This window comes from Boleophthalmus pectinirostris, unplaced genomic scaffold, assembly GCF_026225935.1.
Source record: "Boleophthalmus pectinirostris isolate CB_2022bp ecotype Guang Dong unplaced genomic scaffold, ASM2622593v1 HiC_scaffold_4, whole genome shotgun sequence".
Lineage (NCBI taxonomy): Eukaryota > Metazoa > Chordata > Actinopteri > Gobiiformes > Gobiidae > Boleophthalmus > Boleophthalmus pectinirostris.
In genome coordinates this window covers 33120510-33332619 of record NW_026571353.1, presented here as the reverse complement: position 1 = coordinate 33332619, position 212110 = coordinate 33120510, and the positions used below count along the sequence as shown (strand labels likewise).

Below are 212110 nucleotides of genomic sequence, written 5' to 3'. Positions count from 1 at the left end.
CCCGGGCCCTATTTGAATACTCCCTACAGTCAGCAGTGTTGTGTTGTCAAAACAGTAAAGGGTAACGGCATTCTTGTCGTGTTAACATTTTAATACCCCCTCTTTAAATGCTCTCTTCAGAAGGTGCACGTCTACTAGGGGTGTAACTATATCCAAGTCTCACAATACAATACAAACCTCACGGGACGATATTTATTGCAATATCATGGGAAAGCTCATGATCTGGAGGGGAGGCTTATGATTAAAAACGTAACAATGGCCAAATCTCTCAGTACGATATTTAGTCAAGTAATTTTATCTATACAGCACATTTAAAACACATTTAAAACACATTTAAAACGGCATGAAACACAAACACAAATATAAAATAAATAAAATATTACATAAACGAGTTACTTGATGCACAAAGATTATAGTTTAAAGTAGAGCTCATGGGCTGTTAAATGCCATCTTGAAAAAATTTGTTTTTAGGAGGGTTTTAAAGTGAGGTAGGGAGGAGCAAGATCTCAGATGAAAAGGGAGGGAATTCCAAAGCTTGGGGGCAACAACAGAGAAAGTCCAGTGAGAGTCATTTGGTCTTCTGATATTTTATGTTATTGGGTTCTTTTTTCAGACCTAGAGTTTAGTTTCGTATCTGACAGTTTTGACTGCTCACTAGCGGTCTTCCTCAGAGTGGTCACGTGATGTTGCTGTGACGTGTCTGGTCAGCTGATTTAAACAAAACTGTCTTCTTACCGGTGGAGGCAGGATGACGGCGCCATCTGCAGTCCGACTTCCTCGACTCGGCCTCCCCTGGTTTTGAGGCGGGATGGTGGGACGGACAGGAGGTTGAGAGGGTTTTGACCTGAGAGACCGGGAGGCTGTGTGGGGGGTTAAAAGATCAGTGATGTACTGTGGCGCGAGTGATTTAAAAACAAATAATAACATTTTAAAATCAATTCTGTATTTAACAGGTCACCAGTGGAGTTGGGCTAGGATGGGTGGAATATGGTCTCTCTTTTTGGAACCGGTGAGCAGCATTTTGGACTAACTGTGACCTATTTAGGGAGGATTGTGGGAGGCCTGAGTATGGTGCATTACAGTAGTCCAGTCTATCTGTTACAAAAGCGTGTATGATTGTTTCAAAGTTATTGTGTGTTGGGATTGTTTTTTATTTGGCAATTTGTCTGAGCTGAAAAAAGCCATTTTTAACAACATTTGAGATCTGTTTCTCAAAGTTTAAGAGAGTCCATAAAAACACCAAGGTTCTTTGCTAAACTGTGCAAATTTGTGGCAAGAGGCACAAGGTCAGATGTGAGGATGTCAGTGTAAGGTCCAAATAGAATATAGAAATGTATTGTGATATTTTTTGGAGGCTTATAAAACTTACCTTAAAATGCCTTGACAAGACTTAACCCAAAGAACTAAGACTTAAAAGTGCTTAGAACTGTTATTTCTTCATGTAGTCTGCACTGAAATGGAGCAAAGGATCATGGTTTATGCGGTTCCCTTTGTTTGTTTTTTTTAGCTATTGCCGCACCATAACTCTTCATTTAAGCAAAAAGACTTGTAATTCGATATATTGTGATGGTAGACGATATTATTGTGAGAACTTTGACGATACGATATCACGATATTTCGATTATTGTTACATCCCTAACATCTACGCATTAAAAAAATATGTAGTTGCTGCTAGACAATAAGGCTGTTCATGATATTGAACTATTGCACGGTTAAGTGACAACCATTTATTCAAGGTTGACAGTTTGATGTTAATGTGAGTGAGTGATGGGGCGATGACACAGATTGACAACCTCACTTCTGTAGCCAGAACTAGACTGACAGAAGTTGCCTGCCACTATAGAAAGAGAGAAGAATGACTACAGTATTAGTATTCGTTAGGCATTATTAAAGGGACAGTCCAGAATTTTGGACATAGGGCCTCATTTCCTAGTGAGCCAGAGTGTTGGAGACGTGTGGAGACACTTTTTAAAAATATTCCATCCAGTCCTTGTATTTGCAGAGGTCGCTGGTGCTAGACTAGTTCATGTCAATGGCCATAGTTATCCTGCCACTAAAAACAGTCTTACCCACTCCACAAAACACCCAAAGCAAATCTATTATTACACCAGACTGTCCATGTAAATGTCTGTTTCGATTAAATTTAAAAGTAAAACCAACCTTGCATTTGAAGGATTTATCTCTGAGCAGAAGCAGTGAGTTGTACTTCCTGATAAAGTTTGGCAGCGGCGGACTGATATATGAGAAAATAGTCCCTCAACATGCGACGATTCATGCGTTGCAAGGTTAGTTTTATTTCAAACATTATTCTATCGACACAGACATTTACATCGACAGTCTGGAGTTGTAATCGATTTGTTTCGGGTGTTTTGTGGAGTGGGTAAGACTGTTTTTAGTGGCAGAATAACTATGGCCATTGACATGCACTAGTCTAGCACCAGCGACCTCTGCAAATACAAGGACTGGAGGAATATTTTAAAAAGTGTCTCCACAACACTCTGACTCACTAGGAAATGATGCCCTATGTCCAAAATTACGGACTGTCCCTTTAACGATTTTAGCTCAGTTGGTAAGAGCGTTTGTCCACCGATCCGAAGGTTGGTGATTCGAATCCCACTCTCAACAAAAACATGATTGGTTGAGTGGTCAGACCCACTGACCCACAGGTTGGCAGTGTGATTCCAGCTCCCACAGATGAATGCCGTCGTTGTGTCCTTGAACAAGACACTTAACCCACCTTGCCCCTAGTGTCTGCGTACACTGGTGAGCGAGTGTATGCAAATGAGTCTGGTGTTGTAAAGCGCTTTGTGTGCCTTGAAGGTGAAAAAGCGCTATATAAAAATGTGACCATTTACTATTAAAGGCACATTCACACACAGCACATTCAAACTGGGACTAAAATGGGAAGTTTTAGTGCTGATCAATACGTGCAAAAACTTGTCAAGATGTTATGTAATTTCTAATTCAGCTTCTCAACCTGCACCAACACTGCTGCATGTGTTATTTTAGTGACAAGAAAGCCACCTTTGTATTAGGGTGTTGCACAAAACGCCACATTCAAACTGGGATTAAACCAAGAATGAAACCTGGACTAGACCAGCTCTAAACCAGGACTAGAACAAGACCAAAATGAGTCAGAATTACACTGGGTTCAAATCAGGGCCACATATGTACAGTACAAGTGAATGCACTCTAAACTATCTCACTTTGTACACCCCTCAGACCTAAACCAGGACTATAACAAAACCAAACCAAGTCTATACAAATCATGAACTAAACAGATTTTAAAGCAGGAAAACTGGTCTTTGCGGAGGCATTGAATGAACACATATTTAGCTCAGGGGTGGGCAATTATTTTCTCCATGGGGCCATATGAGAAACAAAAATATTGTGGAGGGGCAAAATGCTTAACTCAATTCTGCATAATATTAACTGTATTTATTTATTTTAAAAACACATATATATATCAAGTAAGTAAATATCATTGTTTTGATAAGCTGGTAAGACTGGTAAGAGTTTATGTTATGACTAAGCAATGAAAAAGTGAGCTTGCCTTACTAAAAATGTTGTTAAAAACACCTCTAAAATAAAAGCAATGCAGCTTTAGTCCATGCATGAGCTAAAATTATAAAATATGTTTATTTTGTAATTCCAAATCATCCTAAAAGGGGTCGATCAGATTCAACCAAAGGACCGTATGTTGCCCTGGAGCTGAACAATGCCCAGGTCTGATTTAGATGACAGATATTTCATACAAAGATCATCCACTTATAAATTGTCGTCATCAGGTTTTGTCCTTTTGTTACACTTTATTTTTCTAGTTCTTACAGAGTCACTTTCCTCGTTGGAGACCTGGGTTGGCGTCTCTCCTCGGCGCGGGTGAGTTATGAGCACAATTCATGATCTAACGTTTTAGAAATGCAGTCGGTCTTGTACACTGGTCCATGTCACTGTTGCCGATCATCTGGATTAGCCTGTTCTCTTTAAATAACTGAACCTTTAAACCGGGCTTTTTGTTTGTTTCCGAGTTTGACATAAACATCGGACCACTGGACAAAAGCAGGTAGCGCAATGGAAAATTTCTATCACTTTTGTTTAGTTAAATATTTTATAAGCATAAGTTGAAATGTAGGTGTGAACTAAATGTGAAACGACTGGAAAATTATTGTTAGAAATTGAGAAATACAATTGTTTTGACACATTTTTATTATAAACTGTATACTCAATATTCACATTTTTAATATTTTTAAAACACTGACATTTTATTAACCTGCTCACCTCTACCAGATACGTTTTTATTTTAACTTTTTCCCAGTTTGAATGTCGCCAACTGAGTCTACTTGCTGATGTGAACCTAATTTAAAATCTAAAACTTAAGTAAAGTGTAAATTTTTACATTCATTGATTCACTGCTTAAAAAAAAGTGCCTTGAACACAAAAAAATCTAATTCATTATGTAATTAATAAAAACCTGCACCTTACCTTGTTGTAGATTTGTTAATTGTGACACTTTATATTACGATTATTTAACTGTAATTTATTTTGTGGTCCGTCAAAGGCTTTTCTCCGTGGCCACTTTATTCACAGTATGGCATTAAACCTTTTGAGATTAAACCAGACCAAGTTACAGGTCAGATCTGTGCAAAGGCAATCCCCCTCTCTGGGCCTGTTTATACGAAAACGCTTGAGGGTAAATCCACAAAATATTTTATCGGAATTGCTTTTTGTTTACATCAGACATGTCAAACTCAGGCCCAGGGGCCAAATTTGGCCCACGATATAATTATATTTGGCCCATGAGATCAGCTCAAATATGTATTAGAGCTGCTCGCTGGCTACAGATAGACTATAGAGACATTATTTATTTAAAATGTTGTTATTATTTTATATTTTGCTTGTTCTGGATTCAATGTTTAAGCAAAACTATTATTAAACATTTATTTTAATAAGAAAAGGTTTAACATTACATATCTCAAAAGAAGAGAAAAAATGCAGATATTGTTGAAATCTTTCAATAAATATTTAGTTTGTCCCACGACTTTTTGGCCCTCTGTGAATTTGAGTTTAACACCCCTAGTTTAGAAGGTAACAACATTTTTAGGGCTTAAAAACGCAAAAATCTGAAACCAAACTCTAGAGTAGAAAAGTTGGATATGCTCTGCCGTAGTGTTTCCATCTACACTGCCCAAGACGCAAAACTCTGGTCAAATCTGCTCACGTCACGTACGCGTTTACATCACAAACATACAGCACAGAAACCTGGCATGTATACCCAATCGAATTCCACACACTTTTGCGTCACTGTATGCACGCAGATTTCCTCCTGAAACGCTTGTCTAAATGCTGAATAAAAATGGAAGACGCGCGCCACTTTTGTGTCTTCTGTTCAGACCATCATCATATAAATTTAGCCTCTGTTTTTCGAGATATTCTTCGCTGTTAAACCACCTGTAATTGTATAAATGTAAGGTACAGCTGTTTAATGTCACACTGTGGAACATAGAAACAAGCAGGAGACTGACCCCCAACCACAAAGTCACACAGTGCAGCTTTAACTTACAACATAACCAGAACCAAAATGGTGAGAATAGTTGCTTTCAAAGTTTCCCGTGCACACCACAGCTGATCCCCGGTGTAGAGGACTGGTTGGTGACATAGCTCCGGATATTTGATCGGGCAGCGCCTGCACTCATAACCCCTCTGAAGAGGAATGCACCCGGGGAAACCTTTGACTCGGCCCCTGCTCCGGTCGAGACACTTCCAAGAAACGACACTATAAAAAAACCACATGAATTACGGGTTGTTGGTTCAGTGCCCCTTCAGATGAGTGGCTAAGTGAAAGCAGCATGCAGGCTGTTATAAAAGAACAAATTAGATTCAAGTTTGTGAAATTGAATTGGAGCGACCTGAGCTGTTTTCGATCCAGTGCTCTATTTATAGCATTTCACAGACAAAACATTCTCCAGAGTGCTGCACAGTTCAGATATATTTTGTGTGTATATTATCAGAGAAATGCAACATAAAGGCAACTTTCGGTCACTGTGCAATGCATGCTGGGAAGGATTTTCAGAAAAAGTAAGCATCAAACCGCCATGTTTGTTTTCCCAGTGGGATGCGTCTATTGATAAAGCCGATCTTTTCTAGTCTTTTGAACCATATCGCTTTTGTTTCTGGTTCTGATATTGTCATATTTTAGTTTCGGGATGCAGACATCGTAAATTGTGTGGTTGTTGGATGTCCTAAAACTGGAAATGGCTGCTCGAGAAATTTGTTTGTGAACTCTATAAATGCAAAAGGGAATCAGATCTGTGTGACTGCAAACCTCCATTCAAACTGTTTCCTTTCCAATGGAATTGAAAAATAGTGAAAGGCGAAGGAGATGGGCAGGATTGATCCACGGAAAGGACCAAAAAGGAAACCTTTGACTGCCTAAATCATCCCGAGTTTGCAGCGAACATTTTGTATGTGGAGCATCAACAAAGCAAATCCCGTTTGTTAAGCGAGAGGTGCAGACGACAAACAGACTGAGCTCACATTTTCTTGTTCTTGTGGTTTTACAGCAACATCACGTCTTGGTCTCTTTTCATTGTTTCTTGGCGAGCAGTTGGTGCCTTTCGTTTTGGCATTGACTTTTTAAATTCGTAACCAAGGTGGAGTGAGGGATCAGGATTTTGCTTTGTTGTTGCTTCACATACAAAATGTTCGCTGCAAGCTCGGGATGATTTAGGCAGTCAAAGGTTTCCTTTTTGGTCCTTCCTGTGGATTAATCCTGCCCATCGCCTTCACCTTTCACTATTTTTCAATTCCGTTGGGAAGAGAAACAGTTTGAACGGAGGTTTGCAGTCACACACATCTGATTCCCTTTTGCATTTATAGAGTTCACAAACAAATTTCTCAAGCCGTTTTCCACTGTTAGGATCCAACAAACACACAATTTACGATGTCCAAATCCCAAAACTAAAATATGACAATATCAGAACCAGAAACAAAAGTGATATGGTTCAAAAGACTTGAAAAGATCGACTTTGTTAATAGACGTATCCCACTGGGAAAACAAAAATGGCGGTTTGATTCTCACTTTTTCGGAAAATCCTTCCCAGTATGAAGTGTGCAATGACCGGAAGTCTGAGATTCTTGATGCATCTATTAACTTCACTATCCCTGTTAAAGCAGTGAAAGTGCTTATCGCAGGTTTTCATGATTCTCTAATTCTGACTTAATTTGGTGACATAATTCCTGTTGTAAACATAAATTATTTAGTTTTATATCAAATCAAGAAACAATTTGCGAAGAAAAATGTAAAAATATGTTGAAAATTAGTAGAGAAGTAGAGCGCGTTCCAGTATTTTGGAGTGCTCCAGTAATAATGTGATGGAATTCTCGAGTGTAATGTCAGAATTTTCAACCAGAAAGTAAAATTTGAAACCTAAAAAATGTATGTAAACATGGTTTAATATTTTTTTTTAGCAAAATCTTAAATATACTGATGATGTTAAGGTAACATTGCACAGCCAATTGGATTCTTGTGATGTTTGTAAGTTTACAACCTCACGAGAAACCGTCTTGGCTTGTGCTCAATGTATAGTTAATGAGACGAGCCAATCACATCGCAGCACTGAGGTTTGTACAGAAGCCAAAGTACAGTCAGTACGATTATTTAGTTTGTGAAAAACACGCAGAAACAGGGAAGGTGTTTGTGCTTTTCTCTCGACTGGACATAACTAGAGCTGGATTTTTCATCTTGTTCCGCTGTTTTATCATATCCACCAATCAGATTCAAATAGTCGTCATGACTCTCCGTATTTTTCCATCACGAGAACTTTTCCAGAGAAACGTGTAGAACTTAATTCAGAGTGACACATCATCAGTCAGGTGTGAGGCAGGTTAGGGCAAAGTGTGTTTTAGATAAATTAGTAATCCAACCTGTCATAGGCACAAAAATGTCAAACGCAATGAATTACAGCTGCCAAATTCATTGTAATTAAATTGAAATTGAAATTTGCCAGTTGCTGCCATTAAACTGATAAGACTTTTTTTAAATCCCACATTTCTTTATTACTACCACTAGTACTAGTAGTAGTAGTACTCTCCGAACATGTTCTGAAATGCACTTGATTAGTTTAGCTGTTCAGATTTCAGTCTCAGAGGTGAAGGCTCGTGAGGAGTTTAAATGTGAACTTTGAACAGAGCCTTGTTATTAAAACATAAACCTCAGATCTAATCTCAAGTGCAGCGCTTGCCAGAAAAATCACAATGTGGTATTTCTCCAAAGTCATTCAGCCCTGCAAAGTAAATAAATGCTGACTGTTTCAAAGTTGAATACAAATTTCATTCTCTTTTTCTGTCAGATGCCCTTCCTCTCATTGAATAAAAGTATACACATTTCCACAGTTACTCTAGCCTCTAAATAATCTCATACTCCTCACTATTTAAAAACTTCAAACTCTAAAACAAATAGTTCAAAGAGGATCATTTTGGTCTTACAATATTTCCAAAGTAAGGTAATTTTTTATATTTTTTTTAAACTTAATTTTTATTTTCTTTTTCAGCAATAATACAATGATTTAAAATCAATGCAAACATTTCAATTTTTTTTTAAACAATATAAGTTTGTTACAAAAATGAAGCAACAGGGTAATAATGACATAATTAAACATCCACTCTTTATGTATCAGAGACAGTTATAAAAGAAGCCCCTTGTCATCTCTACTGTTTTAGCAGAGGCAAAACAGGTTTCCAGCGCTTAATAAATATGGGTTTTTGAATCCTTAAAGAATAGGTTATCTGCTCCATTTGGTATATATCCCATACTTTCTGAATCCATATGTTATAAGAGGGAGGATCTGGTTTGAGCCATCTGGTGGTTATACATTTTAAAGCCGCAGTAATTAAAATATTTAAAAGGTATTTTTTATCTTGTGTGCCAATACTTGCAGGTAACGCTCCTAGTAATACTAGGGTAGATGGGTATGTTGATTAAAAATAACGTTAAGGGCATCAAAAACTTCCCTCCAAAACAAATCCAGTTTAGGACAATGCCAATATATACGTGTATGGTTAGCACCGACCATGCCACAGTTTCTCCAGCATGAGCCGGAATGTATTGAACCTATTTTAGCAGTTATTTCTGGAGTTCTGAAAAATCTGGTAACAACTTTCCACTTGAATTCTCTCCAGATGGTTGAGTTTTTAACAAGATGTGATTCTGTACATATCTGTTCCCAGGTATCTACCGGTATATCTATTGTCATCTGCGCTTCCCATCTCTCTCGTACATTATTATCTCGTATTATTATTACACATAGTTAATAAAATATGATATAGGTTACTGATAATTTTCTTATCTTCATTATTTAACTGTTTTACAAGGAACTGCTGTAATAGAGCAGGGCACAGTAGTTTTTCCCCAATCTTTATGAGATATCAAAAATGATCTTAATTGTAAATATCTAAAGAAATCAGTGTTGGGAATGCCAAATTCTGACTTCAGCTGCTGAAATCTTTTAATGTTGTTGTCCAGTAAGGTTCATTTTGGCAAACCAGTGTGTTGTTTACACCTTGACACGTTTTTCTAATTTCTTCAGATGGTTCACATGATGATCAATCCCGATTCTGATACCACAACAATAATAAAAAATAATAATTAAAAAAAACACTCTTTCTTTAAACAATAGAACATGACTACTTTTGATTTTGGATTCTTTTGACAACCCTAATAGACTGTTGTTATTTAATGCCTTTAGATTATAGAACGAAAACGCTAAAACCTGGAAGCGATCTAACATTTTTACTGCAAGAAAATTACATAATGATTAATATACAGTTTGATATGTATCAGCCTTGTCTTGATTGAAATCAGTACATAATTTGTCTCCTTTTCTCACACAGACTCTCTTCTCTTGGCAGGTTCCAGCTCGTCTCCTCAGGTTTATGCAAAGTGAAAGTCGCTGTTATCCAATACACGTCCAAATTCACTCGGTATTTAGTCAAAATAGATGTTTCTGGATATCCACATTATAATGGGGGCTTTGTTTTCTCAGACCAACTGTTCTCGCCCCACAACAGTGAAGATAACACAGTCCAAGTGTTTGTGAGTCATCTTTGAACGGGGAATTTCTGAATGATTCACTGGCTCTAAATCATCTTACTGGTTGGTCCAAGATAAACAGATAGGGTCTTTGTTGTATCCGGTCTCTTTAAAGGGGGTTTCTATATGACCCATAAACTGTCTGGGATCCCCTGGGACTTTGGCTGTATCCAGGGCTTCCTCTATTTGAAGTGGACTATTTTAAAACCGTCCTGTCTACTGTTACCTAAAGGAGATTAAACTCTTCAGTCAAGGCTGTAAGGTCAGAGCCTATAGAGTCCACGCTGATACAAGAGACTTTTTATAATGTAATTTAACAGTTGTGAAGTTTCAGTGGTCAATTTATAGGTCCAGTGTTACCATAGACTGTATAAAGAAGTGGATTAAGGGAGTATGACGTCACGAGAACGCTTGCGGGTAAAAACGACAAAATATTTTATCGTTTAGATGGTGACGGCGTTTGTGGGGCTTAAAAACGCAAAAATTTGAAACCAAGCTCCAGAGTGGAAAAGCTGAATACGCTCTGCCGTAGCGTTTCCATCTACACTGCCCAAGACGCAAAACTCTGGTCAGATCTGCTCACGTCGCGTACACGTTTATGTCACATACATACAGTACACAGAAGCAAATAAGTCGGATCATTTCCATGCGTCAGACCTTCAAACTGCTCTGACAGCTCTAATAAACTTACAGGAGGCTCCCAGCAAATGTACAGAATCTGCAGAGATACTATTAGTGAACAGAGAAGGATCTGCAATCACCTCTGTCAAATTCTGGATGCACCAGTTCGTCGCAGGTGAGTCAGACGGTTATGGACGAGACCTGGAGAACCAGTCGATGGCGGGACAACTTTGTGGAAGGAGTAGCAGATGAAAATGCCTGACGTAAAAACTTCTGTATGTCCAAAGACGCCCTTGTAGCTTCAAGTACAAGCATACCCAATTGAATTTCACACACTTTTGCGTCACCGTATGCACGCAGATTTCCTCCCGAAAACGCTTGCCTAAACGTGGAATAAAAAGTGAAGACGTGACGCCACTTTTGCGTCTTTTGCTCAGACCGTCATCATATAAACATAGCCAAAATAGTGAAATAAAAACACCAGGATCATCTAGAGCAGTGTTTTCTAAACTTTTTTTCTGGGGACCCATATTATAAAAGTCACAAACCTTTGCGACCCAAGTCAATAAACATTCTTAAATCAAAAAATAAAGTTGTTTTTGACCATTACTGAACATTAATGAGGTTATTTTATTGTTGTCATTGAATCAGCAATAAAAGGATCCATAAAAAAGGATCCATTTCTTTTAATTTTCTTGAAGCAGCAATATTGGAACAAAATAGTCAATAAAGTAATTACAAAAAGATTAGAAATGAGACAAAACATGTCAACATTTCTAATGAGATAGATGGGCCTGTCTGTGTTTTTGTAGCTCGCTCCAGTCCAGGTGCAGGAGGAGAGTGCAGCAGCAGATCAGGCGAAGCATTCAGTCTGTTTCTGCACTTTGTCTTCATTTTTGTGAGCACAGGAAATCCCAGTTCACACATGTATGTAGTAGTGAAAGGAATAAGCACAGAAACACTGACCTTACTGAGGACACGATATTCTGACGAAATGCTTATCCAGAATGATGATAAAATATTCGCTGACTCACTTGCTCTCTCATGTGTCAGAACTGTATGTTGCAGACATGTAGATCGTAACAAGGCCACCCAAAAGAATCTCTTCAGTCTTTGGGAAACAATGATCGAGAGGAGGTTAATATGAACATTTTAAGACCAAAATAACGAGGCTCACAGCAGCAGTTACAGAGAGAGAGGGGGAGAGTTTTTAAATGTAAAGTGAACTGGAGTCACTGGAGCTGGAAGTGCCTCAATATTCATTTCCTATGTGGAACCCGGCGACTAACGGGTTAGATATGTCCATTTATATACACAGTCTTTGTATATTGCACGAAATTGACTCTTGTGAGCTTGATGTCATGTTATAATGTTGTTTCTTCAGCAAAAACAGACCTGGAGTTGTGTTTTGTTTCATTCACACATGTTTAAGTAACTTTTTAGTATTACTCTGTTGGCAAAGTGGAGAAAGTGGAAGTGTAAGAAAGTGGAATGTCCAGCTAATGGTCCAGACCAGCAGCCTCAATTCCATCAGTCTGCCCCAGGACAGCTATGGCTCTTCTCCATCTTGTGATGTCATGAAGCGGTAGTTTTCAGCACCTACTTTTTACCTTTAGTTCAGTAGAGATTGACAATTCCAGGGCTGAACTCATCCAAATGATTCCAGTGTAGGTCCATGGAATTTAAAAACACAGTGGAGCACTTCCTGTATTAGCAAATGACAACACAAGGTGGAACAGAGTGTTTTCAGTTTGAGAGAAGAACATAGTTTAACCAGCGCTTTAGAAAGACGAACGAGCAGTGAAAGCTCTGGGATCTGGGACTAAGCAGCAGTGCAAACTCCAGCTTCTTTTTTTGTCAGTCCAATCACAGCCGTTTATTTATAGCCCGCGCCGTTCACATGAGGAAGACTTTTCCTCTTCAATATTCTTGTAACATTCGGAACAAAATATGTAACTTCAACTGTGCAGCAGATTGGAAACTATTGTATGTTTATGAAATGTGCTACACAGTGGATTTGAGTTTTAATAAAAGAACGCAGCATTAAGGATTTTTTCATTTAGGTTAGGTTCATATGTTTTTTTGTTTTGTTTTGTGTTTTTGTGAGCACAGGCTGTATAAAGAAGTGAACAAAGGCTACATTTATATGATGAACAGGCGTCGCATCTTCACTTTTTATTCCGCGTTTAGACGAGCGTTTTCTGGAGGAAATCTGCGTGCATACGGTGACTTAAAAGTGCGTGGAATTCGATTGTGTATGCATGCCAGGCGGCTCGGTGGTGATATATGTGACATAAACGTGTACGAGAGCAGATTTGACCAGAGTTTTGCGTCTTGGGCAGTGTAGACGGAAACACTATGACGGCGCATATTCAGCCTTTTCCACTCTGGAGCGTGGTTTCAGATTTTGGCATTTTTAAGCCCCAAAAACACTGTCACCGTCTAAACAAAAGGCACTTCCGATAAAATATTTTGTCAGTTATTACCCGCAAGCATTCTCGTGTAAACAGGCCCAAGTGAATGTGACATCACCCATAGTGTTCGGATCCAGTCAAATGAAACTCAGCGAGGCTTGCACTTATAGCGTCGAATTTGGAGCCGAGTTCTATATCTGGATTTCCAACCACGAGTATTATGGCTGTCAAAGAGCCAAACAGGATTGAGTCTGTTGACGGTAACTTCTCTTCCCACCCACACCACCGGATTAGGATGGGGCGGACACTAGCGGGAGTGACCTCAAGGACTGAAGGCATCTGATTTGTTTGTTATTAAAGTTCATATCTTGATTTAGGGACAAAATAAAGAAATAAAAACACCCAGATCATGTAGAGTGGGTTAATGCGAACATTTTAAGGACGGATTGACGAGCCTGACAGCAGCAGATACAAAGAGAGGGGCGACAGTTTTTCAATAGAAAGTGAATTTGATGGAGCCAGAAGCACATCCATGCACACTTCATATTTGCAACACAACGGCTAACTATGATTTTGACACAAGACTAGCAGCGTTCAGTACTTTGCTCTTTGATTCTGCAGAGATTATTGTAAATCACCGTCTTGTGTTTCTCTGATTGGTTAATCCACCTGTCAATCACGCCTGTCAGAAATCTAGATCCGGCCCAGACCAGATCTTTTTTAAGTGTAAGTTAAAGACTGCAGACTCGGCTGGTCAGGCTGATGAAATGCTTTGTATTTCTACCTCTGACTAAGTGTGGATAATGTAACAGTGAGGAGCTGGACACTTGTGAAGACTTGTCATTCAGTATTAATTAACACAGGAAACTGGGGAGGTGTTGAAGACTGGAAATGTATATTAAAGTCCATGTGACAGGTTGTGGGGAAGCTGGACCGACGTGGTCAGAGTGGGAGGCAGACTTCAAAAAAAAAAAAAGAGTGTTGAAATCAAAAGCACCAGACTGAAATTTATTCTAGAACAGACTTCCGGTAGTAAAGAAGTAAAATACAAATGAACAGAAAATAAGTAAGTTAAATCAAATCTAAACCAAAAACAACCTGCACCCAACTTTACACAAGTCTCGCTCCCAACTGACAAAACCTGCGACATTCCGTTATTCCGACAACCCTTTATTCCGAAATGCCGCCATTCCAACACTTTTTATGTCGTCATTCTGAAAACCTACTCAAGCCTAACCTAGTTTAGAGCATCACCTTTTTTTGCCTTGTATACACAGCATGGGCCCTGCCTCAAAACCAGGACTAAAACCAGACTAAATCAGACCTAAAACAGAAATAAGATCAGTACGAAAACCAGGATTAAACCAGGTCTAAACCAGGTCTGTACTAGGTCTAAACCAGGACAAAACCAGGAATAAAACCAGCACTAAACAAGAACTAAAACCAGGGATAAACCAGGACTAAAACCAGGAATATGATCAGTACTAAAACCAGGTCTAAACCAGGTCTAAACCAGGTCTATACCAGGTCTAAACCAGGACTAAACCAGGACTAAACCAGAACTAAAACAGGACTAAAACAGGAATACACCAGAACTAAAACAGGACTAAAACAGGCTTTAACTAGGGCTAAACCAGGTCTAACCCAGTACTAAACCAGGACTAAACCAGCACTAAACCAGGAATAAAATTAGGACTAAAACCAGGTCAAACCAGGTCTAAAACAGGTCTAAATCAGGACTAAACCAGGTCTAAACCAGGACTAAAACCAGCACTAAACCTGGACTAAACCAGGACTAAAGCAGAACTAAAACCAGCACTAAACCAGGAACAAACCAGGACTAAACCAGGACTAAAATCAGGACTAAAAGCAGGTCTATACCAAGTATAAAACAGGACTAAAACCGAATTTCACCAGGACTAAACAAGGTCTAAACCAGGACTAAACCAGGACTAAAATCAGGACCTAAACCAGGTCTAAACTAGGCCTAAAACAAGAGTTAACCAAGACTAAAGCATGCCGCGTGCACTGTTGAAAAAGTGTTGAAAAAAAAGCTAAAGTGCCGCCACTCTGAACAAGGAAAAAGAACATGTCAGAATTCAGGGACATTTGATAAAAAATGGAAATGTTGCCACTCTGAGAATTAGACGTCAGTGTCGGAGTGGCAGTGTGTTATCGAAACAATTTACGCACCAGGAAGCAAAATAAATGCGTGGTAATTTACTTGTATTAGTCTAATCAAAACTATTGTGCAGTGTGTGGTTGTGGTTGTGGTGTTGTTCTTAAGAAACAGTTATGGAATTATCTCGAAGTACAGCATGTCATAAAACCTGTTCAAGTCCAACAAGGAAGTAAAATAAACTATACACTTACTTCATGAGGTCAGATTTTTTGTAGACTCATAAATTTTTATCATTCTAACTACAGGGTTTTACTACTCAATACCGGAACTAATATTTGAGCAGGTATCGATATTAAAAAAGCCACATTTACAGGACAGAAATGAACCTTTCCTGAAGCTCTAGAATGATCTTGAGCTGTTTCAGAACAAGTATAAGAGACATAGTCTAGTTTACACCCATGGACCAGTATGGAACCTACTTGGACCACAGAGGGATCACAGAGATATACAGTAAAACCACATATAAAAGAAAGTACTACGGTTTAATGTTGAAAATCACATTCTATTGTCTAAAGAAAGACTGTGATTTTAATATAACTGAGTGTGTTTACATGCACATCAGTATCCCGGTTATGATCAGGTTTTTTGAGTATCCCGGTTTCGGCATGGTGTATGTATACACACTATCCCGGTTTTAGTATCCCGGTTATGAGAAACCGGGATACTGTAGCTAGTATATTCCGATAGTCACGGGATACTGTGGCATGTACACGCAGTATCCCGGTTACTGCAACATAAAGTTAAGTGCGCATGTGTCCAAAAGACAAACACTTTTCAGTCTTTTCACCACAACAGTAGTGACATAAATAAAGTGAACAACATAAATAAAGTGACCAACATAAATAAATAGACCAACATAAATAAAGTGACCAACATAAATAAAGTGACCAACATAAAAAATAGACCAACATAAATAAAGTGACCAACATAAATAAATAGACCAACATAAATAAAGTGACCAACATAAATAAAGTGACCAACATAAATAAAATGACCATACATGAGTGAAATGACTGTAGAATAAAGAGCTGCACACGTACAATCTGCACTCGTATGTGTGTGATTGCTGAAAAGTTAAACATGAACCATCTCCAACGTGATATACACACAGAATAGACTCACCATCAGCAGCACATCCTCTTTCACTGAAAAATATATACATATATTCCACTGAGTCGTGTCCTTTACTCTGACAGAAGCTGAACCGCATCAGCGCACAAGGAGTGAGCTGTTTTTTTCAGTGCTTTATAGTTTATGCAAATAAGCCATGTGGTCTTAAGTTTTGTTTCTGTAAAATGTAAACAAATGTGACAAAGCTGAATCACATTATCACACAGGCTGATGTGGATCTATAGTGGTTATGGTTTATATGTTGCAAAGTTGATTGATTGATTGCATTTATATAGCACCTTTCAAGATACCCAAAGCGCTTTACAATTTGTTATTCAGTCACTCCACACTCAGTGGTGGTAAGCTACTACTGTAGCCACAGCTGCCCTGGGGCACACTGACGGAAGCGAGGCTGCCAATTTGCGCCATCAGCCCCTCCGACCACCACCATCACTCACGCACACACCACTTTCATACTAGGCAATGTGGGTGAAGTGTCTTGCCTAAGGACACAACAACAGTGTTTTGCCACTGGCGCCCCACTGTGGCACCTGGAATTCCTTGCGGTCTCCCATTCAAGTACTACCCAGGCCCAGCCTGCTTAGCTTCTGAGATCTGACAGGATCAGGTTTTACAAGCCGGTATAGCCACAAAAGTTGAGTTTATTTATGCAGAAGATTTTAATTAAGGATCTGCTGCAGTGTTGAACTTGTTTGGAAACCTTTGGTTTGATCTGCACAGTGGATCATAGCTCCTCACTGCTGGTTAGGAACCTCCCAAGCTTCTTATGCCAAAGTAGCTCATGGTTGTTTGTATTTTTCCTAGTTTAATAAATTAAGTTAAGTTAATTTTTGTGCTTGCGCATTTGTAAGATTATGTCAAGAAACCGGGATACTACATTTGATCATGTACACGGGATATGAGTGTCTGGGACATGGCTAATAACCGGGATACTGATGTGCATGTATACACACTCATTGTGATATGTGAATGGGGTCAAACCATGAAATTCATCATCTTCATTTTTTTAAAGATACCTGTTCCTCTGAGGTTACACTGACGCTCTCTCTGCTCAAATAACTCAATGACATCACATTGCAGTGTCATTGAAATAAAGACTTTTGAGCTTCAAAGAACTGCAGTGCGGATCTTTACCTTCTTTTGCACCTATTTGTGACATCACAAGGTGGAACAGAGCATTCTGAGCTTTGGAGATGTTGACAGACTAATAATAAAGTGTTACTCAAGCATGTGTGAATGAAACAAAAGACAACTCCAGGTCTGTTTTTGAGCGGCATTACAACACGACTTAAAGGATCCATTTGGTGTATTGTAAGATAAATGAGCTTTGCTGAAATAAGCCTCTTCAAAATGAAAGCTGTGAGGTTTTTGGTGCTGTTTGGTGGACACTGGCTGTGAGTGCAGGAGGACGGAGGAGGAGTGAGTCAGAGGGTTGCCCATAGTCTCAGGCCTGAGCTGCTGAGAATTATGTGAACTATTCAATATTACATAAGAACTGCCTCTCACTGCATCTGACAATTACCTGGTCCCACAGTACAATATTATTACAGGAACATGTATAGATATGTATATATATATATATATATATATATATATATATATATATATATATATATATATATATATATAGACCTCGCCTGGGTGACTGATGGACTTATAATAAGGCTGCCAGATTAATAGTAATTTAACCGCAATTTCAATGGACGTACAGTAATTAGTATATCGGTGAGGCTGCAATGTACCATAATTTCCTCCAGCAACAATAAATCTCCTGTCTTATTCTGCATAGAAACTGCTCACCCTGTAGTTAAGGTCTGTTCAAACATGTTCTGACAGTGATTCTTGTATTATTTTCTCAGTTCATTGGCCTATTTCTATATTTTTGTGAATTATTCCGGACGTGTTTAAAATGTGAAGTGGCAAATCTAATCACAATCTCAAAGCTTCTCAGAAAAAAAATCCAATAACGTCTCTTTTCCAAACGCAGCCAGAACTTATAACAATGATTAATGATAAGTAAATGTACATGCATTACAGATGTACAACAGCTCACTTTTATGTAAGATAAGCCTATGTTTCTGTCAGTCATCATATCACCTTTGCACTGTTTCATGTTTTCTTGTATATAACTGTGATGTACTGTTTATGTGTGTTCGCTTGTCAAGTACTGCAGATGGAAAGTAGTTAAATCTGGTGCAAATCATCTGTTCTTTTGTTAGATGAATAACTCTGTGCATAATCACTGACAAATAAAGAAAAAACTAAACTAAGTTCCTCTTCACAGTGTAAGGAAGTCCACAAGTGACAAAAGCTTTACGTGTCAATATGAAATTATTTGAACATTTGCGTTTCTTGCACTGCTCCTTCAGATATGATTTAGATTTAGTTTTTGTTATTTTTCTTGTCTACTTCTTGAAAACACTAGATTTAGCCCATAAAAGACTTACAGATTACAAGTGTAGCCAGCGATAACCAAGCCCCGGGGTTTCAAAATGTCCATCAATTCAAGTCAATGGGTTGAGCTCAATGGTGCATGATTCCAGATTCGCCTTTAGCCCGGTGAGGTACTTCCGGTGGCTCTGGGCCGATTGAGCATGCGCAGTAGTCTTCTTTTCTGCACGCGAGCGCACACATGGAGCGCGGGCTCGTGTATCACGTGATCGCTTTGACCAATCAGAGCGAGAGGAGCTAGAGCGGAGTCGGAGCTAATGATTATAAAGCGTTTTTAAAGACAACTGAAGGATTATGAGCTGAGAAAAAGTTTACGATTTAAAAATAGGTACAAATCTGCAGAAAATCCAATGTTTTTTAAAGTTGTAGGTGCCCTGTCAGCTGAACATGAGCAGTTTGTGATTGCATTGCGCTCTATGAGAAAAATCCTTTCTCAGCCCAGGGGATCACTACGCCAACTGGAGGCAGCTACAAGCAGCAACACCCTCCGGTTATTTTTAATAGATCCATGGTGATAACTTCAGAATTTATCACTGGCTACACTTCCCCGTGGTGTCATGTGACCTACTGTTTTGTGTTTTGTTTCCTTCACACAAACTCTACATATTTAGGCTGACTTTTGGCGATATGGACAGACTAATAATAAAGTGTTACTCAAACATGTGCGAATGAAACAGAACACAACTCCAGGTCTGTTTTGATGAGCTAACAACAGTATAACATGACTTAAATCTCACAAGAATAATTTTGTTTAATAAAGGTTCTGTAATGAAACCAAAACTTGCACAACATGTAAAATACTCCAGCTGAAGTTGTCCTGACCAAGCCTCGCTCAAAATCTGGAGACGGGTCCCTATAGTGTTGAAGGATGAGTCAAATATAGAGGAAATTTGCAACTGTAAATGTGAACTGTAACCATAGCAACGTTGAAATCTGTATAAAACTGTGCTATGGCCTTTTCTCCAACACGTAAAGCCCAGTTCTACATTGTGTGTTATTCTGGTCTGTTTTGGCAGAGGCCCCTGAGCTCAGCCTACTTTTGTGGCTCTATATTTAGGGCCGTGTAATGTCCTGTGTGAAGCCTGTCCCACTTTAATCTGCTGCTGCGTCTCTCATCAGGTGAACTCCATCAGAAAACCACAGAAACATAAGAACATAAGAACTAGAGCTTAGAGTCACAGGATCTCTCACGATTCCAAATGATACACAGCTCCCGATATGGCAATAATCGGTATATTGCACACGATACTCTATGAGATATTACTGTTTTTTAAGAACCAAATACATTTTAGCAACAATATTTTTTGTTAAACTGTCACACCTTGATGATTTAGCCAACGTTTGCCAATGTACAAACAATTTGGCAAATACACTGGTGTATGTGTGTGGCGGATAAGTTATAGGTATGTTTTGTGTAAGTTATGAGCACGCTAAAGCACGCTGGCATATGTCAACATATGGCAAAACATTTTTAGCATGCTGAAAAGTTCTCGATGTTTGTCAGCATGTGTTTATACATCCTGCATACATGGGCCATAAGTTGTAAGTAAGTAAGTAAGTTTTTGGCCCCTATGTGACCTGTATCTGATCTTTTAATGACAATCTGAACGACACAGATCCGATTTTTTCAAATGCGACCCAGGCCACTTCGATATGTGCTCCTAAAACTGATACATATCCGATCTTTTGACATGCGACTTCAGTCTGAACGGCCAAGGCGCATTCATCCAACCTACACGTTATCCACAAGCGACAAATGTACACAAACGTTCTTCTCGCCGTATGAAAATTGTTAATGAAAACCTCGTCCTTCTCAAGCTCCTCCTTACAACAAATAAGTTATACATGTTCTGGCTCTGGTACGACAGCAACTTTAAACTCTCCAGGTGCTCAATGCTGTGTCCATGTTTAGGCGACTTCCGTAAACACAGAGCACACTCGCTACGGTTGACGTCGTCGTGTTTCCAGTGCGCATGCGGGACACTTTCGGGCCGTTTACTGTTCACACTGGAGATCACATACAAGTCACATTTAATTGGAAATGTGAATGACCTCGCAAAACCATCGGATTTCACACAAAAAAAAAATCCAAATTGAGCATTAAGCCCTGCAGTCTGAACATAACTTAAGTTATACAATCGTTGACACATGTTCACACACGTTAATTGTAAGTTACTCATAAATCCAAATACGCTGAGATCGTGTCTAGCGTTCCCATAACTTATGAGTAATGTCCTTTTAACCTGTGTGTAACTTATACCAAACCAAACATATACCAAACATATTGACGTATGCAGATGTATTTGACGCATGTTCCAACGACCACAGAATTTACTGAACATGTTTCTAACTTATAGCTGCTGTATAATGGCGTAGGGAAACTGCAGCGTTTAGGGAAACTGGTAAATAAAAATGGGGAAGCGTTCTTCGGAGTTGTCTTTGGCATGACACTGATTAATGTTACTACTGCGATGTCTGGATTGTTGAGCAGCAGCCTTTTTCTAGGCGATGACACAAGTGCCGCACACTCTGCATAAGTTATGTCATTGGGCATAAGTTGTGGACGCTGGCAACACTCTAAGCATTAGTTGGTATAAGTTATATGTAAGTGATAAAACGTTCTATATAACTTATTAATATGTTATGTATATGTACAACTCATTACAAATACACTATGTATACACCCAAAATTGAAAAATAAACATCGTTAGTTCAGCATATGCCAGCATTTTAGGGAAATTCTGCTACGTCGGTAAACACTGGCTAAATCGTTAAGGTGTAACAGGGCCATTAACCACTACTTCTGCAAAGTGAATATGAAATACATCTAGTTTGATAGAATAATTTTAGAAGTAAAACCAATGTTGCATTTGAAGGATTTATGTCTGAGCAGCAGCAGTGAGTTGTACTTCCTGATAGAAAGCTTGGCAGCGGCGGACTGATATATGAGAAAATAGTCCCTCAACATGCGACGATTCATGCGATGCAAGATTAGTTTTATTTCAAACATTATTCTATCAACACAGACATTTACATCAACAGTCTGGTGTAATAATAGATTTGCTTCGGATGTTTTGTGGCAGGATAACTATGGCCATTGACATGCACTAGTCTAGCACCAGCGGCCTCTGCAAATACAAGGACCGGATGGATATTTTAAAAAGTGTCTCCACACGTCTCCAACACTCTGGATCACAAGGAAATAAAGTCCTATGTCCAAAATTACAAACTGTCCCTTACAAATAAAGTCTCAAACGGATGGCACAACACTTATCAATCTCCATGGAGAATGTTCTGAAGTATAATAAGTGGTAAATTGAGTTGCACAGTTCGTAGGAGTTCGTTTCAGTTTCCTCTCTTGCCCTTGGTTTGTCATTACACAAGTCTGTATTGTGCTGTGTCTCGTCCTCACTGAGTCTGTGTTCTTTCTCTCAGCACTGGGCTAAAAGAAGCATAAACAACTTTAATATCGGATTCACATGACAAGATTTCCAATTGCGAAACAGCCGTTATATCAGTGTTAAATAATAATACATTCATAACAGCCTTTTTTTTTTATAACAGATATTAAGATCCTGTGATACTTTAACTTTACCCAAAATGCCTGATTTGTAGAATAATGTATTGTTTCATTGTCCTCATTTGAAATATCTGAGGGGTTATCCTGGTTAAACCCTAATTTAGTTTTATTTAATTGTGTTAAACGGCTTGTATTATGATATTTTCTGATCTATGTTTTGTTTTATTCATACATTTAACACACAAATCCTGCATATCTGAGTTCTTCTTCTGTCGAAATAATATTGGTTGACATAATACACAATTACCTTGAAACTATAATTAATATTCTGAATTTAGGTCATTTAGTGTTCCTTTTTTACAGTGAAATACCAGAAATAACATGTGAGATAACGTTTAGTCTTCCTGGTGTGCGTGTGATTGACAGACTTTATGTTCCTCCATTAAAGTGTAATTGAAATCCTCTCATGTCACACACGACTCTGTTTAAGTTCATTTGAGTCGATCTGCTGCACGGACGAGTTTATGAAAGCCACACTCACAGATTAAATAACATTTCTACTTCACTGAACTAAACCGGGACTAGACCAGGATTAGACCAGGACTAGACCAGGACTAGCCCATGTTTTATGAGTGAAATGAAGCGACCGACAGAGAACTCAAATAACTTTTCCACTCGTTAGTGTCATGTCCTCTCTGCTCTGGGGACATGCACGTGCTGCTGTCCAGGACTAAACCAGGACTAGACCAGGTCTAGACCAGGACTAGACCAGAATTAATCTAGGGCTAGACCAGGACTAAACTAGGTTTAAACCAGGACTAGACCAGGACAAAATCTGTATTAGACCAGGACTATACCACACTGAACCAGGACTGAAGCAGGAATAAACTAGGACTAAACCTGGACTGGACTAGACCAGCACACAATCAGGACTAGACCTGGACTAAATCAGGACTTAGCTAGGTCTAAACCAACTAAACCACGACTAGACCAGGACTAGACCAGGACTAGCCCATGTTTTATGAGTGAAATAAAGCGACGTACTCATAAATAACTCTTAAATAACTTTTCCACTTGTTAGTGTTATGTCCTTTCTGCTCTGGGGACATGCATGTGCTACTGTCCAGGACTAAACTAGGACTAAACCAGGACTAGAACAGGACCAGACCAGGACTCGTCCATGTTATATGAGTGAAATATAGCGACTGACAGAGAACTTAAATAACTTTTTCACTCGTTAGTGTCATGTCCTCTGCTCTGGGGACATGCATTACTGCTGTCCAGGACTAGACCAGGATTGGACGAGGAATAGGCCAGAACTGAACCACGGATAAACTAGAACTAGACCAGAATTAAACTAGGACTACGAAAAGGACTAAACCAGAACTAGACATGGATTAAATCAGGACTAAATTAGGTGTAAACTAAGAATAACATTTCCACTTGTTGGTGTCATGTCCTCTCTGCTCTGGGGACAATATGCTGCTGTCCAGGATTAAACTGGGAATAAACCAAGACTAAACTAGGACCAAAACCAGGACTAGACCAGGACTAGACCATGTTTTATGAGTGAAATGAAGCAACCAACAGAGAACTTACATAACTTTTCCACTCGTTAGTGTCATGTCCTCTGTCCTGGGGACATACATGTGCTGCTGTCCAGAACTAGAGCAGGACTAGGCCAGGACTAAACCAGGACTAAACCAGGACTACACCAGGACTAGACTGGGGCTAGTTTAGTTTAGTTTAGAAAACTTTATTTATCTCAGAGGGGCAATTCTGTTTGCAGTCATAGACTACAGCATAAAAAACACACACATACATTTCACACAGGTGCTCGTACAATTATGGGACTAAACTGGAACCAAACCAGAACTAGACCAGGACTAAAACAGAACTAGACCAGAACTAGACCGTGGCTAAACCAGGACTAGACCAGAATTAAACCAGGGCTAGACCAGGACTAAATTAGGTTTAAACCCATGACTAGACCAGGACAAGATCTGGATTAGACCAAGACTAGACCAGACTGAACCAGGATAACACTAGGGCTAAACCAGGACTAGACCAGAATTAAACTAGGGCTGAACCAGGACTAAACTTGGTCTAAACCAGGACTAGACCGGGACAAGATCTGGACTAGACCAGAATTAAACTAGGACTAGACCTGTACTAAACCAGAACTAAACTAAGTCTAAACTAGGACAAGACCAGGACTAGACCAGGACTAGACCAGACTGTACCAGGACTAGACCAGACTGTACCAGGACTGAACCAGGACTAGATCAGGACTACACCAGGACTAGAGCAGCAGTAGCCCATGTTTTATGAGTGAAATGAAGCGACCGACAGAGAACTTAAATAACTTTTCCACTCGTTAGTGTCATGTCTTCTGCTCTGGGGACATGCATGTGCTGCTGTCCAGGACTAAACCAGGACTAGACCAGGACTAAACCAGGATTAGCCCATGTTTTATGAGTGAAATAAAGCGACGTACTCAGATCTTAAATAACTTTTCCACTTGTGCGTGTGTCACGTCCTCTGCTCTGGGGACATGCATGTGCTGCTGTAAGTCTATCTGCACTTTTCTATGACGCTCATTTTGAGCTCTGGTCTCGTGGGACACACAGGGCGGTTCTGGCTTTAAGGAGGGACGGGGGCAGACCTGGTTCTTCTTCAAGGACCATACAGTCGCTTCAGAGGTCCTGCTTGTATAACCTTACAAATAAAGTTAATTTAAACATCACAAAATTGACTCTTGTGAGCTTTAAGTCCTGTTATGATTTTGTTACCTTGAAACAATTTTGATTTTGACCAGAATTTTACGTCTTGGGCAGTGTATGTCATGTCCTGTTTGTTCCCTTTTATTTTGTTATTACTTACCCTGTTTTCTGTTGCTGTTTACTTCCTCCCTCTTGTGTTCCCGCCTTTGATTACTGCCCCGCCCTAATGTGCTGCACCTGTGTCCCATTAGCTCCCTTTTTAGTCTGTGTCTTGTCTTCCCCCATTTGTCAGATTGTCTTTCTGTTCTGTGGATGTTTCTGTGTTTTGCAAGTCTTTTGGATTCATTAAAACCCGTTTAATACTGCTTCGACTCTGGGTCTTTTGGAGCCAATCTTCGCACTACCTGACAGTGTAGACAGAAACGCTACGATGGAGCGTATTCAACTTTTCCACTCTCGAGGATGGTTTCAAATTTTTGCGTATTTAAGCCCCAATAATGCCGTCACTGTCTAAACAAAAGGCACTTCCGATAAAATATTTTGTCATTTTTACCTGTTTTACATGTTCTCATGTAAACAGCCCTTGAAATGATTCTAGTGAAGGTGACATCACAAAGTGGAACGGTGTTTTCCGAAGAGAAGAGCGTTCTCTAATTATGCCGTGTTTGTGCGTTAAACATGAACGAAACAAAGAAACAAAACACAACTCCAGGTCTGTTTGTGATAAGGAAACAACATTATATAACAAATTAGAAAATAGTGTAATATGGCTGCTTTAAAACAAAACAAAAACGATAAAAATTGTGAAAATATTTGGCCATTTTCTCGTCCTGATAAGTGAGTTCTGATGTGTTTTTTATGTGTGGGGTAGTGTGAGCATAGCTTTAGAACAATTTGTGTTTCATGGGTTTTATGATCTGTATTTTTATCTGGACAAGAAGAAAGCGTCAGTCAGTTGAAGTATTCATGTTAGAGTTATACATAGATATAATTTATTTACAGTTGTTCAGAGAATGCTATCCCACAAACCCAATGGTGGTTTCCAGCTCTATGTTGCGTGTACATACTGTTGTTGTGTACTTTGGCAAGACATTTCACTCAATTTGCCAATGCTTAAACATGCGTACACATTGTGGGGACTGAAATCATGTATATACAGGCATTTGGGGACCTTATTCTGTGTGAGGGCCAAAAATCTGATAATAAAACAATATTAGAAGAACAACATAGTTTAAGGGGTCCATATTACACAATAATAATATATTAATATTGTTTACTCATCACAAACAGACCTGGAGATGTGTTTTGTTTCATTCACACATGTTTAAAACACAATTCCTGCATATTTAGGCTGAGTTCTTCTTCTCTCAACCTGGTAATGCTTTGTTCCACCTTGTGATGTCATGTGGTAATACAGGAAGTGCTCCACTGTGTTTTTAAACTCCACACACCTTCACTAGAATCAATGCAATTATTTAGGCCCTGGAATTGCCCGTCTCTGCTGAACTAAATGTAAAATAAGTTGTTAACTTTTAAGCATTTTGAGTTTTGGAGATGTAGACCGACTAATAATAAAGGATTACTCATGTGTGAATGAGACAAAACACAACTCCTGGTCTGTTTTTGATGAGGTAACAACATTTTAACATGTCTTAAACCTCACAAGAGTCAATTTTGTGTAATCTAGGAGTTTAAAGTTAAGATATGGGTTTAGATAAAGGTTAGTTGTCGGGTTGGTTAAGGTAACAGTCTCCAGGAAACTCATACAAGTAAATTTAATATCCCGGCACGAAACCCGACTTGTGTGAGAGAGCGCTGGTGTTTGGAGAGGCCCTTGGCAGAGATCGTCCGCCACATTTTCATCAGTCGACCCCAGGGCAGCTACGGCTACACAAGTATCTTATCACCACCAGTGTGATAAAAGACTGAATTAAGTATTTTAAGTACTCTGAGTATCTTGAAGCTGCACTTTCACCGTAGACCTGTCCCCTGTTTACTCTCTGATGAACAGTGATCAGCTGTGCACCTGCTCAATGTAAAATGATAAGGTGGTGACGGCCAAAGTGGTGCTGCCGTTACATAAGATCCCTGCAGCCAAAATAGACCAGAGGTATTAGCCTGGGAGCATCAGTCCAGGGCTGATACAGGGACAGAGGGGGTAGAACCAGCAGGGGCTAGAGCAAGAAAGTCAAATCTTACTGAGACAAAGTTCTGATTACTGCGCCTTCTTTACTTTTATAAGTTAGAAAAGATTAACGTTAATTTTACAAAAAGAACATGTAAAATACTCCACAGAAATATATAAAAAATATACATATTATTGTAATTGTATAAAAAATTATGTGAATGTTTGTGTCCCTTGCTTATCTTTAGTTACACTGCAAAAAAAATTTTTTAAGTATGCTTCAGTATAAGTATTTCAAGTATACTATGGACCATTTACTTTTAGTGTACTAGAAAGTATACTAATTTAATACTTTTTTGTACTAAATTGGAACATTTTAAGATTACAAAAGTATATATATATATACAATTTTAAGTTCATTTTAAGTTTGCAAAAGTACACTTTAAAGTATACAACAAGTAGACTCATCTATATACTATCAATGTACTTGGTATATCCTGCTCGTATACTATATGTATACCGTATTTTCCGCACTATAGGGTGCTCTAGATTATAAGACGCAGTGATATTAAATGGTCTATTTTCAAACTTTTTTCACATATAAACCGCACTGGACTTTAAACGAAACACAACAGTTGGATGGGTCAGTTGGACTTTGTTTGTGGCGTTCACGGTGACTCTGGGCTTTGTTCAGTTGTGGCGTGTAGGGAGGGTGCTGTCTGGGACCGCTGGATTGTCGGCGTGTTCGCAGTGACTCAGTTGTTCAGTTGTGTCTAGACGTGGCACATTGCACTCGCTTTTTCGGTTCGTTCCTCTGTATTATTCCTCGTCGGCGTGGAGTGATGAGTGTGTCTGTGGGTGTTTTTCGCTGTGCGGTCGCTGTCTGCTCCGTGTGTGTTTGTGTGTGTTCTGCGGGTGGCACGGCTTTGTAGTTTACTGAAATCGTGCTGGGACACCCGAATGGATTCATGTATAGGTCGCTCTGGATTGTGGGGTGCACAGTCATTTTTTGATGGGGTTGGAGGCTTAAGAGCGCGCTGTAAAGTGCAGGAAATACGGTATATCACAAGTACACTTATCTATCTTATCTATATACTGCCATGTACTATGCATATACTTCGAGTCCCTATGTTTAGTTTATTATAGTGTACTTTAAGGATACTTTTATGATCTTTGGTTATTTTTCAAGTTTACTTGTTGTTGTACTTTAAGTTTGCTTGGCATATTACTCGTAGCTTACTATTTATATACATGAAATATACTCCTTAAAGTGTTCTTAAAGTTTACTGATACTGTATGTGCACAAGAGTGTGATGCATTTATAAAATCACAAGACAGAATGTTGAAAACAAGTTTGATATATTTTCAAACATTTCAAAAACAGATACCTGTGAAAAAGTCCTTCCTTGCTGGAGAAAATGAAAGGAAAAAGTGAACATATGCTTGTAAACATTTAAATATAATAATGTCTTCAACTGAAAACGGAAAAGTCCTTCCTTTTTTTTTTACCTCATATCTGGAGGAGACACAGTTTGGTCACGTTTATCGAATTTAAAATCTAAATCTTACATTCAGTTTCTTTAAATGTGCTATATAAATAAACTTCATTTGAATGGCACCAGATCTCTCCCCATCTGTCTCTTTCTGCCCATTTCCCTGCTGACTGACATTTCCTGATTCCTGATTGGATAAGAGTCAAGTGTAGAAACGTGTTCCATGCAGGATTCCTCTTGGGTGACCGCAGGGAGCCACCACAGGGACTTCACTTTCAGCGCAGAGTCAGCTGTGCAAACACCAGGTAAATATAGAGAGGGGAGCGAGAGGCACAGACGTGATTAGGGCACACAGACTAACTGAATTTACTGCAGAACAAGAGACACATACACCGCAATAGTACACATACTAGTACACATAACATAACTAGATCAACATGTTACTTTTTACTGTTCTGAAATGGATATATTCATGCAAAAACGCCATATTCACATGTTTAATTAAGTTTAACTTTTGTTTCTGAAGCTCTGAGTACTCCCTCTATCACTCCAGCTTCAGAGCGTTATCACATTACAATCCATGTGCATCCTGCTAATAAAACTACTGCACATCGTATTAGGTTTGTGAAGTTGTAGTGTAAGGTTTCATATCATGCTTTTGTATATTTATGGAGAATTATGCTGTGGGAGCATGATTGACGTAGGTTTGTGAGCTGAAGCTTGTACAGGCTTATACAGGTAACCGATATCTCTAGATTACTCAAAATTGTTTACACAAAACCTCTTCAGGCATATGTTATTAGGTTTTGTTTTTTTTTTACCAAGAGCCTGTTTATACAAGAATGCTTGCGGGTAAAAACAACAAAATATTTTATCAGAAGTGCCTTTCATTTAGACCGTGACAGTGTTTTTGGGGCTTAAAACGCAAAAATCTGAAACCAACCTCCAGAGTGGAATAGTGATTAGTGAAAATTGAATACGCTCCGCCATAGTGGTTCCGTCTACACTGCCCAAGATACAAAACTCTGGTCAGATCTGCTCACGTCACGTATGCATTTACATCATGGACATCACCACCTAGAGTCACCACCGAGCCACCTGGCATGTATACCCAATCAAATTCCACACACTTTTGCGTCACCGTATGCACGCAGATTTCCTCCCGAAAACGCTCGTCTAAACGCGGAATAAAAAGTGAAAACGCGATGCCACTTTTGCATCTTCTGTTCGGTCCGTCATCATATAAACGTAGTCCAAGAGTTTCTTTTCATACCTGACAGCTTCTACTGCTCTGGTGACTGGTCTTCCAGGTTTTGGCGCTGTCTTCTTCCCGGTGGCGGCAGGACAACAGCACCATCTGCAGTCCGACTTTCTCAGGACAGTATCCCAGGTGGGTGAGAGAGAAAAAGTCCCCTCGTCCCGGTTTATCATCCTGTAGGCACATTTCTCTATTTCAGTAGTTTTAATGATGTTTGCTCCGTCCCAGTCCATAATGCGCTTCTCTCTTTTACAGTGGTCAGAGATGGCCAATTTGAGTTGTTCCTGTTCTGCTTTGTGTTTTGTTGCTCATGTGCACGCCTTTGCTAGCCAGGCTGGCGCCACCTAGTGCCTCCACACAATTTAATTTCCCTCCAGCGACAAGGTCAGGATTCAGAATACACTAGACGGTTTGCAAGAACCCCGGAAGTTGGCCAATCAGTGAAGAGTTGTGAAGCCATGACGTCAAACTCAATTGCCTCTGGGTCCCTTTTGTGTTACAGCACAACAGTAAACAAAGCGGTCAAGATGGATGTAGACGAAGACAGACATTCTGTGTTGGCAACGATTCCCGAGATCGAGGATTTAAAGCCGGAACAAAGAGAATGTTTGGTGAATTTTATCAAGAGGAAAGACGTTATTGCCCTTCTTCCTACGGGATTTGGTGCATTACATACGTCACGACCAAATAGTGATTGGTTAAATAAAAAAATGTATCCGCCTACTGTGGAGCGAACAAATCCTAATGCTGTGAGGTCATACGGTTTTCACGAAATGAAACCGGCTGATAAATCAGGCTAATAATTTCCTTCATTAACAATTAAATTTCAGTTTTATCCTACATAAAAACTGTTAACCCTGTAGTGTAGATCTGCACAAACATGTTCTTAAATGTGATTCTTGAACAGAATTTTGGATTTTTTAACTGAATCCTATTTTTAAAAACAGAAATCTTGACTCTATTCACTATACTTGTCTGAAAAAATTGCAGTTAAATATTTTTTCCAAATCGTCAGCCCATATAGATTATGTACATTGGTTACATAATGAGCCCTTTGCTTTGGCCGGCGCTTTGACACATGTGACTATAGGTCTATAAGGAATGTAATATGATCCTGCAATCCACTTCACACATGATTAAGACTTTTATTTCCATTAACAGTTGGGCTCAACAATGACACAGGACTCTGCATATTCAAGGTCAGTGAGTGTGTGTGACTCTGCGCTGACCCTACGGGGAATTCTATTGTCTATGAATATCTATATGAGTAAGAGGGATACCACTTCTGTTTAATGCAGATTATACTCAGGGTTAGAAGGTTCACAGGGCTCCCTCTTTAACAGAAAATGATAAAAACACACCAAAAGAACTGAAACTAAAGGTGCACTATGCATTTTTTGATGGACGCTTCACCTCCTGCTTGTCTCCATGGAGATGTTATTGCATTGCCTGGAATGTTCATGGTATAAATACTATTACACATTTCTATCTCCATGGAATCACCTGTAGACATCAATCAAGGATGCATGCTTTTCAAGGTTTTTTCAGTTTTTTGTTTTTTTTAACAATACGTAACTGAATAAATGCAAGTTTGATTGGCATACTGTGGAAAACTAGGGATGTGCCGATATCAGTAGCCTCATTCATCAGCCGGTTTCACTTTGTGGAAACCGTCTGACCTCACAGCATTAAGATTCATTCGCTCGAGGGTAATCGGGTACTTTTTTTGGTTGTGATGTATGTAATGCACCAAATTCCATAGGAAGAAGGGCAATAATAATAATAATAATAATTCCTCTTGATAAAATTCACCAAACATTCTCTTTGTTTCGGCTTTAAATCCTCGATCTTGAAAATTGTTGCCAACACAGAATGTCTGTCTTCATCTACATCCATCTTGACAACTTTGATTACTGTTGTGTTGTACCACAAAAGGGACACAGACAGGCGCTTGAGTTTGACGTCATGGCTTCACAGTGTTCTTGCAAACCGTCTTGTGTATTCGATTCCTGACCTAGTTACTGGAGAGAAATGAAATTGAGCGGAGGCACTGGGTGGTGCCAGCCTGGCTACGATATCGGTGCCAGTACTGAAAAATTCCTGTTTCCAAATATCTGTTCAAACAATATCCTGGTTGGGCATATAATCCATATAATAAGACTATTTACAGGTCTTAGTCGGCTCAGAAGGTCTCATAATGTTAAAATTTTTATTTACCCAAAGCTGTTCTGTTATTTTATTTTTGATTAAAGGGACATTTCAGAATTTTGGACATAGGGCCTCGTTTCCTAGTGAGCCAGAGTGTTGGAGACGTGTAGAGACACTTTTTTAAATATTCCATCCAGTTCTTGTATTTGCAGAGGACGCTGGTGCTAGGTTAGTGCATGTCAATGGCCATAGTTATCCTGCCACTAAAAACAGTCTTACCCACTCCACAAAACACCTGAAGAAAATCTATTATTACACCAGACTGTCCATGTAAATGTCTGTGTAGATAGAATAATGTTTGAAATAAAACTAACCTTGCATTGCATGAATTGTCGCATGTTGAGGGACTATTTTCTCATATATCAGTTCGCCACTGCCAAACTTTCTATTAAGAAGGACAACTCGCTGCTGCTGCTCAGATATAAATCCTTCAAATGCAAGGTTGGTTTTACTTCTGAAATTATTCTATCGACACAGACATTCACATCAATGATCTGGTGTAATAATAGATTTGCTTCGGGTGTTTTGTGGAGTGGGTAAGACATGCACTAGTCTAGCACCAGCGACCTCAAGGACTGGACGGAATATTTTTAAAAAGTGTCTCCACATGTCTCCAACACTCTGGCTCACTAGGAAATGAGGCCTTATGTCCAAAATTTCGAAGTGTCCCTTTAAAGGAAATAAATGCTCTTTTCTCTTCACTGGTATCGGTGGATATCAGCAAAAACTTTAATCTGTAGTATCAGAATCAGAAAAGGAATTGAAAAAGCTGGATCAGTGCATCCCTGTGGAACACGTCCATGGAGACAATTCACAGGAGGACTTTCCACTAGAAAAGTTACATAGTGCACCTTTAAGCAAATAAACCTGAAAAACGACTCAAATGAAGTCATTTTTAGTCCCATTTTCACTGAAAGAGACAGCACTCTCCATCTCTTTCAGTCTTATGTGCAAAGTTAGTGCCAGTGTTCAACCATCTGCCACAAAGCAACACTGAGTCATCCTCGGTGCCCACACAGCCTGAAATACATGAGTTTTCTAAAACAACCTATTTTTCCATATTATCAACGCTCTTATTCAACTGCAGAGGTGGGCAGAGGAGTCAGGAACATGTCCCAGGTAAAAGTAACTGTCAAATAATGTTACTCCAGTAGAAATATAAAGTAGTGACACAAATTATGCCAGCGTTTGTTCCTTTGGCTGTAATCTTTCACAGTTTGTCTGTCTATGTGAATGTTCCAAAGTATGAACCAAAGATGTTCATTTTGTCTTCTTATGTACTTTAACTTCTGGGTTTTTTTCAGAGTTTTGACAGTAGAGTAAAGCATTGTTTCTGAAAGACTGAGTCGCAACCCTCAGGTGGGTCGCAAGAGATTTTTTTTGGGTCGCCTTGTCACGATCTGCATGTAGGTCTGCAATATACAGTTCTGACACGTGTTGACACATATTAAGACATGTTTTGTATAATTTCTATTCTTTTTGTAATTAGTTTATTGACTATTTTGTTCCAATATTGCTTGTTCAATTGAATGTTGAAAAGAAAATGAAATGGGCTGCATTTAATGTCCAAATAGGCGACTCATGGATCTTTTTATTGCTGCTTCAGTTACGGTTTTTCATTGTTTAAAACTTGAGTAGTACTAATTGCTCAGTCAACAATAAAATATCCTCATTAATATTCAATAATGGTCAAATCCACCTTTATTTTATGATTTATGAATAATGTCTGTCTGTTGTTTCGGCTGCTGGCTGCAAACGATCTTCAGAACTGTCCCCGGTGTTGGCGGTGACGTGTCGTATGTCAGCTGTTGTTACGCCTCGTCACCCTTTGTTCTCTGGAGGCAGGTGTCCCAGGTGTGCGAAAGGAGGAATGCGCCGTCATCACGGTTTATGCTGTCCGTGACTGGTTTTCTGATTTCAGTGACCTCCCTGATCCAGTGTTTGAACTCACTAGTTCTAAAGATCTCAGACTCCACATTTTCAAAAATTAATTTTGCAAAAATAAGGCAGAACACCAAATTTTGGATATGTTTAAAAACAGACATCTAGTCTTTCTAAAACTGTCCATTTTATGCTGTCGTTCTTTTGGTATAACATGGTAAAGATGGCACCAATTTATTTATTTTTTGTTTCCATTTTGAACACTTAACATCTTCTAGAGTGTTCATCAGAGGGTCAATTTTAAAATACAAAGTACAGTGTGTGGGAAGGTGTATGTTCAATATCAAACCTCTGTCTTTGAAACTGCACTTTCCACAGTCCTTCATTTGAAGAGTAGAATTTTCAAGCAAATTCAAGCCCCCAGAAATCTGTGATAAATCAAAAGCATTTGTGTAAAAGTTCTGATTCTACAAGTACATTTGCCAAATTTAACCCTTCAAAATTTGAAGGACCTTTAAATAGTTTTTTAGATACAACAATCTGAAAGTGTCACCTTGGGAAACTCAGGAAAACTCAGGTCCTCACTCAAAACAGGTCAGGGGAGAGTTGACAAATATTTTTAGGAGTTAGGGGCTAAATTTTGGGACTTTTTTTATTGGAAGGTGTATGAACCACCTAGGATTTTTTCAGTCAAATCTGAAATGGTCTAGCAGAGGCATTTTGGAGATTTGGTGAGGAATGACCCAATACACATTACTGTATTGTTTTTTGGGGTTTTTTTGGTTTTTTTTTGTAAAAGAACCCAAGAAGTAAAAGTTCTGTAGTATGGTTTTAACTTTCTGTATCTATAGAGTCATGCAGGTGATGTTCCTTCATAAAGTTAGAGGGTTTTCCTTTAAAATCACAAATTAGATTTCATTTTAATTTGATTTAATACCACTGCCGTTACAATACATCTGTTTTCTTTTAATTCTAGATCACCATTATTAAAATAGTGAACAATTAAGCTTTTTCACTGTGGCCATGATGATTCTGATGAACTGTTGTGTCCATATCAATAATGAGCAGGAGTTTTCCTCACGTCCAGTCCTGTTCCTTACTCTTAAATAAGGAGCTGTGTGGTGGATCTTGGGTCGTCTAGTCAGAGCAGACAGGGCAGATACAGTGTCCCTCTGGATAACGTGCAGGGCAGGTGTCCTCTAACACTGGACATGTGCCTCCGCTTGGCCTCGCTCTCCTCCTCTTTTTCCATCTGCACAAACAAGCGTGAGCATAACTCTGCCATAATGAAGCGTTTGGGAATCCACGCCGCTGTCAGTGACGCCGCGCGCTGATCTTCATATTATTTGGTTGGATTAAAGGCCGTGTACAAAGATTTCCTCGGAGGGAGTGTTGTACAGAGTGTGTAATTTTGGGACAGTTTCTGAGCCAGTTTAAAGGTACACCGTGTAACATTCTGGAGAGAGCAGGTCACATGCATGATGAGTGATTTCACAAAGAAAGAAAGTTAAAACCACACTGGAGACGGGTATGTTTTATTTTTACTGAGGAATATTTTAGCCAAATGAACAACATTTCTATTTCCAGGCCAAATAAGAGTCAGGTTTGTGGAGGTGCAAGCCCGCTCAGAGTAAGGACACATTTTTTTCTGTGAAATAAAGACACAAAAAAGAAAAATACATGCTAATGTTTTATTATTTTGGCAAATTATGGTAAAATGACAAACTGTGGCTTTAAAGGACCCATATTACGTTATTTTCTGATCTATGTTATAATGTTGTTTCCTCATGACAAACAGACCTGGAACTGTGTTTAGAGTGACAGAAAACACTCTGTTCCACCTTGTGATGTCATGTGAAAATACAAGAAGTGCTCCACTCTGTTTTTAAACTCCATACATCTCAGTCCTGGTCTCAGTCCTGGTCTGGTACTGGTATGGTCCCGGTCTGGTCCCAGTCTGTTCCAGTCTCATTCCCGGTCCTGGTCTCAGTCTGGTCCCGGTCTCAGTCCTTATCACCCGACAGTCTATGCTGGTGCATCCGTCCTGACGTCCTGGTGATTCAGTCCTGGTTCAGTCCTCACCTGGTTTAGACCTGTTTTAGTCCTGGATAAGTCCTGGTTCAGTTCTTATTTTTGGTTTTATTTTTAAAGTATGTCTGTCTTTTTTATATAGCGCTTTTCACAGACATATATCACAAAGATGCTTTACAGAGCATCATAGATTCATAATTCTTCTCCATTCTATTCTTTCTCCACAACCGGTGATGGTAAACTACTATTGTAGCCACAGCTGCCCTGGGGCAGACAGACTGAAGCGTGGCTGCCAATTGGCGCCATCGGTCCCTCCGAATTCCACCATCACTCGTACACACAGCGCTTTCATACTAGGCAATGTGAGTGAAGTGTCTTGCCTAAGGACACAACAACAGTCTTTTTTGCAACCCCCCTGTGGCACCTGATTTTGACAGTGGTGGAAAGTACAAGCCAGGCCCGGCCTCTGAGCTTCTGAGATCTGACAGGATTAGGCTTTTACAAGCTGGTATGGTCACAAAAAAACAAATGAACAACTGATACACGGGTCCGGGTTCTCTAGGGACAGTCTCCTCTCTCTTATATCACAGTCTGTCTGTATGTCTGAACCGGTGCTGAACAGTGAAGAACGTGAGACTCTGAGCTCCAGATTCTTCCCCCGTAAACTGGTCAAACGCTCCATCACGTATGAAGTATGAAGTATGAAGTGTATTTGAAACGCTAAACCTTGGCACAAAACTTGGGTTACGGATCGCATGGCAGACGCTGATCTGACAAGAGAAATATTTGTTTAGACCGAGAAGAACGTGACCCAAGTGAACTGACTTTGATTTAGGCTCACTGTGTAGAGGAGGGATTTTAGGGTTTTTCTTAATATAAATAAAAACAATACATATGCGTGTCCTTAGATATTCTGAGGTAATAGTACTATAGATACTTTGCAGCTATTAGTTTTTAATCTACGATGGTTGGAAAATGCAAAACACTTTTACACTTTTCACAACACAAGACAGAATTACATTTAAAATACACATTTACACCATGAAAACAAATTCACAATTCCTAAAACACAATTTCAAATCTGCAAACACATTTACCAAACATGAAACACTTGTACAAGCGCGAGACAAATTTACACGTGGCAAAAACACAAATACAAACCTCTGAAACACACAGACCTTTTTCACAATGGCCGGAAGTTGTGGAAAAAAAACAAAAATCAAGAAAAAAAATCAACAATTATCAAGGTAAGAAAGACAAAAATCTAAAGGCGAACAACAACTAGTATTAGTCAACTTCTCCTGAGCAAAACTAAGATTATGGCTGCTTTTTATGACATTCCCTTTCCATCAAGAACTTTCCTGTTAATTTGTTTCGAGGGTTTGAATTTGTGTTTAAATTTGTCTTGGCACTTGTACAAATGTTTCGTGTTTTGTAAATTTGCTTGCTCATTTGCAAATGTCTTTTACGAAACTTGGAATTTGTTTTCAAGATGTAAAAGTGTATTTTAAATGTAATTCTGTTTTCAAACTTGTGAAATGTAAAAGTGTTTTGCACTTGACGGCCACAGTATTGATCTGAGCTTTATTACCTGGTCCCCGAAGGGTTGACCAGGTTTTGTATTCACCCTGTGTGTCTGTGTGTCTGTCCACCTGCGATAATTCCGCCATTTATGGACTGATTGTCACCAAATTTGGTATGTGGGTCAAGCCCCCGTGATGGATGCCACAAAAAAAAGTTTGGTGATGATCTGAGGTCATTTGAGGTCACACGGGTCAATTGAACGGTCATTATAAAGGATAGGCAATTTCAGCAATTTCTGAACCATCTGCGAGCGAAAATATTCACCCAATCATCACACAAGTTGGCACACACATAACCGGGGTATGGGCTGGGCTCCTCATAAGCTGCTTCTGTGGTGATGAACTTCCCCCACCAATGCCTCATGAGGGACCAGGCTGCTGTCTCTGATTGTGCTTGTTTTAACACAATCTGAGTTGAAGGAGTTGGTTTATTTTGCACTACGACAGGTGGGCTGATCTGTGCTGTTAAACATATTATCACAATCACCAGCGAGTCGGCACTAATCAACAGTTTTCTCTTTTGCCGCTGTTTGCTTATGTGTGTCTCCATGGTAACTGCTGAACATTCCAGCATAGCGATACAGGTAGAGCACCCCCCTAGTGTGATAATGGTAATGTTCAAGCTTCATACTTTGGGTTGCCAGATCCTATAATTAAAACAAACTCGAGGAAACCCACACAGATACAGGGAGAACATGAAAACTCCACATGGAAATGCAGCCGGACATGTCAAAGCAGAAATAATCGACTTGAGATTCATTTTCCCAACATAAAGAAAACAGACATGTGCACTATATATAGATCGTTTAACAGTAGAGCCTTTCTTAAACTTTCTTGGCTCTTGCCGTCACTCGTGTTGCAGTCATGTTAAAGGGCACTGTACATGTGTCTGCGTGACACTGAGAACATGCAGAGTATCTATAGACTCTTACATAAGTCCGGGCAATTCAGTGTGAGCCAGAGCAGCGATAGCATCAGGTCACACAAGGACTGCACTGACAGATCTGGAGCCATGGAGACTGTGGAAGAGCGGACACAAGCAGCCACATTCAGACAAATATATATGTACTGTAACGTTTCCGGTGAACAGACGGCGACCTGCTTGTTTCCATGGAGATGTTATTGCTTTGCTTAACATAGTATGGCCACAGTATGTAACTTTTTTAGCCCAAAAAATAGACTAAATAAAAGCATGTTTTGAATTTGAATGCATTTGTCCTTCCTGTGCGTGGGCTTGCATCTCCACAAACCTGATTCTTATTTGGCCTGGAAGAGGGCCGCCTCTCTTTCCATGGAAATGTTTTTCTTTTGGGTATCATCTTCTAGCCAAGTCACCTAGTGCCTCTGCTCAGTTTCATTTCTCTCCAGCGACTAGGTCAGGGATCGGAATACACCAGACCAGGGGTGTCAAACTCATTTTGGTCTGGGGGCCGTATCCAACCGACTTTGATCCCAAAGGGGCCGGATCAGAAAACTCATATATACCCCAAAAATAGCAATAAGTTCAAATATTTGTGCAGAGAAACACAAATCTATTACAGAAATCTTTTTTAATTGATGAACTCTTTCTGTTACTAAATATTATAATATTATGAACAACCTGAAACTTTAAGAAAAATGCAATTTCAGCACAATGTTTTAACATGAACTTGTATGCAAATAGGAATAAGTCAGTTTTTCTTGGAAAATCCTGCACTCGGCTCCACTTTTCTCATTTTTGACATTTTTCTGATGAGGGTGTCACGATCAACAGTCAAAACGATCGGCCTTTAAGAGCGTTTGAAAAGAGTCTTCATTTGTGCTGCTCTGGTGGGAGGGGCCACGTACAGAGACGCTGGAGACGCTGCTCTGCTCAGCGACGCAGAAAATGACCAATATTTTAATAGAAAATACAATCAAAATATTTTAGTAGAAAATCAGCTGAGGGCCAGATTTAAGGTCTTGGAGGGCCTGATCCGATCCCCAGGCCGTATGTTTGACACCTGTGCACTAGACGGTTTTACAAGAACCTCGAAAGTTGTAGACTGCACACCTGCTAATCAGTGAAGAGCTGTGAAGCCATGACATCAAACTCAAGCATCTGTCTGGGTCCCTTTTGTGGAACAGCACAACAGTAAACAAAGCGGTCGAGATGGATGTAGACGAAGACAGACATTCTGTGTTGGCAACGATTCCCGAGATCGAGGATTTAAAGCCGGAACAAAGAGAATGTTTGGTGAATTTTATCAAGGGGAAAGACGTTATTGTCCTTCTTCCTACAGGATTTGGCTCATTACATACGTCACGACCAAACATGCAGCGATTAGTTAAATGAAAAAAAGTACCCACCTACCGTCAAGCATAAATGGCATAAAACATATCTATCACCATGGAGAATGTCCCTAAGTATGGTTTCAACTTTCTGTTCACGTGCATTCATGTAGGTGATGTCCCACCTCCAGAAGGTTACGTACTGTACCTTTAACAAATCTGTATTGAAATCTGAACTTGAAAAACATGGATTCTTACTGCGATCTCTATTGTCTCTCTACTGATGTAACTTTGGTGTAATCTGAAGTCCAGGTTGTGTTTCCTGCTCGTCTCCATGGATACAAATATGTTAAATGCCACACGGAGTTAAACTTTCACAGTATATAATCCTGTAAAGACTCTATAACAGCCTTTACTGTGCTTTAAAAGAGAGATTTAAACACTTTTATGCAATTTTCTGACCTTCTGATCTTTCCTCATCAAAAACACGATAAGAGTTGTGTTTTGTTTCATTCACACATGTTTAACACACAAACCCTGAACATTTAGGCTTTAGAGTTCTTTTCTCGTACTGAAATCAAGCTGTTCCACCTTGTGATGTCATGCGGTAATACAGGAAGTGCTCCACTGTGTTTTTAAGATTCATACACCTTCACTAGAATCATGTGGATCATTTCAGCTCTGGAATTGCCAATCTCTACTGAACTAAAGCTCAAAAGGTGATACTAACATGCAAACTACCACTTCATGACATCACAAGGTGGAGCAGAGCGTTTTGAGATTTGGAGAAAAACATGCCAAGAGTTGTGTTTTGTTTCATTCGCACATGTTTAACACACAAATCCTGAATGTTTAGGCTTTAGATTTCTTCTCTCGTACTGAAAACAAGCTGTTCCACCTTTTGATGTCATGCGGTAATACAGGAAGTGCTCCATTGTGCTTTTAAACTTCATACACCTTCGCTAGAATAATTTGGATAATTTCATCCCTGGAATTGCCGATCTCTTCTGAACTAAAGCTCAAAGGTCGTCATGACATCACAAGGTGGAGCAGAGTGTTTTGAGCTTTGGAGATGTAGACAGACTAATAATAAAAAAGTGTTACTCAGACTGAATGAATGAAACAAAACACAACTCCAGATCTGTTTTTGAGGAGGTGACAGCATTATAACATCTCTTAAAGCCCACAAGAGTCAATTTTGTGTAATATTTGGACGTTTAAAACATAAAAAACAAAAGTCCAGTTGTCATTTGACTGCCCTGACTCTGGACGAGTGAGCTACTGTTTACAGGTTATTTTTGCACTATCATGATCTAGATTCTGGTTGTTGACCCAGAGCCTCAGATGAGAGTCCGCAGCTGGAGGAGTCATCAGAGGATCACGTTCTCTGTGGTCTCCTGACAGACGCTCCTCTCTCGTGTCTCGTGTTTGTGTCCACTTCAGTGACAGGGACAAACACAAATGCTATCCCTAAATTCAACCTCTACCGCGAACCTTTTAACACCACTTCAGTTCTGTCATGAGGAAGATAGTCATTTTAGTCTCTACTCAACTAAAGAATCCGTGTATCTTTCGTTCATTTGTTTTTCAAAATAAAACCAAAAATAAGAAAACGAAAAAACAACAATTTTCCTCATTATTTGTCTCCAAACCAAAATGAAAAAAACGGATAATGATTCGTTTTTTCTGTTTTTGATTTTGTGTTTAAATGAATAATGGAAAAAACGGATAACAGCCGTTTCCCATTTCCCTAATTTAAACTGCAATGCCAGACTGAACCAGGACTAAACCAGGACTGAACCAGGACTAAACCAGGACTAAACCGGTCTAAACCAGGACTGAACTAGGACTAAACCAGGACTAAAACGGTCTAAACCAGGACTAAACGGGTCTCAGTCCTGGCCTCAGTCATAGTCTCGGTCCTGGCCTGGTTTCGGTCTCAGTCCTGATCACCCAATAGTCTATGTCGGCACACCTCCGGGCCCATCCAGACACACAGTCCTGGTTTAGTCCTGGTATAGACCTGGTTCAGGCCTGTTTTAGTCTTGGTTTAGTCCTGGTTCAATCCTGGTTTAGTCCTGGTTTAGTTCTGTTTTAATCCTCTTTCAGTCCTGGTTTTCAGTCCTGTTTCAGTTCTTTTTAGACCTGTTTTAGTCCTGTTTCAGTCCTGGTTCAGTCCTGTTTCAGTCCTGGTTTAGACTTTGTGAAAACCAGCTAATGAATCAGGCTAGTGAGCAGGCTCTTCTCTCCACAGATCTGACCTCTAGCTTAGTCTCTATCTTTGTGTCACCTTTTGTCTCCATGGCTCCACTTAGTTTATTAATAAGTAGAAGTTGAGCAACAGCATCAATAGAAACATCTTTAGAGCCTGTTTACATGAGAACACTTGCAGGTAAAAACGACAAAATATTTTATCGGAAGTGCCTTTCGTTTAGATGGTGACAGCGTTTTTTGGGCTTAAAAACGCAAAAATCTGAAACCACCCTCCAGAGTGGAAAAGTTTAATATGCTATGCCTTAGTGTTTCTGTCTACACTGCCCAAGACGCAAAACTTTGGTCAGATCTGCTCACGTCGCGTACACGTTTATGTCACATACATACAGTACTGTACACAGAAACCTGGCATGTATACTCAATCAAATTCCACACACTTTTGCGTCACCGTTTGTACGCAGACTTTCTCCTGAAAACGCTCATCTAAACGCGGAATAAAAAGTGAAGATGCAACGCCACTTCAGACCGTCATCATATAAACATAGCCTGAGTGAAATGTGTGTATTTTAGGCTACGTTCAGACTGCAGGGCTTAACACTCAACTCAGATTTTTTTGTGAAATCCGATGTTTTTTAAGAGGTCGTTCACATTTCCAATTAAATGCGACTTGTATGTGATCTCCAGTGTGAACATTAAACGGCCCAAAAGTGTCTCGCATGTGCACTGGAGGACACAACGACGTCAACCGCAGCGAGCTGCTCTGTGTTTAAGGAAATGTCCAAACATGGACGCAGCATTGAGCACCTAGAGATTTTAAAGTTCCTCTCGTACCGGAGCCAGAACATGAACAACTTACTTGTTTTAAGGAGGAGATTGAGAAGGAGAAGGACGAGGTTTTTGGCCGTGGTGTTTTGTGGGGCAGCGGCAGCGACGTCTGTTGAAAGGAACGTGTGGATGCGGAGATGTAGCCAAGAGTGGTGAGTGGTGATGTGCTTCACTTCAGTGACATGGAATTCATTAACAATTTTCATATGGCAAGAATAACATTTGTGTACATTTGTGAGCGCCTACTTGTGCCAAGTTCACCTTGTGATAACGTGTAGGTCAGATGAATGCGCTTTGATCGTTCAGACTGAAGTCACATGTCAAAAGATCAGATATGTATCAGTTTCAGGAGCACATATCCAAGTGTCCTGGGTTGCATTTGAAAAAATCGGATCTGTGTCATTAAAAGATCAGATACAGGTCACATAGGGGCCAAAAAATCGGATTTGGGTCACTTCAGGCTGCAGTCTGAACGTAGTCTTAGTCTATACTTGGGTGAAATATTCCGCAGCAGGGCTTTAACACAGTGCCTACACACAGAAACATGTGTGAGTGTAGGGGACACGTGCGGACACGGGCCGATCACGTTGCGTTTGAGCCCCATCTTGAGTTACCTGGGTCGGTCTTTGGAGCGTCGCGTCTGTGTGTGAATGTGTTTATGCCTGTTTGCATTAGTTTACAGAGTTCACCTCCAATAAACCAGCGCCTTCTGAGAAATTCTGTTTAGCAAGAGAGCAGCTCTGACCCACATAAACACCGAGACCTGTGACGCAAGAGCGGGGCATGTCAGCAGAGCCAGTACTGTCACTTTAAAGGTGCCCTATGGAACCTTTCTGCCACCTGCTTGTCACCATGGAGATGTTATTGCTCAGCCTGGAATGTAATAAACTATGGGTTCAAACATGTTAACATACAAACAGACAGGTGACAACAACAAGGTATGTTACAGGTTAGATCTGCGGAGAGAAGACGACCAACTACAGTAAGAATTTTTGAATCATTAGAAAACTGTGAGATAGTTTAAAGCCTAATACTGTGTAGGTCTGGGTATCATTAAGAGGTTGCCGATACGATACAAATCTCGATACAGTGCACTTTCGATTCAGTACGATATATTTCAAATTGATTCAATACAATTCAGTAAAAAATAAAGGCTAAATAATCCGTGTATCATTCGTTCATTCGCTTTTCAAAGTAAAACCAAAAAAAAACCAAAAAAAAAAACTGCTATTTTCTTCATTATTTGTCTCCAAAACCAAAATGAAAAAAACAGATAATGATTTGTTTTTCAGTTTTTGATTTTGTGTTTAAATGAATAATGAAAAAAAAAAGGATAAAAGCCGTTTCCTGTTTACGTGACTTAAACTGTGATGCCGGGCTGAAGCAGGACAAAACCAGGACTAAACCGTTTTCAGTCCTGGTCTGGTCCCGGTTTCAATCACGGTCTGGTCAAGGCCTCAGTCCTGGTCTAAGTCCTGGTCTGGTCTCGGTCTGGTGTTTTTTAACTTTTGGTTATGTATTGAAAAACGAATGAACAAATGATACACAGATTTTAAATCATGGCTGTGATACTAAAAGTCTTTGTTAAACCACTTCTTGTTCAAAGTTCATATGAAACACAAACATTTTAATCATCAAAACAGTGAAAATGTGAAATGTCTCACATAAATAAGTTTCCTTCCTCTGGATTCAAGCAACAAATCTGTAGCTCTGTAACAAAATAATTTAGTAAAATATACCAGAAAATACTCTTGACGATATATATTGATACAGCAGTCCACGATATCGATACTATATCATCACATTAAACGATACGATATATTGTGTGAAGAATCCCTCAGTCGTCCAGGTAGAATCTGTGGCGAGGAGAAAAATCTGTTTGTCGACTGGACAAAAGTTAGTTTGGGTGAATACGTTTCGCAGCTCGCAGCTCTTTTGTCCAGTCGACAAACTGATTTTTCTCCTCGCCAATACGATATATCGATATTTCGATATTTTTGCACAGCCCTAATACTGTGGAATATTCCAGGTAAAGCAATATTACCTCCAAGGAGACAAGCAGACTGTGTATGTCTTACAAGTTACATAGTGCAGCATTAAAATAGTAAAACTCAAAGTTAAATGTGATGACCTCAGTTATCGCTTGAGTAAAAATACAGTTCATATTTGATTTGGAAATACAAGATCAGTTTATGTAAAGAAGCTGGCCAAAGTATTCAAAGTAGGAGGCAGATGCAACAACAAAAAAAAAGTCCTTAACCAGATGACATTTATTTCAAAACAGACTTCTGCAGTTCACCAACAAAAGTACAAATAGACAAAAAAATAAGTAACTCAAAGCAAAACCACCAAACACCTGCACAGAAGTTCTCTCCACAACTGATGACACCTGCTTTGCTTTTATACCCCGCCCAGGTGAGTATCCAGGTAACTTCCAAAGCAAAGCAAGTCCCCTTTAAAAATAATAATGTTTAGCATAAACTAACGTGAATTTAAAACGAGGCCCACTTTGTCACAGTTTATTTTTCTGTTTTCTTTTGACTTGTGCATTTACATTTATATAATTATGCCTTATTCCACACCTGTCTCTTACCATTTTTTTGCTACTTCTTAAGAATTTTTTATTACAATTTATAATTTTTTACTCTTTATTATTATATTATTTTGTGATGTGTGAGCTGCTGTGTCCAAATATTTTCCCTTGTGGATCAATAATGTTTATCTAAGTTTAATGCCATGCTGTGGAACATTCCAGATTCCAATGCAACACCTCCACGGAGACAAGCAGAAGGCAGACAGCTGAATGAAAAGTAAACATCTTTAAAAAAAAACAAAAAAAAACGTTTGTGTCTCGTGTTGCTTTTGTCACATTTGTTTTTAAACTGACAATAGAGGCTGTAAATCTGTTAATTCCTAATCTCTGTTCTCAATAATCGACTCAGAATCTCATTTATTTTAATATCTCCTCCTCTTCTCCTCCTCTTCTGTCTCTCACTCTCTCTGTTCGTAATTATAGGCAGGCTGTTGCTGTTGGATTGTTGTTACAGGAATAACTTTGGCCTTGGCAGATAACAAAGATATCTGAGAGAGTGTGATATGCTCTGGGAAACGTTCTGCACCGAACAGCTCTCTGCTCTTCACTCTTACAACTTCATTTCACTGGAATAAATACATTACTTTAACTTACTTTTAAAGGAAATAGTACGTCTGAGTGTAGCTGATTTATCACACCTTTTTTCTTGTACTTGAGTAATATTATTTTGTATTGTATTTTTGTATTTAAGTAACTATACAAAGTTTTACTGTAAATAAATGCATGAAAAAAGTTACCTTTATTATTATTTTTATGTTAAACCAGGGCATCATCAATTTGAAATGAATATATTCTTTTAACATATATTTATTTACATTTATTTATTTATTTTCTTTATAAGGGAAGCTCCTTGAGATGTGACAAAAATAGCATCTACAGAAAAGAAAGAATAAAACAAAACAAAAGACAAACAACACAAAGACAACAAACACACTATACAAAACAGGATCCTAAGATAAACATCTCTCTGATTTTATCATCCTCACACCTATATTTGTAAATTATTGAAGACATTTTTTATTGTTTTTATTGTTTTTATGTATTTTTTTAGTACTGCTTTATGTATTGATTTTATTATTTTTGTTTATTGATTTTATTATTATTATTATTTATTTTCTACAATGATTCTATTAGTTTCCTCATGTTTTGTACATAATTCTACACATTTTTATTTATTTATCAATTTATTTATCTATGTATTTATTTATTTATTCATCTATGTATTTATTTATTTATTTATTTTTTGTATGTATTTATTTATTTATTTTAAGTAAACTGTTTGATATTGCTATGTAAAGCACTTTGGAAACTGTCTTGTTTATGATATGTGCTATACAGATAAAGTTGGACTGGATTGAAAAAAGCAACTCTATGTACAACAGAAAGTAAATAAAACAAAAATGTATTTTTATGGAAAACAGGAGCAGGATGTTTGTTTTTATCTGAAGACTGACGCCTTAAACAGGTGGATTGTTGTGATTGATCAGATTGAGGAGGGCAAGTTGTTCCATTCATTTGGGACTTTGAAGTTAAATGCTCTTTTTTTATAGTAGGAACATTAAAAAATTGTTGTTCAGTGTGACGTAAATTATATCCTGATCTAAATGGAATTAGAAACTCTTTGATCATAAACGATAAACTTTTGTCCCTTTGTTAACAATATTATTAGTTTGCACGACCATAAACGAGGGAAAATAAAAAAATAAATAAAATAAAATAAAAACGAGGAAGAAAGAACTTTCTGGTAGAGATTTTGGTTTGTAAAATATTCGGCGCAATGACTTTAAACAGTCCAACACTGTAGAAACCTTTTAAAAAGAGTATAGAGTAGACTGTTGTGTTTTGGAAAATATGGAGCTTTGGAGTTGATGAATTGTGCATTGAGTTTTGTTTGTTTAATTTATATTTTGTTTATTTATATGTACAGTGAGTGGAATTGTGAATGCAAACTTGTTGTGCATGCGTTTGGTGCCTTTTGTTTCAGCTCGGACTCTTCCTGTCATGACCCATGTAGTCTTGGTTTATGTTTTGTTTTTGTTTGCTGCAAATGATCCATTAAAAAAAAAAAAAATGAAAGAAAGAAACTCTTTTAAGTAACCTGGGAACTTTGAGTAATAACATTTAAACACAAATTGTAAAGTGTAGCTGTCTTCTGGATGACATTTTAACACAAACCTACACATACTATTATAAATAACATCTAACAATTGAAGATTTAATTAGAAGTTGAGGTGTTCTGATAAATTATGTTTGCGTAGTCGAGTATTGGTAGACACTTTCTTTATAACTAAATTTAAATGTGAGTTAAAATTATATTGAGAATCTAAAACAAGACCAAGATATTTAAATACATTGAAAATAGGGACGTAAAGTGGATTTAAATTAGGTAAATATTTCATTATTTCAGCCTTGCCTGTTATTTTCCCATTTAACACCGCCCTCTGCTGGCCGTGTTCACAATCACACCCTAAAATATCGCGTTCACTTTTGTTTATAGTTACGGTAAAAATGGCGGCCCTAGCAACGACGCAAGGTACGCAACATCACGGCGCGGTACGTGTAAGATTTTATTTCACCTACAAACCTGTTTCTATTCATGATTTGGCTATTAAAGTTGATGTTTTAGTCATTTAGTGCGTGTATCGGCGGGAAAAAAAGAACAGAATGTTGAATTTCGAGCCAATTACGAAAAAAAAGTTGAATTATTATACGAGAGCTAGCCTAGCATTGTAAAGTGTATTGTGGTAAACTCGAAAAGAAGTAGCACTTTAATCTTCATTTTTTACGCAAAGTTCTCAAATAATTACGTAAAAGATGCAAAGGATGACAAATTATACACTGTAAAATCTAATAAGTAGAGCTCTGATTGCCTTGAAATTGTGAATCTAATCATTCTTGTAATAAGTGTAAAGTAAATTCCTCTTTCATCTAACCAGGCACACAAGTTAAGAGTACTTTAGTTTTCATTCATTAAACTCATGTTGTGAAACTGTGCCAACTAATCAGTCAATTCCTCAAATCTGAAATATGTAATAACCAGAGGTGAGGACTTGCAAGTTATGAGTTGGACTCGAGTCAGACTTGAGTCACTATTTTTAGGACTTAAGACTTGACTTGATAAAATGGACTAAGACTTGATACTCTACTTGGACTTGAAGGTTTGTGACTTGGGACTTGACTCAGACATGAGGCCTGTGACTCGAGAAGACTTGATGCTTCTCCTAAAAAAAATATTCTTTTTTGTTTACAGTTGATAAATGCAGTACTGTGATATGGTATCCTAAAATGTACTACATTAATACACAGTATTATACAGTAATCTATAGTACAATACAGTAAAACAGAGGGAACTACAAAGAACTACACGACAAAATAAGAGTTATTAAGCACTTTTAAATCTGAATTCATTCTGTTCTGATTGTAATGATTCACACAAAGATCTTGTCAAGACATTTAAAAAGGAAAAATTTGCATTTCTGCAATTCTTAAATACTCATATATAAATATACCATAACTTTTAAGTACAATTTATTTTTCATTTATTTCACGTTTATTGTGTTTATTTATTTAATGAGACAGGGACAGTGCACAATTTTTACATTAACCTTAACAGGAGAGCTGCATTCTACATCAGGTTGTAGCACCAGTGCTAATTTCCACCTGTCATCCCTGGGCAGGTTCATTGATTGATTGTATTTAATTGACTTTGGCTATCAACTGTTCTTCTTGGAGACCTATGTAGCTTGTTTTGGGTTGATGGGGGGAAACCAGGGTTCCTGGAGGAAACCCATCTAGACACGGGGAGAAACATGCAAAGTTTAAAATTCATATAAATTGCAAAAATCTAAACTATATTTGGTACTTCTTTGGTTTAAAGACTTGACATGACTTGAAGCTCAAAGCAGATGACTTGGACTTGACTTGGACTTATGGGCCAGTGACTTGAGACTCGACTTGGACTTGCCTGTATTTGACTTGGGACTTGACTCGGACTTGAGGTCAAAGACTTGAGACTTACTTGAGACTCGCAAAACAATGACTTGGTCCCACCTCTGGTAGTAACCTTTATTTTAAGAGTTGAGTTCATCTTACTTGGTAGGTCTAAAAATGGACTATTCTAAGTCTAAACTAGGGCTAAACCAGGACTAAAAAGGACTACACGTGCTGTATATAATAGTTCTAAACAAGGTCTAAACCAAAGGGTGACAGAAATGTGGACTAAATTGACAGTTAGAGAACCACTGACTAGAGTATTCAAAACTATCTATTCTATCTATTTATCATATCCTTTTTTTTCTGAACAGGCTGGTGAAAACATAAAACCACACACGTCCGTTTCAGCCCCGACTCAACATTATGTGGACGACAAAAAGGCTAAACAGAAAACTGCAGAGTTTCTGAGGGAGGCCGAGAGCAACAGAAGGCTGTGAGTGTGGGTGAAAGAGCAGTTTGACTTGGGCTAAAAGTAGCTACTGATTATTATTATTATTATTATTATTATTATTATTATTATTATTATAAAAAAAAAAAAAAAAGCTGCTGAAATCATAGTTTAATCCGGAGGAGTTTGGTTGAAGCATTTGATTGATAAGTACCGTGAAAATGTATAACTCATACAGGCAACAAACCCAGTATTGCCTGTAAAATGTGTTATTGTCATCATCACTGTTTTGTTACTGTTCATTTTTATCATTCATTTTGTGCTTTGTTTATGAAGAAAATATTAAATTGTATATTATTTAAAGGAAACACATAGACTCCACTTACTTGACCTGTTTTAGATCAATATTGTGGTTTAAAATGAAAGTTAAAGGCTCCACAGCATACAGGTCTAACTTAAATTTCTTCAATTACAGGTGGTTTTGTAGCTCAAGTTTCATGTTTTTTCTTTATGTCCACAGAATCGAGAAGCTGCAGAAAGAGCGACCTCTCGTTGCTCAGTGCAGAAAAAGTGGATGGACAGATGTTTGTGCAGAAGTGGAAGAATACGAGAAAGTCCTGGATGGAGAGAGAAAAACAGAAAGTTGGTATCTGACAGACACGCCAGAGGGAGACTACTGAAGGTTTTCAAAAATATCTGTGAATGAAAAAAAAAATCTAAACTCAAAATATTATTTTGCTAAAACTACATAGTTTAATACATTCTACTATTCGACATTGCATATTGTAGAATTATTAAATGTAACACATTATATATAATATGTTTTTTGTTTATGTTTAATGAATATAAAAAGCCTGTTTGTTTGTAACATCTTTTTCTGTTTCATCTAGAGGCAAATTTTAAAAAGAAGTTGTTAAAGATCCAAAATGGTGTCCGAAAATTCCAGTTGCAGCTGACAGACGTGAAACCAACTCCTGAGTGTGAGTATAAAAGGGACTAATTCAGACATGTCAAACTCAGGCCCGGGAGCCAAAATTGGCCCACGATATAATTATATTTGGACCATGAGATCATATAAAATATGTATTAGAGCTGCCTACCGGCTGCAGACATTATTTATTAAAAATTTTGTGATTATTTTATGTTTTGCTTGTTCTGTATTCAATGTTTAAGCAAAACTATTATTAAACATTTATTTTAATAAGAAAAGGTTTAACATTACATATCTCGAAAGAAGAGAAAACATGCGGAGGTTGTTGAAAATGTTCAGTAAATATTTATTTTGACCCATGACTTAGTCCCAGTTTTTAATTTTGACCCTCTGTGAATTAGAGTTTGACACCCCTGCACTAGTTTAATGCAATGACTAGAAGAAAAATCATACTTGTAACAATAACAAGTAGACAGTAACAAGTAGCGGACACTTTTCTAAAAAAGTTGACATAATACATCTTTAATTTGCCTCTGGGACTGGTCTAAATGTGCACTGTGATCTGAACCTTGATGTTGATTTTGTTTTTAGTGATAGAAAAATTGAAAGAAATCATGTCTGAAGTGGAAAGTTCAATCAGCAGTCTAAAGGAAGAACAGCGAAACAAGTAAGTAAGACTCGAGTAAAGAAACAAAACCTACATCAGTATTTTTTATAAATCCTTTTTTTTTAATAGATTTGAAGAACTTCTAAAAGAGGAGAGGGCTTACAGACAAGAGATCACTGCTTATGAGAAGAAAATTGAAAACTGGAGTGTTAGTGTTAGAACAGAGAGCAGACCCCAGACGTCAACCATTTCAAAGGTACAGTCTGTCTGTCAATGCCTGTTACAAGCTCACACAAATCTGATTAATATTCGATCTCTAGAATACTTAAATGTCATGCAAACTGTACAATTTAATGTGAGTAATCAGAGGGGCTGTGATCAGAACAAAATGAGAGGATGTAACTCTTTATATTTCATTTGAATAATCTTTTGGCTCCAGATTTTGAGTGTGCATGTAACCACAGCCAGTGTTTTTGCAACAAATGTAAATCTAAACTGCTTTTTTTGTGTAGCAGTGTGTCTATGTGCTCAATTTCTGCCATTTAAAATATCAATATTCAGCCTGGTACAATGCATCTCTCCTGTTAAGGTTAATTTATATTGTGCGCTGTCACTGTCTTGTTAAATAAATTAAAAATAAAATATCAATATCAGTTTTTAGTATTTTATTCTGGTCAGGTTTGGGATATCTGAAGTTAATTTTATATTTTGTAATACTTTTTTTTTTAAACATCAAAAGATTTCTTACTTTAATGTCTCAAATCTGTCCATTAGACCAGACTTCAGGACCGAGACCTCCCCTCTGAAGTGAGAGCTCTGGAGTTGTACCTGAACAGAACCGGAGGCTCCAGTGGAGGCTGGGATCAGTTTGACCACCAGGCTTTTCTAAAGGTAATAATAACAGTACATTTAAAGATGCACTATGTAACATTTCTTATGGACAAAAGAGTGGGTTACTCGGTTTCAACACAAAGATGTCGAACTGAAAACGTAAGATGAAAGGTGGATGGGAGAAGGTTAAAGACAGAAAACCTAAGTCACTTGGAAATGAAATGATTTAGGTGTTTTTGTTAGTAAACAATCAGAAGTGTGTTTTCTTCAGTTATTTCATTATTGATTTATTGAAATTATTGATTATTAATTATACCCATGGTAGGCCTATTTGTGGGGGAAAGTCCACGGCTGTTTTTTGGTCCCAGTCCGTTCCTGATCTGCAGTATTCTTGTCTTCATAATGTTGTTATTGCTTTGTTGTTTTTCCTTTTCGTGCTGTCAGTCCTCCCTGCGTACAGGGCACACAGGCTTCCTCCTTTATGTGAGCTGATTAGAAAAGCAAGACGAAATGCGAAGCAGAAACTAATCTAAATTTATGTTACAGTGTTGGCATAGAGGAGCCTACAGCACAGAGCAGCAGCATGTGGTTGAAGTTTGCCAAATAAAAGTGCACAAATGCATCTGTGTTTGTCACAGTGTGCGTTTGGTAAATGTGCAGAGGCTGGTAAATATCATTGCAAAACCAGTAAGAGAATGCAACTCCAGTTAGGAACTTGAAAAAACACGTTTAAAATCCTACCCACTTTCTTCACTTTTTTCAGTTTTCTTTAAAGTGCTAGTGAAAGTTCTTTTAAAGAAGGGGTTCTCAAGATGTGGATAAGGGTCCAAAAAAGGGGCGTAGAGTGTTGAAGTGCAGTACAGTTTGCTTGGCTTTGTAGTAGGTTGATCAATTTAACTTGGTCATTTAAAAAAAAAGTGCAGTAGCTCACATGATGAAAAAGTGTGGGCACCCTGGTCCACAGTATTCCTCAAACCTATTTCTTTCCATGGATACAATCGGGTGACCACCAGGCCATGCTCTGTGGAGAGGCAACTCTGCTCACTTTAAAAATATATGTTTTAACAAGGTATATGTGAGCAAAAAAAACCTCCCAAAACTCCTGTAACTGAATAAATACATGATATATACAAATGTGATGACAAATTGTGAAAAACAATAACGGCTCCACAAGCAGGTGACCGAACTCCTCCAAAAAACTTACACATTAAGTTAATATTACAGGGGTGTGAAGTAGAGTTTGTATGGTCTTTCTGATGTTGTACAAATGTCACTAGTTTTGTTTATCAATACCCAAACATGTACAGTGGACTAATTTTCCCGACTAAAACGAGCTCAAAATCTGGAGATGGGTCCCTCGATCAGGTGTCCCCAGCGACTTTGGAGGAAAGGTCAAATGCAGAGGACAGTTTTCTTCCCGGAACAGTAAAATATACTTTACCTCACAGGTGTGGACAAAGTTTCGTGGTCAGCCGGCGTACAGGAAAGAGGCGAAGCTGTACCTGCCCAGTAAAACAGAGGAGGAGATAGAAGAACATGAGGAATGGTACAAAGAACTGATCCACCTGCAGGACAAGAAGAAAGAGGCAAGTGAAAGAGTTTTGTCTGGAATGTTCCATGGCAGGACATTAACTGTATCCATCTAGCGTTTATTCTTCTTCTAGCGTTTATTCTACAGATGTTTTTATTGCTCAAAAACACAATAATTTCTTCTGTGAATAGGGGCAACTCTCCACAGATCTGAACTGTAATGTAGTGTAGTTTAGACCTGGTTTAGTCCTGGTGTAGTCCTGGTTTACATCTGGTTTACACCTGGTTTATTCCTGGTTTAGTTCTGGTTTAGACCTGGTTTAGACCTGGTTTACATCTGGTTTACACCTGGTTTATTCCTGGTGTAGTCCTGGTTTAGTCCTGGTTTATTCCTGGTTTAGACCTGGTTTAGACCTGGTTTAGTCCTGGTTTAGTCCTGGTTTAGTCCTGGTGTAGTCCTGGTTTACATCTGGTTTACCCCTGGTTTAGTCCTGGTTTATTCCTGGTTTATACCTGGTTTAGACCTGGTTTAGTCCTGGTTTATTCCTGGTTTAGACCTAGTTTAGTCCTGGTTTAGACCTGGTTTAGTCCTGGTTTATTCCTGGTTTAGACCTAGTTTATTCCTGGTTTATTCCTGGTATAGTTCTGGTTTAGACCTAGTTTAGTCCTGGTTTAGACCTGATTTAGTCCTGGTTTAGACCTAGTTATAGTCCTGGAACGGGACACCTCTACCTCTGTCAAAATGCAGAGACAATTTGCATTTAACAAAATAAAGCTGTTCTCAGTTTTTTTATTAGTCTAATCATAACTATTGTGCATTTTACACAAGTTTAGGCTTTTGTTTACAGTTATGGAATTATCTATACGTATGTCATATCTTCTGCCTGTTCAATCTTGAAGTAAAACGATCGACTTAAATCAAAGTTAGAAAAGCACATATTAAAAGAGATTGCAGTGCATTGTTGTTGTGTATGTATTTATTGACTGTGAAAATGCTTTCCAATTTTGTACGCAACATCTTCAGGCGATCCAAAGATGGAAGACGAGTCGGCAAATGGAGCGTGAGAGCAGGATGCAGAGCCAAGAGGAGACAGACAAGGTCAAACGAAAAGAGAAAACAGCCATCATCCAAGCCCAGAGGCAGAAGTGAGAACGAAACTATTAAAGATCTTATTTTAGACCAAATTGACTCTAGCCTGTGACTGTAATGTTATTTGAGAAAGACTTCTTTAACTGTCTGATTGTGTTAAAAGAGCTGACAGATTAAAGGGACAGTCCGGAATTTTGGACATAGGGCCTCATTTCCTAGTGAGCCAGAGTGTTGGAGACGTGTGGAGACACTTTTTAAAAATATTCCATCCAGTCCTTGTATTTGTAGAGGTCGCTGGTGCTAGGCTAGTGCATGTCAATGGCCATAGTTATCCTGCCACTAAAAACAGTCTTACCCACTCCACAAAACACCCGAAGCAAATCTATTATTACACCAGACTGTCGATGTGAATGTTTGTGTCAATAGAATAATTTTAGAAGTAAAACCAACCTTGCATTTGAAGGATTTATGTCTGAGCAGTAGCAGAGAGTTTTACTTCCTGATAGAAAGTTTGGCAGCGGCGGACTGATATATGAGAAAATAGTCCCTCAACATGCGACAATTCGATGAGATGTAAGGTTATTTTTATTTCAAACATTATTCTATCAACACAAACATTTACATTGACAGTCTAGTGTAATAATAGTTTTGCTTTGGGTGTTTTGTGGAGTGGGTAAGACTGTTTTTAGTGGCAGGATAACTATGGCCATTGACATGCACTAGCCTTGCACCAGCGACCTCTGCAAATACAAGGACTGGACGGAATATTTTTAAAAAGTGTCTCCACACGTCTCCAACACTCTGGCTCACTAGGAAATGAGGCACTATGTCCAAAATTAAAACTGTCCCTTTAAGGCTAACTTGAGTATCGATTACAGATTATGTCAAAATGTCGTTTTTATCTTGTGTCTCATATCGTCTTGTGGGAATTGTGTATTATTAGACTGAGACTTAGACTAACTTTACTGATCCACGAGGGAAATGATCTGGACAGAGCAGCTCACACATCACAATACACATCATAACAAAGAACAAAAATATAAATCGTAATATGGCATTAAAGTGAATTAAGACATCATTATTATTATTCGTAACACTCACTGTATTAGCTCTGGGTTAATTACATTCAAATCTTTTATCAGAGCTGAAGAAGAAAAGAGGGAAAAGTTGCTGCAGCTGGAGAAGTGGAAGAAAGAACAACAGATGAGAGAGGAGGAGGAGGAGCAGCAGAGACTGGCCGAGGAAATCAGACGGCAGAAGCGAGCCAAGGTGAAAGGTTGTCATAAAAAAATGTGTTTATTTAGAGTAAATTCTGTTTCTAAAATGTACTGTATGTATATTCCCCCCGCCCTCAGGAAGAACGTCGTCGTCAATTAGAAGTGAAACTGATTGTAGAGGAGCAGCTCAGACTGAAGAGAGAGGAAGAGGAGGAGGAGCAGAGGAGGAAGAGAGAGGAAGAAATGAGAGAGACGGAGGAGAGGAGGAGAGAGGCTACGAGGGGGATCAAGAAGTTCAACGAAAGGGTACGAGGGTTATACACTGAGAAATAAGCTATATAATCATAGGTTATGGTCCGCGTATTGTTCGTTCTTTTGAATTTCACTTAAGAACGAAAAACAATGAAATGGAAAAACAGTTTGTTATTTTGGATGTTTCATCTTCCTGCTACAGATAATATTATGAGGACTTTTTGCCAAAATGAGAAAATACACTGTTTTAAATTCTCAATTGTTATCATTATCTACGTCTACGTCCCGGGAGCCATATCTTTTAAATCTGTCCCGTTAACTTGAGTAATAGTAATAATAATAATAATTTCCAGTGTTTTAAAAGTAATTTCTATAGATAGTAAACACTGTTGGACTTGAAAGACAGATATTTTGTTGTAATGATTTTCAATTATGGGATATTTCAATAACATGGGAGATGTTTTCTACTTATCCCATGTTATTTTTTTCTCTTATGAGGTGGATTACCAAAAAACTCCATCCATCTGCTCCTGGTCCGGCCCTTCTGTCAAATTTTAGAATCCTTTGTGGCCCACGAGTCGAAAAAGTTTGCCCACCCCTCGTCTAACCTATAAATACGATTATGACACTTTCAAATTAGAGAACGTGCACAGAGCCTAGAAATGTTTGTACCGTAGTCATTTTGCGAAGACTCTTATGCGCAGCTTTAATGTTTTTCTGCAGGACCTACTTAAAGTGGAGGCAAAGTTTCATGAAAGACAAATGCAGAAACAACAGGAGGAGGACAGACAGAGAAGAATCATTTCAAAGCTTCGGGAAAAGGTAAAAATTGTCTTTTATTATGACTTCACACAAGTTTAATACTGATTGATTGAAGTCTCTGTCATGTTTTAAAAAGTAAAGTAATTGTTTTAAATGTCAAACAGGTGGAGGGTCACGTGAGCAGAGACCCGTCCAGACTGACCCGTCCCACTAAAGGATGGGAGGAACGGATGAAAAACATTGGTCCATCAGGGTCAGGGCCTGTTCTACACATGTACCACAGGTAATGACGTCCACAAAGGCCTCGTAACTACTTTTCTTTTTTCATGTAGTGGAATAAAATTGGTTTGTATAAATGTGGCTTCACGTGGCTGAGCAACGCGCAACAAGAAAGTCTCAGGTTGCAGGCCTTTCAGTGTGGAATTTGCATGTTCTGCCTGTGTGTGGGTGGGTTTCCCCAGGCCACTCTTGTTTCTCCCATCACTGTATTTTTCTGCACTATAGGGCGCACTTAAAAGCCTTTAATTTCATTTAAAAAAATGACTGCTTGCCTTAGAATGCAGAGCGCCTTATATATGATTTTATTGGGGTGTCTTAGTACGACTTTAGTAAACTACAAAGCCGCACCACCTGCAGCATTACGGCTCCCATAGTCAGGAGCATCGCGGAGTAATACATACTGTGATTCCTTTTAATATCAAAATGCACCTGTCACGAGACACGCTTACAACACCAACTTTAAACTCAAGGCTGTTATAAAGTGAAAGTGCGAGCTGCGTGGGAGCAGTGTATGAGAGAAGGAGAACACACATTCACCAAGACAGGGAGACAGCGCCGAGCGACTCCCAACGGATCGTGGACACCTGTATCAGTATCAACTGTGGTCTGAGCTTTCACCAAGACCGGAATCATCACTGAACTGCCAGGTGTTTCGTTTAATGCGCTTTATAGTCCAGTGCAGTTTATATGTGAATAAAGTTTGAAAATAGACCATTCAATGACAGTGCACCTTATAATCCAGAGCGCTGTATAGTGCGGAAAATACGGTAGGTGTAATACTCCAGCTAAGGTAGTCCTGACCAAGACTAGTTCAAGTTCTGGAGATTCTGGAGATTCCTGAGTACTGGAGGATAAGTCAAAAGCAGAGTATGAATTTCTCTCACAGAGATTAATTAAGTTTACCATATCTTCAAATGTATTTGGAGTTTAGTGTTTCATTACAAATCATACCAGTTATATTAGTTTATCAGTACATCTTATTCTTTACATGTGAAATCCATCCTTCGTATATTCTCATTTGTTGCAGAGCTGTGCCCACTTGGAGACAAGGACTATGAAATCTACTGGATGTCACCGAAACTATTTCTTTATAATTATTCAGTCAATCTGTAGTTATATTGAATGTTATTTATATTATTGTGTAAATAAATACATAAAGAAATATGTTTTTTGTCTGTCTAATTATTAGAGATGTAACAATAACCAAAATATTGTGATATTGTATCTTATTATTATTATTATTATTATTATTAACAACAACAACAATAATAATAATATATTTATTATTTAATAATTGTAATTCATAATTAATATAATTATGTATTTATTTATGGGGGGGTTTGCTATGTTTCAGTCTGGTGCCTTTTTGTTTGTATTTGGGGTTCTGAAGTATTAAAAAATAAATAAATAAGTAAATAAATAAATAAATAAAAAGTTTTGAGCTTTTACTTTTTGAACCTTTATTTTTTAAAAAACGGCAACCACACCGGAAACACTTCCAGGGTGCGGATGCAAAGATGGCGGAAGAAGAGAAGCAGTGTGAAGAATTTGAACAAATAGACTTTTTAAGAGACAGACATGTGCGATTCTTCCAGAGAACGCTACAGATTTTACCCGAGAGATACTCCTCATTAGAAACCACCAGGTACGTTTGCGCCACGCGTTTCGATCTGCGCCATTTTATCTTAAATGATGCTACAATCTCACTAGCATCAGAGCTATTTGTAGCCTCCCATCTGAGTGAATGGAGGCTGCGCACAGGATAAAACAAATAAAAAAAATGTTATATTTACCTAAAAACTGGCTGTAGTAAACCATGATACAGCCTGGATAGTATATATGAGGTTTAATGTCAGTGTGTTCGTTTAAATGTGCAAAAGCAGATGTTTTCAGTGAAAGTGAATAATAATAATTCTCCTTAACGTGAACAAATTTTTAATCATAAACTTCATAAACTAAATCCTCGGTTTGGAGTTGTTGGTAATAATAAAACTGAGAAACGAGTGCATAATTAAGTAAAATTGTTATGCACCCATTCTTAACATATGAGCCAGTATAGTCACATTTTCTTTGTGTTTTTGTCATTTTTAAGCAGCTTTTCTCTATTTTACCTAAACAAATTACAATTTATGCCTCTCTTTACTCTTGGCAGGGATCAAATTGGTCAAAAATGGGGACACCTGGGTAGGGGTGTGCATTGCCATGAATCTGGCGATACAATATGCATCACAATATGCCTGTCTCGATTCAGTATATCTCGATATATCCTAAAACAAAGGACGATATATTGTGACTTATCAATAATTATGCATAATATTTTGATCAAGTAGCATTCACAAGAACAAAATTTACTCAAATACAGTTTATTTAATTTTTAAATCATGAGAACAATAAATTGAACTTATGAATTTTTCATGAAAAACCTGACTTTCAAAAATCGATTCAGACACATTTTGATCGATATAAGAATCGTGCACTGAAGTATTGCGATATATCACTGAATCGATATTTTCTTACACCCCTACCCCTGGGACATTTTTGTATAAAACTGGATCAAATCAGCGGTTTTGGATAAATCTGCTGGGACAGGGGACACAGGGCTCAAAACTGGGACTGTCCGTGGTGAAATAGGGACATCTGGTGACTAGGGCAGTAACAATAACTGAAATATCGTGATATCGTATCGTCAAAAGTCTCACAATAATAGTGTGGGCTGTCACAATATATCGAATTACAAAATCCTTTGCTTAAATGCATTGTTTCATAGTACTAATATCTAATAAACATTGGGAACTACATATCCCATGATTCATTTCAGTGCAGATAACATGAAGAAATATGTTTTTACTTGAATTCTTGGGATTATGATGAAAATAGTTCACAGTCAGGGTATTTTAAAAGCAAAAAAGCCTCTCCAAAATATTGCAATAAATGGCGTACCGTGAGATACGATAAAGATTTTAAAAAAATAGTTACTTCTATATGTTAGTTATAACACTATAAGCATATATAACTTGTTTTATAAATTTTTGCTCAGCTTTTAAGGGTGAAAATTAGACTATTGTTGTATTGTCATAAATCTCCAGAAGTAGCTTTGTCTTATTTTAATCACCTTTTAATCATCACTAATGAGAATAAGTGACATATTTATTTATTTATTTATTGTATTTAATAAAATGTATCATTCAAATAAGAATCACAGTTTTTTTCAGTAAAATAAAATGCCCACTAATGGGTCTAATATTATTTCTATTTCTTATGTGAACGCAGGTTGACTATAGTGTTCTTCGCTCTGTCCGGGCTGGATGTTCTGGACGCTCTGGACGTGATCGATAAAAAATCAATGATTGAATGGATTTACTCACACCAGGTTTTGCCTACAGAAGATCGTAAGTATTTATTGATTATTTATCACTGATTACTGTACATCTGATGGCTAAAAACTGTATATACACTACCAGTCAAAAGTTTGGACACACCCTCTCATTCAGTGTTTTTTTTTCTTTGTTTACTACTTTCTAAATTTTAATTGTAATTCCATATATCTAGCTTCATTTGCTAGATGTATTCTGTTTCTGTATGAATATAAAATGTACCTTGTAGTAAAAATAAATTGAAAAACATTGATTTAGAAGGTGTGTCCAAACTTTTGACCGGATAATGTATCTAACAGGAATGTAACAATATCCAAATCTCACGGTACGATATTTTCACGATGTACATCTCACGGTACGATATTTATTAAGCGACAAATTTGCCACAAGATTGTGCAAACATGAGAATAAAAAATTGTTGACAAAAAGAGTCATGTGTTGGTGAGTACTAGACCAGCACTTTAGACCAGGACTGTAGACTAAACCATGACTATAGACCAAACCAGGACTATAGACTAAACCAGGACTGTAACCAGGACTGTAAACCAGGACTGTAGACCAGGACTGTAGACCAGGACTGTAGACCAGGACTGTAGACCAGGACTCTAGACCTGTAAACTGGGACTGTAGACCGGGACTGTAGACCGGGACTGTAGACCGGGACTGTAGACCGGGACTGTAGACCGGGACTGTAGACCGGGACTGTAGACCGGGACTGTAGGCCAGGACTGTAGACCAGGACTGTAGACCAGGACTATAGCCTACACCAGGACTAAAGACCAGGACTATAGAACTCTTTTTAGTTCCAAAAAGCAGAACTAGAATGGAAAGAAAAATATTTAAACAAATGAATTTATAATTGTGAGGCAAAAATTGGAAGCTGAATCGTGAACTTTATATATTAGGAATAAAGTTGAACTCTCGTCTTGGCTCGTCTTTGTGGAAATCGTGCCTCATCTCATCCGTAGTGAGTGTCATCTCATCCCCTAATTATAGCCTCAATTTCCTCCGCTCCAAAAGCACACTTATTCATACTCCAGTGTCCTACTTTGAATGAAAGAGGAGTGAACTTCCGAATAGTCTCCGTACATAAACATAAACATAAACAAACCAGCTCGAGCCTCTGACTGAAACTTGTATTTAACGCCACTCATCCCAAACTCTGAATTAAAAAAAAAAAAGTATATTTTAAAGTTGCGTCAGGTCACCTTTTTGTTCTTATCAAAATGATTCAGTTTAAATATTTAATGATGTTTTTGTCTGAAAGTCTCCAGCGAAGCACTCTGCCCCATCTGCTCCTGTGCCCGGCTGTAAATAATTAAAACACCACATTCACTCTCAGATAGTGGATCCCATATTTTGATAATGAAAAGTGATTATTATGTGTGTTTATATAGTTTTTTAGATAAATAATAATCTGTTGTAGCGGTAAGAGCAGTTAAAATTCTAGTCTATACATTGAAGACTATGTTATATATTAGTTTGGTAATATTTTAAAAGAAACAAATGTCTGTTTTAACCTTTCTTTATCTAATTGAAGTTGGATAAATCTCATGACTCATTCTATCTGTGCCCTGATCGTTTTGGCCATTACTTTACCCAGTGCAAAAACGTTCATATTTTCACCACTAGAGGGCAGCAGAACACCAAGAATTAAACTTAGTCCACAAGAGTTGAGGAGGTATTGCAGCATCAGTCTAAATTACATAGAAGATATTGTAAGATATCATCAAAATCGTTGCGTTTGGAGATTTGCAAAAGGCATTGCACTTTCCACAGGCTTGAATTTGCTCGAAAATTCCCTAGAAATATGTCCAGATAATAAAAGTCCAGATTCTACAAGTACATTTGACAAATTTTAACCCTTGAAAATTAAATTTGACAGACCAGCCTTAAATTGTTTTTTAGATGCAGTAATCTAAAAGTGGTTCCTCGGAAAACTCTTCTCAAAGCAGGTCAGGGCAGAGTTGACAAAATGTTTTTTAATGACAAAACTATAAGGAGTTGGGAGCTAAACATTTTTGGACTTTATCTATTGGAAAGTGTGTGAACCTCCTAGAATTTTTTTGGAGATTTGGCGTGGAATGACCCAAAACTAGATTATCGAGTTGATGTTGTCTATACTAGAAAATGTATTTAAAACTTGCCCAAAAATTATAAGCAAATTAATTAAACACTGCAGGTCTAAAATTACCTTTCTGCACTTTTGTATTTAGCTTTACTGTCCATTCACTGTCTGTGTGATTCTTAAATGTCAACTAGCCTGCCTGACCGATATATCCATGTGTGCATATTATACCTTGTTATAAAGCTTAAACTCTCTGTATTATGTCCATTTAATCCAATTTACAGACAGATAAATGTCCTAGTAATTGGAGCCGCATCAATATTTATCTGTGGAGTAATTTATCTGTGTGTGACGTCGTACTGCCCCTGAACGCACCCCCAGAGTCAAGTCCCTCACATGTGTTTGTTTACAAGATCCATGCACAACACAGAGGCGCTGCTTTAAATGCTCTTATGTCTGATCCATGATACTGACTGATCAGACTTATTTGTGAAGACTTATGATCAGAGAGGAGCCTGTTTAAGTGCTGAGTGTTGAAAATGTGTCTGTTTTGAAGCTACTTCTTTTCTCTCTTAATGGTTAGTGTTTAGTTGCTATATGCCACACATAAACAGCCTGTTTTCTCTCACTTTGGCCTAATATAAAGTCACTTTTGTATTTTCTGCACTATTAGGCGCTCTGGATTATAAGACACACTGTCATTAAATGGTCTATTTTCAAACTTTTTTCACAAATAAACCACACCGAACTTGAAACAAAACACAACTTTTAGATGGGTCAGTGGGACTTTGTTTGTGGTGTTCACGGTGACTCTGGGCTTTGTTCAGTTGTGGCGTGTAGGGAGGGTGCTGTCTGGGACCGCTGCATTGTCGGCGTGTTCGCAGTGACTAGAAGTGGCACATTGCACTCGCTTTTTCTGTTCCTTCCTCTGTTCCGTTCCTCGTCGGCGTGGAGTGATGAGTGTGTCTGCGGGTGTTTTTCGCCGCCGTCGTGCTGGGACACCCAAGTGGATTCGTGTATAGGGCGCTCTGGATTGTGGGGTGCGCAGTCGTTTTTTGCTGGGGTTAGAGGCTAAAGAGCGTGCCCTGGAGTGTGGAAAATATGTTAAAATGGCTGTACAAACGTTACTGGACGCGCATTGATATGTTATGAGGTGTGAATGATCGGTATTTACACACATCATGAGTTACAGCGCACACAAATTTACCGCTAAACGCTGATAGTGATAGTTTACTTACTTTTGTTACAGGCTAGAATGTGATGGAAAAATCCCATTAGGTCGACCTACTGTCTTTAAATATGACTTTAAAGAGACAGAATAAGAATAAATGTCAACTAAATAAACCAAATTTAAAATCCAGTAGAGCCAGACCTAAGTTTTATAATCAATTGAAGATTTACAATAAATTTTTATATCACTAAATAGGGGTGTGTATTGCCTTGAGTCTGACGATACGATACATATCATGATTTGCATTTCACAATTCAGTATATCCCGATATATCCCGATACTGTATCAATGGATGATATATTGCGATTTATCAATAATTACTTCTAATAATAGAGTCAACTACACTTTCAAGAGAACACAATTGTATGAATTATAATGCCTTTTTTTTAATCATGAGAACAGGGAATGTAACTAATGAATTTTTGTGAAAATATTATTTAGAAAATCAATTCGGATGCATTTTGAATCGATTCGAGAATTGCGCAATGAAATATCACGATATATCACTGAATCGATTTCTTTCTTACACCCCTATCACTAAATATATCTGCTTTTATATCGGCAGCTCCAACTTCCATTTTATCGATATCATACTGGCCGCAAAAAATCCATATCGTTTGGAACCTAATGTCAACCCACACATTACAGGCACCTTTTAGTACATTGTCTGAAATTAAAGTGTGGATTAAAGGTGTTTTAGAGGTGTTTTAAATAAGGTTTTAAAACATGTGCTAATTATTTCTTTCTTTCTTTCAGAGTCTAACCTAAGTCAATGTGGTTTTCGAGGGTCTTCACACATTGGGTTACCGTACAGCACAAAGGTATGCTTCAATATTAACAAGGAAAAATATCTGATAAACCTAATTTACCAATGAGTGTGGTAGGCAAGTTATGTTTTTTTACAGTCTGCAAAATTTAAATATTGACAAATTGTGCACTGTGGTTGGTTTCATAGCGCAACTTTAATAATCTAATGTTTATTTTGGGCACATTTTGTGTTTTAGGGTCCAGGAGTGCCTCATCCATACGACAGTGGACACGTGGCCATGACGTACACAGGTCTCTGTTCACTCTTGATTTTAGGAGATGATCTGAGTCGAGTGAACAAACAAGCGATTTTAGCCGGACTCAGAGTTCTACAGCTGGAGGACGGCAGGTAAAGAAAAACATGAAATACTATTAGTTAGTTAAAAATACACAAATTCTGAATAACTAACTTGTATTGAGCAGTTTTGACTAGATTTGAAGTTTGAATGAATGATGAGTGTTTATTCGGACAGTAATGCATAGAACAAAACATATATGCATAGATATAATACAAAAATCAAAGACTTCTTTTCCATAACAATGAACAAAAATAAATGTCATGCAGATTTTAGATGTGTCCGAAAAGGAAGTAAGAGTAAGTAAATACTTATTTAACCCCATCCCTTTTTTCTACTGTCCCAGATTAACAAAGAGCAAATAGACTTCTCATTTCCTGTTCATTGTACGCTATAATTACACATTACACGCATGTCACTACAAAACAAACAACAACAACATACACATTATATACTATATACTATATTTTAACTGCACTTTTGAATACATTTCTATTTGGACAAAGTTTTAGTTCTATTTTCATGTTGTTCCATAATTTGACACTGCAAACAGAGATACAAAAGTCTTCTTTGTTGTTCGAGCACAAGGCGCTTTAAAGGGCCCATCTCATGCAAAATGAACTTTTCAGAGCTTTCTACCTTCTAAGAGTGATGTGTGGGCCTTGTATATGTCGCCGAAGTGGTTTTTAGATTGAGTCGGCGTTTTTTTAACAAATTGCAGCGTATTTCTGCCACCCTCCCACGTGACAATGAACTAAAGCTGCTACAAAGATGACGCGGCAGATACACCTATGACACGTTTGACGTAGCAGAAAATGCTTTGCACCCGCACCAGTGTACACGATATAAGTTTATCTACTAGTGTTTATTAATACTTTACCAATCAGTAATGTTCAGCTGATGTCGATGCGGTGCTTGAGCTTCGTGCACCTCAAAATCCTCGTCCGATTCCAGGTCCAACACATGCGGCTGAACGCGCTGTATCACCATGATGAATAAAAGTTTATTCCTACCGCTATCAGGGTGCACGCCTGTCTCAATAGTCGGTCTTTCATAGTTCCTGGTCTGTGACGCCTCCAAGAAATCAGTAAGATTTCATAACTATTGTGTAATGGATGTTCCAAAACCCAAATTGTGCTTGTATATGTGGAGAAAATACAACGTGAAAAGAGTTATTTTGCATGAGATGGGCCCTTTAAAGTTTAAAAAGCCTCTTAAGTTATAGTTGTCTTCACTTTCGCAAAAAGTAGCTGAATATTTACTTCATCACTTGCACAATTTGGTACATAACCAAATCGTTCAGTTTAAGTAATTTCACGTGAAAAAACAATGGATTAGTATGGTTGTTAAATTATTATTATTGCTCTTCTTTGAAGTTTCCACACAAGTTGACAGACATTTGGGAGTCCTGTGCACGAAGCCTCACATGGGCTCTCCTCTAATATAAATCAATAGGAAGAGAGTTCATTTCTAGGCCTTAAGACCCTGGGGCCTGGAACAATAGACCCGTTTGTCTCCCCGTCGACTCCCCTGCGAGGTCCTGATGTGAAAATGGTGATCTATAGTGTCCTCCCCTCCCTACCAGTGTAGTAAACAACTACACTGGTCTAAAAAGTTCTGTTTCTGATTAAAAATAAGTAAATGTAAAAGCGTACTGTACTGGAACAATAGTCAAAATAATAAAATCTCCATGGAGACAAATAAAACTAAAAATAATTCAACAAAAAAAAAAAAAATTCTTCATTATTTGTCTCCAAAACCAAAATGAAAAAATGGATAATGATTAGTTTTCTAAGTTTTAGTTTTTTGTGTTTAAATGAATAATGGAAAAAACAGATAACTGATATTTCCCGTTTACGTGACTTAAACTGTGATGCTGAAATGAGGCAGGACTGAACCAGGACTGAGTGTCGGGGCTGGCCCAGAGATGTGCCCGCGTAGACTGTCAGGACTGAGACTGGGACCGGACCAGGACTGATACCTGGACCTGGTTCCGTCCTGGTTCAGTCCTGGTTCATTGCTGGTTCATTTCTGGTTCAGTTCTGGTTTAGACCTGGTTTAGACTTGGTTCAGTTCTGGTTCCGTTCTGGTTCCATCCTGGTTCAATTTTGGTTTAGAACTGATTTAGACCTGGTTCAGTCCTGGTTCCGTCCTGGTTCCGTCCTTGTTCAGTCCTATTTCAGTCCTCATTCAATCCTCGTTCAGTCCTCATTAGGGTCTGTTTCCGTCCAGTTTCCCTCCTGGTTCCGTTCTGGTTCAGTCCTGGGTCCGTCCTGGTTCCGTCCTGGTTCCGTCCTGGTTCCGTCCTGGTTTAGTCCGGCATCACAGTTTTTCCATTTTTCCTGTAAACACAAAATCGAAAAACTTAAAAAACGATTCGTTATCCATTTTTTCATTTTGGTTTTGGAGATAAATAATGAAGAAAATAGTTGTTTTTTTGTTTTCTTATTTTTTGGTTTTATTTTGAAAAACGAATAAACGAATGATAAATGGATTTAGTGTTACAATGGTAACATGGTTTACAGTTCATAAACATGGACTTTACATAATATTTGCCCTTTAATGAATAAAACATGCCGTGTCCATTTCGAGTATTGTGGAAGAAATGACTAGAAATGATCTCACAAAGAGTGTTTTATAATCTATAGTCTTGTGTTAATGGAGCCATTGTGTTTTGTGTCTTTTCAGTTTTTACGCAGTGCCTGAGGGAAGCGAAAATGACATTCGCTTCATTTACTGTGCGGCCAGTATTTGCTACATGCTCGACGACTGGTCTGGGATGGACATTCAGAAAGCCATCGAGTACATTAGGAGCAGTTTGGTGAGTTACTGTGAAATGAACAATATAAAATAAACTTAAAGAACAAAAATGTGGCTGTTAGTAGGAGTAGGTAGAGGGTGCTCTTGGAAAAAGGATCAAAACTAAAGCGCAAACCAACTCCAGGCACTCCAAAAAAGTAAAAATTGCACGAGTTTGGTGAGTTACTGTGAAATGAACAATATAACGTAAACTTCCTTCAAGAAATATTGGCCCTGCTGATAAATACATATAAAATAACATAAAGTACTTGCTGACTTATTAAAAAAACGTAAAAAAAATAAAAATAAATATTGTCAACCATCCCAAGGTCTAACAAAAAAGAAAGCTCATTCAGTTTGGATTGCATATCAGAAAAACAAAACTGTATATATATTTTGTAATTTAGAAACTGGCCAATAAAAGGTCCAAAATATTAGAAATGTGCCAAGTGTTTATGTTTATCTGTCAAGCAGAAGTACTTCTATTCTGTGAGTTTTTAAATTGACACTAAACACCAAATCCACTTTTTGCTGTTTAACTGTGTATATGGTGTTTTCCTAACATAATGTACTACTTTTTGGCAACTTTGCAGTAGGGATGGGCATGATTAGTCGACTAATCGATAATTGATCATTAAGAATTTTGTCGATCACTTTCATTTTTAATCGACAAACCGAATGTAGGCTGCTCTGCGTTGCATAAGGAGACGAGGCTGTGTCTGACAGCACAAACACTGGAGCCTCACAGTCCCACAAAGAGCTGTTTTTTCAGCGCTTACAGTTTATGCAAATGAGCCATGCGGTCTTAAGTTTACTTTCTGTAAAATGTAAACAAATGTGTCAAAGTTGCATTAAACACATTATAATGTCAAACGGGCTGATGTGGTTCTATAGTGGTTATGGTTTATATGTTGTGAAGTTGAGTTTATTTATGCAGATTAGTAATAGTAATTATAATGATGATAATTGTAATATAAAAAATGTTAATGATTAATCAAAAATCGATCGTGAAATCTCCCGACGATCGATTAAGAAAATTTTATCAAATGCCCATCCCTACTTTGCAGCATTCTGGTCTAAATGCTTAACTCTATAAGTCTGTCCTGCCTTCAGTCTCTTCAGTTTTTCTGATCACAAACACCTGGCTGCAGGGACAGAGTTTGAAGTGTGGATACCTTTTAAACTGATGACACTGAAATGTGGTTGTGGGCAGAGTTTGGGTGTTAGGTCTGCTTTAAAGTTAACAAATACAAATTGTGTTTTTAGTGCAGGAAAAGACAAAACAAAACACGCTCATAGCATGAATGTGTACATATTTTAAAGGATGAACAGATTAAATTACCATGTTATTACGGTGTCTGTGCTACCATTTTTTTGTTTAAACATGCTTTTTTTTTTTCATTGTAATCCTAATTCTAAATTATTGGACATCAAAAGTAGCTGTGGAATTGAATATTTATAAAGATTAACTTCACATAAATCCTCTTCTTTCATCAACCAAAAAAGTCTTAAAAAGGAAGTGAAACTAGCCATTTGACGTCTTTTGGTTCTGGGAAAGACTGATCCTCTCGTGTCTTGTCTCTATTTTGGGATCGGTGTTTTAGTCTGTCGTGTTTGATTACATGACTTTGTATTGTTGTGTGCTGGGGTGTGGTTGATACTACCGGCTTACTCTCTCTCTGATAAAATTACATGTTAAACACTCAGGAGGAAACCAGCTGTCAAATGAGTCGCCTTAATGTAAACTTCGACAAAAAGCAGCCCTGACCTTGGTTTTCTTGGCCTAGATTTTGATACTGATACGGTGTATGGCCTGTAATTGCGTACATAAATATAATGCTTTGGTAATAGACACTGGGATGGGGAAAAAAACAGACAATTTTCTTAGAGATGAGATGAGATGATTTTCTGAAAGTGCAGAAATATCACTTTAAACCCGTATTTAAGGTTTTTCCATTTACATTTTAATTGGCTCAGTTTGTATTATAAATTATTTTTAAAAAGATATTGAGTATATATCTTCAAAACAACATTCACAATATTATTAATATTATAATCTGCCCATCTTTTTTCTACTGTTGAATACAATTTATTACACTACCCATCCCTGGTGTAAATGTTCCTATGTGTGTGACAGACAGACTTCCTGTGACATCAAATATTAGTTTTGTGATAGTCTTTGCACAGGTGATTACATTATATTATATCTCATGCTTGAATAGTTATTTATTTATTTAACGAGACAGGGACAGTGCACAATATACAATAACCTTAACAGAGATACTTTGCACCAGGTTGTAGCACCAGAGCTAATTTCTACCTGTTGTCCCTGGGCAGATTAATTGATTGATTGTATTTAATTGAGCTATTCAGCTGTTCTTCCTGGAGACCTATGGAGGATGTTTTGGGTTAAGTTGCTGAATGTAGAAAGAGGTATCTGCCTAAATGGCAAAGGAGAAATTTTTTCTCCTTTGCTATGGATTCTACCTGTGTTGATTCTTCTGCAGCTGGTCGCTCTCACAGGGACCCTCGCCCGTGCCCTCAGCCTGTGTGGTCAGCCTTACAGATTTACCACCGATAGCTCACCAAGATAGCAAAGACAGCGAGAGGAGACATGCTAACATTTTTAACAGGTAGCCACAATGCCTGGCTGCTCTGACATGCAGGATAGTGAGGCTTCGCGTATATTTTATAACGGCACGTAACCTTGTGCACAACAATTTAGTGCCCAACACATGGAGTGACAATCATCGCACTCTAACAACCTGATGACTGAGGGATTTTTCACATATCTGCCTAAACATCATGCTGTACTCTCTTCAATGCACAAATTTATCTCTTTGTTCCAAAATACCAAAATCTTTAAACTCTGTGATTTTAGAAAAAGGCCTTCCTTTATTTATAAGTAAAGTATTTCATTGTTCTGTTTTATATCTGTGTTTGTGTTCCATAACATATACAATGGTCGTGAGAATTAAATAAAAATGAAAATTAAATTAAATATGAAAAATGCTGTAAATGTTAACATCTGTCTCTACAGTCTTACGACAGCGGTTTTGGCCAAGGAGCAGGCCGCGAGTCTCACGGTAAGAATCTTTATTATTTTATCTTTAAATGTAGTCACCTTTTTTAGCTCTCATGTGCGCAGAGGTTTAGACATCAGATGGGCTTTGTTTTGGGGTCTTAAAAATGTATTACAGGACTAACTGGTTTAAAGGATTATCCATTAAAATCCCGTCTCTGTAGATACGCTGTGCTCATTTAATCCCCTGCTCAAATTAAACCCGTTTTCAGAGACACAAAGGGTGATTCTACACATCCACAGTAAAGTAGAAAGTGTGTGCTTTAGAGAAATAAGGTTAAAGTCAAAATATAACCAAGAACGCTGAATAATTTGTAATGAGGTCAAACGGCTGTAGGGTCAGTCCACATGAGTTAAACCCTTTGTCAAATTTTGATGAAACTTAGTATATGGGTAAATCATAGCCAGAAAAGCCAAACATTCACGTTTTAGTTTGATCAGACCAATGGTTTCCGAGATATCGCAGTTTAATTTTTAAACTTTTTTGCGTAGTCACTGAATTTCAGATTTTACTCAGCATCTACTGGTCTGATATCAAAAATAAAGGTATCTCTGGAAAGGGGAAATCATAAGGAATCCAAATCTGTAAACAGTTTCCAAAAAAATGTATAGCTATATACACTGAATGGATATTTGGCATGTCTTTAGATGGGGGTAAGTGAACTTCTAGGTAAATTTGTGTGAAAACAAAAAAAGAAAACCCAGATATAATTTTTTTCTGTTGCTGTCATTGAGGTCGGGGTGTCCCTTATTGTCAATTTCAAGGTCAAAACATAGATCAAATGTACTCAAATGCAAAAATTTAGATTCCTTATGCTTTCCCCTTTCCAGAGATACCTTCATTTTTGGATATTGGACCAGTAGTTGCTGAGTAAATGCAATTTGAACCACGCAAAAAAATGAAAAAATGTCATTGCAATATCGGTGAAACTGTTGGTCCGATCTTGCAAAAATGTGAGATTTTGGGCTTTCTTGGCTATGACTTACTAGCCAGACTCACCACCTAGTGCATCCGCTCAATTTAATTTGTCTCCAGCGACTAGGTCAGGGATCGAAATACACTAGACGGTTCAAAAAAACCCCGGAAGTGCAAGTTCGGGCACCGGCCAATCAGCGAAGACCCATACATTCTGTGCTGGCAACGATTTCGAGGATTTAAAGCCAGAATAAAGAGAATGTTTGGTGAATTTCATCAAGCAGAAAGATGTTATTGCCCTTCTTTCTACGGGATTTGGAAAAAGCCAAGTTAGCCCCGTTAGCTGCGCATTACGTACATCACGACCAAATAGCAGCGATTGGTTAAATAAAAAAAGTACCCGTCTACCGTCGAGCGAACGAATCCTAATGCTGCGAGGTCATACGGTTTCCATGAAGTGAAACCAGCTGATGAATCAGGCTAATGACTTACCCATACACCAGATTTCTTTGCATCTGGACAATGTGAGGGTTCAAATTGCATTTTTTTGGGGTGAATTGAGGTAGAATTACCCTATAGTAACATGTACAAAACTGTCTTTAAAGTGGCTCTACCTGTTTTATTTCATGTAATAAAATTAAAATTGTCTTTCCTCAGTACAGATATATTGTAAAATCATTGAAGCATTTTATTATTCACAACCCAGAAAGTACTGCTGGTGCGATATTAGCATGCTAGTTGGCTGCATAACCTCCACTCTGCTGAAGGAAATGTTGCTTTTTATTTCTCGTTTTTCATTTACTGTCCGTTGAAACGTGTAATTATCCTTATGCTGTTTTATGACGTCGGATTTCCCCTGCAACATCCACTTCCCGTTTCAGATTTTACCTTTTACAGACAGTGATCTTAAATTGGTTGATTACACAGCAACATCTGGACAGATTTACGCCCGCAGCCCACACACACTTGGCCCCGGCTCCTGTTTGTTTCCCCGCACGTGCCTGAACACAGATAAGGAGGTTTTAATGTGTTGAGAGGAGCAGAGATCGTAAAAGCTGTTGACAGAGAAGAGGGAGGGAGGTGATGGAAGGCTCTGCGGATAATCGTTACAGTAGCGTTGACATCTGGGGGAAGAATCAATCTACAAGATTATAATTTGGAAAGATGATAACATTTGAGGGCTTCTGTTCCAACTGATAAACTATTAGAGCTGTGGAGACAAGATCATACTCGATATTGATATGAAGGGAAAGCCTCGAGACTAACGATTTCTGTATTACAATGGGCTCTATTGTGTGAAGAATCCCTCAGTCGTCCAGGTAGAATCCATGGCGAGGAATCCAAAACAAAAGTTTGGTTGAAGACGTTTCGCAGCTCATCCAAGCTGCTTCTTCAGTTCTTCAGTTCTGGTTAGATTGCTGGTGACACTTCCTTATATCTGTCTACATGGAGGAGCTAACTAACTACTCAGAAACTAACACACCTACTTGTTTACAGTCTTCAACCAAATAAACTTTTGTCCAGTCGACAAACTGAATTTTCTCCTTGCAGTGGGCTCTATTCACACTTACGTCACAAACCAGGACGACGTTTGGAAGGAAATCCCCCTGAATTGTACAGTTTGTGAATCTAAGTTAGTTACTGTATATACATAAACCCCCCCCAAAAAAACAGTGAGTGCCACAACTATTTCAGGATTTTATCATACGTATTTCAATGTAGTACATCAGGCATGTCCAAACTACGGCCCATGGGCCAAATGCAGCCCTTGGACAAATTTTTCTCAGGTTTCCAGGTGACTTGGCCCAAATTACCTTACATCAATTAAACATTTACTTTTTTAGTTTTTTTGAAAATCTACTTTGATAAAACTAATATTGAATATTCATGTGTGGTTTAGCGTAAATAAAGACTGACGGCTCATTTTAACCTGCTAAACATGCACATATTTCAATTATTCACTGCACTGAGCACCAGTCTGTGGCCCTTGATCGGCCCTCTGCTTGGTCTGTGTTTAGATATGTGGCCCTTGATGAAAAAAGTTTGGACACCCTTGTAATACATAGTCAAGACCTTCCTAAAAGTGATTCTGAAGGATTTTTTTTTAACACATTCTGCAGCTTTATAAGTTTCTTGTGTTGTGCTGCTTATACAAATTATGTTCATGGTAGCAGGTAAGGAAATAATTAATACTTCTTCCCAAATCAACAGTTACAGTTGCTATAGGACATGGGAAAGAAGAAAAAATAAAAATATAAAATGTGATTTCATAGTAAACATCTGCGAGCAAATGAAGATTATATTGATATGACATACTGAAAGAATGTGTGCCGCTTTGAGAAGATCAATAAAATGACAAACAAGGCCCGACATTTGGTCTCACTACATTCACATTTAATTTTATTATGATATAGAAGCAGATTTTCTAACTTAATACAACACAGTGCGTGACATGGCCGACTAAAGTCCAGCAAGAACGTCCCTCCTCTCCCAGGCACAGCAGGTACCCGTGTGCCGCCCAAGAGAAGGGGGCACTGGGAGAGAGGAGTGGGACGTTGCCGCTGAGAGAATGGGACAGTGGGCTCGCCGACAGACTGTGATAAAACCCACTGAAGTAAATGTGATCAGCAGTAAAATGAAGACCGTATGTTCTCTTGGGAATAATCTTGAATTCATCTCTTCTAATTGCTTCTACCCAGTGCGCCCGGAGTTGTGCGTCAGTTGTTTTTTGTTTTGTTTTTTTGCGATATGTAACTTTTTCGTTGGGGATCCGTCACCTGCTTGTTTCTATGGAGATGTCATTGCTCTTCCTGGAATGTTCCACAGTATGACATTAAACAGTCTACCTTACATTTATTCAGTTACAGGTGGTTTTATAGCTCAAAAATAGCTAGAAAAACAAACATTCTGACTGTGAGCGGTGTCGCCTCTCCACAGATCTGACCTGTAACTTGGTCTCCATGAAGATAGAAAGGTTTAATGCCATGCTGTGGAATTGCACCTTTTAATGAAGTAAAATTCAGGTGCAATTCTTTTCCTTCCATATTTTTTCATATAGAGCTCCAAGTCTTTTTTTTTTTTTTTTAAACATTTGTAATTCTACTAAACCTTTGCGTCTGTCTGCAGGTGGGTGGACGTACTGCTCCATCGCCTCCCTGTGCCTGATGGGGCGTCTGGAGGAGGCTCTCAGTCATAAGGAGCTGGACCGGATCCGGCGCTGGTGCATCATGAGGCAGCAGACCGGTTTCCACGGGCGACCAAACAAACCCGTGGACACCTGCTACTCCTTCTGGGTCGGAGCCACGCTGGAGGTACTGCGTTTGTGACTGTACAGAGAGAAAAAAAAATTTATGACATGATTGTGATTATAAAAAAGTTATTCAGTTTGAAAACATTTGAGAGAAGACTGAAACATGAACTGATAAACTAATACAGGGTAGGGTTAGTTAAAGTGTCACCGTGTAGTCAGGTTTGTGGAGCTACTTTATTGCACAGTGCAATAAAAACTTATTTATCTTTTTTGCTGAAAACTTGCATGATTTTGTAGCCCTATTTTCATCTCCATCAAAGAATCACCTTGTTGGCATCCGTCTCTCCTCTGCCGCAGCTCTTGGACGTGTTCCAGTTCACTCACTTTGAGAAGAATCGCAGTTTCATCCTCTCCACTCAGGACCGGCTGGTGGGAGGATTCGCCAAATGGCCCGACAGTCATCCAGGTACTGCCTACGTGTCTAACCTTTTTACAAAACTCACTGAAAATCTGATTATCTGATTATTGAAATGACATGTGAACAGTTACATCTGATTTGTTTTTTCTGATTTCTGTCTGAATGTTCACACCGCTGCAGGAAAACTATGCAAAAAGGGCAAACTAATGTGGAAATGACAGAGCAAATATTGAAGACTGAAAGACTTATTTTAGAATTAATTGTTTTTCAAGTACAACATCACTAGGAGTTTTTGATGATCTTCTGCTGTTAACCCAATAAGTAAATAAGAATTTTGGTGTGTGTTATCTGATTATCCTAGTTATTTGACTCTTTCTGTCCATATAAGCGTTGTTTTGCTGGCAACTAAAGCTGATTATATCAGAGATAATTTGTTTATTTGGTATGGACTGTGCGTGTTAAGAGCCGAGTTTGATTCGTTTTTTTCAGTTTTCGATTTTGTGTTTAAATGAATAATGGAAAAAACGGATTACGGCCGTTTCCCATTTATATGACTTAAACTGCGATGCCGGACTGAACCAGGTCTAAACCAGGTCTAAACGTGGACCAAACCAGGTCTAAACCAGGACCAAACCAGGACTAAACCGGTCTCAGTCCGGGTCTCAGTCCGGGGCTCAGTCCCGGGCTCAGTCCTTGTCTCAGTCCCGGTCTGGTCCCGCTCTCAGTCCTAAACCAGAACCTGGTTTAGACGACGTCTAGTCCTGTTTTAGTCCTGGTTCAGTCTTGGTTCAGTTCATATGCGACACAAAAATTCGGCATAGCAGTTTAAGTCATTTTTTCCATTATTCATTTAAACACAAAATTGAAACCTGAAAAAACAAATTATTTAGATAATAATAGACAAATAATGAAGAAAATTGTTGTTTTCATCTTCTTATTTTTGGTTTTATTTTGAAAAACAAATGAACAAATGCATGAATACACGGACTCATTTGTTGTTCCATATTCACCTTCATAAACACAAAACGATACACCAGCATTCAGAGACACTAAAGGTGAGGCGGGTGTAGTGTCTTGCTTAAGGACACAACAAGTGTATGCAATGGCCTGCCGCAAAATCACAGTTAACATAAAAGCTTAATACTGTTAAAAGTAAAAATGGGCAGTGTTGCAAAGCCCATCTACAATTACCTGGGTATTATTATTACAGGAAAAAGCGAAAGACTGAACTAATTGAATAAATGTTACATGCACTAACCTGAGATTTCCTGTACAACTCTCGATGCTTTTAGTATCTCAGGTATCAACATTCAACTGACACGGCGTTTTTCTATACCTGGAGTTTGAACAGGATGAATATATATTAAGTGTTGGGCTGATCATAGTTTCCTGAAAATGTATTGTTTAAATCCATTTTCTATTTTCTTCTTGAATTTTCAGACAAACTTCTTTGTCTGCGTTTGCTTATGCGTGTGGAAACTGCTGAACACTCCGCCAACAGAAATGCCTTACAGAACCTGCGTGATCTCTAGTTTTGGTCGTCTTTATCTCTGCCAGTTTCTACCCTGCCCGTCCTCCGCAGGTGCAGAGGACTCAGGGTGCGGCTGCGGTTGCCAGGTTGGCTCGCAGATCAGTGGAAAGGCTGCGGTAACTTTAAACTCCAGTGTGTGCGTTTAGTGTCATGCGTATTTGATGAGATGATTGTTATGGGTAGCCCGAGGACACAAGCGGTAGCAATTCTCCCGTTACAGGAACAAGCCGGAAAGGTACAATATCGTCAAACAAACAAAAGATAGTGGATATTTCTGAACAATGCAGAGTTATTTTGGACAGAGAGAGTCGGTTTTGAATGCAGCACAAAGGGGCCATTCATGTTTAAGTGCAGTCTGTGTGGGACCAGAAGGCACTGGTTGTAACTCTAGAATTTGAATGAATTTGAATTGACATGAACCAGGAAAGGATTGTATTGTGGTTCATTTGTAGATGGACATACCGTATTTTCCGCAGGGCGCTCTGGATTATAAGGCGCACTGTCATTGAATGGTCCATTTTCGAACTTTTATCACATATAAACCGCACCGAACTATAAGGCGCATTAAACGAAACACAACAGTTGGATTCAGTCAAGTTTGAAAGTCAGTCAAAACTTTATTTAACGTGTTCACAATCACTCTCAACTTTGTTCAACTGTAACGCGTAAAAATATACTGTTTCTGAGACGCTAAATTGTTGGCGTATTCACAATAACTCATAATTGTTCGATTATAACTAAAAATAACACATTACACTCACTTTTTCAGTTCATTCCTCGTCCACAAATCCCTCAAATTCTTCATTTTCAGTGTCTGAGTTAAACAGTTGGGCGATTACGTCCAGCACTCCCGTATTATCCGAGTCAGTGTTGTTACTGTTCCCTGACAGTTCAGTGATGATTCTGGTCTTGGTGAAAGCTCGGACCACAGTTGATACTGATCCTTAGGCCCAGGCGTCCACGATATATTGCCGTGGCGTAAGTCGCTCGGCGCTGTCTTCCTGTCTTGGTGAATGTGTGTTCGCCTTCTCTCATCCACTGCTCCCACACAGCTCGCACTTTAACTTTGAACGACTTGTTGACACCAACATCTAGCAGCTGAAGTTCTTTAGTTAATCCACCCGGAATGATGGCAAGCACTGAATTAGTTTGCTTCCTCCACTTCCCAATAGCTAAGAACAGAGAGAGACTTGAGAATGTACGTCGAATACTGTTGGAAAGCCGGACAGAGGAGGAAGCCAAACTTAAGGAGGAATCTGAGAGAACTCAGAGAAACGCTCCAAACTGATCTGAAGAGACAGGAAGAAATCATAAGCAAAGAAAGTAATGACACCCTTAAGGGCCTCAAAGCAAAACTAAAAGAAAATCAGGAAAAAATGATAAAGAAAATTAAGACCTGCAACAAACAAAAACTGGAACAACTGCAGGCTCAGTTAGAAGAGGAGTTGGCTGCAGAAAAGGAAAGACTCCAGAAAACCAACAGTGAAACGCTAAACTCTTGCCAACAAGACATGGAAGAGGAGAGAAAAGCCAAATGCAATGAGATGCTGCAACAGTACAGCAGAAAGATGGCTGAACGATTAAAAACAGAACGTCAAGAGCTGGAGCACAAACAGGAGATGACGTTAAAGCAGCTTAGGGAGGATCATCAGAAAAACATAGGTGAGATGAGAGAGAAACATCTCAAGGAACTTACAAATGAAAAGGAGCAGCTGAAGGCGTCTCATGCTCTCCAACTGCAGAAAATGGACAGTAAACACCAGGCAGAAGTTCTCAAAAGAGAAACTGAAAACTCCGCCAAAGACTGTGAGCTTCAGAAGATGGTGAATGAGCTGGAGCAAACAAATTCTGAACTGAGGAGCCAAAATGTCCTTCTGAATGCTAGGGTGGATGATCTGGAAAGGAGGATGAAAGATTTAGAAGAAGATGGAAAGTTGAGGTCCCTGCCTGGTTTAATCCATGTGTGGGAAACGCTAACGGAGGAGCTGGTACGAGAGCGAGATGAGACACAACAGCTGCACGAGAAGATCCGAGCCTTAGAGAAGCAAATTATCACCTATCAAAAGGAAGAGAAAATTCTCAAAGAGGAGCTGAGGAAGAGCCGTGAGCTTGAGGAGAGTGCTTTTAAATCATACCAGAATTTCCCCAAAAATATAATGGAGGAACCTGGTTCGACTAGAGATATGTCTCCTCTCCTGGAGCCACACGCCAACTCCATCCAGAGTTCCAAAGTCATGGAGACAGGGGACCTCTTCAACAGCAGAGGGGGGCACTCATATCCTGGACCAGCAAGGCGTTCAGAATGATCCACATACCAGTCTCCATACACCCAGTCCCATGGCACCCCGAGCTCCAGGCCCAGTACTCGAGAGTATGGTGTTAGAACTCAGGATCACACCATCGGCTCCACCAGACGGCTCACGATCCACCATGGAAACACCAGTGGACTTTTGTCAAATCCTCCCCTCAAAAGACCCCTGCTTCAGTTCAGCTTGGATGACAAACCAAAAACTTGCGAGTTCACTACTATTAAACCACACAAACCAACATTTGCACAACCAAACTCCAAGCAAATGAGCCCAAATTATCACCTCAACACTTTTCAGTCCAAGAATGTTTTCATACCTGACAGTTTCCTCAGAAGTCTTCCACTCTGAGTATGACCGCTAGTGAGCAGTCGAAACTGAAAAAATAACCTAGAAGATCCATGTTCCCTGCGCTCCGTTATGGGCGAAGTTTAGATGCACACCAAAACCTGATTATTATCTCATTTATGGATGTTTAAGATTGACTAAGGCAAAGAGCAAAATCATGCATCATATTAATCTTAGAACTCCAAAAATCTGATAATAATCTTGTGTGTGCATGAAAGAAGTATGTCTATGATATATGCAGATGTAAAACAAGTGTGCAATAAAGGATCAAACCCAACTAAAGTGAGACGGTGTATATTTTTTCTTTCAAAAGTGTCATCTATCCAACTCAATAATATTTGTATTTAAGAAGAGTGTTCATTATGAAACCCTAAATGTTACCCATACTGTACATAGGCCTGTCACCATCAAAAATTTTGAAGTGTGATATATTGCCAATAAATGATAATACAGAACCTTTTTTATGCCACTGACAAAATCTCTTTAAAGCAGGAGAATCCCCAAAAAACATCTTCTAAGGGGCAATATTGTTAAGAAGAACAGATGAGTTGCAATAAAGAAGAATGAAACACTAATTCATTTGTATTTATGATCAGTCATAGAAGTTACTTGTTCGATCTTCAACTGCTCCAACTGTATAGTGTTAAAAAAAGAACTAAAAAGTCCTCACTAGCTCAGAGAAAATGTATATTTGATAAAGAGTCCCAAAATGTTCCAGCTTATATATATACTGAATGATAAATCAATACAGTAATTATCAGGGCAGGCCTAACTGTACTGCACGGGCTCAGGGCGGGGCGAGGCTAAGTCTTACAAAACAAAATTTTAGGTGCTTAAGTTTATGTTGTGAAAATAGAAAAGAGTTCCTACAAAATCCGACCTTTTTGAAAGTTGTCGATGCCCTGTCAGTCGAACACGGGCATTTTGAATTCCCAAAAAATGCATTGTGCTTCTATTGGAGAATTCTTTCTGGGCCCAAGCTCCAGGAGCTGCAGTACCAGTGAAGTGGTCACTAGTCGGTCTTGAGCCGGGAAAGAGGGGGAATGCCTTATAACTTCTCCAAAGCTCAAAATAATAACCAGACTGATCTGTATAAAAAAAAATACAGAGAGATAACAGTTCCCACATTTACATGAGCTTTAATTCCAAATAAAAATTATTTAATTCTGAATAAAAATGAATTCCTCTTTTAAAAGACCATATAAACATTTAATTTCTAATTAAAATGATTATTTGGAATTAAACTTGATTCCAAAGTAAGTGGGTGGTTTATTCCAATTTTAAAGCCAAATTCATTTATTTTAATCCAATTCTTTAATCCAATTTCTGTTTCTAGATTGCCATTGTTTGTCTCCTTACTTAGAGCATCTTCAAGTATCTTCAAAATGACTCACCTTTTTCAGAAAGAAGTGAAGCAGATTGGACCACCCCTGCACAACCAATCTGCTCTCACCCCAGAGGCTCATGTAGTGACTCACATGGCTGATGGATTCAGTTTGCAATAAATAAATATTTAAAAAATGTTTTAGAAATACAGATGAAGGCAGAGTGTAGTAGTGATGTAACGATATCCAAATTTCTCGGTATGATATTTTCACAATATACATCTCACAGTAGAATATTTATTATTCATTATCATCTTTGGTGAAGGCAAGAACATTATTGTGAATACCGTATTTTCCACACTATAGGGTGCTCAGGATTATCAGGCGCACTGTCACTGAATGGTCTATTTTTTTACCTTTGTCACAAATAAACCACACCGGACTTTAAACGAAACTTGGGACTTTGTTTGTGGCGTTCACGGTGACTCTGGGCTTTGTTCAGTTGTGGCGTGTAGGGAGGGTGCTGTCTGGGGCCGCTGGATTGTCGGCGTGTTCGCAGTGACTCAGTTGTTCAATCGTGTCTAGAAGCGGAACATTGCACTCGCTTTTTCGGTTCGTTCCTCCATTCCATTCCTCGTCGTCGTGGAGTGATGAGTGTGGCTGTGGGTGTTTTTCTCTGCGCGGTCGCTGTCTGCTCCGTGTGTGTTTGCGTGCACTGCAGGTAGTGCGGCTTTGTAGTTTAATGAAGTCGTGCTGGGACACCGGAGTGGATTTGTGTATAGGGCGCTCTGGACTGTGGGGAACGCAGTCGTTTTTTAATGGGGTTGGAACCTTAAGAGCACACCCTATAGTGTGGAAAATACAGTATGCTACTTTTGCTTTTTAAATGCCTTCACAAGACTTTGGTTCTGTCATCATCCAAAGAACTAACATTCAAAAAAATATTGTTACTATTAGCAGTTATTCCTTCACTTAAACAGAGCAAAGCATTATGGTCTATGTAGTTCTTTTCTCTTTTTTTGACTTGCTGCATCACAACAATGAATTTAAGCCAAGAGACTTGTAATTCGATATATTGTGAAGGTCCACGATATTATTTTGAGCACTTTTGACGATACGATATCACGGCATTTCGGTTATTGTTACATCCCTAGTGTGTAGTGGTGTTTTTTGGCACAGAGATTTGCTTTACAGTACACTTTCTGAAGAGTTGGATCTGTGTGTGACGACTGAATTCAACCCATATATAAAAACTAAACGTGATTATAAATATTCTGTACATGTCCTTGCCTCTGCTCTATGTTAACTGTTTATATTGATTCTATAGATCAACAACAGTCTGCCCTGCCTCGTGTCTCCTTGACTCAGAGTAGTTTCCGTGGCGCTCGGTCTATGGGCTAATGGTTTTCTGAGTGATATTAATGTGCACATACAATCAGCTGTCATTTCATTATAATTCAATCAGTCGGCCATTTTGGGGCTTCAGTGCTTTTACTCAGGCCCCAGGGGAGGGCAGTTTCCATAAGGCATGCCTCTGGTTTACATTATTTATATGTCCTTAAAGGGCCAGCGCAGTAAAACTAACACAATGCGGAAACAATAGAACCACTCATGGCTGTGGGAATAATTGTAATTACCATCCAGTGTTGAACGGGCGCAAAAGAGAAATCACAAAGATCACTATTATTTAACAAAATAATATATTTTTTAATCTGTGACATGAAACCTTCAATCTCTACGAACATGTTCTTAAATACAGGAGAATATTGTATTAGTTTAGACATTCATATTTCAGTCTTAACTCAACAGAATAAACATATTGGTTAACCATACTAGAAAAAATGCCCTTTTCCCCCAAACTGTGTAGCCGTACGTCTTATATATTGTCTGGTCATGATATTATACAGAAATTAGTAGGGATGTAACCATAACCGAAATATCGTGATATGGTATCGTCAAATTTGTCACAATAATATTGCGGACCATCACAATATATCGAATCACAAGTCTCTTTGCTCTTTGATCATTAAATTGTCTATTTTCGAACATTTTTCACATATAAACCGCACCAGACGAAACACAACAGTGTGATGGGTCAGTGGAACTTTGTTTGTCGTGTTCACGGTGACTCTGGGCTATGTTCAGTTGTGGCGTGTAGGGAGGGTGCTGTCTGGGACCAACGGATTGTCGGCGTGTTCACAGTGACTCAGTTGTTCAGTCGTGTCTAGAAGTGGCACATTGCACTCGCTTTTTCAGTTCGTTCCTCCGTTCCGTTCCTCGTCGGCGTGGAGTGATGAGTGTGGCTGTGGGTGTTTTTTGCCACGCGGTCGCTGTCTGCTCCGTGTGTGTTTGCGTGCACTGCGGGTGATGCGGCTTTGTAGTTTACTGAAGTTGTACTGGGACACCCGAGTGGATTCGTGTATAGGGCGCTCTGGAATGTGGGGCGTGCAGTCGTTTTTTGATGGGGTTAGATCCTTAAGAGCGCACCCTGTAGTGTGGAAAATACGGTAAGAGTTATGGTGCAGCATAAGCTAAAAAAAGACAAAGGGAACTACAAAGACCATGATCCTTTACTCCATTTCAGTGCAGACTACATGAAGAAATAACTGTTCTAAGCACTTTTAAGTCTTAGTTCTTTGGATTCAGTCTTGTCAGAGGAAAAAGTAGCGTACTAGTCCACAAAATATCGAAATAAATATCGTACCGTGAAATGTATGTCGTGAAAATATCATACCAAGAGATTTGGATATCGTTACCTCCCTAGAAGTTAGTTTTGTTCATGTTCAGATATTTTATGAAATCTCACTTACAAAACCCACAAATGTTTTTGTTAGGATTTAGCGCCGCAGTCTCCTCATATTAATATTGTTGAGGCTTAATTCTTAAGTGGTTAGTGCTTCAGAACAGTCTACAAAAGGCTGATATTTGAAGATGCCTCAAAGAAGATAAAATGAAATAATCCACTGAAGATGAAATGAAATAAATCGACTGTATAGCCTACTATTACTATTACTACTACTACTACTACTATACATGCCTTTAACATCAACATCAGGCTAAGTTAGACTTGAGAGGTGAATATGTAACTTTATTTTCTCAGTGACTTAATCTGACATATTGCCTAATAAAACAGTTTCACTTGTAATTTTAAGTACTTTAAAGTAATATATTTATGTCTGTATGTTGTTGCAGACCCTCTCCACGCGTACCTGGGCATCTGTGGCCTGGCCCTGATCGGAGAGCCGAGTCTGAGGAAGGTCCACCCGGCTCTGAACATCACTCAGAGGGCCTTCGAGCACCTGCAGCAGCTGCAGAGGACGTGGAGAGACCAGTGTAACGGACAGCACTGACAGCTCACACACAAGGGCCTGCAGACAGCTGAGGACACACGAGGACCTGCTTTAGACGCTTCGCTGGAGGTGTGCACTGCAAAAACATCTACGGGAGTTAAAATGACTTCAATTCAACGTATTAATCTTGATTTGATATTATTTATTTACTTAATTTGATGTAGATCATGCTACAGGGGATTTTAAGGAATTTTCTGTTTGAGTATTTAGCTCCAGATTAATTAAAATGCCAACTGGTGACTTTCATGTGCTGAAGATGTCATAATCGCACCAAGATCCAGTTTTCGCTGTGGCCTATTATGAATAATTATCAGCACACATTTTAGTCATTTCTCTGCCTTCCTTCTAGGCCTGTCACAGTAAAACAGAGTAAGACAAAATGCAGACACGAGTCCAAAAAGTTCTAACATAGCCTGAAAAAATAGAAAATGAGATTAAACAAAACATCTTTAGGAGCCTGTAATTAATACGAGCAATTCATGGTTCTGTTTAGGTGTTTGATTTTCAACAATAATGTGAGTGATTTGTGAATTTTATATGTGACTTGTGTTTAATAGCACTTATTAGCTCCCCTATTGTAGTTCCAACTAAGTCAGATATTTCTGGTTAGATTGTGTTAAAATAAAGCTCAGATTGAGTAAGAGAACTTCAGCCAGAGCAGAGTTGCAAAGTTTTAACTCAACAATAAGTTGACGTAGTAATTATGACGACAGGCCTACTTCTTTTGGGATTTTAAAATATTGCGTTGCCTTATGAAACCCAGCAATTGGGGAGAAAATTGCTCTTATTTAAAGCTAAATCTTGAAAACATAACTGCAGTTCTTATAATAATTTACTCTTCTTCTCAAAACAAGATTAACATTGAAAATACAAGTCATTTTACCCCATGTAGGTTGTGTTTTTTACAGTGTGTGTGAAGACCACCTCCTCACGGGCGGTATCAGGAAGTCTCCAGTTGCACTTTAGTGACTGAGGAGAACGCGTTAGGCTTCGGCTAAAAGCAACTCTGGGTTAAGCAATATGATAAGAAAATATGAACATGTTTCGCTGCCTTGTCGAGAAAATCGTCACTTTTCAAAATTATACCATGTGCCACAAACAAAATTAAGTTGTGGGATTTCGCCAGGCTTAATTTTGCAACATTTTTTCATTTGAAGCCGCTTTTAAAACAACAATTATACGCAACGCTGTCAACTGCACTGCAAAAAAGGAATGTCTTTGTAAAATTAAGAGGGAGTTTTATGCATTTTGCACTTGAGTGCCTTGAAGGAGGCAAAGTGCGATATAAAAATGTGACTTTTGACCATTTCTGTTTTAGCTTTCTACCATGTTTACGTTGTTTCCTCATCAAAAACATGCCTGAAGAGGTTTTATGTCATCCTGCATGTTTGAGCAATTTAGTGATCTCTCCCAACCCTCCTTACGATTAGGCATAAGACTCTGTCCAATGCTCCAACCACAAACCTTCATCCCCACAACAGTTCTCCACAGAGTCCTGCACAGGTCCATTTTTGGAGACTTGTACCCGCCCGCACCCGTCAGACTATGAATTGAAAAGTTACTACTTTAAGAATCACAATCACGAAATGAAATGAAACGGTTATGCTTTCTTCAGTACGAATATGAATTCACAGACGCGACTTGACTGTCGTCACTTCACAGGCTTTATTCACTGAGCAGAAGAAACACTGATCGAGATGCCGGACTTTTGCGACGCACACGCCACGGACCGAACCAGGACTGAACAAGGACTAAAACAGAACTAAAACAAGACGAAAATAGGACTAAACCAGAAGTGAGCCAGGACTCACTGTTGGGACAGGCTCAGAGGTGCGCCCATGTAGACTGTTGGGTGACCGCAAGGGAAAGGACCAGCGCAGAGCTCCGCGCCTCATGAGGTAAGAGCAACCGTCACCCAATCGCGTTTTGCAGACACCCTGCTCCAAAGGCTCGGGGTTCTCTCTCGCATAAATCCAAGATTAGTCCTGGTTTAGACCTGGATTAGACCTGGTGTAGTCTTGGTTTAGTCTTGACCCGTCTGTGCATAATTGCTACCCGCCCGCGAAATTCCTTAGCGTTAAAACCCACCCGTTTCAGCAACTATTTACCCGACCCAGTGCAGGACTCTGATTCTCCATAAATATACAAAAGCAACATAAAAAACTGTACACAACAACTTGACAAACCTGATTTGATTTGTAGTAGTCTCATTAGCTGAACACACTCTGATTGTTCTCTGAAGAGGGGAGTGACTTAGCACGGGGAGCAAAGAGAGGGGAGACTTATAAACTTATAAAACTTGTTGATGTTTCTTTTTTGCAGTGCTGATTTAGGATTAACATTGGACTCTCCCTTATATAACAGAACCCTACGGTGGGCTTTGCAGACATCAAACTCGATACACTGTTACTGTTTCTTTTACCAGAGGCTTTTTACTGTTCGTATTTCTGAAAAATACTCAACCATTGCTGAAAAATAAGCCTGTATTTTGCAAAATGTAAATAAACAATATCTATTTTGACTTGTTTCTAAATCTTGGGTAATCCTTTCATAGGCAACACCGGAGTTTGTAAATTCTCAATATTTCTGTTTGAATAGCTGTTGAGTTTAGATTTATTTAAAGTAGGTCTGAATTTTTAAATTGCTGTTGTGTCCTTAGGCAAAACACTTAACCCACATTACCTAGTACGAATGTGATGTGCGTGAGTGTTGGTCGCAGGAGCAGATGGTGCAGATTGGCAGGAGTTAATAATTTCTTATCGATTTGAGAGGATTCGACACGCCCGTAAAAGGCTTAAAGGGACAGTTTGGAATTTTGGACATAGGACCTCATTTCCTAGTGAGCCAGAGTGTTGGAGACGTGTGGAGACACTTTTTTAAATATTCCATCCAGTCCTTGTATTTGCAGAGGACGCTGGTGTCAATGGCCATAGTTATTCTTACCCACTCCACAAAACACCTGACGCAAATCTATTATTACACCAGACTGTCAATGTAAATGTCTGTGTCGACAGAATAATGTTTGAAATAAATCTAACCTTGCATCACATGAACCGTTGCATGTTGAGGAACTATTTTCTCATATATCAGTCCGCCGCTGCCGAGCTTTTTATCAAAGTACAACTCACTGCTGCTCAGATACAAATCCTTCAAATGTAAGGTTGGTTTTACTTCTAAAATTATTCTAACAACACAGACATTCACATCGACAGTCTGGTGTAATAATAGATTTGGTGGGTAAGAAATCCACCCAGACACAGGAAGAACATGCAAACGCCGCACAGAAATGCCCAAGCAGCCTGAGATAGAACCTGGAACCTTCTTGCTGTGAAGCGTATGTGCTATAGCCACTCAACCACCGTGCCATGTAAGGTATCAGTGTTATTTTAGGGCCTGTTTACACAAAAATGCTTGTGGGTAAAAATTACAAAATATTTGCTCAGAAGTGCCTTTTGTTTAGATGGTGACGGCATTTTTGGGGCTTAAAAATGCAAAAATCTGAAACCAAGCTCCAGAGTGGAAAAGCTGAATATGCTCCACGGTAGAGTTTCCGTCTACACTGCCCAAGACACAAAACTCTGGTCAGGTTCTGCTCAGGTCACGTACACGTTTGCATACAGTACACAGAAACAAATCCCAACAAATGTACAGAATCTGCAGAGGTACTATTAGTGAACAGAGAAGGATCTACAATCACCTCTGTCAAATTCTGGATGCACCAGTTCGTCGCAGGCGAGTCAGACGGATATGGACGAGACCTGGAGAACCAGTCGATGGTGGGACAACTTTGTGGAAGGAGGAGCTGATGAAAATCCGCGGCATGAAAATTTCCTAATGTCCAAAGACGCCCTTGATGCTTTAATTGCAAGCGAAATCGATTGAATTCCACACACTTTTGCGTCACCGTATGCACGCAGATTTCCTCCCAAAAACGCTCGTCTTCTGTTCAGACCGTCATCATATAAACGCAGCCTTATTCCAAAAATATTTAGTCATTTTAAACTCTTACGTTGCTGTGGCTTTCTGTCTTTTAGATCTATGGACTACAACTCAAGGGCTTTGACTGTTTTTTTTTTTGTTTTTTTTGGTGTTTTGACCTTTTCTGTGTGTCTCCTGTCTCCTGCTCCCAAACCTCCACTCAGCCTGGGGCTCCTTTTCTTTAGTCTCGTCTCGGTTGGTCTCTGGAGATCTATCATGAGGCAAATCTCAGTCAATACAACAATATAAACCACTAAAACACTCACTCGATTCTCACTCTATTCTGTATTGTTAGAAATCTTTACTTTTTTATTTTCTTAACTGCACAAATAACTCAAGTTGCTAATATATGCAGGTTGAGTTTACTTGGTGTGTCTTGCCTTCTCCACTGGTATGATCTAGCTTAAAATAAAATAAAATTATCTTGATCCCTAGGGGTGTAACGATATTAAAGTCTCACAATACGATATCGTCACGGTATGAATCTCATGGTACGATATTAATTGCGATATCGTGGGAAAGCTCACGATTAGGGATGTAACAATATCCAAAACTCTCGGTACAATATTTTCACGATATACATCTCACGGTACGATATTTATTGCGATATTAACAAAACTGTTAATATGCTACTTTTTCTTCTTAAAATGCCTTGGCAAGACTTAACCCAAAGAACTAAGACTTAAAAGTGCTTAGAACTGTTATTTCTTCTTGTAATCTGCACTGCAATGGAGCAAAGCATCATGGTCTATGTAGTTCTGTTAGCTATTGCTGCACCATAACTCTTAATTCAAGCAAAGAGACTTGTAATTCGATATATTTTGATGCTCCACGATATTATTGTGAGAACTTTGACGATACGATATCACTATATTTCAGTTATTGTTACATCCCTATTGATACCTGATCAAATGAAGACAATAAATTTAAGTTTCACTCATGAAAATGACTCAAACCAAGACGACAATCTAAATGTAAGTCTTTAACCAGGTAGCCACGGGGTCTTAACAGTCTTAAAAAGGTCTTAAATTTCATGTTTCTAAATTAAGGCTTTAAAAAGTCTTAAATTATGTTGTCCAAGTCTTATTTTTTTTCACAAAAGTCTTAAATTTCATTAGCCAATTTTTTGTAAACTCAACCAGGCTGCAGCGCAACGTTAAACGGAGGGAGGAAAAAAAAAAAAACAACAATGTGAAATCACATAACATGAATGAACGTCTAATTTGGAGTATGCGCAAACAATACTTTGGTTTCTGGCGCCGGCGACAATGAGTAAACAGTCAGTAGAGTGAAGGAAGACGTTAGATGGATCATGGCTCTTAGATTCTAGATATTGTAGTTAGCAGTGTTGGGAAGATTACTTTTAAAATGTATTCCCCTACAGATTACAGATTACATATCCCAAAATGTAGTTTGTAACGTAATCCATTAAATTACTTAAAGTGAGTAACGTAATCTGAATACTTTGGATTACTTGACATTGTTATGCTTTTTAAAACTACATGAACGTAGCGACCACATCCTGAAAATTCATGTTTGTTCTTTTCAAATTGTCTGTTGAGCCCAAATCTCCATGAACAGACTTTTGTTTACTGTAGAGGAGAAAAAGACTAGGACATTTTAAGAAGTTTTGTTTGTAAAAGACAATAAAAAGCCCAGTCTTAAACATATTAAAAATATTATTGATAGAGAAATGATTTATATATGAGATCACTGCTGCCTGAAATAATGTCCAACCTACTGTTAGTGTCATATTGTTTAGACCTGGTTTTACTCCTAGTTTAGTCCTGTTTAGTCCTGCTTTTAGACCTGGTTTAGTCCTGGTTTTGTTCCTGGATTTAGTTCTAGTTTAGTCCTGGTTTTAGTTCCTTTTAATCCTAGTTTAGTCCTAGTTTTAATCCTGTTTAGTCCTGGTTTTAGACCTGGTTTAGTCCTAGTTTAGTCCTAGTTTAGTCCTGGTTTTAGTTCTAGTTTAGTCCTGGTTTTAGTTCTAGTTTAATCCTAGTTTAGTCCTAGTTTTAATCCTAGTTTAGTCCTGGTTTTAGTCCTAGTTTAGTCCTGGTTTTAGTCCTGGTTTAGTCCTGATTTTGGTCCTGGTTTTAGTTCTAGATTAGTCCTAGTTTAGTCCTGGTTTTAATACTAGTTTAGTCCTGGGTTTAGTCCTAGTTTAGTCCTGGTTTTAGTCCTAGTTTAGTCCTAGTTTTAGTCCTGTTTAGTCCCGTTTTTAGACCTGGTTTAGTCCTGGTTTAGTCCTGGTTTTGGTCCTGGTTTTAGTTCTAGTTTAGTCCTAGATTAGTCCTGGTTTTAATCCTAGTTTAGTCCTGGTTTTAGTCCTGCTTTTAGACCCAGTTTAGTCCTGGTTTTAGACCTGGTTTAGTCCTGCTTTTAAACCTGGTTTAGTCTTGCTTTTAGTCCTAGTTTAGTCCTGGTTTTAATCCTAGTTTAGTCCTGGATTAGCCCAAAATGTGAAAACAGGAACATACCACCATGTAATCCATTTATTTCAACAAAGTAACTGTAAAAAAAAGTCTTAAATTTGGGGTCGTCAAACCTGGGGACAGCCTGCTTTAAAGTATTTGTACTTTTAAAGGATTTACGGTAAATGATATGAAGCTATAGATGTATGGGCTATGGCTGACTTCTTTGTGACCTACTATACCGTGTAATCTTAGGACTCGGATGTAAGTAATTATTCTATGAGCAGTTTTTAGCGCAAATCTATAAGGGAGAGTGGCCTGAGACGTGAACCCTCCAGTGCTCCCTTTGAACAGCGCACTGTATTGATGTGGTGTTTTCAGAACACAAAGGACACAAAGAACAGCGCACACGAGCAGAGAAACGCACGGAGTCCAGTTACAACGAGTTACACAACCGTCGTCCAGGGTCTGACGGATTCCAAACTGTACTATCAAATGAAAATTACATAAGTTAAATGACTCAGTTTCAAAATATGTCGGACATTTGACTCATTTTAACTAGGAATGTAACGATATCCAAATCTCTCGGTACGTTATTTTCACGATATGCATCTCACGGTACGATATTTGTTGCAATATTTTCCTCTTACAATGCCTTAACCCAAAGAACTAAGACTTTAAAGTGCTTAGAACAGTCATTTCTTCATGTAGTCTCCGCTGAAATGGAGCAAAGGATCATGGTCTATGTAGTTCCTTCTGTTTTTTAGACCTTTGACGATATGATATTACGATATTTTGGTTATTGTTACATCCTGAACTTCAACCCAGTTCAATTTCGTTTTACGCTCAATCTAAATGATCTAGTTAATTTATATGTTTTTATTTCTTATTTGACTTAATAAGTGCATTTTACTTCACTCTCTTCTTCAAAAGAATACTGAGAATAGTCCAATGTGATACTGATGAATGGGTCAAATGCAGAGAACAATAAACAATGGACATTGGTATTCTATAAGGGCAGTTTTCCTAATGCTTCTGTAGAGATGCATTAGTTAAAACTACATAAATAGTGAACAAAAGAGCCATGGACCTAGCCTCATTCATCAGCCGGTTTCAGTTCGTAGAAACCGTCTGACCTCGCAGCATTAGGATTCATTCGCTAGACAGTAGGTGGTCACTTTTTATTTAGCCAATCGCTGCTATTTGGTCGTGACGTTATGTAATGCGCCAAATCCCGTAGGAAAGAAGGCAATAACGTCTTTCCCCTTGATAAAATTCACCAAACATTCTCTTTGTTCCGGCTTTAAATCCTCGATCTCGGGAATCGTCGCCAACACAGAATGTCTGTCTTCGTCTACATCCATCTCGCTTTGTTTACTGTTGTGTTGAACCACAAAATGGACCCAGACAGGCGCTTGAGTTTGACGTCATGGCTTCACAGCTCTTCACTGATTGGTCGGTGCACGGTCTACAACTTCCAGGGTTCTTGCAAATCGTCTAGTGTATTTTGATTCCTGATCTAGTCGCTGGAGAGAAATGAAATTGAGTGGAGGCATTAGGTGGCGTCAGTCATGGCTACCATGGACCAACTCATTAACTATAACAGTTTTGGGGACAGAATCATTTTCAGGGAATGCTTTCTCAAGTAATTCTCAGGATCTTATTTAGTATTTTCTAACAAACATTGTAATTGCACTTACATTTGCAATTTATGTTTTAAGTAAAAGGATTCTGTTCAAAGTTCACATTTTAAAAGCAGAAGATTTGACAAAAAGAGAAATATGAACTAATAAACAAATACAAGAATCACATTTGAGAACATGTTTGTACAGATCTAGACTACATCGTTAGAAAAAAGAAAGATTTTCTAATTATGTCCATTCAAACTGCAATTTTGCCTCGATTGTGCTTCATCCTGCAGCTTTAAACTGTAACTATAGCTGTTTGATAATGAAAATTTCAGCACCAAATCTTTTCACTGCTCCAGGATGTGTGGATTTTTCCTTATCGCATCTTAAATGAAGCGTTGCCAGTCCTTCCTCTCTTCGTCTGGATTGAAATCGGAGCAGGTAGAACGGAGCGGAAAGGAGAGAAGCCTGAAAGAACCCTCACTGAATAAAACATACCACACATTTATTATTGAACATAAACTGTCGGTGCCTCCTAGTGTATTCTAACCTTGTTTTGGTTCAATCCACGTGTTTAAAGCTTCATTATGTAACTTTTGTAGTGGAGAGTCTGTCACCTAAGTCTCTAAGGAGATGTTATCCAGTGATTATTCAATTATAGGTGATTATTGGTCAAAAATATCTTATGAAACAGGCATTCTTTTCTGCAGATCTGACCTGTAACTTGGCATTGCCTTATTGTCACCATGCTCATGTCTCCATTGATACGTGATAATAACATGGTAATATGGATCAGACAGGCCTGTCGACTGAAATTTGGGGGCTCAAGGCAGGAAGCCTCACATGGGTCCCCCTCATATATAAATTGATAAGACGATGGTCTATTTCTGGGCCCCCAACACCCTGGGCTCCAAGAAAACAGACTCCTTTGCCCCTCCCCCATCAACTCTCCAGATTGAAGGCAACAAGAAATAACATCTCCATGCATACAAGCAGGTTTTGGACCCTCCATCAAATACATACTGTATTTTTCAGACTATAAGTAACACTTGTTTCATGGTTTTGGTAGTCCTGGGACTTATACTCCAGGGTGACTTATATACTAAAATTTTCAAACTGACAGCCACGTGAGGCTCTAGTCTTGTGTGTCACTATCTGCTGCTAGTATTACTCCTGTACCACTATCACTTCACTCTACTGCGCATGTCTCCTGCAGAAAAAGCCGCTGTCCTGCTGCAAGTAGTGAAATATTCAGCCAAAAACAGTAATAGAGCAGCAGAAAGAAAGTTTGGAGTGAGCGAGAAACTTGTGAGGGACTGGCGGAAAGCGGGGATGAAGACCACAACTTCAAGGTAACTGTGAGAGTGCGCCATGTAACTTTCCTGGAAGTCACTGGATGGATGGACAAAACCTGGACTTCAGTGACACCAAAACCATCCTGTCGGGATTCAGAAAGGCCGGAATAATTCTAACTGGAACTGATGCTGAGTCTGACGACAGCGACACAGAAGAGGAAGCGGCGCTGTTTACTTGTGGAGGTTGTGGAGTTGCTCAACAGTGACACAGAGGATGAAGAATTCAGTGGATTTAGTGATTTTGAGAGAGATGAAGAGTTTGGTAAATTTGTTCTTTTCTGTTGTTTACGCTATAGTTATCTGAAGAACTGTTCATATGTTGTTCTCTGTTCTCTTCTTATTACTATAACTTGCTTTTCAACATGAAATGTCGGTTCCTGGTCTCTAAATTTATAAAATAAATTACCCCCCCAAAAAATGTGACTCGTAGTCCATTGCGACTTATATATGTTTTCTTTTTCATGATGCATTTTTTGGCTGGTGCAGGCCGGAACACCTGAGACAGGCAACACAAGAGGGTAAGTACAATTAATTTTAACCACAGTTACTTAAATAAATGCACTTATTTCATTTATTTCAATCAATTATCAGTAAACATTTTAAAACTTTGCATTTGTTTCTGTTCTTACATCGCCTGTTAGCTGGCACCAGGCCCATGTAATGGACGAGCTACATATGAGAAAACACGATGACATCACATCCAGGGCGGTGGCCATTTTGGTAGGCAAAAGCATCTGTATCAACAAGTCAACATCATCATTGTCAACAGTTCTCGGCGAGTTTTAACTTTTCAAAGTAATGTTTTTGATCCTCAACATTCAGTGACTTAGAGAAGGTGATGAAGTCATGTCAAAAATATTAAACGCAAAACCTACTTCAAAATAAAACAAGTTATTTCATGACAGACACACGCAACGCAACTGTCACCACAAACGAGCGGCCCCACTGAATTTTTGCCTACCAGACACTGCGCACGTGCGGAAAAGCCGGATGTAAACAAAAACATTTTCTCGTATTACAAAAGGACTACTCGAACGTGTGTGAATGAAACAAAACATCATCATCTTTATTCTGGACTCATGGTCCATTTTAAAAACAGACAAGGACGGTGACAATACAAAACAATAAAGATTCAGATTTTAAAAGTGTAGTGACTATTTGTCAAATAAAAGTAACAAACAAAAGCGTGGGCAAACTCAGAACTAAACATAACTCAAATAATCACCTTTGGGCACCATGGGTATGTGGTTTACGCAGCACAAATCAATGTCCATGACTAGAGATGATTTTCCAAGATTTATTTTCCAGTTTTTTGGCAAGCAACAAGGAATACATGTTTACGGCCTACTCCTGCTGCCTCTCCTCGTGACTGGCAAAAAACCATAGGCCCACCCAGGTGCACTCTGGTCCATGTACCACCCTCCTTTATCCCCTAGGTGACCCAAATTAAATCAAAAACAAAAAAGAGGTGCTAACGTAAATAATACCAACTTAGACTAAGAAATTAGTAAGAATAATATTAACATAGCAAAAATATATTATACAAATTAACAAAACTAAATTAGTAAGCTAACTAAACAAACAAAAATAATAAACAAATTTTAGAATCAACAAAATAAGCAAATAGCTCCTACAAAAAGACAACCACACTATTGTTTCCACATACTGGACTGATATTTTATTGCACTGAATCTCAGATTTGTGAGTGACATCATTATTTCATTGTCTGATTTGTTCAGTCTGCAGATAAAACTGTACATTAAAATTCTTAGTGCAGCTTGCAAAGTGTTCAAAAGTCGACCAGTAACAAACATTTCAGTCGCACTCGTCCATCGTGGCCTCCTCAAAAGCTCCCGTAAAGCGTCATTGTAGGCCACTTGCAGTCTTTGCAAACTGGCTTTTTTATAGTTAGTCCAGAGGTGAGCTGTGTACAACAGTGTACAATATGATTTAAACAAGAACAACTTTATATAATTTGTGCGAGAACCAAACTTACGCATAAGAGTATTTGCCTGAGCATAGAGTGTCCTACACTGTCTGTACATATCATCATCATCTGTCATGTCAGCAGTGATGATATGCCCGAGATATTTAATTTTTGTTGTAACACACAACACAACAAACAACAAAACACAACTCCAGGCATTTTTTGATAAGGTAACAGAATTATAACATGTCTAAAAGCTACACAAGAGTAGTATAGAACCTTTAATTCATTATAAAACATGACAAGTACATAAGTTATAATAAGTCTATGGTTTACTTTTGATATTACATAATAGTCTTTCTGATAAAGTTTACATACGTCCTGTGAGCTCTACCCTGAGTGCAGAGTTCACCATCTGGTCTTGACTGTGTGTTTTGTCATTGGAGGTCCACTGTCACTGTGCTGCACTTTCCTGATCAATGGAAATTGGATTAGCGGCTCTGTAATGGATGGATGGTGCTTATAGAGAATCCATAGAACGTGCAGGCCACAGGCAAACACAGACTTGACACAGGCTTTTCTGAAATCTGCCTTGAGTCATTATAAATCAAGGAGACATATTGTGCTGTAACGTCGTAGCTTTAAACCGTTTTGTAATGTTGTTTCCTCATCAAAAACACATTTATTCCTAAAGTTTTCCACTCTCTCTACCACAAACTACAGCAGGCAACTTCACTAGACTCTCAGCACGTTGACAATAATATCTCTAATCAATATTGTGAATGAATTTTCCCCTTTTTGCAGTACGTATACGTTATTTTAAGTTCTAAAGCAACAAAAAGCAACATACCTCCTATAAAGATGCACTATGGGGCTTTTCTGATTGAGTTGGGCCCGCCACCTTTGTCACCATGGAGATTTTATTACTTTACTGGAATATTTTATTATGGATTTAATAAATTACAGTTATTGCTAAAACGGCCGCTTGAAAAACATGTATTCTTACTGTGAGCGTATCGCCTTTCCACAGATCTAACTTGGACTGGTGACGTGACCTGCATGTTTCCATGGAAACAGACGACGCCATGCTGTGACAATATCATTTGCGGCTCTAAAGTCTAACCTTTTTTATCTTTTTATTTTTTTTTTACAATTTTATTTATACATTTCGATAGCAAATTACAAAGTACGTATACCAAACATATATATCTGTGCAATTTTTTCCAAAAATAACCCCAGAAAAAAAAAAAAAAAAAAAAAAAAAAAAACAGACAAAAAATAAAATAATAATAATAATAAAATAAAATGGATTAATAAAAATAGCAACAGTAATAGTAATAATAAAATCTAAAGTAAAAAAAATAATATATATATAATAATAATAAATGAAAAAGCAGCAGATAATCAAAAGACAGATAAATACACAGTGACGGATAAAAAATAAAAAAGGCATACACAACCATGCTAAGGTATGGTGCCCGTTTTATATGTGTCCATATATTCCAAAAATGGCTGCCATGTTTTTTCAAATTTTGTGGTTGAACCTGCAAGTGTAAACCTCGTCTTCTCAATGTGTAAAAAACTCATAAGGTAATTTATCCATTGGTCATGTGTGGGAGGGATCGCTTCCTTCCACCTCAAGAGAATGAGGCGCTATCAAAGAAGCGAAGGCCACAGCGGGAGAACAACGCTCCGTGGTCGATACACCAGGGGGCAGCACACCGAAGAGCGCTGTCAAAGCATTGGAGGGAATTTCAGTTTTATATGCCTCAGACAATATATGGAACATTGATGTCCAATAGTTATTAAGGTTAGGACATGACCAAAAAGTATGTATAAGTGAGCCAGTATCAGACTTGCAGCGATTACACAGTGGGTTTGCGTCTGGGTAAAATCTGGCTCACTTTTCCTTAGAAAGGTGCAACCGATGAAGGACTTTACACTGAAGAAGTCCATGCCTTGGCACAAATGGAAGAAGAGTGCATTTTACAAAGGATAGCTCCTCAAAGGTTGTCAGATATGTTCAGCGTTAGATCTTTTTCCCAATGTACCGTTTATCTTCAAGTTGTGCACGCTTTTATTTCAGCACACCTGGACGACTGTCACGCACTTTATTCCGGCATCTCACAAATTGCACTTTACCGACTACAGTTCGTCCAAAACTTTGTGGCACGACGTTTAACAGAAACCAAAAGAAGAGAGCACATCACCCCAATCCTTGTGTCTTTGCACTGGCTTCCTGTTGATTTTAGAACTGATTTTACGATTTTGTTGTTTGTTTTTAAAGCTTTGAATGGACTAGACCCACAATACGTCTCGGACCTCATCCAAATTTACATCCCCGCATGCTCTTTGAGGTCCAAGGTCCAAGCTCCAGCTCTTGGGGCCTAAGACGAGACTTAAAACCAGGAGGACCGGGTCTTCTCCGTGGTCAGCCCCAAACTCTAGGACACTCTGCCCCTCCAAGTCCGAACAGAGTGTTTTAAGTCTCGTCTTAAACCCACTTTTATTCTCTGGTTTTTAACACCATGTGAGTTGTGTGGTCCTCTGTGTCTTTTATTTATTTTATTGGTTGTATTTATTTATTGCTATTCTATGGTTTTGCTCTTATTTTACTGTTTTTATTAATTTAAGACTAGTATGATTAAATCTGAGCATTTATTTGATCATTATAGTATTATTGTTATTTATTATTATGTATTTGTGCAGCACTTTGGAAACTGTTTGTGAAATGTGCAATATAAATAAAGTGGATTGGACATTCCATGCAAAGCAAAAACAAAACAAACTCCATGGAGACAAGATGGCGGACCTTCCTCCATCAGAAAAGTTACATAGAAGATCTTTAATACAGTCTAATTACATCCCATATAGTGTCTCTGCAAAGTGCACTTTTAAAACGCTGTGTGGTCCACTTGTTTTCTGAGAATCCTTTTTCCGGTCGTCAATAATGATTTCCACAAACCGCGCTAATTCACACAGACACACTCCAGAACTGCTTCAGTCCACAGCGCTCACAGGAGGAGAGGACAGAGCAAAGGGATGTGAATGAAGCTTAGAGGGGAAATACACTGGGAAAAGAAATATTAAAACCATTTGAAATCAGAATGTAATTTGATTTTGAGCTATTTCATTTAGTTTGTCAAGAAGTTGGCGGTTTTGAGATTTTAGAACATGACATGAGGCGACAGTGGCTCAGTGATTAGAGCAGTGGTTTCCCAAATCGAAGGTCAAAGGATTGATTTCTGCTCTGATCAACTTCTGTCGTTGTGTCCTGAGGCAATACGCTTCACCCACATTGCCTAGTATGAAAGTATGAGGCCCTTTACACGTACACGGGTATTTTTTTAAATGGAGACATTTCCCTTTGACTGTACCCATCTTTTACACGCAAACAGCAATTTCACCTCTGAAAACAAATCTTTTTAAAAACTCTGGCTAGAGTGGTTTCACGTTTGTGTGTTAAGTGAGAGTTTTAGGCAGCTGACACGCCAAAAGTGTGACCAGTGTTTACCTTATTGTGAGGTCAGAGGTCAGTATGTGCCCAGCTGAGGTGTGGGACTCTGCCTCTGCCTCTGGAGACGGGACGGTTCCACTCAGTCCCAGAGGAGGAGCACATGTGTGACTTAAAGGACATTGAAAATGAAATGCATTTTCTGTACTACTGTCCTTTGTATCATGACCTGCGCTGTCAGTTGTGTCTAGTATTTGTTTAAATGTAATGTTTTCAATCTGGCTCAGTTTGTGTTAAAAGCCTGGGACCTTCATAAGAGGAAACTTTATGTTTGATGTGTGATGTGTCTGCTTATTGTTTCATGTGTTTTATACTGTAAGCCCATGTGGGCAGGGCACCAACTAAATGGTGCATGACACTAAAAAAGTAAAATGAACTACACTAAACTGTTCTGATGATGATCATGGAGCATTGAGAGAAACAGTCACATTTCTTTTGGTGCAAACATGTTTCATGTGTTTGTACACACAGCTGATGTTTCATATCCATGACCAGAGACAAATGAGGCTCGGAGGTCAGTGATTTTGTCATTTCTTTAACAGATCTGTGGAGAGGCGAGCCCGCTCAGTAATGCACATTTTTCAAGGTATTTTTGAGTAAAACTTAAAACAGTAATGAAATAAATGCTACAAGTTTAATCTAATCCAGGTGCCGCCCATAGACTTGGTGTAGTTATGACGGCGCTCGATGGCATATTTATGTGGGTTGATATAAACAAAAACTTTTGAAAATGATGCTGTGTGCACGATGTTATTTTGGAAAAAGAAGGGAGTGAAATATTCGTTTCTTAACTTACCCGGCTGTGTGTAAACATAACCTGACAGTGGTGTGTGCGAGTGCTGGTGGAGGTCTGAGATGGTCGATCGTGCAGATTGGCAGGAATGTCCAGGGCAGCTGTGGCTCAAGCTCTTCTTCAGACTCAAAACGTCACATTGTGGTGTCATTGAAATACAAATTTGGAAGCTTCAGAAAACTGCAGTGCGGATTTCTTTCTTCTTTTGTACAATTTTGTTTTTGGACCCAGCACATGGTCGCAGTTTTTGTTGGATGTGCATGTCTCTATCTATCAGTACAATAGTAACTTCACGATCATCGGGTAAGGAGCGAGTGAATAATGTGATGTAATGTTTGGGAGTCTTGAAAGCCACTATATAAATCCAATGCATTAATATTATTATAAGTGCTGGTTTTCCCTATTGATTACATTGAAATTTATAAGGAAAAATGGCTCTTGGACTCACTGTATTAACAAGCAAGTTGTGTTTTGCCCTGAGCAGATTTCCAAAAAACAAAATCTTGCCAAGTTAAGATGACTTGAATTAAGAAAGTTTTATCATGATTTGAGTAAAATTCACTTGACAAGTAAAATTATCTGCCAGTGGAACAAGACTTTTTGTACTAAAAATATGAAAATACGTCTTGCTACACTTAAAATAATAAAAACAACAACTTTTTGCACTTAAAATAAGAAACAAAATCAAATATTGCTTGAATGAAAAAAAACACACTTATTGCATTGGTAGATCATTTCACTTGTCAAGTTAAATCTACTCAAATAAAGTCAAACGCTCTTAATTTAAGTCATTTTAACTTACCTAGATATTGTTTTTTTTCTCCTATGTAGGCTTGTCGCAATGTCATGAATCCTGCAATTTTTGACAGTTTTTAATATTATCTTCTTATTAACCAAGACAAGGGAGTAAAAAATGTAATTTTTAGTCAAATATAGGTCCTAAAATGTTTTTGTATAGACAGATAATTCTCCACCAAACAAGAGAAGCTTAAAACGGACAGATATTTGAGCTCACGAATTGGCTTTGGTTGTATTTAATTCTCAAACATTTATTTCATATTTAATCTGCGTTTGTCTAAATGAGCCTTCTGTTTGGTGTAGTTATTTTTTGCAGCGCGTTGCCAGGTCAGTGACTAAGACATAATTAAAAGCGTTGGGGGTTGGGGGAGTTTGCCAGGCACAAGATCAAACAGACGCTGCACAGAACATGAACGTTGGCACCAAAAGTGGCACAAACATTTTTACGACAAATAAACACATTCGACACATTTGGATACGCAGCAGAATCTTTTGTGATTTAAACGTTTTTATTTTACGGAGTCTTGTATTTAAATGTGTGACTAAAACTTTTTCTGTATTTTCCAAACGTCTGACTTCAACGTTGGAACCAAAAGTGGCACTGGAATTTTAGAACTAGAATTTCACATTTGGGTGTAAAATACAATACAATTTAGTCCTGGTCTGGTCTGTGTTTAGTCCTGGTCTACAGTAGTCCTGGGGTTAGGTTTAGAGTTTGTTCTGGTCTGTGTTTAGTCCTGTTCTGGTCCATGCTTAGTCCTGGTCTACAGTAGTCCTGATGTAGTCTGTGTTTAGTCCTGGTCTGGTCCATGTTTAGTCTTGGTCTACAGTAGTCCTGCTTTGGTCTGTGTTCAGTCCTGGTCTAGTCCTGGTCTAGTCCGTGTTCAGCCCTGGTCTAGTCCATATTTAGTCCTGGTCTAGTCCTGGTCTAGTCATGGTCTGGTTCTGGTCCATGTTTAGTCTTGGCCTGGTTCGTGTTTAGTCCTGGTCTACAGTAGTCCTGGTCTGGTCCCTCTATAGTCCTGGTCTGGTTTGTGTTTAGCCCTGGTCTCCAGTAGTCCTGGTCTAGTCCATGTTTAGTCCTGGTCTAGTCCTGGTCTGGTCCTGGTCTAGTCCTGCTCTACAGTAGTCCTGGTCTGGGCTGTGTTTAGTCCTGGTCTAGTCCATGTTTAGCCATGGTCTAGGCCTAGTCTAGTCCTAGTCTAGGTCTAGTCTGTGTTCAGCCATGGTCTAGGTCTAGTCTAGTCCTAGTCTAGTCCTGGTCTGGCCCTGGTCTAGTCCTGGCCTAATCCTGGCCTAATCTTGGTCTAGTCCGTGTTCAACCCTGGTCTGCAGTAGTCCTGGTCTAGTCCTGGTCTGGTTCTGGTCTACAGTAGTCCTGGTCTGGCCCTGGTCTAGTCCTGGCCTAATCCTGGTCTAGTCTTGGTCTAGTCCGTGTTCAACCCTGGTCTGCAGTAGTCCTGGTCTAGTCCTGGTCTGGTTCTGGTCTACAGTAGTCCTGGTCTGGTCCGTGTTTTGTCCTGATGTAGTCGTGGTCTGGTCCTGGTCTAGTCCTGGTCTAGTTCGTCTTTAGTCCTGGTCTGCAGTAGTCCTAGTCTAGTCCGTGTTTAGTCCTGGTCTACAGAACAAATTCGCCTCTATAACGTCAGCCTCGATGAGCTTCATTTGACTGGAGCTGAACTTCTTTACACAGTCTGTGGTCGTTCCCTGATCATTTATAATCAGTGCAGATTTTTACTTCAGTTTCTCGTTGTTTTCTTCTTGTATCATGAGACCGAACCGACTCGTGTCCTTTGAGTGAACTCATATTTTGTTTATTATCTCACTCTCTTACTTAATCTGTTTAATCTATTCCTCTCAGTGCAACACGCTGGTCAATGGCGAGTATTGATCCTTGAGTTAAGAGCCTTCTGCGCTTTTACAGACGAGTCGAGAGCTGCTCCTGCGTTACACAACAACACGAGAGACGTCCACTGCTCTGGAGGTCAGTGCGTTTCAGAGATTTATTGATGCTTTATAGTCCAAGTTTCAAAAGACCTGCGAAGTTGTTTGGGTTTTGTCAAAATTTCTGTACTAAAGGTTGAGTTCACGGGACATCACAACACGCTGGAGTTCCTATCGTTTGAAACTGAAGTGGAAAACAAGGTGAGAATTTGATGGAAGAATTGTCAGATTGTACATTTGTTTATGGGGAAAATAAACTCAGAGGACGGACGGAGGAAACTGCAAAAATTTTAGCAGACCAACAACTGAAGCACCAAACTCTTATTTATCACAAAGCCCCTAAGTTTTGGAATGCCCTCCCTCTTCATCTGAGATCATGCTCCTCCTAAAAACACATTTTTTCAAGACGGTTCCTCTGCTCAGTTTCATTTCTCTCCAGCGACTAGGTCAGGAATCAGAATACACTAGACGGTTTACAAGAACCATGGAAGTTGTAGACCGTGCACCGCCCAATCAACAAAGAGCTGTGAAGCCATGATGTCAAACTCAAGCGCCTGTCTGGGTCCCTTTTGTGTTACAGCACAACAGTAAACAAAGCGTCGAGATGGATGTAGATTAAGACAGACATTCTGTGTTGGCAACGATTCCCGAGATCGAGGATTTAAAGCTGGAACAAAGAGAATGTTTGGTGAAATTTATCAAGAGGAAAGAACATTATGGCTACGTTCAGACTGCAGGGCTTAACGCTCAATTCTGATTTTTTTGTGAAATCCGATGTTTTTGCAAGGTTGTTCACATTTCCAATTAAATGCGACTTGTATGTGACTCCAGTGTGAACATTAAACGGCCCGAAAGTGTCCTGCATGTGCACTGGAGGACACGATGACGTCAACCGCAGCGAGCGTGCTCTGTGTTTACGGAAGTTGTCCAAATATGGACGCAGCATTGAGCACCTGGAGAGTTTAAAGTTCCTCTTTTACCGGAGCCAGAACATGAACAACTTACTTGTTTTAAGGAGGAGATTGAGAAGGAGAAGGACGAGGTTTTTTTGGCCGTGGTGTTTTGTGGGGCAGCGGCAGCGACGTCCGTTGAAAGGAACGTGTGGATGTGGAGACGGAGCCAAGAGTGGTGAGTGGTGATGTGCTTCACTTCAGTGACACGGAGTTCATTAACAATTTTCGCCTACTTCAGCGCAAAATAGTGACGTTTGTGGCTTGTTGATGACGTGTAGGTCAGATGAATGCACTTTGGCCATTCAGACTGAAGTCGCATGTCAAAAGATTAAATATGTATCGGTTTTAGGACCACATATCCAAGTGACCTGGGTCGCATTTGAAAAAATCTGATCTGTGTTGTTCAGACTGTCATTAAAAGATCAGATACAGGTCACATAGAAGCCAAAAAATCAGATTTGCGTCACTTCAGGCTGCAGTCTGTACGTAGCCTATTGCCTTTCTTCCTACGGGATTTGGCGCATTACATACGTCACGACCAAATAGCAGCAAAAAAAGTACCCGCCTACCGTCGAGCGAATGAATCCTAATGCTTTGATGTCAGACGGTTTCCAAAAAGTGAAACTGGCTGATGAATCAGGCCAATTCAACCGCCCATGAGCTTTACTCTGAAGCTGTCAACTTTAGACTTTTATCTGTATTAAGCCACTTCATTCATGTAATATTTTTTATATTTATTTCTTATATATTATATTTGTTTCACTATGTCGTGTTTCATGGTGTAAAGCAGTGTTTCCTAAAGACTGGCTCGTGACCCTCAGGTGGGTCGTAAGAGATTTCTTGGGACCACCATCCTGCTTCTCATTTTTTCAGCATCACTGCCTTGCCTAACCAACTTTCTGTAGCAAAAAACAAGTGGGAAAATTTATTTTGACTCGTATTTATATTATATTGACTTGTGACTTTTAAAATACAGGTCCCCAGAAAAAAGTTTGGGAAACGCTGATGTAAAACACTTTGATGCAACTTGTTATGGGTGTTTTAAATGTGTTGTATAAATTAAATTACATGACTTGACTTGACTAAAAGAAGTTACTATCAGGACAGTAGACGGGGGTGTCCCAAGGGCCCAGAATTGGACTTTCTTTCTATTCATTGATATTAGAGGGGGGCCCATGTAAGGCTTCTTGCCCTGAGGTTTTTGATTTTATGATGTGATTATCTCTGTTTACTGGGCACTAAAGACCAGAGTGCCTATTAATTTTATATCCAGTAGCGTGGCCATTCTCCCCATCCGCCCATCTCTGCCTGAAAACTGCAACACACACACTAAACCTGAGCCATTATAAATCATTTTCAATCATATTAACAAATTATGAAGAAGACCTATTGGTGGTTGTAATATTTAAAGGGCCCATATCACTCTATTTTTTTAATCTGTGTTATAATGTTGTGTTGTGACTAAAAATACCTGGAGTTGTGTTTTTGTTGACATGGCATCTAGAATAAATTTTGTGGAATATATGCCTGTTGCTATTGAAGCCCAACTTTGTGCTCTAATAAATGGACAGTGATTTATGTTTTAATAGGAATGTAACTGTACCCAAAAGCTCGTCCTCTTTCTTATAATTGTTCTAATTTCTTTCTAGCAGTCTGGCATTTTTGTTTTGTAAAGGAGCTCACTGGAGGAAAAAGTGTGGAGACCCCTGCACTATAAAAATAATCAGGTTCAACCTTTTTGGATATTTAATGTCAAAGTACAGTGTAATCTACAGGAGAAACTGTCTGAGTCTGACCTCATTCTATTTTAGGATCTGAAAACCACAAATTGACTCATATGAATGATTTGATTGTGTAATTAACTTTTATAGGGAATGAGAACTAAACACGAGATTGCCTATTAATTTAACATCCAGCAGCGCGCGTGGCGGTTTCCCCTCTCCACGTACCCAAAGGGGCGGGTCGTGTCCACGTGTAGCCGTGCACGAGGCCATCTGGTGACGCGCGTGGAGCAGAGACGCCAGAAGAAGGAAAAAAAAACAAAACAAAGCAACAACTTAATCTGGCGTTAGTCCCGTTACCATCTCCTAATCTGGCTCAGCAACAGCAAAAAACCCACACTGTCTACGGACGCGTGAACGTGACTGCAACGTGGTTACCTTGGAAACAACAAGAGCTCTCCCTCCCAAAATCTAAAAAAAGGTGCTGTTTGATATTTGGGTCACTACTATGTGTAAATTAGGGTGATCAGACGTTCCTATTTACACAAAAATGTCCCAGTTTGAAGCCCTGTGTCCCCTGTTCCAGCAGATTTATCCAAAAACATCGATTTGTCCCAGTTTTATACAAGAAATGACACTATTTTTGACCAATTTTATCCTTGCCAACAGTCAAAAGAGGCAGAAACTGTCATTTATTTTGGTAAAAAATACAGAAAAGATGCTTTAAAAATGACCAAAACACAAAGAAAAACAAAGAAAATGTAACTGCACTGACTCACATTAGTGTATAACATTTTTAATACGTACTTGTTTCACAGTTTTATTATTATAACCAACCCAAACCGAGTGTCACAGTTTTTTATTTTGAAATTCTGGTCAAAAAAGTGTAAGTGTATCAAATTATTGAAGCTATTAACTGCAAATATCAACAATAAACAGAGTGTCTTAAGTGTTAGAGGAGGAATAATACACGTTTTGATGGTGAATAATTCATGTTTTTATAATGTTTTTAATGTAGGCTGACTTAATATTTTTTTTGATAACGCAATTGTTAACCATCACTAGCCTTTTTAAATTACAATATATGCATTTTTTAAACTATAATTTACACTTTAGGTATCTCAGAAAGGCTGCCAGGAATTCATATGGAAGCCAACAAATACGGGATTCAATGTCGCTAAAAACACTGAGCATTACGCACGCACGTGAGCGGTGCAAGCCATGCGTAAACATCCCACAGTGACTGATTTAAGACCCCTGTCCCCTCCCTCTGCGCGCTGTCTTTAATCCTTTAGACAGAGATGAGTATTTCTGGTGACTGGAGGACGCAGATGAACCGCTGTGCGTCGAGAGTACGGAGAGTTGGTGCCACGGGAAGGAACACGGCATGATTGATTACGTTAAACACGCGGTTATGGTTACAGAATGGTTAAGATCAGCGTCTGACCAAGGTTAAATGATAAGGAATACGGTTAGGCTCGTCCCTCTGGTGCCATCTCACCACGCTCTCGCACGAACCGGGAGTGTGTGAGCTTTTTACGCGGATACGTCGGTGCGTAACAGCGGCGTGGACGCGGAGACCTACGGAGATACGGCGCCGAGGAGATGTGGGCGTGGTTTTCGCCTTCTAAGATGATGCCAACTAAAATAAAACTGGCTTCTCGCTTCTCACCGGAGCCAATCCAGAGAGAGGACTCGGGAAAAGGCGATGTCATCTCCCCAGCGGATCTAGTGTTGTTGCTTTAAAGCCGCAGCGCCTGTTTGTGTGCTTGTCTCCACCCCGTTTCAGCTGTACATTTATAAGAACTGTTTTGCTTTTTTGTTAATTTTTTTTTATCGCTTTTATCTGCTGTACTGTTGCATCATCTGTAGCCATGTCGGAGTCGGAGGATATGACGGAGTTTGCCAGCATCGTGGAGCGGATCGAGCGCGGAGAGGTGAGTGCCGGAGTGGGTGATTTATTGCGGGGTTTGACAGCGGTGCTCTGCCTGTCAGTGATCCATGGGCAGCGGCCTGGACGCTTGCAAAACATACGCTCCACATCACACGCGATTACATAGAGGGAAAGCATGCAATTACATCATTCTACAGCTATTAATAGCGCTGTAACGTTGGATCATGAGCATTGCAATTTATGCGAGAATCATTTTTGTGTCAAGCTCTTTCTTCCACTATTGCACCACGTTTTTAATCCAGTTTTATTTCTACATGATTCATCAACTCTCACCTTACCTATAAAGGCAAGGGGAGTGTCTTGCCCAAGGATACAATGACTTGCTTAGACTTAAACAGACTTTATTGATCCACAAAGGAAATTATTTTGGAGACAGTAGCTCACACATCGCAATATAATATAATACCAAAGAGTAAAAAAAATAAAAATTAGGGGAGTAAAGATATCCAAGTCTCACGATATGATATTTATTGCGATATTGTGGGAAAGCTCACGATATGGTGGGAAGGCTCACGATTAGAGATTTAACAATATTCAAATCTCTCGGTACGATATTTTCACAATATACATCTCACAGTGCGATATTTATTGCGATATTTTGTGGAGGCAAAACAAACAAAACTGTTAATATGCAAAATTTTTCTCTTAAAATGCCTTGACAAGACTTAAAAGTGTTAGAACTGTTATTTCTTCTTGTAGTCTGCACTGAAATGGAGCAAAGGATCATGGTCTATGTAGTTCTCTGTCATTTTTTAGCTATTGCTGCACCAAAACTCTTAATTAAAGCAAAAAAACCTTGCAACTCGTTATATTGTGATGGTCCACAATATTATTGTGAGAACTTTGACGATATGATATCACGATATTTCGATTAGTGTTACACACTTAATAAAAATAGCAATAAACTTAAAAATAATAAAAAAGAAACTGCTGTTAAATAAGATATAAATTATGTAAATAAATGACATCTATGCTAGTAGTATCTGATAGGGGTGTGCAAAAATATCAAAATATCCACATATCGTATCGTTTAATGTGATGATACAATATCGATATCGTGGGCTGCTGTATCACCAAGAGTATTTTCTGGTGTATTTTACTAAATTATTTTGTTACAGCGCTACAGTTTTGTTTTCGTTTATGCGACACATTTGACATTTTCACTGTTTTCATGATTGAAATGAATGTGTTTTATATGAACTTTGCACAAGAAGTGGTTTAACAAACACTTTTAGGATAACAGCCATGATTTAGCCTTTATTTTTTATTGAACCGTATCGAATCGAAAGCTCACAGTATCGAGATATGTATCGTATCGGCAACTTCTTAATGATACCCAGACCTAGTGTGGGATCAAACCAGTGATTAGATTTGAAAACAGGTGGGATCTTTCTGTCTGGACTTGATAAATGTTCATATTTATTTTGCACTTTGATCCTACTCCTGTAAAGCCTGCATAATTCTCCTGCTATGTAATCGTGCTTATACATTAGATAGATATCAAATACCAGAATATGCACGTCATAAGTACTGAAATACCGACCTTACATCAGCTATCATGTCAACTTTCTCTCATTAAAATTAAATTAGCAGACATAATTTAAATTGTTCATCTTGAAATCGAAATGATTTGCTTTGAATCAACATAACATAGTGAATTATTATCATTATTTGTGCATTATTATCGCTGTAACATACCCTCAGAATGTGTTTTCCTCTAGTAGTCTACCTCATAAACATCATAACCAAATGACCACCTCTGTTATCTTTTCTGTTTTCATTTATTTTCACATATGGCACCAATGTTTACTCAGTTAGATGCTCAGTTTTGCACTTGCATTTTATTTAAAGGCTCTATATCACACTAAATGCTGCGTAAACAGACCTGGAGTTGTGTTTTGTTTCATTCTCACATGTTTAAGTAACTCTTTATTATTAGTCTGTCCACATCTCCAAAGCTCAAAATGCTCCACTTTGTGATGTCATGAAGCTGTACTTTTCCATTTAAAAAGTAAGTTGGCAATTCCAGGGCTGAAATGATCCAAATGATTCTAGTGAAAGTGTACAGAGTTTAAACACAGCGGAACTGAATGATCACATGACGTGACTTGGAGTCAGACTTGAGTCACTATTTTTACGATTTTAGACTTGACTTGATAAAATGGACTAAGATTTGGGACTCGACTTGGACTTGAAGGTCATTGACTTGGGATTTGAGTCGGCCTGTGACTTGAGAAGCACTTTTAAATCTGAACTCTTTCTATTCTGGCCGTAATCATTCACTGTAAGATCTTGTCAAGACATTTAAAAAGGAAACATTTGCATTTCTACAACTCTTATATACTCTATAAATACTCAAATATAAATATACTCTGACTTTTTAAGTGCAATTTAGTTTAAAATTCATATGAATTGCAAAAATCTAAGCTATATTTGGTACTTTGGTTTAACCCTTGTGCACCTCTTTAAAATAATCACACCTGTGCTCCTTCATGACTAAAATATACACTGGAAAAGAATACCACAATATTTTTTTGCAGTACAAATTTTTGTCCAACTTTTTAATATCAGTGCCTTCATTTTCTTCTGCACTAATCATATATCCCAAATATAATATAATATTTGGAAATTTTAACTCCTTAAATGCTGTTTTTGACAGCAAAAGGCTCAAATTATGTGCATGAAAAATGTAAAACATAGATTTTTTTTCTATATCTTTCAGGTAATTTTAGTTTGTTTGTGTTGAAATTATCAGAGGTTGGGGGCTCCTCTAGAACACACCCAGATCATTTTAACCTCAAATATCTAAGTCTCTGGACTTCAGTGTGGACTCAAATGTACAAATGTCTTTCTCTTGATATAATCTTGAAATGGAAGATCCACAGTAAAAAATAAAAAAGACACTAAAACAAAACATTTTGAAAGGTTTTCTACACCAAAGAATGAAAAATACATCAAAAAGTAAAAAATATACTGGTAAAGTTATGTGAGTGAAAAATGCATTTTAATGGAAGTCAATGGAACAAAAATGTACCTAAGGACGACAGGTATGAGTTTTTTTTATTACAGACCGTTCAGTTAATGTGATCTTGAAAGAAAACACAGAAATTAAAAATACATCACAAAATACACACACTGGCCAATTTTGGTGCAATAAAGCCAAACTTATATAAAAAAGAAAAGCTGAGATGAACAAAAATGTACCGAGGGGTTGCAGGAGCGTTAAAGACTTGAAATGACTTGAAGCTCAAAGCAGCCGACTTGGACTTGACTCGAGACTCGACTTGGACTTGCCTGTGTTGGACTTGGGACTTGACCCGGACTTGAGGTCAAAGACTTAAGACTTACTGGAGACTTACAAAATGACGCCTTGGTCTTACCTCTTAAACGTGCGAATGAAACAAAACTCAACTCCAGGTAACTCCATTATAACGGGTCAGAAAATAGAATATGAGCCCTTTAATTATATTTTCTCAACTTTTCAGACTTCAAATTACATCTGTGAAGACATGTTTTTCTTTCAAATATGGAAAAATGTTTCTATCAGTTTTGTCGGACCAGCGCACTTCACTTTTCTACTTTGAAGTTTCCTGTTTGTTGGTGAAGAATAATATCCCACAGTGTGATCTGCCTGTGTTCTTTTGTGTGTCAGGGCCTGTGTTCTTTTGTGTGTCAGGGCCTGGGAGCTTCAGGGCACTGGGCTCTCGTTCTATAAATAGTAAACGAACGTGAATATGGAACGGTTGAATTAGCGTCAGCATGAGTGGCTCGGTCTCACACTGCAGCAGGCTGGAGTCAGTCTGCTCCGTCTTATGTGCAGCAGCTGGGGACAGTGACGAGGCGCCGCTAAATCAACCGTGCGCCTGCTCATTTCTGCCTGTAGGGGGCGTTGTTTACAAGACATGAGACTGTCAATCTGCACTGACAGCCCCTCGGATCACCAACAGTCACTCACACTATCTACATGCAGAGGCTTAATGGGGGAAATGTCTCGCCAAAGGACGTTATAATAAAACTGATTGGAGCTGGATCCGTGTACTGTTTGTTCTTTTGAATTTCAATTAAGAATGAAAAACAATGAAATGGGAAAACAGTTATTTAATTTTTCCATTTTAGTGTCAAAACAAAAAAACAAAAACAAAAAAACAGATTTCGACTTTTATTTCCAATATTTAATTTTAAAGTTTATTTCACATAAACACCAGTCAAAAAATTGCCTCAGTGCAGATTATTTTTATTTCATATTTTATTCTCTCTGGTTTATTTGCTCCTAAAGTTGATGTGCTAGAAGAACTTACCTGAAACATCATTAGAGTTTTGTGGACAAACATTTCCTCTTCTTTTATATCAGAAAGTAATTGTTGAACTCCATGATGAGAAGCAAGTAGCAGCGATAAACTTTGTTCAGTTGACACCATAGAACGAGAATAAAAATAGTTTTTATTATAGAGCCATGGTTGACGCTGAATTCACAAGTGGCTCAAAGCAAACCAAGAGAATAAAAATATCTAAATTAAAATCTGCTTTGAGACTGTTTTTGATTGGTGCTATTTGAAATAAACGTTAAATTAAGAATTGTCTCGATCTTGAAGGCGCTTGGGCTCGGTCTTGTCTTGGTCTTGAAGGAGTTTGGACTTGGTCTTGTCTCGGTCTTGAAGGAGTTTGGACTTGGTCTTGTCTCGGTCTTGAAGGAGTTTGGACTTGGTCTTGTCTCGGTCTTGAAGGCGCTTGGACTCGGTCTTGTCTCGGTCTTGAAGGTGCTTGGACTCGGTCTTGTCTCGGTCTTGAAGGAGTTTGGACTTGGTCTTGTCTCGGTCTTGAAGGCGCTTGGACTCGGTCTTGTCTCGGTCTTGAAGGCGCTTGGGCTCGGTCTTGTCTCGGTCTTGAAGGCGCTTGGGCTCAGTCTTGTCTCGGTCTTGAAGGAGTTTGGACTGGGTCTTGTCTCGGTTTTGAAGGCGCTTGGGCTCGGTCTTGTCTCGGTCTTGAAGGCGCTTGGGATCGGTCTTGTCTTGGTCTTGAAGGCGCTTGGGCTCGGTCTTGAAGGTGCTTGGACTTGGTCTTGTCTCAGTCTTGAAGGCGCTTGGAGTCGGTCTTGTCTCGGTCTTGAAGGCGCTTGGACTCGGTCTTGTCTCGGTCTTGAAGGCGCTTGGGCTCGGTCTTGTCTCGGTCTTGAAGGCGCTTGGGCTCGGTCTTGTCTCGGTCTTGAAGGAGTTTGGACTTGGTCTTGTCTCGGTCTTGAAGGCGCTTGGGCTCGGTCTTGTCTCGGTCTTGAAGGAGTTTGGACTGGGTCTTGTCTCGGTCTTGAAGGTGCTTGGGCTCGGTCTTGTCTCGGTCTTGAAGGCGCTTGGACTTGGTCTTGTCTCAGTCTTGAAGGCGCTTGGAGTCGGTCTTGAAGGTGCTTGGACTCGGTCCTGTCTCGGTCTTGAAGGTGCTCGGACTTGGTCTTGTCTCGGTCTTGAAGGAGCTTGGACTCGGTCTTGTCTCGGTCTTGAAGGAGCTTGGACTCGGTCTTATCTCGGTCTTGAAGGTGCTTGGACACCTTGGAGTGATAAAATGGAGATAGATTTGTAAAAACATTGATATATACGTGACAAAATAACAGTAAAATACAAATAAATGTCGAAACTTACAAAGATGGTCTTGATTTGGTCTCGATGGGACGTGGTCTCTGTGTTGTCTCAGTTTCGGCCTTTAAAAGTCTCGGTCTTGTCTCAGTCTCAACCTTCAGAGGTCTTGGTCTTGTCCTGGTCTCGGGACCCTGTGGTCTCGGACAGGTCTTGGTCTCGATTCGTGTGATCTTGCCTACAACACTAGTCGAAATTGGCATTGTTTTGTCTAAAGAAAGGGTGTTTTGATGATCATTGTGGCATCAGAATCAGTATTCAGTATCGAGCCTTTAGTATTCGAAATCAGTTTAAATCTTAACAATAGGCTGCCTGTTAAATTCTTAAATATCTAAAATATCTGTGAGTGTGCATGAAGTGTGGTGATGGGAGCCTTTTTGACGTGACAGAACGACTAAACTAATGGATTTTTAAAAAGCACTTTGAGCAGCTTTAAACGTAGAGCCCTGCCAGTTTCGTCTGATCTCTGAAGCGACGCAGGGCTGGGCTTTTACTCGGATGGGAATAACAAGTGCCAAAGTGGCTATAGTGCAAAAGCGTTGTTGTGTCCTTAAGCAAGGCACTTCACCAGCATTGCCTGCTATGAAAGATTTGGAATTTGTGTTATAATTATAGGATTCTGTTCAGAGTTTACATTTTAAACTCCAGAAGAATTCACAAACAGACTGGAATATGAGCAAACAAACACATTTCAGAACATGTTTGTGCCGATCTAAACTAAAAGGATTGCAGTTTTGTTTATGCAGAATAAGATCCTATATTACACACAAATCCCTCTTGAGAGCTTTAAACAAAGTTATAATGTTTTACCCCATCAAAAACATATCTGGAATTGTGTTTTGTTTCATTCACGTGTTTGAGTAACACTTTATTATTAGCCTGTCTACATCTCCAGAGCACAAAATGCTCTGTTCCACCAGTAGAGATTGGAAATTCCAGGACTGAAGTTGTTCAAATTATTCTTATGAAGCTGCATGGAGTTTTAAAACACAGCGGAGCACTTCCTGTATTACCACATGATATCACAAAGCTCAGCCTAAATATGCAGGTTTTGTGTGTTAAACACATGTGAATGAAACAAAACAAAGCGTTCATCCACTGATCTGAAGGTTGGCAGTTTGAATCCCGCTCTCGACATAAACATTTTTGGTTGAGCGGTCAGATCCACTGACCCACAGGTTGGCTGGTGTGATTCCACAGATGAATGCTGTTGTTGAGTCCTTGGGCAAGACACTTAACCCACCTCGTCCCGAGTGTCTGCGTACACTGGTGTGTGAATGTGTGTGAGAATGGGTCTGTGGTTTCTTGTTGTAAAGCACTTTGAGTGTCTTGAAGGTGGAAAAGTGCTATGGAAAAAGGTGACCATTTGACCCATGACCAAAACTATCAATTTAAAAATAAATATAGGCTGCAAAAATGTACATTAGGGCAGTTTTGTGATGTATAAAACATAAAATGAATAAAATACACTTCGAACATGAAATAAGGCATAAAAAAACATAAATGTATCCAAAATAAACTATATATCCAGCTGTTCTACAATGTCTATATTTACTTATTTATATAAAACATATCCCAAAATAAATTTTATTTCAAGTTTTATCGTTTCAAGTTTGGAAATGTAACACACAAATCGAAATTGCAATCAAAATGTTTGCAATTAACTGCACAGCCTTATTGATGGCACAGATTGGCAGCCTCACTTCCCCAGGGCAGCTGTGACTGCAAGAGTATCTTACCACTACTGAGTAAGCAGAAAGTCCTTTGAGTGTCTTAAAAGGTGTAAAAATATTGTTCTGGAGTTGTGTTTTGTTTCATTTTTGAAGAGGTAACAACATTCTGACATGACTTAAAGCTCACAAGAGTCAGTTTTGTGTAATATAGAAGCTTTCACATAAAAATATTTCGTGCAGTAATCCGTAATTCCGTATCTAACATTCAGAATACTAAATGAGACAAATGCATACGTCTCGTGTCTGTGGGCGGATCTCTCCATCAGTTTTAGGACAATGCACGGCACACATCTAAAACAAAGGCTCTTCACAAACACATAAAGGCCTGAATGTGCAGAAACAAAGCATAATATTAAACTCCACCATCAGCCTCAGTGTGTGGAGACGCTCATCTGACCTGTTTGTTTTCATGTTTGTGCTGTGTTAGGAATATGATGACTAAAATCAGGACTAAACCAGGAAAAATCAGGATTAAAACCAGGTCTAAACCGGAACTAAACCAGGTCTAAACCAGGACTAAGTCATGTCTAAACCAGGACTAAAATCAGGACTAAAACCAGGTGAAAACCAGGACTAAACCAGGTCTAAACCAGGACTAAACCAGGTCTAAACCAGGCCTAAACCAGGACAAAATCAGAACTAAAAATCATGGACTCAAATCATGACTAAAAACTAAACCATAAACCAGGACTAAACCAGGACTAAAAACTAACCAGATAAACCACTAAAACCAGGTCTAAACCAGGTCTAAAACAGGACTAAGCCAGGACTAAAACCAGAAATAAAACTAGGTCTAGACCAGGACTTAACCAGGACTAAAACCAGGTCAAACCAGGCCTAAACCAGGACTAAATCAGAACTAAAAGCAGGACTAAAATCATGACTAAACCAGGAGTAAACCAGAAACCAGGACTAAACCAGGTTTAACCAGGACTAAACCAGGACTAAACCAGGACTAATCTAGGTCTAAACGAGGTCTAAACCAGGTCTAAACTAGGACTAAATCAGGACTAAAATCAGGACTAAGCCAGGACTAAAACTGGGACTAAACCAGAACTAACCACAAACAAAGCATAATATTAAACTCCACCATCAGCCTCAGTGTGTGGAGACGCTCATCTGACCTGTTTGTTTTCATGTTGTGGTGTGTAGGAATATGATGACACAAATGGGGCAGCTGCTATTCCTGTATGAACTGTCCTTGGACTATAAATGTAGCTTTCTTCATATGGACAATAATCAGATTCAAAATAAAATAAAATCCATTATAATATAAGGGGGTTTAATTTCTATACGTTTTGACCATAGAGCAGTAAATATACCATAGAGCAGCGGTTTTCAATAGGTGATGCCCGTCTCCCCCTGGGGTGGCACCACATCTGTCCAAACGGTCCACATCTGTTCACATCTGCAGCAGTGTTGAGATCGGTGATTGTGTGTGTGAGTATGAGCTGTAGAATTATGTCGTTACTCTGGCAACCTACTCATAGACCTGGTTTAGACTAAAACCAGGTCTAAACCAGGACTAAACCAGGACTAAATCAGGACTAAACCAGGTCTAAACCAGAACTAAAACCAGGACTAAAATCTGGACTAAATCCAGGACTAAACAAGTACTAAAACCAGGTCTAAACCAGGTTTAAGCCAGGACTAAACCAGGACTAAACCAGGACTAAAATCTGGACTAAAACCAGGATTAAAACCAGTTCTAAACCAGGGCTAAAATCAGGACTAAACCCAGGACTAAACCAGTACTAAAACCAGGTCTAAACCAGGTTTAAGCCAGGACTAAACCAGGACTAAATCAGGACTAAAAGCATGACTAAAATCAGGACTAAACCAGGACTAAAACCAGGTCTAAACCAGGACTAAACCAGGTCTAAACCAGGTCTAAACCAGGACTAAAGCAGGACTAAAAGCAAGACTAAAATCAGGACTAAAACCAGGTCTAAACCAGGTCTGAACCAGGATTTAACCAGGTCTAAACCAGTTCTAAACCAGGACTAAAATCAGGACTAAAACCAGGTCTAAACCAGGTCTGAACCAGGATTTAACCAGGTCTAAACCAGTTCTAAACCAGGACTAAAATCAGGACTAAAACCAGGTCTAAACCAGGTCTGAACCAGGATTTAACCAGGTCTAAACCAGTTCTAAACCAGGACTAAAATCAGGACTAAAACCAGGTCTAAACCAGGTCTGAACCAGGATTTAACCAGGTCTAAACCAGGACTAAAGCAGGACTAAAAGCAAGACTAAAATCAGGACTAAAACCAGGTCTAAACCAGGTCTGAACCAGGATTTAACCAGGTCTAAACCAGTTCTAAACCAGGACTAAAATCAGGACTAAAACCAGGTCTAAACCAGGTCTGAACCAGGATTTAACCAGGTCTAAACCAGTTCTAAACCAGGACTAAACCAGAACTAAAACCAGGTCTAAACCAGGACTAAGATTAGATACCACAGGTCAAAAACATCTTATATATTAAAGCAGTGTTTTCCCAAACTTTTTTTCTTTTTCTCTGTCCTATATTTTAAAAGTCACAAACCTTCGCAAATAAGTCAATAAACATTATTGATAAATCACAAATTAAAGGTGGATTTGACCGTTATTGAACTTTAATTAGGATATTTGATAGGAATAGGAACTGAACAGGAATGTAACAATATCCAAAACTCACGATACGATATTATCACGATACACATCTCACGGTGCGATATTTATTGCGATATTTTGAAGAAGCTAATATAATTGTAGATGGGACACTGTTTTGCTTTTAAAATACCTTGACAAGATTTTGGTGTGAATTATTTCCATCATAATCCCAAGAATTCAAGTAAAAAACATATCTCTTCATGTTGTCTGCACTGAAATGAATCATGGGAAATGTAGTTTCTAGGGGTGTAACCATATCCCAGTCTCACGATACAATATCGTCACCGTATGAACCTCATAGTACGATATTTATTGCGATATAATGGAAAAGCTCACGATTTGGTGGGAGGGCTCACGATTAGGAATGGAACAATAAAAAAAACAAATTTCTCGGTACAATATTTTCACGATATACATCTCACGGTACGATATTTATTGAGATATTTTGTGGTATATGCGATTTTTTCCTCTTAAAATGCCTTGACAAGACTTAATCCAAAAGAACTTAGACTTAAAAGTGTTTGGAACTGTTGTTTCTTCTTGTAGTCTGCACTGAAATGGAGCAAAGGATCATGGTCTATGTAGTTCCCTTTGTCTTTTTTTTAACTATTGCTGCACCATAACTCTTAATTTAATCAAAGAGACTTGTAATTTGATATATTGTGATGGTCCACGATATTATTGTGAGACTTTTGACGATATCACGATATTTCTGTTATTTTTACATCCCTATGACTGAGTGATCGTGTCTCTCTGAACAATTAGTATTACTTAAGTTTTAAACAATGACAAACAGTAATTGAACCAGCAATAAAATGTCTCCATAAGCAAGAATTTCTCAACTTTAGCTGCAGAAACACTCCTCGGGGGCAGGCAGACGGGATTCGCTGACTCACTCGCTCTCTCACGTGTCAGAACTGAATATTGCAGAACTATATTCAGATTGTGACAAGGCAAACCCCCCAAAAAATGTTGCAATCCACCTGAGGGTCATGATCCAGCATTTAGTCCTGGTTTATTCCTGGTTTAAACCTGGTTTAGACCTGGTTTTTAATTCTGGTTTAGTCCTGCTTTTTGTCCTGATTTAGTCCCAGTTTAGACCTGGTTTTGATCCTGGTTTAGACCTGGTTTTAGTCCTGATTTAGTCCTGAGTTAGTCCTGATTTAGTCCTGTTTTAGACCTAGTTTAGACCTGGTTTTAGTTCTGGTTTTAGTTCTGATTTTAGTCCTGCTTTTAGTCCTGATTTAGTCCTGGTTTAGTCCTGTTTTAGACCTAGTTTAGACCTGGTTTTAGTTCTGGTTTTAGTTCTGGATTTAGTCCTGCTTTTAGTCCTGATTTAGTCCTGGTTTAGTCCTGGTTTAGACCTGGTTTTAGTCCTGCTTTTAGTCCTGATTTAGTCCTGGTTTAGTCCTCATTTAGACCTAGTTTAGACCTGGTTTTAGTCCTGCTTTTAGTCTTGATTTAGTCCTGTTTTAGACCTAGTTTAGTCCTGGTTTAGTCCTCATTTAGATCTAGTTTAGACCTGGTTTTAGTCCTGCTTTTAGTCTTGATTTAGTCCTGTTTTAGACCTAGTTTAGACCTGGTTTTAGTCCTGATTTAGTCCTGGTTTAGTCCTGGTTTAGACCTAGTTTAGACCTTCTTTTAGTTCTGATTTTAGTCCTGCTTTTAGTCCTGATTTAGTCCTGGTTTAGACCTGGTTTTAGTCCTGCTTTTAGTCCTGATTTAGTCCTGGTTTAGTCCTCGTTTAGACCTAGTTTAAACCTGGTTTTAGTCCTGCTTTTAGTCCTGATTTAGTCCTGGTTTAGATCTTGTTTAGACCTTCTTTTAGTTCTGATTTTAGTCCTGCTTTCAGTCCTGATTTAGTCCCAGTTTAGACCTGGTTTGATCCTGGTTTTAGTTCTGGTTTAATCCTGCTTTTAGTCCTGCTTTCAGTCCTGATTTAGTCCCAGTTTATACCTGGTTTAGACCTGGTTTAGATCTGGTTTTAGTTCTGGTTTTAGTCCTGATTTAGTCCCAGTTTATACCTGGTTTAGACCTGGTTTAGATCTGGTTTTAGTTCTGGTTTTAGTCCTGATTTAGTCCTGGTTTAGACCTGGTTTAAAAAAAAAGATCTGTTTTACTATTTCAGCTTCCCTTTCACAGACTGGTCTCTACTCGTCCCACTTGACATTATTTAAGACTGCGTGCTGCGTGTATTAAACCGAATCAAAGTCCGACCATTCAGATTTATGACTCTTATTTGCTCTTAAACGCGGCAGTGGTTGCTATGGAAACAAGAGCCCGCCCCTTCTGTCTCTCCCTCCTGCCCCCCTCCGCCGTGCGAAGGCTTCTGGGTTGCCAGGTTTGCGCAGTTTCAGCAATTGTGAGCTCACTTTTCATTTCTCCAGGCTATGTATTTTGGGATTGTTTCAGAGAGGGTTTTCAGCAAGCCAGAATTTCACAGAATATTTGTTTTAGTATTACTATTATAAGTTTTAAATGTCTTTTAATAGGCCACATTACTGAAATTAAAACAAAACATCTTCTGTTGTGTTGTAAATGCAGCACAGTGGTCAGTCTTGCGTATTTGTTCATGTAACCTAAAGAATTACATACATATTTTTGGATTTTAAAATAAACCGGACCACAGCTTACTTTTTAATGCAGCCTAACATTACCTAACTCATAGCTGAAAGTGAAAATTTATTATTTATTAGCACTTACACTTAAATCAAGTTAGTAAATGTAATTGTAAGTATAATATAATATAATATAAGATATAAATAGAAATGTCATCTTCTCAAGTGTCGTTACAGTTCATATAGTTAAAATAGTAAAAGAATAAATAAAAAAACAACACACAGTTCGACTAGAAATGTCTACTTACTTAAATATTAGAATGTTAAAAGACTATAGCTCTACTATAGCATATCCACCGAAGTTAACTGGAAATATTTTGTTTTTATTTCATTTTCATTCATTTATTTATTGTTCGTTCAAATTACAACTAAGTATAACATTGTACATACATTGAACTCAGTGCAGTATTCCCTAGGAGTGTGCAAAAATATCAATATTTCGTATTGTTTAATGTGATGATACAGTATCGATATATTAGACTGCTGCTGTATCGAGTATTTTTTGGTATATTTTACTAAATTATTTTGTTACAACGCTACAGTTTAGAGGAAAGAAATTTGTTTATGTGACACATTTGACATTTTCACTGTTTTGACGAGTAAAATGTTTGTGTTTTATATGAACTTTGCACAAGAAGTGGTTTAACAAAGACTTTTAGTATCACAGCCATGATTTAGCCTTTATTTTTTATTGAACCGTATCGAATTGATTTGAAATATATTGTATCGAATCGAAAGCTCACTGTATCGAGATATGTATCGTATTGTGGCCTATGTATCGAGATATGCATCGTATCGTGGCCTATGTATCAAGGTATGTATCGTATCGTGCCCTATGTATTGAGCTATGTATCATTTTGTGGCCTATGTATTAAGATATGTATCGTATCGTGGCCTATCTGTCGAGAAATGTATCGTATCGTGGCGTTTGTATCGAGCTATGTATCGTATCATGGCCTGTGTATCGAGATATGTATCGTACGTGGCCTATGCATCAAGATATGTATCGTATCGTCAAGTTCTTAACGATACCCAGCCCGAGTTTTCCCATAAAACATGAAGAAGTAAAACCATACAATCAAAGTAAGCCGATGACAGGGTGTGGACTGAAATTAAAGCTCATTATGCCTATTATAACAGCGAACTTACCACAAATCGCGAAAATGTTACTTCATCGCTCCCGTTTTCTTGTTTCTGCGGTGAGATCTGGCACCCCCGTGTGCGCTCCCTCTCCTCTCTCCACTGCGCACCGTCACTCTATTTAAATTCACTCATCCACACGGACTCCGCATCTCCTGCTCGCATTCACAAGTTGTTTTTACCCTCAAAGAACAAACTACGGGATAAAGTTTCGCGTTTTGAGACTCGGGAATCGTTTTCACCGCCTCCACAATGACTACGGAGCGGCGACGCAGCAGTTTTATCGGGGTAAGTCGCGCGTAATGAGACTTTTTGGAGACGAGGATGAAGTTTGGTGTGTTTTTTTGTCTCGTCATTGTTCGGGATCTTGCAGCATCTGAAAACACGCCGATTGCAGCTGCCAGCTAGCTTAATTAAAAACCAACAACAATGCCTTTTTTCTTCATTTCATTCACAGTTTATCGTCTTTTCTTTGCGGGATATTTTTAGTCTTGCACATTTTACGACGTGCGTTTGGGGTTAACAGGTGTGACTGACTGACTGAATGAATGGATGGACACGCAGTTGGCGATTTGCAAAAAGTTTCATGTTGGGCTGGAAACAAAAGAGGAATTGGGGGAAATTGTCTGCACGTTTTTAGCTTTCAAACGTGAGCTCCCGGGATGTGTTTAACCATTTGGATAGATTTAGATTTAGCTGCGCTTAATCTGGTGTTATGTAACAAACGTGCTAAAGACCAGCTGGACTTGGACTATTTGTGTTTTTGCATTAAAACCAGGCCGTGGGAAAGTGTTTGTAATGTATTATTTAGCTAAAAGAAAATCACTGAAACTAGTCTTGCTTATCACAATAACATAAAATAAGTAAAAAATAAGTATGAGGACGTTTTTAGTATAGTAGTTTGTGGATAAATTAAAACAATCAACATCTGGCAAGTGCCCTGCCTTATGGGGGTGAGCTGTATTGACAAAAAATAATAATATTTTGCCCATGTCACAAAAGGCATGGTCTAATTTATTTATTTATTTCATTTTAGTAACTAGGGATGTAACAATAATCAAAATATTGTGATATCGTATTGTCAAAGTTCTCACCGTAATATCGTGGACCATCACAATATATCGAATTACAAGTCTCTTTGCTGAAATTAAGGTTTATGGTGCAGCAATTACTAAAAAAAAAAAAAAAAAAAAGACAGAGGGAACTACATAGACCATGATCCTTTGCTCCATTTCAGTGTAGACTATAATAGAAATAACAGTTCTAAGCACTTTTAAGTCTTAGTTCTTTGGATTATGTCTTGTCAAGGCATTTTAAGAGAAAAAAAGTTTGTTAGCCTCCACAAAATATCTGAATATCGTACAGAGTGATTTGGATATTGTTACATCCCTAATCGTGAGACTTCCCACCATATCGTGAGCTTCCGCAATAAATATCATACCATGAGGTTCATACTGTGATGATATCGTATCGTGAGACTTGGATATCGTTACACCCCTATTAGTAACATAAAAAACAAAACGGTGTTCTTATTATGCCAGGTATCATCCTTTGTTACGTACTGTTTACTTGCATTACTTGAATACTTACATCTTGTTTATGTTGTTTTTATGTTGTTTTTGCTCTGTAAAGCACTTTGTGATTTTTTAAATTTTTTATTTATTTATTTTTTTAATCTGTGAAAGGTGCTATATAAGTAAAGATTTACTGACTTACTTACTTACCATCTTAATGAAAACACCATTGAATGCCATAATTTAAAGTTTTGGGTAAATTTTTTGTGTTTCCTGAAAAACTTATTTATTAAGAACTTATTTTAGGAAGGTGTCGATATACTCTTTTTTTTTTTTGGATTCTTAACCTTTTTGGATTCTCAACCTAAGTATCAGGTTTGATACTTTTTATATCAGTTCTATGATACTAAAATGTGCTTGTAAAAATATTAGTTGTGGCTCGAAAATTACAGCGAGCGGGCTTGCATCTCCACAAACCTGACTCTACTAGGGCCTGTTTCTCTGGAAATGTTGCTCCTTTGGTTGTAATCTTTGAGCCAGGCTGGCGTTACCTAGTTCCTCCGCTCAATTTAATTTCTCCACAGCGACTAGGTCAGGAATTGAAATACACTAGATGTTTTGCAAGAACCCCAGAAGTTGTAGCGAAAAGTTGTGAAGCCATGACGTTAAACTCAAGCACATGTCTGTGTCCCTTTGTGGAACAGCACAACAGTAAACAAAACTGTCAAGATGGATGTAGACGAAGACAGACATTCTGTGTTGTCAACGATTCCCGAGATCGAGGATTTAAAACTGGAACAAAGAGAATGTTTGGTGAATTTTATCAAGGGGAAAGACGTTATTGCTCTTCTTCCTAACGAGTTTGGCACATTACATACCAAATAGCAGCGTTTGGTTAAATAAAAAAAGTACCCACCTACTGTCGAGCGAACAAATCCTAATGCTGCGAGGATGAATCAGGCTAGTAACCTTCCACAAAATGACATCAAATCTATCTATCTCCTTGGAAAATGTTCCGAACTATGGCTTTAACTTTCTGTTTCCATGGAATCATGTAGGTGACGTGACATCTCCTCCAGAAAGATTCATACTGTAGCTTTTTAAAATGGAACAAACTTTAACTATATATGCTTGTATGAATGATTATACTGCAAGTTTCTTTTAATCTTTTCCACTTTTTTCCAACTTTTTGTCAGTAAACACAACACAAACTAATTTTTGTAGAACATTAAACTGCCACAAGCCTTGTTCTCTCCTAAATAATCCATCTTGTCTCCTCCAGGTCCCTATAAAGAACATAGAGAGGGAGCTGATTTGCCCCATCTGTAAGGAGCTCTTCACTCACCCCCTGATCCTGCCCTGTCAGCACAGCGTCTGTCACAAATGTGTCCGCGAGCTGCTCATGCTCAACCACGACGACTCCTTCGACGCGGGCTCCGAGTGCTCCTTACCCGGCAGCCCCAGGTCCCGGGTCCCGTCTCCCTCCATGGAAAGACTGGACCGCCTTGTCAGATCAGGTACAGGGAGACCACAAATATTTTGTTTACTCTTTTGGAATTAGTTTGTATTTCATCTGCATTAGGGTTGAAAATCAGATAATAATCAATACTAAAACTGGTTTTGAAACTAGATACTCATTTGAGCTGGTATCAAAGACAAAAATGATGATCTTTAGTAAGTATTTTAGTATTTTTTTTGTATTGTGATAACACTAGGTAAAAATATCACCAAATCTCAATAGGTGCCCAAATAAACTCAATTAGATGTATACAATTTAATTTTTAGCCCCATTTTGGTTGTATCTCAGGTTTTATTTTGGTAATTGACAGCATCAGCGTCTCACCTCTTCGAGAATGTTGCAGCCTCATGTTGTTTTAGTGCTGCCATTTGTCACACTGTTGATGACCGGGGCTTTCAGTGACCTGTTTAGATGTGTTGCTCCGTATTTCGAGCCGCTAATGAGGTAACAAAATTGCTCTTAAAGGTGCACTGGTGGTTTTCTGGAAGGTCCCTCACCAGCTTCTCTGCTCTCTGGAATGTTTGGAATGTTCCCCAGAGACAGCAGGGGACACCACAGGGCCAGGTTACATGTCTGATCTGTGAAGGAGCAAGCCCACTCTCAATAAGATGATCCATGTTATTGCGTGAAAAAGAAAGATGAATACAGAACATTTCCACGGAGACAAGCAGGTGGCAGATTCTTTAACGTCCAACTGGTTACACAACTTTGGTATTCTGGTTAATTGTATATTAAAGATGCGTTATTTGACGTTTATTGGTATGTTCCTTGCTTGTCTCAATGGACATGTTAAGGCTTTGCTTGGAAAGTTCCACCGTATGGCATTCATCTAATCTGTCTCCATGGAAAAAAGCAGATTACTGTATTTTCTGGACAATTGAGAGCACCTGAATATAAGCCGTATCAACAAAATTTTAACTACATTTTAAAATTGTAAATATATTGGCCACACCTGAATATAAGCCGCAGGTGTCCACGTCTTCAAGAACGTTTTCAAGTTCGGGTCGTCTGCTTTTATCACCCCTGAAAGTTTTAATTGTCTTTTTGCATTGAGTCAGTTCGTCACGCTGCCGTCGCCAAAATCTCACCATCGACTCAGTGATGTCGAGTTCACGTGCAGCAGCTTTGTTTACTTCTTTCACAGTCAGATCACTCGTCTTTAACTTAAAAGCTGCATCATCTGCATTTCTTCGTGTGTTTTCCATGAGGAGAGGGGTGTGTGCATGAAGCTCAAAATAGCTGTTCAAAACACAATCAAACTAGAATCTTCCTCGGCGCATCACTCCCGTCTCTCCATCTGCGCATGTCTCCTGCAGAAAGAGTCTCTGTCTTGTCTGGATCATGTCAGAGTCTTGGAGGATTTCAGCAGATTTCTGACTCTCCTGGGGGTTAGTTCTATCAATCAGGTGTGGGTGGATGTCAGGCTACTGAAGTTCGAGATGTTTCTTCTCATCATTTATGCAAACAGGTTATTAAGACGTATGCCACTCACTAATGTTAATTTAGCATCGTAACTTATTTTATCACATGGCAGTAAACTGTTTGAGTGCACTGACAATATCGCTCTCTAGTGTAGCAACTTCATGTTCACCCTAGATCCATGTGTGAGCCGCACAGACAGTTGTGTCTTCTGCGGTCAGGCTGCACGTATCCACGGTGTTGCCAAACCATAGACCGTAAATATGAATGGACAATGTGAAAAACAAATAATCCGTCCATATATTCGCCACATTGTTTTATTAGCCATAGGGTTCAAAGTGTAAAAAAAGAAAATGGCAGCTTATAGTCCGGAAATTACGGAATAAGTTTAAAATCCCTCAGCTGTCCAGATAGAATCCATGGCAAAAGGAGAAATGCAATTTGTCAATTGTTTCGCAGATCATCCAAGCTGCTTCTTCAGTTGGAAGTGGCTGAAGAAGCAGCTTGGATGATCTGCAAAACATATTGGGAAACAAATGACACATTGAATTTCTCCTTTTGCCAAGCAGGTGATAGTACCAGGCCATGTTACAGGTCAGAGACTGGAGAGGCGATCCTAGTAACAGTAAGAACACGTGTTTTTCCAGGTTATTTCCAAGCAAAAGGAACACCTGTAATAATTGAATAAATGCATGATGGGTAAATTACTTTAAAACTGTAATGTGTTATTTATTACTTGTTAGTGTCATTTCAAAGTAATTTGTTATATTACTGTGTTTTTTAAAATATAAAACATTACATGACTGTTGCAACACTTAAGTTACTCTCAACAAAATAACTGCGAAGATGCTGAACTTTTGCGCCGTATATGGACTGAACCAGGTCTAAACCAGGTCTAAACCAGGTCTAAACCAGGTCTAAACCAGGTCTAAACCAGGACTAGAACTTGCAATTTAGGACAGCCCCTGAGAGTACCCAGAGTCCGTGGAACAGGATGTCTGCAAGACGCGATTGGGCCTCAGCTGTGGTTAGTGCCGTGGAGTTCTGCGCCGGTCCTTTCGCTCGCAGTTACCTGACAGTCTACGCGGGCACGTCTTTGGCATTTCATTGCTGCTAATATCACGGTAATTTTAGCGAAAAACCCACCACTTCAATCCAGGTTAAAAAAAGCATTGTAACGCGCGTTACTGACATTTGTACCGAGTAAAATATTACCACTTTTTTCCCTGTAATCCCGAACATTACTGCGTTACAGCAAAAAGCAACGCATTACAGTAATATGTTACTTTTATAACGCGTTACTCCCAACACTGATGATGGGTAAATTAAATCTATCAGAAAAGATGGATGATAGTTACTTTTCTTGATCCTGAAGGAAATTCAAAGTTCAGCAGCAACAACATGGAAAAGAGAGTGCACCTTTTTAAATTAATCTGAACTAAAATGGGTAAAACCAGATTATTATCCCACATACCAGTAATTTAAAGTCTGGAACATACACATTTTATACATTGCTCAGCACAGAGGAGCCAGAGTTTCTGTTTGAACTAAAGGAAATGCATGTATCATATTTATTATAGGCTCCACAATGACTCACAAGAAAGTCAATATTACAGGAAGTAAGCACAGAGGATAAAAGGCATATGATCCTCCCTTTAATCCACATTGTTTCCAGCTGCACGGGACTTCAACTTCACAAATACAGTCTGAAGGGAAATGCATTGTTCAGCTCAAAATGTTTTGTCCAGAACACAATAATGATCTATTCTTGTATTTGTTCATGAGAAAAAAGGGCTGGTCTCAGGGGGAGGGCATCTTACAATAAAATTCAGTTTAAAAAAATCCAGACTGATCTCTTCTGTAATATTTTAATACAGATTGATATCAGTCTAGTCTCCACGCCCTTTGCTGCGTCCCTAGAGTGTATAAAGAAGCGGACTAAGGGAGTGTGACGTAGTGATAGTGAAGCTCATGATACTCGCAGTTTTAAGGGCAAAATTTGGAGCCATTTCCACAAAATAAAAACACCAGGACCATGTAGAGTAGGTTAATATGATTATTTTAAGGCCAAACTGACGAGATGTGACAATATTTCATCGTAAAGTTAATTGGAGCCAGGGTCAGTGGGGCCAGAAGATCCCCCATGAACATTCTGACGAAATCTGTGATGTTTTTCTAGTCTCCTGTGATATTTTTTTTCCTTTATTTTTTCCTCTCAAGCAGCCAATATCCTACAGGCTCTATTTGCACTTCACTTTTAATGTAAATTACTTCTGCAAACAAAAAAAGATCCTGTTTACATTCATAAAACCTGCTAATCCAGAAGTTTAGACCTTAAATATGTTCAGAAACCTGTGTTGGGAGTAACGCGTTATAAAAGTAACAAATTACTGTGATGCGTTGCTTTTTGCTGTAATGCAGTAGTGTAAGGCATTACAAGGGAAAAAAAAGGTGATATTTTACTTGGTACAAATGTCAGTAATGCACGTCACAATGCATTTTTAACCTGGATTGAAGTAGTGGGTTTTTAATTTTTCTTCATACGAATTCGTTAAAATCACAGTGATATCAGCAGCAGGGAAACGCCGTCCTGGTTTTAGTCCTGGTTTTAGTCCTGGTTTTAGTCCTGGTTTTAGTCCTGGTTTTAGTCCTGGTTAGTTCTGGTTTTAGTCCTGTTTTAGTCCTGGTTTTAGTCCTGGTTTTAGTCCTGGTTTTAGTCCTGGTTTTAGTCCTGGTTTTAGTCTGGTTTTAGTTCTGGTTTTAGTTCTGGTTTAGTTCTGGTTTTAGTTCTGGTTCTTTTAGTTCTGGTTTTAGTCCTGGTTTAGTCCTGGTTTTAGTTCTGGTTAGTTCTGGTTTAGTTCTGGTTTTAGTTCTGGTTTTAGTTCTGGTTTAGTCCTGGTTTTAGTCCTGGTTTTAGTCCGGTTTAGTCCTGGTTTTAGTCTGGTTTTAGTTCTGGTTTTAGTCTGGTTTTAGTCTTTAGTTCTGGTTTTAGTCCTGGTTTTTAGTCCTGGTTTTAGTCCTGGTTTAGACCTGGTTTAGACCTGGTTCAGTTCTGATTTAGTCCTGGGTTTAGACCTGGTCAGTCCTGTCTTTAGTCCTGTCTTTAGTCCTGTTTTAGTTCTGATTTAGTCTTCTGGGTTCAGTCCTGGGTTCAGTCCTGGGTTCAGTCCTGGGTTCAGTCCTGGGTTCAGTCCTGGGTTCAGTCCTGGGTTCAGTCCTGGGTTCAGTCCTGGGTTCAGTCCTGGGTCATTTCTGCTTTAGTCCTGGGTTTAGTCCTGGGTTTAGTCCTGGGTTTAGTCCTGGGTTTAGTCCTGGGTTTAGTCCTGGGTTTAGTCCTGGGTTTTGTCCTGGTTTCGTCCTGGGTTTTGTCCTGGTTTCAATGTGGTTTAGTCCTGGTTTCGACCTGGTTCATTCCTGATTTAGTCCTGGTTTCGACGTGGTTCAGTCTTGGGTTCAGTTCTGGGTTTAGACCTGGTTTAGACCCGGTTCACTTCATATATGGCACAAAAGTTTGACATCTTTGTACAGTTATTTTGGTGAGAGTAAATTAAAAGTGCTGCAGTAGTCGTGTAATGTTTTCCATTTTAAACAAAGTAATATTGTAATGTAACGAATTACTTTGAAATGACAGCAACAAATAATAAATAACACATTACAGTTTTGAAGTAACTTGCCCAAGAGTGTCAGAAACGCACAGTGATTCTAGTATTTCAGCAGTTCTTATTTCAGCCTCCTCTCAAATTTGAACTCTAAAATCTGCGTTTAAAACACAAATGGCAAATCTTGTGTCAGAAAAGTTCAATATTTTCCCCAAACCGTCGAGCTCTAGTTGGCACACACTCCTCCTCCCTCCTCCCTCTCGTGCCCTAGATAAACTGGGGCAAACAAAGTGGTTTAATTACTGTAATGTTTGGGTATTATGCTGTCTGTCATCGTGCCATTCTTAAATCCTGCCCGCTACTTCACGCTCAGGTTGTAAAATATACAACCGAAAACCTCACCGCAAAGTTTATCTGATGAACAAAACGCGAAGTTGGCGAAGCTACACAGCCGTAATTGTTTGTACTGTCTGTTTCTAACGGCCCAGAGGCACGGAGAATCCCAGATAATTTTACAGTAGCGCTAACATGAGGATTTGACTGTGCAGGATTAGTTTCTCTCCGTCTTTATCGGATTAACGGGCATCATGTGTGTGTATTATAAACTTATAAAGGGGAGAGAGCACCTGTAAGCTACTTTTCAGGAATTCTAAGTCATTAAAACCACGCTGAGCTGAAGGAAAGCCGACGTTGGGCGACGTTCAGGAAGTCGTACTAAAGAATTCAGGCCTTTTTAAACCGATTTTGGACACCTTGGTATTTCACATTGCATAATCTACAATAATAGTTTTTATTGGTGTGTGTGTTTGTGCGTGAATATTGCCAGCAGGCTTTGCAAGAACTCTGGCTGAAGGCACACTGAGAAATGAAAATGAATGAAATCAGAATTCAACTTCGCAAACCAGCACGATGTACAATATCGTCACGGTATGAACCTCACTGTACGATATTTATTGCGATATCGTGGGAAAGCTCACGATATGGTAGGGAGGCTCACGATTAGGAATGTAACAATAAAAAAATAAAAAAATCTCATAGTACGATATTTATTGTGATATTTTGTGGAGGCTGCGAACAAGACTGTTAAAGGGCCCATCTCGTGCAAAATCAACTTTTCAGAGCTTTCTACCTTCTAAGAGTGACGTGTGGGCCTTGTATATGTCGCCCAAGTGTTTTTTAGATTGATTCGGTGTTTTTTTTTAACAAATTGCAGCGTATTTCTGCCACCCTCCCACGTGACAACGAACTAAAGCTGCTACAACGATGACGCGGCAGATACACCCATGACGCATTTGATGTAGCAGAAAGCGTTTCGCACCCGCCCCCCTCCTCCGCCTCCGCTTCCTCCCCGCATCGTCTGACAATTCCCACATGAACACCTAAACAAAAGTGACAGCATAAGCTCATTGTTCTACACTGCAGTGAACACAATAAAATAAGTTTATCTACAAGTGTTTATTAATACTTTACCAATCAGTAATGTTCAGCTGATGTGGACGCGGTGCTTGAGCTTCGTGCACTTCAAAGTCCTCGTCCGATTCCGGGTCCAACACATGCGGCTGAACGCGATGTATCACCATGATGAATAAAAGTTTATTCCTGCTGCTATCAGGGTGCACGTCTGTCTCCCCCTCCCTCCCTGAGATGGGCGGAGGACGGGCGAATACGCTCCACCATAGCGTTTCAGTCTACACTGCCCAAGACGCAAAACTCTGGTCAGATCTGCTCACGTGACATACGCGTTTACGTCACATACATCACCACCGAGCCACCTGGCATGCATACCTGATCGAATTCCACACACTTTTGCGTCACTGTATGCAGGCAGATTTCCTTCCGAAACCGCTCGTCTAAACACAGAATAAAAACTGAAGACGGGACACCACTTTTGCGTCTTCTGTTCAGACCGTCATCATATAAATGAAGCCTAAACAAGCAACAAAACTCTACCACTGTAACAACATAATTTAGTAAAATAAACCAAAATATACTCTTGGTGATATATCATTGTAGCACTTACGATATCGATACTGTATCATCACACTGAACGATCTGATACATCGATATTTCAATATTTTTGGACACCCCTAGCTAGTATTCACGTGCATGATTCTTTTTTTTTCTCATACACGTCTTAAGAACAGCTTCACCTTCCAGTCTGAACATTTTATTCAGACTGGAAAGTGAAACCGGGCAGATTACCCCCCCACACACACACAGCCCATCAGATTTCTTCCCAGAGTCCCAAAGTGCTGTTTTTACTAAACACTTATGGGGGAGGGAGATGTAATTTAGCAAAGTTTGGTAATGCAGCTTTAATAGGCGTGAGACAAAGATTTTAGGTTCTAGATACAATTGCAGGATTTCTCAACCATGCAGGTATGTTTTTGATGTGCCTATATTATAACAGGGCTTAAAAGTGCTGTGCTGTTAAAAGGAAAAAAAAAAGTTGACTCAGCTTAAAATGGTAAGCAAAAAGACTGCAAAGCTTTTTTTGAGTTCACGGTTTCAATGAGGGTTCACCCCAAGAAATGATTCACTTATTTTTCCTTTTTACGAAACATGTGAATATTAGTTCACACAAAAACACATTTATAGTCCAGCAAGTGTTTTATTTGCTGTTTTGGTGAAGTTATTAATATTAGTTGATCAAAGAACTTTTGTTGGCGTAGGGAACTCAAAAAAGCTTTGCATCCGGTTTGCTTCCTATTTTAAGAGTGAACTGTAAGTGTACTTACATCCAAAAAGATTTGGATGTAAGTACAACAGAAGTAGAACATGAAAGCTCATTTATTAAATTTTTTGTTATTCAAGTTTTTATTTTATTTTACAGTTTTTATCATATAGCATAACAGACAGCAGCACATTACTTTGGGCCGAAGGAATAAAACAACAAATTTACCTGTATATATGCATATGCAAGTGCACTATATAGCAAAAATAAACAGTGAAATAAAACTGTCAAAGTGCATGTGACAAGCCTCCGTAACTCTCTAATTTCCACTCAATTTAACCTGTTACAAATACAATTAATTTCAATTCTAAATAAAAAGGCCACATCGATGCCACATCCATACAGTGGAAAAACAAAATTTCCCAATGTACCAGTTTCAAATGTATTATAGTCAATTGAGCAATCAAACCCGTCACAGGCATTTCAATCCATGTTATCATTCAACTGAGCCAATAATTTCTCATATGGGACTGTTTTCATCAAATTGTCCAGCCATCTGTTAAAGTCTGGAGGAGAAGGATCCTTGTGTAATGCCACATTTTAAAAACCCACTGGTCCGGACATATTCTGTCTTAACATTTCGTAGTGTTCTAATTATTCATTGCAGTGAATTTTATTAGCCACCGAGTGTCTCCGCTCAATTTCATTTCTCTCCAGTGACTAGGTCAGGAATCGGAATACACTAGAAGGTTTGCAAAAACCCTGGAAATGCGAGTTCGGGCACCAGCCAGTCAGCGAAGAGACATGCATTCTGTGTTGGCAACGATTCCCGAGATCGAGGATTTAAAGCCGGAACAAAGAGAAAGTTTAGCTAATTTTATCAAGGGGAAAGACGTTATTGCTCTTCTTCCTACAGGATTTGGGAAAAGCTTAGGTGGCACGTCACGACCAAATAACAGCGATTGGTTAAATAAAAAAAGTACCCGCCCACCGTCGAGCGAATGAATTCTAATGCTGCGAGGTCAGACGGTTTCTACGAAGTGAAACTGGCTGATGAATCAGGCTAGAATTTTATAAGCATGTTTCACAACTTTTGTAGGCCATGTAGCAGAGTTTTGCCATCACTGTAACGCAAACAACAACAACTAGTATGCTAACAGTGCACCAACATTATAACCTGAGTACATAGATGATGAAAATAATACTAAAAATATGACTAAATTCAGACAGTATACAGCAGTCTCTTTCTGACCCTTAAACTCATTATTATTTTGCATCGAGTTCAGCATTTACGCTTTCAGTATTGGTATTTTTAGTCTTTTCACTTCTGTTTTAGTTCAGAAAAAAGAAGTCTGTGACAAGTCTGCATTCCTCTCTGCCCCTTGAAGCTCCGAGCTGTGTTCCACTACATTGGCCTTCTCATTTGTACGCCTGTCCACTGCTCTATGGGGCAAACAAACATGCGGTAAATCCAGGAGGAAATGAACAAAAACAGACCCTACACCCACTGCCAGTGCATTAAAGGGCGGTGTGCAGTTTAGCGGGGCATGTTCTTCTGAGTGCGCACAGAGACGGGGCTCAAAGGGCTTTTGCTTCTCAAACAAGGCTCCTCTTCATCAGACCTGTTCCTGCACCTGAATGACTCGCTTCTTCACTGACCTGTGTCCATTCACGCACGAAATAACCAAATCAGCCGTAGAGTAAACAAATGAGGTTCCAGAGCAGATAAACTGTAAAGAGACACTGGACTATTAATATTAAAGCTGCACTGTGTAACTTATGGTAGGAGGTCCGTCCTGAAATGTTCCACACTATGGCATTTAATTTAACTATCACCATGGAGACGCGTAGGCCACATCACCAGGTCAAGTTACAGTTTTGAGAAATAAAACACTTGTAAATGAGTAAAAGCAAGATAAGTTTAATGCTACTGTGGAACATTTCAGGCAAAAATAAGATCACTGTGGAGACAAGAAATGTTACACAGTGCAGAAATGTTTTTTTTTAAAGGCACGTAATGAAACCCTTTTATAGCCCACTTTTTTTTTTCTAAACTTTATGAATTTTTAGGACAGTTTACAGTAGTGTTTGCTCATTGAAACACACCTGGAGTTGTGTTGTGTTTATTTATACTAGGTTTGACTAACTGTACATATTCAGTAGGGTGGTCCAAAAATTAGTTTATTTTATTTATTTTTTAGATTCTTTAGATTAGAACCCAGCATTTCATATCCATATTCCATATGTTCCAAATCTGGCCAAAATATTTGAGTCCAAATTTTGTGCAAATTAATTTTATATTTTGAGGTGGCTCAAGACACTTGAAAATTGCCCTATACTATAACATAACAAACCAAATAAATAAGGTTTATTTGAACAATTTGTCATTTTATTCTGCAAACACAAACTGAAACTTGCGAAAAAAAAAAAAAAAAAAGTCTATAAAAGTTGCTTGGAAAATCGATAAAAATTTACTTGAAAATGGAAAATTTGTTAATTTCCAGGAATCAGTTTTAGGGAAACCTCTAAAACGTCTCCTTTTTCTTCCAAATTTCCTTCTTCCTAAATCTTCTCCATAAATCTTTTGGATGCTAAAGCCTAATGCAAGGTTCTAATCGAGGTGATCTGAAATTTTTTACCATGCCTTGATGGACCAGCCTAATATCCAGTCTGCACCTATAACTGAGGTACAGAACTTTAATAGGTATAGGAACAGGGAGACTAGTAAAATTAACTAACTTCTCAAGAGTTCAAAACACTGTGTTCCTCTTGCTGATGTCATGAGGTGACTTTTTACAAATTTTAGGTTGTAACACTGAAAAGCCAATGTGAAACGGTGTCCAAATGTATTTTCGTTTTAAAAAGCCTGAATAATCCGTAATATTAGTCCTTTTAAGCAGTACAACTTGCTTCCAAACTTAGAAATCTCATTAGCTCGTCGTCATGGTGATGTAACCTTCCTTATAGCAATGACTGGATTATGTGAGGGGTCTGAGAGGGAGACTTAACGCTATATTTATCAATGCGCCGAGTGGATGAGCCTTTCTGTACGAACGCGCCGACGAGCACTTTTAATTATGTCCGACGCGTGCTGGTCAATAAAGGGTGGGATTTCAATTTGAACAAGTCGTAATTTCAGGAGGAGGACAGGGGAAACTATAAATCTTTTAGACGGTTCAGTGGTAGGAATGTATGTTTATCCATCCTGTTTATCCCAACAGAAAACAAATGTTCAGCCTCATCCTGAGTTCACAAATTTGCCGTGTTAATCTAATGTGATAAATTCCTTTTTTAACGTACAACCTGTATCTTTGTGACTGAAATATACAACCACATTCTGAGTTTATAGTGGAAATGTATATTATTTTAGCTCATTTGTGTTGACAGAGAAGACATTAAACTTTTTTCCAGTTTTTGTTTCATGTGGATAGGCTCTGTAATCGCACAGATAATGGTCATTAATCAAGTGTAAACTGTGTAATGATGTAAATTTCTTGTTTAAAGGTACAATATGTTCTAGAGGTGGCAAGTCACCTGCATGATTCCATGGAAACAGAAAATTAAAACCCTGTTTCAGAACACGTTTATCTCCATATAGATGTCTTTTAATGCCATACTGTGGAATATTGTTAGTCTGTCATCAACCTCCCAGCATTAGGATTCATTCGCTCAACGGTAGGCGAGTACTTTTTTTTATTTAACCAATTGGCAGTGTTGGGGAGTAACAGATTACATGTACTGGAGTTACGTAATCAGAGTACAAATTATGAGTAACTGTATTCAGTTACAGTTACTGTTTCAGTGAGTGGTAATTGGATTACAGTTACTTTGTTGAAATAAATGGATTACACTGCGGTATTTTCCTGTTTTCACATTTCAGACTATATCCCTTTTTTTTTTTCGGTAATTCCACTCATTGCCGGACACCAAACCAGGTCTAAAACCAGGTCTAAAACCAGGTCTAAAACCAGGTCTAAACCAGGACTAAAACCAGGACTAAACCAGGACTAAAACCAGGACTAAAACCAGGACTAAACCAGGACTAAAACCAGGACTAAAACCAGGACTAAACCAGGACTAAACCAGGACTAAAACCAGGACTAAAACCAGGACTAAAACCAGGTCTAAACCATGATTTAACAGGACTAAATCATGCTGCATGGACCGTGTCTCCTCCTCTTCTATCAATAATATTTTTAATACGGTTAAGGAAAGTCTGGGCTTTTTTATTGACTTTTAGCAGAAAAAACATCTTATGTGAAGATTTCCTCGTCTTTGCTTCTCTACAGCAAATCAAATAATCCAAAGTATTCAGATTATTTTACTCACTTTAAGTAATTTAATGGATTACGTTACAAACTACATTTTGGGGTATGTAATCTGTAATCTGTAGTTGAATACATTTTAAAAGTCACCTTCCCAACACTGCCAATTGCTGCTATTTCGTGACGTATGAAAAGTGATGTCCAGGTAATCGCCAGCACAACAGCAAACAAAGCAAAGAGTGAAAATGTCTGTCAACGATCATTGTCGTATCTGCGAGATGAACTTGCGAATTAAAGGTGCAAAAAAAAAAAAAAAAAAAAAAAAAAAAAGCGAAGTTTGTATCATCTACATCCATCTCGACCGACTGTTGTGCTGTACCACAAAAGGGACCCAGACAGACGCTTGAGTTTGACGTCAAGGCTTCACAGCTCTTCGCTGATTGGCCGGTGCACGTTCTAAAACTTCCGGGGTTATTTCACAAACAGTTTAGTGTATTCTGATTCCTGACCAAGGCACTGGAGAGAAATGAAATTGAGCGGAGGCACTAGGTGGCGCTGGCCTGGCTATAATATTGTAGCCAAAGGAACAACATTTCCATGGAAATAAGCAGAAGGGGGAGGTTAGAGTCAGGTTTGTGGAGATGCAAGCCAGCTCACAGTGCAGACATGTGTTTCTGTGTTTTTCAGTGCAGTAAACAAAACCCACAAATTGTACCATTTAAAATTAAAAAAATAACATATCCACCTCAATTTTAAACTAATGAGTTCTTCTTGCAATATTATGTCGTCATGTGAACTTATTTGTTGGCTTAAAAGTTTAAAAGGGGCAAGTTGTACCAAAAAAAAATCCTAACCTGCCCACTTCCATTTTTAAATTATGGGTTTTTCTTACAGTCTTTATCATGTCATGTGAGTTTCTGTGTTTTAAATTGTGCTGTCGGGTGATCTGTGTCAACATGTCCGATCTTTACTAACTGTTTTCACTGCTTTAAATTGCAAATATGTCTTAATTTCTGGCTGTGTTTCTAACCGCCATGCCATGTTTTTTATTTATTTCCGAATGATCAAATCTCACTCATGTCATTTCACTTTTGCCTTGTTTTTTGTTTTTGATTCACCTTTTGCATATCTGTCCCGTTGCTTGCAGCCTCAGTCCGGCGGTCGATGGGGAGCCGAGGTAGACGTGGGCCTCGTGTTTTCAGTAGCTATAGTAGTGAGTACGGTGTTGCCATAGAAACCCTGTGATTGACACCTTAGTTTGGTTCCGCCCCCTTTCTCTTAATTAGCTGTAGCCATGTCAATGCTCACATACAGACTTTTACTACTAGTGACTGAAATAGACACGAAAATAAACGTCCACTGAGCATGAGGAAGCAGAATTTATACATTTAGGACTACTTTCCATTTTATATTACGGTAATTGTAATGTACCAGATTTTACTGTCTTAAAATGACAAAAATTTAATTGGTTCTCAAAATTAAATGGTTTGCAGTGGTCCAAAGTTATTCCTCACTTACTTTATGCATTCTGAGCAACTATTTTATTTATTTATTTATTTTGCACATATATAACATAACAATAAAAAAGCACACTAGATAAAAAAGTAGGTGCTGGAAGAGGTAAAAAAAAAAAAAAAAAGGGCTAATATTAAACCATTTTACGTACAAGATGCAAAAACACACACACAAAAAAAAATCACAAAAAAGGAGCACAGATGCAGAGAGCTGAATCCGCTGCGTCTTTATGCGCCACCATTCAAACATAATCCTTATACTTAATGACAACTGTTAATTTGTTTTATTTATTATTAATTCTTGCACTTTGACGGAGCAGGTCTGAATTTTATTATACTATTGTTTAATGACAATAAAGGCTTTCAATTCTATTCTAAACCCTCCACCTTATGAATACATTAAAATTTAACATTATAGCTGTGCGTTAATAAAAAAATTACATTTACACACCTTAGATTAAATACATTTGATTCAAACATGGATTAAAACACAATTAAACATGCACAATTGAATGATTATCAAACATTAAACATTATCATGAAATATCAAACATTTCCTCAAACTCTTTTTAAACCACTTTTCTGATGCCTTCTCTAACCAGGTGTGAAAACTGGCTCCACAATTTATCGTAGGCAAAACTGAGTTCTTGATGCGACACTTTTTGAAACTTACGGTTTTGACGAGTTTTGTGTCTGTGAATCTCTGCATTGGTTTTAAAGTAAAATGTGGAATGTTTAGGGATTGTAGGTGTATTATAAAGAATTGTATACAAAAAAAAATTAAATAAAACAAATTTGATAAATTAGTGGCAGGGAATGAATTGCAATTCCAACAAAACGTCTTTGCACCAATAATATTTTGTACAGAGTAGTTTGGAGAGTACTTGCCCAGACTATAATACAATATGACAGATGGGGATAAATTAAACTATAGTATAATGTAAGTATAGATTTTGAGTCCAGAATTTCACAAACTTTTCTTATAATACCAAGAGATGTATACATTTTTCTGGTCACCCAGTCAGCTGCTCTTTCCAGTTTAGATTATTGATAATGACTCCCCAAATTTTGGTGGATGAGACACAAGTTATTTTACTTTGATCAATTTTGATTTTAGTGTTGGCAACCTAATTATTCACAGCGATTATAAGTTTGTGAGTGCTTTTCACAACTTTCAGAGCACAGTTTTGTTTTCACTCCACTGCTGACAACAACAAACATGTGCATTTCCTGTTTCGCCGATGATACAAATGCTTTATAATTAGATGCAGACAGCACACATTTTGTCAAACTGAAGTACTATACATCATATCTTTATTGGGGCAAGATGGTTTTTGCAACATTACAATAAACAAAACTGGTATAGTGCCTTTTTAAGAATGAAATGGACTTTTTTTTCTAATAGGGCTTTTTAAATCCAAACCAAACTCCCAAACAAAACTTGGATTCACTTTTCACCAATGTTCAAATCCAAGCTAGAGTATTTCAAACAATTTACACTGTTTACGGTCACAGTTGATGGAGTGAAAATCATAATTGTATAGAAGTAGTGTTACTTCAAAGTCTCACACTAAATAAAAGTTTAAAAAAAAAGTTCGACTCTTAGATGTACAATGTCTAAAATCACAGACAAATTTCATACATTCAACTGGTACAGCACCTTTTTAAAAGAAATGAAATGGACTTTTTCTAATCCAAACCAAACTCCAACCAAATCTTGTTCACTTTTCTCCACTGTTCAAATGGCTAGAGTATTTAAAACAATTTAGACTAGACCTTGGTGTTTTTGCAGACTTGCGGTCGCACCGTCAATATTGGACTTGCCAAATAAGGATCCACAGCCAACATTCATTTAACAGGGGGTGGAGGTTTCCTAGGAATTGGGAGTGCGGAGGAATTTGCCTATTTAAGCTTGTGTGCTAACGTGCCAGGTCTGTTTTTTCTTTAGCAAACATAGTCTGAGTAAAGCTTAAAAACAGAATTGGTTCATTTTAAACAGTTTGCAGACGTCTAAAGTTATTCCTCACTTGCCTTACCTACAAGCTGAGCATCCTAATTATTCACCGCGATGAGTTTAAAAGAGCTTTTCATAACTTTCAGAGACCAGCGCAGAGTTTTGCCACGACAATAAAGCAACAACTAGAACACTAAGCGCACACTTCCTGATTCTCAGACAATAGAGAACATAGAGAAAAATCCCACACACCGTCTTTCTTGCAAAATGTGAGATTTATTAAGACAAACCATGCAACATTTCGGCACTTAGACCTTTATCAGGCAAATGGAGTGAGAGCTCAGGTGGTTGTCTTAAATAGGGTGTGGCAAGCACCCAAGGGTGACAAGGTCGTAAAGGAACAGTGTACCCAAAACGCCATAATTCAAAAACAAAGGTATTCAACCAGAGAGTGTATAAAAGAAGTGGACTAAGCGAGGGTGAGGTCATTCATAGCGTTCAGTGCTGCTCAAATGAAGCTTGCGATGCTCATGGTTACAGGAGCGAATAGGATTTTTTTTGATGGACAAAATGGCGAGAAAAAAAAAAAAAAATTCAGGATCATGTAGAGCGAACATACGAATACGAATATTTTAAGACCAAAATGACGAGGCTCACAGCAGCAGTTACAGAGAGAGGGACGATAAGATCCAAATGTAAATCAATTGGAGCCAGAGTCAGAAGGAGCCAGAAGAGCCTCCTGGCGAACTTCCTATTTGACACGTGGCGGCTACAGCGTTAACTCTGTCCACTCATATATACGGTCTATGTAGTAGGAGTAGTAGGAGTAGTAGTAGGAAAAAAAAGAAAATAGAAAAAAAGGAAAAAAAATAGAAAAATTAGGAAAAAATAGAAAAATGAAAAAAATAAAAATAAAAAAGAAATGAAAAAATAGAAAAATAAAATTGAAAAATGAAAAAAATACAAATATAAAAATAAAAAACAGACAGAAAAAATTTTAATAAAAAAATAGGAAAAATGAAAAATAAAAAGAAATAGAAAAATAAACAAAAGAAATAAAATATTAATCATAGTAGAAACATAATTGAAAAATTATAGAAAAGCAAAATAGGAGGGTCTCTGAATACATGTAGACATTGTATTTATTCACCCAACTATGGAATAAGGCTGTAGTGCCATATACACATCTATATATATATACACACACATTGGATCTTATAATCCAGCCCATGTTCAAAATAATCATTAAGACCTTTTGGAGCCAAAGTTTGGAAGGTATAAATCCAATATGCCTCCCTTTTATTTGAATAGACAGTCATGATTCTCAGACAGTAAAATGTGTTTATTAGATGCAGCCTGTAGACAGTGGACATAGGTCAAAATCTCTTTGCTGGCAAAAGAGAATGTTGCTAAACTATATGAAAAGAAAACAAAATCCTGTACAGCCCGTTTAAGCCCAGTACATTTCTGTTGCCACATACATCTCCACATACTCTGAAGACTCACTATATGTTGAGGCTTGCTTACATTTTTTGACTGGCTTCTCTCTATTACGACTTCACGCCTCGGGGACCACTTCATGCTTCATTTAAAGAGCATTTATGCACAGTTCATTGGCTCCTTTTTAAGATTATTTTCTCAGCAAAGTAAAGAATATATTTAGTCTGCGTTATAATTACTGTTGCCAAGAAATGGTGCAATTAGACATGCTCAGTGGACCTTTACCGTGATTCAACAAATGCCAAAAATAACACGCACAGTTAATTTTTATAGAAAAGGATAATTGATAGAAGAGATTAGAGACTCTTATACAAACAAATGTGTTAAAACTGGTCAAATCTCACATGTAACGCACATTAAGTTGATGTAATACCTTTACGCTACATTTCAATTTCAACCTCAAATAATTTGTAGTAGTAATGACAAAATTAAAAAGGGGCTATTGATAGTTTGCAGTGACATCATGCTGGGGGTGTTCTACATTTATCTCTATTGGCGGAAGGTTCAACAGTTTCCATGGTCACACAAAGCACACGTTAGCAAACACTGTCAAAAAAGTCAAAGAAAAAATACAAAATGGATATGGGTGATACGGTCAAAAAAATCTTGAATTTTTACAGATTTTAATCAAAGTCGGAGCAGAGATTCATCTATTAAACAGGGGAAGCTCTTTACGTTTTCATTCTTATCATATTCTATTCTGCCTTCATTTAAATTTGTAGAGATTTGTATTTGTAAATACTTACAAAGCAGGGGTATTGTGCAAAGTCAGGAGTGAACTTGTTGCACTGACTCTGCACAGAGCTCAAAACACTGGGGTGTGAAGGCTGAACAATACGAGAACAAGATGCTATATTTTTTTCGGTTTTGCTTTGCGATTGCAATAGTAGAATACTTTTTGACACAATAATTTTTGTTAATTTAAAAACAGAAAATATACAGGCCTTCATTTACGAGTCAAACGGGTCAAAATAGAGTAGGGCAATTAATCAAATTAATTAGACCAATTCAGGGTTGTGTAACCCGCATTTGAGACACTTTTATTGTTGTGGGTCAATTCCGCATTACCGATCTCCCCCACTTCCTTTAAGTTGCGGGGTCGCCGTGTCACTTCCTCCTCCTTCCGCTCCTGCTGTGGCTGTGGCGTGGTCTGGGCGTCAGCAAACAATTCCAATAAACTTTTAAACTACGAATCCATTCATATAAACTGGGCCGTGTGTGGAGAGAAGATTACAACCCAAAATTCAAAGGTCAAGTTTTTTTTCCCTATGGACTGATTCAACTCCAGCTTCGCAGAAATTCTCAACTCAACTAGAAACCAATTGATGGCGAGCTTACCCAGAACCTGACTTTAGATTAACTTGGACTAAAATGCCAAATAACTGGGCTGTTTTTTTTCTATTCTATTTTGTTATTGTTGTGTTCTGTTTAAAAAAAAATCCTTTCAGTATACTTCACCCAAACTTCAGATTCCTGTCTGTCTCTTCATTCACACTCAGGCTCCTAAAAGGACAATCTTCTGATGCAGCCTTTGTGGCCGTAGTCTGCCCCTAGCCTAACAAATTTGCATTACTGTTGGATTTTTGAAATGTTGCAAAATCCTGACACCGAGGGTCATTATTAATCAAGTTCACTCCTGATTTTATTACTTACAAAGTACGTATATTGTGCAATTAGTTACACATCTATACAAATGTAAATGAAGGCTGAATAATAGAACATTGTGGAAGTTGTGCGTAATGAAAAGGAGCCGACAACTTCTCACATTTCAGACGCAGAAAGCCGTGTGTCACTTTATTAACTGACCAGAAAACTCAAGACAAAATGGCTGATAACGGTAAACAGAAAACAGGTCTTAAAGCAACTGAGACTATACTGTATATAAAGCATAAAGCTGAAAACTGAACACTGAACATAAAGTGCTTAACCAATACCGGAGTGGAATTATTTTTAAATGAACAGAAACTATTGTGTCAAAAAGTATAGTCTAATATTGCGATTCGCAAAGTAAAACCTCAAATATAGCATCTTGTTCTCGTATTGTTGAGCCCTCGCACCCCACTGTTCTGAGCGCTGTGCAGAGTCGGTGCAGCAGCTGCGGTGAGTGGTCTCCTTCAGACTCCTGCATCAGCACAAACTCAAACTGCCCCCGGCGCCCCTGTCTCCACCTGCTGCGTCTCAAACACTCAAACGCGGGCCAAAAGAAAGCACACTTAAGCACGACGCCGTTTAAGAATTATGTTGACAACAGCTAACAACTGTTTTTCTCCGTTCAAAAACTATAATTTGCTTTAAATCGTTAATCGTTACAACAACTGTCCTAAGTGTTTCTCATTTTCAAAACTATGGATTAAAAAAAAAAAACGCCCTAGGAAAAAGCAAAATGAGTGTAGTGGAGGTGGGAGATTTTATTCATTATCCCAAAGACGTAAAGCCTGGTGCAATCCATCATAAATGTGCTAAGACATGTCAGTACAATTTGTGGTTTAGGTTCGAGAATCGCATAGAAGTGAAATTGGCCACGTACGAGCAGAAATATCTCTTGTTTGAAAGATTACACCATTCCTTATATAGAGAATTCTTGTTTTGGAGATATGAAACATTAGAATAGACTATATTATTTTTATAAGTAATTGTCGGGATTCTTGTTTTTAAAGATTTGGTACTAATTGAAAACTAAGATTGTATAAATTAATTGAATCTTCTCATCTGTCAACATAATGACGAGTGTGTTTAGTTACGTTCATTTATGTATATATTCCAGAGGTGTTGATTTGCAAGTTGTGACTTGGACTCGAGTCAGACTTGAGTCACTGTTTTTAGGACTTGAGACTTGACTTGATAAAATGGACTAAGACTTGGGACTCGACTTGGACTTGAAGGTCAGTGAATTTAATTTTACAGGAACAAACTGGACCATGTTCCTCCCACTTCTCTTTTACTTTGGATGTAACTGAAGTAATGTGATGTGGTATCCTCAAATGTACTACAGAAATATACAGAAATATACAGTAAAACAGAGGGAAGTATGGAGAACTACTTGGCAAAATAACTGTTATTAAGGACTTGTAAATCTTTATTCTTTCTATTCTGACCCTAATGATTTACGGTGAAGATTTTGTCAAAACATTTAAAAAGGAAAAAGTTGCATTTCTACTCATATATAAATATACCATGACATTTACAGTACAATTTATTTTAAAATTGATATTAATTGCAAAAACCAAAGCTATATTTGGTAATTCTTTGGTTTAAAGACTTGACTTTGGTCACGCAAGTCCTTTTGCATTTGATCTGCTTTGAGCATGATTGAAAAAGAATACAGTACTTGGATTTAGCCTCTACTTGTTCCTTATAGTCATAGTTTTAGTCATGTTTTACTTTTATTTAACTTTTCACTTGCAAAAGTATTTGACAAACCAAATTTTTAACTAAACAGTATCATTCAAATTCTCACTGCATTACAAACAAAAATTGCTGAAATGACTTAAAGCTCAAAGCAGACAACTTGAACTTGACTTGGACTCGTGGGCCAGTGACTCGAGACTCGACCTGGACTTGCCTGTATTTGACTTGGGACTTGACTCAGACTTGAGCTCAAAGACTTCAGAGTTACTTGAGACTTGCAAAACAACATCTTGGTCCCACCTCTGATATATTCAGTCTACGGTCACAGCTGATGGAGTTAAAATCATAATCCTGTAGAAGTATCATCTCTTCAAAAGTTCATACTAAATAGAAGTTTTAAAAAGTACATACTCTTAGATGTACAACGTCGTCTTTCACCAAAATCACCCATAAAATCGCAGACAAATTTCATACATTTTATTTTAACATGCCAATTTATTTTACGTCACTCTTCACCAACCACCATCTTAAAAGTGTCACGTTTTTAAAATCATTTTGAGTTAATCAGGCAGAGTTAAATGTATTTACCTGTAGTCCATTTGCATAAACTCACTCACTGTCACCCTTTAGTTCATTCTCAGCTCTCACAGCATGCACACGGCTACACAGACTTTTGCTTTGCTGTTTTGGCCTCTGCTTTCTCCTCCTTTTGCAAAGTGCTGTTGTATTTTATTTCCTGTGTTGTTTCTTTGCCTGTACCTGAGGAGTGTTCGATTGAATTTCAGGTCCTCGGAGGCGAAGTGGAAATGCAGGCACACAAGCAGACATAAATCCAGCACTCCTTGGTTCCCCTGTCCCTCAAAAACGTGAAGCTTGTTTTGATTTTAGTGTCATTTTTGAGCTTGTGCGATTGAGTTTGCCGCTGAATCACCCCCTTTGCTTGCACCTGTGAAGTATTGCCATTGTCACTATGTTAACATGCACACCAGTACTCAGACTACGCTCATTGTCAGATTACAATTGGATCTTAACAGCGCTGGTTCCTAGGTAACCTGGCTAAGTCACAATTTCCAGGAAATGAAATGTATTGTCAATAAAACTAATGCCAGGCATGCACTGTGCGATAATTTCAATCGTTTCACTCAGCCCCAGCTCAAACTTTATGACCAAATCACAGGGATTAAAAGTTCACAGCTCGTGGAACTACTTCAGCCATGCAAAACCCTCACGAGAGGCGACTGGATTTCCAACGGGTTCGAAATTCTTCCGACCTATGATTGACAATCGAGAGCTGCTTGTGAATTGGTTCTCGTTATTTACTACGACACACAAAAACAGTTGCACGAATGAAAAATCGACTCAAAAAGGGCCAAAAATCGCACAGTGTACGCCCGGCTTTAGACCTCTAAAATCAGAGGCAGCGCTACCATTAGGCAACAGGAGGTGGCTGCCTAGGGGCCCCCAACCAATTGCCCTCAGTGTCACTAATGGCCAAGTCCTCAGAGTAATTTCATTTAATGTCATATTGAGAGAAAATGACAGTAGTTTTACTTTTAAACAAGAAAACACCATCAAAAGAGTATCTCACTGTCAAATCTATTTCAACTCAAAGCATCTCTCCTTTCACTTTAGAATGTACTAGTCCACAACATAATAGAAGCAGAATAGAAGCAGAATCATAATCATATGTAATCGATGTAAACAAAAATGTGATTGTACTAGCAAAAAAATAAAACTACTTTCAGTTCTGGTTATCTAGTAGGTGACCAAACTAATAAGACAAGTTTCCAGTCCACCCCAATTCAAATAAAGATGTGTGTGTCTCATGAACAATAGATAAATAAATAAATTTAATAATAATAATACAAAAAAAACCAAAAACATGCACTATAGTAAGGGCCCCAAACTCTAGTTCACCTAGGGCCACCAAATTGCTAACTCCACCACTGTCTAAAATTAAAACACATACATATATGCTTTTTGTATCTAACACTTACTTTCTAAAAATGCATTTTGACCAATTTTAGTCAATCTTTGGCAACGGAATTCCTTTTGCATTTGTTCAGCTTTGAGCATGATTTGAAAAAAGAATACATTCAAATGCAATTGTTGGATTAGTTGTTTCTTATAATCATAGTTTTAATCGTGATGGAACCATTTTTATCTCAAAAATATGGCAAAATGCAGTCTAATGCAACAGTTTAATCGGATTTAGCCTCTATTTCTTTCTTATAGTTATAGTTTTAGTCGTGTTTTAGTTTTATTTAGCTTTTCTTTGGCAAAAATATTTGACAAACGAAATTTTTTACTACGCAGTATCATTCAAAAAGCCCGAACTCCAACAAATAAATTAAGGAACGAACCAATAATTAGGCATAGAAGTCTAGAGCTCAAATCTTATTGCATTACAAACAAAAATACCCCAAGTCCTCACACCTGGACATGATAAATTATTGAGCCCCAAAATATATTCCAGCTTTCATATCTTGAACAGGAAGTCTCATTAAATTGTGAACTGCTATGGCTTGAAAAAAAATAAAACAAAAAAGGACTGGGCTGAAATTACATGCTGTGAAATTAACACTGATAAATGCTGCTGAAAGTAAGTACAGCTATATCCAGTTTGTACTCAGATTACAAAAAAAAGATACCAACAACTTCACGTATCGTAGTCCTAATTTGACATACTGTTTAGAAATCCTGTTATAATCAGATTTAAGGTAGAAATTCAGTTTTCCTGGTGTGCCTGTAAACACAGCGACTGTCAACTTGTTACTTTGTCAGGACGAACGTAACAAGCGAACTCCTGTGTCTTGTTTGTCTTGTTTCGTTAAAAAGTTCCTTAAAATAAATAAAATCTATAGTTTTGCATGTTTTTGTCTCCTTTTTTAAATTCATCCTCTGCTGTTGTCCAGATCGGAGTGAGCATTTTTGACTCCTTTAAGTCTAAATTTAAGGCTTAATCGTGTTTGACAAAATTGCATTCTGAACAAATTCAAGGAGACCACATTTTTCCATAACTTCTCTGCATCTTCCCCAAAACCTCCAACAGTCCTGGTCTTGATTATCTCCTTGTGATTTGACTGCTCTAAAAACACTGTCGATGTTCCCCACAGTCCATTCCTTTTTTGTAGAGAAATAGTGTAATACTAGAGTGGGAACAGTGTAATGCTTTGTAACTGAGGCCCTATTTTAAATCATGGCTTTATGGAGGTCGGATGTTCATTAGTTTTTGCCTAAAGTCTCTGCTTAAAAATAAAAATGGGACTGTTAAAGTTGCACTGTGTTACTTTTTTGGTGGAGGATCCGCTACCTGCTTTACCTGGGATGTTCCATGGTATGACTTTAAACATATGAATCTGTGTGTCATTCGTTCATTTGTTTTTCAAAATAAAACCAAAAATAAGAAAACGAAAAAAACAACGATTTTCTTCATTATTTGTCTTCAAAAACAAAATGATAAAACAGATAAAGATTAGTTTTTTTCATTTTTCGATTTTGTGTTTAAATGAATAATGGAAAAAAACGGATAATGACAGTTGCGCATTTCTGTGACTTAAACTGCGATGCCGGACTGAAACAGGACTGAAACGGGTCTAAACCGGCTCTCAACCAGTCTCAGTGCCGGTCCCAGTCTCAGTCCTAAACCTGGACTGAACCAAGAGAGTCGGGGCTGGCGTGCGCCCGTGTAGACTGTCGGGTGATCAGGAAACTGGGACCAGACCGGTACTGAGAACGGGACCAGGACCGAGACTTGGTTTAGTCCTGGTTTAGTCCGTATGTAGCACAAAAGTCTGGCATCGCAGTTTAAGTCACTAAAACAGGAAACGACCATTATCCATTTTTTCATTTCATTTTGGTTTTGGAGACAAATAATGAAGAAAACAGTTGTTTTTTCATTTTATTATTTTTGGTTTTATATTGAAAAACATGAACGAATGACCTACGAATTCATATTCACCTAGCATTTATTAATTACGGATGTTTTTATTGCTCAAAAATACCCTAATTCCTTCTGAAGATCTGATCTGAATTGTAATGTGGCCTAGTGCTGTAACCTGCACATGACAGATGATTTTAATCCATACTGTGGAACATTCTAGAAAAAGCAATAATATTTCCATGGAGATGAGCAGTTTGGCAGACCCTCAACTAGAAATTTTATGCACTTTTTTTAAAGATTTTCAGAGTTTCAACTTTTCTCAGACCCATAGACAGAAACAGCAGAAATTCATTGTTTCAATGTCCCGTTACAGGCTCCATTTTAAGTACTTTTTAGTGTCATGGAAACGGCACTAAATTTGTTTCTGCCACCACACTGAAGTCTTTTTCCTTCATCTGAACCTTCTAATTAATTAAAGAAACATTTAGGCACAGAACAAGTTTTATGCTAAATATTGGCGGATGTACCTAGTTCTAACAAAGCTGATTTTTAGATTTTAGTTTGAAAAGTATTTCTTGAAGCATACTAGAGTACTTTTATACTTATTTTATGCACAAAATCTACTAAAATTAAGTTGGAACTCCAGTGGACCTGAAGTGGAGCAACTTAACAGTCCCATATTTAATATTCATGGGTTTCAGCTTCCCATTTATAGGTGACATTTTGAGGACTTTTCACCATTCAGAAGATAATATTTAGTTTTTAAATTCACTTAATTTCTATGGCAACTATCCTAATTTTTCATCATTCTGAAACCCATGGATAAATAGTTGTATAAGCGCAATTTATTTTTGTCAAGTTTAAATTATTCGCAGTATAAATTAATTTGCATCCATCCATTTAGAGCTGGTTATGCATTTCAAAATAGGGCCTCAGACAAGATTAAGAGCTGGACTCCCCAAATCTCAAATCTCTCCCTTTTTTTACTTAACATTGTCTAACTTTTTTACCGCCTCCATCTCCCAGGCTCAATGTCCTCTCCGGGCTGGCGCAGAGGCTCCGTCACCCCCGTGTCACCACCATCCCCTGCCCGGGCTGCCAGCACGACATCGACCTGGGCGAGCGCGGCATCAGCATGTTGTTCCGAAACTTCACACTAGAGAACATCGTCGAGCGCTATCGTCAAGCGGCCCGGGCAGCTGTGGCGATCATGTGTAATCTATGCAAACCTCCGCAACAGCAGGAGGCGACCAAGAGCTGCATGGACTGTAAGGCCAGCTTCTGTAATGAGTGCTTCAAACTGCACCACCCCTGGGGAACGCCCAAAGCCCAGCACGAGTATGTGGGGCCCACGACCAACTTCAGACCCAAGGCAAGAACTCTAACCTCTTAACTTTCTAATTAAAGACACATCAGGGCACAGAATGGGTTTTATGCTAAATATTGATGGGTGTACCTAGTTCTAACAAAGATGATTTTAGATTTTAGTTTGTAAAGTATTTCTTGAAGCTTACTAGAGTATTTTTACACTTATATTATGCACGAAGTCTACCAAAATGTCTTTTATAATGAATAAAGTTGAGGAGCAAACCCCAGCACGAGTATGTGGGGCCCACGACCAACTTCAGACCCAAGGCAAGAGCTCACTTTGATCACTGATGTTTTAATAAGACAAATAAAACATTCACTCATACTGGATTTGTATAATACATATCACCGGCCTTGTACTTTAATTTTCTACATATTTTTTTTGTAAATCAAATTCAGTTTTCGGTCTTTGTCTACTCTCCAGACCCTGGCAGTGTCCCTGGCTCCAACCTCAACAAATTGGAAAGATTTTTTACAGCCAAACACAGCCTATTATGTCATTGACTTATTTTTCTATTTTCGTGAATGATATTGTAGAGTAGTAAAAAAAAATCAATGCCCAGAGACCAATCAATACTAGAATCGAAACTATTTGAACAAGTATCAAATTGCAAATAATTACATAAAGTTTGACCTTTTCTTAGTTGTATGAGAATGATCTTGGTCCATGTCAAAATGGGGTCCCTAATACCAAATACATTTTTAAAAATTTAATAAATGCAGTTTGTGATTTACTAATTGCTCTCATTCAAAGACTGCAATTTCTCCCATAGCCAAAATGTAACGGTGTGTTTCTTTTAGGTACTCAGAGGGGGAAATACGAAGTTTACTCTTTTTACAAGAGAAAGCTTCAGATTATTTATTTAATAAAAATCTAAACTACATGCATAAATACAGAGAGGACTCATAAGTTACATACAGATAAAATATATACAGTACTTTTTCAAAGGGTGTGTTTTTGATGGGAAACATACAGTAATTTTAATTTATGTTTAAATTTGTTGTAATTGGTTTCCAATTTTAAATCATCTGGTAAACTGTTCCACAGTCGGTCCCCTTTAGCAGAGAAAGAGACTGACCAAGAGTTTGTCCTGAACATAGGAACAACACAGTTATCAACAGTCGCACCTCTTGTGTCAGCTCTGAATTTAAGATTGTTAAAATTGGTAAAATTTAAGTTAAAAGGGTTATGTTTCTTTAAAATTTTGCAGTGCTGCCAGTGTCTGGGCTTTTTGTCAAGAACCTTAAGGGTCAGTTTGTAAAATGGTTTCAATGTGGTTGAGGAGGCCTGCGACCATAAGGTGATACTATAAGATAAATGCGAAAAGATCTTTGCGTTCATGAATAGTTTAGAAGTCTGGAGCGTAATATCTTTACGTATGAAACAAAAGCAAATAAGACTAGTTTTAATCTTCTTCGCTAAGTATAATTAGGCACCATGAACTGTATCTTGAATCTTCAAACACAAATTGCACTGCTCCTGATTGTGTCCTGATGAACCCTCTGTATTATTATATTGATGGTATATTTTGTTTGTCAGGTTCTGATGTGCCCGGAGCATGAGATGGAGAAGGTGAACATGTACTGTGAGGTCTGTAAGCGTCCGGTTTGCCACCTGTGTAAACTGGGAGGGTCCCACGCCAACCATAAAGTCACGTCTATGAGCAGCGCCTACAAGATCCTCAAGGTACGACATTAGAATGAATACTTATTGTTTATTATGTTTTATGTTTGAGCTGTTTGAGCTATTTTACTAAAACATAACATAATTACATTTCAAATTTGACATACTTAGAGATAATTCCATAACTGCTGCAACCATAATGTTAAGAAAGGCCAAAACTTGTCTAATTTACAAAGATATAATTTGTGTAATAAAAACAAATAACACATTTATTTTAGTTGAATGAAGGTTTAAACTGTCTGAAATGCCTTTTTTGTGTGTTATCTCTGCATTTTGGGTGGAATTTTCTGTGTTGATGACATAGATAAAGGTATTTAGATCTATTACCTCCATTTACATCAGTCAACTGGCAGAAAAAAAAAATTAAAAAGTAAATATTTATCATAGTTTTTCAACAAGCACTATCCAAACAAACCCGTAATAATTAACACATTTTACCTGTCATATTACAGTTAGGATTGTTTAGTATTGCAAAAAGAAAAATGAAAACACTGTGCCCCTTGCTTCTGTTCATCTGATAGTTGAACCTCATGAAATATTAAAGTTTGTCCTGTACTTGTTCCTGACTGTAATCTACACTTTTACACAGTGGGAACAATGCAGGATGTGCTGTGGTTTGGACACACTGTTTTGGAGTAACTAAACATTAGGGATGCACTATACTGTATTTTTCAGTTTGCAAAGAATGAAATATCTGCAGCCTTTCGATTCAGAGTACATTTTGTTATCTAAATATCAAATTTCTAGAGAAAACCTTGTACTTGCAGCTTAGACCTCTACAATCTGAACTGAAACTAACAGAAGACATGTTTGTAGTCTTTTCTCAAATGTCAAGGCTCCTGGAGTTGTTTACAATGTGCAACCCGAAAAGAATCACAATTTCAATTTCAGTATTTGTCAGAAAAATTGCAATTGCACTTTTTTTTTTCCCCCCAAAATTGTGCAGGCCTACTTTCTCACAAAACTTTTCCACTCCCTATATTTTATAAACAACATAATGGATTAAAAAACAAAAAAAACAGAAAAAGCAAAAGTGATTTGAGCGTGATATTGACATCTACTTAAGTAATTGCCCACACTTGTGCCTGTCCAGAATGAATCTGCTGAAACATAATCTCGTCTTCTCTTGTAACAGTGTCTCTTTTTAATATTTAATGACCCATTTGTTCTTTTATTCGGTTTGGGAGTTCATTTCATCATAGAAGTCAAAGCTGCAGTTGTTGTTGTTTTGGAGTTATGCAATACCAGATGCATTGTTTTAAGAAAGCTGCTAAAACATGAAAATTGCTCAAATTTGCAGTTTTACAGTCCAACCATTTTTTGTAGAATACTTGAACCCCAAGCAAGACATCGGCGCATAGACACATTAAAACTAATTTGGATAGATTGCTAAAATATGATACTATTCTATACTGTTCTTTGGATTATCTTGATGACACTAAAGATACATTTTTGTCATTATCACCCATCTTTTTGTAGATACACTGTGTTTTAAATCTTTTGTGGTTTTGTTTTGCAGCGCTGTGCTTAAATGTTCCTTATTCTGTCCACAGGAAAAGCTGGCCAAGAGTATCCATTACCTCATCAGTAAAGAGGACCAGGTCCGGACTCAGATTACTGATCTGGAGTCGCTCATCAGTCAGACGGAGGTGAGGGCTGACTCAGGCTTTGGAGCTATAGATCTATAAACCTGACCTAAAGGATCTGATCTTTTAGTTGATAACACTTCATTAAGCAAGACTTGATTCATAATGGACAAAAGTTTGAGTAATGATTCAGGCTTGGTAACACCTTAATAAATAGACTATCTCCCCAACCCCTTCTTAATTAAAGCCAGAGGATGTAACCTAGGGTTGGGTGATATGGAGCAAAAAATATATTGAGATATATTTTTTTGCTCCATATCTCGATATCTCGATATCTGTACAGGAAAAATAACCCCCCAAAATTACTGTAAAAACAAATATGCCAAGTTCCACAAGGTTTTTTAATTGAAGTGCAAGAGTTCGGCAGTTCATGTAGGAACCAAGTGCTTCTGCCACATTTAAGATTACAAAAATCCTTGATTACATAAATAATAATTTTCATAAATAAATTCATAAATAAAACAACTCGACTCAAGCTGATCTTTGCATAAACTCTGTTAACCGTACAATAACCATGAGCTCCTTTAGCAGAGGAAGCTTAGGAGGTTTTCTTATTAACAGATCCATGTTCCTCACCAGCGTAAGGAGCTATGAGGTTTCCCACAATCCACTGCAGATCAAACCCAACGATTCCAAACACTATTGTACAAGTGACACTGCAGCAGATTATTAATTAAAATCTTCTGCATAAATAAACTTTACATTACTAAACTTTATAACATTTAAAGCATAATCACTATAGAGCCACATCAGCCCGTTTGAGATTATAATGTGTTTAATGCAGTTTTGCCACATTTGTTTACGTTTAACAGAAACTAAACTTAAAAGTGCATGGCTAATTTGCATAAACGGCGCACTCCTTGCGCTGCTGATGTGGTTCAGCTTCTTTCGCACTAAAGGACACGACTCAGTGGAATATGAGTGTTCTTTCTGTGAGGATGTGCTGCTGATGGTCTTGTCTATAAATGGTGGAAAAGATTGTGTGCGATTGTGAATGAGACACAAGCAGCAAAATCAGGGAGGCGGGGGCGCATGGAGGCAACGACAGTGAAGCAGCGAAATCAGAATTGAATATAAACATATGGATATATACGATATGTCAGAATCCATATTGAGTTAAAAAAATATCGATATCGCCCACCCCTAATGTAACCCTTTGCCAAATTTATACTAAAATAAAAGCAAGTGATAAAAGCAAGTGTTTATTGCACTGAAAATTTACAAAAACATGCACCCTTACTGTGAGCAGGCTTGCATCTCCACAAACCTGACTATTTCTTGGCTTGGAGAAGGGCCTCCACCTCCTGCTTGTTTCCATGGAAATGTTGTTCCTGTGGTTATAATATTCCACAGTATGACATAACACATGTCTGTCCCCATGGGGAATGTTCTTAAGCCACCTCCAATTATGATGTATATATCATAACTCCTCACCCTGACCCCCTAAATAGTTAAAAAGCCTAAAAAAAATCCAGTAAACTGTTAATAAGCTATACAATAATTTGTTCATTATGTATCAAGTCTTTGCTCATGGTTTATAGATACTAATTAAAGCGTAGTTCCAGCTAAAATGTCATACAGTAATATGCTGTCTGTTTTGTTTAAGCCCCAAACGTGTTTTAAAGTTGGAAACTGACAAGTGTTAACCTCATCAGACAGAACAAAAAGCAGGAAATGGCCTTTTCCCTACATGCATTTGAGTTCCTCTCCTTTCAAGTCTTCTTCCTCTTTTGTGCATTGGTTTAGTGTTTATAAAGCATATAATTTAACATCCATTAACAACAAAACAGCCAAACTATTAAAGTCAATATTATAAAAGATTATATTTTATGAGGTAAACATGTTTAATAGGAATATAGAAATGTGTGTTGTAATTTAGATTTATTCACAATTTTAAACAAAATCAGCATTTGGTCTGAAAGTTGTGTGATATTTCTGTTTTGGATTCCAAGCAATAGTGTAACTTTCCTGGTGAAGGGTGTGTTACCTGCTTGTGTCCTTGGAGATGTTATTTCTTTGCTTGCAATGTTGCAAAATATGGCATTAAACTGATCAATTTCCATGGACACAAGCAGAAGACTCCACCAAGCCAGTTTACAGGTGAGATCTGTGAAGCGGTGACTCCACAAGGCATTTTGAGCAATGAAAACACCCATAATTGAATAAATGGATCTTATATAAATTTCGGGATTGGGATTGCAGGATCTACAGACTAAAACTAGTTTGTAATGAACCCAAAAGCGCTCTCTCCGATATAACGTGTTCTCACATGACCGCTAATGACGTCTTTGATTCAGTTGTTATTGCAGTTATTTAACAACTTGGAGCACATGTTACGTTTATAAAACTCAAACTGATCTATGTGTGTGATATTTTTACTTACAGGAAAATGGGCAGTTGGCAGAGCGCAGTGCCAATGAGCACTTTGAAAGACTGTTTGAGACGCTGCAGGAGAGGAAGTCCGAGATGCTCCGGTCGATCGAACAATCTCGCAACCGCCGTCTGGACCAGCTCAAGGGACAGGTACATGATACAGAATGTGATACGAGCATATTATAACTCGATGACTGCATCTGAATGTCCACACTATTCCTGACACGAAGAACTATTGCTGGTTTTCAGATGAGCTCACAACATTTTATAGGACAAGACTCTTTAACTCTTTCCCCCATGAAGACTACATTTGACGACCCTCCCTTGTTTCCTTAAATCACGTCTTTAGTGATACAGCGGAGGTGTCAAAAGACGTCATTGACGACCATTACAAATGGCTCGGTTTTTCACATGTAATCAGAGACTGTGATAGGTGGGGGACACTACAACCCATACATACTAATATATTTGTGGGTTGTTCCAAGTAGGCGTCAAAGGGGGAAAGAGTTAATGGGATGTTGCTAAAGTTCATATTGTCCAAATGCAGATTTCTGTTGTAATACAGTGAGCTCTTGGCATTTGGGCGAAGTAGAGACTATTGCTTCAGTTCCTTCTTTGTCTGGTTGTTGTAGTCATTACAGAGCCTAGGAGTCATCATAATCTATACTTTACTCTATTTATACTCGAGGATTCAAGGGCGTAAGTTTGCATAGAGACAGTGGGGACATGTCACAACTAATATTTGGGGAAGACAAAATAGTCCCTACCAATATTTGCCATTTTATTTTAATAAACAAAAATATAAATTTATTCCAATATTTTTCCAAACTCAGTAGTATTACACGTTTTAATTGACATTTTGTTTATTAGACGTTCTGAGATGTATTCAGTGATATGACGACAGGGTTACTCCTGCCGCTGTTTCATTGGCTGCAACAGAGTGATGTCATTAGTGGAGCCAGGAGCCTAAACTGGGGAAGCGGCAGGACAGGGCCGCACCTGAAGATGGTGACTTGAGCAGACGTGAGTGAAGACGCTGCACCAAACTTTGAAAAAATTTTCAAAAGGAACTTACTTGGCTTCATCTTCAGTTAAACTTGCCTTATGAGTCACCACAGAAAAAGAGCGACTATCATCACAAGTGCACCTCCCAAACGGGGCCCTACTCATGCGCTGTGAGCAGTTGGATTCTACTGACAATATTCCACGAAAAAATTTACTGACAGGACCTCACAAATATCTCATCACCAACAAGCAAAGGGAAATCTGCTACAAACTTCTACATCTGTTTATCCACTAAAGAATCATCTTAGAAGGACAATGGACACAAACTGAACATTTTGTGAACTGAAAAATTAAACCACCTCTCACTTATTTTGGACCTGCCCAGACTGTGTGTGTTTTTAGAAAGAAATTGAAATATGGGGGGGACCAAACCTACATTTAATCAAATATTGTGGTCAACAGCGTCAAATGTGGTACCCAAATCTAAAAGGATTAAAATTGCACTCTGTTTATTGGCAGTTAGAGCTCTTCACGGCAGGGAAACTGTCCTCCTTAAAGTCACCAAAGATCTTCTAAAACCTGTTTTAAAATGTGTGATTAATATTGAATTCGTACGCAAGTGCACTGCTGTGTAGAGTAACATCATACACAGTGAACCTTTTAAGTACAAGAATATTACCAGTGGTACTTGAGTCACTGGCTTGGACAAAATGAAGGAGATATTTATTGTAATTTAGTAATAACGTTGTCTACCCGTTCCAGGTGGAGGAGTACCAGGGCATGTTGGAGAACAGTGGTCTGGTTGGATACGCTCAGGAGGTGCTGAAGGAAACGGACCAGTCGTGTTTTGTGCAGACCGCAAAGCAGCTCCATGTCAGGTACACTGCTCTTTATGAAGGGGATAGAGAATTTTTCTTTTTTGACAAAGCAAAAGGCAAGCAATTTGAGGATTTGGTTGTAAAATATACTCTGCATAATTCCATATATCTTACTTCTTATATTTGATCTCTTCTGTTTGTATATCAAATGTAGAAAGTAGTAAAAATATATAAATAAAACACTGAAAGAGAGAGGGGGGAGTTGAAACTTTTAGCTGGTCGTGAACACGTGTCCATGTTTCTGAGACTAACCCAAAGCCCCAGGACAGAGCATTGGAGCAGAGCGCTTAAAGCTGACGAACGACCGCTCTGAATAAACGGACTAATTGATCTCCATTAGCTGCTCTCAGCTTATCTGGAGCTTTGCACTTTTGGGACCATGATACTTTTGGCTGTGCTTTAAGGTCGTGACATTTCACACCGCAAAAACAAAAGCTACACTAATTAAAGGAACTGTATGTAAGGTTTAGATTTTAAATTGCCTAAACGTGACCTAACTTGTCCATGTTTACCTTGTATCTCGGGACACAATCAAATGTATAGATTGCTGGTAACAACTGTAATTGTTTGTCTCGAGAACCAAAACACAAAATTAAAATCAGACTCATGTGAGGCTCATTCTCTCATATGGGTTGCCAGTTTCATAAATTCTGTCTGATCTAAATAATTAATCAATGCTAGTGCAGCCTGTGCAGCTTAGTGAGTGAATTCTGGCAGGTTCTGAGATTTTACATGAGGCCTGGTCTGTACAAATACTGTATTTTCTGCACCATAGGGATGCACTCTTAAGCCTCCAACCCCATCAAAAAATGACTGCACGCCCCACAATCCAGAGCGCCCTATACACGAATCCACTCGGGTGTCCCAGCACGACTTCAGTAAACTACAAAGCCGCACCACCCGCAGAACACACACACACACACATTTACGCATATATTTAACGCGTTTAACACCTTATTTGATGCATATTACAAGCTTATTTAACGCGTCAAATTATTATACATATGATAATGATCTCCTCCCACTGTCTTGGTCAGTGATTGGCTGAAAGCACTTTAAATTTATTGACTGGGAAAAACAAAGAGTCCAGAACAGTCCAACACCGATGTTCCTATACACAATCTTTACTCTTAAAAAATAAACCTTACACTCTGTAAATTGTCATCTATCAAATTTATAACAGTTGTCGTGCACCTCAACGTATTTATCTTTTCAGTATGTCGCTCATTAAGCAACTGATTATTTAATTGTCTGTATACAATTGTCACAGGAAGACAATATTAAACACACGAACTCAGCCCGCTGGTGCTTGGACTGTTCTGGACTCTGTGGGAGGAGATCATTATCATATGTATAATAATTTGACGCGTAAAAAAATATTAATTTGACACGTTAAAAAATATTAATTTGTTGCGTCAAATAACAACAATGTGACATGTCAAATAACAATTTGACGTGTCAAATAAGAACTTAACGCGTCAGATAGTTATAAGCTTGTAATACGCGTCAAATAAGTTGTTAAACCCGTTAAATATATGCGTAAATGTGAACAGTTTGGCTTGCCATAGACGGCGACCACGCAGCGAAAAACACCCGCAGCGACAACACTCATTACTCCACGTGGACGAGGAACGGAACGGAGGAACGAACCGAAAAAGCGAGAGCAATGTGCCGCTTCTAGACACAACTGAACAACTGAGTCACTGCGAACACGCCGACAATCCAGCGTCCCAGACAGCACCCTCCCTACACGCCACAACTGAACAAAGCCCAGAGTCACCGTGAACGCCACAAACAAACAAAACACTCACCCATCCAACTGTTGTGTTTCGTTTAAAGTCCGGTGTGGTTTATTTGTGAAAAAAGTTTGAAAATAGACTATTCTATGACAGTGCATCTTATAATCCAGAGCGAATAATAGTGCAGAAAATACGGTAATTTGTCTTGAAATAATAAGAACTATAGAAACCAATCAGAACTACTTTAAATAGGACTAAATAAATCTTAAATAATCTAACTCGCTCAAAACAAAATGCAAAATAAAAGTATATGTTGTTGCTTTAATAAAAGTTGCCAGAGAAAAACCTTCCTTTTCTTGTTTTTTAGAATCCAGAAGGCCACAGAGTCGCTGCGCACCTTCCACCCGGCCGCAGACCCGTGCTTTGACGAGTTTGTGTTGGAGACGTCACGAGAGGAAACTTTACTCAAAGAGATGTGTTTTGGAGGAGGTAAGCAATGACTTTTCACATTTGAATCTAAGCCCAATCAGTGATCAATGTCTGGGTTCAGAAGTGTAATCCTCATTCATTCTAAAGGTTTTTAATAAGCTTCGAAGTTATATGGGTGAGCAGGATGACTCATGATATTTAAACGTGGAGAAACATTTGGATAATTTCAGGCCAGAATTGCCAATCTCTACTGAACAAAAGTCTTAAATGTAGCTTGATAACTACCGGTAACAACATTTTAACATGGCTTAAAGCTCACAAGAGTCACTTTTGTGTAATATAGGACGTTTAATCTTTTACATAATCTATAATCAATGCCTGGGTTCAGAAGTCTAATCCTCATTCATTCAAGAGTTTAAAAGTTACATGGGTCACTATGATGACTCTTGATCATAAAACATGGCCTTACTATTAAAAATATGGGTTACCTTTTGCATAACATTGATTATTTCCTTAACATGCACATCAATCATGAAACCGATCCCAGTATAAAAGAAAGTGGCACATTTGATTTCATTACCAGAATTTATGTAGTCTCTCTAAGTGTCTGGCTCTACCACATATGTATTTCGCCTTCGTGAGCGTAAGAACTGCAGCTTTTGGACTTGTAATTTTTAGAATGCATTGAAAGTGAAAGAGGGCGGCCACCATAGACTGTATAAAAGACTAAGTGAGTGCAACGTCACCTAAAGCGTTCAGCGTCGCTCAAATGAGGTTCACGATGCAAACGGTTACAGGAGCGAATCTGGAGCCAGGCTGTATGTTGGGAAAAGGATTTTTTTTTAAAGGACAAAATAATGAATAATAATAAAAAAAAATAATTGGGATCATGTAGAGTGAGTTAATACGAACATTTTAAGACCAAAATAACAAAGGCTCACAGCAGCAGTTACAGAGAGGAACGACCAAATCCCAATGTAATTCAATTGGAGCCAGGGTCCGAAGGAGCCGAAAGAGCCTCCTGGCGAACTTTCTATTTGACACACGGCGACTAGTACGTTGGCTCTCTCTACTCATATACACGGTCTATGGAGGCCACACTGCAAGCTGGTTAGTTTCACTGTAGACGTGATTCAAGTGGGTAAACGCGCCTAGTCAAGTCTGATCGGCTTTTCCATTAAGAAACACAGACCATATGCATCCTGTTTTTTATCTATTTTATTTATTTATTTATTTGAGACGGTTACAGCACACAATTTTTACATTAACCTTAACAGGAGAGATGCATTGTACCAGGTTGTAGCGTCAGTGCTAATTTCCACCTGTAGTCCCTGGGCAGATTCATTGATTGATTGTATTTAACTGACCTTAGCTCTCAACTGGAGCTGCTGGTGTGGGCGCCCTCACTTTGACGAGTGGCTGTGGTTTCGCGAGGTTACGGGCATAAATGCTGTCGTGTGCGGTGTAGCCAGGCAAAAAATCTCTATATTGAGAATAATCAATATTGAATCTAGTATTAATACACGATACACACTTTCAGTGAATATCCTAACTGAATAAAACTGGCCTTTCCTGAACGGTTTTAGAATCTTCTTGCAATGTTCAAAGAAAAAGTTGCACAGTGTACCCTTTTTAAAGTCTATTTTTGTAAAGAGCCTCAAGGACAGGAAGATCACAAATCAGTTTTCTGGCTGAGTGGACTGCCTTGTTTACAGCCACAGAGAGGAAAGTTTTAATGTTACTGAACCAAACAGTGATGGAGGCAATCTGGGGAGAAGTGTACATTTTGATTTTGATGGCTAATGCGAACTGCTTTAGAAAAAAGCTTACCGTATTTTCCACACTATAAGGCGCACTGTCATTGAATGGTCTATTTTCAAACTTTTTTCACATAAACCGCACCGGACTATAAGGCGCATTAAACGAAACACAGCAGTTAAATAAGTCAGTCAAACTTTATTTAACGTGTTCACAATAACTCTCAACTTTGTTCAGTTGTAACGCGTAAAAAAAATACTTTCTGAGTATTCACAATAACTCATAATTGTTCAAACGGGTGATTACGGCCTCCAGCACGCCTGCATCCCTCTCGTCATTATCCGAGTCAGTGTTGTTACTGTTCCCTGGCAGTTCAGTGATAATTCTGGTCTTGGTGAAAGCTCGGACCACAGTTGATAATATTGCAAGTGGTGCGGCTTTGTAGTTTACTAAAGTCGTATTAAGACACCCCCAATAAATTCATATATAAGGCGTTCTGGATTATAAGGCGCACAGTCATTTTTGATGAAATTAAAAGCTTATAAGTGCGCCATATAGTGCCTAGACGAGCTGTGCAGGTGTCAAGTAACGATTGCTTAAACATAGAACGCCGTGTCTGCAAATTGCCAGGTGTATGGTCCAAATGAGCAGATCTCACGACCTCTGCAGTGACCCACTGTGCACTCAGAGGTCAAAGGTTATCCGAGGGGCAGGTTCACATTGGATTGGGCTATTTTGGCTTTTACTGCTCTGAGGAGGTTTGAGCTCTGCCGCTAATGTACAAAGTGGTTTTATTAAATGGTATCCAAGCTTTGAAATGAGCCTACATCACAACATTGTAAGTATACCAACTGAATTGGCTCAACACGACTTTGTTTTTAAAAGAATCCCACATATAGAACTACAAAAATATTTACCGTAAAGTTGAAAGCATTTTAAGTGTAATTGCCAAAACGGTTGAATTTGGCAAAAAACACAATGTTGCGATTATGTATAAAACTCCTAAGAAATTTTTGTGGCAAGTAGTGTGATTCTTTCCTCCATGTGAAGAAATGAATGAATAAAATACATAAAAGTGCGCTTTCTTAAGGTTCTGTTTCATGGAAATGGAAGATGGACGAGTTTTATGCCATCCTGTTTAATATTATATCTTCCTCCAGGCCAAATAAGAGTCAGGTTCGTGGTGATTGAAGCCCACTCACAGTAAAGTAAAATAAATAAAAAACGGGGCGGCAGTCACTCAGTAAAGCATTTATCCACTGCTTCAAAGGTTGGCGGTTCTAATCCCACTCTTGACATGAAACATCATTCGTTGAGCAGCCAGATCTGGGCCAAATAAGAGTCAGGTTTGTGGCGATGGAAGCCCACTCACAGTGAAGTAAAAAAAAAAAAAAAAAAAAAAAAAAACTGACTCACAGGTTGACAATGAGGTTCCAGCTGCTGTGTCCTTGGTAGAGGTGTGCAAAAATATTGATATATCAATATATCGTATTATTTAATATGATGATACAGTATTGATATCGTGGGCTGCTGTATCGATATATCAAGTGTTTTTTGGTATATTTTACAAAATTATTTTGTTACAGTGCTACAGTTTTGATGTTTGTGTAGAGCAGGGGTCTCAAACTCAAATTACCTGGGGGCCACATTAGATAAAGTCTGAGTGAGGCTGGGCCGCATTGAGTATTCGATAAATAGCGGTTGCACGGAAAAAAAGAGAGAGAAAGAACAACATGCAACACTTTCTTAATCTTTAATAACAGTTCAGAACATGAAAATGTATTCAGAACGTAAGTTTAAACTAATACGTCTACTCTTCTTCTTTTGCCTACTTCTTGCTGGTTGAAACCTGGCTACGCTTCATCTTGTACAGCTGAGAGATATTTGGCTTGCAGGAGGAAGCATATGAGATCCTCAGGATAGATTGAAGATGCTCATCAATGAGCCTTGACCTGTATTAGGTGCTTTCACACCGACAGTATTTGGTGCGCACCAAACGGTCCATTCGAACCAGAAGTGGTTAGCTCGGTTCGTTTGCGTTGGTGTGAAAGCGTCAATCGGACTCTGACCCGGACCAACTCAAGCGGACCGACATCTCAAAAAAGAGGTGGTCTCGGTTCGCTTGAATCCGCACCCAAATGACCAACTTGCGGTTCCTCTGGTGTGAATGTGAACCCGGGTCCAAACCATAGACAGCAGGTCCAAACGAACTATTCTAGATGCATCATGGGAGAAACGCGTCTCCTTTGCCTGTAATGACGCGCTGTACGACTCCAGCCCAGTAACAGATTGTTGTCCAGACGCAGCCGCGATTCATTTTCGAATTATTTTACCAACAATGGCCAATAAAGAGAACGTAACACACAAAGATCAGAGCAAGAACGTGCGAACGTGTGGCTCCAGAGTGAGTCAAAAATGGGGGTGTGTACTTCTGTTCAGGACCTGCACAGAGACGACCCGGTGTTCCCCGTGATCATGTAGGAACCAGCATTTGTTATTTTAGGCTTTAATTAACCAAATAATGTTATGGCAATAGGCAATCGCCCATTCAATTGATTCACCTTTAAAAAATGTCCGGCTTTTAGCCTAGTGTGAGAAATACAATCGGACTAGATCCAAACCCGAGTCCCGAACCAGCAGGAGCAGCTCCGGTTCTGTCCGGGCTCAGATGACGTGGAGCGGGGAGTGAAAAGCGCTTTTCCCGGGAAGAACCAAATGCGGACACCAACTAAACTGTCCGGATGCTTTGCACCACCACGGAACCAGCCGCGGTTCTTGAGCGCGGAGGACAGGAGCAGCACAAACCTGTAGGTATAGTCCACAGAACATTCTCACTTTCCCCGCACGGAACACGGAACCAGCGCGCAGACGGCGGAACGTACCCGCTCAGACCCAGTCATTGCGCACTGGTCTTGCTCGCCACCGTCTGGAACCAGCACATGGAGGATGGAGCCTCCGGACCATCTGACCAACGCGCTTGTAGGACGACAGAAGACCAAGGACCAGACTCCAGCGCTATCATGAGGAGCTGCGCGCTACGGAGAGCGCTGTTGGCTGCTGCTGTTTCCCGAACTCTGGGCTGATGCGGTTTGTACAAAGTTCTATGTTGCTGTTTTATGAGTTCATGGTGATAAGATGAGGACGGCCCGCGGTATTAACAGGGAACATCAGTATTAGTTACTGGAGATATCACTGTTCTACCGGGATACAGAGGCTCGTTAATCGGACCAGTTTTGGTTCGTTTGCCGGTGTGAAAGTGGACCACACTGGAGTGTATCTGCTTCTCGTATGTCAAACATGGATGGAAGACGCTTGTTTTTGCCTCGTACTTTTTGCTAATATGTCGCCAAGCCTCTGGAATAGATCAGTGCAGTTTTGTGGTGCTTGCGTATTGATGGGACAGCTGTGTTTGCCACTGAGTGCGCGTGGATTTCGGCGACGCACAGGTGGAGCTTGGTCATCGGGTTGCCAGCAAGTTACGCACGGAGTGTTGAGCAGGTAAACAGACTGTCAATGTCTTTTTATTTCTTATTAGCCCCTCCAATAAAGGTCCCATACTTATGAACAGGAGGATTCTGTCAGCGCCTCCTCTGCTCTGATACTGTGGTTGTGGGAGCGTAAAGTGAAGTGCGCACACGTGTACCATCATGTGTGGTTTGTTTTGGTTCTTCGGTGACGCCGTATGTGCATGTGTATGTGCACGTGTACTCGTATTAACAGATTCACTTAGACTCATTGTTTCACAACTGCTGTAAATTGAGTTTTGGGATGTAAACTGCGTTAATAATCTGTTGTTGTGAATCTGCATGGGCACCGATTGCAGCTTCATCTGTCAGTGCGGCCCGCGGTCGGGGGGGTGGGATTGTGTGTACATCTACCGCAGGCCGCACTGACATTATTCTTTGGAATCAAGTGGAGGGCCGCAAAAAATCCTTCCGCAGGCCGCAGTTGGCCCCTGGGCCGTGAGTCTGAGACCCCTGGTGTAGAGGAAGGAAACTCATTTATGCGACACATTTGACGTTTTCACTATTTCGATGATTAAAATTAGGGCTGGGTATCATTTTGAAGTTGCCGATAAGATGCATACCTTGATACATAGGCCATGATACGATACATGATATATTTCAAATAAATTTGATACAGTTCAGTTAAAAATAAAACCTAAATCATGTCTGTGATACTATAAGTATTTGTTAAACATTTTAATCATCAGAACAGTGAAAATGTCAAATGTGTCGCATAAACGAGTTTCATTCCTCTAAACAAGAAGCAAAACTGTAGCACTGTAACAAAATAATTTAGTAAAATATACCAAAAAATACTCTTGGTGATATATCGATACAGCAGCCCACGATATTGATACTGTATTAATACATGAAACAATACGATATATCTATATTTCAATATTTTTGCACACCCCTAATTAAAATGTTTGTGTTTCATATTAAACCACTTCTTGTGCAAAGTTAACAAAGACATATATGAGTTAGGCTTTATTTTTTATTGAACCACATCAAATTGCTTTGAAATGTATCGAAAATGCACTATATCGAGATTTGTATCGTATCGTGGCCTGTATATTAAGGTATGTATCATATCGGCAACTGTCTGTCTGTGCTATATAAAAATGTGACCATGATTTAATTTTAGTTTATGTTTAGTTTATTTATTAATTTTTATGTATGTTTTTTATTTCAGCTAAATGTTGCATGCCGTGGCTCTAAAAAGTTCAAACAAATGAGTCTATATTGCAATGCATAAATATACGAATGACCTTAGCCTCCAGTCACATCGGTGTAAGTGCAGATTTGTCTCGGCGTGGACATGATTGTATTTGTCAGATATGTGGAATCCGATCTGTTGTTACATTAGTTCATTGTGGGGGGCTTTAGCGGAGGTCGAAGTGTTAGACATGTGTTCAGCTTTAGGGGGGAGGGCCCACTCTGAGCTGGGGTCTCGAGTGGATTCCTGATACTGCACTAGCTCCACACATGGCCCATAATCCTCCGGGTGAAAGAGCCCTCACAGTTGTTCAGTAGAAATGGAGCTGGAGATCTGCTACAAGGTTTTTTCCTAATCTGAAAGTGGTCTGTTGGCAAAGGCGGATTCACGTCGACTATATTGGTTTTGTTTGAAATGGAGATGGGAGGATATTAATGGGTTTCAGAGTTATTACCGCCAAGGAGGTTATGTTTTTGCCGGCGTTTTGTCTGTTTGTTTGTTTGTTTGTCTGTTAGCAACATAACTCAAAAAGTTATGGACCGATTTTTGATGAAATTTTCAGGATTTGTTGGAAATGTGAAAAGGAAGAACTGATTTCATTTTGGGGGTGATCCGGAAGAAATCCTGGATTCTGGATCACTTTGAAATTTTAGTTAACATTGTGGTAAATGGGGCCAAAAATTTTGTTTCTCAATATCTCGGTTAATTATTGACCAAACCCCATGAAATTTGACTCAGGGATGGACAATGGGATCCTCTTTCATATTCCAAAGGCTGATCCGGATCTGATCCAGAAGACTGATTTTATCGCAATTTATATAAAAATGGGGGTAGTCCTTGGCGGAGGTCTGCGCTCTCTGAGTGCTTTTCTAGTTACAAATGAACACTATTGCCATAGGAATTAATCATTCAAAACAAAATATATCTTTTGAATGGTGAAAAGTACTAAAATGACGCACATTCACGGGGTTTCAGAATGATAATATGTTCTTTTTAATTGTTATGGGAGGCAACGGTCTCAAAATGCAGCTGTCAAATAGGAAACTGGAATTACATAAATTGGTTGCAGTCTATTTGAGCTGAAGTTTGATTTTGAATTAGAAAAATGTTCAAATACAACAGGCCTGTACAATTGTATAAAAAGATTGTTCATCATGGGCTCCTACTGGTTTGAAAAACTGCAATTCCTGTATTTCAACCATCTGTTTTAGGTGATATTTTGAAGACTTTTCACTATTCAAAAGCTGTAATATTTTGTTTTAATAAGTTAAAATTAAGATCTTTGCCATAACAATTAGGGCTGGGTATTATCAAGAAGTTGCCGATACGATACATACATCGATACAGTGCACTTTAGGTTCAATACGATATATTTCAAATTGATTTGATACGTTTCAGTAAAAAATGGCAAAATCATGGCTGTGATACTGAAAGTCTTTGTTAAACCACTTCTTGTGCAAAGTTCATATGAAACACAAACATTTTAATCATCAAAACAGTGAAAATGTCAAATGTGTCGCATAAACAAGTTTCCTTCCTCTGAACAAGCAACAAAACTGTAGCGGTGTAACAAAATAATTTGCTAAAATACAAAAAAAAATGCTCTTGGCGATATATTGATGCAGCAGCTCATGATATAGATACTGTATCATCACATTAAACAATATGATATATAAATATTTTGATACTTCTGCACACCCCTAATAACAATATTCATACAAGTTGGTGTGCTGATTTACTATTACCTGTCATACTGAGGTCACATCATATCAGAGAGCCCTTTCACTTTATTATAAGCTGGTTTTAGTTGTAGGATCTGGCAACCCAAAGTGACCAGGTCTCTGCTTTCTGATACAAAAACATCAGTTGTTAAAAGTGATTTACATTTTGTAGTTTTAAATTGACAACATGACTTTCCTTTAAAGGGATAGTTCGGGATTTTTGACCTAAAGCTGTATGGCATCCCCGTGAGCAGTGTCGTGCATCCACCTGGCAGCAGCGCGCAGTGATATGAACGGAAAGAAAATAGTGCCAAGCGATAATGAGGTCTGACTTTTTAGGCGACGATGGTTTTGTGATGCAAATGTATCACTTTTTTGAACACATATTGTTTTGAGAAGAAAAACGCTTTATTATACAGTCCCCAGCCAACTTGCCGGACTACTTTCGTCAGCACCGAAAACGGCCAGTATCTCGGTTCACCGGACGCTGTCAGGGGTAAGTCAGTGTTGATGCACGACACTGCTCACGGGGATGACCTACAGATTTATGTCAAAAATCCCGAACTATCCCTTTAAGTATGGTAATCATTACTGGGGATGCAACGATATCCAAATCTCTCGATACGATATTATCACGATATGCATCTCTCGGTACGATGTTTATTGTGGTATTTTGTAGAGGCTAATATAATTGTAGATAGGACACTTTTCTACTTTTAAAATACCTTGGCAAGATTTTGATGTGAATTATTTCCATCATAATCCCAAGAATTCAAGTAAAAAAACTATTTCTTCATGTTTGCACTGAAATGAATCATGGGATATGTAGTTTTTGATGTTTATAAGCAGTTTACTTCTATAAAACCATGCATTTAAGCAAAGAAACTTGTAATTCGATATATTGTGACACCCCACAGTATTATTGTGAGACTTTTGACAATACGATATCACAATATTTTGGTTATTGTTACATCCCTAATGATTATAGACTAAATATAGAAAACTAAATAATAAATATACTACCTTTTTTAGCTCAAATGGTACAGTTTTGTTTAAGGTTTCTCGTGTTTGCCAGTATAGATGATCGATTTAAAGATGAGATTCCTGTGTTGCTTTTAGAGAGTTCAGAGATGGCTCCTTTAGCTGTGGGACTGAACAGAGCTTTTAGCCGCACTCTGAGAGAAAGGGCGGGTCTGTCTCCTGTAACTCAATAAGGTCCTAATGACGGATGATTCAGCAAAGGACCAGCAGGGAGATGAAGGCTTTTAGACACAAACACAAAACTGGAACTAGAACCAGAAACCACAAGCTTCATTATGTCTGTATCAGATGGAGGGCTACGTGATATGACACAGCATATTTTCATTACATTGTTCACACTTTTCAAAACAGTGAAGATATCCATGCATGCACATAAATGGTAGCCAGACTGGTGCCACCTACTGCCTCTGCTCAATTTCATTTCTCTCCTGCGACTAGGTCAGGAATCAAAATACACTAGACGGTTCTCAAAAACCCCAGAATTGCAAGTTTGGGCACCAACCAATCAGCGAAGAGCCATACATTCTGTGTTGGCAACAATTCCCGAGATCGAGGATTTAAAGCCGGAATAAAGAGAATGTTTGGTGAATTTTATTAAGAGTAACGATGTTATTGTCCTCCTTCCTACAGGATTTGGGAAAAGCTTAATATACCAGTTAGCCCCGTTAGCGGCGCACTACATATGATTGCAATTGGTTAAATAAAAAAAGTACCCGCCCATCATCGAGTGAATGAATCCTAATGCTGTGAGGGTAGACGGTTTCCTTGAAGTGAAACTGGCTGATGAATCTGAGGGATTTTTGTTGCTGCATTCAACAAAGATCGTCATTCATAAACATGGATTTCTGTATTTTGGCAAAACAAATCATAATTTAAGCTTCTCTTTAGTGCTGGCAGTCCTATTTTAGTCCTGGTTGAGTCTAGGTTTAGTCCTGTTTTAAATTAAATTGGTCCAGAATAGGGACACCTGGGACAAATCACTGGTTTTGTATAAATTTGCTGGGACAGGGGAAGGGGACACAGGGCTCAAAACTGGGACTGTCCCGGGGAAACGGGGACATCTGGTCATCCTATATTAAGATGAAAACATTATTAGAGATATTTGTAAGATTATAATGAATGAATAGCAGTGATTGGTTAAATTTTTTAAAAGTACCCACCTACCGTCGAGCGAACGAATTCTAATGCTGCAAGGTCAGACTGTTTCTACGAAGTGAAACTGGTTGATAAATCAGGCTACATAGATGGTATAAATGCCACACATTTCTAATCACTGACATTTAACAGAATAAATAGTCCAGTTTTTTTCTCTCAGACTCTGAAATCTCCATGGATTGAAAGTTGATTAGTTGCACAGCTGTATCACATTTCTATTGGATGTAAAATGGAGATATGAGGGAGTTAAGTAGGATTTTACTAATGTTCCTTTTAGTCAAAGCCATTTTCTAAACATGCATTATTCAGTCATGCAAGAAGTATGGACAAAAATGCCAAAAAACACAAAAATACAATGTCACAGCAACTTTGTGTTTAAGTCAGTGAAGGAAAGACTTCTCTAAGTTTCTAAACTCTGTTGGCACGATCACAGTTCTGGTCAGTAGACTCATTGTGTCATCGAGCAAGACACTTCGCCCACTTTGCTTGTGTGTCTGATTTACGAGGATAGTTATTAGTTGTTGTCTCAAATTGATTGATTGGCAGGCACGGTTCGATTAATCTACCCCAAGTGCACAGTAGAAATGTACCAGATTACTAGAGCCTTACTGCAGAGTTTGTTGTAAATAAATAATGCACGGGAAATACGTTTTACTGGAGGTATGGGCCACAGGAGAGGATGGGCTAATTTGAGTTGACAAGAAGCAATAAGTCTCAAAGGCTGCATCCAATTTCTCCAAAACATTTCTCAAATCCCTTAGCAGCTCTGTAAATCTTCTTTGTCACACCAGCAGAGAGGAGAGAGACGGGGAGTTTCCTTTGGGCCTTTCTGCTTTGTGTGTGGATAAAACTGTAGGAATTGAGGAGATTCTCTCGATACTTTGCAGTTGATATCGTCAACATTTCCTGGGGGTGTGATGCTAACTGGCGGCAATGCTCTTTTAGAATCTGTGTGACTCCAGTTAGAGTTAATCTGGGCAGGAATAGCTGACTTAGTTGGAGCTACATCAGTTTTTCAGCTAGTCACGTGCACCCTTTTGTTGGAAATCACACACCTAAACAGGACCATGACTCGTATTGATCTGATCAGGATTCACTGCCTACTCTGACTTCACTTCATTACGACATGCCTCTATTTACACCTGCCAGTTTTCAGACACTTTTTAGTATTGCTATTCCCACTCGTCATATGTGCATTTTGGGCTTCATTGAGCTGGCACAATGAACTTGATTGGTTATTTATTTAGGATATATGGTGTTCTCCTCTAGCCTGATTCATCAGCCAGTTTAACTTCATGGAAACAGTCTGCATTAGGAATTGTTTGTCGACGGTAGGCGGGTACTTTTTTATTTAACGTAATGCACCAAATCCCGTAGAAAGAAGGACAATAACACCTTTCCTCTTGATAAAATTCACCAAACATTCTCTTTGTTCCGGCTTTAAATCCTCGATCTCAGGAATCGTTGCCAACACAGAATGTCTGTCTTCGTCTACATCCATCTCAACCGCTTTGTTTACTGTTGTGCTGCTCCACAAAAGGGACCCAGACAGACGCTTGAGTTTGACGTCATGGCTTCACAGCTTTTCACTGATTGGCCAGTACGGCGTCTACAATTTCCAGGGTTCTTGCAAACCGTCTAGTGTATTACGATTCCTGACCTAGTCGCTGGAGAGAAATGAAATTGAGCGGAGGCATTAGGAGGCACCAGCTTGACTAGTTCTCCAGATACATGACGAAATGAATGAAGCACAAAGGGCCCATGCAGCCTCCCTTTTAGATTAGATATTTTCCCGAAGACTGGCCTATGCTTTTTTTTTTTTTTTTAATGCATAACTGTTTCCCACGGCAATCAGTTTGGCCACAAAAGATATCAGACAGTGGGAAAATGTCCTAAGTATTCTCTGATCAAGGGCTTTGTTCTCCCATGTATCATAAGATGCTTGGGCCGGTACAAAGTATAATAAGCTATCATGTCATCATATCATATGTCCGAAAAGCGGAATGTTTGACTTTTTTTTTTTTTTTTTTTTTGCCATTGTCGGAGTAGCAGCACTTTATGATTTTTCAAAGTAGTGAGATACTTGAAGATAATGTTTATGCTGTTACTCCGACAGTTAACTCCGTCAATGTCTAAACGGGGGCATGTCGGAATAGCAGCATGTAACCGTATTGATCACAGGCTGAAAATATGTTGTTTAAATCCATTTTGTTTGTTTTTTCTTGAGTTTTCAGACAATCTTAAAACCTTTTGTGTCCGTGTTTGCTCGTGTGTGCGTCGAGTCGCCATGGAAACCGCTGAACATTCTGCCAACAAAACTGCATTTTAGAGCACTCCCATGATCTCACTGCAAAATATCGACAAGTCTCAAAGGCCGAATCCAATTTCTCCAAAATATTTCTCAAATCCCTTAGCAGCTGCATAAATCTTTTGTCACACGAACAGAGAGGGGGAAGATTCCTTTGGGCCTCGCTTCTTTGCATGGGGATAAAACTGTAGGAATGAAGGAGATTTCTCTATTGTGGAAATGGGACGCAGCCCGAGTGTATAGAAGGCGCCTTGATCTTGAAGTAGTGAGTGACCTACATGGTTTCTGTTAATGTGATTCACCCAAGGCTATAAAGGCTTTACTAAAGATTTACCATTAGAGAATAAAGAAGATTAAGAAGAACCAGAAAGCGTAATGCGTTTAAAGTTCAGAAATGAAAATAAGTGGGGGAAATACAGATACTTTGCAGTGACATGCTGGGTTCTACATGTGCTTCTATTAGCGGAATGGCCAGTAGTTGCCAATGCCCACATGAGCAAACACAAACAACAGGAGAGTTTAAAGATGGTCTGAAAATACAAAATGGATTTAAACTGCACATTTTCAGAAGATTGTGATCGATACAAACGTTCATGGTCGTGTTTTGGGGCTTGACTTTCAACAAAAAGTTGAGAGTAACTAACTGAGAAGCTGTTGACTGATGATTTTTGTAATATTTGAGAGGGACTGGAGTGCATATGCGTTTTCTGGCAGTGTCCGTGCTCATTATGTAAGACCTTTCTCTCAAAGGTCTGCACCAAAAACTCAATCCAGAATGATTCTCACTTTAACATTTGTGAAACTGGAGATTAAGGGGTTAATTTTATAGATTTAGTTAGAATCAGTGGTTATATTTAAGCGCTTTGTGTTGCATTTTTGTATGAAATGCGCTCTATAAAGTTTGATAACATGCACAACAAAATCTGATCATTGTCACTGAAATGGGCTAAAAATGTGACTTCAGTAATCTGATTTTTCTGGTAATTACCACCTGTGATAACAAGTAAAATATAACAAAAACTGCAAACTAATACAACAATGAGAGAAAGATTAAGGACAAAATGCATACGTTTTTGAAAACTTACGTAATGGTCCAATGAGATTCATTTGGTCTTCTGATATTTTATGTATATTTAGGAATGAAAACAAACTCTTGGTGTGAAAAAAGAACCTAATAACATAACTTACATAATTAAATGAAAAATGTACTCACTTCTCACTTTTGTGTCACCAGTTTCTTCTATAAACATCATTTTTGTTGGTGACTTATTTGTTTTTGTCATTGTTTTTTCCCGTTCCAGTCCCAGACCCTCCTCTGATCGACCTGTCCAACAGCCGAGTTTATAACGAAGCTTCCATTCACTGGAGATTGTCCGAAGACAGTTTACCCACAGACCATCATGTGCTGGAATATCGCAGGTAAGACTCAGTAAAAAAGTATTGAATGGACCAATGAATTTAAATCAAATCAATTATCAATTTTCTAATGGACAAACTATTGAGTTGGGTTAGTTCTGTTTAGTATTGAATGGGAGACTGCTGGATATACCGGGTGCCACAGTGGAGCAGCAGTGGCTTAAGTGGAAGCTGTTGTGTCCTTAGGCAAGACACTTCATCCACATTGCCTGGTGTGAATGTGATGTGTGTGTGACTGTGTGGGCTTTGTTTTTGTCAGTCTACTCCAAGGCAGCTGGAGCAAGTTGTTTACCACCACAGAGAATGAGTGAATGAATAATCCACTGTAAACCATGTTCGGCGTCTTGAAAGGTGAAAATGTTTGTGCTTAAAGGGCCCATATTACACCATTTTCACATCTACACTATGTTATAATGTTGTGTCCTGGTCATTAGGATACCCAGACTTGTGTTTTGCTTCATTGTACATTAGATTTTATTTGCACATATATTAAAAACAACATTTTGAACAGATAGAAACAGAAATGATGGAACTGATCATCTCCCCTATGAACATGAACAGACATGAACAGACAAGTTGACTTCTACTAGTCCAAATGTTAAATAGCATTACAAATTATTGTTTTAATTGTCTTTTAATATAGTCCAATGAACCTGAGTGTTCTTTGATTTATGGAAGTTCTGCACAAAGGAAGATAAAAGTCTCTGCAGTGTCTCATAGTTTAGGTGTGAACATCTGAAGAGAACATGAAAAAGATCTGGGTAAAACATTTGACATATTTATACCTGAACAGACAAATATAATATATGTTTACATTAAATATTGTCAGAATATTGTATTTTCTGAACAGATTAGCAGATGAGGACAATCTGTGTGAATAATTCATAATTGTTAAACATTTCTTTTGTATTAATAAAATCTTGTTGAGATATGTCTTACATTTAGAACCCCAAACCATGTTACAATACATGATTTAATGGTAGATTAAACTATAATATAAAGTCATCGTGAATGAAACATTTATACAAGAGCCAACTTTACTCAAAATACCAATGGATTTCCAGGTTGGTTCTAACATGGCTTAAAGCTGACAAGAGTCAATTTAGCTTATAATATTACCTGTAAAAAACACTATTCTGTTTTGTCTCTTTCTCTACTTCAACATGTTAAACTGATGAATTATCTTCTGTGTTTTTAGACTCGGAGGACAGAGCCCTTGCCCCCCTCAGTCTGACGGGGAGGACAGTGGCGTGTGGACATCTACAGAGCGGGTCTATGGTCCCAGTGCTCTGGTGTCAGACCTGGAGCCAGACTCCCTGTACGCCTTCAGAGTGCGCAGCTGCAGAAACTCCCTGTTCAGCCCCTACAGCCCCGAGGTCACCTTCCACACGCCCCCCGCACCAGGTAAGACACACTCAAGTTTAGAGAGATTTTAATACTAGGGAAGGGATGAAACTAGATTTTAGACATACTGTAAATGAAAATGGTTAAATTATATCCTTAATTAATGATGTCTAACATTTGTAGGACTGTAGTTGATTAAACAAATTAATGATAGACTAAAGATGCCCTGCTAATCGGTTGGTCGACTAAAAAGGGGGAGTGGGAAAAGCTCTCAAAATTATTGTGTCTCTCTGCGTATCTGACACAAACTTTACTCTCTATACTACACCTGCACGGGGAGTTCATGCAAAAACTACTATTCAAAATAAAACAAGCATTAGGAAACTGTATTTTGATTTCACTCCCAAATCTTTGACTTCAGTACATACAGTATATATCCTTTTTATAATCCAAATTTTTGTTAGTTGACTAATAAAAATTTTGCCAAGACTCATCAACGGATTCATTGACTAGACAAAGTTCAGAGTTCAAAGTACAAAGTTGGTTTTATTGTCAATTTCTTCACATGTACTAGTAAGTAGGTAAGTTTTTATTTTCCTACTAGGCAATCTGGGTGAAGTGCCTTGCCTAAGGACACAATGACAGTTTTTTGTGACTGGTGCCCCCCTGTGGCATCTGATTTTCCCAGCAGTCTCCCATCCAAGTTCCAACCAGGCCCAGCATTGCATACTAGACATGCAAAGAAATCAGAATTTGTTTCTCTCTATCCCACGTGTAAACAACGACTGGGAGAGCGAGAGGCCGCTACATCTGCATGCGCCGCCATTCAAATCATAACACCGTTCAAGTTTTGCTGCAGCAAACTGTTGCATTTGCGTGGCCTTTGTGTCTCAGTCAAATGTCTCGGTGCAGTTTAACAGGAGGACTGGTCCAGGAGGGTTATCAGATCTGTGTCAGGACAGATTAAGGAGAGGAAGAGCCAGTAGTGTCTCTAGTCTAAGTCCTGCAGCATCACAGCAGGTTCCGAGGCGCCAGGTGAACGCAACAGGAAATGTCTCATTCTTACTCCGCTCTGGTGTTTGGGTTGGTGATAAAATAGTCCATTCCCTCAAAGTGTTTTCTCTGGAAGATCTTCTGCCACATACCACTAACCACTAACAACCAACTGAGAACATAAACCCCTAAACATTTAGTCGTAACATTTTTATTGAGCCAAAAACGGAGCACAAGTCAAATTGTACAGGATCAGCAGCACTCAGTACTTTTTGGTATATAAAAGTTACAATAAAAATAAACTCACAAACATAATAACAGCCTGCGGAGGTGCATATATCTGTGAATTTGGAGATAGTTACAGATTCTAAAAAATCATTAAGAGGTTGCCACACTTTCTTAAATGACTGTAGTTTATCCTTTAACAAATATCGTATTCTCTCTAGATGTAAAATGTAAAGAAGGTCTCAGGGCCACATTAGAGCTTGGTACTGATGGCCCCTTCCATGACATTAAGAGTAGTTTCTTGGCGTTAATATGACAATAGGAATTAACTTATTTTGGGCTGATGTCAGATTATTCATTATTTCCGATCTACCAAGGATAATTAACAAGGTTCTGGCAATAATGTCATTTTAACAATTTGCGATATTGTATTAAACGCATCAGACCAATAGGCGGCCACTTTTGTTTTTTTGTGATCAAATTTTTATTCAAGTGTTATTTTTTGCAGTTATACATATTCCAGTTGGCATTGCATTTCTCCCTTTTAACCCCCACCCCCCACCCTTAAACTCCCTATTGATGGGCATCAACATACATATGTACACACACATATACATATATAATACATACATACAGCATCTAAATAAACACACATACCCATATACACATATTATAGTATATATGTTATATATACATACACATGTATATACACACATCACACACACACACACACACACACACACACACACACACACACACACACACACACACACACACATACACACACACACACACACACACACACACACACACACACACACACACACACACACACACACACACACACACACACACAAAAACCCCACATACATATCCAGGTTTATATTCCCTCTATACAAAACACGGCAAATTTCCTCCATCAAAAGACATCAGCAGAAATTGCGTTATAAATACTTGTTATGTTCCATACATAGAAAGTTAACTGAAAGTTTACATATTGTGAACATTCTAAGAACATATATTATAATGAAAAATCTCCAGGTAACAACTATACAATAGATTCAGATCTCAGTTTGATTTGAGGCGGCCACTTTTGGACATGAGAAAAGTGCGTGGTATAGCGTTGCATCAAAGGACTGACATTTATCGCAAGCCGGAGAGACATTGGGGAAAATATTTTGGATTTTCACTTTGGAATAGTGAAGCCTATGTATAAGTTTAAATTGTATGAGACAGTGTTTTTTTATTATTGGAGCATGAATATACAGATTCAAGGCAGTCTTCCTAAATCCCTAAACATTTGTATTGATCTTTAAGATCTTTAGTGCTACATTACAGTTTATATATTGTTTGTTTAACCTGGAAGTTGAATCAAGTGTCCTCACTTGCTGTGACAACCTGTCGTCAATATACAAGTGTCGTCTGTAGCTGCAGCTGCCCTGGTGCAGACTCGAGATGACAAGGCTGCCAGTCTCGCACCATCGTCCCTCCAACCACCGCGATCACTCACACCACATTTGTACATGGGCAAAGTGGGTAAAGTGTCTTGCCTGAGGACAGCTGCCACATATATCCAGCGAAACATTAGAACAGATCGAGCCAATCTAATCTCGTGTTTACATTTACTGTAAATTTGAACTACAGGGTTATAATGGGACTGGATATTCGCACATTTGAATATTACATCTGTCAAATACTGTAATTATTGGTTTTAACTGGATTCATATTTCAGCCTCAAATAGTTAAAGAATTATCTGAGCGTGTGTGTGTTTGTATAGTTACAGTGAGCACAGTAAACACATGATTATGTAAGTGCTTATGGAGGTTTGGTATGTTAAACCTAAAGCCACAGAGGTGTTTATTCATCCAGTCTAGTTCTGTGGTGAGAGGCCAAATAGCACTTTTTTCATGTAATTAAGTAAAATCTGTTTTGACTGAGTACACATATGATTTTAGAATCAGATCTTGGGGGGGGGAAAATTAGCTCTGCATTCTATCCAAGTCTAATTATAAAGCATTTTTATTATCCAAGTGAGTAAGGCCTATGAATAAATGCAGCAATAATCAAAATATTGTGATTTGTGCTGTCAAAAGCCTCTCAATAATATCATGGGCCATCACATTATATCGAATTACAAGTTTCTTTGCTTAAATTCATTGTTATGGTGCAGCAATAGCCAAAAAAAATAGAGGGAACTACATTGACCATGATGCTTTGCTCCATTTTGATGCAAACTACATGAAGAAATAGTAGTTTTAAGCACTTTTAAGTCTTAGTTCTTTGGATTAAGTCTTGTCAAGGCATTTTAAGAGGAAAGTCGCATATTCACAGTTTTGTTGGCTTCCACAAATGATCACAATAAATATCATACCGTGAGATTTGCATATCGTTACATCCCTACCGATGAATGCTGTTAGAATAAGTTCTTTTTAAGCATTAAAGTGACCGCAAAACTCCACTCTGGTCTCTGAACACTGTAAAACATTCAAAAAGCTTAATAATTTGGATGCTAGGAATGTGTAAGAAAAATAAGAAATGCATTTGGACTGCTGTCAACAATTTAAAATGAACCAATTCTGGTTTTCAAATTTTTAAGACTATGAAAATCGGGTATATTGCCCTTTTTAAATCCTTCAAGTAAGGCAGTTCTGACAAAGGCCACGTCTCAATTCTTTTTCCTCACTTCCTCTCCTCAATTTCCCATTTTTCAACCGTCAATCAAATGTGTCATATTAAGTGGTGTTCCAAAGAAAACCACGGAAGGAAGGAGTAAACACGTGGGAGGCTTCAGGAGCAGACGTCAGAGAGAAGAATCAAACTTCATTGTCCCCGTGACTAGTTTAATCCTCTGTTTATATTTTGTGGAGAATAGAGGAGAGGAATCAAGGAGTAGGAAGCGAGGAAAGAGAAATGCGAGATGTAGGGATGCACCAATCCAACACTGGTGCTCGATAGGGGTGTGCAAAAATATCAAAATATCAATATATCGTATCATTTAATGTGATGATACAGTGTCAATATCGTGGGCTGCTGTATAAATATATCACCAAGAGTATGTTTTGGTGTATTTTACAAAATTATTTTGTTACAGCGCTACAGTTTTGTTGCTCATTTAGAGGAATGAAATGTGGTTATACGACACATTAAACATTTTCACTGTTTTGATGATTAAAATGTTTGTGCTTCATATGAACTTTGCACAAGAAGTGGTTTAACAAAGACTTTTAGTATAAAATGGATTTAAACAGTACATTTTCTTGAGCCTGTGATCAATACGAGTGTTCATGGTCCTGTTTAGGGGAGACTGACTAACTTAAAAACTAATGGATAAAGAGCTTGTGACTGTCAGTTTATATGTGAGAGACTTAATTATGTGGGAGAGATGTGCAAATGCGGCCCTCAGACCAATTTTGTTGGTTCTCAGTTTATGTGGAATTGGCCCAAATGACCAAAAGTAGTTCTTTTTACTGCTAATTTAAGTCTGCTTCTTTAACTTTACTTATTTTGACACGGTACAGACTTAATATAACTTAACTAAACTTAGCTCAAGCCTTATTAAAGGTGTGGCTGCTCAGACAAGCCTATATCATTTTGAAAAAGTCACTACTGTCTGTGGACCTCAGTGGACAACCCTGGTTTAATGTGATGATACAGTATTGATATCGGGGGCTGCTGTATCGATATATCGCCAAGAGTATTTTTTGGTATATTTTGTTGAATTATTTTGTTACAGCGCTACAGTTTTGTTTTGTTTTTTTTAGAGGAAGGAAACTCATTTATGCGACACATTTGACATTTTCACATTTTTGATTATTTAAATGTTTGTGTTTCATATTCACTTTGCACAAGAAGTGGTTTAACAAAGACTTTTAGTATCACAGCCATGATTTTGCTATTATGTTTAACTGAATTGCATCGCATCAAATTGAAATACATTATATCGAATCGAAAGCTCACTGTATCGAGGTATGTATCGTATCGGCAAATTCTCCTACTATTGCATATCTGCGCCAAGATTGAATCATTTGTTGGATCGGATCTCTGCTTCTAAATATCAATTCAGCAGATATCCAGACTGGACATATATGTTGATGTTATTAGACTATTTACTTGTCGTATATGGTCCAGAAAATCTCAAATTATTTTTTATTTGTGCAAAGTTGTTCTGGAGTTACTTGTGATAAAAAAAAAAAATATATAAAAAAAAAAACAGCTACATAACACGTTTGGATCGGTTCTGTCTTAATTTTCTCTGCTTAAATTCATTGTTATGGTGCAGCAATAGCTGAAAAAATAGAGGGAACTACATTGACTATGAAGCTTTGCTCCATTTTGGTGCAAACGACATGAAGAAATGGCAGTTTTAAGCACTTTTAAATGCTGTTTTTAGTTTCGGATCGACAGATATTTAAAGTTATAGTATCAAACTCCGTATCAGAACTGAAAAAGCTGGATCCATGGGTCAAATTTCCATATGGGGACAATTTAGTGTAACTTAACTGAAATAAACTTGCTCCATTTGCACTGAACTATGTCTTAATCATAATTAGACGTGACTATTCCATTAATTGCTGATTATTTGATTAAACCATTAACGATAAGTTATTTAAAAATCAGCATCATATCATTGAATCTGTCCTGTGTCCTGTATGTTGTTGGTGAGTTTGTTTACTCTGATGGTTCCACATTCCTCTGCTCTGTGATCTGTGCTCTGTGTTCCTCTGTGGATGGACTCGGTCTGCGTCAGTAATGAGCTGGAATTTCAGGTCACGGTGCAACTGAGAGGCAGGACATGCACAGACACATGTACAAACACATGCACACACAGTACTGAGAGGAGGAGATGCAAGACTCTGAATACAGGGCGAGGAAGTACTGCGACGGAGATTAGATTTGTAGTTACTGGGTACATCTCTGATTTCTAGTTCAGCTCCTGGTCCTGTTCCCTGATGACTCTGTGGCGTTTGGGTGTATCAGAGATGGACAGAAGCTGGAGTACAGGACAGTTTTGACTGGTCCATTTGCTACTGAGCGTTGAAAAGACCAAAGAACTGGTGACTGACTTCAGATAAAATAACCATTCTTTTTTTTTTTTTCTCAGATAATGTATGTGTTTGTTCAAATAATTCAATTTATTTTTTTCCCCCACAATTTTATTCCCTCAAGGCACACTTTTATACGTATATATAAATATGTACATGCATTTGACATATATATTATGTATGCCATATGTGGGGGGGGAAAAAAAAACTCCCAAAGAAGCTGGGCAAGCTTGTGAATATGGAGTCCATCACCACGGCGCGATTAATTTAGTGGCTTGACAGGTTCAGTTTTGATAAAATTACAACCACAGACAAGACAGTAAGTAAATAATAATAATAATGATGATAATAATAATAATGATGATAATGATAATGATGATAATGATGGTTGCAAAAGGGGAAAAAAACAACAAACAATACAAAACCAATTAATTGCACAGCCCTAATACAACAATTAATCAAGATTCAGTCAATCCTCTGTCAGTAAAAACATGTGGTGTTCAGAATTTGGAAATATTTTACTACGTTTTGTGTCAAATTGCACTGAAGTCAACTATTGGGGTTTATACACTCTTAGACAGAGGTCATTAAACTAAGGCCCGCGGGCTGACTCCGGCCCACCACACCCCTTTGACCGGCCCCCCACTACTAGAACTGGCCCTCAGAAGTTCATGGCCTATTTTTTATTTTATTTTTTTTTTAAATCACTTTTTGGCAAATAACAAATTGTAAATGAATAAATAATAGTCTTTTGTTGATTTTATTTTATTTTTTTTTTTTCAATTAAAAAATTATTATATATGAAGTATTTATATATTTACATTTACATTACGAATTTTCGTCACCTGACAAACTCGAGATCAAACAGTGACAGTCAACGCACCTGTAGAGTTCTTTAGTGCAGTTAATGTTAAAGTATGAAAAGTTGACAAGGTGCAGTGTTTTCAAAGAACAGTGGACGACCGATTGTTTTTGTTCAGTGTTGGACCGTGCAGTTTGTCTGATATGTAAAGAAAGTGTGGCGGTTTTCAAAGAATATAATCTGCGTCGTCAGGGCCGTACAATTCTGTTGTACGACCGACCCGACCCCGGCCCCCATCACAGTCAGGAGCGATAATGTGGCCCCCAGAGAAAAAAATTTAAATATTCGCAGCCTTGGAGATTTTTATATTTATCATTCCATTTCAAATAATGATGCTGCCCTGGTTGTATTAGTTGTGTTTGTGTAGTCATTAGGATCTCACACAACTGTATAAAAATGTGCATAAATTGTTCAGTCGTCCCAGATTCAGATAGTTTTAAATTTGCATCTAAATTATAGTCTTGACCTTATTCTTTTACACTATACATATATTAACAATGTACTGTAGTAATTATTGGTTATTATAATGATTTGATTTATGTGGTACTTATTCATTCACTCATAATAGTGTTAACCTTGTACTGTAGTGGGACTTTTTTGACCACTACTCCTATAATTTAGTCAGGGAAAGATGAAACAAGACACGAGACTGGATATAATAATTAATCGTTATTTCTAATTTAATATTTTCATTGTGATTGTAGAACTACTTTTTGGAACTACAGCTTCTTTAGAGATGTAACTCACCCCTTTTTGTCCAATCTGAAATAAATAAATGGAAGAAAAACTGGTTTTACATTAGACCTACTGAAAATTCCACTGCATCTACTAGTAAGTTAAATGTACTTATACTGCCATCTTGTGTTTTATAAGTGGAACTACATGATTCTAGTGACAAACTTTATTGATCCACAAGGGAAATTACTTGGACACAGTAGCTCAAGCATTACAATATATTATAATAACAAGAAGAAAAAATTTAAATGCTAATAATAAATTCCAAATAAGAAGCAAAAATGACAAGAGACTGATGTCAAATAAGGTGTAATTCTATAAATGTACAAGGGAAAATAAAATAGAAATAAGTAATAAAAAGAATTTAAAAATTGTATATCCCTCTTGTCTTATGTGTTTTTCAGCGTTTGGGTTCCTGTTCAACGATAAGTGCGGCTTCAGCACCGAGCGCCTGGTTCTGAACAAGAGGAGGGACTCAGTGGAGAGTGTGGCCGGGATGGGCTTCCTGTTGGCTGCAGACAGAGTCCAGACCGGGAGCTACATCGGACTGGACTACATCATCGGAGACACTGGAATCTCTCAGGGAAGGTAAGAAAGGAGAGGTGGGGTTACTACTGCAGAGGTTAGAGGTGTACACGATGTAACTTCTGCCTGGAATTTGCCGGTAAACTTCTCTATCTTGCATTCATTTGATTACAGGTGTTTTTCTTGCTTAATATACGTTGACAAACATGCATTCTTACTGTGAGTGGGCTTGCCTCTCCACAGATTTGACCTGTAACTTGGTCTAGTGGAGCCACCTGCTTGCCTCTATGACAGGGGTGTCAAACTCAAATTCACAGAGGGCCAAAATTAAAAACTTGGGACTAAGCCATGGGCCAACTTAAGCAGTTATTGAAAAATTTCAACATCTGCATGTTTCTCTTCTTTTGAGATATGCAGTGTTAACCTTTTTCTCAATAAAATAAATGTTTAATAATAATTTTGCTTAAAGATTGAATCCAGGAAAGCATAATAACAAAATTTTTAATTATATCTGTAGCTCTAATACATATTTGATATGATCTTGCAGGCCAAATTTGGCCCCCAGGCTCGAGTCTGACACGTCTGCTCTATGGATAAAATTTAATAGACTTAGACTTAGACAAACTTTATCGATCCACAAGGGAAATTATTTGGACACAGTATCTCATGACAATATAATATAATAACTAAAAAAAACTAAAATTGAAATGGTAGTAATAAAATCTAAATAAGTAGCCAAAACAGTAAGAGACTGGTATCAAATAAGACATAATTATATAAATGTAAATGCACAAGCCAAAATAAAATGGAAAAATAAGTAATAAAATATAAAATCTCAGCTTTATACAAGAGGTCATATAAAGACAATGCAACAATGATATGATGAGCTAATACCATACTGTGAAGCATTTCAGGCAAAGCAAGGTCCATCAGAAAAGCTGGTGTTCACCTTTAAAACTATGGTCTCTAGAATGTTTTGATAATTATGAATTAGGTACTTGGATGTGACCAACTTTAATAATTTCACAAAAATTATACAGTGTGTACTCGAGGTATGAATGAAAAACACAATGTCTGTAGTAATCATGTTGAGGCATCCTTTAGCAGCGCCCTCTTGTGACAGATGGACACTAATGCAGCTGTAAACAGTTAAAATTAAACATACTTTCGGAAGCATTTCAATGTTTTTCAAGTCTTTTTAGGATCTTTATCAGATCAAGCTCATCTGTAATATTATAATCATGTACTAACTTTATTTCTCATAGAGGTTGATAATCTGTTTTTCTTCACATACGGTTCGATTTTGACCAAAGATCTGATGGTTTGTTTTGCAGACACTTCTGGGCCTTCAGAGTTGAACCGTACTCTTTCATGGTTAAGGTCGGAGTGGCTTCCGACTCAAAGCTCCTGGAATGGTTTCATAATCCACGGGACACCAGCAGCCCAAGGTAAACAGAAGACTTGTCCTGTTTTTTTATTGATCAAGATGCATTTAAGTGATGATAATAATAATGATTCTGATACTAATAGTAACGGTAGCTGTGAAAATAAAGCACAAAACACAACTTTGTTTATATAGCCCGTTTCAAATCATGGTTCTAAAATCAATAAGTCAATATCTACCCTTTTGTTTATCCTTTTAATGAACAAAGCGTATTCATTTAAGTGCTTACTAGGTACGAATCTGCCTTTAATAAGCAGTTCCTAAGCCTAAACAGCAGCAAAATAGTGTAAAATACCCTATAACAATACAAATAAATGGTACAATTCAGAAATAGTTATTATAGAAATGTGAGCTTGAGCGTTCACACTTTTGCATGCACAGTTCACCTCAGTCACATGTTAATCCTGTGACGTCAGCGCAGCCGTGTAAACCTGTAAACGGCTTATTCACACAAAGCTCCATTCTCACCTGGTAATCTGCAGTCAAGTCCAGCAGACGACTCAAAACAACTTTCACTTTGCACTTTCACCGCTCGGGTTTGTTTAATTGGTGTAAAACATTTATATCTTACTTCGCGTGAGATCACCTCTGCACAGATCTGATCTATGAAATGGCTTTGTGGTTGGTTGTCTCAGTAAAGATGGTTGCACCTTAACCTTCTAAGACCCAAACTCTCGCACGTTATTTGGACGGATTGGGACCTGATTAGTGCAAAAACAAAGAAGTATATTTTTATATGATGTGGTTTGAGAAAAATTGACCACATACCAGAGGCGGAGCTACCATTAGGCAAAAGTAGGTGGTCACTTGGGGCCCCCAAACCTGGAGGGGCCCCCAACCAATTTCCAATTTGATTTTCTCTCAATATGGCTTTAAATTAGAGTATTTAACTTTTAAACAGTAATCATAAGAAAAATAATAATAATCATATGTAGTGGATGTAAACAAAAATGTAATTTTACTAGCGAAAAAAAAAAAACTACTTTCAGTTCTGGTTATCTAGTAGGCTTCCTATATAATAATAAGACAAGTTTCCAATCCACCATAATTAAAATAGAGATGTGCATGTCTCAAGAACAATGGGGAATAACAGACAATGAATATATTAAAACAAAACAAACCCAAAAAACTGCATTATAGTGAGGGCCCCAAACTCAAGTTCACCTAAATTTCTAACTCCGCCACTGCCACATATGACATAATATAAAACATTCATTTTATTTTATTTATCATTTTGATGGAACACAATAAAGTCACAGTTGAATAATGATTTGTAAAAACTGTTTATTAAGTGCCTGAACAACGCAAAATGTGTTGGACATTCCTAAGTCCCTGGACGTAAGAGTCTATGGCTGCTGTGTACACTTTCACAAGCTTATCATCTGTTTGCTCAGTTAATGGTTAATGTCTTATCCGGTTTTCCACAGGCAGTTACAGTGGCTCCTTTTCCTTTTACATGTGCGCTTAAAATTTGATTGTCAGACTTTCTGTTTTGTTTTAAAGGAGCACTGTGTAACATTTCTAGTCCAAAGCCTAATTTCTCCATGGAAATAAATGTAAAATTATCTGTCACTTAGACTTAGACTGAGACAAACTTTACAGGTGGAAATTAGCACTGATGCTACAACCTGGTACAATCCTGTTAAGGTTAATGTAAAAATTGTACGCTGTCCCCGTCTCAAAATAAAATAAAATAAAATGAAATGAAATAAAAAATAATAAAAAAAAAATAAATATAATATAATAATATATATATATATATAATATAATATATAAATAAAATAAAATAAAAATTTAAATTTACATTAGAAATAAAATAAACGGCAAAGGTGGATAGGGAAAAGTAAAAAATATGAATGGTAATAATACATTTTAAATAAGTAGCAAAAAAGGTAGCAAGAGACAGGTGTGAAATAAGGCATAATTATATAAATGTAAGTGTACAAGTCAAAATTAAACAGAAAAATAAGAAATAAAATATAAAATCTGAGGCTATGTACAACAGGCCACAGGAAGATAGTGCAGCAAAGGGGCGAGGGAGACTAGTAGATTACAGCACTACGCTACACTACATTACAGTTCAGATCTGTGGAGAGTCGCCCCTATTCACAGGAATTATGGTATTTTTGAGCAATAAAAACACCTAATAAATACTGAATAAAGGCGGATATGTTTATTTTTATACCAGGGAACATTCCAGGAAAAGCAATAACATCTGAAAATGTCAAAAGTAAAAAAAAATCTGATTTCTTTCAGATCATGGTCCCACTGATTTCTCATAATCATCAGAGTTTGCAGTTTATATGTTATATAAATAATCTTAACGGTCCATATTATAATCAGATTTTGGTGTGGATGTTACAAACTGCTTTCTTTTTCAGTTTTTTGTGTTCTTTCGTGACAACTACACTGTTTTTATTATTATTAATCATTACATATTACATTAAAAAGGGATACCACAGATAATATAAAGGCTAATTTGTTTCTAAATGTATTAAAAAAGCATAGTAGTGAACGTTAAAGTGCTTTTTTTTTTTTTTCCTCCTTCAGGTACGACCATGACAGCGGACACGACAGCGGCAGCGAGGACACCTGTTACGAGCTGTCCCAACCCTTCACTCTCCTCACTCTGGGCATGGGCAAAGTCTTCATCCCCAAAGCGTCCTCCTCGTCCTCCTCCGTGAGCTCCGTGAACGCGGCGGCAGACCACGGCAGCCGGATCCTGCCCATGCCTCAGCGGATGGGCGTCTGCCTGGATTACGACGCGTGCAGAGTTTACTTTTACGACGCCGACTCCATGCGGTGCCTTTACGAGCGGCCGGTCGACTGTTCCGGGACCATGTATCCCGCTTTCGGCCTGATGGGGAGCGGGAAGGTGCAGCTGGAGGAGTTTATCACAGCGAAGAGACTGACGTTTTAAAAGGGCCCGTGTTACGCTGTTTTCTGATCGATGTTGTAGTGTTGTTTCATACCTGGAGTTTTGTTTCGTTTTGTTTCATTCACACATTTTTAACACACCAATCCTGCTTATTTACACTGAGTTTTTCTGTCAAACGGAAAGCACTCTGTTCCATCTTGTGTTTTAAACTCCATGCACCTTCACTAGAATCATTTGGGTAATTTCAGCCCTGGAATTACTAAAACTACCACTTTTAAGCTTTGGAGATGTACACGAATTAAAAATAAAGCTTTACTCAAACATGTGAATGAAACAAAACACAACTCCAGGGATGTTTTTGAGGAGGTAACAACATTTTAACCTGTCTTAAAGCTCACAGGAGTAAATTTTGCGTAATATGGGCGCGTTTAAAAAGTGTTTGTGGAGTGGAAACGCACAGCTCTCTGCATGTTCTGCATAGGCCTGTCACGATGACGACTACACTGTTGCGTATCCATTCCAAAGCTCGGACTTTTGCCAACGCAATCGACAATTCAAAACCAAATCTTTTTGAATGGTTGAATGTTTGAACTGGTCCAGCTTTTATACAGTATATTGAAGTTGATGGAGTAGTTATTGTGACAGGGCAAGTTCTGCGCTGTTTTATGGACTATGTATGGAGTCCATTTGAATAATTAGCCACAAGCTCAGATGAGGCAGATATGACAAGGTCCGATTTAAGCATCTTTACTTTGTGTTAATTTACACGTGGTTGACATTGGCTGTATTTACATAAACAAAATCTGATAACTGGAGATCTGGGGCTCATTTATAAAACTTGAATTCTTACGGAAAGGTGTACAGAGGAGCAAAACGCAAACTTGCTTCTCTCTGACATCCAAAGTTCAGAATTTTTTGAATCAAATCGCAAATTTTCAGGTTAAGTTGTCGATTTATCAATCATAAATGTATCACAGAAAGTAGTTTAACATGTAACATTTTTGTACGTACGCATTCTTTCTAAATTAGAGACCAGATTATTGCTCTGGATTTATCATAATTACATTCTAACAGCAATTTTATGAGTAATCAAACATCTAATCCGATTAGTCACGTCAGATTAAGATTTTAACAAATCTGACAACTCCAGAAATCTGAATTTATAACGCAAACGTACGTGCAAAAGATTTATGTACATTACTTTTAATAGACTGCAAGGTTAACACAGAAAGACAACTAAACATTAACATAAAAATGAACGATGTGGTCCAGAAGTTCTGAAGAGAAGTGAGGAAGTTTGGGGAAATTAGAGATCGATCTGTGTAGGTTTTTGTTTTTTTCCATGGCTGATGCCGATGTAGATTATTTAGAAAGCTGAGCAACTGCTGGCCGATAAGATTGCTGATATTTTTGGGCAGATTTTTACAATTTTCTCCAAGTTATATCATTTTAATTTACTACGAACTAACCCACTGCCCTTTTTTATACCACAAACCTGCCCTCTTTGTGTTAAAATTAAGCTTTGTCGGCAGCACATCAGCCAAAACAAAATATCTGATCTATTTCTAGTTGTGTCCCTAAGTATATTTTGACAAGAATTCTCAAAGTTTTATAGTTCAGACCCCAGATTATCGGTGTGAACATGTAAACCGAGCCAAGAGTGAAGATGTGGAAGGCCTTTCTGTGCATACCAAAGTCTCAGGCAGCAAAGCGTCTGGTATTGTAGAGTTGCGTATGCAGTCGCCGTTTGAACTTATGTTTAAATCGTTTTTATTTTAACATTTGACACCTTTTAGATTTGTGTTTCTTGATTATATGTGCAATTCTAGTTCTGTGATAATCATAGTGGGTGTGGTCGTCTCTCTGTAGCAGCTACGTAGGTTTCTAGAGGACCTGGTGGAGCCTTGAAGCTACATTGAAGCTAGTACCTTGGTGCCTTTTTATTTGGGGAGCGGAGATTGCGTTGGGGTCACATGTTTGTTTGAGAAGTGGTAGTTTTATTGCACAAATTAGTACTGTAAAGTCCATGGGATCGTTTCACTGGTGTTGGTAGTTTAATGGCCGTCGACTCGTTCACTACACAAAAACACGGTACACTTTTGTCACTTTTGTTTTTGTTTCGCTCTTTTGCACATTTCAATAAAGGTGCACTGCGTAACAATCCTAGTGGAGGGTCCAGCACTAATATATTACAGCACTACGCTATGTTACGTTACCGTATTGTCCGCACTATAAGGCGCTCTGGATTATAAGGGGCACTGTTATTGAATGGTCTATTTTTGAATTTTTTTCGCATATAAACCACATCGGACTATAAGGCACATTAAGCGAAACACAACAATTAGATAAGTCAGTCAAACTTTATTTAACGCGTTCACAATAACTCTCAACTTTGTTCAGTTGTAACGCATTAAAAAAATACTGTCTGAGATGCTAAATTGTTAGATTATTCACAGTCACCCGTAATTGTTCAAACAGTTGGGTGATTACGGCCCCCAGCACGCCCGTATCCCTCTCGTCATTATCCAAGTCAGTGTTGTTACTGTTCCCTGGCAGTTTAGTGATGATTCCGGTCTTGGTAGCTCGAACCACAGTTGATACTGATCCTTAGCCCAGGCGTCCACGATCCGTTGGCAGATTGTGGCGTAAGTCGTTTGCCGCTGTCTCCCTGTCATGGTGAATGTGTGTTCGCCTTCTCTCATTCACTGTTCCCATGCAGTTCGCACTTTCACTTTATAACAGTCTTGAGTTTAAAGTCAGCGTTGTAAGCGTGTCTCTTGACAGGTGCATTTTGATATTAAAAGGAATCACAGTATGTATTACTCCACAATGCTCCTGAATACAGTTGCCGTAAAGCTGCAAGTGGTGTGGCTTTGTAGTTTACTAAAGTCGTACTAAGACACCCCAATAAATTCATATATAAGGCGCTCTGGATTATAAGGCACGCAGTTGTTTTTTGATGAAATTAAAGCCTTTTAAGTGCGCCCTATAGTGCGGAAAATACGGTACAATAACACGTCCATGGAGACAAAACAGTGACGGTTGGTTCCTCCACTAGAAAATCTGCGCAGCGCACCTTCTCTACACAGATTTAACTTTCTCTACACAGATTTAACTTTCTCTACACAGATTTAACTTTTGACACGTTTTATCACTACATTTGTGTGTGTATATATTTGTTTTTAATTCACAAAAACAATAATTGCTCACTGATTTTTCTTTTAATTAACACTTAAAGACCAAGTTGAGCCCATCACAGTAGCAGACGTCTGATAGTCTTAACCGCCTTTTAGAGTAGCCACGATTTAATCTGGTGCTAACTCGAGAATCGCATTTTCAGGTTTTTAAACAAGTGCTCTATCACGGTAAATCTCACGGTTCAGTACTGTTACCGAAGCCATACCGACGCAGAGAAGTGAACGGGTGCTCGGACCTCGGAGACTCTGCGGTAAATGGGCGACTTGACGACTTGACTTGCTTAGACACGAGCTCGATCGAAGTCACTGTATTGCTGTTTTGCTTTTTGAAGATGCATCGTGTAACTTTTCTGACGCAGAGGTTCATCGTCTTCCACAGACATGTGTTCACTTTGCCGGGAATGGTCCAGTGTATGGCATTAAACTCATCCGTAATGTGTTTCTGTCATAAGCGGAGTTTGACTTTTGCGCTAGAGGGGTGAACATTTTAATGGCAGGGCACTAGATTCAAGATTTAAAAGGCGTATTGCCATGTGCACAGTAAGAAGAGACTAAAATGGCACTGAAGCGAGACTCGAACCGGGACTAAAACGAGACTCGAACCAAGGCTAAAACAGAACTGAACCAAGGCTAAAACAGAACTGAACCGAGACTAAGACGAGACTAAGACGAGACTAAGACGAGACTAAGACGAGACTAAGACGAGACTAAGACGAGACTAAGACGAGACTAAGACGAGACTAAGACGAGACTAAGACGAGACTAAGACGAGACTAAGACGAGACTAGGACGAGACTAGTCCTGGTTTAGACTTAGTTTAGACCTGTTTTCAGACTAGGATTCATATTTATTTCATACAGTCTTTTAGTGTTATTGACATATTTAAAATATTTATACATTTTTTTTAAGTAAATATTTTTATTGGCCATATTATAGACTCAATGAATGTCGTGACATATTTCAGCCACTAGGGGGAGCAGTGACCCCCCTGACCCCGCAAACTCCACCTGTGATTTCTGTTCAGCTACAGGTCTTGCTGAAAAACAGACATTGTTAGGGAGAGTAGAGTTTCTGCCCTGTAACCTGTGACTTATTCGTCTCCATGGAGATAGATGAGTTTAATGCCATACCGTGGAGCTTTCCAGTTACGGAAGACTTGCATGGTGGACCTTTTTTCAATTGATCCGTCAGATTTTTTGGAGGGTTAGGTTGTCTACGGCCTGTCGCTACCTACCTCTACACTTTGAACACTGGGAATCTTTTCTTATTAAAACACTATTCGTTTGCAGCTAACTCTTCATCGACTTAATTTCCGTGTACATAATCTGTTGAATCTTATTTTCGTTTAAAGTATTGACGTTTTAGTTTGTGTGGATTTTACGTGTGCTACTGTACAAGCATAACCAGTTTCTCCCATTAAATGAACAGATCGTGGTGGCTTCCTACAGTCTAAAACACAAAACAAAACTGGTCAAAAAGACTGCTTAAAGCTACACTGTGTAACTTTTTTGCTTTGGAATGTCCCGCACTACAGCATTAAACTTGTCCATCGTTCCATCCATTCGTTTATTCAATTCAAGGTCATTTAATTTCTCCAGAACACTTTGAAAACTTGGAAAAAAACCTTCTCAGATTTGGCGTCGCGTGCTCGTCGCCATGGAGATAGGTGAGCTTAATGCCGTACTGTGGAACATCCCAAGCAAAAAATAACATTCCACGGAGGCAAGTTACACAATGCACCTTTTTAAGTAACATTCAACGTACAAAAAAATTATAATTGAAATAGAAATTTGTGCCACCATAGTCTGAACAAACATCTATGGGAAATGCTGAGTCAAGATTTTAACGTACGATCAAATTTCAATGTTTTTGATATTGTTTTTGATGTATATGTTTGGAACGGTATCTTAATTTAATAAATAATTTTAGTTAAAGTGATCTGATATATTTTTTTGTTTTGAAATGAATATTCTTGTAGTTTTGTATCATTCTGTCATTTGCTTTGACTTTACTCCGGTTATCAGAAAATTACAACTTTTATTCCCTTTTATTGAAATTTCTATGCAGTGCAAGCTAAAGGTATTACAGTTATGTGAGAATATGTCAGTGAAGTAAAATTTTTATGAGTTTTTCCCGTAGACCTTTAGAAAAAAGCAAGTATTAAGAGTCAAAACAGAAACTGTGTGTGTGGGTGGCTTTGGATTGATAATACCCATAAAGCAGAATTATAAATCCAAAAATCTGCACGTTTCAAACTTAAAACTTTAAAAATGTCTCGATAACTTGATCATTTTAAAGTTTTGGAGAAAGATTTGCAATAAAAGCACACGTCTTGTTGTCGTTCTTTAACACAGCGCCACCTTTCAAACTTTAACGCCAATTTATTATTATTTTGAAAGTCTATGGGAAAAATGTGAAATTTACTTCTGGGGTGGGCGATAATGAAAACAATAATGCCTATTTTTATAATCTATAACTGTTATGAATACATGGACTGTATTAACCACAAACATACAGATACCCTGGAAAAAAAACAATATCTAGTTAAATTATAATGACTTAAATTCCAAACATTTGACTTTATTTGAGTAGATTCAACTTGACAAGTAAAATTATCTACCAGTAGAATAAGCAACATTAGACTTTGTTTCTTATTTTAAGTGCAAAAAAGTTGTTGTTTTTCTTATTTTAAGTGTAGCAAGATGTATTTTTGTATTTTAAGTACAAAAAGTCTGATATAATTTTACTTGTCAAGTGAAATTTACTCAAACTTTCTTAATTCAAGTGATCTTAACTTGTCTAGATTTTGTTTTTTGCAGCGTATATTCAGTTGCTATATCCTTCTTTGGAAAATTACAGCTTCTTTTTCATATTTTGATCAACTTTTGCATAGCTTTAAAACCATAATTTAAATGTTATCTTGTATGTGAACACTATCGCCCACCTCTCCAGCTGAAACAGATTCAAAACAGTGCTATATTTTCTAATTTATCACAAAATTCCATCAGCCAAGTACCATCGTAAAAACAGTTTCTTGTTCAAATTAAACCAAAAACGAACCACAACTCTCCATCAAAGCTTGCAACGCACTTTAAATATGCTGCATGACAACTGTTGTATGTGAAATATGGAAACAAGGGTATGAAATGCACTGCTGAAACCGATTAAAAAGCTTCAGAAGAGTTTAATTTTCTTACTGACGTCTGGAGGCAAAGTGGAGTTTATGGATGTAATGATGTACCTGTACATAGAGATGTGACATATTACCTGGTTCTTGAAAGCGCTACACTTTTTAATTGCTGTGAATTTCTTTTAATAAAAACTGCTTCAAACTCTGTAAACTTTGTATTTATTTTGGTTGTAAAAGTCAAAGTAACCAGAGGTGGGGACTTGCAACACATGACTTGGACTTGAGTCAGACTTGAGTCACTATTTTTAGGACTTGAGACTTGACTTGATAAAATGGACTAAGACAGACATGTCAAACTCAGGTCGGGGGGGGAGCAAATTTGGCCCACAATATAATTATATTTGGCCCATGAAATCATATCAAATATGTATTAGAGCTGCCCGCCGGCTGCAGATAGGCCATAGAGACATTATTTATTTTAAATTGTGTTATGATTGTATATTCTGCTTGTTCTGAATTCAATGTTTAAGCAAAATTATTATTTAACATTTATTTTAATGAGAAAAGTTTTAATATTACATATCTCGAAAGAAGAGAAAACATGCAGATGTTATTGAAATTTTCCAATAAATATTTAGTTTGGCCCACGACTTAATCCCAGTTTTTCATTTTGGCCTCTGTGAATTTGAGTTTGACACCCCTGGATTAAGACTTGGGACTCAATTTGGACTTGAAGTTCTGTGACTTGGGACTTAACCCGGACTTGAGGCCTGTGACTTGAGAAGCACTTATAAATCTGAATTCTTTCTATTCTGACTGCAATTAATCACTCTAAAATCTTGTCAAAACATTTAAAAAGGAAAAATGTACATTTCTACATCTCTTGTATACCCTATAAATATTCAAATATAATGATGATTGATGATTGATTGATTGAATATGATTTTTTTTAAGAACAATTTAGTTTGAAATTAATATAAATTGCAAAAATCTAAGCTATGTTTGGTACTTTGGTTTAAAGACTTGAAATGACTTGAAGCTCAAAGCAGACGACTTGGACTTGATTTGGACTTATGAGACTCGAGACTCAACTTGGACTTGCCTGTATTTGACTTGACTCAGACTTGAGGTCAAAGACGAGATATTTATTTGAGACTTGCAAAACAACAACTTCATCCCACCTCTGGTAGTACTATATATTGTGTAAACATACATATTTTTTGCCTAATTGCTCTTCTATTTCCAGTTTTACTCATTCATTTAATATGAAAAAACAGGAATAATGCATGATAATACAAAATATGCCAGATTTGTGTGTTGTGTGAATGAAATAAAACACAACTCCAGATCTGTTTGTGATGAGGAAACAACATTATAAAATGATTAAAAGCTCATAAAAGTAAATTTTGTGTAATATAGGACCTTTTAGATAGCGACGCCCATTTAAGTTTATGTATTTATTAGTAGTATTAGTATGTAGTACGATTGTGTAAACATAGACATAGAGTTTTTGCTTAATTGCTCTTCTATTTCTATTTTTACTCATTCATTTGATTAACAAACCAGGAACAATGCATGATAATACAAACTATGCCGGATTTGTGTGTTGTGTGAATGAAACAAAACACAGCTTCAGGTCTGTATGTGATGAGGAAACAACATTATAACATGATTAAAAGCTCACAAAAGTCAATTTTGTGTAATATAGGAGCTTTTAGATCTTGAAATCCTTACCAAAGCCCATTTAAGCTTATGTATTTAGTAGAAATAGTATTAATAACTGTATGTAGTATTGTGTAAACATACGTATTTTTTTGCCTAATTGCTCTTCTATTTCCATTTTTGTTCATTCATTTGATGGATTTGTTTGTTAAACATGTGTGAATGAAATAAAACACAACTCCAGATCTGTTTTTGAGGAAGAAAACATTATAACATGATTAAAAGCTCATAAAAGTCAATTTTGTGTAATATAGAACCTTTTAGATCTTGAAATCCTTATCAAAGCCCATTTAAGCTTATGTATTTAGTAGAATTACTGTTAGTAGTTGTATGTAGTATTGTGTAAATATACATATTTGTTGCCTAATTGCTCTTTTATTTTCATTTTTGTTCATTCATTTGCCGGATTTGTGTGTTAAACATTTGTGAATGAAACAAAACACAACTCCAGATCTGTTTTTGAGGAAGAAAACATTATAACATGATTAAAAGCTCATAAAAGTCAATTTTGTGTAATATAGAACCTTTTAGATCTTGAAATCCTTATCAAAGCCCATTTAAGCTTATGTATTTAGTAGAATTACTGTTAGTAGTTGTATGTAGTATTGTGTAAATATACATATTTGTTGCCTAATTGCTCTTCTACTTTCATTTTTGCTCATTCATTTGCCCGGATTTGTGTGTTAAACGTTTGTGAATGAAACAAAACACAACTCCAGATCTGTTTGTGACGAGAAAACAACATTATAACATGATTAAAAGCTCATAAAAGTCAATTTTGTGTAATATAGGACCTTCTAGATCTTGAAATTCTTATCAAAGCCCATTTAAGCTTATGTATTTAGTAGTATTAATGTAAGAATTATGTAGTAGTGGGTAAACATAGACATAGATTTTTTGCCTAATTGCTCTTCTATTTCCACTTTTACTTATTCACATGATAAAAATAACACATGATAACACAAAATATGCCAAATTTGTGTGTTAAACGTGTGAATGAAACAAAACACAACTCCAGGTCTGTTAGTGATAAGGAAACAACATAAAATAACATCAAAAAAGCACAGTATAGGGCCTTTTATCATGCAGTTTTATGAAAAGCCAAGAGCTGTGCAGTGGTTATATAATGTTACGCGCTGCTCTGTCATTGGAGACACTCTGGTGAGCATCTGAGTGGAAGCAGCAGAGGCCAGAGCTATAGCCCGTCCACTCCACTACAGGATTATATAACACAGCATGAAGTCATCTGCAAAGCAAACAGCATTAACAGAGCTGCTCGTAAATGCACTGACCAACCATTAACACAGCGAGATGTACTTGAGTGGGCCTAGTCTTATTCTATTTAGATTTTAAATATTAAGATAAAGTGACCAGATTTTCAGAATTCTAAACTGGGACACACTCGGGTTGGGATGGTTGGTATGAATAAAAATGTGAAAAGAGCATGTAACATTGTGCGTTTTTGTGTCCGTCATAATCTGAGGGACATTTTCTTTTTTGTTTTATGGTCATTTACAAGCATGGATTTTTGTATTTTGGCAAAACAAATCATAATTGATGCTCCTCTTTAGTGTGGATCAGATGAGTCTAAAATTGTGACAGTTATGTTTTAGGCCTGGTTTAGTCTTAGTTTAGACCTGTTTTAGATGAAATTGATCAAAAATTTGTCTGATTCATCAGCCGGTTTGACTTCATGGAAACTGTCTGACCTCGCAGCATTAGGATTTGTTCACTCGGCGGTAGGTGGGTACTTTTGTAATTTAACCAATCGCTGCTATTTGGTCGTGACATATGTAATGTGCCACTAATGGGGCTAACTGTTATATTAAGCTTTTCCCAAATCCCGTAGGAAGAAGGACAATAACATCTTTCCCCTTGATAAAATTCACCAAACATTCTCTTTGTTCCGGCTTTAAATCCTCAACTCGGGAATCTTTGACAACACAGAATGTCTGTCTTCGTCTACATCCACCTCGACTTTGTTTACTGTTGTGCTGTTCCACAAAAGGGACCCAGACAGATGCTTGAGTTTGACGTCATGGCTTCACGGCTCTTCCGTGATTGGCCGGTGCGCGGTCTACAACTTCCAGGGTTCTTGCAAAACCGTCTAGTGTATTCTGATTCCTGACCTAGTCGCTGGAGAGAAATGAAATTGATCGGAGGCACAAGGTGGCACCGGCCTGGCCAGTTCAAAATAGGGACACCTGGGACACTTTTTGTACAAAACTGGGACAAATCACTGGTTTTGGATAAATCTGCTCTGACAGGGGACACAGGGCTCAAAACTGGGACTGTCCCGGGGAAATAGGGATGTCTACCCTATATTAAGATGAAAACATTAGAGATATTTTTAAGACTATAATGACTGTTGTTTTTCATAGGTGAACTATGTCATTTTTCATTGCCACCTAGAATGTTCCACAAGATGGCATTAAATATATCTATCTCCAAAAACACTTAACTGCTCAATGGTCTAAATACTGTATCTTTAAGATCAGACACTGTTTGGTTCCAGGGCTGAATAGGGAACAGAGACATGTCATTAAGAATCAAAACCAAAAGTGAACAGGGAATATTTAGAAGATAGCAGAAGAGACAGACTACTGCTTATTACCTTCCAAAAGAAAGAAAAAAACAAAACAAAACACCATATCATGTGGAAATGGGAACCTAATGAATTTGTATAGCATAGAGTACACTTTGGAGTACAATTTACAATTTAGAGAACAAGTTTGCTGAAAATGTTAACCTTTATTTACTATTTACTTTATTACCTTTCATTTTGATATGGTCATAAACAATACAACAATTTTGTCCCTTCTTTATCATTATTATTAGTTTGTACAACCATAAACAAAATTTTACAATGGTTAATTGATGAGCAGTCCTAAATACTAATGGTTTTATGATATTATAACAAAAAATAAGTAACTATTTAAAATTTCCATTGTACAAATCTGATTTACTTTGCTTCTCTGTTAAAGAGGACTGGAAAAAATACAGTTTTCTAACCCCAAAATAGAATTTGGGCTTCACAAAAAGTATAATTTATGATGAAATGTGTAAAAAAAACTTTAGGTGAAGTGAACTGTTGTGGGCTACGTAAGGATTTATCCAGTAAAACCTCAAAATGTGGATTCTGCCTTTGTAAAAATGCTTAGAGTCGATCATAAAATAAACAAATAATGTAAAACACAGCTGTAAGGGCTCTGATATCATTCACGTGTACCTGAGTGGTTTCGTTTTCCAAATTTTTCATAATTTGTGATATTCTTAAATTAATCCCAGTTTTCCCATTAAAATCACATAATGTTCCTCTTCGTTTTTACCTCCAGCTGCCTCCATTCCTAAATTTGGAATGTTTTTGTTTACACTTTTTCAAAGAGTCTATAGTACTGGTCCATTCACCTGCTCCTAAGTAATGATGCTGGGAGACTGAAGGGGGGACGGGCACCTACGTCACGCCGTTCACGCTCACGGATCTGCCGTAACGCGGAAGTGGTTCGGAACGCCACCGTGCGTCACGAAGGTGTAATCGGCGTCAGTGCCACCGAGGCGCTACCTGCCGCTGCACCTCAACACAGCGCTTAAACCACAAACCGGATTTATTTTTTGGATTCGTTTATGGACAAATAGCGGCTGGCTTTACACTCTTTCTGTCTTGATCCCTCGTTGGAGACGCAGTAAAAGGTAATACGCTGCGTGATACGGATCAGGTAAGGTCTCTCTGCGTCTGTCTGCTAGCTACCCGGCTCTGCTACTGCCTTCCTGCAATCTCAATCACAACACGAGTGACCTTTATGTCCAAAATGACTAAAATATCAACAGGACAGCCCGATTTATGTCATTGTTTTCGCTGGTAGTTGCACGCATTCGTACGAGCTAGCTAAGCAGGCTGCATTGGGAGAGGATGGGCTCGTTTGTTGACATCACAGATTTGACACTTGCTCCTCTGTGCATGCCCCAGGACCATTTTTGTTTATTTTTTTTAATAAGGCTAATTCTATGCAAATATAATTATATAGACCAGGGGTGTCAAACTCATTTTGGTCCGGGGGTCGTATCCAACCTACTTTGATCCCAAAGAAAACTCATGGCATATAAACCCCAAAAATAACAATAAGTTCAAATATTTGTGTAGAGAAACACAAATCTACTACAGAAATCTTTTTTAATTGTTGAACTCTTTCTTTTACAAAATATTATAATATTATGAACAACCTGAAACTTTAAGAAAAATACAATTTCAACATAATGTTTTAACATGAACTTGTTTAAAATTAACTTGTAGAAATAGGAATAAGTAAATTTTTGTTGTAAAATCCTGCACTCGGCTCCACTTTTCTCATTTTGGACATTTTGTTGATGAGGGTGTCACGGTCAACAGTCAAAACGATCGTCCTTTAAGAGCGTTTGGAAAGAGACAAGTCTTCATTTGTGCTGCTCTGGTGGGAGGGGCCACGTACAGAGACGCTGGAGACGCTGCTCTGATAAACATCACAGAAAATTAACAATATTTTAATAGAAAATATAATTAAAATATTTTAGTAGAAAATCAGCCGAGGGCCAGATTAAAGGTCTTGGAGGGCCTGATCTGGCCCCGAGCTGCATGTTTGACACCTGTGATATAGACAGTACGGCACTGACTTTTCACGCTATAGGCTGAATATTCTAATTATTAAAGCTTTTATACTTCCTTTAGTATAAGATATAACATCAGATTTATTTCTTATTTTATGTATTTTAATATATTTTATAAGGGGTGTAACAATATCCTAGTCTCACGATACGATATGAACCTCACGGTACGATATTTATTGCGATATCACGGGAAAGCTCACGATATTAGTGGGGAGGCTCATGATTAGGGATGTAACAATAAAAAAAATTAAAAAAAATCTCTCGGTACGATATTTTCATGATATACATCTCACAATACGATATTTATTGCGATATTTTGTGGAGGCTAAACAGCTAAAACTGTTAATATGCTTCTTTTTTCCTCTTAAAATGCCTTGACAAGATTTAATCCAAAGAACTAAGACTTAAATATGATTAGAAATTAGAATTATTTCTTTGTGTAGTCTGCACTGAAATGGAGCAAAGGATCATGGTTTATGTAGTTCTCTCTGTCTTTTTTAGCTATTGCTGCACCATAACTCTTAATTTAAGCAAAGAGACTTGTGATTCAACATATTGTGATGGTACTCGTCGTACGATATCACGTTATTTCGATTAATGTTACATCCCTATATTTTATTGCTTATTTTTCTATTTTGTTTTGACTTATACATTTTTATAATTATGCCGTATATGACACCTACTTATTTAGAATTTATTATTACGATTTATATTTTTTTACTCTTTGTTATTATATTATATTGTGATGAGTGAGCTACTCTGTCCAATAAGGATGTAACGATATCTAAATTTCTCGGTACGATATTATCACAATATGCATTTCCCGGTACGATATTTATTGCGATATTTTAGAGAGGTTAATATAATTGTAGATGGGACACTTATTTGCTTTTAATACACCTTGACAAGATTTTGGTGTGAATTATTTCCGTCATAATCCCAAAAATTCAAGTAAAAAACAGATTTCTTTATGTCGTTTGCGCTGAAATGAATCATGGGATATGTAGTTCCTGATGTTTATAAGCTGTTGCTAATGTAAAACCATGAATTTAAGCAAAGGAACTTGTAATTCGATATGTTGTGACAGCCCACGATATTATTGTGAGACTTTTGATGATACGATATCATGATTTTTCCAAAATTATGTCCAAATTATTTCCCTTGTGGATTAATAAATTTGTCTAAGTCTATCAGGCTGTACTGCATAGAATAAGGTCCTACATTTGTATAATATTTGATTTTCTGCACAACAATAACAGTGAAATGTAAAAATTTAAGTGATTTATGCAGATATTGTCACAACTTAAGTTTATTAGTGAAAATACAATTATTTGACCTACTCTGTTAGAAGCATGCTACTTTTATATTCTTATTAAATTCTAAGTTTGTGCACTGTTTGACTCTTGTGAGATTTAAGCCACGTTATAATGCTGTTACCTGCTCAGAAACAAAGCTGGCGTTGCGTTTTTCTTTCATTCATTCATGCATGTTTGAGTAATCCTTTATTATTAGTCTGTCTGCATCTCTAAAGCTCAAAATACTCTGCTCCACCTTGTGATGTCATGTGCTGGAATGATTCTTGTAAAGGTGTACGGAGTTTAAAAACGTGGGGACATATGTGTTTTCTGTTTGAGAGAAGAAGAACTCAGCGTAATTATGCAGCGTTTGTGTGTTAAACTTGTTTGAATGAAACAAAATATGCCTCCAGGTCTGTTTTTGTTGAGGAAACTTATAACTTAGATGAGAAAATGGCGTAATTTTGGCCTGTAATACAATTTGCTTTTACTGCAATACTACTTTATAACCACTAAGACGGCATGAACTAATCTGAGGTCTGGTTTCTAGTCTGTAAATAGATATTCGTTTGCTTGTTCTGCATGTTGTAATGAGGTGGAAACTCCCTGTTGTTGACACTAACACACCTCATGCTGAGTATCCGTACAACAACTGGCCTACATGACATCACTGATTGACCTGTTATTAGTGATTAAGAAGAAAAACATTTGAAGGCAGACGTAACGTGAATTCCAGGACAAGTAATTATTTATTATTCAACTCTCTACAACTCGTATTACAACTAAAATAACAACAATCTCAAAACTAATGCAAGGAAATTGTACACACGATAAAGATCACATTATCACGTTTGTTATCGCCAAATCTGAACCACTTGAAGCAACTGTGACGGAAGACTTCTCTGTGGAACATAATTACAGACCATTTTTTCATCATCGTCAGTCTCACATTTTTATGGACTTGATGGTAGTAATAAAACCTCTTCACTCAGTCCATTGTGCAGATAAGAGTTATAGCTGGAGCTCTGTTCCAAACTTCCTTTATTATTTATGCTTGACTGACTGATGCGTTTAGTGTAAATTCATATTCTAGAGCAGACATGTCAAACTCAGGCCCAGGGGTCAAATTTGGACCGTGATATAATTATATTTGGCCCGCGAGATCATATCACGTATGTATTAGAGCTGGCCCACTGGCTATAGAGACATTATTTATTTACAATGGGGCCCGGTCAAGCAGAAGTAAACAGCAAGGCCAAAAATTCAAGTTAATGCATCTGATATAAAAATGTATTCAACAGATACATATGTACTCTAGTTTATGAAACTGTTGACACTTTTTTCTGTACCATTTTTGGTTCTAAAGTTACATACGTTTTAAACAGACCATGTATGAAACATGGAACAAAAATTATTTCCCAAATTTCAAAGACCTGCAAATCATGTAAATAAACTGATGTATTTCATCATATCTTGTGTTATTCCATCTTTGAACTGTTGATGAAGGTACATGATTTAAAAAAAAAAAAAGTATTTAAAATGATAAAAATTTGCTTGGAAGAACTGACATTACCTTTCATTTTGAAGTAATATTAAAGTATTCAGAAGAAAAAAGTTGACAAATTATGCAAAATCATGCACCTTCTACTTGTTTGCACAATTTTCCCTCCTGTTACTTTTCCCTCCGTTACCATGACCTTTCTTACTAAAAAATCTCATGACTCAAAAAGTAAGAGGTTTTTCAAACTAATCTTGTACCATATGGTAGAAAACTATATGAAGCAAATATTCAAACCAGTTTGTTAAGGATATGTAAGTGAGAACCGCTAGTTATCACTGTTTGTATTTATTGCCCAAAAAGTGCTGCATATTTCATTCCCTCCGTTACCGACATGAGTTTTTAAATTTTTTGTCAACAACTTGAAAGAATATCACAGGTTTAACTTTACCCTGTTGGAGTGTTAACTCTTTCCTACATTCTGATACCTTATTTATTTCAATAGTCCCTCTAGTTTCTGAATAAGAGCTATTTGAATGTAAAAAATCTGCCCCTGTTTCCCTCCGTTACCGCTTAACCGGACCCAATTGTGTTATTATTTTATATTTTGCTTGTTCTGGATTCAATGTTTAAGCAAAACTATTATTAAATTTATTTTAATAAGAAAAGGTTTAACATTACATATCTCGAAACAAGAAAAAACATGCAGATGTTGTTGAAATTTTTCAGTAAATATTTAGTTTGGCCCACGACTTAGTCCCAGTTTTTAATTTTGTTCCTCTGTGAATTTGAGTTTGACACTCCTGCTCTAGAGAAATGATTTAATTTAATTATTTTAATACACTTATCGTGATATGTAAAGGGCCCTTGTGCACTATTTTCTGATGTTGTTTCCTCATCAACAACATACCTAGAGTTGTGTTTTGTTTCATTCACATATTTAGGCAGAGTTCTTCTTTCAAACAGGAAATATTCTGTTCCACCTTGTGATGTCATGTGGTAATACCGTGAGTGCGCCACTGTGTTTAATCTCCACACACCTTCACTAGAGTCATTTGGATAATCTCAGCCCAGGAATTGTCAGTCTCTATTGAACTAAAGGTAAAAGGAGGTGTTAACTTGAAAACTGCAGTTTCATGACGTCACAAAGTGGAAGAAAGTGGATATGTATGTTTTTGATTAAATAACATCATTATGACATTGTTTAAGCTCAAAAGAGTGAATTTTGCGTAATATTAGACCTTTAATATTAGTTTGTCACAGATCACGACATCCTTTTTCATGAACGAGTGATATGTAACGTTAGATAAGATGAACAAACAATAAGCCAACTTCCCTAAAAACTGAAAGAGGAACAGGTGAAGATGAACTGAAACTTGACACAAAGAATGTCACTGTAATTGTAATGCACAAAGCTGCTATTGCTACTACTACTACTACTTACTACTACTACTTCTACTACTGCTACTGCTACTTCTACTACTGCTACTGCTACTTCTACTACTGCTACTAAAACTACTACTACTACTTCTTCTACTACCACTACTACTACTACTACTTCTACTATGCTAATACTACTTCTACTACTTCTACTACTACTACTACTTTTACTACTACTACTAATAATAATAATCTAATAATCATCATAACAATTATCATAATCATCATCATAATTATCATAATCATAATTAAAGCCGCTCATAGTGATGATCCCTGCGCACGCCCCTCCCACGCGACAGTCCTGGCAGCCGGTCCCTTCCTGGCAGCTGCCCAGGCCCACAGATCCTCCATCAGAAATATTACACAGTGCACCTTTAAATGTATTTCTTCTGGTCTTTGTGTCCCTGCTGGCCAATGTGAAAAATGCCCCATGTCTGTAGTATATATTTAGTCATTCATAGAATTGAATCCCCAAATTTGGTACAAGTCTGATAATTGATGGCGTTTCATGTCTATGGTAGGGGGCGTTATAGTGTACACTTGTCATATGCTGCATGTGCATGTAAGATTTTTAGATTTAGATTTTTTAGGTCTCAGGAAAGAATCAACCAAGAAAAAGACTTAAATTTGAAAAACGCTATGATTTTCTCCAGAAGAAAAACAAGTAAATGTAAGACCAGATTAATGCACATAAGGAGATGTGGTACCTGTACAACTCTAAAGTACAGGACAGTAAACAAAGTCAGGGATAAGACTGATGGTTTGGAGATGCAAAAAATCTAAGCTTCTCTCCAAGAAAGACAAAGAGCTGGAAACTCAAATAACTGCCACAAGGACATCTGATATCTGTATAACAGTTCAGTGAGAGAAAATGTCCAGCTTAAACGAGAGCTTTCCAGCAACAGGAAAGTCCTTGAAAAGATGAAGGAACAACATAAAGCAGAGGACAATATAATGGCTGAGATGAGAAACACAAACAGAGGCCTGCAGAGACTCTCAGACCACTGGTTTTGGAGATGGTGGAGATACAATCCACAAAGACAATGAGAAACTGTCCAGGAAGGTGCAGGAGCTGTCTGCTCAACTCTTCTCAGCACGAGAGGAACTGTGTTTCCTGAAGTTTCATTGTGAACGTGAAAGAGCACAGACATCCAGCCGCCCAGAAGGAGCAGACGCAGTGAAGGTGCAGAGGAAGGTGCTCCAGGGCTACTACCTGCACTACAGCCCCTCCAAACATTACCCTATACTCTTTGCATCATGAAAAACATAAAACTAAAATTATTTTAACATTATGCTCTTCTCTTAAATGTCTGTGATAGTTATTATTATTATTTTATTATTTCACATGTCAAAACTTGAATTCACATGACAGCCACAGCTGCAGTCACTTTTTGATTTTTATTAATTGGTGGAAAGTGGAAAGAGAAAAAATAATAACATATGTTTTGATTTCCTGAACTTTGTTATAATGTTGTATCCTCATTACTGCTCATCCTTATTTTGTGTAGGACCTGCTTTAGTATATCTGAGACATAAGGCTTTAGTATATCTGAGACATAAGGCTTTAGTATATCTGAGACATAAGGCTTTAGTATATCTGTGACATAAGGCTTTAGTATATCTGTGACATAAGGCTTTAGTATATCTGAGACATAAGGCTTTAGTATATCTGAGACATAAGGCTTTTAGTATCTGAGACATAAGGCTTTAGTATATCTGTGACATAAGGCTTTAGTATATCTGTGACATAAGGCTTTAGTATATAAGGCTTTAGTATATGAGACATAAGGCTTTAGTATATCTGAGACATAAGGCTTTAGTATATCTGTGACATAAGGCTTTAGTATATCTAGAGACATAAGGCTTTAGTATATCTATCTGTGACATAAGGCTTTAGTATATCTGAGACATAAGGCTTTAGTATATCTGTGACATAAGGCTTTAGTATATCTGAGACATAAGGCTTTAGTATATCTGAGACATAAGGCTTTAGTATATCTGTGACATAAGGCTTTAGTATATCTGTGACATAAGGCTTTAGTATATCTGTGACATAAGGCTTTAGTATATCTGAGACATAAGGCTTTAGTATATCTGTGACATAAGGCTTTAGTATATCTGAGACATAAGGCTTTAGTATATCTGAGACATAAGGCTTTAGTATATCTGTGACATAAGGCTTTAGTATATCTGAGACATAAGGCTTTAGTATATCTGAGACATAAGGCTTTAGTATATCTGAGACATAAGGCTTTAGTATATCTGAGACATAAGGCTTTAGTATATCTGTGACATAAGGCTTTAGTATATCTGAGACATAAGGCTTTAGTATATCTGAGACATAAGGCTTTAGTATATCTGAGACATAAGGCTTTAGTATATCTGTGACATAAGGCTTTAGTATATCTAGACATAAGGCTTTAGTATATCTGTGACATAAGGCTTTAGTATATCTGAGACATAAGGCTTTAGTATATCTGTGACATAAGGCTTTAGTATATCTGAGACATAAGGCTTTAGTATATCTGAGACATAAGGCTTTAGTATATCTGTGACATAAGGCTTTAGTATATCTGTGACATAAGGCTTTAGTATATCTGTGACATAAGGCTTTAGTATATCTGAGACATAAGGCTTTAGTATATCTGAGACATAAGGTGCAAATGTGGCACAAATGGCAAAGGCCAGATGCAAAACAGAACAACAACATTAGAACAGCAAACCAAGGATAAAAAACCTCTTGGCTCAGCCTGTTTCACCTCTGTGTTCAGGAGCCAAATGGCAGAGGGAATAAAGGAATTTGCAAATCTGTTTGTTTTCCTGCTGGGGGCGAGGTAGCGCCTCCCAGAGGACATCAGGGAGAACCTCTCTTTTAAAATGTGATCTGTTCTGACAGTGATCCATTTGGGCTTCTGGAGCCGCTGCCTGCTCCATAAAGAGTTCTGTTCATCTGCGCATCTATTACCTTTGATCTTTGAGTGTATCTTTTAATATTAGTATGTCATTTTTTGGAGAATGATTGAATGAAGTAGGTTTTCATGTTACAAGGGGATGTATTTGAATTCTTCTAAGGCTATAGGGTTTGCAAAATGTTATATACAACTGTCAATATTGTGAGTATTGTTTTATTGCATTCAAATTACAGTGTGTTCTATTTTATGTGTACATTTTTTCTGATAAATTAGTCGATGCACTTACAAAAACATAACTCCCTACTTCCTCTTGAGAAATATTGTGGTTTTGCTGTTGATTTTATACACTGCTCTTCACTGTAACTCAAAGACTCTTTACAATATTTTAACACAAAACAAGAACAGGACGAACAAAACACGTAGTGAGGAAGCAGTCCTCTGTGGGGGTTATAGGTTATGCAGAAAAGGTCAGTTTTGAACTGCTATTATTATTACTTAAAGCAACACTACGCCACTTTGCTGCTGCCTCCATTGAGCTGTTATTGCTTTGCCTGGAATGTTCCATGTTATGCCTTTAAACATTTCCATCTAGTGTTCATTACATGTATCTCTATTGCTCAAAAATACAATAAATCCTTCTGTGAACAGGGGCGACTCTCCATAGATCTGAACTGTAATACAACATAGTGCTATAACCTGATTTTAATCTATACCATGGAACATTCTAGACAAAGCAATAAGGTTTCCATGGTGACAAGCAGGTAGCGGACCAGGCACCAGAAATTTATGGAGTGCAGCTTTAATCACCATTGAGATTATCATATAAAATCTTTAATTGTTTAGTTGATTAATTCAACTAACAATGTTATCGAGTTTATAAACTGTTGCTGACAGGCAGGAAGAGTGAGTGAGTTAGCTGAAGAATTGGTATTTTTGTTGGTAAAATAAAGAAACAGATTCAATTTATAATTCACAAGTTTAATCTGTCTTTTTTATGAATGTTTTTTAGTCCTGTTTTTTGCATAAATAGTAGGGATAGGACAAGATCTCACAAGATAAAATTACCTCAAGATTGTGCACACAAAATTATGTTGTGAGATTTTTACCTTTGGCTTGGACAATAAAAGAGTTTAGAGCTGTACTGTAAGAACTGTAAGAGCTGTAGTTCAAAAAAACTATACAATGACTGAAAGTCCATCCATCCATTTTCTTCCACTAATCCTGGGCCGGTTCGTGGGAGCAGCAGTCTAAGCAGGGACTCCCAGACTCTTTCACCCCAGACACGTCCTCCAGCTCCTCCGGGGGGACCTCAAAGCGTTCCCAGGCCAGCTGGGAGACATGGTCCCTCCAGCGTGTCGGGGGTCTTCCCCGGGGCCTCCTCCCGGTGGGACATGTCCCGAGGAAGGTGCCCAGGAGGCATCCGGACCAGATGCCCGAGTCACTCTCAACGTGGAGGAGCAACGGCTCCACTCCGAGCTCCTCCCGTGTGACTGAGCTCCTCACCCTATCTCTAAGGGAGCCCAGCCACCCTGCGGAGGAAACTCATTTCGAGCGCTTGTATCCGCGATCTCGTCCTTTCGGTCACTACCCAGAGCTCATGACCATAGGTGAGGGGAGGAATGAAGACTGACTGGTAAATCGGTCGTCTTCACCATGACGGTCCGATACAGCGACTGCATCACTGCCGACGCTGCACCGATCCGCCTGTCATTGAGATTGATGACTGAAAGTACTACATAAAATAAATAAAAATAGTGAAGCTAAAATTGAGAAATTTATTACACTGTTATTATTATTATTTATTACAAGTTATGTCAAAATCTTGTCTTGTCTCGTTCTCGTGGACCCAATCTCGTGGTGTGAAAATTGTGTCTCATCCCATCTCTAATAAATCGTACTTTTTGCATGAACTCCCCCTGCTGGTGTAGTCTTGTGAGTGCAGTTTGGGCCAGATACATAAAGATACGTCAACTATTTTAGAGCTTTTGCCATGCCTCCTTTTTTGGTCAAATAATTAATAGAGTAAGAGTTTCTTTAGTCAACTCCAGTCCTAATCTGTGAGCTGTTTTGTAAATACGGAAACAGTGGGGTTCTGTCTAATCTGTTTTTAATTAGTCTGGATGGATGTGTCCTTATGCAGCCCGACTGAGCCACGGCCCAACACATAGAAACAACAAAAAGAGATTCTGGACTGAACCAGGACTGAACCAAGACTAAAACAGGACTAAAATAGGATTAAAACAGGACTACACCATGGCTAAACAGGACTACACTGTGGCTAAACAGGACTACACCAGGACTAAAAAAGGAATAAACAGGACTAAAACAGGATTAAAACAAGATTAAAACTGGACTAAAACAGGACTTCACCATGACTACAACATGACTGAACCAGGACTAAAACAGGACTAAAACAGGACTACACCAGGACTACACCAGGACTGAGTGTCGGGTTGGACCTGGAGGTGCACCCGCATAGACTGTCGGGTGATCAGGACTTAGACCAGGACTAGACTGGGACCAGACCGGGCCTGAGACCAGGACTGAGACCGGAACCAGAGCAGGACTGAGACCAGGACTGGAACTGAGGCCAGGGCTGAGGCCGGGGCTGAGGCCGGGACTGAGATCAGGACTGAGATCAGGCGCACTTCTGGGCTCGTCCCAACACTCAGTCCTGGTTTAGTTCTGGTTTAGTCCTGGTTTAGTCCTGGTTCAGTCCTGTTTGAGTCCTGGTTCAGTCCATATGTGGCGCTAAAGTTCAGCATTGTGGTTTAGGTCAAAAAATATAAAAATATTTTGTATGATGTAACACCAGCTGATTCCGATTATGTAAATTTTTTTGCTTTTTTTTTTTTTGCTCATATAATTTCAATTTCAGTCTCATTCAAAACTAGAATCATTTATACAGAGTGAGTTTTGAGTCTTGTTAAGTTTTTAGGAGGCGGCGCAGCTTTAAGCCAGTCCTGAAGGGTGTTAATGTAATCTTCTTATTACACAGAGATAAAGTGGAGCCTAAACGCCGCAGAAACACTCACAGACTCGACAGGAGATTTGACTGTTCACACCCAAACACAGACCCAGACGGAAAGCACAGAGCCTTCATTTGTTTAGGGAAAAGACTCATGCGACTCGTGAAACTTTGACCATTTGTCTGATTCATGAGTGACGTATTAACGCGAACGGTAGACAGAAGAGTATTATGAAAGAAAAGCAGGAGGTCATTTAAAACTATCTCTGTTAAACTCTCAACAGAAATCATTTGCATCATCATCACGAAAGGTGCATTGTGTAACTTTTCTGGTGGAGAGTCTGTCAAATAAATGCTTTTCCCCATGGAGATGTTATTGCTTCATCTGGAATGTTTCACAGTGTGGTATTAAACCTTTTTATCTTCAGAATACCTGTTTTTCTAGGTATTTTTGAGCTTTAAATCCACCTATAATTGAATAAATGTAAAGTTGAGCTCTTTGATTGATTGATTATTTATTTCAGTCACAGGTATATTTTGATATTAATTCACAGACAGTAATATTTAACATACACAGACCGAAAAGGTGCAGGCTGAAGCTTATTATGCCTTCACCCTTTATTCCTTTATCAGAGCGTCATCTTGACAACAGTTCATCTTCATAAATACAGCAAGAGAAAACAAACAAATAAGTAACAGTACAACAAAGTACTACAGCACAAACTAAGTATCATAATTCACGAATCTGTCCAGAGTTAAACATTAAAACTTCTTATAAAGTGAAAGAGACTGGTGCACAATTTTAGGTTTTCTGTACATTTGTTCCACAGCTCCACCCCTTTAACAGATTTACAAAATTTCAAAATGTTTGCTCTAATTTTCTTTTTAATAAACATGGCCGTGCCTCTGAGCTCATATTGGCTCTTTCGAATTTTGAATATGTTCTGTAAAGATTTTGACAGGAGATTGTTGTTTACTTTGAACGTGATTTTCAGAGTATAAAGGTCGACTAAATCGTAAAATTTCAGAGTTTGAAGGTTTATAAATAACACATTGGCTGATTCGTTATAAGGTGACAATGTGTTTGCTCTTATTGCCTTTTTTTTTTTTTTTGTCATACTAAGCAGGTGATGGACCCTCCACCAGAAAAGTCACACAATGCACCTTTAAGGATTACTTTTTGTTTTTCTTCTTTTATATTCTTTCTAGCAAAACATTATGATTCCATACTGTAAATATTCCAGTTAGTTTATAATGTTGTAGCTAATGCCAGGTTGAAGTGTGGAGCGTTTTGAATTAAATTTGAATCTCTAATGAGGAGAAGACGGGACGTAAAGGGCAGGAGTGTGCAAAAATTTCGAAATATCAATATATCGTATCGTTTAATGTGATGATACAGTATTGATATTGTGGGCTGCTGTATCGATATATCGCCAAGAGGATATTTTGGTGTATTTTACAAAATTATTTTGTTACAGAGCTGCAGTTTTGTTGCTTGTTTAGTG

General features: G+C 38.2%; 4 protein-coding genes and 1 pseudogene across 6 annotated transcripts in view; 4 read left to right on the top strand and 1 right to left on the bottom strand.

Annotated features, from left to right (window-relative positions):
- Nucleotides 1–16953: 16953 nt before the first annotated feature.
- On the bottom strand, nucleotides 16954–17069 carry LOC129411390 (5S ribosomal RNA; annotated as a pseudogene).
- Nucleotides 17070–50537: 33468 nt separating this feature from the next.
- LOC110156383 (coiled-coil domain-containing protein 112) lies at nucleotides 50538–58621 on the top strand. Of its 2 annotated transcripts, none has more exons than XM_055161775.1 (12): nucleotides 50538–50617; nucleotides 50862–50951; nucleotides 51494–51569; nucleotides 51639–51765; nucleotides 52284–52400; nucleotides 53789–53926; nucleotides 54895–55016; nucleotides 56103–56229; nucleotides 56316–56483; nucleotides 57153–57251; nucleotides 57356–57474; nucleotides 58498–58621. In XM_055161775.1, exons 1-12 carry the CDS (start codon nucleotides 50554–50556, stop codon nucleotides 58526–58528), a joined length of 1278 nt encoding a protein of 425 aa, XP_055017750.1. In that variant the 5' UTR covers nucleotides 50538–50553; the 3' UTR covers nucleotides 58529–58621. The 2 variants fall into 2 exon arrangements, with proteins under 2 accessions (XP_055017750.1, XP_055017751.1); XM_055161776.1 differs by having other exon boundaries at nucleotides 50576–50653.
- Nucleotides 58622–58977: 356 nt separating this feature from the next.
- On the top strand, nucleotides 58978–87104 carry pggt1b (protein geranylgeranyltransferase type I, beta subunit). Its single transcript, XM_020920591.2, has 9 exons — nucleotides 58978–59115; nucleotides 60741–60859; nucleotides 64900–64964; nucleotides 65148–65299; nucleotides 67935–68067; nucleotides 71086–71131; nucleotides 75170–75354; nucleotides 75651–75759; nucleotides 84414–87104. The coding sequence occupies exons 1-9, from the start codon at nucleotides 58988–58990 to the stop codon at nucleotides 84569–84571; spliced, it is 1095 nt and encodes a 364-aa protein (XP_020776250.1). The 5' UTR covers nucleotides 58978–58987; the 3' UTR covers nucleotides 84572–87104.
- A 20113-nt stretch (nucleotides 87105–107217) lies between these two features.
- On the top strand, nucleotides 107218–187977 carry trim36 (tripartite motif containing 36). The gene is given in 15 exon segments (XM_055161625.1): nucleotides 107218–107536; nucleotides 124118–124352; nucleotides 145413–145493; nucleotides 149537–149572; nucleotides 149575–149882; nucleotides 151419–151565; nucleotides 153116–153211; nucleotides 155594–155731; nucleotides 157349–157464; nucleotides 159571–159692; nucleotides 173639–173756; nucleotides 174952–175157; nucleotides 183360–183543; nucleotides 184815–184928; nucleotides 187475–187977. Coding segments are annotated over 15 exon segments (2334 nt in total). The 5' UTR covers nucleotides 107218–107473; the 3' UTR covers nucleotides 187845–187977.
- An 11397-nt stretch (nucleotides 187978–199374) lies between these two features.
- The window catches only part of ccser1 (coiled-coil serine-rich protein 1), a 506315-nt gene continuing 493579 nt past the window's right edge, over nucleotides 199375–212110 (top strand). Inside the window, exon 1 of one of the 2 annotated variants that reach the window (XM_055161268.1) lies at nucleotides 199375–199541. The gene's annotated coding sequence lies outside the window, so the exon portion shown is untranslated. Of the gene's footprint in view, nucleotides 199568–212110 lie in introns of both variants that reach the window. The other variant, XM_055161270.1, reaches the window with a different exon arrangement.

What these genes read in the sequence shown, in the direction of transcription:
- pggt1b (XM_020920591.2), top strand. Translation starts at nt 58,988, where the DNA reads ATGGCGGAAGAAGAGAAGCAGTGTGAAGAATTTGAACAAATAGACTTT. An exon ending in TCCTCATTAGAAACCACCAG is followed by an intron (nt 59,116 to 60,740) that starts GTACGTTTGCGC and finishes ATGTGAACGCAG; the next exon opens with GTTGACTATAGTGTTCTTCG. An exon ending in CTACAGCTGGAGGACGGCAG is followed by an intron (nt 65,300 to 67,934) that starts GTAAAGAAAAAC and finishes GTGTCTTTTCAG; the next exon opens with TTTTTACGCAGTGCCTGAGG.
- LOC110156383 (XM_055161775.1), top strand. Translation starts at nt 50,554, where the DNA reads ATGTTTGTGCAGAAGTGGAAGAATACGAGAAAGTCCTGGATGGAGAGA. An exon ending in TGCAGGACAAGAAGAAAGAG is followed by an intron (nt 53,927 to 54,894) that starts GCAAGTGAAAGA and finishes CAACATCTTCAG; the next exon opens with GCGATCCAAAGATGGAAGAC. An exon ending in ATCCAAGCCCAGAGGCAGAA is followed by an intron (nt 55,017 to 56,102) that starts GTGAGAACGAAA and finishes ATCTTTTATCAG; the next exon opens with AGCTGAAGAAGAAAAGAGGG.